General features: G+C 45.9%; 3 protein-coding genes and 1 long non-coding RNA gene across 4 annotated transcripts; 2 read left to right on the top strand and 2 right to left on the bottom strand.

Annotated features, from left to right (window-relative positions):
* Positions 1–158,281: 158,281 nt before the first annotated feature.
* On the top strand, positions 158,282–211,724 carry Crybg1 (crystallin beta-gamma domain containing 1). Its single transcript, XM_052163010.1, has 20 exons — positions 158,282–159,737; positions 164,175–166,473; positions 170,609–170,656; positions 170,741–170,859; positions 174,990–175,149; positions 177,781–177,920; positions 183,704–183,830; positions 186,338–186,373; positions 187,965–188,119; positions 189,171–189,297; positions 189,387–189,532; positions 195,213–195,339; positions 195,527–195,559; positions 196,595–196,707; positions 198,308–198,437; positions 200,620–200,759; positions 202,965–203,088; positions 203,494–203,652; positions 205,297–205,459; positions 210,354–211,724. Exons 1-20 carry the CDS (start codon positions 159,109–159,111, stop codon positions 210,440–210,442), a joined length of 5,064 nt encoding a protein of 1,687 aa, XP_052018970.1. The 5' UTR covers positions 158,282–159,108; the 3' UTR covers positions 210,443–211,724.
* LOC127669145 (uncharacterized) lies at positions 161,295–165,833 on the bottom strand. Its single transcript, XR_007974319.1, has 3 exons — positions 165,735–165,833; positions 165,510–165,568; positions 161,295–161,579 (listed from the first exon to the last, which is right to left on the bottom strand). It is a non-coding gene; the product is annotated as an uncharacterized LOC127669145 (long non-coding RNA).
* A 2,128-nt stretch (positions 211,725–213,852) lies between the features above and the next one.
* Rtn4ip1 (reticulon 4 interacting protein 1) lies at positions 213,853–253,980 on the bottom strand. The gene is made up of 9 exons (XM_052163238.1): positions 253,417–253,980; positions 247,436–247,587; positions 245,164–245,232; positions 244,246–244,370; positions 236,803–236,851; positions 229,961–230,097; positions 226,961–227,144; positions 225,216–225,308; positions 213,853–215,354 (listed from the first exon to the last, which is right to left on the bottom strand). The coding sequence occupies exons 1-9, from the start codon at positions 253,688–253,690 to the stop codon at positions 215,247–215,249; spliced, it is 1,191 nt and encodes a 396-aa protein (XP_052019198.1). The 5' UTR covers positions 253,691–253,980; the 3' UTR covers positions 213,853–215,246.
* Positions 253,981–254,179: 199 nt separating this feature from the next.
* Positions 254,180–280,449, top strand: Qrsl1 (glutaminyl-tRNA amidotransferase subunit QRSL1). Its single transcript, XM_052163237.1, has 11 exons — positions 254,180–254,318; positions 257,406–257,565; positions 258,277–258,375; positions 259,095–259,191; positions 266,938–267,105; positions 271,244–271,419; positions 271,500–271,612; positions 273,431–273,623; positions 274,658–274,775; positions 276,975–277,180; positions 279,873–280,449. Exons 1-11 carry the CDS (start codon positions 254,295–254,297, stop codon positions 280,094–280,096), a joined length of 1,578 nt encoding a protein of 525 aa, XP_052019197.1. The 5' UTR covers positions 254,180–254,294; the 3' UTR covers positions 280,097–280,449.
* Positions 280,450–288,358: the final 7,909 nt, after the last annotated feature.

The following is a 288,358-nucleotide window of genomic DNA, read 5'->3' as shown; positions in this document are numbered from 1 at the left end:
GAAACAGAGTACCTCTATGTAGCCGAGGCTGCCACTGGGTTTGCTATCCTCTTGCCCTGAGTTCTGGGAGCCCAAGGATGGGCCACGATGACTGATATGATTGATTTAGAATAAGCTATCTTATTTCCTTGTAGTAGAACTGGAACCTTATGTGGACACTTCCCACCCAGTCACCCCTGGGGCTGGCACCCGGAACCACTGTGGTCCATTTATCACCAACAATGGAGCAGCTTCGAAGGCTTGTACATGACCATGAACCTGATGATTAGCACACAGAGTGCATACTTCACACCGTGACTCACTGTCGGTGTAAATTCTGTAGGTTCTGACTTGCACAATGGCACATGTCTGCCACTCCAGTTGCATGAAGACTAGATGATTCTCAAGGTGCACGCTGGAGATTTTGGACTTGCTACTAAGGGTTTCTTTCCCTCAGTAGCAGCCACATAAGTTTTGTCAGTGTCTCCCGAGGCAGTGAGGTGGGCGGGCGTTTCGCTAGCATTTTTGTTTTCAGTGTTGGGGGTTGAACAGAGAGCCTTGTGCATGCCAGGTGAGTGTTCTTCCACTGAGCACTACCCAGCCTTCACTGTGAGGTTAGTAGCAGGGCTTCGCTCCGGCTCCAAGTCCTGGGCTAAAACGCTTGAGCCACCACACAGGGCGCCCTCTCCCTCCCTGCCTTTAAACATTAGACAACTTCATACCTGGGTATTGAGGTTGCTCTCACGCCTGCCCCTCCCATTTCCCCACCGGGTCCTCCCGGCCCCGCCCTTCCCCACAGCTCCTCTCCAGGGCTTCTTTGTTAGCTGCTTTGCTTTGGTTTTATTTTGAAACGGGGTCTCTCTCCAGAGCCCTGACTGTCTGGAATGCTCCGTGTAGGACCAGGCTAGCCCCGATCTTACAGAGATCACCTGCCTCTGTCTCCCAAGTACTCAGATTGAAGGTGTTCACCACTGCTCGCCAGCTGGTCTCCAACTTTCTATCACTTCAAAGAAAATGAGATTGCTCATTCATAAAGAGAAAAGTTTTATTTTGGCTTAACCAATTTATACTTGCCAGCCCCGGAAGGAAAAGAGCAAAAGAAGAAAGGGGTGAGGTCCTGTAAAGCCCTCCTAGGGAAGGCCCCGGAATCCTGAAAGCCTCCTTTAGGGCCTCAGTTTGATTGATTGATTGATTTGTTGTTGTTTTTGAGGCAGGGTCTGTCTCACTGTACAGCCCCATTAGACTGGACCACGCTCTGTGGACCAGGTTGTTCTTAAACTCACAGAGTCCCTCCCACTTCTACCTCCAGAGTGCTGGGATTAAAGGAGTGTGTCATTGTCACTACCCCTGGCAGGACCTCAGTTCTTAATGTTGACAGTCACCACTTCCCGGTAGCTGTCCACTAGGAAGCAAGATTTTTTTCTATGGCCCCTGGTCCTCTGAGGCTTTAGGCTGTGGCCTGGCCTCTCTCTCTCTCCTGTCATTCCCTGTGCTTAAATGGTTTCCTGCTCCAGACCATGTTCAGGACTTTTACCTGGAAGCTGAACTGAATTCTCTGATCCCAAATCTGACTTTAGCAACCCCGACAGCCATTTCCGAAGCCTCCCTCCTAGAGCTGTGTGCTTCATGCCAGTGTAGACCCGACTGGCCTTGAACTTGCGGATGTCTGTCTGCCTGGGCTTAAAGGTATGTGCCACCACACATGGCCTGGTTGGATATTGTAGGATAGAGACTCCTCATGCACATCCTAAGCCTTTTTAAACCGCTGTAGGCCGTTAGACTTCGCAGGCTCTGCAGTCCATAAATCTGTATAGAGACATATGGATATAGTTACCATGTACTGTGTGGTGTGAGAGTTGATATTAGTAATTAAGATTGGAAAAAAGAAATTGTATTCACCTGGGCAGAAACCAGGGTAGGAGGACTGTAAGTTAAGCTGCTGTCATAGAAACCCCTAAACTTTGTGAGTTTATTGTTAATGCATTCTGACACTGCGGAAAGTCACGAGCATGCTTGTCTTGCTTCTAGCACAAGACACGACAGCCTCTCCCCCCCCCCCCACCTTTTCCATGCTGGGTCGGTTCTTTTCCTTCCAACATTAATGAGTGTGTGTGTTTGTGGACATATCCATGTCATGGCGTGCATGGGCTAGCCTCATCTAACTTAGGCCATCCTCTGAGCCATCTTGCTGGCCCAACAAGTTTTAAAGACAGATCTGTATTTCTAAACTGACATACAAGCTAATTTTATTTACTCCTTTATTCTAATTGGTTTTTCTAACATTGCCCCGTGTCCTGTCTTCTGGGCTAAGGTTTCCCAGCATGCTCTGACATTCTTTCTCATCCATACAATGAAATCTCCTCATTCTGGAAGGACAGATATCACTAAGTCAACATCCCCTACCCCTGCACCCTTCTCAAGGAACTTATAAAATAATCACTGTTCTCAGAGAACGGTGTGCTTATTCATTCAGCAAGCTTTTATACACAAGGCTATCTGAGGCTATCCGAGGGACTCAGGATAGGAGGACGCATGAGAAAGAATTTCTGCTCTCGAGGAAGTCAGATTCCAGCGGGAGAGGTCTGACATGCACACAGATGACTACTGCAGTCCCCAGTGGGCTGTGACAGAATTGTGCACAATTGCCACAGAAATCTGGCTTCAGGGCGTGAAAATAAAGGATTATTATTTTTGTTTTGTTTTGCCCAACACCATTTTTTAAAAGACTAGGACTCACTATGTAGTCCTGGCTGTCGTACAACTGTGTAGACCAGGCTGTTGCACTCCCAGACAGATGGCCTGTCTCCACAGGAGGACAGAGTGACATGAAGCCACACAGCACACACACACACACACACACACACACACACACACACACACACACAAGGCCTCGGTCAAGACTTACTCAGAACAGCTGCTGCTGTCCCCGACTCTGGTGCTGCCCGCTCTGTCCTTCAGTCTCCTGCCCACAAGCTTGGAGCACCCACTGTTACCCTGGCCCTTCTCCCATCCATTCTCCTTGTATCCCCCAGGGATGCTTTTTGTACAAGGCCAACACAATTACACTGCAGCTACTCAGGTTGAAGATGAGGAGAGCCAGGCCTGCTTGGCCTTCTCTCTCCTTCTCCAGTCACCATGGCCCCTCTCGGAGCCCCCCGGGATCCCTGGGATGTGACCCGGAAGCCGGTGGTCTGAAAGTACGGTTGTAGCTTTCTCTGCTCCTGCTGGCTAGTTCTGTCAACTTGACCCAAGCTGAGATATTTGAGAGGAGCAAGCCACAAGTGTGGAAATGATTCCCTAACATTCCCCTGTAGCTGAGCCTGTAGCCGAGCCTGTGGCTGAGTCTGTGGCCGAACCTGTGGCCAAGCCTGTAGCCGAGCCTGTGACCGAGCCTGTAGCCGAGCCTGTAGCAGAGTCTGCAGCAGAGTCTATGGGTTACCTTCTTGATCTACGATTGGTATGGGAGTGTCCATCTCACAGGTGGTAGTGCCATCCCTGGACAGGTGGTCTCAGGTGTATGAGAAAACAGGTTGAGTGAGCTTTAGGAAGCACTAAGTATTACCTCTCCATGACCTCTGCCCAGTTCCTGCCTCCAGGTTACTCCCTCAAGTAGCCTTATAAACTTAAAAAAATTTAAAAGCTATTTCTTAAAAAATGTCCAATTTTTATTTAAATTTTCTGTAGAACTCCAAAATTTCCTCTTTCATTTAAATTTCTCAACTGTATGCTCCTGAAATATCAAAACTAAAGTACACTTTTTACTTCAAGTGGGAAGGTATGGGGCACAACCACCATCTACAGGAGGCAGAACAAAGTTCTAATAATGCAGACAATTCAATGCTTAATACCTGGGATTCACTCATGATCCTCTGGACTTTTCCGAGGGGCTTGGGTCACCATTCTGGCCCCAGCCTCAGCAGCATATGTGTAGCTTGCTTTCTAGATCCCAGCTGGCTCCATTTCATTGTGGATGGTATTTCTGGTGACTCTCATATGACACAGGCAACCTCCCCCCACCCCATTGCACCTGGGTCCTCTGTAGGAACCCATCCCTGTCATACACTGGCAAAATTCTGCTGTTCTCCATGACTCCCTGGTATCTTTAAAACCAATACCACCTGGACTACTCTTATGCTACAAAGTTTGGCTGCCAGTACAAGGTACCTTGTTACAAATGAATGCATGGATGTTTACTTTAATACTCTATTAAACGTAAACGAGCATTTTTTAAAAAAAAAAATCTTACCTTTCAAAAATTTTGTTTGCATGACAGGAATTATCATACAAAAATCCATCCTAACCCAAAATATCTCAGAGATCTCTTGTTGCCTCCTTGGTTGGCCCAGCCCATGTGATCACCTTTAATCAAGATGGCTGTGAACATCTGTCTTCTCTAGAAATCTAAGCCTAGAAAAGATGACTTTCAGCCACATGTGTAGGCTTAGATTTTTTTTCAAGACCTACTTTAATAAGGGTTTTTAAACACTTCAACCTCTCTTCTAGACCACCTACCAGAGGAAGGGGTAAAGAAAAGTTAGTAGGAAATGGGGTTTGTGGACCTGTTTAGAACTAGTTCTTTGTGGGGAATCCCAGTCTTCATTGTCAGGATATTAGCAGTCCAGTCCAAAACATCAAACACGAATCAGTAGCAGTAGCTCAATCCAGAAGAAAGTGCAGTGTTCCACTGAATTAGCACAAGTCTGCAGAAGTGGCAAGAAGCAGCCAGGATACCTAACATGAGAAGTTCTTTATGGTTTTTCTCTCTACGAAGTCACAACAGTCAAAGATCCGTGAAGACCAGCAAAGTGTTGCAAGGCATACCAATGCAAGAGCATCATCAGTGAAGACCAGTGAAGCAGTGTAAGGTGAGCCGGTATAAGAGCGTCCTCTCACTCTCTGTAGGGTTATATTTGTATTCTTTCTAAACATCACACACCCTCTCAAGCATCCACCCCAGCAAAGTACCACATGCCTTTTTATAAGGAAGCTTTCAGAAAAAAAAAAAAACACGTCTGTTCTCAAGAAAATACCCTTTCACATGTCTGCCTCAGCAAAGCAACCTCTTGTAAGACAGCTTCCAGAAAAGCATCACATGACACAACTTAATCTCCGAGGAAACCAGAAATTGTGGTGAAGTCACATGACATCTACCCTTTCCAAGCCTATCAGTGGTGGCCACCAGCCATGTGGTTGCCTAAAGATGGTGGCAAACCACGTGTTACTTATAACCCAAAATGGTTCCTTTAAGGCTACTTATGCATAGATTTTTAACTATCAACTCTGTTAAGAGTTTTACTTAATTTTTCCCACAAATGTTACAGATTTTTAACCATACTCAATAAAATTAACTTATAAATCTTGAGGTACCAAATGTTCACATCAACACAGTTAATTTCTTGGCTTTTCCGCTTTGCTCTTCTCTCTGCCACATGGTCAGGTAGCTGGATTGACACAGGATATAGATGAAAGTTTTAAATGTGCTTGGGTCTAAAGAAGAGCAATAACCCAACTCCAGAGCCAGCTCTTCTGTAAAGTAGAGCAGTATAAAACAACCCCACTGTTATACACATCCAAAAGACATCTGAGCTCCTGCAAACCTGAATTCAGTGACCAAAGAGATCAGAGATAAATTCTGAGCCCCACCATAAAAGCAGTCATGGTAGTAGCAACAGAGACAGAAAAAGTATTCATTTCTCTCTCAGATCCATAACAAAATGTAAAGGCACACCAAAAAACACAGACCAATCCACATACACAAACAAAACTTTCTACTCAGCCAGAACCAGGCAGCCAGGTGATGTCTTAGTATTTGCCCTGGAAAATATTGAGGTCCCTTTCAATTCCCTACATGCCCCAGACCAGGAGCCCAGGGAACATAACAGGCGTATGAGAAGGCTGCTATAGATGCTTGCTGCATCTCTCAGCATGGAAGTCCATCCTAAGAGTCCACAAGCCAAAGGCAGCCGTGGAGCCTTGGGCTGTCTCAAGGCACATGCCTCCTGATGTGGCTCCTCAGACCTAGAGTTCCAGAATGAAGGTCCAGCTTTAGAATTTGGGTGGCTGGTCTGAATCTTGCTGGGCCCTCCAGAAAAAATATTAAACCCGCCAGTCCAGAATAAGATCACTACCACAATTTTCAGCCAGATTTGAAGAAAGCTTCGATTAAATACTGGGCAGGTGGATAGACTCTGACAAGTTCTGTACTTGGGTCCATACTTAACCACGCAGCACGTATTTCAGAGGCTTAAAAAGACAAAACCACAGGGCCACTTTACTTCCCATCATATTTCCATCAGGGGCAAGCATGCATCCTGATATATTTCCTGCCCACATACAACCTGCCCATATGAGATCAAGCATATTCAGTACAGGTGGTTCGAAGGAACTTGTGTGAGGGAGTGAAAACATGTGGCTTGTTTTATCCCATAAATCAGAGCCTCGGGCATTTCAGGAAGTATCCGTGCTTCAGCAGGGGGCTTACAGGTTAGAGACCTTCTTGTTTGATGGCTTTCTTAGGCACAGTAATTAAAACTTAGGATGTAACTGTTGCTTTCAGGGTACATGTACATACATGCGTGCAAACTCTCATGCACATAAAGAGAAAAGATGTAGCTGCTTCCCTGTGAATTTTATCATCATTCATTAGGTTTCAACTTTAGTGCATAAAATGCACCATAAAGTTTCATGTTGTTTCTTGGCCATACTTTGTTCCCTTCCTAGCTTGGCCTAAATAGCTAATCTGAACTACACCCATGCTTGAAATTGCTTGAGCGCGGCTCCACTCTGGAACTAAGCTATGACACATCTCATATCACGTGGGACGAGCATTCGGTACCTGTAGTAAACAGAGAACATTGCATCATTCTTACAGAAGAGTGGGGTTGTGCAAGAGAGGACGTGATCGTTGCATTAGGAAATAAAAATAGCTTTCTTCTCATTTGCAATGCTTATTATGGAGAGGTATGTGAATTATAGATTACTGGATCATTTATTCATATTTGTCCTGTTCTGAAAAAGGATGTGAAGCGGGTGAGGTAAACACAGATAACACATCAGCAGTGAACTATGTGGCTTGGTGTCCTTACCCAGAACTGTGGAACGTAATTCCACACACCATCATGAGAACATAATAAAGGGATTCAGACACTGCTTAACGTGCTGCTGTGGCTGCCTTCTCTGTGGCGTAGTCTATCCATTCACCACAGAACTTAGTATCCAGAGAACTCCCTGCTTGCTCTAAGTGGATTCTGAGTCCAATTTAAAAATACCATTTGCTATTTTCATATATTCAAATTACATGCCTAAATTGTAGAACTCTAGATTCAAACTCACAGTATCAGATATTGGGCAGGTTTCTATTTGTAAAAATTAAAAATAAGCCAAGTGTGGTAACAGGAAGACCAGCAGTTCAAAGTCACCGGCTGCTTAGTTTGTTCCTGGGCTACATGAAACCTCGTTACAGAAGAAACAAACAAAAATCTTGCAATCCTGTCACCACCATGCATAGCTGAGAAAATCTTGTCCAGGTGTAAGAGGAGAGACAGATACAAACTTGATTTATTTTGGGGACCACAAGTCAAAATGTAGTATCAAGTAATATTGTCCCAGAGACATCAGAGAGCGCATACCCAACACCAGCTTGGTTTCTAGGTGAAGTGTGAGGTTAAGATAATCACAAATAGCAACGTAGGCTCAGGTCAGATGAGTGGGTTGATCTGCTTGATAATAAAGAATGTCAGCTAAGGAGAACTCTTAAGGTGGAGAGCACCTGAAGCTGCTGCTAGAAGCACCAAGCTCCAGATGTCCTCAGGACTTTATTTTTAATTGTTCTATTGAGACAAGATCTATCTGTGACCAAGGCTAGCCATGAATTTGCAGTCCTCTTCCCAAATCTTCCTGAGAGCTGGGATCCCAGCGCCTTCCACCATGCTTGGATCAGAACATTACCCCTGCTCCTGATTGTTCAGTCAAAGGACACAACCTAGCTTAGAACTTCTTGACCACAAGAATGGTTTATATGAGAATTTTTACTTATGCATATATTAAAACACAGAGCAGCCTGCAATCCCAGCACCTGGGAAGCTGAAGGATCAAAACTTTAAGGCTAGCCTGGACTGTACAACAAAACACGGTCTCAAAAACAAAACAAAACAAAACACAAAACCAAGCAACAGTGGCACAAAGGTTATGGGGGTAACCAGCTGCTTTTGGATTAGAGTTAAGGCCTGCTCCACAGAAAGGAATTCAAACCAGGTACTGTCAATCTACGCCCATGGTTTGGAAGGTCAGAGGGCCTAGGGAAGAACCTATTTTTTTTTTTAATTTTTTTTTTTGGTGAATGGCATGTTGCCAAACTTCCTTCTAGAATTTGTATCTGTGCTCATAAATGAGTGTTTTCCTCAGCTTTGGCCAGAGCAGCTTCTTTCTACACTGTTTACCATAACTTGTCAAAGACTCATAACTTGTCAAAGTGATGAGAATAAGGATCTGTTGAAGACTCAGTCATAAATCTGGCATCTCTATCAAACCTCTTCCTCTTCCTCAGGTACCACCTCGGAAGAGAGACCGGAAGGACTGAAGAGCTGGTGGACCGGAAGCAGTGTGGTGAAATGCCGTCTTTGAGACACGCCATGCTTGTACCCAGGAACTCGCGCTAAGTACGATTCCCTGCAGGAGATCAGTCAACAAGCTCAGTCAGCATCCCTACAGGCAGCTGCGATGGGACTCAGTGGGTTATTACCGGAAGCACAAAGAAGAGGACATGAGATGGGGAGAGGGACGGGCCAGGGATGCCTGTGGGAGGGAGAGGGAAGAGTTGGGGGTCCCTGGGGCTAGTAGGAGGGGGAGCTGTGTAAAAGTGATCAAGATGCATTGTTTAAATGGGTAAAATTGTCAACATGTAAATAAAATATATTCTATTCAGACAACCAAGCTGCCACCACAAACATCAGACATCAGGGCAGCCAGGAAAAGAGGTCCTGCAAAGGGAGAAAAACTGACCAAGGGCTCAGGGACATGCTTCTGAGTCCTGCTCATGAGGGGACATGTGAGTCCTCTCGTGACTTTGTCTTAAGGCCTTCAGAGTATCCCAGGGCACCTTCCCAGTCTGCACTGGCTCCGGTCTGCTTGCTGGTCTCTGCTGTGCTGATGCTGGAGCCTCCCGGGCCTTTGTTCTTTGTATTTGCTGTCACAGTGACGCCTTCTAATACTCTATTTTCAAGCTGAAGCCCATCTTAGCATCACTTCCCAGAGGGTCCAGACCAAGATGATAAAAGATTGCTTGTGAAAATGCCTCTAGTCCAGACTTCTTTCTAAATTACAGATCTCTTCAGATGTTGCTATAGAGTTCCACAAGGATTCCTCACAGTGATCCCTTTTCTCTTTTTCAGTAGATTTTAGGGGGAGCTTTTGGTTCACAAAAAAATGGAACAGTGTTATAGGATTTTTCTTCACACTCCTGGCACACACACAAACAGCCTCCGTTGCGATCACACTCTCACACCAGACAAGGCAGCGTATTTGTCACAGCGGAGGGCAGCCCATCGATACAAGATCATCCGTGTAGTTTACAAAAGAGTTCCTTCTTAGAGCTGCTCAGGCTACAGGCTTTACATGTTCTGATTTAGCTAATTAGCTGATGGTGGTGATGGTGTGTATGGGTGTTTCGCCTGTGTGTTAATGTGCATACTACGCTCATGCAGTGTCCTCAGAGGCCAGAAGATGGCATTAGAACACCCTGGAACTGGTTTACATGTGGTCGTGTATCACCACATAGCTGTCATGAAAAAAATCTGGTTTTCTGCGAGAACAGCAAGTTCTCTTAATGACCAAATCATCTCTCAGTCCCACCCACCCTTTTGAGACAGGATCTCTTTTTGTAGTTCTGGCTGTCCCAGACCTTAATGGGTGAACCAGGCTGGCCTCGAATCCACCGTCTGCCTCTACCTCCCCAGCGCAGGGATTAAAGGCAGGAGTCACCATCACCAGCTCCCAGATTTTAAAAGTTGCACCTATTTATTTTCATGAGTGTGTGTGTGTGTGTGTGTGTGTGTGTGTGTACCCATGTACATGTGACAGTCATTAATTACTTCTTTGAGACAGGGTATCACTATGTAGCACTGGCTGGCCTGGGGCTTGCTACAAAGACCTGGCTGGCTTTGAACTCACAGAAAGACTTGTCTGTCCCAGCCTCCCGAGTGCCACCACACCTTTGGTTAATGTCTTCACATCTCCTGGGGCTCACTGTGATAGTCTGTGGCCTTTTGCTAGCATTCAAAAACATGTCGTTCTTTCTTCACAGGTTGCCTCAGTTTCCCCGCTGGCTTCTTCCCTTTCTCTCTGCTGTTGTTTTCTGCTCTCCTGTCTCCCCCTCCCTTTGCAAGAGCAAGTGTTCTTCAGCGCTGAGTCAAGTTTCTAACACAGATTTTTTTATTCAAAAAGGGAAAGGAAAGCTACAAGAAGGAGAGATGAATGGAGAGAAGCTGGTGGGGGAAGAACAGAGGGAGGAGGGTTCCAAGCACCCACACGGAGGGTGGCTCGTCACCTCCTAGGGTGCCAAGCATGTACATGGTCCACAGACATGAGTCCCAGCAAAACACTCATAAATCAACATCAAGCAAATCCATAGAAGTATTTTAAGACAAAGTCTATGTAGCCCAGACTAGGGACCTTGGATAGCCCTTCTTGTCCTTTCTTTTATCCAGAAAACTTCAGGGAGTTCCTACCGCTGTTTCTGTAGGTTTGTAGGTTCTGAAGTAACTTGCTGTTGGTCCCATTCTGTAAGCAACTTTGTCACCTCAGATACTATTATGTTCACAGGTAGAGGTTTGATTTGATTCTGCTTATATCTTTCCATTTTGTTTCCTCTCTCTCCAAAGTGTCTTGTCTTAATATTCTTTTTTAATTTTATGAATACTTTGCAAGTATGTCTTTGTACCATATACATGCCTGGCGCCCTCAGAGACCAGAGGAGGGCATAGGTTTCCCAGGAACTGGAGTTAGGGGCCTTTGTGAACCATTACTTAGGTACTAGGACTCAAACCTGGGTCCTCTAGAAGAGCACCTAGCCCTCTTAAACTCTAAACTGCCTCTCCAGCCCCACCCAAGCCCAAAGTCTCTTAGAAATGACTCCAGAGTCAGATTACGTACCATGCAAAATGGTGTAGTCTCAGAAGGCCGGTGGCATGTCTGGTAAAAGAATTTAGACACAGACAAATAGAGGATGTATTGAATTACACTGGAAGAGAGCAAGTGGGCTCCCAGTGAGAGAGTCGCACTCCTGACACACTTGGAAATTCTTTACTCTGTGTGTGTCTGTGCACACATATGTCTGTCCATACACATGCCATAGAATGCATGCCAAAACCAGAGGACAACTTCTGGCAGTTGATTCTCTCTCTGCAGTCAGTCTGTGAGGGGTATACAAGGAAGCCTTGTTTTCTTGCTAAGTAGTAAATTTTATAGTGATTTTTTTCTCCAAATCCTCCATTTGTAAAAGATGTCATGGGTCATTACAGAGTACATTCCAGAAGCCTGTGGAAGATATCATGAGTTACTAGACCAAACATACCACCCTGCCCAGATTAAAAGGCTTCTAATTAGTTTTATATCTGATCCAGGCAAACTCTTTGCAATTCATTTGGATGAAGATATATTTCCTCATTTTGGCATAGTACTTTTGGTTCATTTTGATGCTTTTGAGGCTTATCTTAAATTTAGCCAAGTGGTGGCACACACCTTTAATCCCAGCTGCTGGGATGCTGAAGCAGGAACGTCTCTGAGTTAGAGACAATCCTGTTCTACAGAGAGAGTTTCAGGACAGCCAAGGCTATAATACATCAAGAAACCCTATCTCAAAAAACAAATTAAAAAAATCCAATATCTGTCTCATCAACTGGGGAAGTCCACTTCATTCTAGTTAGAATCATTTAAGTCTAGATAGCACTACTCTAGTATAGTACTAACTCTACTTGTCAATTCTGTATGATTAAGGGTCAACCCTGTTCTGGTTGCTCTATTATGACTAGAAGCAGAATTTCCTTCCTTGTTCCTTTCTCATAATTCTATGTATTTATGAATTAAACAAACAAACAAACAAATGTGGAATGAGAGCCTTGCAACCAAATATAAAGGATCAAACAGATAGAATTCTAAGTTTTAAATCTTGGAATAGATAGCTTGCTGGCCCCTGTATGTGAAATTTTCAGTCTACAAAGAGACTCTGTAAAGTCAAGATAAAAGTGCGTGACTATGAACGTGGGCCCTCTGGGCTCCTGGCTTTTCTGTCACCTCAGTCCTGCTTATGCCTAATAGAGAAGGAACAAAGGTCTTGCTCCTGCAGCATTATCACCTGATGTATTTTCTTACAGCAATAGTTTCTTAGGGACAGGGAGGGTCTCAGGCAGGTCCATAAAAGAGAAAGGATCTATCCCTTTGTTTTGTGGTCTTGCCTTGCAAATAGATTCCTTGGGCTCTGTAGTGTGTTAAATGGACTATTGTGAACTGGCCAGTGAAGAGGATAGACTGTGCACATTTTAATGCACCCCCCCAAAATACCTCAAGATTGAGAGCCTATTAACTTCCATCTGTTTCTGTGAGACAATAAATGTCCCTGTCAAAGGACTGACTTGTACCTGATTTGTATCCTGGTGACCTTAGTCTCACAGTTTAAGAGAATAGATTTTAATCCTGCAGTATCCATTTTCTGTCATCTGCTGCTTTAAGACCATCTCAAAATTCAACGAACATCACCTTTTTAATATGAGTGCTACAAAGCTCTTCATGATATTCAGATTAGCTTTAAAAGTCCATGCTCTGTCTGCTCGAATCGTTGTTAAAGGTTTATGATTATTTAACCTAGGTGAACACTTGCAGGTGATTTGAGCTAAGTTTCTACTTTCCTATTTAGAAGCTTGAACATAACTGAGTTTTTATGTCGTGAGAAGTTTGAGATTTTCCATTGTTTCTCATTTATTGTATATCTCAGAGGTTCAAAATACAGATAGAAATCAAGTTAGCTGCCTTTGATTTTATGTTATGTCATTAACATATTTAATTTAAAAATATTCATAAATTATAAAATAAAAAAAAAAGATCCTTCAACTAGCACTGTTGAGTCAGCTCCCGATTCTGCCTGGGGCAGCTGCAACGTATCTGATGCTGTCTTCAGTATACTGGGACCAGCGTGTGGCTGATGTGGAGGCTGACTGGTCTCTGGTGGTCTCACGTTTGTAATGGCTGGCTATCTTTTGTCTATTGATGATGATTGTGAATTCCCCACACATCTCTTATCACTCACAGGCAACTCCAGACACACAGAAAGAATCCAAAAGGAAGTCAGGGGTGATAGCTCATGCCTATACTCTCAGGAAGAGTCTCAGGAAGCTGACATAGGAGTAGTGCTATGAATTTGAGGCCAGCCTGGTCTATATAGTGATCCCAACGCTAGCCTGAACTGCAGGGCAAGACTATCTCAGAACAAACGTGCAGATGAGAGATTCTTAGGGAAGCAGGGACCTATGTTCTAGTGTGCAAGGATATTTCAAGTTCTATCTTATTATGTTTGCTGGTAGAGCTTCACAGCACAATTTAAGGATTAAGGAAGAAAAGACTTGTGGGATATATGGAGAATTATGGGCATTTCTACAGTCTGTCAGATTAAAATGAAATACAAACAAGATTTGATAGAGAAAAAAGAATCAGTGTTGGTTGAAGGGACCTTGTCTCTGAGATAAGTCAGACAGCTGGGTAACCATAGACCTTCCCACATGTCGTTATGACCTATGACCCCCAGATGCAACTTTTTCAATGAATTCCTAAATTAAATCTACCTGTGGCGCCTCCAGGTTTCAATATGTTCAAAAGCAAGCCTGCTTTTATATGCAAAGACTAATCTTTCTCCAGGATTTCTGTTTTAGGCTAAGGCTGTCTATCTGCCTAAGCTGGAAGTCAGTAATACTTAGTAACCCTTCCTTATTTCTCCCTCTTCACTCACTACACCTCTGTGTGTGTGTGTGTGTGTGTGTGTGTGTGTATGAGAGAGAGAGAGAGGAATAGCTTTCAGGATTTATTTCATTCCTTCTACAGTGAGTCCTTGAGATCAAACTCAGGTCACCAGGCTTGTATGACAAGATACTTTACTTGCTGAGCTATCATGCCAACTCTGTTCCTTCTTTAAAAACGTGTGTGTGTCTGTGTGTGTGTGTGTGTGTGTGTCTGTGTGTGTGTGTGTATACATGTATGTGAGGGTATGCTTATGGAAGCCAGAATTTTTGAATCAGGCTTGCTCTGACCAGAGCAAACACTTCTCTGATGGACCGTCTCTCAAATCCCCATTTCCTTTTCTTGGTGGGCCCCATCTTCTGACTTCCTGCAGAAAACTCTAAGCTGCTCTTAGCCAACTCATCTTAGATTTTCTTCCAACTCTGAGGCGTTCAGGGAAAGCCCTCTTTGTAAAAACCAAGCGTGTTCACGTCACTTCTCTGTGTAAAAAGACAGCTAGCTAGGCCTGGTGTTAGCTGTCTTTCCGCCAGACTGACACAGACCTAAGACAATCAGCACGGAGAGAGAAGGGGCTCGTTCTGATCCGCTCTTGACGTTCAGTTGGCCCAGTGCGCTTAGGGGGCTGGTGCTAGGCCGCCCTTTATGACAAGAGTGATAAGAGAGGAAGGACACTCAGCTCGCGCAGTAAAGCAAAAGAGAGAGGCAGAAGGAGACCTTAGGATGCGGTCATCTCCTTCCTTCCAGGATGCTCCTGTGACCAGGAGACCTCCTAACACTTAACGGGCCCACCAGTTTCAAACCGCACCATATTAGACTCTGAACCTTTACTACACGGGTTAGGGAATCCTTAAGATCCAAACTACAGTTTTATTATTGCCCGTGGAACCAAGGCCACTTACAATGTGCTCTCCCACCCCGGCTCATCTGCTGCCCCTCTTCGCACCTCACGCCTGCCCGTTTCTACCGCTTCCCTCTCAACAACACATGCCCTTTTGCAATCCTCGCCTTTGGCCCATCTTGTTTATTCTCTCTTGGATATACGCCCTCTCTTCTCTGGCTGGTAAATTCTTATTCATTATTCATCAGTGACAGACTCACCAACTGGTCACCTCCCTGTCGATGAGCCACTAAGACACAGTGGCTTCTGAATTCTTACTCCTGGTTGCCCTTTGCTCTAGAAGTGGCCATTGTTCTCACACTGACCACGCCACATGGCTTCTGTGAGTACCTCCTGGAAGAGGAGTCAGTTAGTTCTCTTAACCACTGAGCCATCTTTCCAGCCTGCCAGATTTTAACCACAGGGATTCTGTTTCTCTGAGGTGGAATCTAGGAAGACAACTTTTCCTTACAGTTAGCAGGCAGGTAAAGGACTTAGATTCTAATTAGGTGTAAATTAGATTTAAAACCTGGAATCTGGGGGCTGGAGAATGGCTAGATGGCTCAGTGGTTAAGAGCAGTGCACTGGCTGCTCTTTCAGAGGTCCTGAGTTCAAATCCCACCAACCGCATGGTGGCTCATAACCAAATGTAATGGGATCTGAGTCCCTCTTACGGCGTGCAGTTGCACATGCAGATAGAATATTCATACATAAAAACAGATCTTTAAGAAGGAATTTTAAAACACTTATGAAAAAACATGAAAATGCCACAAAACTGTTTGTTACCCTGCCCCTGTAGGATTCACCAGTGCTGAGCCTGTCCACATCCTGTTACTGAGCCTCTTCATATGTTAATATTTATGTATGAATATTCATACATAAAAACAGATCTTTAAGAAGGAATTTTAAAACACTTATGAAAAAACATGAAAATGCCACAAAACTGTTTGTTACCCTGCCCCTGTAGGATTCACCACTGCTGAGCCTGTCCACATCCTGTTACTGAGTTTGAAGTCCTGTGTGTGTCTCCAACAGAAATGAATGCTATGTCTAAGGATCACACTAGCCAACATGAAAACAGGCTATATGTCCACCCACAGCTGACTGTGGGATAGTCATACCACGCAATAGGAGTTATACATTTTTTTAATGACCAGGAGCAAGAATATGAATGATTTTCACAGATTAATACTGAGTAGGGTATTTTCTTTCCTTTTTTTTTTTTTTTGTTATGTTTTGTTTTTCTGTCTATCATGACAGGGTTTCTCTGTGTTGCTCTGGCTGTCCAGGAACTCACTCTGTAGACCACCAGGGTGCTCTGGAGGTCACAGGGATCCATCTGCCTCTGCCTTCCTTCCACGTTCTGGGATTAAAGGTGTGTGTGTGTGTGGCCTGGGGGGGGGGGAGTAGGGTCCCCCGCCATGATCTGTACGCTTTAACCACATACACATAATGTAGTTTATATCTTGTTACAAAGTAAAATAATGAAATAACACATGTTCTCTGAATGAGTAGGTGAAGGATTGAATGCTTGAGTTTGAACCGAGGAAGGTGGTGTTGCAGAGTGGTGGCATTCCGTTTTAGAGCAGTGGTCTAAAGCCTCTTCATATGTTAATAATGTCCAAAGGATTGCTACTGTCCTTCCTTCGCTTAATACCACTGTCTTTGCATATTAGTGAAGCTTAAGTAAAGAAAGTTAGTAGCAGTAAAAGATGTGACGCATACCTTATGGATCTGAGGTTTAATTCACTGTGAGGAGTATAGTGAGCCCTTTCAGAGCTGCAACGTTTCACTAATGTCCTTCTCCGTGTGGTTTTTAATCCCCTGATGCTTTATGGGATGCAAATCCAAATTAATTCTTCAGACTCTTAAGGAGAGTGGAGAAGAAGTTGGCATTCGTGCTTGCAAACAGCATCAAAAACCGCCTAGCACGTGATTGCCCAAACTACCCAGAGTGCAGGAGTGTTAATTGCTGGGCGGCCTGGCCAGGGGACGTGCCTCTCCCATCCTTCTTTAGATGGGGTTGGTTAAGCAGCCACTCACCCAGCCAGCCGGATTGCCAAGAGCTGCCAAGGAACTCCAGAGGTTGACCCAGGGCAGCGGCACGCTTGGTATTATAGAAACTGGACCAGACTCAGGGGATGCAATTCTCGAGATGTCCGGTAGGGGGCATCTCTGCGCCGAGGCCGGGGGCGAGGGGCGGGGCTGTGGTACCTGAGGCTCCCGAGACCACTGCACCTGACCGCGCGGGGGCAGTGTGGAGCAACCCGCCCTTGCTCGGTGGAGCTCCCGCCTCCCAGCCTTGCTCGGTCCCTGTCCTTTAACAGGGGCAACAAGGGGGCGGGGTCCGGCGGCGAGCGTGAAAGGGCGGGCGAGCTAGGGCCCAGGTGAGTTCTTCCAGCGCGGCTGGGCGCCGGGGAGGACAGCATCTGAGCCAGCAGGAGAGGCACAAGAGGAGATGCCGTTGTCGCCACCATCTCAGGGCGACTCCAGGGAGGCCAGCCCGTCCAAGGCCCCCAAGAAACACCCCACCTTCCACATCTGGCGCCCCAAGAAGAAGCCGTCTCCGCCGTCCAGCTGTGGGGTGTTTATCCCACACCCGCCGGGGGCTTTCGGGGAGACCAGGTAAGCGCTGCATGTTCGGATGCCCTCGGCTCCGTGTCTCAGCCGCCTTTTTGCAAAGCTCGTCCCGCCCCGAAACTGTGCCATGGGGTCCTGGACCCCTCAGCCTGTTCCCCGGAGTCTCAAGCGTGGGGCCTTAGTTTTGACTTTCTTGGTCTGCACCTGCAGCTGAGAAAAACAGGGCAGTGAAGGGTTGGGATCAAAATGAATGCCTTTAGGAAAGCCTTGGAGCTCTGGAAATAGTTTAATTTTAGCGCCGTAACTGTAAAGTACCCCGTGTTCATAGATATTAGTCTCCATTATTCTCACAAGATCCAGTGGAGGAGGAAGTGGAAGGGCTTAGTTGACTCTATGCAATGGATAGAGAAACAGAGGCACCGGGGTAAATGTCCCCTCCTGTCCCCGAAACTCAGTGAGTGGCCAAACCAGGGAATCCATTCTTAAAGTATAGGGATTGGGACTGTAGCTATTGTATTTTTAAATTATACATAGATTTTTGTGTGTGTTGGTTTTATTGTGAATGTATAACTTTGATATAGCCTATCAGAATTGATGGTTGTTTGCATGTCTATCAAAATGTAATAGCACATGATTCTGAGTATTTTATTCAAGAGAAAACAACTTGGTGCCAAGGTGGCAAGGAGATTCTCCTATTCTAGAACCGTTCTGTATTTTAGGCCAACCAGGAAAGGCTTCCTTCTGTCCTTCAGAATTATGAGGAACTTTGTACTAACATGAGCTGTGAAGAACAAATGTGCTCGTTAGTCCTTGGGATATTTTTCAAGTCAGAGCATCTTCTATAAGCATTTCATTATACCTGGGAGATAGTTCTTGAAGTTTAAAGAGGATGGCCAAATAGCATAGGCTTTATTATTGTTGTATTCATTATTACTTAGAGTCTCACTCATAGCCTAGGCCCAACGGAACTTCATCTCATGTCACGTCCTTCCAGGCACTGGGAATGCAGGCCGTGTTGCCGTCAGAGCTTCCTTCCAGAGCTCTCACCATCTCTAGAGCGTTCTTAACACCTAATATGTTCTAAGTGCTGGATAAGTGCTGGGGGTGGGGGGAGGCGTGTGTGTGTGTGTGTGTGTGTGTGTGTGTGTGTGTGTGTGTGTGCATTGCATAAACACCCTAGGACACAGGTCCTTAGGAGCTGGTGTTACAGGCTACTCTAAGCTGCCAATTCAGAGGTTCAGCATAAAGAATGTGGGCTCTCTACATCCTTAACCGCTGAGCAATCTCTCCCCTTTCTGGTATTTCCAATGTTTGGTTGAGATGTGGAAGTTGATTGTATCAGAAAACAAAATAAAACCTCTCCTCTGACCCCCCTCCCCCATCAGGGTTTGGTATCATCCACAGTTTCCACATCCACAGTCCAGTGACCTCTCTTGGAATTATCTTCCCTCCTGTCAGGATAAGGAGACTACTGTGTCACTGCTCTCAAACATGAATTTAAAACTCTCACCATGATGCAGTGGGAGGAATGGGGGAGTGGGGTGGATGGGAAGCGCCTCTTTTCCTAGAAGAGCTGACCATTGCTAAGATACCTTATGGCTCTAGGTTTTCTGTTTCCTGTGAATGGACATTTGTGACTTTAGAGCGAACATCCTTAAAGCCAATTGTGTTTTTTCCCATACACTAGGCTGAATGTGGCTGCCTCTCTTCCTGCAGTTCACCCATAAAATGTTTTCCACCTTGACCTTGGCAAACATGCTAATCCTGTGTTATTTTCATAGAAATACTGCATCATGGGGTCAAACCATGGCCAGTCTCACACATTGTCACCTTCATTAGAGGCCAGCAGTGCGCACTGAGGGCCACAGTAGCTGTGGCCAGAGTGGCTGCTGCCCTTGGCAAACCTTAGCGGGTACGGTCATTTGTCCATTTTAATTGATATTCTGCTTCGCAAATAGTTTATTCAGGGCCTGGAGTCTCTGAGTTTGAATTCCTGTGTAAGTGTGACACTCAGTTATGTCATCCTGGCGAGTTACAATATCCTCATCAGGAAAAGGAAATAACAAGTAAATTATTCATTAAATTAAATTCAATTAAACAGATGAATGTACCCCAAGTGCCAGAACACTGACTCTTATTTAAGTTTTACATTTGCTTTTTCATTTCTCTTTCTTAAGACAAACAAACAAACAAAAACCATTTCATTTTATTTAAAAGCTGGGTGTGGTGGAATGTGACTTTAATCCCAGAACTTGGGAGGCAGAGGCAGGCAGATCTCTGTGAGGCTGAGGCCAGCCTGGTCTACAGAGAGTTCCAGGCCAGCAAGGGTTACAGAATGAGACCCTGTTACAAACCAAACCAAACCAAACCAAACCAGAACAGAACAGAACTTTTTAAAGAAACATCTAGAGAGAGAACAACAGAGAAAAAATGAAAAAATTAATAATAAACTCAGGAGAAATTGGTGTTAGGGCTGGGACTCATGGTGAAGGGTTTAGCTCTTGTGGGTAAAGCCCTAACTGCATCTCTAGCAATGCCTTCCTGGGCCCCTCCTCCTGACAGAGCTGTTAGCTTCAAGCCAGATACAGTGAATTGAAAAGGTTGCTCTGGACTTTAATGGATTTCAACCAGAATGACTCCAAACACTACAGAAGCTAGTAGTAACATTTCTCGGAAACAGCCAAACTCAGTTGGTAGACAGGTCTTGTCACGCTCTAAAACTCTCCGGTCCTTGCACCAGCTGGGGGGACAAGGAGAGTGGGTTCCAGGAGAAGACCCCACAGTTAGGTGGGGTCCCCGTGGCTGTGATAAAGTACCATGACCAAAAGCAACGTGGGGAGGGAAGGGTTTACTTCACGTAGTTCATAGACCGAGGGAAGTCGGTAGAAACTGGAGGTGGGAGCTGACGCCAGATCATGGGAGAACGCTGTGCACTTGGTTGGCTTGTTCAACCTGCAGTCTTACAGCTCTCAGTATCAGCAGTTCAGCGGCAGCACCGCAAATCTCCATCCTTTACCTGTAAACTGGATATAACTGTGCTTCTCTGGGAGGCCTGGGTCATATAGAGAGAAAGGCCGGTCTCTCAGTCAGGGATTCAATGCTGTGCAGAGAGACCACAGCCAGGCCACAGCTAATCTTATAGAGGAAAACACTTAATTGGCGCTGGCTTGTAGGTTCAGAGGTTCAGTCGGTTATCATCATGGTGGCAAGCACAGAGGAATGCAGGCAGACATGGCGCTGAGAAGGAGCTGAGAGTTCTACATCTAGATGGACGGACGGGCAGCCGGAAGAGAGAGGGGGAAGCCAGTGGGGCCTGGCTTGAGCTTCTAAACCCTCAAAGCTGTGAAACACTTCCTCCAACAGGGCCACCAGGTCTCCAGGAACACTACTTCCTGTTTGTGTGTGTGGGGGGACATTTTCATTCAAACCACAGCACTCAGACGCCATTGTTACTTTAGTAATGCACACACTAGTTCTTCTAAGTTAAAGTACAGAACAGGCAGTAGTGATGCACACCTTTAATCCCAGCACTTGCGAGGCAGAGATTTCTGAGTTTGAGGCCAGCTTGGTCTACAGAGGGAGTTCCAGGACAGCCAGGGCTACACAGAGAAACCCTGTCTCGAGAAAAAAAACGAGAGAGAGAGAGAGAGAGAGAGAGAGAGAGAGAGAGAGAGAGAAGAGAGAGAACTACTCCAGGATCCTAGAAGACATTATAACTATTTCCAACAGTCTTTGAAGTCCTGTAAATGTGTGGATTTTTTTTTTCTTTTTAGGCAGGGTCTTATTATGTAACCATGACTGGCCTGGGTCTGGACTTGATATGTAGACCAGGTTATCCTGGAACTCACAGAGCTCTAACAGGACCATAATGGCCCAGGATAAACAGGGGATGGGAATGGGGGGTGGGGGTGTTGAGGAGAGCTTCAGGCTCAGATGAAGATGTCAGGTGTGGGCTCCCTCCCCTCTCCCAGAAAGTAGGCTGCCCCACCATCAACCCTAATGAGAATGTGCTACCTTGACAGATACCAGGCTTCCTCCGTGTCTGACTTCATAAGGTTTCCCCCTTGGATCCCCTCTCCCCTGAGTATGCAGATGAAGTATCTTCCAACACCCCTGTCCTGGACAGTTGTACACAGCCACACAAACCTTGCCCCAGAGACCCTGGCCACCTCCCCAGTGGCATAAATACCACCCCACCCCCTATAAACGGAACCAGTTCTCCAAGGCTGTTCCAGGCCTGTGTTCTCTACCTGCACGCTCACTGCTGACCGAGCGAGTGAGGCTGGACACTGCACCCACCCAGCCCAGCCGGGCTGGGGAGCCGCAGACACTGAGCAGCAGAGATCCCCGCGCCAACCGGTGCCTTCCCACGCTGGGATTGGAGGTGTGCATCTCCATTCCTGGTTTATGGCTGTTCGTGTCGGTGTATATGAGCAAGACCACTTATACGTTCAGTAACTAAAAACATCGATGTACAGGTTCAATCCCAGCACCAACCATTAAAAAGAAGAAAGGACGATTTTAGCCTATCTCATTAGGAAGCCAGAGCTGACATCAAACGGAGTTGCTTCTGAAGTGAGTTCAGAGCCCAAACTGAGTGTTGACAAGGTTGCCACTGGTCTCTGCCATCGTCACCTCATTCATTCAGCCCCACACTCTGAGTGGTAATCTGCTCAGGCCATACATGCCCTGAGGAGTGACTTAAGCCCTTCGGGAGACTCATAAGGACCCTGGAGACTTTGGTTCTCATCTTTTTATTTCTGCTTTGGATTTCTTCCTTTGGAGGTAGGTGTTGGGGAGTGTCCAAGGCCTCACACGTGCAGGCAAGCCCTTCTCTAGCAGTCACATCCTCGGCCTGCTGCTTCAGCTCCTGATGAGAAATCTGAGGCCAGCGAAGGGTGCTGTGTTGATTAGCATGGGTGTATCAACGGGCTGCACGTATCAGATGCTGGGGATACTTTGTGGTAAAACCACCTGTCTTCAAAGGAACATTCCACACGCGCGCCTGCCTTCACGTTTGAGTTCACCGAAGGGTCATTTGTGTTTCAGAAATGTCCAAGTGGAAGACAAATGATGGATTTATGGGAAAACCTTTGTCTGGCTGGGTTGAAAAGATCACAAAGCCCGAGTTGTGTGCTTTTCTGTTACCCTTGGAAAATCCTATCAAGTAATCGCTCAGTATTCTTACCCTGTATTTGTTTGTATAAAAGATTTGGAGATCCTGCTTATGAAAGCCGTTGTGATCTCAACTGAAGAAGCCATTTTCTAAGATTCTTCATGGATGTTTTATGGTGCAAGCTCACTTTTGTATCAAGTGTGTGTGTGTGTGTGTGTGCGCACGCGCGCATACACATATATGTGTGTGGTGTTTGTATATGTGTGTCTGTGTATGTATATATATATATATATGTATGTCATATGTGTATACATGTGTATGTGTGTACACATATGTGTCTGTGTGTGTCTATGTGTATGTGTGTACATATATATATGTATGTGGGGTGTGTGTATGTGTGTGACTGTGTACTCAGGATTTAACCCAAGGTCTCACCATGTTAAGCTGCCTAGCATGGGCTATTACCCCCAGCCTCTACCGTTTTTGTTTTTTTTTTATTGAAATGAGATAAATTGAATTTCAAAAAGACACTCCTTAGACCCAGCCAACTAGAAGCACTGAGACTAACAGCCAGAAATATGAAATTAGAGATGATTCCACCTAAAAACAATTTCGGTCTAGCAGAGGGCGGGGCATACGGACGAAACTGAATAAAGGAGGGGTGATGTCGTCAGCGCGGAAACAACCACTTAGCCCGGTGTGCTGAGGCAAAGGGATTATCTTGAGGAAGCAGAAGGTATTTTTTCCTCTCGTTAAATTTTATTCATATTGAATAATTAGTGAGAAATTTTATTTTCTGATATACAAATCAGGCAAGGCTCTGCATCTTCTTGGGTTGTGATTATCTTCAATTATATTCAATCCCAGACCCCGAAGAAAAGCTCAATAAACTTTCATTTTCTTGGTGGCACTTGGGGTGGCAATGCATACACTCATGGTCGTGCAGACACGCTCTCACAACAGGAAGAGTCTTGTTCTGCTCTTGCTTTAGTTTGGCACCTAGAAATAAAGCTTAGACTTGGAATGTGGCAAAGAGATATCAAAACCCTGGCTGAAGGCACAAGCTGAAGTGATGCCCCTACCGGAATCGCCGGCTGGAAATGCAGGGATCTGGACGTTCAAGTGGATTTACGGATCAGAGAAGGGTGTCCTTTGGGGTGCCCAGCTAACTTGGTGTCTTCTTGGTCTCTTGGAGGGTCCTAGAGTAGTTGGGGGGGGGGAAGTCTGGCTTTGTCTCTGCATCCCTTGTTAGCTGTAGTTTCTGTACTTGTTTTAAAGACAGAAGCAGTGTATTTCAGACTGGCCTCAATTTTGAAATCCTCTTGCCTCAGATCCTGAGTTCTGGGCTGCAGAAATTTGTATCGTGGGTGAGAATATAATATTGGCTCTGGGTTCAGTCATAAACAACAACAAAACCAATCACACTAAGACCAGGCTGTATCTTCATACCACAGTGCCTGTAACACTAGCATATGCCTTTTCTGTGCTCACTTTAGAAAACAGTGGTTCTAGTCTTTTACCCAGAGGGCACTGAAGTGTGAGTTTGCATCTTGCATTTTTGTTTGTGTGGTACTGGGATTTGAACCCAGGCCCTCTCATCCTAGGTAAGCATGGAATCACTGGACTCTAGCATGTACATAATTTTTTAAATTACATTTTATTCTATTTGTGTGTGTGTGTGTCTTTGTCTCTCTCTCTCTCTCTCTCTTTGTGTGTGTATGTGTGTGTGTGTGTGTGTGTGTGTAGTTTAGAAGATAACTTTTGAAAATCAACTTCTACTTCCATTATATGGAATCCAGGGATCAAACTCAGGCCATTAAAGCTTGGTGGCAAATTCCTCCCGAGCCCTCTCACCAGCTCTTCTATCCATTTCTAAGGGTAGTTAATTAGTTAGTTAGTTAGTTAGTTAGTTAGTTAGTTAGTTAGTTAGTTAGTTTTTAAGTCATTATTAAGTCTAACTGAGATGCACAGGCTGGTCTTGACTCATTCTGTATCCCAGACAGGCTGTGTATTTGAGACCCTACTGCCTCCATCCCCCACACAGCAGAGTATACGTGTGCCAGTTGTGTTCCGGAGGAACCTGCTCAGTGGAGGTGATCCCCACACTAGAACATCACTCGGATGAGTTACAAAGAGACCCTAGCAATGTGGTTAAGTCAGACAATGCAAAATTCCATTCACAGTAACCCCACAGCTACCACCAAGTTATAGCCAAGTCTGTGTTGTGCTTGTCGCTAACACAGAAAAATGACGTGAAGGAGCTGGAGAGAGGCTAGGAACTAAGAGCTCTGCTGTTCTTGCAGAGGACAGAGCTTTGTTCCCAGAACACACATGGCCTCTAGCAAGTCTCTGTAACTCCAGGTCTAGGGTGACGCTCTCCTCCGCCTCTGAAGGCACTGCAGACACGTGGTGCACAGACATGCCTACAGGCAAGACCCTTATACACATAAAATAAATAAATTCTTAAAACCTTCCGTAAGTGTAAATGAATGTGCTGTCCTTGAATTCTGGGCTGGGACCCTCTGGCCCAGCCTTCAGGGAACAGTACCAGCAAGGGGCAGACCTGTCTGCTGCCCCAGCCTTTCTCTGTGGCAGTAGGACAGGGGCGGAGGAATGCAAGTCCTGAGGTGAGTGGTCCTTTCAATTTACAGGTGGTGTTAGGCTAGGGAGGGTTAGCACAGTTTCTCAGGGATTGCCTTAACACTCAGTGCAGGAAACCGCCTCACTTTGGCCCTCCTGTGGTCTGATTTACTTCCTGATGGGTCTTTGAGATTCATCAGCTGAGTACAGGCCCCTCTTCAGGTTGACCCTACAGCTGTCAGGTTATAAACTCCCACAGTTACCCCATCTCCTCGGGGCTGGGACTGGCTCTGTGAAGCCCACACTCTGGCTGCATAAGGGAAGTAAAGTCCAGAGAAATCTAGCTCTAGAAAGAACTAGAACCCAGGCTTGTGGGTTTTGCTCTTTGTTTGGAGGTCTCCTGGGTGACAAGCTTTGCAGTGTGCCCCAGCCCTGCCCACCTCTGACAGAGCCCAGTCACTTACCTTTTGGTGACCATGCCTCTGAAACATCTTCTCCTTGTCCTGACCAAAAGCTCTCAGACTGATCCCTGGTCTGGGTTACTGACAGTTGACGGAGCCTGTTCTGTAGACTGGTAACTGACAATCTGAAGGCTTCCAGGGTCTCTGCCAACTAGTCCTTTCCATTAATGAAGGAATTAACAGAATTCATATTCTGAAAAAAAAGTATGTTCACGATCTGATTTTTTAAATTTATTTTTTAAATTATTAATTTAAATAATTTAATAAACTTAAATTATGTTTAGATTTATGAGATTTACTTAGATTTATAAAATACATTTTATTATAATAAAATCATTAAATATAATAAATTTATTTTAAATTATGTGTCCCTATGTGTATTTGTAAACATTAGTGCAATGCCTGTGGAGGTCAGAAAAGGGCAGAGGTCAGATCCCCCTAGGTTACAGGTGGTTGTGAGCCACTGGATGTGTATATCAAGAACTGGACTCAGGTCCTCTGCAAGCTCTTAGCCAGACTGATTTATTCATTCTTTTGTTTATTGGTTTTTGGGTTTGTTTTTGTTTTTGGAACAGGGTCTCTCTCTATAGACCCAGCTGTTGACCTTGAGTTCCTTACGTAAACAGACTGGCCTTGAATTCACAGCGATCAGGGGCCTGTGCCTCCTGAGTGCTGGGATTGAAGGCATGCGCAGTCATGCCTGGTCGCAAGCAGATTGTTAGGTGAGAAAATGTCACTTCAGTTCCGGAGCCGGCCCGGGTTGCGCTGAACCACGTGAGGAGCTGCAGTTGTGGAGCTCAGGGCTGGTGGCGTGTCTCGCCCATTTTATCTATCATTTGTCATCTAACCCTTTTCATGATGCTGATGGACTCCTAAGTGTCCCATGGAACCCGGTGTGTTTGCTTCTGTGCCTGCTATTAGGGAAGAGTGGACAGGAGCGACAGCTGAGATGGGAGTTAAGTGTCTTCTGAGTCTTGGGAGCGATGCAGGAGCCAGGCCCTGTCCACGCCTGCGCACTGAGGTTTGCCCAGGCCTTGCCTGCCACTCTTGGCGTTGGCGTGTCATCATGGTGGCTTGGCTCCCGGTGCTTGGCTCTTGTGAAAGTTGTCATGGCCCTTAAAGCAAGGAAATGTAATTACCCCAAGGGTAAGGCACAAAGATATTCTGTTTTAGTATGGCCTATTCAAAACGAACTGTGTTTGGAGCTTACACAAATATCGATCAGGAGCCTTTCGTCCGAGCATGTCTGAATGGAAACAAACTATTGTATTTCCGTACGTGCCGTACTCTAGTGTGTGTCAGTCAGCATGTTTAAACAAGCTGGACTCAAAGCCAGACTGGATGGTTTTCAAGATAAAAGCAGAGTGTGACCGAGCGCCTGGTGTTTGCCCCCAGCTCAGACTCCCGCCGGCCAGCATGCCAAGGTGTCCTGATCTTACCCCGTAGGAGCCTTCTGGTCCTTTGCCCCAGATGTCCTGGCGTTTCTGCACTGTTGAGAGTTAATTGTACCCTTCTCTGTTCTTTCGCTTTTATGAAGCTTTAAAAAAAATGCCTCCAAGGGGATTGCCTGTCCCTTATGAATCATAATTGTTGAAGGGGCAGGCAGAGACCATCCTCAGGGAATATCTGTGTTGACTTCCTGTGCACACAGGTTTGCTGGTTGCCTTTGTCTGTGCAAAACATGTGTGGGCCCCAGTCCCACCCATTTACAGGGCATATAAAAGTTAAAGAGGAATACACACATGTTTGCACACGCACATACAGACACATACATACACTTATACATACACACTCACACACATACACACTCTCATATACACGCACTCAGATACTCTCATATACACACACACATATATACACATGCACACACACTCTCATACATATACATACTCTCATATACATACACACCACACACACATTCACACACATATACACACACACACACTCTTACATACATACTCTCATACATATATATACCATATACACACATTCACACACATATGCACACATACATATACACACACATACATATACACACACATTCTCACACATACACGTACATACATATACACTCTCATATACACATATAAACACACCCATGCACACATACTCACATACATACATACACTCATACACATATATAACACATACAAACATACTCATACACATATACACACACGTGCTCACACACAGATACACACTTTCATACACACACATCCACATATAAACACACACATGCACATACACTTTCACATGCATGCTCTCATACACATACATACCACACACTCACACCCATATGCACACATACATATACACACATGCTCACACACATACACATATATACACACACTCATTCACATACACACACATACTCTCTCTGTCACACACACATATACTCACACACATAAACACCCCTACCACCACACACACCATTTATTTATTTTAAGCAGGGTCTCATGTTAACCCACACTGGTCTCAAACCTAAGATGAAGCTGATGATGAACTCCTGACTTTGCCTCTCCCAGATGCTGGGGTGTCGGGCGTGTATCATCAACACCAGGCTCCAAATTTCTATCCTCATGATGCTCAAGGTCTGACCAACAAAGGACAAAAGTGACCATAAGTAAATTTGGACATGTTCTCTAAGGAAAACACACAACATTAGGCTGGTGGAGAAAGAGAATTCTTTTCAGCTAGATAATTCCCCAGTCGCTCCTATGAATTAAACAAGCACCGGAACTTTGGTCAAAAAGAAATAGGCCAGCAGGGTGTAGTGGCGCACACTTTTGATCCCACCACTTCAGAGGCAGGAAGGGGCAGGCTGATCTCTTGAGTTTGAGGCCAGCCTGGTCTACATAGTTCCAGTACAGCCAGAGCCACATAGTGAGACCCTGTGTCCTAACGAACTTACAAATAAAACCGAGAAAGAAATAGGTCAAGGGGCATGCACAGATGCTGTGTCCATGACACTCGACAGTTGTTTTCCCATGTGGTGCATCATGAAACCTCTGTGACAGCTGTGCAGAGTGGGCTGCCCAGCCTCACATTTGAGAGAACAGATCTGAAAGAGATGACAGGGTGCAACACAATATTTAAACCCAATCTTTCTGGTACCCAAACTCATAATATTTTCACCGAACCGTGAAGAAACTAAATTACCCCATCAAATGAGGCGTTGTTGGAGGGTGCTTGGGTGTGAGAGGTAGCCAGCTAAAGAAGAGAGCCACGGAGCCAGGTGCAGTGGTGCATACCTGTAATCCCAGCACTTGGCAGATGGGTGGAGGCAGGAGGATTAGGAGTTCAATGCTATCCTTGGCTACATAGAAAGTTGGAGACACAGACTCGTATTACATGAATTCATGTCTCAATAAAGGGGGGGGGTGGAGAAGAAATCTAGATACCATTTGCTGTCTGTGGTGGCTTGAACAGGAAGGGCCCCCATGGACTCATGTGTCTGAATGCTTGGCCCATAGGGAGTGGCACTGTTAGGAGGTGTGTCCTAGTTGAAGTGGGTGTGGCCTTTTTGGAGGAAGTGTGTCACCATTGGTGAAGCTGTGTCCACTGTGGGACACAGTCTCCTTCCGTTGTCTGCAGATCAAGATGTAGAACACTCGGCCCCTCGGCACCATGTCTGCCTGCATGCTGCTAACCCCACCCCCCACCCCCATGACAATAAAGGACTAAACCTCTGGAACTGCCAGCCAGCCCTAACGACACGTGTTCCTTTATAAGAATGGCCGTGGTCATGGTGTCTCTCCACAGCAATGGAAACCCTAACTAAGACACTGTTAGAGCTATCACTAGGAAAGTGAGATTTCTGATTCTGATCATCTGAACCCTTCTGGTGCCATTGTAGGAAAGGGGGGATATCTAGACAGAACGCTGCTTCGGGGAATCCCGAAGTCACCTTTCTTGTTCGGGCACCCATGACAGGTGGTTTGGGGAGAATCAGTGACTCAGACCCTGCAGTGTTAGCCTAGCTTGTGGTATTTCTGATGCCTCTGCATATGTAAAGAGTCAACGGGTCAGGAGTGCTGAGGGTTTTCACACCGCACAGGACTGCCACACCTCTGAAGAAGCAGGGAACTGCTGACTCCCAAAGTCCACAGTTCTAGGAGACACTGTTGATTTGGAAGGAGTGGATTCTTTGATAGAAAGGGTTTTCTTTCCTACTGTGTGTGCGAGTCCTAGGGATCAAACTTGGGAAACTGGGCTTGGCAGCAATCACCTTTGCATGACGAGCCATTTCGCTGGACCCTCTTGTCTTATTTCTGTATCTCTTCTTCCTTTCCCTTCCCTCTCTCCTTCCTTGCATTGATCGCCTTCTACACTCCCTCCCACCACCACACTCCCTGCCTTTCATTCATCGTTGGCTTGTTAACTTGAAAACAGGGCCTCACTCTGTATCTCAGGCTTTTCTGGAATTTACTATATACCCCAGGCTGGTCTTGAACTCATGGCTATCAGCCTCCTACATGCATAGTGCTCTGCGATGTATGGTCTTCAGTGACTGCCCGTGAGTGTGAAATCAATGTGCATCATTCACTGAGCACTTTCTTGTGCCCACCCTGGGGTGCTCTGTGGGCTGGTGAACCCCTTAAGGCTCTACAGAAAACAGTCACACTCCCTTCTTCCAGGGAAGCAGCCATAAACAAAGAAAAGTTCCCACACTCACCTGTCTGATAAAGGAGAAAGCGCGTCTGAACGTGTGCAAGAGGCCGAAGAATCAGGAACGTAGACATCAGGAGACAAGCGTTTACACCTCTGAGGAGTTCTCCGCAGGGAAGGAGCTCAGAGGGCCGCAGATGATGTCAGTGCACATGGGCCTGACCAGAAATGCAGCTAGCGAGTCTCCAAAGGAAAGGCATTTCTATTTATATCAAAGACGCATGTGCACAGGATGTGCTTGTATGTAAAGACATATGCACATCTAGATGCAGTCGGACTTCATTCATATTTCTATGAAGCGCTAGATTACCTGCTTGGCAAGGTAGGCCTGTATTTTTAATATCACTCGACCTAAGCTACTCGTGATGGCACATGTCTTTCATCCCCATCCAAAGCATAGGCCACCAAGGTCTCATATGGCCGCAGCTCTAATGAGTGAACCGCTCCCGGCCCCACCTCTGCCTAGGGATAGGAATGGCTACCATGGGGGGGGGTTGCTCGAGGACCCCGCGATTCCCTATCTGTTTTACCTCCTTTGCGTCTGCCTACAGCTTGTAAACCGAGTCCTTTGAGTGACGTTTGAGGACGGTCTGGCCCCTGTGGAGATCCCGACTGACACAGTTGTTTGCTGGCTTTTTTTTGTTATATTTCAGCATGGAGGCTTTATGCTGCTGAAGGATGGAAGACAGCTCAGAGTCAGGTAGCGGAGTGAAATGAGTTCAGGTCTGAGCCGGTGGGGAGACGGAGTGGGTAGGGAGAAGCAAGCTGCCTTTGGAACAGGGCGCAGGGTCCCTTAGGCCGTGGCGCAGGGGTCCCTTAGCCCGTGGCACAGGGGTCCCTTAGGCCGTGGCGCAGGAGTCCCTTAGCCCGTGGCACAGGGGTTTCTTAGCCCGTGGTGCAGGGGTCCCTTAGCACGTGGCGCAGGAGTCCCTTAGCCCGTGGTGCAGGGGTCCCTTAGCCCGTGGCACAGGGGTCCCTTAGCTCGTGGCACAGGGGTTTCTTAGCCCGTGGTGCAGGGGTCCCTTAGCCCGTGGCGCAGCACCTGTGCTGTGCTTTCAGGGCAAATACTCTCAGGTTTTGCTTTAGTCTGGATGTTACTGATCCAGTTACTGTAGCTACCTTTGGGGCCTTTCTGGTCAGTCTCCTCGGGTCGTCCCTCCTGCTCTCGGGAGGCTCGCTCACCCAAGTGTGAAGTCCTCTGTGCACACTTGCGCTTCCGCATTTTGCTCCAGACCTCCCCTTGGAGAGGGCACATTCAGGATCTGTGAGTCCCCGTGGACAACATCCTTTTCAGTCTTCAAAGGAGGCACAGAGCCAACTTCATTCCATTTTGCTTCAACTCTGAATCGCAGGCTGTGATTTTTCTAGAACAAATTCCACAGCAATTATCAAACTTCCTGGGGTTGCTGACACTTCTAAGACCTCTTAACTCACGGGCCACCTTTTCTGTGCTTAAGAAGAGATCCTCAACAGAAGCCTAACCCTGTCACTTCAAAGACCTAGTCCTCTAAACTGCTTACTTGTGTGCCCATGAACACACATGGATGCATAGATGCTGTCTCAGTCAGGGTTTCCATTCCTGCACAACCATCGTGACCAAGAAGCAAGCTGGGGAAGAAAGGGTTTATTCAGCTTACACTTCCACACTGCTGTTCATCCCTAAAGGAAGTCAGGACTGGAGCTGAAGCAGGTCGGGAAGCAGGAGCTGATGCAGAGGCCATGGAGGGATGTTTCTTACTGGCTTGCTTCCCCTGGCTTGCTCAGCTTGCTCTCTTATAGAACCCAAGACCACTAGCCCAAAGGTGGCACCACCCACAAGGGGCCCTCCCCCCTTGATCACTAATTGAGAAAATGCCCCACAGCTGGATCTCATGGAGGCACTTCCCCAACTGAAGCTCCTTTCTCTATGATAACTCCAGCTGTGTCAAGTTGACACACAAAACTAGCCAGTACATATGCATACACACACACACACACACACACGTGCGCGCACGCGCGCGCGCACGTGTGTTTGTGTGTGTGTGTGTGTGTGTGTGTGTGTGTGTGTGTATGCATGTACTCATGATCTATTTAGGACATTATTTACTATTTCATGCCCATGGAAATGAATTACTTTAATTATAGTCTACTATAGGTCTATGGAAGGACAATTCTCTTAAAATTCACCATACAAAATTAGTTTCATTTACTGACAACTTCTGGTGGCAGAAGAGATGGAAACTCACAGTGACAGAAATGAGTGTGGAGCATACAGCCGCTGTTGGAACTTCATGTGACTCTCTTGGCCTCTTTTTGTCTTTCAAAGATATGTTGTTAGTTTTTATTTGTGTGTGTGTGTGTGTGTGTGTATGTGTGTGTGTTTTATGCCATGTGTGTGTCAGCGACTCTCTTGGCCTCTTTTTTTCATAGATCTGTTAGTTTTTATTTGTGTGTGTGTGTGTGTGTGTGTGTGTATGTGTGTGTGTGTGTGTGTGTGTGTCAGCAGAGGCTAGAAGAGGGCACCAGATCTCCTGGAGATGGAGCTGCTAGTGTCTACTGATTATAGGGACAGAGCTCTGCAAGAGCAATAAGTGGTGAACCACTGAGTCACCTTCCAACCCCTCCATTGTCCTTTCGGACTCTCCTTTCCTGTCCTTCTCCCTCCCTGCTATATTGGTCGTGTTCTGCTAAATGCCCATCAGAAACAATAAGGGAGGAGAGGTGTGTTCTGGCTCTCAGTTCCGGGGCTGCCATCCACTATGGCAGGAAAGTCATGGTGGTAGGAATATCATGGGTGTGGCAGCTGGAGTGTGAACGAGCTGGGGACATCGCACAGGTGGACCAGGAAGCAAGCATTCTGGCCCAAAGAGAGGTTAGATTATGACCCTCAAAACCCACCCACTGGGCCCCACATTCCAAGGGACCAGCCAGAGGCCACATTCAGCGCACAGCCTTGTGGGTAAAGGATACATGGTGTTCAAACTACAGTGCCAAGTGTGCAGAGAGTCACAGCAGCTGGATACATGGCTGCGCAGTTCCTTCTCCACACAGCACGGTGCACAGGAAGCTCATGGAGTTCCTGGCTATTCCCAGAGGGTTGTTGGTTGGGAGGGGGTCTCTGTTCCACAGATTGAGCAACTGAGGCCTGGCCAACTTAATGATAGGATGGCATTATCTAGTGCTTTCTCTAGTATTGCTTCACGAAAATCTCATGAATAGACGGAGAAAGATGTTTTGTAGTCTTTTGGATCTACTCGCGTGTCTTGCGACATTTGTTTGTGTCCATACCACTCTGAGTGTGAATCAGAGTGAGTCAGAGGACGGGTGCAGGACTCACGGTTTCATGCTGGGGAGCCAGTGTTTCCCCTGGTGAGAAGGAAACGCTTCGTCCTCTGAGCCCTCTCATAAGCCCAGCCTGGGTAAGATTAAGGGAGTGGAATGAAGAAGTTGAAGACAGAATTGGAAAATATTTGTTTTATTAGTGAAGTAAGATGCTGATCTCTTTGTATACAACATTTTAAAGAAAAGTCTACGAGCAGAAAAGGGTGGGTCTTTGTTAGTAACAACTGGCTGGCTACTGAATCTTCAGCTGCTTATCACATTTGTTTCAATCGGTGTGGTGGCTCACATCCTTAATCCCAGCACAAGGAGGCAGAAGCAGGTGGCCAGCCTGGTCCACATAGCAAGTTCCAGGCCAGGGCTACATCGTGAGACTCTGCCTTTAAAAAAGACAAAAGAAAAAGAAGGAAGAGGAGGAGGAGAAGGAAAGGAAGGGAAAAGGGAGGGAGGGGCTAAAGGGAAGAGGAGCAGAAGGAAAGGGAGGGGAGGGGAGGGGAGGAAATAGAAAAGAAGAGAGAGGAAGGGGAAGGGAAGAGGGAGGGAGAGGAGGAGAAGGGGAGGAGAGGGGAGGGGAGGAGAAGGAAAGGGAAGGGGAGGGAAAGGAAGAGGAGGGAATGGGAGGGAAGGAGGGAAGGAAAGAGGAAAGAAGAGGGGAAGAGGAAGGGGAAGGGAAGAGGGAGGGAGGGGAGGAGAAGGGGAGGGGAAATGAGGGGAGGGGAGGAAAAGGAAAGGGAGGGAAGGGGAGGGAAGGAAAGGGAAGGGGAGGGAAGGGAAGGAAATGGGAGGGAAGAGAAGGAAAAAGGAGGGAAGGGAAGGGAAGAGGAGGGAAGGGAAGGAAAGGGGAGGGGAGGGGAGGGACAGAGAAACATGGTTCCTGGACATTTCCATGTCTGGAGTTTGACCCCACCTGACTTAGAGGGCGTCAGTGGAACAAAGGCCCCTAAGTTGTTGCTGTGCCAGCCCTCCTTCTGACCGGAACTTTTATGTCTGCGTCTTGACGTGCGTTTTAGGGGTTTGGCTTGGTTTCCTTTTGAGCCAGGGCCCTGATGGCAGCATAGGCTTGTCTTGAACTTGCAACCCTCTGTCTTAGCCTCCCCAGCACTAGGATTACAAGTGTGGCGCACTAAGCCCTGCACGGTCTGGAGACTGACCTACAGCAACCAGGCTCTCAGTTTACACTGAGCAGAACCAAAAGAATGAATAGAGTGTCCGTCAGAAAGAAAGAGCGCGGATGGCAGAGCGCCATCAAAGGGTGGACAGCCCACAGAGAGGACTGGAAAAGCCAAGGGAGAAAGCGCGCAGAGGTCAACACCATCAACCTGGGAATCCACAAACAGTCCCTGAAATAGACTGGGGAAGCCCCGTCGGGGCCCCATGGAGGCAGCTGCTGGATCAGGATTCTTGGGTGGAGCAGAGAACTCCTCCAGGTGAGGCTTCCAGGCAAAGGAGAAGTAGCAAACAGCAGAGAGATAACATCAATACGTTACATTAGGCCCTTAATCTCCCAGCAGACAGGACGGGGAAGCCCTGCTACCACAGTCATGCAGAAATTCCCCACTAAGAGTTCCCAGCAGAGCATAGGCACTGTTAAGATTTGGTTTACTCATAGGTGGGGGGAGGGGTATGGGGAAGAGACAGAGAGACAGGGTATGTGTATGTGTGTCCGTACATGCAGGTGCCCATGAAGGCCAGAAGAGGGTGTCAGGTCCCCCTGGCGCTGGAGTAACAAGTGGTTATGAGCCACCTGACATGCGTACTAGGAACCAAACTCTGGTCCCCTGAGAGTAGCAAGTGCTTTTATCCACTGATAAAGCTCTCTCTCGAGGCCCACTATAGCCATTCTGTGTCACATGACAAACAACAGCGGCCTCTGTTGGAAATGGTTTACCTTCCGAGGAGCCTAACGCTTGGACTGTTGGCTGTTTTTCTTGTTCCCTTCCTACAGAGCCAGGGCTCAGTCTGACTCAGAACCGGGGTTTTGGATAGTCTGACTCAGAACCGGGGTTTTGGATGACGTTTGACATGAATATTCATGGGTCTGAAGTGGTGAGAACTGAGTCTGCTTCCAGAGGCATGTCTTAGTGTGGTCAAACACATGGCAATTTATAACCCTGAAAAATGTCCTTGTACCAACTTCCAGACTTTTCTTAAGTATAATCTGAATTCCATTGAACACATATTTAGCAAATTCAAATATCGTATCTAGGCGTGCATACAGCTGTATTCCAAGCACTTGGGAGACTGGAAGGGAGTGGCAAGTTCAGAGTCAGCCTAATTACATAGTAAGTTTCAATCCCCTCCGGAGTGCATAGTCATACCGTGTCTCAAGTAGAAAAGTGAATAAGAAAATTTAAATAGAGACGATTGCAAATGCCCCTCACTCCTTTCTCCTTCTGGATTAGTGTTTCCAGTGGTTCAGCCACGCCTCATGAGCTCCGATCTTAACTGCTCACGAGGAGCCAGTAGACAGCTGATTGGTTCATGGCTGTCACGTGATAGCTCCTCTGTTCTACTTTCCCAACTTGCTGCTGGGGAGATTGGGGGACCAGTGGTTTGAAAAATCCACTGTTCAGATTCCCAAGGGATTCTGGCTTTTCCTTTGGTTTTGGAGAACAGGATTCATGTAACCCTAGTTGGCTTCAAACTCTTCAATAGTTGAACCCAACCTGAACTCCTGATGGCACGTCCAAATGCTAGGAGTGTAGGGTGTGGTGCCACGCCAGCTTCCTGAAGGATTCTGAAGGTCAAACATCGGGGTTTGGTGAGAAAGAGAACCTCAAAGTTCCCCACAGGTGTCTGAGGACAGTGGAGCAGCCATTGGATGAGTCTGATGGCTTGTGAAGTTAGTGGGGAGGGGAACGTGAGCAAGTGATATCTGTTCTTACTAGAATATTTGCATGCCATTAGTTTACCTGTGTACAGATAAATTCTGTAAATAGTAATACTTTCAGAAAACAATTAGACCAGAGATCTGAATCAGCCTGGAAATTTCACTTTACTTCTTTAAATTCTTCATTGGTTATAAGAAAAAACAGATTCAGTCTTTTAAAATAATGTCTTAAATAATCTTAAAAATCCTCTGGACTTACCCAGGTATGGTGGCACATGCCTGTGATCTCAGCTACTGAAGAGGCTGAGGCAGGAGGATTGGAAACTCAAGGCCTATATGGACTGCGGACCAAGTTCAAGGCCATTCTCGGCAGATTTGTGAGGTTCTGCATTGAAATACAAAGGGAAAAAAGGACAAGAAACCACTCAGGGTGGAGTGGTAGCATAGCCTGTGGGGACCTAGCATTACATCTCAGTACTGAGAGAAGTGAGCCCTTAAGATTGCGTATCAAAGTTCACAGCACACACACACACATCCGGATGTGTGTGTGTGTGTGTGTGTGTGTGTGTGTGTGGCTGACCTGGAACTGGCATAGTAGACTAGACTAACCTAGAACTCAGAGACCCACCTGTCTCTGCCTCCCAAGGGCTGGGATTAAAGGAAAGGTATGCATCACTATGCCTGGCATAAGTTTACAATTTTATAGCAAAGTTTGTGGTATTGTAAGTACAAAAAAAGCAACAATAGTTTCCATGTATGAAAACTAGATTGGTTTTAATGATTCTTATTTCCAGCATTATCATGGAGATGACCTGTGGGGGAGATTAGGAGGTCATCAGAGACAAGAGGTTAGAGTTTGTAAAGTCCTTTCTGATAGGAACCTTAGCTGCCTTGGATGGTTACAGAGGACAAAAGGAAGCTGCAGGAGTTGCACATTCCCCTCAAATGCATAATGCAAATGAGCTGCAAGAATGGAATGGCGTTTGGATACGCCTCTAATGTCCCGACATTCGTTCTCCATTCCACTAATCCCGGTATACCATCAACATGCATGGAGACAGCCCTTTCCAGTCTGAAGCCTGTAAGATCTTATCGATGGCAGAGTCAGAAATAAAAAAAGTGGAGCCAGGCTCCATAGCTCCAACCTGTAGCCATGGCTACTCCCAGCTGGGGCAGGAAGAATCTGGAGTTTGGTGGCAGCCTGCACAGGGAAGAAGGTAGAATGAACGGAGAGACGGAGGGACAGCATTTCTATCTGTGGCTCCTAGGTCGTCAGTGTGTCTCTTCCTTCATAAAACAGCATTCTCAGGCTGGGGAGATGGCTCAGTTTGTGAAGTCACACCATGCAAGGTGAAGACCGAATGAACTTGAGGTCTCCAGAGGGGAATGGGGTAAGGTGGCTCACTGGTCAGCTCAGCGCAAAGGGCCGCGCAGACAGTGGATCTCTGAAATGAGCGGCTGTGCAGACCAGCCACATGCCGTCTCTGGGCTCAGCAAGACGCCAATTCAATACTGAAGGTGGAGAGCAGTGGAGGAGGACACCAGTCAACCTCGAGCCTCCACAAGTTCCTGCACACGTGAGCTCGTGCACGCCTACACACATGTGCTCCCACAAATGAGAGCAAGCATTCCTAATCACACCACACAGAGACACACAACAGTATAACATGGTTTTATAATATATTATATATGTAATATTATTTATGTCTATGTTGTAAATATAATATATTGTCCTGTAGAATCATCCTGCTTTCTTTAACAGATTTAATACAGAGTGCTTTTAGCTCTGACCTGTTGGACAAAACTGTTTCAATTCTGTTTCTGGGTCAGTGCTTTCTGGCTGTGGCACGTTAAATAAGCCATGCCACGTCTTTCTAGCTCTCCTCCCTCGTCTGTGAAGGAGCCAATGTTGGGATTAACTGTTCCAAGTGATCTTTTTCTACTCTGTTGGTCTGGAAGATTCCTACTCGTGGGGAGACTGAAGGACATTAGTCAACTGTGTCAGTGACTTTTCCTGTTAGGTCTTAAGCAACTGAAGGGAGGAAAGGGCATTGAAGAGATCAGAGATCTGCCCTTCCTGAGGGAGAAGAATCCAGGGGCCCACATACCAAGGTCTGCTAGGCAGTGGCTGCCCCTGTGGCACAATGACAGGCATGTTGTCTCTGATGGTTCCTGGTAGTCAGAGTAACCCTAAGTCCAGATGTCCCCAGGGCACAGACAGCGGCGGCTACTGAGGTCTGTTTGCAACGTTCAGCCAGCACTGCATCCAAAGTGCTGTCCGTAAACAGCCAGCGGGAGAGGTGCATTCTGAGAAGGAACCACCAGCCAGGCTCTGAAGAAGGGCCCAGGCTGAGGGAGGCCTCCTCAGCTTCAGGGGTTGCCGGTCCAACCTCTCAACACAGTGGCACGAGCGGCCTGGGAGGGGCAGGCTCCTGAACACTTGTTAGCCTTAGGGCTGGGGAGCTTCTCACGGCCATTGCGAACAGGGATGTTGACAGAAGTCCACATGCTACAGTCAGTGGTCAAAACTGCAGGTCCTAATTGCTGGTCACACCAAGGATGCAACACTTTAAAGGGAGTGACATCCGTGAGGACAACCGTCGTGAACATACATGAGATGTGACATATTTGGCAGAAAGTCGTCTTTTGGTAGAGAAAGAAAATTTTCTAGTTTATTGTGAAAGTGTATTAGGAGACGAAGAATCTGATTCTAGGGAGAATCAGACCAGCGATCCGTGTCCCACCTATCTGATATAGGTTTTGAAATATGTTGTCATGCTGTCAAATGGAATGCTTGACGTGCGGATCGAATTACAATTCCTTCAGCATCATTCAGCATCATATAGCATCGCCTTCCTGGTGAGGTCGGCTTTTAAAAGATAATCCAGGAGCATAGCTGAGAGTGAGTACTCGGTTAGTGAGCTCAGCCCCGCTGCCTCCTCGGCTCCATGGGTACCTTCTCTTCACGCAGAGGAAAATCGGGTGTCACCTGTCGCAATGGTTGTTGTATTTGTTGTAGAAGTTCAGGTTTTATTCTTAACATTTGCACCAATGTTGAATGAACAGTCATAGAGGTTTTCTCTATCACTAGTATGCAGAAGCTAACAGAGGCTTTTGATAACCTGTATACTTTGATTAAATTGAGTGCATTGACATACTGCATGGGAGGCTGAGGCAGGAGGATTGCTTGTGCCCAGAAGTTCAAGGCCAGCTTAAGAAACATGTGTGTGTGTGTGTGTGTGTATGTTTATGTGTGTGTGTGTGTGTGTGTGTGTGTGTGTGCATATAGCAAGGCCCATTTACAATAGAGTTGAAGTGTAACTCAGTGGTAGAGTGCTTGCCTAGTATGAATAAAGCCCTAGGTTGCACATACATGCATGCACAGACACGCAACACACAGACATGCAGACACACACACACATTGCTAACAATGATAACTATGATCTAATAAGTCACTGTTCTTGAGTCCTTGGGTTAACCATGTTACAAATGAAGCTCATGGTTAAACATCATACTCTATTACTATTAAGCAATCTGCTTACTGCAGATTACCAATACCCAGACAGGACTGCCGGGAAGTCCCTGACTGCGTCTATGGAAGGCAGATTGTAATCGCGGGCAGGCAGATTCTAGTCAAATTTCTTTTGAAAGTCTTAGACTCAACTCCGCCTACTCATGGGCCCAGAATGTTATATGTTTTTCAAGGTGTAAAGAGAGACTTTACTTTTTTGCCCAAAGCACGATCCTCTAACCTCTGGAGATCCACATTTGGTAGATATGCAGTAAGGTCTAATCTGCATTTGATTAATTTCCTAAGACTGTAACAATGGCAAAGAGCCACATAGCTCCTCTAAGAGATACTTGGAAAGTGGGCGGGTGCCCTTGAGGGGACTCCCCAAGTGTGCCTAGGCTCCTGGGGGCAGAGCTGAGACCAGATAAAGTCTCTTGACTTTAACATCCACTTCTGCATATTGTGACTGGACAGTTTTATAAATGCCAAATTCCATACCTGTCCTCTGCATAAGCCATCATTTAGAATTGTCTAGAATCAGATAAAATAGATGTATAAAGTATCAACTGTGTCTGGAATGCAGATGGGGAAGAGAAACCGTCTTGAGTGTTGAGAATGGCTGGAGGGCTAGGTGTTATTTCCTACAAGCAATGGGAAATAGAGCAAACTCTGAGCCAGACAAGTGGAGCTGCTGTGGTGGGGCTGCCTGGGTGCTGGGGTGTGAGGCTGTGTCTCCTGTCAGTGCTGTGGTGGGGCCGCCTGGGTGCTGGGGTGTGAGGCTGTGTCTCCTGTCAGTGCTGTGGTGGGGCCGCCTGGGTGCTGGGGTGTGAGGCTGTGTGCTCCGTCAGTGCTGTGGTGGGGCCGCCTGGGTGCTGGGGTGTGAGGCTGTGTGCTCCTGTCAGTGCTGTGACTGGGCCGCCTGGGTGCTGGGGTGTGAGGCTGTGTGCTCCTGTCAGTGCTGTGACTGGGCCGCCTGGGTGCTGGGGTGTGAGGCTGTGTCTCCTGTCAGTGCTGTGACTGGGCCGCCTGGGTGCTGGGGTGTGAGGCTGTGTGCTCCGTCAGTGCTGTGACTGGGCCGCCTGGGTGCTGGGGTGTGAGGCTGTGTCTCCTGTCAGTGCTGTGACTGGGCCGCCTGGGTGCTGGGGTGTGAGGCTGTGTCTCCTGTCAGTGCTGTGACTGGGCCACCTGGGTGCTGGGGTGTGAGGTTTTGTCTCCTGTCAGTGCTGTGACTGGGCCGCCTGGGTGCTGGGGTGTGAGGCTGTGTGCTCTGTCAGGAGCGATTGTTCTGGGAAAGGGCCTCTAATTTCATGACCTTCATTCATGTTCTGCAAGAGCTTCCTCCTGCTGTTTTGCAGGTGTCATCTCCTCCATCCTCCAACCATGTGCATACCACTTAGAACCACACGGTGGTCTGCATGACTGTCTAGCTGAAGAGTCTACGCATAGGTTAGTGCACCGGTCAGGGAAGCTGTATCAGGTGATTCTCATTCCCGTGTGTAGCTGGTCAGCACACGGGTGAGTGTGCACATGTGAGTGTGCACATACACACACACACACACACACACACACACACACACATACAGAAAAAGAGAGAGAGAGACTCTTCCTTGCTCATTCCTTACTGAATTTCTAACTATAGATGGACACTGCGTGCTGTACAGTCACCAAGCAGGAGCAGCTAGTGAAACTACATAGCCGATCTCCTCTCCTGAGGAAGGGTTTGGAGAACATTCACTGCTCATGGCGGGTCGTAGTATCACTTTTATTTAGAATTGTCTCCTACTTTACCTTCTATTGCTATGATAAAAACAATTACCAAAGCAACTTGTGAAGCAAAAGGATCATTTTGTCTTAAAACTTTTAGGTCACACTCCATGACTGAGAGAAGGCAGGGCAGGAACTTAATTAAGCAGAACATGGAGGCAGGAACTGAAGCAGAAACCACCTAAAAGGGGTGCTAGCCACTGCTGGCGTCCACGCCTTACTCAGTCTGCCTGCTTCCTTCCTTCCTTCCTTCCTTCCTTCCTTCCTTCCTTCCTTCCTTCCTTCCTTCCTTCCTTCCTTCCTTCCTTTCCTTCCTTCCTTTCCTTCCTTCCTTCCTGTCTTCCTCCCTCCCTCCCTTCCTTCCTTCCTTTTTTTCATTAATGTATTCGTTTATTCACTTCATAGGCAGGCTCCCTCTCCTCCCAGTCCTTCCTTCACACAGCCCCTCCCCCTCCCGTGCCCCTCTGAGAAGGGGGGTGTCCTTCTACTGTGGCACCTCAAGTCACTGCAGCACTGGGCACATCCTCTCCCACTGAGGCCAGGCAAGGCAGACCAGTTAGGGTCAGGATCCAAAGGCAGGCAACAGAGTCACGCTAAGCCCCTGCTCCAGTTGTTGGAAGACTCGCATGAAGGCCAAGCTACAGGTGTGCTGCATATGTATGTGTGTGTGTGGGGGGGGGACTAGGCCCAGGCCTTGTATGCTCTCTGGTTGGTGATTGAGTCTCTGGGAACCCCCAAGGGTTCAGGTTAGTTGCTTCTAATGGTCTTCCTGTGGAGTCCCTATCCCCTCCAGGTTGCTCAGTCCTCCCCCCAACTCTTCTACAAGACTTCCTGAACTTGGTCTTATGTTTGGCTGTGGGTCTCTGCATTTGTTTTGGTCAGCTGCTGACTGGAACCTCTCAGCGCACAGTTATGCTAAGCTACTGTCTGTGAATCCACAGCCTGTTTTCTTATACACCCTGGGACCTCCTGCCCAGGGATGGAGCTGCCTACCATGGAATGGGCCCTGATACATCCGTCCTCATTCAAGAGAATGCCCCAAAGTCTTGCCCACAGGCCATTCTGGTGGAGGTAATTCTTAACTGACAACAAATGTTAACATTTGCCTCTTCCCAAATGACAACAAATGTCAAGTTAACAACAACAACAACAACAACAACAAAACCTAACCAGACAAATGAGACGACATGAGTTCAACTTCTCACACAAAGTAAGACCACTGACACACTGGTCCTCGGTTTTAGTCCATTATTGTCACGGCAGAAGCATGGTAGCAAGCACGCAGACACGATGCTAGAGAGGTAACTGATATTACTACATCTGTATCAGCAGACAGCAGGGAGAGAGAGACACTGGGGCTGCCTTGAGCATGGTAAACCTCAAAGCCCATCTCCAGTGACACACTTTCTCCAACAAGGCCACATCTCCTAATAGTGCCACTTCCTATAGGCCAATGGAAGCCATTTTTATTTGAATCGTCACAGACAATTATTCTCAGCATCATTTTTAAAGGAGAAAAACAAACAAACCAGTGAATAGAGACATTTGCTACCTAAAGGCCTAGGTCTGATCTGATGACCCCATGAAGACTGGTTAGATAGATAGATAGATAGATAGATAGATAGATAGATAGATAGGAAGATAGATGGATAGATGGATAGATAGATAGATAGATAGATAGACAGATAGACGGACAGATACATACATACATAGATGAAAGATGGATACATAGATGGATGATAGAAAGATCAATAGGTAGATAGATAGATAGACAGACAGACGGACAGATACATACATACATAGATGAAAGATGGATGCATAGATGGATGATAGAAAGATCAATAGGTAGGTAGGTAGGTAGACAGATAGATAGATAGAGACAGGCAGACAGACAGACAGACAGACAGACAAATGGATAGATAGATACATAGATATAGATAGATGATAGATAGATAGATAGATAGATAGATAGATAGATAGATAGATAGATGATAGAGAGATAGATGATGGATGGATGGATGGATGGATGGATGGATGGATGGATGGACAAAAAGATACAAGCAGAAAAGTGGCTAGAGACTGTGGTCTTGTGGTTTGTCTTAGATACACAAGAGATATGGAGGAAACTCCATCCCCAGGTAACGTAGCCTCAGGTCACCATCCATCCCTCTATTCTTACAGCTGACTTCTACATCCATGGCTCCCCTCTGTTTCTAAGACAGAGTATTCACATAGCTCTGGATTTGATCCCCAGTGCTGCACAATTCAGTGTGGTGGCACACACCTCGAGTCCCAGCATTTGCAAGGTAGAGGCAGAAGGATCAGAAGTTCAAGGCTAGCTTGGGCTACATGCATCTCCAAAGGAATAAGAGGGAAGGGGCTTCAGTTCCACAGTAGAATAGTATTTCTTAGTATCAAAGTTCAGTTTGGCAAGAAATGCACCATCGGACCTTGTGAATGACTCTCTCCACTGACAGATCAAGTTATTAAGCTCTGTCTCAAGACAGTTCTTTTTCTGTACTTTGCTGGAAACTATAGTAAGAAAGAGTGTTTTGACAGCCAGGCATGATGGCAGTCACAGCACATGGGAGCTCAGGTAAGGAGGTCAAGTTCAAAGGGTTTTGTGGTTTTGTTTTGTTTCGTTTCCTTTTTTTTCTACCAACCATCTTGTCAAACTCTAGAGCTATACCACATGGGTTGCTAGCTAAAAGAATCCATCAGCATGGTACTGTCCCTTTAAAGGGAAAAGGGAGGGGCTGGAGAGATAGCTCAGCAGTTAGGAGCACTCACTGTTAACTTGAGGTTAACTTCCCAGGCCCCAGAGGTTCAGAATCTGTCATTCCAGTTCCAGGGTGTGCTCTGCTTCCTTCCGACCTCTGCCGACACCAAGCCCACATTCAGCAAAAGACGCATAAAATAACATTTAAAACCAGTTTTAAAAACTGGGATCCTTTATCGTGATAGCTAGAGATAGTGCTTTTCAACTTTAAAACCCAGGCAGTAGCCAAGCAGAGGAGGGATCAGCAGCAGTGTCTGGACTCTGTCTCCTCTCTCCTGAGGGTCTGCAGCTTAGCGCTAGTTACACGTGGAAGTAAGCTTTCTTCCCCACCTCTTCCTGCAAAATCCTCACCTGTAACTCTTCCTTTTGTCTGTGAGTCCAGGCCATCAGACCCCGGACCTTGCACAGGCAGGGAAACGCCCTGCCTGTGAGCTGGCCCTGTGACTTGTTTGGTGTTAAGAATGGCTTCAAGTGAGACTTGTTTGATCCCTGGGGATCACAAGTTGCTTTGTGTTCTTGTCGGATATTTACTTGTGTTTCTTCTTTAGCGGCACATCTTTGCACATTTTAAGATTAGTGTATCTGGCTTCTTGATTTGCAGAAACTCAGAGGTAAAATTAAAACATGTAGCTATGATTTGGTGTTAGTCTTAAAACACTGACTTCAAATTTTCTTCTACAAAGTTCATTATTTTCTAATTTGAAAATACTAAGCAGAGTAGTATCATTTATTAATGTGTTATTTTGAAAATATAGAAACCAGGTGCTGGTGAATGGCTCAGTGGCTGAGAACAATGTCTACTCCTCCACAGGACCCAGGTTTGATTCCCAGGACCCACATAGCATCTTACAACCATCCCTAACTCTAGTTCTAGGGATTAGTACCCCTTTTTGGCCTCTGAGGTCACCAGACGGGCACATAATGACAGACAGCGCAGAGGCAAACATCTACACACTTAAAAAATATATAAACACAAAACCCTCAAATATATAAATCAGTTGTTTCAAATTTCAAGGAAAACCAGTAAATTATATCCTTAAATACATTTTTTTAAGCCAGACATGGTAGCACTTGCTGAGGCTGAGGCAGGAGGATCTCTGTGAGTTCAAGAGTTCAAGACTAGTCTTCCTACTTGACATTAAACAAACAAACAAATAAATAATTTAAATATAAATATAAAAGTAAAAAGTCCATAGTGAGTTTCTAGACATATCTAGTCAGAGTTACATAGTGAGACCCTGACTCAAATAGTAGTAGTAGTAGTAGTAGTAGTAGTAGTAGTAGTAGTAGTAGCAGCAGCAGCAGCAGTAGTAGTATTTTGGCAACAGTTAATTACCTTTGTCTTATCAGGGAGATCTTCCTCCTACGAATATATACATGTATAAACATTTTAAATCACATTTTGTATTTTATCATGTATTTTAGTTGAGTCAACTCTAATGAGTGGTAGGTGTCTCTTACATTATCACATTTTGACTTATTTTATTTTATTTTATTTTATTTTTTGAGACAGGGTTTTTTGGTGTAGCCCTAACTGTTCTGTAACTCACTCTGTAAACCAGGCTGGCCAGTCAGTCTCCTGACTCTACCTCCCAAAATTTTTTGTTTTTATATTTATTTATTTATTTGTTTGTTTGTTTGTTTGTTTAGTTAGTGTCAAGTAGGCCAGAAGTCACTGCATCCCCTGAAACAGAAAGTTTAGGTGGTCTGAGCTGCCTGATGAAATGGAACTCTGGGAATGGTACCCAGATATTCTGCAAGAGCAGTTAAGTGCTCTTAATTCCTGGGACATCTCTAGAACCCCAATATTTTGACTTTTAAAAGTAAAAGGTGCAATTGTTTTATGTGTGTATGTGTTCTGCCTGCATGTATGTGTATGTACACACATGTGCCCAAGGTGTCAGAAGATGTCAGACTCCCTGGCACGGAGTTAAGAACGGTTGTGAGCCACCACGTTCTGCGAGGGCAGCCAGGGCTCTGACTGCAGAGCCTCTCTCCCACTCCTCAAATAAACTTCTAAGTGCTCTGAACAGAACTGGGACCTCACTCTCCCCAGCAGGTGCACTTTCAAGTAAGCCTTTCTGAGATCATTTTCCGGAGCCATTCCTGGTTCCCTGAGAGCTCGTGGGGCGGCAGCCATGTTGCTTGGGTGCTCAGCTTGGTTTTCATTGGCAGGAGTCCCTCAGCCTAAGAAAGTGTTTTAATTAACTGTGTCCATGAAGCCTACTATTGTTCACGGACAGATAGCACTAAGATGAATCACTCACAAGCCTGTGAAGAAAGCCATACTGACACAACCAAAGAACAAGCACTGCATTGTAAACTAGGACCCGGCTTTGGGACTTTACGACGAAACAGAGTTTTGCAGAAGTTATCACGGTCTCATGAAGTCTAGGCTGGCTTCACACTCACTATGTAGCTAAGGATGACTCCGAGCTTCTAATCCCCCTGCTCCAGCTCCAGCTGTGAGCCACTTTACTGGGGATCAAACCCAGGTCCTTGTCTCAATGCTGGATGAGCACTGTGCCCTGAGCTACCACTGCATCCAGAGCCAACTGCTGATTCTTGGTGCTTTCCAAACTGAATGCTGTCGTTAAAGAGAGTGGCATGATATGATACATCTGATCTCTCTTCCCTTGAATGATGTCATTTAAGACAGTGGCATGGGGCTGGAGAGATGGCTCAGTGGTTAAGAGCACTGACTGCTCTTCCAGAGGTCCTGAGTTCAATTCCCAGCAACCACATGGTGGCTCGCAACCATCTGTAATGGGATCTGGTGCCCTCTTCTGGTGCGTCTGAAAACACTATAGTGTACTCATATACATATACATAAAATAAAATTAAAAAAACAGACAGTGGCATGATATGATGAATCTGAGCTCTCTTCCCCACTTTTGTTTTACCCCTCTCTCGTTTTCCAGTTGTGGTTGAGTTTATACACATGGACATAAAATGAAGCGTCTGGCTCAGTGATTATATCTATGTCCAAGCATAGCTCAGGTTGAGATGTGGGACCCGGCCGTCACCCGGAGGCTCTCTTCTACCTTCCTAACCTATGCATCACTGACTAATTCCACTCCTTTGATTTTCACCTCATGGGAATGGTATATGTGGTGCTGACTGCTGTACCCTTTTCTGTCACTGACTGGGTTGCAGGTGGATGCTGTGCATTCTGTCACCAGCTCACTCAAGGCTTGATATTTTCTGTAAAAGGGTGTTTTGCTTGTTTCTTTATGTTCCGTCTCCGACTCCCACCACTCCTGGTTTTTATTTTTTGTTTTCCAGACAAAATCTGTATAGCCTAGCTGTATTGAAACTCTCTAAGGAGAGATCCTCCTGCCTCTGCCTCTAGGGTGCTGGGATTAAAAGCATACACTACCATCCTGGTCTGAAAAAAGTCTTAAGTATGTGCATATATCTCTATCTCTATCTCTATCTCTATCTCTATCTCTATCTCTATCTCTATCTATATATCTATACATCTATATCTATATCTATATATCTATATACATCTATATCTATCTATTCTCTATCTCTATCTCTATATCTCTATATCTATCTATATCTATCTAATATCTATCATATCTATCTCTATCTCTATCTCTATATCTATATCTACCTATATATCTAATATATATATATTAGGTAAGGTCTTATGTAGCTCAGGCTGTCCCAGAACCTACTGTATAGCCCACGTTAGCCTTGAACTCACAGCTAAATCCTCTTTCAGCCTTTCCCAAGCCTTAGGGATGCTAGGCACAGGTTCTAAGTTTTCTGAGAGTGATTTGTTAACATTGTTACCATCCCTGTCTTTAACTCCCTGTTTGTCTTTACTCATCCTCTTTACCTTCATGCTCCTGAGAGTTCTGAAGGAACACACTTTCCAGTTTGTCCTCCTTCCTTACACATACTATAGTGTCTTATACTCACAGATGTTTTGAGACACATCAAATGTTTATTTAATATCAATGTGTCTATTTCTCTTCTTTTTCTTTGTTTTCTGTTGGTTTTGGTGCTGGGAATAGAACCCAGTGCTCGATGACTAAGCTAAACTCTAGCTGATGTCTGGCTCCTTGTTTCTCCTTCCTATGAGTTTTAGCACCTAGCACCTTATCTAGCAAAATGGAAATGGTGTGAGTCTGGAGAGATGGCCCAGTGGTTAAGGGCATGCGCTGCTCTTGTAGAGGACCCGAGTTCTACCCCAGTGCTCACACCTGGTGGCTCACAGATGCCAGTGACTCCCAGGCTTGGCTACTAGGACCCCATGCCAAGAGCGTGCCACCACCTGTAACTCCAGTTCCAAAAGATGTGAGTCCCTTCTGCTGGCTTCCTCAGCCAACAGCACACACAGACAGACACACATGCGCGTGCACACACACGCGCACGCGCGCACACACACACACACATACACACACACACATGTATGGAAGGGAAATAAAGTACTTTTAGAATTGTTTTCAAAATAACAAGATTAATTTTGAAGGAGACACTAAGCAAATACGTTTCCATAATTTGTTTCATAATAATGCATTGAAATGACCCATGTAATTTCCGTTTATTGATGGTAAGTTACAAATATTCACTTAAGAGCTGGAAGGACAGCTCATCAGTTAAGTGCTCCAGGCACTCTCACAGAGGACCCAGGTTCGGTTCCCAGCACTATATCAGGAGGTTCAGAACTACCCGTAACTTCAGTTCCATGGACTGCCATGCCCTTTGGCCTCTGTGCACACCTGTGGGTACATGGTGCGCGCAAGATCATGTAGGCACATGTACATACATATAAATAAAAATTAGACAGATACTTTAAAATGCAGCAGGTTTAATATGTCAAAGAAAAGTATTTCCTAATTGTGATGCCCTGTCTTGGGAACGTGAGAACACTGGTGTGTCAGTGCACGTAGCCAAAAGTGGTTTTAGCATTTTATAGTGTTCTTTCTGAGATATCTAGGCATTAGTGGGATAGTGCTTGCTGTCATCTTATAGTTTGAGTAGGCCTGTGCAGCTAAGTGTTTCCTGGTGATTTGTAAAGGACATTTTAGAACAAAGAACTTGCCTCCGTTAACATCTGACAGGGCAAACAGAGGAGTTCTCACTATTAGAATAGTTACTTATAAGATCATTTTAAAGTGTTTTAAATATGAGGTGACCTTTGAAAATTTGAAACTGCAACATGCCCAAAGGATTCTAATACATATCATTGTCTTTATTTTAAAGTTGAAGAAGTATTCTTCATTGCACATTTTTAAAATATTTATTTATTTGCATTTTATGTGTATATGTGTTTTGCTTTCATATTTGTATGCACATGGGTGCCTGGTGCCTAGTTCTTGGGATATGGAAACAGGAGGATTACCGTTAAGTTGGAGGCCAGTCTTAGCCATGTAGCAAACAGGAGATGAAAAGACAGTGCAGAACAAGACCCTGTCTCTAAATGAATAAAACACATAAATAAATAAAATAAAAAGAGGGACACAGCTCAGTGAGGGAACAGAGCACACAAGAGGCCACACCCCTCACATGCACTTTCCAACAGGAAAGTTCAAACTGGAAGTTTTACTTTACCAAATAATATCCCATGCTTCCTCTTTTTACAGTGTAAGGTTCAGAGATTTATTAGCCCCTTATCGAGTGGAATTTGACCCTGTTTCAGCGGGAATACTAAATGAACTCAGAAGCTCGGTAGAAGCAAAGAAAGCCACCCTTCTCCTGTATTTAAAAATCAAATAATTATAGTATTAGGCACAGACACCACACTCATGTGCTGCCGGATACCACCCCAGGTCTCAGCAAGAAGGCGTCATCAAATGCAGACCTGGGAGCATCCAAGACCTTCGTAAAAATATTAGTAACTATAGTATTATTCTCTCTGTGCATGATTTCATCAGTGTCTGGCAAAGCCGAATTCTATAATTTTGGCAGGGGTGCTGGCCGGTTTTGTTTTGTTTTTGTTTTTTGCTTGCTTGTTTGTTTGTTTGTTTTGTCACCTTCATAAAAGCTGGAGTCATCTGGCAAAAAGTGATCCCAATTGAAAATTTGCCCCCATCAGATTGACCCGTGGAGCTTTTTTTCCTTTGATTGATTGATTGATTGATTGATTGATTGATGATTGATGTGGAAGGGCCCAGTGCATTGTGGGTGGTGCCCCCTGTGGGCAGATGTTCCCGGTGGTATAAAAGAGCAGGCTAAGGAAGTCACAGAAGTGAGTTCTGTCGTCTCTGTCTGGCTCCTGCTCTGGCTTCCCGTCATGAGAGGGCGAACTGAGATGTGTACACTGAACAAGCTCTTTCCTCCCCGCGTTCCTTTTGGTAGTGGCGTTCATCACAGCAGCAGAAGCAGAGCAGGCGAGCTGGAGTGTGTTGTATCGTTGCTTGCGTTTCAAGAGGTCACGTTTAGCTTTCTTAAAATATGTAGCATGTGTGTGCACTGTGTGCTTGAGGAGGACGTTGATCCTTTGGAGCTGGAGTTACAGGCACAGTTGTGAGCCAGCTGCTGAAGGTGCTGGCAGCAGGATTTTTGTTTGTCTTGACTGCTTCAGCACTGGAGACAAAAAAATGTAAACACCTGACGACGGTCTCAGGAATAGCACTCTGAGCATACACAGTGGGGTGGATTGCCGGCTGGCCAGCTGAGCAGATTTTGAACTTACCCACACCCTCTTCTGGCCCACAGAAGAAGCCCACAGGGCAGCCTTCATGACTCTGACACTTTTGATTAGTTATCAAAAGTGTGTGTGAAAATATCTGAACTAGATTGCTGTGGTTATTAGGTGAGGGCTTGGTATTTAAGAGTGGTATTTTTTACAAGTGACGTGCATGTGTGTGGTATGGTGGTGGTGGTTGTTGTTGTTGTTGGTGGTGGTGGTGGTGGTGGTGGTGTGTGTGTGTGTGTGTGGTGTGTGTTTGAGACAGGGTCTCACTATATGGGTCTGAGTGTCCTGAAACTCACTATTTAGACAAGATTGGCCTCAAACTCACAGAGATCTGCCTGCCTCTGTCTCTTGGGTGCTAGGGTCAAATACATGTGCCACACACCCCCAGCACAAGTGACTTTGATTTTGAGTCTTTTTTCTTAGCACTTATGAACATCTCTCTTACACAACACACACACGGAGAGAGAGAGGGGAGTGATTGCTAATTGCTAATTATAAGTTCGCTTTTTGTCTCCCTCATAAAAACATCTTGCCTCTCGGGGCTCAGAATCACTCGGTGGTAGAGCCTTTAGCACGTGTGAGGCTCTGGATTGACCTTCCAGTCCCCAAAGCAAGCATGGGCTTGTTTAATAAGACCTTTCTTACTAAACTCAAGTATCGATATAGTACTGGAGTTTGTCTGTTTTTCTGTCTGTCTGAGACAGTGTCTCATGAATAGGAGCTTGTCCTGGAACGTGCTTTGTAGCCAGAGCTGGCCTAGATCTCCTGACCTTCCTGCCTTCACCCCAGCAGTGCTAAGATTACAGGTGGGTGCCACCAGGTCAGGCCACAGTTAATTATAGTCACCGTGCTGTGAGAGCTCTCCAGAATCTTTCCTTCCTGCATAATTGAAATGGCTTTCTTTTTACAAGGAGCATAGGTATACAAGTAAAGACAGTTTAGAATCACTGTTGTGGAAATTGATTCAAATAATACAGACATCAAAGAAGGCATCAAGGGCTGGGAGGGTTAGGCGCCTTTAATGCTCCTGATTCGGTTCAGCGACTCTTCTTGGTTGTTCAGTAAGCCTGAGTCTTATCCTTCTCATCTCTGATAAAGGGGAGGGTGGCATCAGGGAGCACTGCTCCACAGTGGGCACATTGTGCCCATCTGAGATGGTTTGGGGTCAGTGGAAGGTGACTGCTAAGTCTGCCACCGTGAAAGTGGCGGGTGGGTCATTGCTGACTCCCGGATCACTGGGCGATGATCTCCGCATTAGAAACATTTCTAACAAAGGATTAACCAAGATTAAGTGTAATAGTCACCTACACCCTGCTGGATTCCAGGGAGTCCAGTTCTAACCTTTTGCTGTACCCATGTGAGAATCTGAACTGCCACATCTGTCCATGAGACCTTCGGGATACATCTCTCTTACGTGCGTGGTCCGGGTTTAGCTTAGCTTGCCAGTAAGCACCGAGTTTCACTGGGTATGACACACACTTCGTTTTCAGTTTTCTTCCTTTGGGGAGCTGGGAAGTCATTATAGACGCTAGACTCTTGTCTTTCTTCCTCACTTGTGAAGGTTCTCAGGCCAAAGACATGGCGGCCATTTGAACAAGCCAACAAACTGAACACACGGCGAATTCCAAAGCCGTTTCAACTTCTGATAGCAAAAGATACAGGGTGTATGCGTATCCATTAGTGAACTGTTACAGTGCAATGTGATTGAACATCAGTGACGTCTGCTGGGCGACTTTGCTCTCAGTCACCTTGTTGGTATGATTGTGCGGGGGGCTGAACGTAGGGCTTTGAGTGTTGGGGACAGCTGCTTTCCCATGCTCTCCCACTGACCCACATCTGTCTTAACATTGTTTTTTTTTTCATTTTTCTTCTTCCACTTCTCAGCTATTATCACTTCAGTGTTACATCTACGAACTCGAGTTGGTTTGCTCCAAGCCAAGTCAACCATATTTTCTTCAGACCTTTGGCATCCATCTAACACGGCCCCTATAAGACACAGAACTCAGACAGCTCTAAGACAGCTGCCAGCTAACACTCATGGCTGGCTTTACATTGTACACACCTCCCAAAGACCGGCCAAGCAAGTAACTAAAGACTAGACGAAGCATGCTTTTACTGGCTTTTACACTTAGGGACTTCAACTTATCATGAAATCTTCCCTGGGAAGAATTTCCCCTAGAGAAACAATTTATTGTGCATGGTAGAAGAGGCCATCAGTTCATATCAAATCGAAAGCACCCATGTTACTGCCAGCCAGGGTTGGTGGAGGCATTTCAAAATGACTGAAGAAACCCAGTGACTCACCCCACCACTTCCTGTCAAGGTTTCCTCACCTAGGGAAAAGCTTTTGGTCAGCACTATGGTAGTTTTGTGTATAGGAAAGCGTGGTGTGAGTCACTAGGTAAGACACTAGCTGTGTTTGCGATGGGATTACAAGGAATCTCAGATTTCACGTTCTGATTATATAAGTTAGTGTTCAGCATGCATTTTTCTCTCTGACTTTCTAAGAGAGAAAAGAACCCACTACTGCTTTTCTATTTTTTTTGGGCTGTGTTGCCTCTTTGGTGTCACACGTTTAGAAAGCAGGCTGGATCCTTAGTGGTTCCTTGTACATTTTGGGAGAACTTGGGTCCAATTTGCAACACCCACAGGTGTCTAACAACCATCTGTAATTCCAGTTCCAGGGCAGCCAATGCCGCCTTCTGGCCTCCACGAGCACTGCACACACATGGTATACATAACATGCATGTAAGCAAAACGTTCATATATATAAAACGAAGACCTCCCTTTAAAAGGTGTAGAGAGGCTACATTGGACGGGCAGTCTGAAGCCAATATGCTTAGGTGAAGCTCACTTGGAGAGCACATGCCTGGCCCGTGAAAGGCCCTGGGTTCTGTTCTTAGCACTACAAGCTAAACAACAGGTGGGAACCACAAATCTGTGGGGGATGCTAGGGACTTGACCAAGATAATGTACGGTGGAGTGTTGAGTATGGAAAGTGAAGTCAACACAGTGAAGGAACGTGGGAGTCCTATCAGAAGAGCACTCAGGCCCAGGTCTCCAAGATTCCATCTTCAGCCTCTCTAATCAGCACCTTTTACAAGTCGGGGCTTGGAGGCTTTGTTGATGTAATCTCTATTTTATATATCTGGAAACTGAAGCAGGGAGGTGGCTCATTGCAAGGTGAGTAGCCAAGGGAGAAGACTGGTAAGGGCCAGATTCCATCATCCTTATCACCAGGCTGCTGCTCTTCCCATTGTGTTATCCCATTTTGTGCACACAATGGAAAAGGACTTGCGGCTACAGGGAGATCACACAGTGCCCACTTGCATTGGCCTTCCAGGGCCAGAACTGCAGCAGACCTGTTGCTAACAGCGTTTCACTGCCTGAGCGTTAAAATCGAAAACTCTGGTGTCTGACTTGCCTCTTCAGCAATCTCGTGCCCGGCGTTTCACAAAGGTGCAGTGGTGCATGAACAGCCAACCTCTGTTACAAAATCTCTCATTCGCAGCTGTGGGAACGAAAATAAAGGAAGGGCGTTCATCATAAAAACAGTAAACTCCAAGAGACTGATTTTAATCTTAAGAACTAGGTAAAAAGATTGTTGATAAATGTGGTTAATGTGTAGTGTGCAAACCAGGAAAACATATCTGCGTGCTAGAATAAGGCAATAAAATCCATTTGAAATTAGCAACCTACCCAAAGCTGGTGAGGTTGCAGAGGGAATTAGCTCTGAGGGCTGTGACAAAATGTTCACTAAATATTGATTTTTTTTTTAATATGAGTAAAGGACACAGTCATTATTATTGTGATCCAGAATTACAGTGCCACAAACCTTATCCAGGACTTTGCCCCCACCTGATGGCCTACTGTTGCTTGGGAAGGTGTGTCTGATATGGATGTGCCCTGGGTGGGAGGTTTGGTTGCCATGGAAACCCCAAAAGTGCCTTAGCTTCTAGCAATACACCTAGGGGCAGTTTATCCTACCAGCTTCATCAAGACTCAATAACTTAGATACTTTAGCATCTTAGACCCAAATACATGTCCTGTGCAGAGTCAAAGGCAGACCACATATGTGATGGTAGCCCACAAGCCTGTAGTAGGGCTAGACATCTCCTACCACTCACTGACCTTACAGCTCAATGGCATCGCACGGTGTAGTGACACTGGCGGACACAAGCCTGCTGCACTTGTGGGCTGGGCAGGCTCCATGGCGGAGTGTGTGCCCAGGCCATGCAGGACCCTGGGTTCCATTCCCGGCATGTGGTCCATACAGTTATCGACTGTGTCATAGTAATGACAGCCGTGTGACCTGCTTATGTTAATAATGATGATGACCGTGTTACTTGCTTATATTATTTAATATACTGTATCTTTACTGCTGTTTGGGTATATGCCTCCTCATTTAAAAAGTTTAGTAAAGTCACCACGTTATAGCTGAGGCTGCTTCATTTCTCTCCCATTTCTTCTCCTGGTTGCATCATTTTGTATCTGACTTGGTCTCTTGTTGTTTTGTCTATAGTGATCCTGGGGGTAAAATGTCTATATCATATATAAGTCATACACACACACACACACACACACACACACACACACACATATATATACCACGTAGCTTAGGTGTTAGTGGCCTATGTCGTGCAGGTTTGTGTAAACGCATTCTGTAATAGGCAAATAGTGATTGTACTGCATAACAATGTACTTTGCAGAACACATCCTTAGGGGATGTATGGCTGTGTCTTTATCTACAAAGGCTTCATACCTCATAGTGCAAATTGTTTTTAAATAGTTTGGGGTGGCGGCACACACTTGTTATCCCAAAATGGAGGAGGCCAAGCCAGGGAAATCGCTAAAAATTTAAGCCAGCTCGGGCTGGGCTGTAAATAATGAGTTCCAGGCCTACCTGGGAAAAGCCCAAAACAATCCCCAGACCAAAACACCCAGTTATTTTCTTCCCTTTTCACAGCTATGGCAGCTTTTTAAAGACTCTTAAGTTTGTCCTCCTTGCTGGGGGCAGAAGCCTCCATCTGGACTCCTCCTGGTTCTGGTCAGAGACCCAGCTCTACTGAGCGCAGTTGTCCCGAGTGGGTGATGTGCAGTATCACACTGTTTGCACTGAAGGTTAAGCTCCTTCCTTTTTCTTTTCTCTCCATGTTCCCTCTTTAAAATTCTCTTTCTTGGGTAAAAGTGGTGCTCAGGGTCTGTTGCCAAGTCCGACGGCCTGGATTCCATCCCTGGAACCCAAGTGGGGGAAGGAGAGAGCTAGTTCCAGCAAGGTACCCTCAACTCCATGTGCACGTGTGTGCACGTGTGTGCATGTATATGCATGTGTGTGCATGTATGTTACATGTATGTTGCATGTATGTGCTTGCACACAAATAAAAGGCAAATTTAACAATACTTTCTTCTGAGTGTAATTACTCATTTACAAATTTAAAATTATTAACTTAAGTTTTAATTATTAACTTAAAATAATTTGATTTTTAAATAGATTATTTTAATTTTAATTATTAAATTGTTTTAATATTTAATTATTAATATTTAATGTCATTTAATTATTTTAATTAAATTAGCAATTGTATTTTAATGTTGAATTATTAAAATAAAAGGTAAATTATTAATTTTAAATATTTATGATTATTAATTTAAAATACAGATTTTTCTCTATATTTGGAGTAGAGGAGGGTTTGGTTTTCCTTTCCTTTTCTTTCTTTTTTTAATCATCTCAATGCAAATCTTTTTTTTTTTTTTTTTTTTTTTGGTTTTTTCGAGACAGGGTTTCTCTGTGTAGCCCTGGCTGTCCTGGAACTCACTCTGTAGACCAGGCTGGCCTCGAACTCATAAATTCGCCTGCCTCTGCCTCCCAAGTGCTGGAATTACAGGCGTGTGCCACCACACCTGGCATCTCAATGAAAATCTTATTGTTTTAAAATTTAACTCTGTTAGAAAACAAATGTCCATGATTCTACCATTGTTTCTCCCCACGTTGTGTGTAGGAGGCGAGTGTTGTTGCTAGAGAATACAGTCATGTGTTGTCAGGCTGTGGTGTCTACTGTGCTGGAAAACACAATCCTACCATTGTGATTAGGGGCATCTGTCTTTATTTACATTGGCCAGGCTGGTGAATGATAGAGCAGGGTTAACGAGCCAACAATCAGTCCTTCTTTCCCCTCGAATGCTGAACTTGCTGAGGTGACAATAAAGCCCCGTCTTCCATCAACCATCAGTTCAGGACTCCGTCAGCAGCAAGCACGCAAATCCATACAAATTCCAGCAGAAGACAGTAAAGGGGCCTTCACTGGCTCCTACACCGGGGAGCCCAGGGTGTTCCTGGTGGGGGGATGGTTGGCCCTGGAGGTGCGAGCCATTGTCTCTTCCTGGTAACATTCTCAGGTAGCATGTCCTCCCCCACCCTGGCGTGCCGTCTCCTGAGCCCATCTCAGTGACAGGTCCTGCAAAACAAGAGCTCGTTGTTGGTTGCACCAGAAAAACCTCCAGGGTTGTGGAATTATTACCCTGCTTACATGTCTGTGGTTGTGGTTTGGAAGTGAGTGTGTTCTAACCTTCCAGCTGCAGCGGTGAGACACACTCTGGCGGCTGGGCATTGACCGAGTCCCAGAACTACACAATCAAAGCCTGGGAGGAGTGACTTCCTAGACAGAGAACGGCCGACATGCTAGCATTACAAGAAAGGTGGTCAGAACCATGGACTGGCGAAAGTAAGCAGGCATTCACGATGACAAGAGAGTGCAGGTTTGGAATTGATCCCAAGGGCTCTCATGCCCTTCCTCCAAGCACACTGCCATTCCTTCCTGCTTTTCTGGGTGGGGGAGATGCCGGACACAGTCAGAGAGTGTGGGTACCAAGCATCCTGCTCTTCTGTTCTGGCATTTGTTATGTAGGAGGAACACTGTGTACTCTTGGTTACATTACTGACAATTCTTGGATAAGAAACTATTGTTTCTCTTTCCCATGTGCCGCTTCACCTAATAAGAATGTCTGTTTTGGGCGTGAGGGAGATGGTTTAGTCAGCAAAGTATTTGCCACAAAAGCTGGAAGACCTGAATTGCATATACTGATGCCAGTCTAGAAAGCCAGAAGTGTCTGGACATACTTGTGATCCCAGGACTGCAAAGGCCCAGACAGGCTGGGTTTGGGGGCTGGCTAGCCAGTCTACCAACCAAGTTCCTGGTCCAGTGAAAGACCCTGTCTCAAAATCTAAGGCAGGGAACGATTGCGGAAGACTCCTTCTGTCCACCTCTGCCCCCATTTCTACTTTAGACTTCTTGACTTTTAATGGAAAATGACAAATCTCATGCCTCTTTTTCAAAGACTACCAAGAATTTCAGAAAAATCTTATATTAGTCATTGGAAGAGCACAGTAAAATGAAAAGAAATGTTTGGAAAAAATAGAAGAATAAACCATCTATAATCCCATAATTGTGAGTGTGGGGGAGGCAGGAGGATTAGAAATTCAGGGTTCATTGTCTCAAAAAATAACCAAACAAAAACAAAAACTAAAAAAAGAAAAAGTAATAGTCAATACATGAAAATATGGCTACTTCTACAATTAGTACCAAGAAATAAAACCAAAACCGTTGTAACAGAAAATTTCCACTGGGCTGGAGAGATGGCTCAGCAGTCAAGAGAAATTAAATTGCTTTTCTAGAGACAGGGTTGGATTCCCAGCACCCACATGACAGATCACAACCTTAACTCCTGTCCCTGGCCATCTGCTGCCCTCTGCTGGCCTCCATGAGCACTGCACGAACATGGCGTACAGAATGCTGGCACTGATACATATAAAATAAAAAAGAAGTCATTCCTTAAAAAGTTACTGTTGTTGTATAACTCTTTTAAGTACTCCAGAGATTTTCAGATTTCCATTGTCTTAGAAATAGGTAAAAACTCTTGACCCGAATTCCACTTTGAATTGGCTCTACACTTAGCAGTTTATCTAGCTTGTGTCTTTGGTGAAGAAACTGCACACAAGCAGATCATTAGCTGCCCTCTGCCCTGGTGTAGGTTCCCACCACAGGCCTGGCCACGGGAAGTCTTGTGTACTGCTTTCTGCTTCTCCGGTCTGAAATGACTTCATCTTAAAGGCGTTGATGGCTTGTTTTTGTTTTGCTTTCACTAGCTCCGAGGGACAAGTTTAAAATGATTTCTCAAGTTTTCCATTCTCTTTACGAGAGTTGGGAAAGTCTGGTCTCGCTTTGCCACGATGAACGATGTGACCCTTGCTATTATCCTGCTGCTGATGTGGACGAGGAAAACACAAAAGAAAGTGCCTTTCTATACAGCTCCTCGAAGAGAAACAATGGCGCTCAACACTGTGAACGTCCCAGTATCGGAGGAAGATAGGAGTTTAGCCCGTTGTCTTCAAGCAAAAATCATCTGAGGGGCTGGGGAGTGCTTCAGCAGTTAAAGCACTGGCTGCTCATATAGAGGACTCAACTTAAGTCCCCAGCACCATGCTGGGCAGCTCACAGCAGCCTGTAATCCCAGTTTCAGGGGATCTGACATTGTAGTGTGGCCTCCAGACACCCCACATACACAAGGCTCACGTGAATACACATGAACCAACAGCCATGCACATAAGACAATAATTTCTCAAAAACTGCTGTGGTGATGCACACCTTTAATCCTAGCACTCAGGAGACAAAGGCAGGCAGATATCTGTGAGTTCAAGGCCAGCCTGGCCCACATGGTAAGTTCCAGGACAGTGAGGGCTACACAGAGAAACTCTGTCTCAGAAAAACAAAGCAAACAAAAAAGTCACCAAAACTCTAGTCTTCTTGATGAGTGTGTTCCAACCGTCAGGACTTTGAAATAGAAAGTATAACCTTTTCCCCCTCTGGTAGAGGGGACATCAGGAATGGAAGCCTTGCCAATGACCTCATTAACTACAATACCAAAGCAAATGCATCCCAGTGGCAAGAATTTGAAGGAATCACGGTCCTTTCTTTATTTAAATCAGACATGCTGTCATTAATACAAAGCCGAACTTGACAGAATGTCAAAAACTGCCCCATAATTTAAACTCACATTAAATAACGTTGAGGTTCTCTCTAAGGTGTGTGTCAACTCCTCTGAGACGTATTTAACTGATTTCCGGAAGTGACTTCATAGTCATCACATAAAACATGGATGACAGAATTCCATGTAACCAACACTTGCCATTCTTTAAGGGTCTGTTTATAGAAGAGTAATCCCAAGGGCTGCTCCTCACTGCCTCTGGCTCACGCTGTTGAGTCTCCTATGTCTAGAAGGTGAACCCCGGGTAGAAGGGAAGTCCCTTATAGAAGTCTTCCTAGCTGGCTCCAGGGCGTAGAGCTTCCCTATGTATCCTTCAGGATAATTTTAGGTATTGATGAAGATGAGTGCTTTTTATCATACTGTCAGGGTAAAGAAATGCATAATTCATTATGCAAAAATGTTACACAGAATCATATATGTAACTCTGTTGGTAGAGTGCTTGTGCAGGGTACGAAGGGCTGGGGAACCTAATTTAGTTCTCAGAACTGCGTGAAGCATGAACTGGGCGTGGTGGCACATGCCTGTGTCTCAGCACTTGAAGTGGACGTGGGAGGATTAGAAGGTCAAGGTCATGTGAAACGGCACATCAAATTCGAGTCCAGACCCGAATGCCACCTACTCTCAAAAGGGGGGAAAAGTTCATTCACAACTGATTATGGTTTTTGTCATTGTTATGGTTTTTTTTTTAAAAAAACATTTATTTATTGTTATATCTAAGTACACTGTAGCTGTCTTCAGACACTCCAGAAGAGGGAGTCAGATTTCATTACTGATGGTTGTGAGTCACCATGTGGTTGCTGGGATTTGAACTCAGGACCTTTGGAAGAACAGTCAGTGCTCTTAGCTGCCGAGCCATCTTTCCAGCCCCTATGTTAATTGTTTTTGAGCCAGGGGTGGTGGTGCATGTCTTTAATCCCAGCACTCAGGAGGCAGAGGCTGGGATCCCGAGTTCGAGAGATCTCGGAGGTCAGCACAATGAGCTCCAGGACCACATAGAGAGACTCTGTCTCAACCCCCCTCCCTCACAAAAAACAAAACCCACTGGGGGTTCATGGGTTTGGGTGAAGGTGCATTGTCGCTAAACTTCCATTTTCAGGCATACTTACAGGTAAAGCCTCCTGTGCCAACACCAGAGAGGTCAGGATGAGACCAGGAGTGCTGAGCATGGATTGCGCATGAGAAGAGACCCCTGAAGAGGTTCCAGGCTCCAGAGAGGCCTCACGGGACTGACTGCATCTTTATTGGAATAGCAAATGAAAGCCATCTTGGGGAAACTAAGGCAGGCACTCCATACCAAAAAGACCACCAGCCAGGGATGGCTCCACTCACAATGGGCTGGGCCCTCCCCATCAATCACTAAGAAAATGCCCTACAGGCTGGATCTTATGGAGGCATCGTTTTCTTAGTTGAAGTTCCCTTCCTTCAGATGACTCTAGCTTGTGTGAAATTGGCATAAAACTATCCTGTTTACCAGGGAAGGTGAACAGAAGCAATTATTCAAGCCTTCGAATGTAGACTTGGGAGGTAACAGTAACAATGGGAGATGTGTCCTATAGGAGCCTAACAGTGGAGGGAAGCATCATTCCAAGTTAACAGCTGTCAGGAAGAAGTGTAAATACAGAAAAATGAAATAGAGGCAAGGAATATGCTTGGCTGGTCTGTGGTCAGTGTGCATGTATGTACATGTGTGTGTGCATGTGTGTGTGCATGTGCATGCAAGTGTGTTTTCATGTGTCTGCATATGTATGCGTGTATGTGTATGCATATGTACATATGCATGCATGTATGTGCATTGTGTGTATGCATATATGTGTATATGCATGTGTATATATGTATACATGTATGTGCATGCATTTGTGTGTTTGCATGCGTGTGCATGTATGTATGCATGTATGTGTATGCATATGTGCATATGCATGCATGTATGTGCATTGTGTGTATGCATATATGTGTATATGCATGTGTATATGTGTATACATGTGTGTGCGTGCATTTGTGTGTTTGCATGTGTGTGCATGTATGTATGCATGTATGTGTGTGTTGTATGCATATGTGTGTTTGTGTGTATGTGTGTTTGCACATGTATGTGTGCATGTGTGTACATTGTGAGTGTATCCACATGCCACAAGTGCACAGGTGGGGGTCAGAGGACCACTTCAGTGTGAGTTCTCACCCTCCCCCTTGTTTGAGACAGGGTTTCTCCTTTTTGTTGCTGTGTGTACCAGGGTAGCTGTCTGGCAAGCTTCTAGAGATTCTTCTGTGTCCCCTCCCATTGTCTGGTAGGGACACACTGTATGGGATTACAGACACATGTGCTACTGTGCCTGGCTTTTTACATGGGCTCTAGTGATCCTAACTGGCACTGCCAGGTTTGTGGAGCCAGGGCTTTCCACACTGGGCCATGTCCCCAGCCCTCCTCCCACATTTTTAAGCAGTGTGCGGGATAGTGGAGACTATACCTTTTATATCTGATGCGTTCGAGTTGTTGAGGCCTATCAGTTCATGTGTTCCTTACCACTGTGGGTTCATAGAACCACCAGGGCTGAGGCGGGAGAGTAAGGTCTCTGAGGAAGAGAAGCAGAAGACTGTGCAGATCATGCCAGTCTGTCCGTCCTCGGTGTCCTGTCCTTTCTGCAGAGGCATGTGCCAAGGCCTCAGAATCCCTATGGCTTCAGGCTTCTGCTTCTCTCAGTTTACACATATTTAGAATCCAGCCTGGACTTTGGGCCCTGATGTTAGCTTGTGGATCTCTGAGTCCTCATCGTTGGTGCCTCCAGCTGAGGCCTGTACACACCTTCTCCCTTTATGGCCCCAAAGCTGGGCTAGAACATAGCGTTTACGTGAGTAAGCACTAACAGAATTCATCATTTGTTTTACACAAGCTTTATTAGCCCATATTAGTGATACGCCACAATGAGTCTCAAATGACTTGTTTATACATGTAGACATTTGTATCATAGTCACCCCATAACTCTCTCATCTCTCTTCTCTCCCACATAGTCCCTTCCACAATTCTCCTTTCTACTATCATGTCTTTCATGTATGTGAGACTCGGGGTTTAATTGGGGCTGCTTACAGGAGCATGTCGAATGGGTTCAGTAACCCCTACAGGAGTAGGACCAACCAACCAACAGTGGGCGCACTACTGAAGGAAATGTCTCTTCCTCCCTCACCATCCATCAACTGCCTATAGATCCTCAGTGACTGGTTGGGCCTCCTGAACTCCTCCCCACACCAAACAGAATACACACAGCTCCTGTCTTTGTAGGGCATGTGTAGGTGATCACAGCTCCTGAGAGCTCAAGCGTGTACTGGTCGCGTCATGGCCAGGGGCAGTGTTCTGTAAGGCTCCATCCCTGTCCCCACCTCTTACGTTCTCTTGTTCCCTCTTCTGCAATGTTTCCTGGGCTCTGAGAGGGGCAATGTAGACACCCTGTGTAAGGCTGGGCGCTCAGCAGTCACTCTCAAGCCTTTGACCCATTGTTGAGTCTCTTCAGTGAATGATAGCAGCTGCAAAAAAACTCTGATCAAAGTTACAGCAGGATGGGCATAAGGGTTTAGAAGGTCATTTACAGGGACATCATGTTCAAAAGGCAGGTGATTGACAGGGAAGCCATGCCTGTGTAGCAGTAAGGTGATTGACAGGGAAACCATGCCTGTGTAGCAGTAAGGTGATTGACAGGGAAACCATGCCTGTGTAGAAGTAAGGTGATTGACAGGGAAACCATGCCTGTGTAGCAGTAAGGTGATTGACAGGGAAACCATGCCTGTGTAGAAGTAAGGTGATTGACAGGGAAACCATGCCCGTGTAGCAGTACAGCAGCATCAGTTCCCATATAGACTCATGTCTTCCCGACATGTACAGTACCAGAGACCAGTCTCCTCCTGTGGATGGAATCAGACAGTAGTTTACCCCCAATAGTCATGTCACTACTGTGTCAGCAGGCACATCTTCCATGGAAGTTCAAGATTGTAACACTAGGGCCCTGGAATAAGACAGTTCATGACAGTTCTCCAGCAGTCCACACAGAAAGCCCCTTCTAGTAGCATGAATAGCCAACACGGAGGAAGCTTCCAGTGCGGTTCCAGACGCCCCCTCACCCCATCTTCCTTTCCTCCCTATTTCTTTATTGTAACCTAGCAGTCTTCTCCTAGTATTCATGAAACTCATTTCCCTCTTGCAGAAGTCTAGATGAAGATGTGATCATGTTATCAACAGGGTGCCCGGGGATCCCGGGGCTTAGTCCGGGGCCTCAGTGACTCAACTTATCATCCTTTTTAGAATCTTTCATTCAGAGTTGATGCTGTCACTTCTACATGACTGCATGCCAAAACAAAACAAAACAGAAAACAGTTGATTATTTTAAGGGCCTTCCAGAGATGTGCTGGAAGTGAATTGTCCCTGTAGATAAGTCTGCACATCTCATAGTTGGACCCTCTTACAAAACAAACGAAACCCACGCCAAAATCTAAGGAACCGAGGTCAAGGACGATTTACATTGCAGAGGAGTCTCTACTTTGCGAAGCTGTGGAAGTTCCGCTGGCCAGCAAACCAGAAGCATGCTTTGACCTATCAAAGCACGTGTCCCAATACTTTTTAAGGAATGCACAGTACGAATGTTTTTCCCACTTGCACCTTCTTGGAAGGGTAATCAACTAGCCTTTCCTGAGCCTCCAAATGAGATTATAAAAGTCATTAATTTTATTTCTTTTTCCATCTTCATTTACCTTTATCATTCTTTTCATTATCATTATCATGTGTGTGTGTGTGTGTGTGTGTGTGTGAGTCTGTGTGTGGGTGAGGGCATATGTGTGCTGCAGTGCATGTGTGGGGATCAGAAGCCCACTTTCAAGGGCAGCTGTTTTCCTTCCACCGTAGATTCTGGGAATCGAACTCAGGTGATCAAGTTTGCACTGTAAGCCTCTTACCTGCTGCGCTGTCTTGACAGCTCAACAATATATATGTGAATAAAGCCCTGAGGGTGACCTGGGGGTGACCTGGAGCCTTTATAACCATTTCCTCATCTTCACACCCACCTCTTCCCTCACACATGGCTCAGGTGATGCTCTGCAGATAGATGCTCTCGTGGGAACCGATCCCCACCTCCCCTTCCGGTGCCGTCAGCATAGATGCTGCAGGGCCTACACATTTGTCTACCTCAGCACCAGAACTCTACCTCACCATTTGCTCCTTGTCCTCAGGAGCTTCTGGCCCAGTCCCAAAGTCCTTCTAATATGACCGCTAGCTCTCGGGGTGCATCACCAGGAACCCCACCCCCCAACATTCTGCAGTGCTGACTTTCTCTGAGCTAACCTTGGCCCCGCCCCCCAGCATGGAGCCTTTCCTATCTCTGTCACCCATGCCAGCCTTAGACTCTCCTTGTGTCACCACCTCCATAGAGAAGATGTCTTCCTAGCTCCTTGTCATGCTTTTCAGTCTGCTGCCCTCCCACCTTCTGCACAGAGCCTTGGAGACACACATCTCCTGCTCTACCCCAGCCCTTCCTCCTGGATGAAGACCTCAGTCCTTACAGTACCTCTGTCCAGCACCAGCCAGGCGTGCCCGTGGCAGTTCTGCATCCTTCTGACAGCTCCTCCTGCGGTTTGTCCTCTCTCTGCTGTCCCCCTTTCTACCTCCTCCACGCCCATTGCTACCCCAGGATCTTGACATTAGCGACCATTCCATCATCCCCAAAACCCACAGCTGGCCCTCTGTCTCACTTAGGCTTTCTGTTGCTGTGAGGAGACACCATGACCGCAGGGCAGCATTTAGTTGGGCCTGGCTTACAGGCAGGTTCAGAGGTTCCGTCCATTATCATCATGGTGAGAGTAAGCAGCCATGGCACTACAGAAGCTGAGAGTTCTACACCTTGTTCTGAAGGCGAGCTGGAGAAGACTGGTTCACCGGCAGCCACAAGGAGGGTCTCAAAGCTCACCCCCACAGTGAGACACTTCCTCCAACGAGGCCACACCTCCCTGGACCAAGCATCTTCAAACCACCACAGCCTTGAACTGCGCTTTTTCTCTTGTTTGGACTGAGTCTCTCCGTTGTAGGACTTGGGTCTGTCACTTCATATACAGCTTCAGCTTCCTTGCCCAGTGCCTTACGGGCATCTGAGAGAGCAATGCCGACAAACAGTCCTCTAACTGGAGGTTACTGGGGATACATTCACAACCACACCGGCTGGTTTCCGTCTGAGTTTCTGAGCACAGTGCCAAATGGGACTGAGAGCAAATCTAAAAGTCCTGATGTGTGTCCCTTCGGTCCTCCACTCCCCTGGGCCTTTATTTCTTCTCAAACTTTGAAACCTCACACGCCATTCCGTTATAATTTTGCTTCTTACTCCCAGAAAATAGAATCATTCCTATAGGAATCCCGCACCCCTTTGTACCCTTTTCCCCAATTCTGCCCCTGTTACCAGGGAGGCCCATGTTCCTGTCCAAAGTCAGACCTCCACACTGTGTTCTTGGCTCCATACTCATTCTCTCTCTCTCTCTCTCTCTCTCTCTCTCTCTCTCTCTCTCTCTCTCTCTCTCTCTCTCTCTCTCTCTCTCTCTGTGTTGCTTAGGGATGTCTTTGGCCTCAGCCGATACCTCCCATTCCCACATCATTATCTGCCCGCCCTCATGGCAACATTCCTACCCCAAGCCTGCTGTCGTGTCCACTGTTTTGCAGACACTCGCTCTTTCTAGACCCAACATCTCATTTCTCTGACCCTCTTACAGAAAACGTGGAAAAAAGGGTTGCTGATGCCGCTGTCTCCTTCACCCCTTAAATCCCACCCCCATCCCACTACTCTGAACCGGTTCCTACAAGACTACTGAGGTCACCAGTGGGTGTGGCACTGGTTTCCTGCCCAGACCCTATACAAACCAGGAAAGCTGGTGTCTCTGCTTGAGCGCAGCCTGCCCCTGGGAGAGCAAGGCTGCCAGGCCAATTCCGCTCACACGTGCCAAGCAGGAGGTTACTGTCTCCGAGGATATTTAGCTCCCCCGGGTTCTCCATCTTGGTAACTCGGAATCACATGATGACTCAGGAAACCTTTTATAATTGCCATGGACACCATTCCAATTGGAGGTGTGTCTAGGACCTGGAGGCGTGGCTCAGTGGAAGAGTGTGCGATTGCAGTGCACAGGGCGTGGCTCAGCTCCCAGCATGCCCCCCTCCATCCTGCGGTCCACACGCCTAGAGTCTGACATCTCCTAGCATCTCCGTGCTGTCAAGCTAGCCTGTCCTGTCATCTCTAGGCTGTACTCTTCCCTTGTCCTGCTGGTTTGCACCCCTCTTTTGATCCATGTTCCCCATGACTTGGCCTCTAGATACATACCAAAGGTATACCTAATGTACTTTTGGTTTGGGGGGGGGCGTTGGGGGTGTGTAGGTGTGTGTTTGAGGGAGAGCCTCCCTCTATAACTAAGGAACCAAGTTCCTCACTTGGAACTCACTGTGTGGCCTAGGCTGGCCCTGAACTCATGACAATCCTCTTGCCTCAACCTCCTAATGCTAGGGTTACAGGCATGAACCACCACACTGCGCTTCGTTTAAACCTTAGAAGGATGTTGTTATGCTGTCATCACATTTTCAGGTGAAGAATCATTAACAGCAGAGAGATTCTCTTGCCCAGATTTACCAACTTACATTCCTGTTATAAAGCAAGGGTATCTGTCCTTGGGTCCATTGCACTCCAGTGATATAAAGCATCATTTTGAATCCTAGAAAAGCCTGGCAATCCTGAGAGGGCTTGAAGGATACCACAGTGTATACACTACCCATGGCAGTGTCCAATCAGGTGTTCTGAGGGCTAACTTGGTCTCTGGCTTTTTACCAAAGGTGGTGGTTTGAATAGATTTGGCCCCCACAAATTTATGTGTTTGAATGCTTGGTCATAGAGAGTGGCACTAATAGGAGGTGTGGCCTTATTGGAGTGGGTGTGGGCTTCTTGGAGGAAGTGTATCACTGTGTAGACGGGTTCTGTGCTCCAGTTTCCCCCAGTGTGGAATCAGCCTCCTCTTGGCTGCCTGCAGAACTCAGGCCCCTTCTGTTGCCTGTGGATGAAGATCTAGGATTCTTAGCGTCTCCAGCACCACGCCTGCCTGGGTGCTGCCGTGTTCCTACCGTGATGATAACGGACTGAACCTCTGAACCTGTAAGCCAGCCCCAATCAAATGTTGTCCTTTATAAGAGTTACTTTGGTCCTGGTGTCTTTTCAGAGCAATGACACCCTAAGACACCAAATGAATGGGTATTCTTTCCTTCTTTTGTGAGTGTAGGATATTCAATGGTGCTCTCAGAACAAGCTGAGCTGGTTGTGGGCCTGGCTGCAGGACAGCTCCTCTTTGTGGAGATTTTCGGTGTCTTAGACTTAGGGGAACAGAAGAACTCATTTGTAAGCTTGCTGGAGGTGGTGACCTAGAAACCTCACTCTTTGACAACAGTGTGTCTCTTACATTTTCTTCCATTTCCTGTTTCTGTGTGGGCTATATCGACACTTACAGCTTGGCAATCAGGATTACGTTCTCTTTGGAAAATGAAAAGATGGCACATGCTCGGGGAAGAGGGCAGAGGGAGGGGTGCTTCAGGGAAAATGGGGGGAGGGGAGAGGGGAGTGGAGGAGAGAGACAGGTGTTGTTGGCAACAAAGAGAGTAAATGAACTTCCAGAGATTCCAGAGCGCTGATCCAGGGGAGTCATTGTAACCTCATGTTGGGCCTTGGGTCCCTTTTGTATAACAGAATTTCTTTGGGGTACACAAGATAAACTAACAAAAGGACAAACCTCTGAGCTGTGTGCGGAGACTTTCCCCTTGCCCTCCTGAGGTTGCATAAGTGGGCACCATCCTGGAAACCCAGAAGGAAGTTGAGAGCATATAGAATCCCCAGTGATTCTGTATCTCTGGGAACACAACTATGGCTTTCCCTGTTAGCTGTTATTATAAAGCACATTCCTCTCAAAGAAAGAAAGAAAGCAACTAAATAACGGAACTGTTTCATACTACAGATCGCAGTCTTACAACTCCAGGATGCCTGCGAGCAAACTCCTTGATCTCTTTGAGCTTTTCCTCACCTGTAAACACTGCCAGTGATAACAACAGTCCTGTGGGTCCCTTGTGGAAATCACACAAGGTAATGAAGTGTGGAGACCAGGAAAGTGGTCAGTAAACTATGATTACCACGGTACTGAGTGCAAGGATGGATTCCTTCTCCATCCTCTCCTGATGCCTTCCTTACCCACTTACTGGTGTGAGATCAATTAGGATAGATATTTTCAAACCCTCCCTAGGGATTTTTTTTTTTTTTAAGAAATAACCATATGTGGGGTAAAGAGCTGGGTTATCAATTACTAACGTGTACAGCTCTGCCAGAGGACCTGAGCTTAATTCCCAACACTCATGCTGAGTTGTTCATAACCGCCTGTAGCGCCAGCTCCAGGGTGCCCAACATCTCTCTTCTGACTTCCTTAGGAGTCTGTACTCACCTGCACACCACACACACATAGACACACACACACAATTCATAATAATAACAACAACAAGAAAATAAGTACTATTGAAGCTAAGGAAGGGGAGGAAGGGAAGAAACAAATGGGGGAAGAGAAGAAACTATGGAGATAAAAACCTATTGCTCAACAGTAAAACTATGCACAGGCAAAACTAGATGAATGCATAAAAAGGAATAACAAATAAAACCACGAACACTTCTTAATAATTAAAATAAAATTTAGGTTGCTTGAGAGGGGGCTGGGTTTTTCGGCGCACACCTTTAGGCATAGCACTTGGGAGGCAGAGGCGCGTGGATCCTTGTGAGTCAGAGGCCAGCCTGGTCTACAAAGTGAGGCATAGGCTGGGCTGGGCTAGGAAGGTGGAGAGCTCTTGTTGCCCTCCTGGAGGACCCAGGCTCAGTTAGAAGTACTCTGTCAGGCCGTTCACAGCCACCTGTAGGTCCTGCTCCAGGGCATCTGATGCCCTTTCCTGGCTTCCTTGGGTACCGCCACACCTTGATGGACACACACACATACACAAACACACACACACACAGATTCATATACATAAAATAATAACAATATTAATCTTAAAAAACAAGGTGAGATGTTGAAGTACCATCTGAAACCCAGAGATGCTCGCCCCTGCGTGTGCAGCTCATTTGAACTCTTACCTTCCTGTGGCCTATGCAGCTGCTAAGTCTGTGCTGGGTCCATGTCTCACGTAGAGCAGAGGTGTCTGCACCTTGGTGGATTTTCTTCTTTGTGTACCAGGTACTCCTACTGGCCACCCAGTCTGTAGGCTAGGCACGTTCTCTTACTTCCGCTAAAATCCCCCAACTACAGATCCTGTGGTGGCTGGTGTTGTAGTTGGAGGGGTGTTGGTCTCCCCAGTGTGTTGCGAGTGTGGGGTGTGGCCGAAACACTGAAGTCAGTGCAGGCAGAGGACCTGGCTTTGTACTGTCCGCTTCCTAAGCACTGGTCACTGGACGGAGGAGTTCAGCTGTGGATGTTAGGGATGCCTTAGAACAGAGTCCTCAGGCTCTATAGTGGGAGTTGACAGACAGATGGCCCTAGAGTTTGACACACCTGGTAACCTCAGGAGCAGAGCTATGACACTCCAGGGTCCCCCTCAGTTGATGAGATGTACGCCTGGCCACCAAAGACCAGGGCACCTTTGGCTATGCGTGTCCCCATCAGAGCACAGCCTCTTGATGCCTGCATTCCTTGGTGTGTCAGCATCTGGTCCTCCTGCAGCTTTCCACGACTGCCTCTGGGATTTCCCTTCCCCGGGCGCGATTACAGAGCACACTGAGGCTCACTGGTCCATGGCTGCTCCCTGGTCTCAGGCCCACGGGGCAGCTCAGTTAGAATTGTTTTATTGCGTTGTTTTGTTTTTGAAGCCCATAAGCAGCCCTGGGTTTCATATGTAGACAAGGCTGACCTTGAACTCACGGAGATCTCTCTGCCTCTGGAGTGCCGATATTAAAGGTATGCACCCCACGTCTGATTCAGCTCTGTTCTTAACAGTAGATTTTCTCTGAAGATGGATTTTGGCCACGCCCTCCTCTAGTACCCTCTTAGTCTGATAGTGAATCAAAGTAGAATTCTCATCTCTGCTGACCTGTCCACTGTCTCACTAAACTCACAACAGCTTTGAGGCCTCAGGCTAATCCATCTTTCTCCCAGCAGAAGTGTGCCCCGTTGTCTCCATCCCCATCAGGGAACCACATGGCTGGGGAGGTGTCAGAGTCTGCCCCACCCCAATCTCTACTGCTCTCTCCAGGACTTTCTGTTTCTTTCTGGGTGTCCAAAGTGCTTCCTCTCTCTGCAACAGAACCCCCTTTTTCCTATTCTGACTCTCCTTCGCTAGCTCACAGCTAGTAAAGACTAGTACTCTGTGTTACCCAGAAGTTCAGGCTTTTCTAAGCCTGCCCCAGTTCCTGAGTAATGACAGCAGGGCTTATGTTTATTAATAAATGCCTAGGCCTTATGCTAGCCTTGTTTCCTGTGAGCTTGTAACTCAGGCCTCCTGTTTATACTACTCTGTGTCTGTCACTTGACTAGTTAGTTACCTCTCCTCAGTTTCTTTTGTTGTTTGTTTGTTTGTTTTGTTGTTGTTTTGAGGCGGGGTTTCTCTGTGTAGCCCTGGTTATCCTGGAACTCACTTTGTAGACCAGGCTGGCCTTGAACTCAGAAATCCACCTGCCTCTGCCTCCCAAGTGCTGGGATTAAAAGGCTCTCCTCAGTTTCATACATCCAACTTCCTCCGACTGTGGGTGACAAATTTCCTGCCCCCTCCCTTTCCCAGAGTTCTTCTCTCTGAGTCCAGAGATCCCACCTTACTGCTCCGCCTTTTGCTATAGGCCTTGGGCTTTTTATTTTAACCAATCAGAAGGTGCTTTGGGCAGGCAAGAAAGGACAGAGACACATCTTCACACAGTGTACAATGACATCTCTCCAAGTTCCAATTGTTGTTAGGAGATGCAAGGTCTCATTCTGTGCCAGGGCGGACACAAGCAACCCTTCTGTCTCCGTCTCTCAAGTACACGAGGTCAGACACGCACCGCCATGCTCATCCATTCTGTCCTATGGAATAAACTCTCCCAAAGAATTCAGAGTGCTTGCTGATCCTGCAGAGAATGGGAGTTCCCAAGTCAGGTGGCTGGGCACTTCCTGTAACTCCGGTTCCAAGGGATCTACTGCCCTCCTCTGGCTTCTGAGGGCATTGCACTTATGTGTACAAACCTACTCTCAGACACACAATGAAAAATTAATAATTAAAAAATCTTCAAAAAATTAATAACTTGACCACTAATGTAAATTCATTTCTAGATACTCTTATGATATTTAATTTTGTTCTTACTTATGTGTACATGTGTGTGTTTTATAGGTATATGTGTGTGTGTGTGTGTGTGTGCCACATGCATCTTGGTGCCTGCATCACCCAGAGGAAGACATCAGGTCCTCTGTAGCTAGAGCCACAGGCAGTTATGAGCAATCTACCTGAGGTGCTCTGGAAGAGCAGCAAACTCTAAGTGCTGAGTCGTCTCTTCAGCCCCTGATTTAAAATAAATAGGAAAACTACTTTCTTCAACAAATTTTTTAAAAGCACTTTACATTTTGTTACGTGTGTGTTTGCCTGCATGTATATGTGCCTTGAGTGTGCCCTGTGCCTCCGGAAGTCAGAAGGACATTAGATCATCTGGATCTAGAATTATGTGTGGTAGTGAGCCACCATGTGGATGCTGGGAACTGACCTAGTGAAAACAAGTACCCCTAAGTACCGAGCCACCATCCCAGTACCCCTAACTACTGAGCCACCATCCCAGTGTCCCTAACTACTGAGCCACTGTCCCAGTGCCCCTAACTTCTGAGCCACCGTCCCAGTGTTCCTGCCCCTGGAGGTTTCTTTTATTTTTGATGAAATCTTGTCATACAGCTCAGCTTGGCCTGGAACTCAGTGCAAGGTTATAAGTGTTGCGTGTCACCATACCTGGCTTTAATCTTTGCTTCAATTTAGCTTTTTTCTTGCTCATGGTCTTTTCTAAACTGAAACATTCAAATTCAAACCATTTGGGGCGTTCTGTCTGAAGCAGACTCTTTTTTTTTCTCTAAATTCTTTGTTTACATTCCAAAATGCTTTCCCCTTTCCCAGTTCCCCCCTCCCCATATGTCCCATAAGCCTTCCCTACACCCATACTCCAATCATCTCCCTCCTTTTTCTCTGTCCTGGTACTCCCCTACAATGCTGGATCAGGCCTTCCCAGGATCAGGGCCCTCTCCTTACTTCTTCATGGGAGTCATTTGATATGCTACGTGTGTCTTGGGTATTCAGGGCTTCTGGGCTAATATTCACTTATCAGTGATTGCACTCCATGTATATTCTTTTGTGATTGGGTTACTTCACTTAGGATGATATTTTCCAGTTCCAACCATTTGCCTACAAATTTCATGAATTCATTGTTTTTAATTGCTGAGTAGTATTCCATTGTGTAAATATACCACATTTTCTGTATCCATTCCTCCATTGGGGGACATCTGGGTTCTTTCCAGCTTCTGGCTATTATAAATAAGGCTGCTATGAACATAGTGGAGCATGTGTCCTTATTACATGCCAGGGAATCCTCTGGGTATATGCCCAGGAGTGGTATAACAGGGTCCTCCGGTAGTGTCACGTTAAGTTTTCTGAGGAACCTCCAGACTGATTTCCAGAGTGGTTGTACCTTCTTGCAATCCCACCAGCAGTGGAGGAGTGTTCCTCTTTCTCCACATCCTCACCAACATCTGTTGTCTCCTGAGTTTTTAACCTTAGCCATTCTGACTGGTGTGAGGTGAAATCTCAGGGTTGTTTTGATTTGCATTTCCCTGATGACTAATGATGATGAGCATTATCATCATAGCTTACGCTCTAAGATCAAGAATTGACAAATGGGACCTCATAAAATCACAAAGTTTCTGTAAGGCAAAGGACACCATCAAAAGGACAAAATGGCAACCAACAAACTGGGAAAAGATCTTCACCAACCCTACATCCTATAGAGGGCTAATATCCAATATATACAAAGAACTCTAGAAGTTAGACCCCAGGGAACCAAATAACCCTATTAAAAAATGGGGTGCGGATCTAAACAAAGAATTTTCATCTGAAGAAATTCAGATGGCTGTGGAGCAGACTCTTAAGACGAGGGCATTATGGACTTGGGTGGGCAGACAAGTCCTTTGTACCCATTAAGCACACACAGCAAGCTGCAGAGGACATGCAGGGTTCTGTGTGGACTCACTCAGTCCACCCATGGGTGGTTAGATTACACCGAGAGGGAGCACCCTCTATGTAGGAATTCCACCCATGGGTGGTTAGATTACACCGAGAGGGAGCACAGTCTGTGCAGGAATTCCACCCATGGGTGGTTAGATTACATGGAGAGGGAGCACCCTCTGTGCAGGAATTCCACCCATGGGTGGTTAGATTACACCGAGAGGGAGCACCATCTGTGCAGGAATTCCACCCATGGGTGGTTAGATTACACCAAGAGGGAGCACCCTCTGTGCAGGAATTCCACCGATAGGTGGTTAGATTACATGGAGAGGGAGCACCGTCTGTGCAGGAAAGACTACACTGTTTCAGTTTGTCTTGCCTTGAACCTGGATCTCTTTCAGTTGTTTAGTCACAGGGTTTTCCTGAGAAAGGGGAAGGGGACTCCTCTGTGCCCTGAAGCCCTTAGACAGAGGCTGTTGTGGATCCACAGTGTCTTAGATGCTGCCAGCAGATGCCAAGGGCACGATAGACCTGCCGCCCACGTTTCTGGTGTTTGTTTCGGTGGCAGAGTGCTGTGGGCCCTGCCTGGTTTATAGGACTGACCCGTGTGTTTATTTAGCAAGGCAGGAAGCACTGTTGTCTCCCAATGCTCCTCTTCTCCAGAGCTTTTTGAAAGTAAAGAATGTAAGCATAGTCTCTTAATTGTGCCTCATAACTTAGATTCCTTGAGAGGTGGATCACTGTCAACTCAGAGACGAGCTTTGTCACACTGCCTGGCCTGATTTTGCCTACTTCAGAAAGTTGATTTGTGAATTTTTATGCTTTAGAAATCTTAGGCGGGAGAGAAGGACCATGAAATGCAATGGCACAGCTTTATTGAAAACAGTTAACCAGGTTGGTGGCACAGGCTTGCAATCCTAGCACTTTGTATGAGTTCTGGGCTAGCCTGGGCTATATAACAAGCTCTTGTCTCAAAACAAACAAACACATAATAAACTACTTTGTGATGTGCTAGGTTTAGTTGTTTGAAGGATTAAAAGTCTTTGCTCTCCTCCTCTTTTCTTTCCCCTTTTCCCCTCTCTGACCCCTGGGAAGTTAGTGTCCACTAAGGAAATCCATGGGTCACCGGACAGCTTGAACAACTGCAAAGTTAGTGATGGCACTGTATTCCAAAACAGACATTAGTCTGGGGAGTGTACCCCAGGCTATGCTGAACTAGTAGGGAATGGTATTTTCTAGTAGAATCCTAGTTATGAGACCACAGGCTGCCCCCACCCGGTGCTTGATTCAACCTCCGAGGCCCCACTATGTAACTCCTGTTTTTTACAGATAAAAAAAAAAAAACACCCTAATACTTCAGAGAAATAACCAGAAACTATTTCCCATTCTTACCAGCATTCTCCTGTCACGTGTTATTTTTCCAAATTATAAGATGTGTAGAAGTTAATTCCAGCTCTTCCTTCCAGCCCCATTCTCCCAGAAATAAGACTCAGACTCAAAAAATATTTACAATACCTTACCTAGGTTCTTCTCGAACCACATCATAACTAAAGATAAACCATATTTTCTAATCGACATTCTGCCACGTGGCTGGTTACTTGGGTTCAGGCATCATTCAACCATCTTGTTTCGTCTTCTCGGGCAAACTTCCCAGGCCTGGCTTTGTCCCAGAATTCTTTCTGCTTCCAGAATGTCCCACCTTCAATTCTAACCTTTCCTATAGGCCATAGGTTTTATAATTGACAAGTGATGCATTCATGCAGGACTGAAGATATTTTCTCTACAAAGATGAGTCTCACTTCAAACCTGTAAGTCTGGGATCCCAAGAGGATATGGAAATTATGTGGCAAAAATGCTCCTTGCAGATTATAAACTATTACTCAGATGTGAGGTGTCATTGACACTCACTAATGGAAGGGAAGGGAGACTGAGAGATTCTTGTCAGTTTGAGTGTGCATCCCGGTTGTTTATTTTCTATTTAACCCAAGATAGAATCATCTGTGAAGAAGGAATCTTAATTGAGAAAATGCCTCCATCTGATTGGCCTATCGGCAAGCCTGTGGGATATTGTCTTGATTAGTGATTGATAAGGAGGGCCCAGCTCACTGTGGGTGGTGCCATCCCTGGGTAGGTGGTCCTCGGTTTATAAGAAAGCAGACTGAGCAAGTCAGTAGGAGCAAGCCATAATCAGTGCCCTCCATGGCCTCTGCATCAGCTCCTGCCTCCAGGTTCCTGACTCCCCTCAGCGACGGAGCGTGACCTAAGAGCTATAAGCTGGGAGGAATCCTTTCCTTCCCAGTCGCGTTGGCCATGGTGCTTTATCACAGCAATAGACCCTGACAAGGGTAGAATGGATCCCCTGATCTTTGGTGGTTTGGTTATATAGCACACTATAAAGTATGACTCTAATGCTCAAAAATTTTGATCAAATTTTAAAAATTATGAAGGTTTTACTCTGATCTATGACTGTGGCCATTTTGTCTCTCTCTCTCTCTCTCTCTCTCTCTCTCTCTCTCTCTCTCTCTGTGTGTGTGTGTGTGTGTGTGTGTGTGTGTGTGTATGTCTAGATGTAGCAAAACTCAAGCTAACACTAACTTGCCAGACAAATTTACCAGCAATTTAGCTTATCCCCGTACAGAAAGAAGTGAACCAAGAAAGAGTCTAAACTAGAAGTCAGCGAACTTTCTGGAAAGAGCCAATAGCAGGTGTCTTAGGCACTGCCAGTTGGCTCAACTCTGCCATTAGAGCATCAAAGCAGCCATGGGCGCTTTTGTGTGATGCCTACCACTGTGGTAGGGTGGTCCTAGGAGACTCTCCTCACAAAAACGAGGGGTCAGAGTCTCAGTGCATAAGAGGGCCTGCTCTTGCAGAAGACCCTACTCTGGTTCCCAGCACCCAGGCAGTTCACAACCATCTTAACTCCAGCACCAGGGCATCCATTGCCCTTTTCTGGCCTCTAAGGGCATTTGCATGTGCACACACACGCATGCACACAAAAATGATAGATAGACGATAGATAATAAACAAGTGATAACTCTGTCAATTTTCTGTGTTCTTCACCCCAGTCCAGCTGTCAGAACTGCATAATTACTTGAAGTCATTGCTTTTTTAATTCTCCGGCGAGCATCTGGACAGATGGTGGTTACCTTACACAGGTGGTACACAGCCCCTGCACGTCTTGTTTTTAGAACAGATCTTGGCAATCATTCAAGAACAGACGCATGACTCTCGTGGGATGACTGACAGTAACCTGGAGCAGTTCGCGATTTAGGTTGGTAAAGCTTAAGGAACTGAGAGAGGAAACCAAGATTGGCAGACGCGACTTGTGTGGATAGCTTACATGACACGCTCCACCCCTTCCGGGATGCCACCTCCTAGTGTTGCAGCTCAAGAATCCTCATTTAAACTTCCCAGAGGAGCCCAGTGGGCATCCTCAAACATGTTTTATTGGCTGTTTTTCTGGTTATAACAGAAGGCTCATAGTCGCCTATATTTTTTCGAAAATATAGGAGACTGTAAACCCTCACGATCCAGTCAGTCAGAGGTGGGCACTGTTGACACTGTGCATTGTGGGCTCTGTGTTTCTGACTCCATTACCTGGTTGGCAAGTCACTGCTTGTCTGCTTGTCTGCCATTGCATCAGAGGCTTCGTTGTATGTCTTAAAGAGGAAATACTATGCTGTTGCCTACATGGGCTTTGCTTAAGAAACAACTCTGCCATAGGCTCCGCTGCACGTGAGTGAAGTGATCGTTAGTGATTTCCTCAGAACCGCTTTTCAGAAGCGAAGTGTAGGACACTCTGCTTGCACACTAGCACTTAGCACAAGTATGCTGCGGCCATTAGCAGCCCCCAGCAGCAGTGCAGACATTAGACAGGAGCAATGAGCAAAATCACTTCCTAATGTTTTGCAGTAAATAGTCCCTGCCTCTCTTTAATGTGCTTTTTAGTTTGCGTGTATGTGTGTATCTATGTGTGGGTATGAGCATGTATGAGCCATGTGCCCCATGGAGCCCAGGGGGAAACCAAATACTGGGACTGGAGTTACAGGTGGTTTTGGGTGCTGAAGCCAAAGCTCAGGCCTCTGCAAGAGCAAGTGCTCTCAAGCATGGAGCCAGCTGTTCGGCCGTCCAGCTGTTCAGCTGTCTAGGGCTCCGGCTATCCAGCTCTCTGGCTTTCAGGCTCTCTGGCTCTCCCGCTCTCCTGCTCTCCCCTGGCTTTCCCCCAGTTCCCCCCCCAACCCCACCCCCATCTCCTGGTTCCCCCCCCCCAGCTCTCTCCCCCTCTCTCCCCGGCTCTTCCTGCCCCTGCTCCTCCCCTGGCTCTCCCCCCCCCCCCCGACCCCCCTGCTCTCTCCCAGGCTTCCCCCCCAACACCCCATGCTCTCCTCCCCCAGCTTCCCCCATTCCCCTCCCCAGTTCTTCCCCCCTACTCTCCGCCCCTCTCTTCCCCTGCTCTCCCCCCCTCCCCCAGGCTCCCCCATTCTCTCCCGCTCTCCCTCCCCCCCTCCCGGCTCTCCCCCCTCCCCTGGCTCTCCCCTGGCTTTTCCCCAGCTCCCCCCCACCCCGCGCCGGCTTTAACCCCTGCTTTCCCCCCACCCCCACCCCCCCACCCCCGCTCACCCCTCCCCCAATCTCCCCAGGCTCTCCCCACCCCTCCCCCACTGCCCCCCCTCAGGCTCGCCAGCTTGCCAATCTGCCGCTCTCCAGCTCTAGCTCTTCTCTTTTTCTTCTCTTCAATTTGGTGACCAAGAGGAAAGGCTTCACTTTCAATATTTCTGAAGGAAGAGCCTCCATGTTTCTTCTATTACCAGGAAGAAATGATGAGAGATTAGGAAATTACCTTGCAACTAAAATGATTTCTACTCTTTTCAGCAAAAATTAATCACTACAGCTGGGAATGCCAATGTGGTCATCAACACTAAGCAATATGTCAAATGGAAAATGGAAATGCAATTTGTTTCTTTTTTAATGTTATGAATTTCTTGTTTTAGAGGCGTTTTATATGGCTAGTGTTACCTTACTCATAAAAACAAGTTGAAGCCAAGGGTGTTAGCGCATAGATTCTACCACCTGGGAGGTAGAGGCAAGGAAACCAGGCTTCCAAATCCAGCTCTAGCTCCAGAGTGAGCTCAAAGCTAGCCTGGACTACATGAAACCCTGTCTGAGAGAGAGAGAGAGAGAGAGAGAGAGAGAGAGGAGAAGAGAGAGAGAGAGAGAGAGAGAGAAGGAAGGAAGGAAGAAAAGAAAACAAAAGAAAACAAAAGAAAAGAGAAATCATTTATTTTCTTTTTGAATCAAAATCAAACAGAGCCATTCTGCCAGTTCGTGCTGGATTTTCACATTCAAACGCTGTAAAAACTCCCGCCTTTATCTCCAGTTCAGAAAGAAGCCCCTGCTATGAACTATGAACGCGGCCAGTTGACTCACAGCCCATCCTATAGAGGAGATAACACTCCCTCATTTACAGTCCTGTTAAACAGAATAAATAGTTTCTTGGGATGGAATGTTTGTGGTTGGGTGACTCAACTCTCCCTGAGCTGGAAGCCTGGATTCTCAACTAACCAGTGGCACAAGAAAATACTTGTTTTATATCATACCCAGGAAAGCTATAAATAAATAAAGGTATTTATGGAGCGTGAGTTACAGGGATAGCCCATGTTTGAGTCTTCACTCCCGAAAAGCCTATAATTGACTTGAGAAACAGAACACTTAATAAACAACACCAAACCACAGGAAGTCGCCAACTTATCTACAAAACTGTATTTCATAATGATCCCCTTAGGGTGAAAACCAGGGCCACCTCTACCCGTGCACGTCCTTCAGTTCTTGCTCTCTGAAGAGACTGGTGCCCTTGAGCCCAGGCTGGGACAACTGAGGGCCCCTGGCTTCACCTGCCTGTGCATTGGCTGAGCCACAGCCCCCTGCCCTCTTCCCTCCCCTACGCTCCACTTCCCAACCCTCCTGAACTCACCCTCATACTATTAGAGATTCTTTTCTCTCTTCCCTTTTAGTCTTAGCCAGGGAAGATCTTTCATTTCCCTGGATTCTCTTCCACTTTTTTTCTTTCTTTTGAAGATTTATGTCATGTGTATGGATTTGTGACACGTGAGTGCTTGGGAGTTGGTTGTCAGCCACCAGGTGGGTGCTGGGAACTGAACTGAGGTCCTTCACAAGAGCAAAAAGTACTCTTAGCAAAGCAGTCGTTCCGTCCCCCTGACTCCCACTTCATTTTCTTGGCCTTCTTACTTTCTCCCCCAGCCCCACTGTAACCTCCATGATGCTCTGTGTCTGTAAAACCCAAGGCTGGCTAGAGCTAGTGATTCTGTGTGAAGGGGAAGGAAGACACGAGTCTCCAGGAGAAGTCAGGCATAGCAGTTTCTGGTACTGAGGAAAGTCCTGTACCATTACATCCTGTGTGGTCTGAAAAGATCTCTGGCCAGCATCTCTTCCTGACTGACCCTGATGGTTTTTTGTTTTCAATATTGTCTTTTTTACATAAAATAATAATCTACACTCTAGAAAGGCAAACATGGTCCAGGACTATTTTTCGTTTCTTGGTTTTTTTGGTTTTTGGGTTTTAGGTTTTGTTCGAGACAGGGTTTCTCTGTCTAGCCCTGGCAGTCCTAGAACTCACTCAGTAGACCAGGCTGGCCTCAAACTCAGAAATCCACCTATGTCTGCCTCCCAAGTGCTGGGATTAAAGGCGTGCGCCACCACCGCTCGGTTTCTTGTTCTTTTTAAAACAAATATTGGAGCAACTCTGTTTCCTAATGACATCATTTTTGCCTCTATGGTTTAATATTTTAGGCCCTTTCCTAGCGATCAAACCACTGTTTTGACACTACATTTAATGTGGAGTAAATAAATTACCCTCAAATTTTTCTTTGGACTACAAGTCCAATGTATATTGGCATTCCCTTTCACAGCAAATGATGTAAGTAAGGAAATGCAAGATATTTTTTTTTTGCAATCAGGATTCTGGAGGAGTGGCTTTATAAGTTAGATTTGCTGGCGCTGACAGCCACAGATCTTGAAGGAAGAGAGGAAAATATTAACAGGAAACCTAAGCAAAGACATGTGTAACGTATATAGAAGGAGCGGGCAGACAGCTCTTTATGTCTGAGGACCGAGGAGATAGCATGTTGGTTAAGGGAGCTTGCTGTACAGGCATGTAGACCTAACTTTGAATCCCAATACCCAAAAAAAGTCTAGGTGTGGCATCATGCCTACTGTGAGGGTAAAGAGAGGAGGGTTGCTGGGCTTACTGGCTGCTAACCTAACTCCATTTTCAGTGAGATTCCTTTCTCTTTTTTTTTAATATTTTATTCATTTTATGTATATGAATACACTGTAGCTGTCTTCAGACACACCAGAAGAGGGCATCGAATCCCATTACAAATGATTGTGAGCCACCATGTGGGTGCTGGGGATTGAACTCATAACCCTTGGAAGAGTGGTCAGTGCTCTTAACCACTGAACCATCTCTCCAGGCTGCGATTCCTTTCTCAAAGGGGCAAGGTGGGTATAGCAGGGCACCCAGTGTTCTCTGGTTTCTGCATGTGTACACGCAAGCACATGTACCCCCCCTTACTTGAGGATAACACACACACACACACACACACACACATGCACACACGTATAAATACACACAAACCTTTTTTCTAAAAGAAAGTCTTAAGTTTAGGGGAAGACAGAAATGAGCTTGGAGTACAACTGAAGATCCCTTCAGATGGGGACTCACTCCAAACCTGACGTTCAGATCATACAAACAGCATCTCTAGATGGACAACCATATTAAGCTACATGGGACATGGGGATACTATGGTCACTTTGTCCTGCCTCTGCACCTGAAAGGTCTCTGTTCCGGAGATGTGAGACAGTCCCTATCAGTCTGCCTCACGTGAATGTTCCAGCTTTCTGTCTGCTTTGGATGGTACGTCTGGATCCCTGGAGGAGCCAGGCTGTTTTTTTAATTAGAAGTGTTTTTTAATTAGATACAATTTTAATTAGAGTTTTCTTTCGTAACACTAGCATCAATTAAAGACACTAAGTGGACTCATTCATTACAAATATGATGGCAGCTCTAGTCACTGTGACGTATCCAGGAGGCCCTTAAGCAATGCTCACCTCTTGTGGAATGGACAGATGGACAGAAGCAGCCAGAGGTGTGAGCCAAGCGACCATGAACTGTGTATTAATCACGAGCCACTTATACTGGGGAACAACTATCCAGCAATTAGAAATTGGTAATGTGGGCATGTTGAAACGGCAAGAAACTAATGCAAAAACTAACTTCTAGCATGGAGATATAATGGCATTTACCTTTGTCCAAGAATGCTTAGAAGGCAGAGGCAGGAGGATTACTACAAATTCAAGGCCAGCTTGTTCTATGTAGCAAGTTCCAGGCCAGCTACAGCTACATACCAAGATCTTGTCTCAAAAACAAACAACAAACGCCTACCTCTAACCTCTAACCTCTAACCTCTAACCTCTGACCTCTAACCTCTAACCTCTAACCTCCTTAAAACCTTCAAACCTTCAAAAATTAGAGATAGAGAAAGCTACTCATATTTCAAAATAATTCATTTTCACATGATAATGAAGATTTTACTGTAAGTACCTTATTATGTGTGAGAATATTTAGGATGTCCTTTTCATTTTTTTTTTCTTTTTGGTGTTTTCTTTTCCAAGATAGGATCTTACTCCTCTGCCCAGGCAGGTCTCAGATGAGACAATCTTCTTGCCTCAACCTGGGGTAACAGGAATGGGGCCATCATACCTGGAGGCTAAATGTCTTGTAACATTAAGGACTCCTTTCCCAGTTTGTTTGTTTGCTTGCTTGCTTGTTTTTGTTTGTTTTAAAGAATTTACAAAGCCATCATGTAGAAGGTAGTAGGCTCTAACTCTCCAATGCATAACTGGGATAAAGTTGAGTATCTGATTTGGTAGCCATAATAGTTTGGGAACCTTAGCAAACACTGAAAGAATTTTGATACAAGGCATGGTTACACAATTTCTCTTGCATTTCTGTTTCTAGAAATACCTCCAGAGTGGTGACATTTACAGACAGGCAGGGATAATCAGGGCACAGAACTGGTGAAGATGGTCTGTGCTTGTCTGCAAGGCTGAGTGTGCGTGAGTGTTGTGCCAGTTGTTCTAGAAGCTTCAGAGTTTCGGAGACTCTTCTTAATTGTCATTGATACAAGTTGACTTGGGCTAGTGAGCTAAGGTGGAGCAAAGGTAAACAAAACAGACAGGTGGTGCATATTAAACATGCTATAAAATCAACTTCAAAGCCTGCGACACTGCCATGGACTTACGGAAAAATAACATCAGACAGAGCAGCCTAGCATGCACCTCCAGAAGTTGGAAGGAGGGGCTTCCAAACCAAAGCTTTATGCTGACGATGTTAGGAACTCCTAACAGAAACAGGATCTGCAAGCAGCTGCCCAGGCAGGAACCAGCCCACCTTCACAGAAGGGACTTTGAGTATGCTCACACAGGACTCCCCCACTGAACAAGAGCAAAGTGACAGGTGTTGTCCTGTGCCACATCAGGACCCCACTTAGGTGTTCGATCTCCCGGATGAGACTGGAGGCTGCTGGAGATTTTAATGGAGCTAAAATATCAGTTACTAAATGGCCTGGGACACAGGATGGGTAAGGGAGCTGTGAAAGAGTGGACTGGACCCACAGAGGGGAACACTGTGAGCTTACAGTGTCATTTCTTATAGTGCAGAACCACTGACCCACTTCCCTATAAGAGAGGGCGCAGAATGGCCAGTCATTTGTGGGACGAGGGTGTTATAAGTAGCAGTAGGGACATAATTGAAGTCGTTATGAGGCCGGGACCAAGAGTGATAGCAGTGTCTTCCCCATCACTGTCTCCTCTAAAGGACTTCCAGCAAGGTCCATGAAGTTAGTGATGCCAACTGGTAATGACTAGGGAGCTAAGGGAGGGAGGCTGGAGACCGAGTCTGAAGAAAGCAAATATATTCATAAAGTTCTGCAGTTTCCAAAACTGATTCATTATCACAGTACATGGTCTACACTGTCTGGGAGTCTGGGAGTCTCTGGATGCTTTTTCCTGGACCTTAATAATCCGTGTTTCTCCCTCTGTCCCTATAGGAGGTGGGGTATTGAGTAAGATAAAAGTCCAATGTGTCTGTCAGAGAGTTCTCATGAGGCCACTCCTCAAAAAGCAAGCTCGGGGGTGTGATGGCGGAGAGTCCTTAGTAACAACAGGTCAGGGTTGCATTGACTGGAGCAGAGGGACACCTGTGGTCTACCTCTGACTGTCCTCGGTCCTATCGGCATGTTTTACCAGGCCTCCTCCTCCTTGCCTGGTCCATGATGCTATAGCTGTTTTGCGTTACAGATAGCAATGTAGCGCCTGCAGGGTGGCTCAGCAGGTAAAGGTGCTGCCACCAAGTATGCCCACCCAATGTGTATCCCGTCCCTGGATCCCTCAATGGCAGCAGAGAACAGACTCCTGAAGGTTGCCCTCTGACTATCACATTTGCTCTAGGGCATGCACACAAACAGAAATACCAAAAAACCAAAAACTCGAGATAGCAATTTAAAATACTTTCCCCTGCGTTGTCGACTCATTATTTATGAATTTAATAATTGGTCTTTCTTTGAGGAGTACAGATGCCATCAAAAGAAAAGCTCCCTTTTTTCTCTTTGTTACCATTAGATTATGGGAATTTGAGCTGCCTTAGAAGGGCACGTTGAGTAATCAGAGTCCTCCTTTCATATTTTGACAAGTGTAAGCTAAGCCTGTTCGATGTGTATGTTAGAAAGGGAAGCTGACAGCGGGGTGGGCGTGGTCTTCAGCTGCTGTGGATAGAGTGTGCAGAGCTGTAAAGGAAACTCAATAAGGAGATAAGGAGAGCTCTTCCCTGTGGCTCAGGGCTCTCCGGGGCTCCTCAGCTCTCTGGAGTTCGATGTGGTGGATCTGGGCTTGTGTGGTCCCCGGGTTCCACTTACTTTTGTTCTTGCTTAGAATGAGATCATTCTTTTCTCTGAGGCCAGCCTGGGTCTGGGTGAGTTTCACAGTTGGTTAACCATGCAGAGTGATCCCAGACATCTAAAGTTCACACAGCATCAGTCCTCGGAAAACTTGCTAAGTTTTACAGGCAGGGTGATTTCACAGGAATACCAGATTTCACCAATATATTAAGGCAGTGGTCGGAAGCCTTGGTTAGAGAGACATTCTGCATTGTACTGGTAGATCTGAGGGGCTTTGGGCACTTCTGTCCCCGTAGTGCATCGAGAGATGCTCTTTGTCGCCAAGTCATTACGTACATCACTGTGCCCAGGGGAGCAGAGGCCATCTGGGAGTTAGCCTTACTTTTTAGGAAAGAATTGCAGAAGCTAAAGATGAGTAGATTGGCGTCCTTATACAACCAACCACTAGATGGCAGTTTGGGTGTTCAGCTGCCATTGTTGGCATCAAACCCCTGAGTTGCTGATGGAGCTAAAATGTTGAAAATGTTTGGAATTTTTGAAGCTTGACTAAGCATAGGAAACTATCTCCATGCTCCCACCCAACTGGGGGGGGGGGAAACTTTGTGATCACAAAACTCACTTGAAATTAGAATTATCCATCTTATCTGGGCAAGTAAATGTAACCATGTCTGAGCCTTTGTGAATCCATCTGCAAAGTGGGGTGATTGTGCAGCTAGGCATTCTCTCTGATAAACATGCCTCTTCAAAGTGCTGTCCACACGCCATCTTCCAAATTCTTACTCAGGAAGTACCACCTGGCGTCAAGGTACGCGCCAACAAGTACTCTTCATTGAGAACCTGTAAGGTGCCCACATGAACACACACTTTATGAACAGTTCCTATTTATTTAACTCCCGTTTTACAACCTGTTTGTTACTTTGGATAAGGAAACTGAGGCTTGGAGAAGTTACATGACTTCTAAGATACCCAATGGCTTAGCCTCAAATGCTTTGAAACTCAAGAGCATGTGCTGTTACATTCCTCCCTTTAGTTGGTTGAGAAAAATATGGATTTGAAGACAATGTTGCTTTTGAAATACAAACCCCACCTTTGGGCCTAAAAGAGAAGTAGACTTCCATCCTGTTTTGTTAAACGTCAGATCTGCATGGGTCTATCTAGCTATGTCTTTGTGAGGCTCTCCCAGAATCCTGGCTCCCAGTTCCTCATGCGGCTAACCAACAGGCTCTCTGTCAGTCTCATAGTTTCACAAGCACAGTGTCTTTTCAAGACTGCGTTGAGTAGATTACATCAAGTAATCCTGAGGGGCCTTTCCAGGGTACGATCTGGTATTATCTGCTGGAGTGTGGTTATAATCTAATACAGTCTGATGTTAGAGGGGAGGGGCCTAGCCAAAGGCTTTTCTCTACCACTTACTTAGCAGCTGAAGTAAAACCACATTCTTTCTTCTCTCTCTCTCTCTCTCTCTCTCTCTCTCTCTCTCGTGTGTGTGTGTGTGTGTGTGTGTGTGTGTGTGTGTGTGTGTTCTCTCAAGCGCATGCACGCACATAAAGAATCCTTCTAACCAGTGCCTTATTTGTTAGAGTGACTGTACTATATACCGTTTCAGGCTCTAACTGGGATATAGCTTGAGGCACACGGAGGTAGGTACCTTTTGGTAACTTCCTTTTCCCTAACTATAAGGTTAGGAGGACTCACTGATAATATTTGTTTAGACGACAGAGGGCGACACAGCATCAGTTTATCAGCCTTTCAGTCAAAGCAGCTGTTACTTCTAGGCTGCTCTATTGTTTTGGCCATGAGCCCAGCTGAGCCACTTCTGCAGCTGGCCAGTCCCAGGTACTTACTCGGCACGCCTTGAAGGGCCTCTGCACTAACCCCACCCACTACAACACAAAGCAGTGCCCAGCTGTCTGCTCCGGAGCTCGGAGGATGGCAGAAGTGTGGGCCATGGGCTGAGGATTCCACACCCTTACCTGTCTGGACTGGGCTGGTTTCTTTTTCTTAAAGAGCCCAACACCCTGTTATACACACACACACACACACACACACACACACACACACACACACACACACACACGGGTGATTTATATAACCAAAATCTTCAGGGATTTGACTGAGAAGAGGCATGCAGCTCTGTAACTTAAGCAGATTCTCTAACAAAGATACAACCTTGCCATTATTTTTGACAAAATAATGGTAACAAAATCAGTTGCAGGGAGAAGGTCTGTCTGGTTTTCAAAAGAAACTCAAATGAATGAAAATAGGAAAGATAAAGTGAAAGAAGTTGGCAGGTGCCCCACCTCTTAACAAGGACTTTGAGTAAATTTAAGTACTTAACAAATATTAACTATGGCAGAGTAATGCCTGCCTCTTAAAAGGGAAGCAGGAAAGACTTTAATTAAGCCCAGTGTGGTGAAGCACACAAAACCAAGCGGAGTGTTGGAAGTTCAAGGCCAGCCTGGTCTCCACAGTGAGTTACAGACCAGCCAAGGCGGCACAGTGAGGCTGTCTCAGGAACAGAAAGAAAAAAATTAGAAATTATTATAATTAACAAATTAATAAACATGTTCTGCTAAGACTCCTTTGCAAGATGGCAGTTTCTGAGGATTTTGTTTTGTTTTATTAACCAAAAGGATTATTGACCAGTAATGGCTTTTATGTTTTAATAATTTTTATTTTTTTTAGATTCAATATAATTATATTAATTATATTGAATAAAATATTATATTTTCCACTTTCTAGTCTTCCCTCTTTTGCTCTATTGTAGTCTTTTAAAATTGTGTTGTGTGTGTGTATGTGTGTGTGTGTGTGTGTCTGAGAGAGAGACAGAGACAGAGACAGAGAGAGACAGAGAGAGAGATCCTAATTACAACTTGCTTAAGTCATATTATATTATTTTTATGTATATATTTTCAGCTACGACTATTTTCAAATCCTGAGTTTCTTATCAGGACACCACACTTAGATTTTCTCATGGTTCCTCTTAGGAAAACCTTTAATTTTACTCGTTAGGAGTAAAACTAAAATTTACTTCCTTAGAAATGAAAAAGTACCCAACTTTCCAATCAGCCTTCTCTGTTGCAAACATATATCAAGCTTGGCTTTTAGGCCAGGCAGATTTCCAGGGTCTTTATGGAACTGTTCTTCAGAGCCGAGTCTGTTAGAGCCCCTAGGTCTCGTAGACCTTCAGTGTCCTAGAGGTGGGGGTGGGGGGTTGTTCCTTTTTGTGTACTTTAATATCTGACATGGCTAGATATCTCACAGAGATAAGGTTCCTCGGAATCTAGAAAGCCCCAGCTGCAACTCTGAGCATTCTTTCTATGAAATAGAAAGAATCCTAGATGTAGGCTGCATTTTAAGCTTTACCCTAATGTCTTGGGGTTGTGGGTTTTGTGTTGTGGTGTGTTTGGTTGGTTTTTGTTGTGAGACAGGGTCTCACTTTGTAGCTTATCCTGGAACTCATCCTTTAACCCAAGCCAGCCTGGAACTCACAGAAATCCTCCTGCTTCTGCTGAAATTGAAGGTGCAGTGTTTTAGGATAAACACTTGAACAATAAATTTCCTGTGGCTGAGGCATAGAGAGGAAGTGAGGAGTCCTTACAGGCAGTAGGCGCACCCGAGGGGTGTGAAAGGCTGCCCTGGGGCCACGCCTGCCTCGGGATGACCTCTGAGCCCACACATCTCCTCACCCCTCCGGGAGCAGAGTGATGATTGGAGTGGCCAGGTGCGGAGCTGCAGTTTGGATCTAGGTCATGAGCAAAGGGAAGTCACCAGTACTTCCACCTCCTCCTCCCTCCAAGGCAGGACTGAAGTTATGGGTGTGCCTCAAACAGCATTTCCTGTTTCAGAACAGGCTTCCCTGGGACTGCCAACGATAGTTCTCTCCTCCTCTAGCTGCTGATAAGGAACCTGCCTCAGGACTATGTGCATCTTGAGTTGGAGATCACGTGCCCAGGCTTATCAAATGGAATCAACCCTTGGGTCCAGGCTTAACTTACTAGTTTATCCCATGAGTCAAGAGAGCAAGCAGTCAGGTCTTCTGGAGACCTAAATCACGAGTTTCTACTTTGATGCCTCGGATTCAGTCATAAACATGTCCTGACTCTTCCTCTGTCGGTGCTGCAGTACATGTCAGGATCATGTTTCATGAGAAAGCCGGGCAGTGGGTAGAGAGCATCCGTGTTCCCCTCTCCCCACTCATTCTTTCCTAATAGAATCCTGGGCTTGTCAGATGTCCATTCTGTGAATGGACAAGGTGTCCTTCAGGTGCCAGGCCCAAAGGTCCAGGAACTGGTTTGGCGTGTAATGACATGTGACAAGAAATGGTTTCTGGGGCTATTTCCTCATTTCTGAGGAAGATGCTTAAGAAGATAGCCATTCCTGTGATGTCTAGAACTGGAGCGACCACAGAATCTGGCAGAAATTGAGTTCACTGATTAAACTGAGGAGCTCTTCTTGTTTTATATATTAATAAATGTTTCTAATGGTTTCTCTGAGCTAGACTTAGGGTTACTTATAGGGGAAAGGATCCTATACCATAAACAGGCAAGGACTGGCTCACAAGCAAAATATGTAGAAAGGCCAGCTTTGCCGTCTGTGGACCCTCTAACGTGGACAGTGTGGTAGGGGAGACAGCTCAGTTCTTGGAGGCCTGCGTTCACTATCATAAGGGGCACACAAGAGCATTTTCATCTCTTCAATCTCCAATAAATACATATATTTTCTCCAAATAGCATCAGTATCAAGGACAGCAGCCTAGCTATACAATTTTGCTCTACTGCCCCAATTTATTAATAATAGCATTTCAAGGTGTAGGTGTCTTTTCTCACTTACTATTCCTCTGGGCATATTTGCGAGCAGAGGGCAGGCTGTTAGGGATAGAGGAGAACTTGTGAAGAAAGGCTTTACAAAAGGCGCATCTACAGTAAGTCTCCTATCTCCTCAGCTGTCGGGTGGCTCTCAGTTGTTACTCTCCAGAGGGTTCAAATGTGTGTGTGTGTGTGTGTGTATGTGTGTGTGTGTGTGTGTGTGTACATATATATACATAATTATTAGTTGCCTGAAGGATTCCTTTACTTTATTTTTTGTGATAATTTCTCTATGCAGCCCAAGATGACTTGTATATAGTATCCAATGTTGAGCCTGGCACCTGAAATGAGATAAATTTGTTGAGAGTGAAGTTATGTTCTTACTAAAGAAATCGTCCAAATTTCATCTCTTTTCTTCGGGGTTCCACTATGCAACCCCAGGTGGCCTTAAACTGGGAGTCTTTCTGCTTTCACTTCCTGGGTACAGGATTACAGAATAATGTCACCTCACTATGACAGCCCTGAGGTCCTTTAGTTCAATTCCTTTCTATACTGACATAATTCTTTTTTCTTTTCTTTTCTTTCTTTCTTTTTGTTTTTTTGCTCTGACTAGAAGGAAGAAAAACTGTTTTTCATGTTCCTTCTCATTGTTTGTCATGCAAGGAATAATATTTTTTTTTTTAAACAACGATGTATAGGGAAAAACCTACCCAAATTATGCCCATGCCTGGCATGGCGGTGCCTGTGGCATGGCGGTGCCTGCCTGTAATCCAAGTAATTGGGAAGCAAAGGCAGAAGAAGGATCAGGCGATCAGGATCATACTTGATGACAGAGTAAGTTCAGGGCTGGCCTGGGCTATATGAGAACCCTAACTCAAAAAACCAAAACAAACAACAACTATTCCCGTACATAGCTTCCTTGTGACATTACCTTGACGATTTGTATTTTTCCAAATCCTAAGATATTGTCCCATCACCAAGATTCTATTTCTCCTGTGAAACCCGAGGCCTCGAATTGCTATTTCTCTTCCCACCTCACTGGTAGTTTTCATTAAAAGCTGAAATCTTTCTCTATTCCAGCCTCAACCATGATTGGGGGAGAAATCTATAAATGCTTGTATTAAGTCCAATGCTCCGGTAACTCAAAATGGCTTAAAGACTAGGGTATTCTTTACTACCCTAAGCAATACAAAAGCTCAGAGATAAAGCTGGCATTAGGCCCAATAAGCCAGCCATGCAATAATGCATTCGAAGATTCCAGTTGCCCTTGTAAGTTGATCCTGCTTTCTTTTCAGTCCATTCTCTGCCTAACTCCCCGAATTGTCCCAAGTCAGCCACCATACCCACCACCAGCGGGCCTTGTTTCTTCCTGTCGGCTTTTTTTTTTGTTGTTGTTGTTTTTGTTTTTGTTTTCAATACATCAAGATTGGTTTTTTTCTTTTTTTTTAATTTAATTTAATTTTTTTTTATTTTCATTGCAAATGATTCCCCTTTTCTGGGTCCCCACTCCCCGCAAGTCCCATAAGCCCTCTTCCGTCCCTCTATTCTTCCATCCACCCCTTCCCTCTGTCAGCTTTTTAAACAGAGGCCTTTCCTAGTCCTTTAGCATCCACCCTTCAGATCGGAATCACACCATGAACGCTTTCAGGTCTCACAGGCATAAAGCAATGTTAGAGCATCCGGAAAGAGATATACCCAAATTAATGATGGAGGTGCGGGTAAGGACCAAAACATGAGGACTGGACCAGCCATGACTGACCACTTCCATTGGATGTGGCTTCTGAAGGGCATGAGTGACATATGATTAGTGTTAGACCCCAAGAAAAACGTCAGGGGAGAAGATGGCAGGAGGCAGCTAGAGGAAATAGATAGGGGTGGGCAGCTTTCATGTTAGAACACCTTCACCACTTTCGTTTCTTCCATGCGTTTAAGTCTGATTTCATAACCTTGGGAATAGCATCTTTTTCTGGCAGAACCTGCCAGGCGTGGCTGACCATTGGGACACTGGGACATGAAATTGTCATCTACAGAGTTAATGCTCAAGAATGGCACAGTTGAGCTACAATCATACGTCCTTTAAAACCTCATCATATTTTAAGTGATTTTATGGTGGTGTGCCACAGGTTGGACAGTCCTGGTAGATCTTTCTGCTAGCTGTGAGTCAGTGTCCACTTTTCTTCCAGCGTTAGTGAAATGTATGAATTCATTTTAGTTTCTTTGTTTTACAGTTTCGTTTGTTTGTTTGTTGTTCTGCTTAGACAAGGTCTTGCTCTGTAAGCCATGCACAGTCTTCCTCCTGAGTTTCCCTCCTGCCTCGGAGGGCAAGCGTGACCATAACATTTGGCTGGTTTTGATGTTTCTTAGCAATAATGACAGGAAAGCAATAAGAAACTGCAAACAGAAATGGTACGCCTCACGCCAAAATCCCCCATCCATCTCATGGTCTGTGTGCTTGGCCATTCTAATCTGTCCCACATGAGATGTCAAGGGATTCCCTGAGCTACATGTTGACATCATCAAGACTTACACGCTGTGCTGTTAGAGTTCTGGATTATTTACAGCGATGTCTTTAAGTCTCTCCAGTTTTCAGTACTCTTCATAATGCATTGATGTCACCATTTCCATCCTTTCTAGAGCTTCTGTTGTACCAGAGGGAGGCCAAGGGGAGCCCCAGGAGTTAACACTGTACGGTGGTGAACCACAGTTACCTGACACCCCCAGTGAGGTGCCTGGGCCTGCATCTACGGACTCTGCAATGTTTAAAAAGGTAATGTTTCAATTCATTTTATTTTATTTTCTTTCCTTGGTTGTTTGAGACAGGGTTTCTCTGTATGGCCCTGGCTGTCCTGGGACTCGCTCCATAGGCCAGGCTGGCCTTGAACCCAGAGTTGCCCCTGCCTCTGCCTCCCAAGGTCATTGAAAGACGTGCGCCACCACATCTAACTTTAATGTTTCATTTTCAACATATGATTCTCAGAATTTCAGTAATTTAAACATGTAAGATAACCCCTGTGTGACTATATAATATATACTTATAAGGAATATTATGTGATACACACACACACACACACACACACATATATATACATACACAGAGAGAGTGCTAGGCTTATTATGTCTAATGTATTATGATGTATTATCTAATTCAGCATAATACCATATATATTCTATACAATATAATGCATGTCGTAACACAGTATTTCAAAGTGTATGATAATAAGTGAATCTCATTGGATCTGCTGAGTCCCCGCCTCCACTGCCGTCAGCCATTCTTTTTTGTAGTCGTGGGTCTTTGGTAACCTTTTTCTTTTTACTTAGGGTATATGACGTACTATTACATCAGTGTTCATTGTCAATGGTTCCACCCCAGAAAGAAGCACTGGCCTTCATGCTGTGGTTAGATGTTTAACATTGTTATTAGTTGCTTTACTTCTTTGTAGTTTTCTTTCTTTTTAAAATTATTATTCATTTTAATTTTTTCTTTCTTTTTTTTTTTTTTTTAATTTTGGCCCAGCATCTCACTATATAGCCCTAAGCTAGCCTGGAACTCACAAGCACTGCCTGCCTCTGCCTACTGAGCGTTGGGATGAAGGGCATGGCCACCCCTCCTAGCTGTGTTCACACAGAATGTTTATACATATACATATATACATATACATATACATATACATACACATACACTTATACATATACTTATACATATACATATACATATACATATACATGGGATTCACAGGCTCTGGGTTCAGATCTCTGATTTAGTTATATTTTCTTAAAAGAAAAGTTTTCCCGAGGTGGGAAATGCAGGTGTATATTCTGGCTAACTGCATTCACTCGTGTGTGTGTGTGTGTGTGTGTGTGTGTGTGTGTGTGTGTGTGTCTGCAGCACAGGCGAGCAGATTGAAGGAGGCAGGATGCGCTTTTCCCTCTAACTTAAAGGATCAATGAGGATGAACCGTGAATGACTCTGTGCTGTGAAAGAGGTCTCTCCAAGTGCAAAGGGCGTTTGCTTCATTAATACTATGTACTAAAAGTTCCTTAGTGTAAGCCAAGTGTGGCGACTCACTCCGGGAACCCCACTACCGGGAGGTGATGGCACAACGCTTCCGGTTCAGGGATTCTCTAGATTACAAATCGAGATGGAAAGAGCTCCGGATGTTGACTGTCTGTCAGTCTGAATGTACCGGAGACTGTTTATATGACTATCTTAAAATGATTCAGATAGTGAACTTTTCTGTGTTGTGTATTTTAGCATAAAAACAAAAAATTAGGCTTGTCTGTAGAGCACAAGGTCCTGCTTCAATATCTAACTCCTCAAACAAAACAAAACAAAAAAATGATTGCTTAGTGATGTTAAGCAATACAAAAAAGACCGTATATTTCATTAGAACAAGGCAAAAATAGATAGGGAAAATTCATGTGGGATAGTTTAATATAGAAAAACAAAATAAGTAAGAGTCCTATCTTTATTACTACAGAATCAGGGTACTTTCTAACTCAGAACAGCATATTAGCAAATATTGAAATCAATCAAATTTAAATTGATAAACTTTCTGTACTTTAAACTCACTTCCAAACTGATTTCTCACTGCCTTCTCTCTTTGGAGTTATTTATTGATAAGATTACTTATAGCATGGGTGAAAATCCCTGGTATACCTGGTCATCGACCTTAGCTGAGGTTCCAAGGTATTATTGCATGATGCCTTTTATCATTGAAGAGAAAACTACTTCTATAAATACAGTGCATTTCGGCTCCTTAATGGATGATTAAGTCCAGGAAGTGATTGTGGCAGCTTCCGGCAAGACAAAGGAGAGGTTTGAGGCAAGACAAAGGAGAGGCCGGGGGCTGCTCAGACACAGAGAGCAATGACTGCTCTTGCGGAAGGCCTGGCTTTGATTCTTTGCACCCACCTGGTAGCTCACAACTTCTGGTAACTCCATCCAGTTCCAGTGGCCCCAGTGGCCTCTCCTTGGCCTCCTTGCACACCAGGAACATATGTGGTACACATTTAAACATACAGGCATTCAGACACACAAAAAATAAAAATACATAATAAAAAAAAAAGAAATCGGGCAAAAGATAAATTCCCTGGGGCGGGGCGGTAAAGGCTCCGCAGTGTCCCTGCCTGCCATGCAGGGCCATCAGCAGTCCCACTGTCCCTTCACACCAATGGCTCCGTCCCTGGGCCTTCACTCACACCCTTGCTTGGGCTGAGCACCAGGTCCTGAGCAGTAGACAGATGCCAAGGGCCAAGGAAGGTAGAAGAGACACAGAGAAGGTGGAAAGGTCAGAGCTTGGAGCCCATGGCTAACAGAACAGGTAGAAAGGAACAGACAGGAAACAGTTCAGGATCACACTGTCCCCACGTGTCACCTACAATGGGGTCAGCCAGGTGCCACCTCTGGTCTACACTGTTTGATGCTCTTCCCCAGGGACGATCAAAGTACCTACCACTGGAAGAACCGGCTTTGCAGTCCACCATTGTCCGCTCTGCTCCCTTCACCCTTGTTTAGTTCTTATTCTTAAGCCTTGGCTCGTACAGACTTTCTTGTACTTCTATTTATTACCCTAAGCCTGGAGAAAAGACGGGGTGCCATATCCTTTCTCATCTCTTATGTATGTGTCGTGTGTGTGTGTGTGTGTGTGTGTGTGTGTGTTAGCTGGTGCAGGTGTGGATGTTTGTCCATGTATATGCATGTGAATGCCTGACTTATATCTTCCTTGATTCACTCTCTGTTTTATTCAATTAAACCCAAAGCTCACTCATTTGGCAAGTCTGGCTAGCCAGCCTGCTCTCGGCAGAGAGCCTTCTGGGTGCTGTTGGAATTACACGTGTACGGCCAGGCCTATCCAGTATTCACATGGGTCCCGGGGACCCAGATTCCTGTCCTCACGCCTTCTCAGTAACTGCTGACTGACCCATCTCTCCTGCCTGCCAATGTGTGTTTGGATTCCTATCTCTTGAGACTGTGGCTGAGAGGATCAGTTAGACCTGTGTCTCAGAGATGCCGGCCCCCACCCCCCGCCGACACCCCGAGACCAGATGGGGCTGGAATTAAGTTGCTTCAATGTAAATCTTGTATACCTTAGGCCTGGGGTGTCTCACAGTGCAGTGGCAGAGCAATTGTCTGGGGACAATTTCAGAAAACGTAACAAAACAAAGCAGCAAATTCTTTGTGGTTTTTCTACAATGAGTGTCCAGGGCTGTTCATGCTTCACAAATGACCTTTGTCCCAGGTCACTCTCCCCAGCAGACCTAGTCGTCCCCATGAAGCTCAGATTCACTGAAACACCTATGTCTGGGCCTAGTCGTCCCCATGAAGCTCAGATTCACTGAAACACCTATGTCTGGGCCATACGTGTCCTCTCTACCCAAGGAGAATGTAGAAATTCTCCCAAGACACCAGAGCTGATGAGGCCCTCCCTGTAAGTCACATCTCTATTCAAACTAATATTTACCTTTTTATTTTGCAAAGCTGAAATGATTTACATTCCCCCCCAAACAACAGAATTCACCCACAGTTTATATTGGATCCACACGTTCTATACATACTATTTACTGTTGCTGATTTAAAAGTGCTCTAACAACATTCCTTAAAACTGGTAATACTAAATAGAATCCTTTCATTATACACGGTACCATTTACTGCACCTGCTTGTGCACACGGAAATAAAGATTTTCAATTACAAAAGTAATGTCACCCGTCCACTGCTTCTTCCCTGAGTGTCCTCCTCAACCTTGGTCCACACAGCAGATCAATATAAAGTATGCAAGAGGCCTGCAGCTTCAGCCCTACCCAGCCTTAGACTGTCCTGTGGGCCAGTGTGATGTCTCCCTCGGAAAGCTGTCCCAAGATACAGGACTGAAATATCCATCATTAGGTTTCCGTGATGACTTAAGTCACCCTGGCTGCTGATCTGTCTAAAAGCAGGTTCATTTACTACTACTAAAAAAGTAACAAAAACGAAAAACAAGCTAAGTCTATCAGTACTTCATCTCAGTCAGTTTTTCAGTTAGAGGCAGCTGCATGACTCCTGCATGGCTCCTGCATGGCTCCTGCATGGTACCTGCATGACACTTGCATGGCTCCTGCGTGGCTCCTGCATGGCTCCTGCATGGCACCTACATGGCTCCTGCATGACACCTGCATGGCTCCTGCATGACACCTGCATGGCTCCTGCATGGCACCTACATGGCTCCTGCATGGCTCCTGCATGGCACCACATGGCTCCTGCATGGCACCTGCATGACACCTGCATGGCTCCTGCATGGCACCTACATGGCTCCTGCATGGCTCCTGCATGGCACCTACATGGCTCCTGCATGGCTCCTGCATGTCTCCTAAATGGCACCTACATGGCTCCTGCATGGCACCTACATGGCTCCTGCATGGCACCTGCATGGCACCTACATGGCTCCTGCATGGCACCTGCATGGCACCTACATGGCTCCTGCATGGCACCTGCATGGCACCTACATGGCTCCTGCATGGCTCCTGCATGGCACCTACATGGCTCCTGCATGGCTCCTGCATGGCTCCTGCTTGGCACCTGCATGACACCTGCATGGCTCCTGCATGGCACCTACATGGCTCCTGCATGGCACCTGCATGACACCTGCATGGCACCTACATGGCTCCTGCATGGCACCTACATGGCTCCTGCATGGCTCCTGCATGACACCTGCATGGAATCTGCATGGCTCCTGCATGGCACCTACATGGCTCCTTCATGGCTCCTACATGACTCCTGCACAGCTCCTGCATGGCACCTACATGGCATCTGCATGGCTCCTGCATGACACCTACATGGCTCCTGCATATCTCCTGCATGTCACCTGCACGGCTCCTGCATGGCACCTACATGGCATCTGCATGGCTTCTGCATGGCACCTGCACAGCTCCTGCATGGTTCCTACCTGGCAGGAGTCTCTACGCTTTCCCACTATTGATCTAAGACAGTGGTTCTCAATCTTCCTAATGCTGTGACCCTCTAACACAGGTCCTTGTGTTGTGGTGACCCCCCCACCATAAAATTATTTTTGTTGCTACTTCATAACTGTAATTTTGCTACTTTTATGAATGGTAATGTAAACATCTGTGTTTTCTGATGCTCTTAGGTGACCCCTGTGAAAGGATTTGAGGTGGTTTGAATATGTTTGGTCCATAGGAAGTAGCACTGTTAGGAGGTGTGGCCTTGTTAGAGGAAGTGTGTCACTGTGAGGGTGGGCGTTGGAGGTCTCCTCCTGTGCTCAGGCCCCACCCATTGCAGAAGAGAGCCTCCTCCTAGCTGCCTAAAGATGCCAGCCTCTCCTGGTTGCATCACTGATCAAGATGCAGAACTCTCAGCTCCTTCTCCAGCACCATGTCTGCTGGATGCCGCCATGCTTCCTGCTATGATGATAATGAACTGAATCTCTGAACTGTAAGCCAGCCCCAACTAAATGTTGTCCTTTAGAAGAGTTGCCTTGGTCATGGTGTCTCTTGAAAACAATGGAAACCTTAACTAAGACAGAAGTTGGTAGTGGAATTAGGGTTTTCTGTGATCAGTGTGACCATGTTTCGGTTTGGAGGAATGTGGATTTGGGGACTTTGGATTTGGAAAGCCATGGAATGCTTTAAGTGGGACTCAGTGGACCATCCTAGTAGAAATATGGCAGATGTGGTGCTGGAAGAAGGAGCTGACAGCTCTGCATCTTGATTCAAGGGCAACCAGGGGAGACTGGCATCTCCAGGCAGCCAGGAGGAGGCTCTCTTCTGCAATGGGTGGGGCCTGAACGTAGGAGGAGACCTCCAACGCCCACACCCGTAGTGGCACACTTCCTCCAACAAGGTCATACCTCCTAATAGTGCCACTTTTCCTATGGGCCTGACATAGTCACACAACCACAGGGTCATTCAACTCCAAAGGGGTTGGCCCGGGCACCTCTCTCCCTGTCTCTAACGTGCCCCGATAGCACAGCCTTTCCACAGACACACTCACCAGCTGTGTGCCAGAAGCCGTTGCTTTGGAACCTGAAGATGGCTTTCAAAGAGCAGGGTTCCCTGTGCCACCCACAGGCTGAGAACCGCAGATCTAAGGAATCAAAATAATACAACATCAAACGAAACGTCTCAGAGGAGACGCAAAATGGACAGCATGTTATAACATGTACAAGAGGCAGCAAGATAGAACAGGCGTGCATCAATTTATAAATGCATTACCTATAAACGTGTACATTAAAAGCTAGTAATGCTAGTAGAAGGCAAACTCCAGAATTTGGGAGACTGAGGCAGAAGGATTTCAAGTTCCAAACTAGCCTGCTCTACATAGGTTATGCAAAGTCTCTAATTAATTCGTCAACACTAATGATGATTAGCTGTGATGGAGTAGGGTGCGGAGTGTACAGCTAGGAGATACAAGCTTTTTGATGGTGTATATATTTGCATTTCTGTCCAGGAACTGTGTGCAACTTTTGTTTGCTCAAACATTTTTTTTTTGAAGAGAGGAGAAATAATTTAAGCATTATTATGATTAAACTTTAGACTTGGGGATGCATTCGTGATCGCCAGGGCCCTCTGGTTTCTTATAAACTACACCGGTGTTGCCTGCACCGCCTGCTACTCTGCTTGGCCCTAGGTTTCCTTCACAGGCCAGTCTCTTGCCTTCGCCCACCTTCTTCCCCTGCCCACAGCATCGCCACGTGTGTGTGCTTATCGGCGAGCTCTTCCTTGGTGGCCTCTGGTCGGGAAAACTGTTCCTTTATCTCTCCGTGTGCCAGTTACCTTAAGCGTCCATCCTCTGAACTCAGCCTTTATTAGACGGATGCGTAAGTCTCCTTACTAGATCAGGAGAATCCAAGGGCCTGGCTTATAGTGACCGTCAACTCCGCAGGATCAAATCTCCAGACATGCCTGTGAGGGGTTCTCTAGATTAGGTTAGTTGAGGTGAGAAGATTCTCTTGACTGCAATGTGGCCAGCACTCAGTCTCCTGCCACCATGACTTTCCCTGACACGACAGACTGTGAAGCAAAATAAACTCCCTCTCCTTAGGTGGCCGCCATCATGTATCTTGTCCCAGCAACATGTAAAGTACCTAAGGCAGCACCTTATCAGCCTCGCATGGCTGGAAAGCAGTCTGTTCGCGCTGGAACAACAGTGCTGCCCCATGGGCAGTATTCCAGGGCCAGTCTGAACCTTGGTTTTGTTTAGGCTTTTATAGGAGATCGGGAAATCTCACCAAACGTGTGTGTACACAGATAAGCCAGGTGTGGGCCTCGGAAGCAATCTGACATTCCAATGACCACAACTCCACCCTTTCTCTCCATACTGGACAGTGGCTGGACTCTATCTTCTTGTCCCTGATGGGGCACGACCTTTTCATGCACGGGAAGTCTCAATGCCAGAGGCTGTCGCTTTGGTCCCTGTAGATGGCTTTCAAACAGCGGGGTTCCCATCCCAGTCGCTTTTCTCCTAAAAGCTAAAATCTTAGCTGGTAAGAAAGGGATATGCACACCTGAAGGTGTCAGGGTCACCAGGCTGCGACAGCAAAGTGCAGTTGAGGATTTGTTTTCTTTTCTTCCCAAGTACACGTTGTGTCTTCCTTTGAAGTAGCCACCGTGGGTGTTGTTTATTTATAGATGTATAAATAAACACACAAATACACGTAAGCCAGTCCGTTTCCTGTGTTCTGCCAAGCTAGAAGGCTTTGTCTGTGAGAGGGTGTGGTTTCTTTTCAACAACCTGGTAGTATATTTATCATTTTTTTCTTCTAAGTATTATTATTATTATCTTCTTAGGACAAAAGAAACATCCAACTGTAAATGCAATATACAAAACAAAGGCGTAAGGCTGTCTCTGCCTTGACAGCTAATGGCCTGCTTCAGTGCAGGCTATTTTCAACACAAAGTTCAGGGGCCACATACAAGTCTTTTCTCTCTCTCCTCTGCAACTCCCAACAGTGTCACCCGTACTCCAGACTGGCTGGAACTTGTTACAGAGCTTGAGGATGACCTGGATGACTTGTGGGGGTTTTGTTGTTGTTGTTGTTGTTGTTTGAGGGGGGGGTTCCGAGACAGGGTTTCTCTGTATAGCCCTGGCTGTCCTGGAACTCACTCTGTAGACAAGGCTGGCCTTGAACTCAGACATTTTTCCTGCCTCTGCCTCATGAATGAAGGCTTTGTCTGTGAGAGGGTGTGGTTTCTTTTCAACAACCTGGTAGTATATCTATCATTTTTTTTCTTCTAAGTATTATTATTATTTTCTTAGGACAAAAAGACCCAGATTTTTTAAAAATGATTTTTGTTCATTTCTTCACTTTTTGCAGTAAATTCTCTTTTCCTATTCTTTCTCTGGTTTGCTTGTATTGAGAGACACTGTGACAATCCATGCTATTTAGCACTGCAGATTTTGTTGTTGTTACTGTTGTTGTTGTTATTTTCTTTTCAGGAGATTGGGTCTTTCTATGTAGCTCTGGCTGTCCAAGAACGTGTTACATAGATCCATTTGCTTCTACCCCTGGAATACTGGATTAAAGGCATGTGCCACCATGCCAAGCCTTGATCAAAGTTTTTATAAGAAATATTTTTATCTTCTGGGGTAGCATTACCCCTTCCTCTCCTTCTCTCCTCTTCCTCCTCTGTCTCCTCCCTCTCCCTTCTTCCCCTCTCTAGCCTTAGAGGGACCATCAAGTGATGGAAACAGGTGTGGGACTTCGCAATTGTTGGCATGGAAGTTGAAAAGTACCCTTCCTTCCGAAGATTCTCCCTGCCTTTAAGGTCATTTCTTGCACATAACACAGAAACTTTCTAGGACTTAAAACTCGGGGTCTAGAAACACTTAAGAGGGGTCCTCTGGGATACTGCAACCAGCTTCAGGGAAGGTGGGTGCCCTGCCTTTGCTGGCGACCGTCCTGACCAGCATACCTGCTTTAAGGGCTCGCCAGTGACCCAAGACCACAGGGACAATACAAAGCACAGCGTGGCAATAATTATTGTTTTTGTTCGGGCATCCTGAAATGTCAAGCTGAATTCCTACCAGCAAATGCAACACAGGAGAAAATTAAAGCTATGGTGACATCACGTCTACAATAAAGAGGAGTCACGGCCAATGATGCTCACTTCTTTTCCTGAGGCCACCGAGGGAGGATCTCTCATTTGGAGAGATGCCACCGTTGAGCCTGGCCTTCTCTTGAGTGGATGCAGGGTTTCTCCTGATCTCAGCAAAGTGCTTGTTTTGATCAGAAATCTCTCGTGGGACTCGCACCCTGGGTCTGTCAGGTGTTGGCCCGGCTGCACGTGTGGCTGGGACACTGCTTTCCGTCTGCGCACTTACCATCCCCTCTTGGAGAAAATCTGAAAGCTGACCGATCCACTCCAGCACTGAGATGGGGGGTCGAACTTGCTGCGGCTGCGGCTGCGGCTGTGGCAGGTGCAATGGCTGCGCCAACAGTCGCAGCAGAAGCATCGACTCCAGGAACAGGGGCCCTGACTCCCGGAATAGATATGAAAATTCCAGAACCAGGAACTATGACCGGGATCTTGAGGTGAGTCCAAGCTGAGGTTCTTCTGTGGGCTTGGGCTTTGCTTTGGTTTATTTTTTACAGCATCTCTTTACAAGTGTTCCAATGTGAGGCTGTGAGGGGAGCCAGCATTTATTACTGCTGTGAATGGCTAAGCATTTCAGCCTTGTATCTGTCGGTATCCCAGTTACAACAATTATAATTCACATTCTTTTCTTTCTCTCTTCCCCTTGCCTTGTATTATTTTTTTCTTCTACTTGGCTATAGTTTAGCTAGCAAAGTAAATGCCACTAAAGTTGATTACTGCTGAGTATTGTTCTCCAAGACTTAGTGCTCTCTATGTGAAAATTTCAGATCCTTGTATTGGAAAAAAAAAAAAAACCCAAAATTTTTATGTTTTCCAAAGCCACTCCCTTTGGGCTGAGCTCATTCGCAGGGTGCTAAGTTCTTATTTGAACTAGATAATAATAAACCACAAAGATGCCTGAGAGGATGGGGATATGGTACAGTTGGTGGAGTGCTTGCCTAAAATGCACAACGCTCTGGGTTCAATCCCCAGCTCCGCATAGACTAGGCATGGTTGCACATGCCTGTAACCTCAGCACTGGGACAGAGACAGGAATTCAAGGCCATCTTTGGTACCTAGTGAGTTCAAGGCCAGCCTGGGATACAGGAGACCCTGTCTCAAGAAATAAATAAGGATATTTTGAGAAGTGGCATTTTGGGGAAAGTGGGTGGTCATTTTCAGATTCTGATTCTATTGTCCGCAGTAGTGGGGACCAAACCCAGGGCCTAATGCTCGAGAGGCAAGCGCTGAGAGTCGTTGAGCTGTATCTGTGGCAGGTTCTAATCCACAGCTCCGAGCTGCCTTTGGGTAGCACGTTTCACCAGGTGTAAGATGGAGACACAGCTCCGGGTCTCAACCTCGCTGGTTTTCCCACCATCCCCACCCCTGTTGGCTGGACCTGCTCTGCTCTCCTAGAGGCCGTCACCGCCGGCCTGGACTCAGCTTTGATGCTCATCCACCCTGGTCTCCGCCTGTAATCGTACATAGACATTCACTTTGTTCTGCATCTGGGGACTTTGAAGCTGTTGGATAGAATTCGTAAAATGTGTGTCAGCCTTGTTTTGTAATATGCTCTGGGAGGAAAAGTGTGTCCTATAAACTTTTGATCTGTGCTTTTCTTTTCTCCTGTCAGAATACTGATCTAACCCATAATTTAAGGGAATAGGTAGTCTATTTTAAAATGTGTGTATATGTTTGCCTGCACAGAGATGTTTTGGAAAACACCTAAGTGCTGAATGGACAGCTTGAGATAGATTAAAGCATTTCATGTTGGCCCTGCTCTGACAGCGTCTGTGAGAGCATTGCTTCAGATGTGTCCTGCACAGAGAATGCAGGATCTCAGTCGGTGTTTATTTCCACAACTCTCCGTTTTACTACCTTGCCTCTGAGTGCCTCTTTCTGCCCCTGTGCCTGAGAAGCCCCCGATTTGAGATTCTTTGCTTTTTAAACACCACCCAGAGAGAAGCCTACAGTCGTTATGCATTTGGTCTTCTCTTATTATTGGCGAATTTGCAGCTCTCTAGACATATTTTTAAGGATTTCTAATAAGCAGTTCAGCAGAAAATGCCCAGAAGAACTTGGGAGAAAGTCAACTCTATGGCTGGGTAGCAGGGTCAGTGACACTAAATTAAATGCACAGAGCTTTGGTGACAACTTGCGATTAGGACAGAGCTCTGTGACTGTGACAGCTGAAGAAAGCTGAGGAGCTTCAGGCAAGCTGGGTCATTTCAGGACACGGAGACCCAAGGACCTATGCCCAGCTGGCTGAGTGAAGGGCTTGAGGGCTTGAGAGTGGGCATGCATGGTGACCCTACTGGGAGCCCTGGGGGTGGGGGGATACGTTTGCGTAAAGTCAGAGTCGGAGGCTATTTAGGCCACTGATATTAAACATCCACTTTAAAATGTCTCTCTGTTAATGATGATGCCAATCAAATCAGAACCCTCCTCTTTTCTGATAATCTTTGCCTAAAATAGCTTAAAAACTAAGAAAGCATGCTTTCTTCAAGAGTTAACCTCTACCCCTGAAGTAGTAGAATATGCCTTTAATGTCAGTACTTGGGAGGCAGAGGCAGGAGGATCTCTGTGAGCTTGAGGCCAGCCTGGTTACCATAAGGAGCTCTAGGACAGCCCTTCCCCAAAGTTAACTTATATCCAGGATTTGGGGGCACTGGCCTGTGTTCCCAGATACCTGAAAAGCTGAGGCAGGAGCTTTAGAAGTTCAAGTATTGTCTGGGCTACAGAATGAGTTCAAGTCCAGCCTGTTCAACTCAGTGAAAACCTATCTCTAAGTAAATAAGTGAATAGCTTAGGGACATACCTCTGCCACTAACCTAGCATGCAAAAGACTGTCAGTCCCCAGTTCTGTCTTCAGACCTGGCTGGGGGGGGGGGGGGTGCGGAGGAGGTCTAAGAATTTTGGAATTAGGTAATGTTTCACAAGAAAGTAGATGTTAATTAAAAGTATTGGTTTTAAATACTTTACAAAGTGACAATATGCACAGTAAACTAAAAGAGTGACCTTTGCAGGGGAATCTTCTTCTAGTTTTTGTTTTATTTTGAAATGGTAATAATCCAAATATATATTTATCTTAAGATTTTGATTAAATACTACCTTATTTGTTCTCTGGGTTCCTAGAGTCTTCTCTGATAATTCCATATTCTAAGGGAATTTTGTAACATCCCAGATTTCTGCATATTTAGAAATGGTGTCTCGCCGGACGGTGGTGGCGCACGCCTGTAATCCCAGCACTCTAGGAGGCAGAGGCAGGCGGATTTCTGAATTCGAGGCCAGCCTGGTCTACAGAGTGAGTTCTAGGACAGCCCCACAGAGAAACCCCGTCTGGAAAAAACCAAAAATCCAAAAAAAACAAGAAAGAAAGAAAGAAAGAAAGAAAGAAAGAAAGAGAGAGAGAGAGAGAGAGAGAGAGAGAGAAAGAAAGAGAGAGAAAGAGAGAAAGAGAGAAAGAAAGAGAGAGAGAAAGAGAGAGAGAGAAAGAGAGAGAGAAGGAAGGAAGGAAAGAAAAGAAAGAAAGAAAAAAAGAAAGAAAGAAAGAAAGAAAGAAAGAAAGAAAGAAAGAAAGAAAGAAAGAAAGAAAGAAAGAAAGAAAGAAAGAAAGAAAGAAAGAAAGAAAAAGAAATGGTGTCTCTTTCGCGGCTCCTTTCGAGCAGTGAACTTATATCTTCTTTAAAATTAAAATATAATTATTTGTGTGCGCTATGTGTGCACTCACATGCCACAGCACACTGTGTGGGTCAGAGGACAACTTTGTTGAACGGGTCCTCTCGTCTATCTTGGGGACTGAATCAGCTCATCAGATGTACACAGGAAGAGTTACTCACTGAGCGTTTCCATGCCCTGGGGAATAAGACACCACACACGGCTAAGACCAGAGCCGCCGGCTTTGGTGGGCTTCTGAGAAAGAGTGGGTAGGAGGGGGCTGGCTGGAGCTGTGTGCCTCAGCCTCAAGGGGCATGCCTCCAGGCTGCAGGAGGAGCGGAAGCTGGCTGGGCGGGGCCTGGGCTTCTGGGCCCCAGGCCTCCTCTTCCGGATGCAGAAGACTCGACTTTACCTCCCCACCTCCCCTCCTTGGGTCTGCTTTTGGCATTTCGCCAGATTCATGTAGACCTCTTTGTAATAAAATACTGAGGTGCTGGAAAAACTCTTGGAAACAACTAAAAGAGATTCCACCTAAGATCCTTCTGCGTCTAATACATGGTTTTTATGAACTAGTTTTATTAGTTCACCTTATTTTTGTTATTTCTTTTTCAAAAAGAAATGAATTTGGGGCTGGCAAGAAAGCTTATCGGATAAAGGGGCTTGTTGCTGAGTCTGGCAACCTGAGTTTGTTCCCTAGAATCCACGTAGTGGAAGGAGTGAGCTAACCCCTACACATTGTATTCTAAATAAATCAATAAACAAAATGTAAAAAGCAAAGAAAGAAAAATTGTCACCTAGAGACTGTTTCAGGCCCCTCCCCCATACGTATACAGATCTTTTCTCTCTACTATAGCTCTTCCTAGCTTATCTATTGTTTCTTCCTCCCAGCGCCCCCCACCCCTTCGCACTCCTCTCCCCCCCACCCCACCCCTGTTTGATCAGGATCCACTCTATCTATTGTTTCCTATAAATATTGTTTACATTCAAGTAAGCTTCCTGTCCCTAAAGGGTTTTGTTGCTGATGTTGGCTTGTAATATCGCTCTAAATGGTTTTTTCATTTTATTTTTATCTGCACATCAGCAATCATGACCTTCCCCCCGGCCCCTGCATTTGGAAACCTACTGAGTGGAATGGTATCCGAGTCAGAATCACTTGTAGAGACAGCAACTGACTACATTGGTGCCTCTGGTTGCTAGATGTGTTCTTGCAACAAGTCATCTCATATACCTTCATGTTTTCAGAAAGCAATCCTTGAAGTAGCAGATTCTGTCAAGGCTGTGCACCAGCGGCTGTCACCCCAGGCGGAAAAATGGCTGATGCATCATTTTAGAACATGGATGGTACTGAGGGAGCTGGGCGGATTCTGGAGGGCAGAGAAGAACCCCCAGAAGCTTAGAGTCCATGAAATGAAGGACGGACCATGCGCTCAACCTTCCCTCACAGCCCACGGACAGGCCGGACTCTCCTGCAGGCTTTTGTTGGTTTTCTTGGTTTTTGTTTTTTGAAGGTTTTTGTGTTGGTTTTGGTTTCCGTTTGGTTTCTGTTGAAGCAAGGTCTCTCTGTGCATCCCTGGCTGGCCTGGAAGTTGCCTTACATATAAACCAGGCTTGCTTTGAACATACAGAGATCATTGTTGGCTTCTGCCTTCCAATCACTAGGGATGAAGGTGTGTGCCAACATCTTTGCCTTTTGTAAAAATTTTATTTATGTGTGTATGTCTGTGTGGGGTTGTGTGCACTTGAGTCCAGAGGCCCTGCTCTCAGGGCCTGGAGGAACGGGCTGGATCTGCTAGAGTTGGGACTGCAGGAGGTGGCGAGCATGCGTGCTGGGATTTGAACCTGGGCCCTCTGCAAGAGCAGAATGTGCTTTTGATCACTGAGCCATCTCTCTAGTCCCTTTTGTTTCTGCAATATTGCTGGAATGTTCTGCCAGTCTCTTATCCTTTGTCCCGCACTTGGTATGTATGCTTATTTACTTACTTACTTACTTACTTACTTACTTAATACTTGTTGATGGGTTACCTTGGGAGCTACTTCTTCCAACAGAAAGGAAGGGAATGAAAAAAGATAAAGAATCATCTCTATTACCAATGCTTAGCCTAAAGCCAGACTGAAAGGAATGTCAGACTAGTGTTTGAGATGTAAAACTAGGATACCCTGCATTGGTTGTATCCAATACTGCTGTGCTCTCTTCCATCTAGAAAAGGCATCAATCTGAAGGTGCTGGTAGAGGGACAAGCTGGCACAAGGAGACTGTCTTTGGACACAAAAGGGGCACAGAAAGAATCCTGAATAGTAGATTCCCCCGCCCCCAGAAGTGTTGGGTGGAGGTCTGTTTGTTAAATGCAGAGAAATTGTTGTGAGTTCTTAAGCAAAGATAAATACTTTATCATAGATGGAATATGTGGGAGACTGTGGCATTGGAAGAATCATATGCAAGGAAATAAAAAGCTTTGAAAGCTAGTGTAGACAGACTCTGAGAACGGCTCATGTGGCCACCGGAAGGGTGGATTTGCACAGAGGCAGAGCTGTTGACTGGGATGAAGTCAGGAGACTGGGTGACAAATGCCTTATGTCACGAGAGCACAAGTGAACTGCTTTTAAGCATTTAGACTTCAAGGATGGAACATGACCCTGGTGACAAGCCTTGAGCCTCCCAAAGGGAACTGGCTGGGATCTGCTCGCCTTGGAGAATGCTGACTTCGAAGTAGTCACTTGAAAACTGGCTACAGAAATCTGGAATATTTTCAGAAAAAAACAAGAAGCTGAAGGTTTTGCCTACTAGTAATTAATTTTTGTAAATTAACACCAAGATTCCTTGTCAGCAAACTGTAATCAGGATAGCTATGAAGCAGCAGTTTATAATGACCTCGTTTGGAGTAATAGCTTAGATTTTGCTCTCAAAACTACAACTGTGTCATGCTATGTGCAGAGATTTGGTTAAGATTCCCCAAATCTGAAGCTTCTTTGGACTATTTCTGTTTCCAGGAGTTTTTGGTACAGGTGGACAGCTAGCAGAAACTTCAGAGAGAGCAGCCCTGAAAGGCCTTACAGAGTCCCCGAGCTGGAGGTGGTCTGTCAGAGTCAAATAAATGGTCGTGGATTAGAGGGAATGACTAGATTTCAAACAGAACCAGGTAGAAAAGTGTGAACTATGGACACTCAGAAGACTCATCAAAATGAGGATGTTGGATTTGGCAAAAGGGATGTTGTTGAACTCATACAGTTCTTAAAGACCATGGAGTGGAAGCAGGTAGCCACACAGCTCAGAACCCACTCAAGTTGTCCACCCCATTCAAGAAGCTCTCTGAAAACAGAAATATTTCAAAGGAATCCTAAAATTGGGGGAAGACAGTCTCTCTGTATAGCATAACACAATAATAGTTTCGATGGCAAAATATATGCCGTTTACTCTGATGAGATACTGCGGACACGTGGCTGGGAGTGAGGGTCTGGGGCGTGTCTTCTGGCTGATGGAGAAGTCCAGTCTGGGAGAGGTGGGGAGTGGCTGGGTAATGGGGCAGCAGGTGGTCACAGGCACAGATGAGGGAGGCTCTTTGGTAGGATGGGACAAATCAGGTGGATTTTGAAGCCATGTGGAGCACAAGGAGATGGGACAGTACCCAAAAGACCTCAGAAGGAGGGGGTACAGGTTACTGGGGATTGAAGTGTTGAGCGTGATGTCCCATCATTCTGTAGAGTAAAAGGAAGCACGTGTCAGTTAAGAACATGGCAGTGACACATGAAGAAATTCGTGCTGGAACTCATTTTCTTTATAGAAAGCGGATATTGGTGTCTGAAGAGAACATGATTTGGCAATAACTACCGGACAGCCACTGGCAGGTGTGGGCATAGGCAGCAGGAAACAGATGACTGCCAGAGGCCAGGGTAGGCGGGTGTCAGAGACTCATAGTCTAGTCCCAGAAAGAGATGTTTGACCATGACTGCCATGTTATTCGAAGGACATAAAAGCTCCAACCCACAGAAACGTGAGGTTCTTTTACCCCCAGCAAACATGCAGATGTGACCTATGAAATGAGGCACACCACGTGACCCTTTGGTGTTGGGTTCCTCCAAAATAAGCCAGTAGCTACCCCACTAGTAAGGCTGTAACTGTGGCAACAGTCTGGTCGCCTTCTTTTGTCCTTCTCTTGTTCTTTCTGCACAGAGGAGCCTGCCATCTTGTTTTATGCCAACTAAGTCCCATTGATCTCCTGCTTGTGTTCCTGGGAGTCCTGCTGTGCTGAGAAGGGAGCCTCTAGTCTTCCCCAGTTTCTTTGTCCCTTGCTTGTGACCCGGTGTGTGCCCCAGCCTCCCTCACAGCCCATCTCCTGCCTCTCAACCCCTTACCCACTGGCTTGGAGAATAACACAACGTCCCCTGTTTGCTTGGCCTGAGAGACACTCAGAAGTCTCTAGGGACTAATGGTCACTCACCTTCACATAAATGCTACCTCTGCAGAAAGGCCACTCAGACACCTCAGCCCAGAGTACACATCACCAAGTGACATTTCCTGTTTGTCTTTGTCTAACTTCCGTCTCTTGTGACATAAAGCAGGAAGCAGAAGCTGTTGCCTCTTGCTCACCGTGTCGCACTGTGCCTGGAAGACAGAGTGTTCGGTCAAGTTTTCTAACTGAGGGAAGACATATTCTGCTTCTATTATTTCAGTTTAATTTGCTTAACTATTCTGTTTCCCAAGGACCTCTCAACAGTCAGTGGGCAGTACAAGTTTGTTAGTTTTTAAACAGGATTTGACTTGCTCGTGTCTGTTTGACACGGTAGTAGGGGACTCTGCTCCTCTTCAATACAGGGTTGTGATTGCTAGGACTGACCGTCCCTGTACGACTTCTTAGGCAGTTAATCAAAACCTGTTTCATTCCCTTCTCATCCACTGACCCAATTAATGATATTAAAAAAAAAAAATCTCCCCTTTTAGACATCTTACATAGCAGAAAGCTGTTTTGCTAGGAAGTAGCTTTGTGACCAACTGCTTTGGCAGCTCTGCCCTCAGGGTCACATTCTGACACTGTCACCTGTGTCAGGATGCTTCTGAGCGCCTGGATGCTGGGCTGAGTCCCTTCTTTTGTTTGGGGCTATTTCCTGCTGCTCTCCTCCCCAGTGAGTTCAGAAGCAGCCTGGTAAGCACAGCACTGTGGCATACCTCAAGCTAAAACATCAGCATGCCCCTCCCTCGAGGGACCCACCGGAGAAACAGAAATAAATTATCCATGCTACGTGAAGATGACCGCACAGCAGGACCCCAAAGGCCAGGATGCTATCATCCAACGAGGTGCCTGTAGATCTGTTCAGACCACCTCCTTCCAGTGACTGGGCAGTCGCCCTGGGCTCTAACACTACATAATTAATACATACATTCCTAAGGCCGTGCCACCTGCTGGTGCCATGAAGCCTGCTTAAGATTAGCACCGTGCAATCATTAATAAGCCCATACTGGAGCCCCTGAGCTGGGTATCATTATTCATGCTTTGCAAACAAGGAAAAACATGGGTGCCAGGGCCTGGACTCTGAGTGCTGTGTTGCTGGGCTAATAAAGAATCTTGGGATTCCTCACACTAGGGAATGCACTCCCTGCCCTAGGAAGTCTATCTGCATCATTGAAGATGGCCACATGGGAAGACCACGGAGTTGGGAGTAACTCCAGACCAAGTTGTACTAGCAGTCTGTTTTGGCTCCAGCCTAGCGGCTGTCTGCACAAGAGGAGACTGCTTTCTGCTTGGTGCAGTGGGAGCCTGGGGACAGGGGCTGTGGCTGGAAAAGGCTTGTCTCAGTAAAGGGCAGGGACCTGCTGCATGGCCAGGTCTTAGAGAGATGTAACCTGAGCAGCAATGAGAGCTGTCCAGGACTTCAGGAAGCGAGCTCTTCTAAACCGCAGAGTTTTCTCGGTGGCATCTTTTTGGTTTTGTAGGTTTAAAATGTCAACGTTTTTTGTCATTGTTTTGAACACAAACCACTTAGCCTTCAATACTTATTTTCCTTTTAAAAAGAGTATACTAGCCGGGCGGAGGTGGTGCACACCTTTAATCCCAGCACTTGGGAGGCAGAGGCAGGCGGATTTCTGAGTTTGAGGCCAGCTTGGTCTACAAAGTGAGTTCCAGGACAGCCAGGGCTATATAGAGAAACCCTGTCTCGAAAAAAGCCAAAATCAAAACAAAACAAAAGAGTATACTAAACATTATTTTAGATTTTACTTGGAAATGCACGGTTATTTGGATAAGAGCAATTGTGTAGAAATACAGAAATGTTCCCACAGTTTATTGAAGTAGAGATTCTTGTGTGTGTGTGTGTGTGTGTGTGTGTGTGTGTGTGTGTTAGAGAGTTAGTGCAAGCCTGTATACTCACTCGGGAGTGAACTCACAGCTCTGCACATGCAGAGCACACATCTTCACTACCAGTGAGCTGTACACTTAGCCCCGAGTGTATCTCCTGTCTACTATTATGGTAAATTATCACTTGTATATTGCTTTTTTTCTAGAAGTTTCCTTTTGTTACCTGTCATTTCTTTTTTTGTCAGTGTGGACCTTTTCAGATTTTGGTGTTTAATTAGCTATTTGCTTGGAAAATAGCTCATAACACTCATTGAGGTCAGGAGAATCGGAGTTGCCCTCCCCAGTATTCTTTGTGTGTGTGTGTGTGTGTGTGTGTGCACACTTGTGTACAGGTGCATGAGCACCTGTCTGTCTGCATGTAGGACCCAGAAATTGACATTGAGTATCTCCCTCAGACAGGCTTCACCTTACTTTCTGAGATAGGGCCTCTGAATGAGCATGATTACAAAGACCGGCTAGCCAACACGCCCTCTGCGTCCACCTCCCAGTAAGGGGATTGCAGACATCTCCTTACCCCATCCCAGGCCTTTATGTTGCTCCTGGGACTCTAAATCCCTGCTAGGGTGGCGAAGTCCTCACTGACTGAGTTATCTCACCAGTGTCCTCCTCTATTCTTACTAAGAGTCTTTCTTTGTACAGAAACTTCAAAATACCCACAAAAATAGAGATAATAAAATAATCAACCACCACCTCCCCCCCACCTCCATTTACACATAATCCAGTTTTAACAATTACCAAAGCCATATCTGGAACCCATTGCAGACACACACAGAGTTAGGTGCTCACCACAGAGGCCTGCCGACCTACGTCTGATTCCCAGAACACACATAAAGGTAGAAAGAGAAGACCAACACATGTGCTGCGGCACATTTGAAAGCATACATGCATATTATGTATGCATGTGGGCACATACACAGCACACATACACACACACACACACACACACGTATGTGTGCATATTGGATCATATATAGCACACACTCACACATACACTGATAATTTTTCAAAAATCAAAAAGGTCAAGCCTATCAACATGAACTCACATTTAACTTGCTATAGATACAAATGGTTACATACACAACTGTTTGTATTGATTTGTAATCAAGTTATTAGGGCATACACCGTACATTTTATTTTCTGTTTTTTAAAAGGGGTGTGTGTGTGTGTGTGTGTGTGTGTGTGTGTGTGTACATGTGTGTGCCAGTGCCTATGAGACCAGTGGTGTTAAATCCTCTAGAGTTGGAGTTACAGATGGTTGTGAGCCACTGTATGGCTGTAAGGAATTAAACTCAGGTCCTCTGGAAGAGCAGCAAGTACTTTTACCTACTGAGCCATCTCTCTAGCACTCCAAACATTCTCTTGCTTTGTCAGCTGAGGGGACCTAGAAGCAGGGAGCCTCAGGGGCAATGAACACACCTAGACCGCTTTGCTGCTGATACCAGGGTTGCATAGAACTCACTATGCAACTAGTCTTCCTTGGGGAATAGCTGACATTAAAAGACCATTGCACACAATGCTGCAGATGAACCTGGAGTGCCTTATAGTAGCAGAAAGCAAAAACTGTCATCAGGTCTAGAAAGGCAGCAGTGGCAGCAGGCTACAGGCAAAACAAAACCCTTAACAGCCAAAGCTTGGACACTTGGAGGGACAGAACAAACAAAGTGGCATTCCTGTAGCTCACAGTATAAGTTAAGTATCCCTGGGTCCACCCCGACATCGGAAGTACAGATAGAGACATGGTTCCAACCCTGACTGAAATCAGCTGTAAAAATACACTTGAGGTGATATTGAAACACTGGCTGGGTATTTGGTAATACGAAATAATAACGAAGTTTTTAAAAGTGTGATAAGATTATGGCTGTGGCTTTTTAAAATGTCTTTACTAGCAATATCAGTGACCCATTTATGGGAGAATGATATGTCTAGGGTTGGGTTGTTTTAATTTGGACTGTGTAAATAGATGAAGAAGAAAGGTGTTGTGTGTTTCTGTTTCTCTAGCATATCTTGACTAGAGTATGTATAGAACTCTCCAAATCAGCTCATCAGTTTTCTCATAAATCTAGAATTGATTTAAGGAATAAAGCCCCTTAAATTAAAAGTCCAGCCTTAGGTATAAAGTTATTTTTCCCATAAATATGTCAATATGTGTCTCAAGAAAAGATGCTATCTGAGTTCGAGGGTAGCCTGGTCTATGAAGTGAGTTTCAGGACAGCCAAGGCTACACAGAGAAACCCTGTCTCAAGAAAACCAAAAAGAAAAAAGAAAAGAAGAAAAGAAAAGAAAAGAAAAGATGCCATCAAAACCAATTCCCACAATACTGTTACCACACTGATGGAAATATTGATTACTTCATATTGGCAAGTATCCTGCCACGGTTCCAGTTACCCTAGTCAGCTAAAGTGGTCTACATGCGATTTGAGTTTCTAACCTAAAAGATGGTGATTTAATTAATTAGGGGTAAGAGTCTCACTGTGTGTCTCTGGCACTCACTTTGTAGACCAGGCTTGCCTCAAACTCACAGATCCACCTGCCCTGCCTCCTCAGTGCTGGGTTTAGAGGTGTGTGCCACCACACAAGCCCCGTCACTTCTTTCCTTGTGGAATGACCCACATCCTGGTTCCTGTGCTTTGTGCTTGCGTCACCGACCTTTCCCTCCATGCCCAGTGTTTCCTGGCAAACAGTAAGTTCACCGTGGGATCTTGACTCGTTTAGTCAGGGGAAGGCTCTTTCCCAGACGGTGCTGTGGATAACAAAACATCTGCCAGTTTCTCATTCTTGTGATGTGAGGGTTGATAGGGTCCTCTGGACACGTCCCTCTCAGAGCCTGCTCCAGACAGTGCGATCGATGATCCATCGGTCACTGACGACTGTTGCTTCAGCCATAACCTCACCCAGACACGTTTGTTAGCTGGGACTTCTCTGTTGGAAGAACTTTCCCTCACCACATTTCAGGACCTTAAAGGCTCACGAGAAAGACAGAACAAGTGCTTGATTTAATTCCCTTATTTTCCCGTTTCTGGAATAATGAGGTTTCGTCGCATTAGAAACCTCCAGATAGGGCCACAGTTTTCTCATTATCTGCGCTGTACTTTCAACGGCGCAAGAATCATAGAGATGAACAGATGTTATCAGAAAAATAATGACCGGAAGCTGTGGGCTTCTTAGACTCTTAAGCCACTGGTACCTTTTACCTTTAAAAATGGCCTGCGCAGACTGCAAGCTGTGCCGCAAGCAAGAGTCTGATCCCCAGCATGTATGCAAAGTGGGGTGTGGTGGTGGGTGTCTGTAATCCCGGCAGCCAGTAGAGGGTGCTGTGACAGGCCTCGGTGCTCACTGGCCAGCCCGTCAGCCTAGCCAACTGATGATCTATCTACACGTTCAGGAAGAGGTCCTGCTTCAGGATATCAGGTAGAAAACCACTAAGGGACAACCAGCATTCACCTCGGCCTCTACATACATGCACAGACATGTGCACTCACACCCTGAGGAGCACATTCATATAACATGCACACACCCATGGCCTTCACTTGGACTCACACACAGACTCCACAAAAGATAATCAAATGTTAGAGAGAAATCTGTTTTGGAAGAGAGTGGCATTTCCAGGAAGGGTGAACAGTCCTGACGCCATCACTGGTTGACTTCAAGCGTGACCCAGAGAGTATAGGAGTAGGGAAGTTGGGGGGAGGGAGGGCGCCAACAGAAAGGTGACATGCACAGTTCCATGTATCATACAACAGGAAGAAGAGAGCAGCCAACAGCTTGCGCTTGGCAGCACAGACTCCATCGGAGGCTGAATGCTGACCCTGACCTCAGGCTACCATTTCTCCCTTAGATTCTAAGTCTGCTTAGCACTAACTTGAGGGAGGAGTCTTCTTTCTACACATCTTTCTTTTACTTCTATGGAACATATGACACTTTTCAAGACATGTAATTTCAAAACACATCCGTCTGCTGGTACCCCCCTGCCCCATGTTCCTGTGTGCACTTGGATAAACATGGGTTTCCTTATCCACTGGGGAGTATGATGCACGGTCATGTCTCTATCAGAGGAGCGCTGCTCGCTTAGAAGGAAAGAGGGCAATGATTACATCTGCCAAACTACTCTGTGACTCAGAGGCTGTCCTGTAGCAGGGTTGAAAACAAAACAAAACAACCCAAATGTGACCATGTCAATAAATATGCCTGTGGTCTTCTGAAAGCCGGTGTTAAAAAGCTCTGTGTTCAGATGGGCAGCTGTGGTCGTCCGTCTTTTGCCAGTGTGTCCTCAGTTCCTTTGTGGCTCTGGAGGTGGAACTGAGGACTCAGCAGGGCTCTACTGCTGGGCCACACCCTCAGCCCAGTGCTGGTGTGTTTAATAGAAGCCACCACGCTGTTAATGCGTCAGCAGTCCATCAGGAATCACCATAGTGTGTAACAACTTACAGACCTTTGTAATTATACAGTCTTTCCCTTTTTATGTGCTTTCATATTTGGGAAGATTAAAAAACACCCAAGAAACTTTAACTGGCCTTTTAAAGTCCCAATGCTTTTACTTTTTGTTTAGTATTTTATTGTTCTTGCTGTGAAGACAAGGTCTCACTGTGTAGCCCAGGCTGGCCTGCAACTTACAGCAATCCTCCTGACTCTGCTTCCGCACTCCCTAGGGCCTCAAGTCTCTTCAGGGTTAGGTGCATCTTCTCTTACTGAGGCCAGACCAGGCAGTCCTCTGCTGTATATGTGTTGGGGACCTTGGACCAGTGAGGGTATGCTGCCTGGTTGGTGGCTCAGTGTCTGAGAAATCTCAAGGGTCCAGGTCAGTTGAGACTGCTGGTCTTCCTATGGGGTCGCCCTCCTCCTCAGCTTCTTCCAGCCTTTCCCTAATTCAACCACGGGGGTTCTCAACTTCAGTGCAATGGTTGAGTGTAAGGATCTGCGTCTTTCTCACTCAGAGGCTACTTGTTGGACCTCTCAGAGGACAGCCAAAACCCTGGGGAGCTAAAACAAGTCTTAACAATAAAAGAACTTCTGGGAGAATCACCATCCCTAAACTCAAGCTATACTACAGAGCATTAGTGATAAAAAGTTGCATGGTACTGGTACAGAGACACAGGTTGATAAATGGAATAGAATTGAAGATCTAGAAATAAACCCACATACCCATGGACACTTAATCTTTGACAAAGAAGCCAAAAATATACAATGGAAAATAGAAAGTAATTCTAATAAATGGTGCTGGTCTAACTGCCAGTCTGTATGTAGAAAAATGAAAATAGATCTATATTTGTCACCTTGCACAAAGCTCAAATCCAAGTGAATGAAAGACCTCAACATAAAATCAGGTTCACCAAATCTAATAGAAGAGAAAGTAGGGCAGAGCCTCGAGCTCATGGGCATGGGGAGAAATTCCCTCAACAGTACTCCAACGGCTCAGGCTCTAAGAGCAAGGATTGATAAACAGGACCCCGTGAATCTGAAAAGCAGAGGACGTAGTCAATAAGACAAATCAGCAACCTACAGATCGGAAAAAATTCTTCACTAACCCCACATCTGACCGAAGGCTAATATCCAAAATATATAAAGAACTCAAGAGGCTAATCACCAACAAAAACACAAACAACCCAGTCAAAAAATGGGGTGTAGAGCTAAACAAATCTAGATAGCTTTTAAAATACTAGTGTGTGTGGTAGAAGGAACTACACATACCACAGGCACATATGGAGTCAGAGAACAAGTGTCACCATCTGTCTGAGGGATCGACAGATCCCATCAGGCCTGCCTGGTCAGGCTCTTAGCCTCAGAGCCATCTCTCCTGTAGGTCTTTAAACGTCAGAATAATGACAGTGACATGACTCTGTTCCTATAACGGAAAGTTCCAGCATTTTATATTTGACCTTCACAATGAATATAGGCATGGGGTATTCCTAAACACATATCCCATTAACTTGTGAAATTTTAGAATAATATTACCAGATCACCCGAAGAGGTTAAGAGCACCTCTTCGGAGGGACTCGGGATGGAGCTCTGAGCTAGTCAGAGGTCTGAGCCTTCCATCTTTATGTGTTTGAGGCATAAAGTACTGTGGGAAATAGTTTTGCAAAATGTATAAACTGAATGGGAAGGTAGGAGAAATCTGTGTGGGAAAAGGAACCAAAAAAAAAAAAAAAAAAAAAAAAAAAAAAAGGAGAGACTGGGAAAGGTGCGTTTCCCAGCACTGAACACTTTAAGAGGCAGATTTCAGTTGGCTTGCGTTGTCAGCTGGCCTCCGGGCTGGGCTCTGCCAGCCCAACTTTGGTGAATCAGAGTTGGGTTGGCACAGGTAAGCAAGGTTACATTTTGGGAGAGAAAGCTCCACAGGCAGAGACAGGGAGACCGGGAGACACAGCCTGTACTTAGGACTCTGAGAACGATCACACCAGTGGAAGGACAGTCTGAGCAGAACACCAGAATAGGGTGGCTTCAGAGACAGATGGTGCCGCCCTCTTGTGTGGCTTTATCTTGAGAACAGGCAGTGGCTGGAGGCTTTTGAGATTCAGATGCTGAGGTAGAAGCTGTGATTTAGAAAGAACAAATAGCTTTGCTTACAAGGATTTGAAGAGAGAAGAGTTGGAAAGATGAGTGGTCCAAAGGCCAGGGACCAGAGAAAGAGGTCTGACATTTAGAAAAGAGGCACACCACTTTCTCATAGAAGTAGAATCAGGCTGCCTGGATGTAGTTGCACAAACCTGCATCCTAGCACTTGTGAGTTGGAGCAGGGAGAGATGAATTCCCAGGTTAGCCTTGGTTACATTCAAGGCTAGCCTTAGTTACATGTGACCCTCTCTCTCAAGAAAGAAAGAAGGGGCGGTGGTTAAGAGCACTGGCTGTTCTTCTAGAGGACCTGAGTTCAATTCCCAGCACCCACATGGTGTCCTACAACTGTCTATAACTCCAGTCCCAGGGGATCAGACAGCCTTTTCTGACCTTTACTGCATGCATGTGATGCACAGACACACATGCAGGGAAAAAACTCATAAATGTGAAATAAAAATAAAGGTTAAAAACTTTTTAGGAAGAAGCCAGGCATGGTGGTGTACACCCTTAATCTTAGCATTCAGGAGGCAGAGGCAGGTGAATCTCTGGGAGTTGGAAACCAGCTTGATCTATAGAGTTCCAGGACAGCTGGGGCTACAAAGAGAGACCCTGTTTTCAAAACAAACAAGCAGAGAAACAAACAACCCCATAAATTTAAAAAAGGAAAAGAAATAAGAAAGCAATAGAAATCTCTAAAAGTTTTCAAAAATATCTCCAAAGATTTGTAATGGGAATAAATGACTGGTATAGACAACAGAAAATGAGTTCCTTTGTAAGATAAAAAGTAACACTTGTTTCTCACATATACCAAATGATTGTGTGTCCCCTAGTGTTTGCTTTATGTAACCGTCTGCTCTTTACAGTGAAGAACAAGTAAGGTCTTCACTTGGGCTGGGGAGATAGCTGTGCTTGCCCTGTAAACCCAAGGACTGAGTTCAAATCCCCAGAGTTCTTTTTTTTTTTTTTTTCCGAGACAGGATTTTTCTGTGTAGCCATGCCTGTCCTGGAACTCACTCTCTAGACCAGGCTGGCCTCGAACACAGAAATCTGCCTGCCTCTGCCTCCGAAGTGCTGGGATTAAAGGCGACCCACCACAGCCCCACCCCCAGAGTTCTTGTAACATCTGGATACAATGTTGCAAGTGTCCAGGCTTCCTGCAAGGAGGTGGGAGACAGAAGCAGAAGAATCCCTAGATGCTCATAGGCCAACAAAGAAACTCTGTTTCGAAAAGAGACAGAAGAATAATCCAGATTATTCTCTGAGGTCCACACTCATGCTGTGGTTCACATGCGCCTGTGTGCAGGACCAGACTTCTCCCCCTCCCAACTTCCTCCCTCCGTCTCCTTCTTTCCCTCCCTCTGTACACACACACACACACACACACACACACACAATTTAAGAACAGCACCGAGCATATAGCTGTTAACCTTGTCTGCACAGAGAATAGGGATGTGTCTTTACCCAGGTGATAAAAAGGGGGGTTGTTTTTGTTTTAACCTAAAAGTCTCACATAGGAGGGATGATCAGTGTGACAAGGTGGACAAGGAGACATCTGAGGGAACGCTGAGAGTTTGTTTGCATGATGCTCCGTGCACAGAGTAGCTTTTAGAACCTGGGACAGCTTATCCTCTCTTGAGTGGTGTCACTTAAAGAGAGAGTTCATGCAAGCAGAGATCCCCTCCAGCCAGTCTACAGTTATACAAATGAGCGTGGATTTCTAACGTGCTTGACTCACACTCTAGCTGAAGTTCCTGGCAGCTTGGCACCGAAGATTGACACAGACACAGATTTATTTGTGATTAATTCATGGGAAACTTGAAATGGAGGTTTTTTCCCTTTAATGTTGATTGTGTATCAGGTTACCAGGCCATTTGGTGTGTGAAAATGTATCTTCCTCTCCACAGTGACTCACCTTGAAATAGGTTAGCTATCATAATTTAATGGCTATATACCTTTTGCAATTGGGGGTTGGAAGTGCCAGAACCTTTTGCCAATTTTGGGGAGATTGCTCATGAGGGCTGTGAGGCGTGGTCAGCTCCTCCTTCTAGAGTGTCCATCCAAGCAACTGCTTAAAGGCATGGCTTCCGAAATCACATCTGCTGAAGTTCAAGTCCAAGCTCCGCCTTGTGATATCTGCATGAGGCTGAGCTAGTTACCAAACCTCTCTGCGCTTCAGTCGACCAATCTGCTTCATCGAAGCCCTTAGAACATCATCTGCCACAAAGATTTGATGAAATGGTGCCAAGACCATAAAGAGCAAGGAGAAGGAATCGTATTTGTGAGAAAAGGCACCCCAGCGCATAGAATTGCACGCATAGTTACAAGAACCTAGCTTTTCTTATTCAACATCGTCTCTGCTGTCTCCGTCTTATTTCTTGGTTTCTTAATGATGGGTATTTTGCCTGTTTGGGATGCATACTTACCTTTTATAGAGGAATCTCACAGTGGAAGAGAGCCCGAGAGGCAGAATTGGGGGGGGGGGGGGGGGGAGCGGCTGCGGTGTTGGTGAATGTTCACAGCAGGGGTATTGCTGAGGGCTGATCTGCTGTCTTTGGGGAGACTGAAATATCAAGTTCAGCTAAGGCCAGAAGTCAGCCTCCCCACGACTCTCTCTGAGTGCCAGTTGCTTCAGTTTATGCCAGATTGCCGTTTGGCTTGTGGCTGAATGAATCATCCAAGGCTGTCTTAAGTCAGACTTCATTCACCTGGCTTCAGAAAATCCCTAGTGAAATGTTCCCCTCACTCTTCCCTGGTGGGCTGAACTGTGACCAGATATCCAAAACACGGAAGTAAGATGGCGGACCTGGGAGGAACAAAGGTGAACGCGGACCCTGTGTGGCCACGCCCCTTCCTCCCGATCTGTGCTGCTGGGAGCAGTTTCCTGCCTAGGTTCCTGGGGCTGAGAAAGAGCCTTTTGTGTGAGGCTCACCAGAGGTGCGTGTGAAAAGTTCCTTCTTGTCTGAAGGCTTCTCCAGTCATGAAGAGAGCTTTTCATTCTCCCTTGGTCGGTTCTGAGCAAAGTTCTGCAGCCAAATGTTTGGAAGGCTGGTGGCAAGTTCTGTTTGGAAGGCGTGGGCCAAGTTGGCACTTCCCCTGCCGCAGGGCAGGGAAGGCTGTGAGTCTCCACCCTGTGCAAAGGAGGCAGGCACAGTAGTGGGTCTCCCTGGAGGAGAGCCCAACAGCAGTACCAGGCTGTGCCCGAGCTGGGATGTGCATCAACGGAGAGGCATCTGGGGAGCGGCATGGGTCACACAGTCACCTCCACAGATTGTCCTGTTAGGCCAGATCTTTATATCAGGTAAAACTTAGTATTAAGGGTGCTCCAAAAACGAACATGCAAATAAGTGGGTGCCTGTTTTTCTTTAGTGTTAAGATTGGATCAGCCTTATCGCTCTTTCTAAACCTTCATTCCAATTATGTTTGGAATCAGATAAAGCTAGTTAAACTGTGGTTTATATGGAGACGGATGATAACGACTATCTGGAAACTGATGTATATGCGGAATTATAAAACCTATGCTGAAAGTAATTGCTGGGTAGACTTGCGCCGGGAGGTTTGGGTTGTACCTCGAGGTTTGGGTTGTGCCTCTCACATATCTGGTAAGGACAGGGTGCTTTTGACAGTAAGTCAATGGAAATCATATCAAAGATAAGTCTATATGCCATACAAGACATGACCTTTTATAATTAAACACAGACTCTGTGTATCATCTGCCCTGAGTGCTGATTTGTGCTATGCACTGATCATTTGTGCCCGTCCCCAATTAATATGTTGAAAATATATTTGACCATGTGATGTATTAGGAATTGGGGTCTTTGGAGTTTTGGGTTCCTGAACATAAAATGTCTGTGAATGGGATACATGCACACACAAACACACACACTGTGTCTGACTCTAGCAATAAAATATATGTGTGTGTATATAAATATATATATGTATATCTAATATATTATATATCATATACATAATATATTTAAAATATATAATAATATAATATATAAATATAACATGTATTAATATAAATATATGTTAAAGATATATATGCATAATATATTAGCATATATTTATATGTATTGATATATTAAAATATGTATATATCATACAGATTTTTAATGCTAGAGCCAACAAGTATGTGTATGTGTGTGTATTTATGGTGCTATGGTGGCATATATATGCACATATACATAATAGCCCAGTCCTGTAATCTTAGCATTTGGAAGACTGAGGCAGGAGGATTGCTACAAGTTCAAGGACTTATAGCTGGGCTACACAGTAAGTCAGAAGCCAGCCTGGAATGAGATGAGAGAGGTTGTAGAGAAAGAGAATATGAGTGACTGAAGGTAGAAAGTTTGCTTCTATGCAGACACTTGGAGAGGCCTTACCTTGCATACCCTTGCCAGCCCCTTGGTGTCTCCATTCCCAGCCTCCAGAACAATGAGGAATATGTTGGCTAGCTGTAGGCTAGCAGCTCTGTCTATGGCGTTCTGTTGTGGTGGCCTGAATGGACTAAATCAGACGGCTCTATTTTCTGAGCCTTTGTAGCCAAGGACCTTTCTAGGGTGTGTTCTAATTGGTGCATGCCCCTAGGACTAAAGCATGCGACAAGAGAAGCCTTGTGGTGCTCAATGACGTTTTGAGTGAGGGGACTTGGTTCTGGGGGCCTTCATTCACATCTCAATTACTCACATTATCTCACATTACTTCACTAAGAAACCATCCCTCCATCTTAACATGAATGTATGGTCTAGCATTCATTGTGTGTTCTTTCTCCTCTCAAGGCAGAGAGGCCGGCAGTGCAGCAGCTCTACCTGATACAGACCTCAGTGTCCCAGAGACTCCCATAGTCCTCCTTTATGACCCAGAAGTGTCCCTTTATCATTTCTGTACTTCATGAGTCCGGGTCACCTCAGAATGAGACCCTGTGGTGGTTATAATAGGTTTAGCCCCCATAGCATCGTGTGTTTGAACGCTTGGCCATACGGAGTGGCACTGTTAGGAGGTGTGGCCTTGTTGGAGGAAGTGTGTCGCTTTGGGATCTCCTATGCTCAGGCTGCACCCAGGGAAGAGGATAGTCTCCACCTGGGTGTCTTCTGATCAAGACGTAGAGCTCTCAGCATCTCCAGCACCATGTCTGCCTGGACACAGCCATGATGATAATGGGCTAGACCTCTGAGACTGTATGCAAGCCCCAGTTAATTGTTGTCTTTTATAAGAGTTGCCTTGATCCTGGTGTCTTTTCAGAGCAGTAAAACCCGATGACAGACTCCAGCTCGGTGTCTGCTGTCCTTTGGAGGCTCAGCAGAACAGCAGGGAGTTCCATTTGTACATTCGGTTACTATACACATTTTCATTACTGTGCTATTTCCATTGCCCGGCTGGGAACCAAGCACCAGAGACCAGAAGATTAGAAACAGCAGAAATGTATGTCCCACAGTTCTGATGTAGTCAGGGGCCAGCAGGGCTGGGTTCTAACAATGCTGTTTTCCCGGGTTGTGGTCACCTGGCTCCTTGTTGCTCCACTCAGCAGAGAGCAGAGAAGGAAGCAATCTCTCATGTGACTGGGGCACTAATCCCATTAATGAGGGCTGGCTCTGCCCTCATGACCTGACCATACCCTCCAGGTTTCATACTCTATTGCTGCCACACTTTAGGGCAAGGTTTCAACATACGACTCTAAAGAACTAAACACCAGTCTGTAGCACCTGCTCATTATATTTCCCTGATGGAGAGGATTTGTATAGAGCATTACCCCCTTCATCAAGCAGCTTCTGGAACTGCCAGGCCATTGTAAAGACTCTACACACAATTACTTGCTAATAATGCCTGCTAACAGCTCTCTGAGGTAGACACCAGATCCTTCCTGGTTTTTCTAAATAAAAACATTGAGGAGTAAAACATAAAACGGTAAAAAATGTAAAGAAAAATGTCCAAGTAAGTTTATTAAACAATGGTACATTGGAAAACATTTTATTTATTTTCTCACTGTGTAGACCTGGCTGGTTTAGAACTTGATTAAGTAGACCAGATTGGCCTGAGACTCACAGAGATCTGCCTGCCTCTGCCTCCCAATTAAAGTGCTGGGATTAAAAGCAAAGACATGATCTGCCACACCTGTACTTTTAACATATTAATAAATTCATGGGGGATTTGTTTTTCTTTTTATGTTTGGTGTTGAAGATAGACCCTAGGACCTCAGACATAATAAACAGGCACTCCTCTAAGCTATGACTTCAGACTACAAGCTAATGTTCTCAATACATAAATACAATATAACTAGACAGTGGTGGCATGGGCCTTTAATCCCAGCACTTGGGAGGCAGAGGCAGGCGGATTTCTGAGTTCAAGGCCAGTCTGGTCTACAGAGTGAATTCCAGGACAGCCAGGGCTATACAAAGAAACCCTGTCTCAAAAAACCAAATAAACAAATAAATAAATAGCCCCTCAAGCCCATCAGAACTGGGACACAGACTCTTCTTTCATGCCTGATTAGACCTCAGGCTCCCTCCAGTGATGCTTATGGGAGGTGTTTCCTAGACCTCATTCCTATCCTAGGCTCATTCTGTTGTTTTAGTTTCTACAATTGTAATGCCGAGAAGGGATCCCATGGAACTTTACCCTATTTATTATTTCTTGCAACACCAGGTTTTTCTTTTTTTTCACTTTCACTGATTTCCTTGGAATGATGTAATAAGAGTCTAGAAGGATCGCCCCTCATTATTGACTGTGACCCTTTTAATATTTGAGCTGTTCGTAATCTATAAAGTTCACCATTTAAAATGTAGGAGTAGGTGGGTGTTAGCATGCTCACAAGATTGCATAGCCATCACTACCCTTGGATTTCAGAACCCAGTCATTGCTTTCTCAAAGAAACCCTGTAGTTTCACCTCATCTCCTCCTCCCTACCCCCTAGCTAGCACTGACCCTGTGTATGTCTACTCTGGCCTGTGATATAAACAGAATCACCATGTAGAGTTCTCAGGGCAGCTTCCTTCACCTAATGCAGTGTCTCCGAGGTTCTTCCAAGTAGGCTTAGACTTTTCAAAACCTACGTTGATAAGAGCTCTTGGATGATTTAACCTCCCTTCTAGCCCACCTCCTACCAGAGGTGTTGTGGAAAGGAAAGGTTAATAGGGAATGTGGATCTGTTTAGAAATAATTTTTGGGGGCAACTCCAATCTTTGTTGTCAGGATATCAGCAGTTCTGCTCACACAAATCAGCAACAGTAGCTTGATCCACTTGCAAATAACATTCACAAATCAACAATGGCAGTTTGATCCAGAAGAAACTATGAGGGTCCACCAATCAGCCCGTGTCCACAGAAGTGCCAAGAAGCCACTGGACTATTACAAGAAGTTCTTTGGTGCATTCTTGTCTGTGAAGTCATGACAAATGATAATCAACAAAGAAGACAAGGCGAACCAATGCCACAGTGTTGTCCACTGTCTGTTGGGTTATGCGTAGTCCCTTTCCAAACATCTCGTGTTTTCTCAAGCATCTGCTCCAGCAAAACATAATGTGCCCCCTTTCCATGAAGCTTCCAGAAATACACCATGTGTCTGTTCCAGCAAAATCATCCTCTCATAAGACAGTTTCCAGAAGCACATCACATGACACAGCTGAGTCTCCAGAGAAGCCAGAAATTTCCACTTCACTTCCACAGTGTCAGCACTTCGTCTTTCATTGGCGAGAGAGCCATCTTTTATTAATCCATGAGTTGAAAATTTGGATTCTTCTTGCTTTTTAATTTATGAATAGTTCTGTCATGAACATTGACCTTTAAGTTTCTGTGTAGATGTTTTCAATCATCTTGGGTATGTACTAGGAATTGAATTATTGGATGTTATGGTCAGCTCAGGCTGGCCATGGACTAGTTGGTGCTTTAGAGGTAGACATTTATTTCTCACACTCCTGGAGCCTAGAATTCAAGCACGGACAGTTTCTGGGGAGAGTTCTGAAGTAAGAGAAAGAACCCTGAGAGCCTACCTCTACACTGCGCACTCTCACGGCCTTACCAGGGGCGGAGGGAAAGGAGTAGGCTAGGGTGGGGAGACAGAAGAGATCTCATTTCTTCAGGTACTATAAAGGTTTTAATCCCATCAACAGAGCACAATATTCACAACCTGATTAATCCAATCTGTTTACCTCCCAAAGGCCTCACTTTTAATACTATAATGTTGAAAATAAGGCTCCAGTAAATTGGGGGATGGCAAATGTATTCAGCCCAGATCACTGAGTCAAACGGCAATTGTGTTTGTTTGTAGTCAATATAGTCAATGTTTTACAGCCAAGCAACAAAGTGGGCAGGCCCCCGTCTCTGCATATTCTCACCTGCACTTGCTATACCTTTTTAATTTATCCATCGCAATGGGTACAGTGTGGTATGTCATTGTGGCTTCAATTGAGTTTCTCCTGTGCACAGTAATGCTCTGCATCTTTATCTGTATTTGTTGGCTATTTGCATATCTTCTTTGGAAAAAAGTGTCTCTTCCTGTGTGTTTTGTGAGCCACTTCTTTCTTAGAAACATAGACGCTTTTAATTTTGAGTTATCTATTGGTTGGTTATACGTCAGGTTCATAAGGAACTATGGTTAGCTTCAATGTCACAGAGCTTCAGTGTCTTATTTTACAGGCCCAGATCTTTGATTTGCTCTATGTTGGCTTTTGCACGAGGTTAGACAGGAGTGATCCTGCATTTTTGCTAGAAACACGATCTATTTTCACAATGGCAAAGAACCAAGGAAGATAAATTATAGGACCAATCGTCAGGATGGAGGCGGAGTATGTGCTCACCTCAGGAGGTTCCAGGCTGATCATTCCGAGTAAGCGCAGTATGGCAAGTGAGAGCGATGCCCATGGCCACTGGACAAGCCAGATGGCTCACCCCAGTCTGGAGTTAACGAGAGTATTTTATATTAAGAGAAATTTGACTGCTGCTGTCAAGTGAAAGTTGAATTTGCTAGGACTCTGACAAACTAAATCCTGAAGAGAACAATTAGAAAAGCTGGCCAGTGACGGGGCGATGTCCTGTGAGATCAGATGGAATTCTGGCAGTGTCCTTGACAATCTCTGTATCTGTAAGGCCCCATGCTGGTCTACGATGATGTCATGATGTCGTTCTCAACTTGTCCTGAGAGAGGACCAGAGGCAGAGCCTAGCTCTCTCCTGCTCCTGTAGGTTCTTCTGCAGATCTGGCCTCATCTTCCCCTGTGTTTTTTGTGGATCTACCCACCAGTTCCATTTAGATGGTCCATTGGGCTTTCTGTTGGCACCAGACATAGGGATCCTGGAAGGAGATCAAAGAGAAGGAAGGAAGTGAGGCGTAGACCTTCTTTCTTCTAGATCCTCCCCTGTGTTCCTCAGCCCCTGCCAGCATCCCCTTGGCACAGCTCTCTGTGGGTCCCTGTCTCAGCAGAGACTCCCTCCTTGCCCTTCAGGGCTGTTCTTGTCTTGGGTTGGGACACCACTCTTAGAGTCTCTGTGCCCACCATTACCCCGTTATCAGGTCTCTTCAGATCTCCATTTCTTTCTTTTCTTTCTTGCAGGGCCTTTCTAATGATCACTCTCCCCACTCAGGCATTTATGTGCTATGCTAAGTAAGCCAAACTTGAAGATTTTCACTGCTGAACGACGCTGTGAAATGAACGCAGCCATTCTGTAACTTTCTGGAGCACCCCCTGGGTATTTGAGACACCTGCTGCAAGACAGCACTATGGGGCTCTGAGAACACGGGGTGAAGGGAGATAGTAACAACCCTGCTCTCAGGACGGGATGCTCTGGTGGGAAACAAAAGTAAAGATATACACATTTTAATCTAGCAAACTAGAGATAGGTAACTGGATGGGAAACATACTAGAGAAAGCAGGTAGAGATGTAGAGATGGCTATGAGTAAATATGATCCTAACAGGTGGTGGGGTGACAGGAGGCTTCTCTAAGGTGACAGGTTAAAAAAAAATATGTGGTAATCTGAGTAGGACACCCAGAAAAACAGCGTGTGTAGAACAGTCTGAAGGGGCTCTGACTGAAACAAGGAGTAGTTAGTGCTGAGACAGTCACAGAGGGATCACAGGACAGTGGGTGAGAGGATTGCGGCAGCCATGTTGGCCATTTCCCAGAACCGTCCGTGTCACGAGGGAGAAAGGATTGCTCAAGAGCACCTAACCTTTCCTCTTCCTGTGTGGCTTCTTAAGAGTCCTCTAGCCGCATGGCATTGAATGCTTAAGGATGACCGACTCCGTACTGCAGAGTAGAGCTGTACTGTCAAGAAACCCCAGGCTTAGCTGAGGCCAGTCAAGCTGACATTATGCTGGAGACGAGAGTGGGAATAGAAAGAGATGCAGGAAAGCTGACAAAAGGGACAAGATGGAAGAGACCCAAAGAAGTCTAGGTTTCTGCAGAGCCGGTGCGGAGAGCCAGTGGTGGCAGAGGACAGACTGGCTGGCCAGCCTGGGGGCTTACTGACTGCCTTAGACAAACAAGTCCCTGTCTTGTCTATTTCCTCTTGTTTGCAAGACTGCCTCTCTTTCCCAGTGCTGTGATACGACACTATGACCAAAGCAGCTTCAGGGAGGAAGGGTTGATGTGGGCCTTGCAGTTCCATCACCAACAGCAGGGAAGCTGAGCGGTCCGTTGTAGGCTGGAGCCTCTAGCTGAGAGCTGAGAGCACACATCTCCAACCACAAACAGGAAGCAGAGAGATCCAAGAGGGGATGGGTGGCTTTTGAAACCTCAGACCCTACCCCCAGGGATATACTTCCTCCAACAAGGCCACGCCTCCTAAACTAGCTGTGGAAGTTTGAGTGACATTGGCCCCCATAGGCTCATGTATGTGTGTGCTCAGTTAAAGAACTGTCTGGGAAGGAGTCTTCCATCCCCCTTCCTCCTCCTCTCCTCCTCCTCCTCTCCTCCTCCTCCTCCTCCTCCTCCTCCTCCTCCTCCTCCTTCTCCTCTTCCTCCTCCTCCTCCTCTTCCTCCTCCTCCTTCTCTTCCTCCTCCTCCTCCTCCTCTTCCTCCTCCTCCTTCTCTTCCTCCTCCTCTTTCTCCTCCTCCTCTTTCTCCTCCTCCTCTTCCTCCTCCTCTTTCTCTTCTTCTTCCTCCTCTTCCTTCTCCTCTTCCTCTTCCCCCTCCCCCTCCTCCTTCCTCCTCCTCCACCTTCTCCTTCTCCTCCTTCTCCTCTGCCTTCTCCTCTTCCTCTTCCCCCTCCCCCTCCTCTTCCTCCTCCTTCTCTTCTTCCTCCTCCTCCCCATCCCCCTCCTCTTCCTCCTCTTTCTCCTCTTTCTTCTCTTCCTTCTCCTCCCCCTCCTCCTCCCTCCTCTTCCCTCATCCTTCCCCTCCCCCTTCCTCATCTTCCTCTTCCTAGTCGTCCTCCTTCTCCTCCTCCTCTTCCTCCTCCTCTTCTTTCTTCTCCTCCTCCCTCTCTTTCTCCCTCTCCCTCCCTCCCTCTCCTTCCCCTCTCTGTCTCAGCTACTCCCCCAGCAGCATGTCTTTCTGCCTGCCACCAGACTCCCTGCCATGATGATAATGGACCAACCCTATGAAACTAGAAGCAAACCCCCAATTAAATGCTTTCCTTTATAAGAGTTGTCCTGGTCATGGTATCCCTTCACAGCAATAGAACACTACCACATGCCAAACAGTGCCACCAACTGGGGACCAGGTATTCAAATGTCCTGCGCTACGGGTGACATCTTCAAACCACCATTAAAAACTAAAACAGTAATATGCACCTCTTTAAATTTAATGAATCTAGCTCTAGGAAATGCTTACCAAAATTCATGCATCATAGCTGACTTAACACTCATGGTTACAGTTTATAAAAATAGGATATAAATATATAAAATATATATCACCTGCGATCCCCTGAGACTCCCAGGCATCAAGGGTACCTGACCTGTAACATGCAAAACAAAAGATGGAAGGTTTCATTCCATCTACCGAGGCCTCCTCCAGGCGTCACGGCTCGCTGTGGCCCCCCCTGAGACCAGCCCTTCTCGCCCCTCTCCCCATCCTTCCTTGTACCACAAGTCATCCTGTGCTTGGAAACAGGTTACTTCTTGATTTTCCAGAGCATCGCATACAAATTGATTATAAAAACACAGTAGACTTTTGCAGAGAGAGCTTGGCACAGCAGGCAACCCACTGAGACTGCGCTTCTGACTGCTGCTGAGAAGATGGCTTCAGTCCCCACACACTAGAAAATTCTCACTAACCTTTTCCTCTCACCATTTCTAAAGTCCACGTTCCAACATCCAAATCTATGTGCTCTTCCTATGGTGTCTTCCTATTCTTATTCAGACAGAACCTATTTAAAATATATTTTAAGAAATCTCTGCTCAAGGGGCATCTCATTTTGTTTATCTATTTCCTAAAATGGGCCAGACATTCAAAACTATTTTCTTCCTTGTAGCATAGTCAGATTCTAGGCATGAGCCCTTCAGGGGGAGGAGAACAGTGTAGATTTATGAATGATTCTGGGTGGGCCACTCCGTTCTCAGCCCAGACTCCTCTAAAAATGAAAACTATTGCTGTTTTACTGCAAAGAATAAGAAATTTCCTTTTTGTTAATAAATAAAGCACCTGGGGTGCTCCTGAGTGGGGGGAAGACTGGGTGGTTATTGTAAACAAGAAAGCAAGAAGCTGGGGGAGAGAATTGCCAACTTCAGAAGACAGTAGGAAAGCCAGACGCAGCCATGCGTGCTACTACCCCAGCACTGAGGAGGGGGTGAAGGAGAATCAGTCGTTCAAGGACACTCTCCACTACATAGTCAGTTTAGAGATAGCCTGGGCTACATGAAATCCTACATGAAATGTTATATCCTATATAACAGGATAGATAAATCCCTGTTATATCCTATACAACAGGGGCTGGAGAGATGGCTCAGCACTTAACAGCACTTGCGGCCCTTGAGAGGACCCGGGTTTCCTTCCCAGCACCCACATGGTGTGAAACAGCCATCTGTAGCTACAGATCCAGGGTTACCTGATGCCTTCTTCTAGACTCTTTGGGTGCCAGGCATGCACATGGTACACAGAGACAAAATACTCATACACATGAAATAGAATAATAAAAACTTGAAAACAAAACAACAACAATAACAAACAAAAAGATGGAAAAGATAAGGCAAAAAGAGCCTTCCTTGGGTCTGGAGAGATAGCTCAGTGGGTAAGAGCACTGACTGCTCTTCCAAAGGTCATGAGTTCAAATCCCAGCACCCCACATGGTGGCTCACAACCATCTGTAATGAGATCTGATGCCCTCTTCTGGTGTCTGAAGACAGCTACAGTGTACTTACATATAATAATAAATAAATCTTTTTTAAAAAAGGAGGGGTCCTTCCTTCCCTCTATATTGTTTCCTTGTTTATTTCAAGACAACATCTGATATAGCCTAAGCTAACCTTGAAGTCTTGGCCTTTTTGCCCCTACTTCCCAAGTACTGGGATTATAACTGTGTCACCATGCCTGAGTATTTTTAATTTTTTTTTGCTTTTATATCCATGTGTATGTATTAGTCAAGGTTCTCTAGAATAACAACTAATAAACAAACATTAATATATATTAAGGAGATTAGAATGACTCACAGGCTGTGGTCCAGCTAATCCAACAATATCTGATGATATACAGAAGGTCCAAGAATCTAGTAGTTGTTCAGTCCATAAGACTGGATCATTCAACTGGTCTTCAGTACACACTGGGATCCTGAAGTAGGCTCTGTGCTACTTGGTAGGAAGCCAGAGCTCTAGGAAGCTAGAGGAAGCATCCTTCTTCCCCATCCTTATGTAAGTTTCCAGCAGAAGGTGTGGCCCAGATTAAAGATGAACGTTCTTGTCTCAAAAAGCTCAGGTTGTGGTGGTGCATACCTTTAATGTCTGTGAGGTTGAGGTCAGCTTGGTCTACAGAGTGATTTCCAAGTCAGCTAGAACTACACAAAAGAACCCTGTGGGGGGGGGGGGAGTGTGTCTTCACACCTCAATGATCCAGATTAGGAGTGGATCTTCCCATTTCAAATTAAACAGAAATTGCTCATTGGTGCACCCAGCCATTTGGGGGCTTTAGTTTATTCCAGATATGGTCAAGATGACAACCAAGAATAGCTGTCACAGTGTGTTTGCCTGAGTTTATGTGCACCGTGTGCACACAAGAGCCTTTGGAACTGGAGTTACAGACATTTGTGAGGCACCGGGTGTGCATGCTGGAAACTGAACATTGGTCCTGGAAGTGCAACATGTGCTCTTAGCCAATGAACCCCTTCACCAGCTCTGACCTTTCTTTCTTTCTTTTCTTTCTTTTCTTTCTTTCTTTCTTTCTTTCTTCCTTTCTTCCTTCCTTTCTTTCTTTCTTTCTTTCTTTCTTCATTCCTTCCTTCTTGCCTTCCTTCCTGTCTTCCTTCCTTTCTTCTTTCTTTTTTTGGATGCAAAGTCTCTACGTAATCCAGGCTCACCTGTACCTTTTTTAATCCATTTATTTTTATATGACTGGGTGTTTAGCCTGCATGTGTGCCAGTGTACCATATGTATCTGGTACATGAGAGGCCAAAAGAGGGTGTTGGATGTCCTGATACTAAAATCACAGATGATTGTGAGCTACCATATAGATTCAGGGACTAGAATCTATATCCTTTGGAAGAGCAGTAATGTTCTTAACCACTGGGACATTTCTCCACCCCAGAAACATTTTTTTAAGTTACTTTTATTTAAATAAAAATTTTAATATCTCTTTGTGTGTCTAGGGTGCATTCATGTGTCAGAGGACAAATGTAGAGGTCAGAGGACAATTTGTGAAATCGGGTTTTTTCCCCTCTACCATGTAGTTCCCAGGGAACAAAGCCAACCAGGTCATCAAGCCTGGGAACAGGAGACCTTTCCCGCTGAGTCATTTTGCTGGCCTGGCCTCGAATGCTTAATCTGTTCTGCCTTCTAAGGGATTACAGCTGTATACCAGCACACACGCGCACACACACATGCACTCACGCACATGCACACATGCACACAGGCATGCACACACATGCACACCTCTCTCCTAAGACAAGGAAACATTCAACCTTTCAACCTGCATGGAGATCCAAGCACTTTTCATTTTGTTCATATACACATGTGCTTTCTTCCTTCAGTGCGTGCATATTGACCATTTTGTACCTTCCAGACAACCCTATGGGATCCTTGCGAAATGGCCACCAAAGTGCTCCGAGTGTACCTCTCTGAATAGACTTGGGGCAGGCCTTCACGTGGAGGGTCAATCACCCTCTGCGTCTTTGTCACAGAGTTATCCACGTGTGTAAGTCTGTACCCTCGTAGTCCTAAGCCCTGCCCTGGTAGCTTCTCTTCCTCATTTCCCCCAAATTCATAGTGGATTCTCTTGTCATTCCTCAGGTGCCTGCATTATGGTCCTGGTAGATTAAAGGCACTCACGTGCATGAGCATATCCTTATAATTAAAAAATAATATTTGATGCAGGGCTGGGAGATGACTCAGTGGGTCCGAATGCTGAATGCAGGAAACTAGTGACCAGAGTTCTAGCCACGGACTCCACATTAGGGTTTCTATTGCTGTGATAAAACACCATGACTATAAGCAGCTCGGGGATGAACGGGTTTATTTTGCTTACACTTCTCTATCACCATCCATCATCCAGGGAAGTCAAGGCAGGAGCCGATGCAGAGGCCATGGAGGGGAACTGCTCACTGGCCTGCTCCTCATGGCTTGCTCAGCCTGCTTTCTTAGGAAACCCAAGACTACCGCCCAGGGCGGGGCCCTCCTCCATCCATCACTAATTAAGAAAATGCCTTACAGACCTACCACCTGATCTTATGGAGTCATTCTCTCAACTTAGGCGCCCTCCTCTCAGATGTCTCTACCTTTTGCCAAGTTGACCTAAACTTAGCACCCCATGTAAAGGTGCCATTTATAGACAGTCTTGTATCTTTCTTACCAAATTGTGACCATGGTGACTGATTTGGAGTTCAGATTCAATGCAAATGTATCACCTTGAGAGGGAAATTTCCGTGGGTTTCAGATGTCTTCACTTGGAGATAGTAACTGTCCCCTACATTCGACATGACTCGTGCTGCCCTGAGCACCTCTGGAGCTGGTCAATGCCCTCTAGGTCTCTGACTCTCCATTGCGTTCCTCTGAGTTCATCCTTCCCTTCCACCATCTTCCTTCTCACTGAACACCCTCCCCTTCCCTCTGTCCCCACCACTGCTGGTCGCTCCAGGTCCATTTCACTTCCCCACCAGAGGCTTCAACGTTCAACCTCTTCCTGGGGTGTTTGAATCCTGCCACTTCTGCTTCAAAACCAGTGGTGGGCTCCTGCTTCACCGGACTCTACAACCTGGTGTCTTGACTTGCTTCTCCGGGCTTTTCTTCCCCAGTAAGATCCAGTTCATTATTCACCGCTTCCAGTCTGCTCTGCCAGCCTTTACCATGCTGCATAATTCTGGCTTGGCCATTGTGCCTGCATCCCCTTGGCCAGCCTCCTTCAGGCCCTGCCTTCTCCAGGAGCGCCTTCCTTCCACCCAGGCCTTCTTAACCCTATGCTTCAAGGCTCACCCATTGCCAGAACTTGTAGAGCATCACAAAGGTCTCTCTATACCTACTGGAGCACTTAATTACACACCTGCTTGCACACTGGCCGTTGTTTTATGGATAAATCTATATGCTTCTAGAAGCAAAAGTAAGCTATCCAGCCTGCCTCTCACAGAGTGAGTCCATGGTAGCAGGGTGTAGACATCAGGGGTTCGCTCAGTCTGGCCTCGAACTCACTATGTAACCAAGGATGATCTTGATCTGATCCTCCTGCCTCTACCTCCCAAATGCTGGGGTTATGTGTTGTCTGTTCTTAATGCAGAGCTGGGATAGAACCCAGAACATCATGCACGCTAGGCACATCACATTCTCAGACTTGATGTCACATATTCTTATAGTTTCTAAAGCCTTCTTAATAATATAAATGGTTGTACAGGCTGAAGAGAGACCTTGAGGGTTAAGATGCTTCCCAGAGGATCTGAGTTCTTTTCCTAGAACATCAGAAAGCTCACAACCACTTGTAACTGGACCTCCAGGGGGTTGCAGTACCTCTATGAGACCTTTAAACACACACACACACACACACACACACACACACACATACACACACACACACACACACAAATAAATCTCTAATATATATATGTATGTATGTATATATATATATTCATGATTGTTACAGAATGATTTGTTAGTAACTTATAAAGCTACATTATTTCTTTATAAAGAAAAGTTGTTTCAAAGTTAGCTAATCCATTTAACAAAGCATGCCTTTTCCACACGGGCCATCCCTAAATGGCAACTATTGCTACATTCCTGTGATATATACCTCTAAATGCCAGTATCTCCTTGTGGGCTTCCTACATATCTGTGTCTTTCTACACAATATGTGCCTCCACTTATTCCTTGTTTTTTTTTTTACCCCAAATTGTGACTGGTAGAGCTGGCATCCAATAACTGCCTGCTGATCTTCTTTGAATAAATGAGTGGCAAGCTGTAGCATGGGTCAGCCTTGAGAGTTTGTACTAAGTAATTGTGGGGTGGTTCTGTTGCTGTTGTTGTTTGGTTGGTTGGTAGGTGTTTTGTGTGTGTGTGTGTGTTTTGTGATAGTATCTCACATAGCCCAGGTTGGCCTTCTACTTGCTCTAGAGAGGAGATTGGCCTTGTGTTCCTGATCTCCCAGTTTCTACCTCCTAATGCTGGGGCTTATAAGCATGTACCGCAATGCCAAGGTTGTCCTAAGTAACTGTGCTGAGAAATAAGTCAGTCACAGACAAGCAAAACCATAGCTGTCAGACTTGGGCAGAATGTAGGATGGTGGTTTTGAGGGCTCGAGGGCAGAGAGCAAGGCCTCGTTTGTTTGGTAGAGATATCATTTTAGTTTTGAATGATGAAAATGTCCTAGGGTTATTTTGCAAAGCAGTATGAATATAGTTAGTAACATAAACGTGTGTGCTTTAGAATCATTTATTTTGGGTTTTGTGCTTTTAACTATGGTGGAAAATAAAACATTGGAAAATGTGTACCATCTTACACGCAGACACTAGCCACAGCGCTGACTTGAGCTGGTAGGTGTTTTCTGGTTCTTGATGGAATAAGACGGCAGTTCTTCCTGACCTGCATCTTCTCTTCCCCGCAGAACAAGCATGAGTAGGGCTGCTGGGACCACCATGCCTGCTGAAGCAGAGGAACAAATGAATTGCATCAAATACTAAATGCTTTTAGATTGAATGTGTATGTATGTGTGTGGCGGGGTGGGGGGGTTCTGAATATATTAAATTCCAAAAAAACCAAACAAAACAAGAAAACAAAAAGCAAAACAAAATAACCCTGCATGTGGGTGTAGTTATAAAAAATGATTTATAGTTACTAGATTTGATTGAATGGTGAATATAGGTGTCGGTTCCTTGAGTCCTAATGAAATGAATGTAATTTTTACCCTTTCTGTGGTATGACACCCCCTCGTACATTTTTAATAATATTACATAAGATGTGATTCATGGAATCTAATTTATATGTTTGTGAAAAAATGAAAGCTATAAATAAATAAAACTGAAATCAGAACAACATAAACTTAAAAACCCAGCATTAAAGACAGTGCACTTTTGTTCACCAGAGAATTCAAACTCATAGCTAAGCTACGCCTTTCACTCTGAGTATTTCTCATTCATCCACACACAGTTTTTGTTGTTATTCTGGGGTTCTTATTTTTTGCAGAGTTTAATATATGCAGGGCACTTCCCCCAATCTACCTGCTTACTGTTCCCTCTGTTGTCTTTTCAGCAAGTTTGGCTTAATGTCACACCCCAAAAAGGGCGCACCTCTTTAACCCTTTCAACCCTTGAATGAAACACACCCTTATTAAACTGAGCTTTTCACATGAACCGGCAGAGTCTCGCTTTCAGCTCTGGCTGGAGAGACCGAGCTGCCCGAGCTGAACTGGGCAGACTGGAAAGTGGACAGGCTGGGCTGCGGTGAGAAGCCGGGTAGAGGGAATGCCGGCCAAGCTGCATGCTGCTGCCTGTAGTCTTTTGGTGTAGCCATAGGAAGTGGAGAAGAGGCAAGACAGTATGGTAAGAAACAACCGACCAGGGTCTTGTTATCTCTCTACTGCCTACGACCTTGTTTGCGACTGATACAGAATCGATACTAATGACATTGATTAACGTCACAAAGTATCTATTGTCTAGATCTGGCAACTTCTTTGATCTTAAAGGTTTCAAGAAATTCTGAGTAGAAGGAATATGGTGGGAAGAACATCCCCACAGAGACTGTGGCTCGATATCTGAGATGTGGTCTGCACTGCTAGTTCTCAGGCGTTTATGACGTAAGCAGGCTAATCGAGCTGCGTTGGTCAATTACTTCTGGGTTCCTTCCCTACATCAGTCATTCCCATGTTGATTTATAATCCTGCTCTTTGAGTGTACTGTAATGATTTCGTTAAACCTTTTACCTCACTTCTGTTCCTCCCTCTTTCAAATTTCAAAGACAAACTGGTATGGGCTCTTTGGGGCAGGGGTGGAGGAGAGGGAGAGGGTGACTTTATGGGCGAAGAAATGGTTTGAGAGCCAGGATTGATTCTCGTCTTTCTCCGTGATGGAAGTTAAGACAGTATTCCTCGTTCTTCTCAGATGTAGGCTGCCTTTCAAAGGTGTCTCCCGTGGGCGTTGGCTGCCTGCTGCTCTCACCTGCCCAGTGAGGAGTCATTATGTATTGCACATGTTTTTCCCAAACGAGATTTATTGGGACACAGAAATGCTATGAGAGCAACTTGGCTTCTCACAACCTATCATTCCAGAAGTGCTAAGGATCAGATCAGAAAAGGAGCGATCTTGTAACCGTTTAAGAAAAAGGAAGCTTATATAAGACCTATTAAACCTTGCTCCACTGGTTTAGTCAGAGACATAATCATTAAACCCGAGTTCCTGGTGGGCTTTCCTGGATGGTGGGCTTTAGCACCTCTGTTTTCTCTGTTAGAACTTGAACACAATTACCTGTCATTTGGTATTTTAGAAACAGACATTCGGACTCTAAATTTAGGTTTGAGTTCTTAATCTTTCCTTTTTAAAAACATTTTTAAAGTGTGTGTGTGGTTGTGTGTGTGTGTGTGTGTGTACACTCATGTAGGCACACATGTGAGGTCAGCACGTAATTTGCAGGAGTCAGTGTTCTTCTCTACCTGTGGGTGTCGGGATGGAACCCAGGTCATCAGGCTTGGCCGCAAACATTTGTATCAGCTGAGACATTTCACTGGCCCTCTTAATCTTTCTTCAGACATCTTAATAGAACTCTCCCCTTCCACAAAATAAAGAAAGAATGAATGAAAGAAAGAAAGAAAGAAAGAAAGAAAGAAAGAAAGAAAGAAAGAAAGAAAGAAAGAAAGAAAGAAAGGGAAAAAAACACTTTTCAAAATGATTTGCTAATTACAAAGAGCAAAAACAAAAGCAAATCAACCATGATGTGAGTCTAAGAACATCACAGATACAATTCATCAAAAGCATTTGAAGTTTGATAACTGAAATGTCTGGGGTTTGGTCACTCATCCTATTAGTGTCCAACACCTGATGCTCTGCCTCACAGCTCAGTCTGTGAATGCTCCTCAGGGAGCTTAGGCGGGGCTGGGGAGATGAACCAGCCAGGGCGAGCATTCTGAACGCTGTTTCTGTCCAGGGCGAGCATTCTGAACGCTGTTTCTGTCTAGAATGTCGGTGCTGTTAAAGTAAAGATCCATCCAGGAGAAGATACATTGTATCAGCACCTCGGGGACTAGGAGCATAGGGCTAGTGAGGACGACATTTGAATTCTAATTTGAAATGTTGAAATGGGCAGAGCCTTCTGCCCATGTCTCTAGGCATAATCAGGAATGGTACTGCTGCGCAGGGGAGCCTGGGTGTTCAGGCTTGTCCGCCTCAAGCCCGTACAGGAGCAGGCTTTGCAGAAAACGCAATCCAGACTCACAAGCTGAGGCAGCGAGAAGGCATCCAAGCTCATGCTGTCTGCCAGGAATATGGTGATGAAACAGCTTACTCTCCAGCTCAGAGGAGCAGAGTAACTCTCAGCCTGAATCCCAAAGCACACCCGCTCCAGCCTCTGCAGCTGCCTGCCTTGTCTGATGGGCTAGGCAGCCTCATGGAGGAAATGAAGGATAGCAATAATATATCAATAACGACGACGACGACGACGACAACAACAACAACAACAACAACAATAATAATAATAATAATACCTATGTGTTCTAAGGGAGGGGGAAGCAAAGCTATCTTCCTGCCGGTGAGAGGGAAGTGAGGGGACAGTCAGCAGATCCAGGGACCAGAAAAACATATTAGCTGGTGTATGAAAGTCTTTGCAAGGATAGTTTTACCACGTCTGATCAATTTAAGTGCTGTATCAGAAGAGTTCAGATCAGCTTGGTAGTTCCTGTGAGGTTCTCTGGTCGCCACTGAGCTGCTCTGGGGTCTAAGTCTATCCTCTGTCTCCTCCTTCCCTGTTAGTGTGTGTGTGTGTGTGTGTGTGTGTGTGTGTGTGTGAGAGAGAGAGAGAGAGAGAGAGAGAGAGAAAGAACAAGAAATGGAAGAGAGTAACAGGGCCTTGAATCATTTGAAACACACCTGTAGCAGCCGTGGGCAAATGGCTTTTTGAAATGACTTTCCAATCTCAAAACCTATTAAACATGTAGGTTTAGGAGCATCGTGATTTTGGCCTTTAAAGGCGTTTGGCACTTAGTGAAATTCTTGATCTTTTGGGTAGCTGCCATATTAGTGTATGATCATAAGCACCTAAAACGTCCTAAGCCGACTGATCTACTGACAGCCTGAGCCCTGCTAGGCTAGCTCGGGCAGTGCCCTCGGGTGTGAAGAGAGGACGGTGTGTATACCCCCTCAAAGGGCCACTAGACGTCCCAGGCTCAAGGCGCATTTGTAAGGATGTAAGGATAGTTACTGGAATCACAGAAGAGCAAAATTAAAACGCCAATTAGTACGGGACACGAGTTCATTGGCTTTTGAAAACAAAGACATGCGTGCCCCTAGTCATTGTGAAATATAGCTTGTGTCAGAAAAGTGTATAGATTTAAATGTGGAGTATAATGGCTAATTATAAAGCAGGCACGGGCGTAATTAGAAACAGCCTAAGACAAAGACAATTGCCACTTCCTCGGGTTCCTGCTGGTTTCTGACCGGCGCGCACGTGTCCCCTCATCATCAAGGCCAGGACCAGAGTGAGGGGAGTCAGGCAGTGGTCAAGGAGCAAGGAAAACCACAGACAAACAATTAAAAACAAACCCAGGAGAGAACAACAGCAAACGCTCAGTAGTCAAGATATATAGTACATATGGTGAAATTTAAAAGTCAGTGAGAAGAAATACCATGCTAATGTAACAAAGCTTTAAATAAGGGCAAGGACCCACATGACAAAGAAATACCATTATCTTCTTAAATATTTTCTTACTTTCAAATGTTTTATGTGATTGGGTTTTGCCTGCATGTATGTCTGTGCCCTGCGTGCACACAGTGTCCCCCAAAGAGCAGCTGGTGAGCTTAATACCAAACCATCCATCGGCTCCAGTATCTATTATCTTAACTGTTTCTCTGCTTTTCCTTATGATTTATCACCTGTAATCATACTCCAGGACAACGCAATAGCTTTTGCGTTCCTGAATTTCAAATACATTCTGTTAGTCTCACCTATTCGTGAGCTAGCTCCAAACTAGCCTGGGCTACCTACAGTGTTAGCCCTGCCACACAAAAGAACAAAAGAACAGAACAAAACCCGAACCATTGTGTTTATAAACCCATGCTGAGCTGGTGGGCAGCTGGAGGCGTGGCCTCCCTCGCTCTGTTGCTGTGGTATTCTTTATTTTATGACCGCTTCACTGTTCATTGCTTCATCCTGCTAGCAAGGGCCCCAGGCCTGGTCTGCTTAGGACTTGAGGGTCCTTGTGCCTGCATCCTGGAACTGCACACACAGCCTTTACAAGATGACTGTTCTCACAGCAAGGTCTTGGGGCCTTTGAGGCTTCCTGAGGTATTTTGGGAAACTCGCGAATGTCAAAATGTTTTTGTAATCATGCTAAATATTATTTTACTCCCTTTTACTCCTCTACCCTTGTGAGTGTAGAGTGGAGATCCAACCAGAGGCAGCATAATATTTAATGGTGTCTTGTTCTGATGGCCTTGTTAAACAACTTCTTCTTTTTCTCCTCCTCCCCTCTTCCTCCTTCTCCTTCTTCCTCCTCCTCTTCCTCCTTCTTCTCCTCCTCCTCCTCTACCTCATTTTTTGGTGTAGCCCCAGTTTGCTGTGAACTCACTATGTAGACTGAGTTAGTCTTGAACTACGAGATCCCCTTACCTTTGCCTCCTTAGTGCTGGGATTATATAGACGGATTCCACCACACCTGGCTTTAAGTCTTAACTTCCGACCTAACCACTGACAAATATAACCGACACAAATGAGGCTCTTGTGGTCCTTAACTTCTAAGAATGTCAAGGAATTTTAAAATTAAAACTGTGAGGACTTCTGTCCTAGGGAGCAGAAACGATCCATCAGTCAAAACAAGCGAGCGTTTCTCAGGTGGCAACAGCAGTTTTCACTGTGGCCACCAGTGTGCAGGAGTTCTGTCTCTACTGCCTGTCCAGTATTAGGGATTGTTCTGTTTAGTTTTTATATCTTGTGCTTTGTCTCTTCATTCCCCCGCTCCCCTGTAACTAATTATAAATGTTTCCCATGATAATAATTCAAGATCTGTGTACAGATAAGCTGCAGTCTTTTCTGCATTTTTCAACCCATCGAGAGTAAATGAAACATCATCCAGGGGCATAATAGGCACAGTGGGCATGCTGGGACGATGGGCATGCTGGGATGGTGGGCATGCTGGGATGGTGGGACGGTGGGCACGGTGGGATGGTGGGCATGGTGGCATGGTGGGACAGTGGGCATGGTGGGATGGTGGGCATGGTGGCATGGTGGGACAGTGGGCATGGTGGGATGGTGGGCATGGTGGCATGGTGGGACAGTGGGCATGGGAGGGCGTTAAAGGCATGCTGGGTACAATAGGAGCCGTGGACATGGTGGGCACAGTGAGCATGGCAGACAGGCACAGTGGACACAATAGAATTTATACAAAGATTAATATTACATCATAGTGTATTTAATAACAGACTCAGGGACATGCAAGTACAACAGGCACATATGAAATGATATTAGATGGTTTGCTAAAAATGAAAGGGGGAAGAAGAAATAGTAGGCATTTGAGAACTCTTCTCTTTGACCTTACTTGTGGTGCTGACTTGAAAATATTAATGTGTATTTCTCTTATAGTTTCGTCTTGTCCTTCTTGCTTGCTTGTTTGAAGGGTATTGCTCTGTAACCCAGGCTGGCCTGGAACTTGCCATGTGCCCCAGGCTAGCCATGTGTTACCACGCCAGTCCAACAGCTTTTTATTATGCCTGACATCAGTGACTCATAAAGAAGAGAGATTTAGTTAGTTAGTTCCCAGTTTTGAAAGTTCCAGTCTGTTGATTAGCTGTCACTTTTAATCAGGTGACAAGGCACTGTATCAGGGAATACATGGAAAGGAAAACCAGTCCTGGCTGGGTGGGAAGAGAAACACCTTTTAAGGATATGCACCCTGTGACCTGGAACCTTTCAGGAGAACCAACCTCTTTACTCCCGCCATGACCTGCCAGGAACATCAGACTGGGGACCAAGCCTTTGTGGGATACTCCACATCCAAACTGGAGCCATGGTCTTTCCCCTTCTCTGTCTCCTCAGTGTTAGGTGTTTTAGGAGTACCTCATTTGGTTCTTTACACAACCCAGAGGACAAGTGTTTCCAAAGCAGGATTGGGGGAAATCAGCAGGGGAGACAACTGCAGGCATAAAGGTGTTCCCCCCTGGGCTCCATTATGCAGAGCTGTCTGCTCCTCACTAGGTTTCTAGAAAACATAGTGTTCATCTAACTACTTAATACGTACTGAGTATTTATTGACACCGGGCAGATGAAAGACTGAAGACCTCAAGGCCAAACAAGACTTTGTTCCCATCCTCATAGGGCTCACATTCTATGAGGAAAGACAGACAAACAGCAAGGAGTCTGTCTCAGTCAGGGGTTCTAGTCCTGCACAACCATCATGAACAAGAAGCAAATCAGGGAGGAAAGGGTTTATTCAGCTTGCACTTCCACATCGATGTTCATTACTAAAGGAAGTCAGGACTAGAACTCAAGCAGGTCAGGAAGCAGGAGCTGATGCAGAGGCCATGGAGGGATGTTCCCTGCTGGCTTGCTTCCCCTGGCTTGCTCAGCCTGCTCTCTTATAGAACCCAAGAATACCAGCCCAGGGATGGCACCACCCACAAGGGGCCCTGCCCACTTGACCATTAATTAAGAAAATGCCGTACAGCTGGATCTCGTGGAGGCATTTCCTCCCCTGAAACTCCTTTCTCTGTGATAACTCCGGCTTGTGTCAAGTTGACACACAAAACCAGCCAGTACATAGTCCTACATACAAATAACATACAAATAACACCATAGAGATGCGCACAATGAAGAAAATAGAGGAGGTTACGGCTATGAAAGTGAGGTTCTGTTCCACAGATGGTGAGACGGAGGTAATCTCTCTGTGAGTTTCTTATCTTCTAAAACTACCATTTACATTGTTTGTGGATTTACATAATTTGCACACACACACACACACACACACATACACATTAATCTAAGAGTAAACTTGTGGGTTTGGAGTTTTGTTTTGTAGTGTTTTTTTTTTCCTGTTCTAACCATAACACATTTATATGTTCGGCAATGGCTATAGGTCACATTCTTCAGACACACCCAGCTTTTTATGTGGGTGCTGGGATCCGAGCTCTGTTCCTGTGCAAGCATTCTTACCTACTGAGCCATCCCTCCCACCCCAGATGTGGAATTTTTGAGAGAATAAACAACCCCATAGTAGTTTCCCAAGTTCTCTTTGTGAAAGAACGCACTTTCTTTTCCCCTCTCCTCTCCCCTGCTGCCCTCCCCTCTCCCTTCCTCTCCTCTCCACTTCTCTTTTCTTTTTGACACTAGGTCACTGTGCGATTGGGGCTGGCCCTTGAGGTCTTCATACGTCCACCTCCTGAGAGTCAGGGGTGCCAATCGTGCGCCAGGGCACTCAGCCGCCTTCTGCTTCATTACCTGAGAGCAGTGGCACACATCTGTAACTCACTGCCCAGGAGTCTGAGGCAGGAGGGGTGTGAGTTTGAGCGGCCCTGGTCTACATCATTAAGTTATTGTCAGTCAGGATAGGGCAGAACAGAACAGTAAAGAGTTGCTAAAAAACTCGGGAATTTCTCAGCTATGCTAACATATTATTGAGAGCATGTTATAATATATGTTAGTTGGAAAAGTAAACATTTTTCCACTTCCTAGGAATAAATTTCACTATTTTCTGCCACATTTAAAATGTGCTTAAACTGGCACATTTAAATTAGGGCTCAAGATTCCCTAAGTGTCTCGAAGGCAGCCTGAAGCCACAGTGCTGCGATCTAAAGAGCTTGTCCGTTTCTGTGTGGCTGCCTCCTAACACACACACACATTCATAAACACACTCACTCACACACACACACTCACACACACACACTCACACATACACGTTCATACACACACGTTCATACACACACACACACACGTTTACACACACACACGTTCATATACACATGTTCATACACACACGTTCACACATACACGTTCATACACACATTCATACACATACACTCACACACATTCATACACTCACACACACGTTCATACACACATGTTCATACACGTTCACACACACACTCACACATACACATACACTCACACACATTCATACACTCACACACACGTTCATACACACATGTTCATACACACACGTTCACACACACACTCACACATACACTCACACACATTCATACATACATACACACACACTCACACATACACGTTCATACACACACATTCATACACACACACATTCATACACACACACACATGTTCATACACACACATTCATACACACACACTCACACATACACATTCATACACACACATTCATACACACACACATTCACACACACACGTTCATACACACACATTCATACACACACACACACACACACATCCATACACACACACACATGTTCATACACACACACACACCCCTCCACTCCCACTCTGTCCCCGTCTAGTGTGAGCACAGCTAAGCCAGGTCAGCCTTCTGCTGTGGCTCCCTTGGCTCTCCGGCATATTCCTGGTCTCCTCGTGTCATTTAGAATGCCAGCTCAAAAACCAGGCCTGGCTCCCCTGGCACTGAGACCCTGAGACTCCACGGGTCTTTAGAGTATTGTAATGACTCTTGATCTTTGGCACGAGTTCTTGTCCAGACCATTTTCCTTTTAAAGGTGTATAAAGAACACACCTGTTCATTCTGAGCCAATATAAAAAGGACTAGCCCACTACTTTGAATGGGCATAGTTCTGTTTCCCAGTCTGGCTAAACTTTAATTAGAAACTCACTGGTTAGTCATTTAATTATGTAGTCCGGACATGGCACAAGGTAAGAAATACTTCCGATATAAATGTCAAATCCCTGTCTCCTTTAGTCACACACTGTGCACAAGGGGGGAAAAAATCGCCAAATTAGGATCGCGTATCTCAACTGCAAAGCAAATTTATTCAGCCTGACAGTTATCTTTGTGAGAAAAAAGGAAATATCTGGGAAACTGCTTAGTTTACAGGAGATGTTTTAGGTTATCTGCTGCTTCTAATTAGCTACACAGAACTGAGGTCCCAGCCCAGGAAGCACGCTGACTTGTGTAACTGAGGAAAGCTACGAAAGGTCATTACAAAGTGTGGGTGAGGCTGGGAACCAAGGGCTCCTAAAGACGTTCCTCACCTGCATGGCGGCCTCTTCCAGGTGTGTGTCTAAGTCTGCAGTCCAGAATTCTTCAGACTTTTCTTTTTCCTTTTCTCCTTCCTCCCTCCCTCCCTCCCATCCTTCTCCCATCCTTTCTCCATCCCTCCTCCCTCTTCCCTCCTCCCTCCCTTCAGTCCTCTTGTCCATCCTTCTTTTTTGTTTTTATTGATATTTTGAGACTGCCTGGAACTCACAATTCCCCTGCCTCAGCCTGGCAGGCTTACTATGCTACACCCCCACACTCGCTGCATTAATTTTCCTTAAAGGAAGTTCTCAATGTTTTACCTACTTCCGTTCCTCAAACCCTTGTTGAGCCCTTGTTGGGGACCAGTGAGCACGTGGGCTGGCACTAGTCGGCCCTTTCTCGGTGTGGGCCTCAGAGAGCAAGAGAAGGAGGAAGCCAGGGTCAGGGCCGACACTCAACCCGAGGCCTAAGGAGGAGAGAGGAGAATCTGTTACCCATTCCAGTCCCTCCCTTCTGCCTCCCACTGGTTGTGCCTAATTACAATTAAAAGGCAGGGGGTTCACTTTCTGTATTCCATTGTGGTTGGGACAACATGCCGGCAACTGCTAGCAGGTGGAGAAAGGGGCCTGGCCTGTCAGCTACTCCACCCAGTTCCCCCCGGCACTAACTGAGCAGCCAGGCTTGGGACAGTCGAGGCACACATGTGGGATGCGTGCTCTGCAGCCGGCGCAGTGGTTTAGCTGACGTACATCCTGTCATTCGACAGTCTCACCTCTACCAGAGCACTGCAATGCTACCTAGGAAAAGATATGAAGTCAGCGTTTAGAGAACCTGAGTGTGTTTAGGAAAATTAATCTCTCTGGACCATTGTTCAACGTTATAAGGTAAAGAGGAACTTATGGCATAAAGTGCACGGGTTAATCATTATTCATGAAATTAATGAGAAAATTATTTCATAATTCAAAACATCTTCTTTCAATTGACCGAGTGTCAGTGACTTAGCTAGGGGTGGTTGCCCATGCCTGTGATCCCGACACTTCCTAGGCTGACGTAGGAGGATTGCCAAAACTTTGAGGCCAGCCTGGACTATTTAGTGAGTTCCAAGCCAGCCTGAGCTAAAGGGTGAGAGTCTGTCTCAGGAACAAAAATGTTGATGGCTCTAAATAATGAGATTTCACTCTGACTCTTTATAAAGAAAAAAATAATGATCTAAGTGACATGAGCTAGCTCCCAACACTTGGGATGTGAAGGCAGGAGGACCAGAAGTTTAGGGCTAGCCTGGGCTGTGTATCAAAACCTGAAGGCTAACCAACCAAGTAAACAAACGATCTGAAGAAAATCTTTCCTGAAACTGGAAACCTGTTTTTTACTTGCTGTCACTAAGTTTTTAAGTCAGAGTTTGAAGTAATGGGCTTGGTCTTAACATTTTAATATATGATAGGTTTATCATTATACTGCTCATAATCTACCTGTGCCCCCAGATGGACCACTTGACTTTCAGGTCATCAAATCTAGATTCCACATTGGAGAGGATATATATATCCTGGCTTACTTCCCTTAATGTGGTTTCCTGTTCTAACTGTTTCCTTGCGAATGGCATGAGTTCATTCTTCTTTGCTATGGAATAAAACTCAATTATATAATGAGCATCTGTGAGGTGTGTGCTGACTTCGATGGCTTCGGTGTATACCCTCATCCCCAGGAGTGGCATATTGTGACTGTAGTACTTCATTGCAGTTCTTTTACCAGCTTCTCTAAGATGCCTTTAGGGGAAGTGCTGGGGATGGAGCTGGGGACTCTGAGCATGCCAGACATGCGCTCTGGCATTGAGTCGCATCCCGCACTGGGAATCTGCTTTTAAAAAGAAACTCTTCAGAAGGGTGGACATTTAACCCTTCCTAAATGAGAGCTTTTTATGATCAGGAACGCCTCTATTTTGGACATCACTAAGTATGGAAATTAAAGAAAAGAGATACAAACCGGAGACTCTGTCACTCTTTTGTACAGGATAGTACAACTGATTTTACGTGATAGGGTGTGGTGCTGTTCGACTCTCATTATTAGGAACAACATGGAGGAGGACGTGAAGACGCACACAGTGGCAGGGTGGAGGCACAAGAGAAAGAGTTAGCAGAGATGGAGGGATAACAGAAGCGGTGGCAAATGTTAGGGAAAGAGAAGCTCCCAAGCAAGCGAACGCTCCACCCAGACTCCCTGGGCAGAGAGATGACAGAGGGAAGGCCTAGAGGCCGAGTGTGTCACCTGTCGCACCATCGGAATCGGACTACAGACCAAAGGCAGTCTCATGGAACAACTCCACGCCCTTCTGTTCTTGAGGGCTGCCCCCCACCAAATGGTGCCTGTTGCCGTTCATAACAGCCTTGGGAGAAACTGCTGTCATAGCTCAAATGTGATAACAGAGCATCTCTGCTCCATCTCTGAACCACTAAGAGCCATTAACTGTAGTTCCAGATACTGCAGAGGAGCCCTTGACCATCCTTGGCAATACAGTGAAACTCACCTCAAAAAACAAAACAACAAAACCCAAGAAATACAAACAAACAAAAACCCACTAAAACAAACCAAACAAGCACCCTCATCCCGGAAAGGGCTAAACTATGAAGAATATATTCTGAGAACAGGAAGTAGATTTTGTATAATAGAAACACATTAAATTTAAAGTGAAAAGGACCAGTCCTTGATAGGTCCACTTATGTGGTGAGCATTCCCTTTCTTTGCCTCGCTGAGTTCCTGCATTAGCATGAGCATAAAAAAGGAAGATGCATGATGGGTAAGTGATAGCTTGTATCTAATCCAAAGCCAGTTCTCAGGGACCTCAGACAGACCCGGCTTTGAATATCATTTCCTCTGTCTCTGAAGCTACACTGACATGATGTGCAGCCGTACACTTAGTGTGAAGGAATGGAATTTTAATTTTAATTGAAATTGTGCTGAACTACATATCAAGCCCTGGGCTAGCCAGGGCTACATGGCAATATCCTATGTTGAAACCAAACAGCAATCAAAGGAATGAAAACCCTTTCTTGGTTTTTGTGTCTTTCTTTCCCACAACAAAGCACTCTGAGATTTTTCCCTCCAGTTATGGACTGTTCTTTCTCCATTCCCGGCTCCCCATCTCTGTTCTTTAGTTAGCTGTCGCATGGTTCTAAGATATTTCTCCCTTTCAAAATAATCGACAGGGTCTCAGTTACCCAGGGCTGACCTCAAACTCGGTGTGTAATCAAGGAGGACCTAGAACCCCTGGCTTTCTACCTCTACTCCCCAAAGGCTGGGATAACGGGTACGTGCCACTAAGTCCACTCTTTGTCAGTGCTTCCCAGTGCATGCTGGGAACGCTGAGCAACTTCCTGAGTCCTAGGTATGTCTGACTCTTACTGAAGGAATTTTCTGAATTTTTAAGACTTTTTTAAAAACTTTGGTAATTGAAGACTAAAGTAGCTTAAACCTATATTTTGAAGGACAGTATATAGCTCAGAGGCCCAAATATGTACAGTGTCCCAGATTCAATTCCCAGTAGAGCTAAATAAATAAATAAATAAATAAATTTTAACTTCTCTTTTTTAACATATATATCTATATCTATATATATATAGAGAGAGAGATGCACATAAACTATATATATATATATATATATATATATATATATATATATATATATATATATATTTGATTTTATTAAGAAAAAAAGTATTACCAGAACAAAAGCCAAATGCAAGAGCATACACCACTGTGATCCTAAGGTGTTACCACAGTAACCTGGCTAACCATTCCATTCGTTAACACCCATTTCAACCATTCCTTCCTCAGGCTGAAGGAAGATTTCATTCAAAAATTAACAAAATGAGCACTTAAAAAATCACTAGTTTTTTTCTTTTGTTGTTGCTGTTTGTTTGTTTTAAGGAGTTATTCTTGTGCATGGGCGACCACGCTCTAGAAGGATCTGGACATGAAGACATGCTTTCTTAAGTCAGAGTTGGGCCTGGAACTGGCCCCAAGCTGAGGCAGTGGTCGACTGCTGGCTGCATCCGGTTGCAGACTCCTCTCTCTCTGGCAGAAGGAATTCTTGACCACACTGTCTTGGGCATAAATGATGTTGATTCTCTTTGTCAGACCTCAGCCATGTTTGGAACGATCTTCAAGAATGTTGGTGCCTCTTCGAAACTGGTACCGATCAGGTGCCCCTGGCTTGTCAGAGGCAGCAGATGCCTGCGGCCTCCTCGACGTAGCAATCCCTGAGCCAGGGGCTGAAAAAATTTTCCTTCCGACGAGGGACTCACATTATGTAGGACATGAAAAGGGTAGAAATTTATGAATGACTTTTAAATGCTGGTAAATTTTCAAGTAATGTGTTCAACATAATTTTCTCAGCCTTGAAACATGATTTTAGGTCAATTACTTTAAAATTAATGTCAATGACTCCAATTAGTAACCTCAACAAAACAAAAATAAAAGCAGTTTTGCGTGCTTGTCTGTATGTTTTGGGCAGACTGCAGAACGTTGAGATTTATCCTGAAAGTTCTGGTCTTCAGCTGCCTGTCAAAGCAGCACAAGGTGTCATTTACTAAGTTAGTATTTTGCTGTGAAAAGGCTGAGTTTCACATCATAGCATCTGAGCCAAGGGGTCTTCCCTTGCTACCAGGGGTCTCCGCACTGCTGGACTGTGACCTTGTCTTCTAAGGTCTCCTGATGAGCTAACACTGAATAGTAAACAAACAAACAAAAAAAAAAACAACACTCTAAAACAGGTCCTTGTCACATCTGGAACAGACTCATGGATGGCTCTGTGGGAGCGGGGCACAGATGGGAAGTTCTACACAGTGAGCGCTGCAGGATTCCTAAAGGAAGGTGGGTAGGAAGGAGGGCCTGGGATTACACACTCTGAGAACTTAGAACCTGAGATTATCCAGATCCAGGGTACCCAGGACCGCCCCCCCCCAACCCCGTGGATGGGCAGGGCAGTCAGGATAGGACTATTACACAGGAGCATGAGGCATAGGTCTTTGCAAACGTGGGTCTTCCTAACAAGGTTAAGGGAGAAGGTGCAGGGTCTGTGACCACCTATCTTAAGTGTAAGAGGCTAAACCCCAAAGGTTACTGGGGTTTGGATCTTTATCTGTCAGAGTTTCCATATGACCACTGGACAGAAACAATCTCTGGGTGTAAAGAAATGTGCAGCTTGCTTAAGAAAGGTGTTTATCAAGGACTGAATGAGGACTTTGTCCTCACACAATGGATGGGGCACTCTGAGCCCTTCTCAGCTGGTCATGCTCAGAAGGGATGGCTCCTGAGCTCCTCAAAGGCTTGCCCCCTTGGGCAATCTTCATTTCGGAGAGATAAGAGGAGTCTCTGAAATGATTGGAGAGTGTGCAGACTCCCAGTAAGAACTGTGTACCTGACACACATTTTCCATTCCTTACTGCTCAGCAACTTTATTAAGATATAACATGGTTTAGGACAAACTCAACTTTGTATTTATTTCACTTTACTCTTTGAGACACTGTTTCATGGAGAACAGACTGGTCCTGAACTCACTTTGTGGTCAAGGATGTCCTTGAACTCCTGATTGTCCCACTTCCATCTCTGAAGTACTAGGATTACATGTGAGCACATTTTGAATTTTTGACTTTTCTGTTTGTTTTCTTTCCTTTGTTTGTGACACTCTTAATTTTTTGAAAAGTATGTTCTTTTATTGAAAAAGGAAGTAAAAACATTTTATGATAAAATTAAGGATTTACATGGAAAATATTCTGATAACATAGAGATATATAGGAAAACACGTTAAAATAGACAATTTTCAATTGAAGAGTTAGGTGGTAGACATAAAAAACATTGCTAAATTAATTGAAAAATGAAATAGAAACATTTTATGATAGAATTGAAGATTTACATGGAAAATATTCCTGATAAAATTGTAGAGAAATGTAGAGAAACATGTTAAAATTGAAGATTATCATGGAAAATTTTATATAGATATAATAATGGTAGGCATAAAAGTATTACTAAGTTGATTGAAAGTGGAATTATAAACATTTTCTGATAAAATTGAAGATTTACATGAAATTTTTTTCTGATAAAATTGAAGAAATATATAGAAAGACATGTTAAAATTGAATAATTTAATTGTATAATTAAAGATTAAATTGTATAATTAAAGATTAAATTGTATAATTGAAGATTATCATGAAAAATTATAAAGATTAAATGGTAGGCATAAAAATAATTCTAAGTTGATTGAAAGTAGAAGTATACACATTTTCAGGTAAAATTAAAGATTTACATGGAAAATATTTCTGATAAAATTCAAGAAATATATAGAAAAATACATTAAAGTTGACATGGGAAATTATACAGATAAATTATACAGATAAAAAGACATGAAAAAAACTTTGTAAATTAATTGAAAGTGGAATTAAAAACATTTTGTGATAAAATCAGAGATTTACATGGAAGACATTTCTGATAAAATAGAATATATAGAAAAATATGTTAAAATTGAAGGTTATCATGACAAATAATGCGCATAAGATGGTAGACATAAGAACATTACTAAATTAATTGAAAGAGGAATTACAAATATTTTCTGATAAAAATGAAGATTTACATGGAACATATTTCTGTTAGTCTATATCTTTTTATGGGGGAATTGAGTCCATTGATGTTAAGAGATATTAAGGAATAAAGATTGTTGCTTCCTGTTATTTTTGACGTTATGTTTATGTGGTTATCTTCTTTTGGGCTTGTTAAAAGAAGATTACTTTCTAACTTTTTCTAAGGTGTAGTTTCCCTCCTTGTGTTGGCGTTTTCCATCTATTATCCTTTGTATGGCTGGATTTGTGGGAAGATATTGTGTAAATTTGGCTTTATCATGGAATATCTTGGTTTCTCTATGGTGATTGAGAGTTTTGCTGGGTATAATAGTCTTGTCTGGCATTTGTGTTCTCTTAGGGTCTGTATGAGATCTGCCCAGGATCTTCTAGCTTTCATTGTCTCTGGTGAGAAGTCTGGTGTAATTCTGATAGGCCTGCCTTTAGAAGTTACTTGCCCTTTCCCCCTTACTGCTTTTAATATTCTTTCTTCATTTAGTACATTTGGTTTTTTGATTATTATGTGCCAGGAGGGCTTTCTGTTCTGGTTCAGTCTGTTTGGAGTTCTGTAGGCTTTTTGTATGTTCATGGGCATCTCTTTCTTTAGGTTAGGGAAGTTTTCTTCTATAATTTTGTTGAAGATATTTACTGGCCCTTTAAATTGGAAATCTTCACTCTCTTCTATACCTATAATCCTTAGGTTTTGTCTTCTCATTGTATCCTGAATTTTCTAGATGTTTTGGGTTACAAGCTTTATGCATTTTGCATTTTCTTTGACTGTTGAGTTAATGTTTTCTATGGTATCTTCAGCATCTAAGATTCTTTCTTCTATCTCTTGTATTCTGTTGGTGGTGCTTGCATCTATGACCTCTGAATTCTTTCCAAGGTTTTCTGTCTCTAGAGATGTCTCACTTTGTGATTTCTTCTTTATTGTTTCTACTTCCATTTTTAGATTCTAGACGGTTTTGTTGAGTTCCTTCACTTGATTGTTTGTGTTTTCCTGTAATTCTTTAAGGGATTTTTGGATTTCCTCTTTAAGGGCTTTTAGCTGTTGACCCATGTTCTCCTGTATTTCTTTAAGGGAGTTATTTAAGTCCTTCTTGAAGGCCTCTATCAGCATCATGAGATATGATTTTAAATCCAACTCTTTGCTTTTCCAGTGTGTTGTGGTATCTGGGATTTGCTGTGGTGGGAAAACTGGGTTCTGGTGTTGTCAAGTAGCCTTGATTTCTGTTGGTACTGTTCTTGTGCTTGCCTTTCGCCATCTGGTTATCTCTGGTGCTGGTTGGTCTTCCTGTCTCTGACTGGAGCTTGTTCCTCCTGTGGGCTGGTAAGCCTGTGTCCGTACTGCTGGGAGACCAACTCTCTTCTGGCAGGGTCTGTGCACAGAAGGCTGTGGAGCCACCTGGCTTCCTGGTGCAAATGGTAGAGGTCTGAAGACCTCTGTCCCAGCTGCTCCACTGATCATATGCCCTGTGTGCTCCTAGCTGTTCCCCTCCAGAGAGAAGGTGGAGGTCTCACAGGTCTCACCTCTGTGCTCAGAAGTGAAAGCTCTGCTGGGAGATCACTCTTTCCTGGCTGGCTGTGCACAGAAGGCGGTGGAGTCTCGCCTTCTGGCTCCCCAGTGCAAATGGTGGCAGGAAGACTCTTCTGTTTATTTTCTGAGATCAAGTGTTGCTATGTAGGCCTGGTTATCTTAGAAGTCCTTATATAGGTCAGGCTGGCCAGAACCAGGAGGTATCCTCCAGTCTCTGACAAGAGTTGGTTTCTTTTTAAAGATCTAGAGTCTTGCTATATTACCCAGTTTGGCCATAAACTCTTGCTACCAAGAAATCCTTCTGTCTGGGTATTGTGGTGTATCCATTTATTCTCCGCACTCAGGAAGTAGAAGCAGGCAGACCTCTGTGAGTTCAAAGCTAGCTTAGTCTACATAGTGAGTTTCAGGATATTCTCCCGAGTGCCTGGGGTGACTTGTATATGTCACTGTGCCCAGACAGTCTACCCATTTGATAGGTGTTGAGAGGGTATAACCAGCACCACAATCAAGATAGAAAATTGCTCTGACTACCCTCAAAAGCATTTCTGTGGGGTTGGAGAGATGGCTCAGTGGTTAAGAGCACTGACTGTTTTTCCAGAGGTCCTGAGTTCAATTCCCAACATAGTGGCTCACAACCATTTGTAACGGGATCAGATGCCCTCTTCTGGCGTGTATGAAAACAGCTACGGTGTACTCATAAAATAAATAAGTCTTAAAAAAATCATTTCTGGTGTTAGTACTACGATTGAACATAAAGCCTCTGGCATGCTAATCAGCCAGGCCACTCCTCAACTCCGGTGCACAGGGCACCATGCCCTGGGTGTCAAAGCACACCTCCTTACTGTCAGGTATTGCCTAAATATACCAGGATCTGTTTTTCCTTTCAGCAGTTGGTAGACATTGAAAGTGTTTCCAGTTTGGGACTCTTCTGAATGAAGTTGTTATAAAAATGCTAGTACGCGTAGTCAACTTGAAGAGCAAGAAACTGGCTTTATTTAAAGGAAAAAAAAAAAGCAGCTACAACTAAGATTGAGTGTGTGTGTGGGGGGGGGGGGGGGCATGCTTGGACTGAATAGAGGACTGCTGGCCAGGAGTCTTCCCAGCCTGGGAAAATGGATTGCAACATGACTGTGTAGGGCAGAGTGATACATATGCTAGTTCTTTAATTTTGACAGGGACTGGAATGGAGCCAATAGACTCGGGCTAGTTTTCCTGTCTCCTTTTTCAGGGCATGCTTGACGACCTGTCCAGGCGATAGAAACAAAGGACTCTATTTTCAGAGTCAGAAGGTCTATCCAGCCGTGCAGCTTTAGACAGGGATACAGAATCTTGGCATGTGGACATATCAAACTGTAAGCGCTGTTGAAAAAATGACTATGGTAAATCCTTTGGTGAGTGTCTAGAACCAAAGCAGGACTCAATGGGCAGATGTTTCCATTGGAAACAAGTCATGTAATACCTTTGACTTGTAAAATAAAACAAAAACCGCCAATGTTTCCTTAGGAAACGGGATGCTTTTGTGTAGTTTTTAAAAGCCACGTCCTGTTCCTTATTGCCATAAGCTTCCAAGAACTGAATTAAGCCAAAATCAATCGCTTCGGTCACAGGAACTCTGGGTGGCTAAGTCTTAAACTATCTCCTTTGTCACAGTTCTCTGGTTCTTAGCCGCACTGGGAGATATGTGCACATAGCTGAGCTTCCCAGCGCCCCGGCTCTGAGTGCCCGTCTGGGCCCCTGTAACCTGGGGTCTCTTTCGCTGGGGCCACTAGGATTCATAGGTTCTCTCTGCACCCGAGAGTGTCCTCTGTGATGGACTAGAAGGGGCACCAGTTAGAACTGGAAAGCATGGGTTTGAATGCCAACTTTTTCGCCCTGTCTTCAGCACACCTCGTTTTGGTCTCCGCCTTTGGAACATCTTTTTCCCCATCTACTGTAGGTAACACATTACCTCACTAGGTTGCAGCAGGGTTACAAGGCCAGATCTGTCTCAACAGATGCGTGTTGACTCTGTTGATCACAAGCATTTCTTACCCAGGCATGTTACATTTCCCACCATCTCCTACTCCCTCCACTGCTTTTGTAGCACAAATGGGGGTGGGGACGCTTATCTGCATTAAGACTGCAGGGGGAATCCCTAAGTGGTGAGTCAGATCCTTCCAGAACCAATGCTCACCCTTTAGGGAAGGTGGGGCTGTTTTCTGCCTCCTTGGAGCTCTCTCACCTGGATCTTGAATTTAAAGGTTGGCTCTTAAGGGATTGTTCGAAGGTAGGGGACTGGGGTGAGTCGGGCTGATCCGGCATACACGCTCCCCTGAAGGGTTGCTCTCCACTTCCTGTCCAGCCCAGTAACCCCCTTCCCACTCCTCCCAGTCACAGACCCGGGCTGGCTGCACGCTAGCTGCAAGGACTTGCTACACCTGGAGCCGACTGGAGCCCTCTGGGCAGTGTCTGCTGTGCCGGCTTTCCACTACCCCCCCCCTGCGTAGGAGGGGCCCGCCGCCTGTCCCTCCCCTCAGCCGGGAACTTAAGGTGTCTCCCTCGTGAAGCCTAGGGGTGAGCTGGGAAGAGGCGGGACAGCGCGCCCGCGCAGTTTGAACGCGGGCACATGGGCCTCATTGGGTGAGCGCCTCGCCGTTGGGCGGAGCCAGATGCTGGATTCCTGCACCTTTGCAGAAGGTTAGACCTAGGTGTTACTAATGTTGTCCATAGGGCCACTAGTAATTTTTCCTATCGCTACTCCCTCCGCCTCCTAGAAAATAAAGGGAGTTGTTTCTGTTTAAAAAAAAAAAATTCCTAAGGTATTTGGGGGGCGAACCGTGAACCCCGAAATCACGTCTGGTTGCTTTAAATTTGCATTTCTACTAAGGAAAGAAATAAAACGCTGGAGCCCCTACTGCATACTTGCGGTAATTGGACGTTCCCGGTTAAAAACTCTTATAACGAAATGCTTTTGTAAGTAATGTAGCTTAGAAAATGTATTGAAGGAAAAGAAGTTTGAGGCTGTTAAGGTTAGGCTCACAACCAAATATACAGGAAAAAGAAATTCAGCCACGCAGGTACGGTGGTGCATGCTTTTAACCCCACCTTTCAGTGGGTAGATGCAGGTGGATCTTTGTGAATTCAAGGCCAGCCTGGTCTACATGATGAGTTGCAGGACAGCTAGAGTTGCGTAATGAGACCCTATCTATCTATCTATCTATCTATCTATCTATCTATCTATCTATCTCTGTCTATCTAATTTTTAAAGTGAATTTTGTTGGATAACAAAGACCAGACAGTCGTGTGCTGCCACACCTGGCTGTACCTTTTCAACGTCAATCACACCTGGTCCATTGTCTAGCTGGTTCGCAGCAGTTTTGTAACCTATCAAAGCAGAACAAAACGGATTCTCAAGTTTTCTCTCCCCGTTTCTTTTCATGTTTCCAGTCCAGAGCACAGCCACCGGAAGACACCAGAAGGAAGCCAGTGCTGGGCAAACTTGGCAATCTTTTTACTGCTGGAAGGAGAAGGACCACCCGGAACGGATCGGAGAGTCCCACCAACTCAAATACCAAATCGGCCTCTGCTAAAGTCCCAGAAACGGAGAAGGAGAAAAGTAAGGCTCAGGGAAACAAACTAAAGGCAACCGACGCGGACGAGGCTGGCGAGGCCGGCACCAGGCAGGAGGCTGAGGGCCAGGCCGCTGAGAGCGGAGTTCAGGCACCCCCCTGCGACGCCGAACTGTCACCTTGCTCCAGCATCAATGGAGGGGCTGTGCAGCAGTGCCACCGCAGTGATTCAGCCCAATTAGAATCTCTGCAGGCAGAGGGTGAGACTTTCCCAGATGCCACCACTGCTGCCAAGGAGCTGCTGCATTCCTCAGCAGGGAATCGCTCCGGGCAGGAGAGCGCAGAGACGCCCGCTTGCAGTCCGGGGGAGGACGCGTTGCCTGGCGCTGGCCTCCAACCAGAGACAGCGAGGGGTGTGTCGGGGTCGCCGCCAGAGGAGCACCTCGTGGGAGGAGTAGGAGAGGCCCCCGACGGAGCCCCCGGCGTGGGTGCCGAAGCGGGCTCTTTGAGGGCCCCGGGGAACGCGGTTCTGCCAGGTGAGCCTCCCGCCCAGGGCGCAGAGACCAGCGGCGCAGCCGGGCCGCTCGACCGTGCGCATCCCACCAAAGTGCTAACGTTGGACATCTTCTTGAGCAAGACTGAGGTGGCTCAGGTGGACGAGCCGGCCTCGATTGCTCCGGCGACAGACGACTGCGACGATTCAGACGACATGGAAAAGAGGTCAAGCGGCCGCCGGTCGGGTCGGCGGAGGAAGTCACAGAAATCCACCGACTCCCCGGGCGCGGACGCCGTGGCGCCCGAGAGTGCGACCAAGGACGACGCGGTGTTCGACGACGAGGTGGCGCCAGACGCAGCCGCTGCGAACTGCTCGGCGGAAAGGAAAGTGAAATCGGTACAAGCGGTTCCCGACGGAGGCGCAGCCCCGGAGCCGAAGTCCAGCTCCTGCCCCAGAGGGCAATCGCGAGGGGAGCCGGACCGCGGCAAGCCCCTGTCGCCCACCAAGCGGAAGGGTCGCAGCCGCGTCCCCGAGGCGGTGCCCAGCTCGCCCGGCAGCGGCCCGCGCGCTCCCGCCAAGGAGTCCCCACCCAAGAGGGCGCCCGCCGCGGCGGACGGCGGCGAGGAGGCGGGCCGGGTCGTCCCGCGCGAGCTCACGGTCAAAAGTAGCTCGCTGCTGCCTGAGATCAAGCCCGAGCACAAGAGGGGGCCGCTGCCCCACCACTTCGATAGTCGGGGCGACGGCGGTCGCAGCAGGGGAACAGGAGCGTCCGACGCCGACTGCCTGAAACCCAGGAACCAGTTCGGTGTGGGCAGATCGACCGTGACCACCAAAGTGACCCTGTAAGTAGCTGCGGAGTCAGCCTGGGCAGGGGGGCTGCTGAGGCTTGTAAGGTTGGTCTGGAACCTGTATTTTTTTTTCCTGTTGGAAACTTCAAAGAGAGAAAGAACCGTTTGTAGAGCTGAGGCTTGGAGTGTGACACATTTGGCAGCCTCCACCGCTAATTCCTGCTTTAAGATCCAAGTTAAATGAATGCAAAAAAATAGGATATATCCCTTGAGGCGCTGTGTTTAGGTAAACAGCGGAGATAAGACTTAATGGCTTGACAGAGCTAATTATATTCTTTATCCAAAGTGTAAAGGGGTATTTCAGGATAGTCCCAGGGAGCCAGCAGTAGTTTGAGTGTGGCCCGGTGGCGTTGACAGGGAAGACATTAAGAGAACTTTATTATGGAATTAGTTCATTGTCCTAAAGCAAGCTTAAAGCACGTCTCTAAAAATCCCCCTTCAGTGATCTTAGGCGCTCTTGTTTCTGGGCTGGAAATGACTTTTCTCATATTGAGATGATCGGTGTTATTGCAGAAAATTTCCTAAGTAAAAGGACGCAAATCAACAGACTGAACGTACTCGCAAGTGTAGCAGTTTCGCAAGTTTCTACTGAGTGCCCTTTGTTCTGTGTGCTGGGGGGGGGGGGGGGGAGGAGGGTAGACGACCCACACCTGTGATGCAGCCAGTTGCCTTCAAAGTTTAAGTCCCCCTTGTGGCAGCAAGGAGCACGCAAATCAAATTAAAAGGGAGAGCGGAGTGTCTTTACCATTGTAAAGATTCTCGCAGTCATGACAAGAAGTCACCAGTTTCCTGCAGGAGCCCGGGATTTCGGTTTGACGGTAACTGATTTGTGTGGCGAGGAAGACAGGGAAGGCTCTCTGCAAAAATGAGCTCAAGCTAGCTGTGACTCTCTCCCCAGCACGTGAAAATTGTTGAGCTCTCAAATTTTTTCCTACTTTGATTCACACACTGATCAAAAAGGCCCATCATTTGTAGCATTCTCATTTTTGAACTGAATGGTTTCTTTCTAGTTGATGTCCTAAAGAGAAGTAAGGTTTGAAACAGGTCTGCCTGGAAGCTAGGAGGAAAATGTGCTTAATGAATAACGTTGAACTGCCTCACCAGCTGGCAGCCTGGACACCTTTGACATAATCAGCTATTTATTCTGTAACGGTAGCGTCAGGAAAATTTCCCGAGTGAATGATGCCCATTATTTGTGGAAGACGAGTGTGACAGAACACAGAAACCTGCTAAACCTAGCCAGGAGAAACGCTGCAGGACTAAATCAGGGCTAGACGCTCCACCTGTCATCCAATCAGAAGGCACCAGTGGAAAAACCAGAAATGTTACACTGTTAAGGGATCAGTAAACAAATTCTGGAAGGGATCTTACAATGGAACTCTTCTTTGGGTCTGCATCCTACCAGAACTGTGCCAAGTCTCTCTCTCTCTCTCTCTTTTTTTTCTCACTACCGGTCTTTTTATTTTATTTTATTTTATTTTAATTCTTTTTCCTCTCCACCCATCTTTTTAAACTGGCCGGTCTTACACAAGTGATGAACTGGCAAACTAATGAAGTTGAAAATTAAGAATTTTATCTAGTTCTTTGGCCTACTTCTGTCAATCTGACAGAGGCTTTCAGACCCTTTAGTTTTGTTATGGCTGGATTTTAGGCAAAGATATTGACATGTTTCTTTGTTTGGTTGTTTGTTTGGCTGTTTGGTTGGTTGATTGATTTTTGATGGTCTCACCCTGTAGCCCAGGGTGGCTCCTAACCCACTGTGAAGCCAAGGCTAGCCTGGAACTCAAGGCATTTTTCTGCTTTATTCTTCCAAATGGCAGGATTGCAGATGTGAGCCTGGTTTGGGAAAGAAAAAGAAAAAGAAAGATTGTAGTGACTAAAAAACAATGACTTAATCCTGTTCAGAAAATGATTTCTTCACCTTCTCTCGCAAATTCATACTGAAATTCATAAAGGGCTGTGTTTAAGGCAGGCAGGGAGGCACTTCCCCTTACACCCCCTCACATCGTAATGAAGGCATTACAACACGCATTACAGGAGCCTGCCTTTTAATCAGCCCCAACCGGGTTAATTGCAGTGACTCTTGGTAACACAGGTTAATGGTAGAGAGTTTGGTTGTAAAAGGTATTTTGATCTGGTGTAAATCTTTAATGAGCAGATGTGTGCTGCCTGTCAGGAAGCTGCCAGCTCACCTGGGCATTCTCTTTGCACATCCCAAGATGCACTTGGATGTCCACTTCAGTGATGGCCTCTTCCTGTGCTAGCTGGTCAGCTTTTGCTTTTTTTAAGATTCCTCAGATTGTCACTTTTGCTCATTATTAATTAATTAACACAGGTTAATTAATTCACACAGCATTCGCAAACCCTGTGTTTCTGATGGACCTGGTAACTTAGTGAACATCCCCATCCCCCATCCCCTCCACCTCCATCCCCCGACACACACACACACATACACACACACATACACACACACACACACACACACACACATACACCACTGATAAGGAAAGCAGCTGAGGGGCTCCTTCAGGCTAGTCTAGTCTGACCACACTACAGTGTCATGTGGCTTCTGAGAGAAGAGCTCCTGCTTCAAACCAAGGGCCTGTCACCAGCCAGGTGACCTCAGGGCAGTCACCTACCTTCTCTAAGCCCCAGCTTTCTTCCAGAACAGGGAAGTGGGAAGGGGTGGATGGAAGAATAGGGGGACGGAAGAGGGCTTATGGGACTTGCGGGGAGTGGGGACCCAGAAAAGGGGAAATCATTTGCAATGTAAATAAAAAAAATAAAATAAATAAATAAATAAATAAATAATATATAAAAAAAGAAAAGAACATGCAAGTTGCACATTGGATAAACCAAGTTAAACAAGTTCTCGAGCACTTAGCAAACGGTGGTTTTCATTTAGCTACAAACTGACAAGCTCCTCTGCCTGCCCTGAGGAAAGTTTATATAAAATGTTTCATAAAACAGAAAAGTGGGAGTGGCTCTGTCTGAAAGCAGTCATTGGGGAGCCTCCTGGTCCCATGGGGAGCCTCTATTGGCCCTCGGTGTAACCCCCTCAAAGGGACTTCCAAAAATTCCCTTAACCATAAGTTTTGGGTAAAATAAAAAAAAAAAAATTCTGTTGTAAATTATATAGGGGTTTTGTTTTGTGTTACCTTTTAAGTTACAGACACAAAAGAGAACATTGTGCCAGATACGTGAAATATTTTGGCTAAGTTCACGCAGACATTAGTGTGAGAGCCAGGACTGAGGCCAAGGCAGGCAAATGCCAACACAACACATTCTGTTTCTATGAAAGACCACACTGTGTACATTAAAGGCATTATTCCCAGTAATAAGTAATTAGTCCTAAGAAATGGGACTGAACTGGAGACTCTATCCTCGATGCATTAACAAAATCAGTTAACAAATTACGGTACAGCCATATGGTAAAAAAACATTAGCCTTTTCCTAATGTTTGTGTATAATTCCAAGGAATATAGTCTTAGGATGCTGGAAATTATGATGTTAACTCATCCTTCTTTCTTAGCAAAAGGCAAGCAGCCAAGCAAGTCCTATGACACAGACATTTTCATTCTAGTAAAATATTTATGCATGTGAAACCGTTGGGAATGAGGCAGAATGCTGATGAGCACAGTTTATGAATGATTTAAAAACACTTTCCATGTTCAGAGAGACAGCTCCGTGGATCCAGTGTAAGGACCTGAGGCCCCTAGAGAAGGTAGTCATGGGAGTGTGTATCTGTAATCCTGGCACTCCCGTAGTGAGATGGAGCATAGAGCCAGGAGAAACCTGGTAGTTCATGGACCTGGAGACTCTGTCTCAGCAAAGGAGAAACTTCACACTTATGCTTGTCTCTGACTTCACACATGCATGTGTGCATGCACACACACACACACACACACATATGTACACATACTCATGCATGCACACAAATAAAAATATATACTTTACAAATTTCAGATAGTGAACACATATACATCAGAAAAATTGGCAGGTAGAGGCAGGAATTCAAGGCCATCCTCAGCCGCGCAGTGAGATCGAGGCCAGCCCCAACCACTTGACTCCTTGTCCCAAAAAAACTAAAGGTGACCAAAACTTTGCTATAAAGTAAAAATACATAATCAATGTCTGGGGGATTAATCTGCATATTTAAAATATGGGAAGGCAGTAAGTATTTAAATTTGTTCCTTATACTTTGTAATGTCTGCCAATTCAGTGCCAATCACTGTGAATGCCTGTTAGTACTTGGTAAATTAATAGTTTCTTAGATTTATAATCTCATCTGTCGCATGCAGATTAAGCTACATATTAAAAATACTTGCTAGCATTTGCAGGATTGTTTAAGAAGTTCTCATTTGTGCCTGGTTTGTATGTTGTTCACTTAACACCAGGCTGATAACTGCCCTCGTGTTTTTGTCCTTGCAGCCCTGCCAGACCCAAACATGTGGAACTAAATCTGAAAACCCCGAAGAATCCTGACAGTTCGGGAAATGAGCATAATCCATTTAGCCAGCCAGTTCATAAGGGAAACACAGCCAACAAAATCTCCTTATTTGAAAACAAGCGGGCTAACAGTAGCCCCAGACACCCCGACGTCCGTAACACAAGGAACAATCCTCCCTCCAGTAAGACGTTTGTTGGGAGAGCTAAGCTGAACTTAGCCAAAAAGGCCAAAGAAATGGAGCAACCCGAGAAGAAAGCCGTGTCAACTAGCCACCAGAATGGCCTGTTGGCCAAGGAGCCGTCTGCAGAAGGCAAAGGCGTAGAAGTCCCTGTCCCCAGAGAAGAGATTCTTCCAGCCACCAGAAGAGGGGAAGAAGAGCCCACCAAGGATCAGGGCCTCCCCACTGAGTCTGATCAAAGTGATAAACTGGATGTACAAACAGACGCCGCCTGTCTTTCCCACCCAGTGCCCACTTCTCTGGTTCCTGTGAAGGACCCGGAGCTCTCAGGAGAGGCCCACCCAGAGGCTGCTGACAGCAAAAGCCCTGTCCTTAACAACACAAATGATACTGCACCGGACATCACTGCCATTTGTGATACCAGAGAACCTTCCCCAAAGTCACAGGGTGCATTTTCTGACTCACAGCCTGCAGCAGCGCCTGAGTCATCTGGGGAGTCTTCTCTGCCACCTTCTGTGCCCATTTCTAAGGACACTCCCCAAGATGGCTGTGTTCAAGTTCCCATACGCCATGTTCCCTGCACTACTCTAGAAGTGTCAGAAAACCACAATGGATGTGTTTTGCCGGAGTCTCCTCACACTGAGAAAACTCCAGTCTCCAAACCTGGAGGGGGAGAAACCAGCCCTCCTTCTATTCCAGAGCACAGCCCAGAAACCATGGGGAAGGAGTGTCCCTCCAAAGTCCTCGTCCAGGTCCGGTCCTTTGTGCTTCCCAAGGAGAACCCCCAGGATGTGAGCTCTCAGGTCATCTCAGAAAGCTCTGAAGTTAGAGAGGCACAATTGCCAAGCTGTCACAGCAGTGAGCCTGAAGTGGTTTCTGTCACCACTTGTGTTCCCCAGCATGAAGACACACCAGACACCTCACCCAAGGACACCCATCACAGAGACGAGCGAGCGGCACAGTCTCAACCGCACGTCACACACACGGGGCCTGAGAAGACGCTGCCCATCCAGGCTCACAGTCAGAGCAGCAGCGGGACGCCCCAGGCAGTGGGGTTCAGCCTCACCCACTCTCCCAGCAGCAGAAGTCATTCAGAAGGCCCCCAAAGGCCAGGTAAAAATGCGACCAGCCCACTTACCCCCGCCAGTCTTCTGAACATTTCCGCTAACAGTGATGATAGTGTCTTGGATTCTTCTTCTGATATGGAAAAATTTACCGAGATTATTAAAAAGATGGACAGTACAGTGTGTGTGCCCCAGAAAAAGAAGAAGGCCAGGGACCCGAACTCTCCAGCCCCTCACTTCGCAATGCCTCCCATTCACGAGGACAGTTTGGAAAAGGTGTTTGATCCCAATGTGTTTACCATTGGTTTGGGGAAGAAGAAGGAAAGCCAGGCAGAGGTGTCACCAGCCTTGCACCTGTTGCAGAACCACGACCCCATATCCAAACTGAGAGCCAAGCGTGCGTCCACCGAGCAGAGCATCCTCTTCAAGTCCCTGCACGCTAACAGTAATGGGAAGAGTGAACCGCAGACAGCCTCAGAAGCTGAAAAAGAGAACAGGGACCTCAGCGGTGCTGGAGTTAAGAGGTCTCGGCTCGAAAAAAGCACACTTTTCTCAAGCATGCTTTCTTCTCTGCCACAAGACAAAATCTTCTCTCCCTCGGTGACGTCAGTCAACACAATGAGCACATCTTTCAGCACTTCTCAGAACAGCTCCATATCTCAGTCATCAGCGCCCAGGAAGGAGGGTGGCCTGCCCTGTGGCTCAGACCACGAACAGCCACACCTCGCGCCCCACAACTCCTTAAAGGTCTTCAATTTCAACTCCTCAAATACATCTCATCCGGGTCCCGGCCACATGGAAAAGTACCCACAAAAAGAGGAAGGCAAGGAAGATGCGAATTCTCAGGGCAACCTGCTCTTGCCAGAAAACAACCTTTTGGACGTACCCAAACTGAAGAACGGCGATGGCGTGGAAAGTGTCCTTAAGTCAAACCTGCCAAATGTCGGGAGCGTGGACACAGACTTCCTGGGCCTTTTCAAAGCAAGCCGGTATGACCCAGGCCTTTCCTTTTCTGGAATGTCATTATCAGACTCTATGGTAAGTACTAATTCTTATATAGCTGCGGTGTTTCTAAACCTAGAGGCAGTGAGGGAGGGGCTCAGGTTGTATTATACAGGGGTTGTTCATGTGCAATAAGTTCCTATTTGTTTACCATGTACGTTTTGTTTTGTTGTTTTGTTTTGTTTTGAGACAGGGTTTCTTTGTGTAGCTCTGGCTGTCCTAGAGTTAGTTCTGTAGACCATGCTGACCTTGAATTCACAGAGATCCACCTGCCTCTGTGCTGTGATTAAAGGTGTGCACCACCACCGCTGGCTACCCCATCCCCACCTCCCCATCCTCGGGCCACCGTGTTCTTTTAAATCTATGTACAAGGAACTCTTGGAGTCCAAGAAAAAAAAACACCAACACTTCTTCCCCAGAGACATTGTCGTTCAGCAGGGAGAATTAGTTCCATGTTTCAAGGCATTTGTGGATGTATGTCAGTGTTGTACTATGCAAAGTATAGGAAAGATACTTTGAGAGTTCAGAGACCTAGAAGACTCATGTTCTTTGTATCCTCTGAAAAAACACTCAGCGCTATATTTAGAATTTTCAAGATGTGTGAAACAGCTTCCTCTGCTTGCAAAGGCCCCACCCAGCCCGCGGATTCCCCCTTCTCCTTCCTCTTCGCTCTGGGGTTTCACTCTTTCTCCATAAGCGTCATATGTACAGTTGGGAAAGTACCTGAACGGGAATTTGTTTTCCTCAAGTTTGTAGCATACAGTGTCGTTTGCAGTGGTTCTTTCCCTCGGTGTGATAGGGGAAGCTGCAAATACAGCTTCCATTTCTTCCTCTCTGGCCTGTCTGAAGTCTCCTCTCTGATGGACACTGAACGTAGAACCTTTTGTATTAAGCACGCAGTGTGCTGCTGGGCCCCTCACCAGCCCAGGATTGTTTTCTTGTGAGTTTGTGACCTTCTGGTTCCAAGCTTGCTATTTAAGTTCAGGGAGACTGTGAATGTACCTTGCTTTGCAGTGAGCAAAGCTGTCAGGCAAGCGGAGACTTGACCACAGAAAAGACCTGGCGCCCTTCTTCAGTGGGCAGGGTGCTGTAGTGTGTGTGGAGGTGGTTTTTGCAATAATCCCATCATGTTCTGTGATTTGGGAGGCTTTTTTTTTTTAAAAAGGTGTGGTTGGCTAGTTGTGATGAGGCGTGTCACCAATCACAGCACTCAGGAGCCTGAGGCAGGCTAATAGGAAGCGCAAGACCTGCCTCAGTTCTGTCTCTGAGAGCCCCCAAGGGTCCTGATTGGTTGACTCTTGATGGTCTTTCTGTGGAGTTCCTGTTTTCCCTTGGGGCTGTCAATCCTTCGCCCATATCTTCCATAAGAGTCCCCCGAGCTCCACCTAATGTCCGACTCTGAAGACCTATTTACTTCTGAAGATTGAGATCTCAGAAGAGCTTTTGTTTGATTGAGCAGTGCATCTGTATTAGAACTTCCTGTGGGAACTCAACCCCCTAGAAGACACGGATGAATCCCGTAGCCTTCAGAGCAATGATGTGCCGGGGACCCCGTACTCACTCAGGAAGGGCAGACAACCTCTTGTTACTGTGAAACTAGCTTTGAGCTCATGGGGCACCAGGAAAGGTTCTTGGGACAAACCTCCCTCACTCCAGGGCCACCCCACTGCACCCCAGCACTGCAGAATGAGCCCAGAGTTTCACACATGTTTATATAAGCTCTTCACCACTGATGAGCTGTGTCCCCTACAGCCTCACTAACTCGACCTGACTGGTGCTGGGCTTGTTTTGTTTGTGCTTCATCCTTTGGAGTGAGCTGCGATCTTACCCCGGGGTCTCTTGGACCACCTTCATTCATCAACCTTTACAAATCCACCTGTACTACATAGAAACCCTAAAGGTCTTGTCAAAAAACAAACAAACAAACAAACAAACAAACAAACCATGTTATTTGGCTAACAAATAACAAGTCTGATTTTTTAAAATTACTTTTTCTCAGGGCTGGGGAAATGGCTCAGTTGTTAAAGCAGTTGCCTTGCAAGCAGCAGGCATGAGAACTGGTCGGATCCCAGAACCCATGTAAATGTAGGGTGTGTGTGTGTGTGTGTGTGTGTCTGTGTGTGTCTGTGTGCATATGCACACACACATGTGTATATGAGCATGTGCCATGACCCAGTTGTGATTCCAGTGCTGGCAAGAGCAGACACAAGGTCCTCAGAGCAGGCCTGTTAGCTACACTAGTCCTATTGGCAAGCTGTGGATTCGATTAAGAGACAATGCTTCAGTATATATGGTGGGAAGTACTAGAGAACAGCTCCCACAGTCAGCCTTCAGTCTCCACACTCACATACACGTGTGCTTACACATGAACATACATGCATATCACACACACATGGAACGGGAGAAAATATTTACTCTCTGAAACCAAGTCAGATGACATAAAAGAAATAAAGAATTTCACTGACTTCTAGGCCTTTTATAATATTTTTCGCCGGGCGGTAGTGGCACACACCTGTAATCCCAGCACTCTGGGAGGCAGAGGCAGGTGGATTTCTGAGTTCGAGACCAGCCTGGTCTACAGAGTGAGTTCCAGGACAGCCAGGACTATACAGAGAAACCCTGTCTCAAAAAAACAAAACAAAAATCCAAAAAACCAAAAAACCAAAAAAAAAATTTTTTTCAAAATGTCTTTCTTTGGGTCTTAGGCTTTGTTGATTGCAGTTTATATTAAACGTAGCTCTTCATTTTTGTTTTAAATTTTAGGTCTTTCCTTCAGTTTACTGACTTGTCCCATGTGCACAAAACAGCCCAGGACACGCTGCTAAGTTGTTAATATCCACACAGGGGTCCTGCTCAGGCCTTGTGGTCATAGTCTGCTGGTGTGAGGGGTAGGACCAAAGGCGGGCCTCGGGAGAGGCACCCTGGCCAGCCTGCAAGGAGCCATCTTTTGTAATGTTTTTACATGTATAATTATTATTTTTATTATCCCACTTATCTCACACATTTCGGGTTTTACTGGTCTCGTCAGGTGATCTTGTAATGGTTACTTCCAAAGCCATGTAAAAAGGTATTTTGTCCATCAAAAGAGGGGAGATTAAAAATACCATGAGCAGGGCTGGTGAGATATCCCAATGGTTAGAGCACTGGTTGCTGTTCCAGAGAACCGGGTTCAAGTCCTAGCAAAGGCATGGTGGCTTACAACTGTGACTCCAGCACCATGGGAGCCAATACCTTCTGACTTCCAAAGGATCCTCAGTGCACATCCATGCATGTGGGCAAAACACCCATGCACATAAATAATCTTAAATGAAATACCATGTGCAGTGTGTGTTGTGAAATGTATTATGGCTCCTTTTCTTCTTTTTCCTCTTGCTGCTCTGGGGTTTGAACCTACAGCCTTGCACATGCTAGGTGAGTGCTCTGCCCTTGTGCGCCCTGTAGCTCACCACACCACATCCTTGGGTTTGTGACTCTGCCCATTCTTTCCTGTAGCTGCAGCTGTAGGAAACTGGTCCTCTGCCTCGCTGTGCACCATTTCCTTTAGACTAGTACTTGTTGCATGATGGAGAAGTTACTGTGACAACACAATGTTTATAGATCCAATGAGGGTGTGTATATGAACACACCAAGCGACTTAGCTCTTTCTAGATAAGTAGCTGATAGATTTGATTTCTTCCATCCTTCTTCCCTTCCTTCCTTTCTTCCATTCCTCCTCCTCCTCTTCCTCCTCCTCCTCTTCCTCTTCCTCCTCCTCCTCCTCCTCCTCTTCCTCCTCCTCCTCCTCCTCTTCCTCCTCCTCCTCCTCTTTTTTACATTGGCAATTTCTCAGATTCTTTGACATGCAGTCTCCTGGTTGGTGCTTAGTCAGTGAACGGATATAAAGCACAGATATGACTTTTGGGCCCCAAATTTTCTAGTATTGCTGGAAATACTCTAGACATTAAAATGAGTAGACATTGTAATGGCAAATTCATTTGGAAAATCTTGTGGTTTAATCGCATAAATTAAAAAAGAACACTAGCATAACTTGAGTGTAAAGCAAGGTAGACAGCTTCAGTGCTGATAAACGGTGAAGCAAATATGTTCTGATTTAAAGGATCTCAGGCGGAGAAGAGGCAAGCAGCCTGTAATGTAGTAACTGTTGACCACATTTCCGTTCCTCTGATTGCAGACTCTTAGAGGAAGTGCGCACAACAAACTCAATCCCCGGCCTGGCAAGGTAAGGTTATTCTAATTTCTAGTCCAGATCCTCTCCTGGTCTGGTAAAAGGAGACAGAACGCTGCCATTTCTATTGTCTTGCAGGTAGTGATATTCAGTGAGCCTGACGTCTCTGAGGAGTGCATCGAGGTGTTTGGGGACATCCAGGACTGCAGCTCCTGGTGCCTCTCTCCAGTGATACTAGTGAAAGTTGTCCGAGGATGGTAAGGATGCATTGCGGGTGCAGCTTACAGCTGTTGTGAGGGTGTAGTGCACGTGCAGTTTACAGCTGGTGTGAGGGTGTAGTGCAGGTACAGCTTATAGCTGGTGTGAAAGTGTGCTGCAGGTGCTGCTTACAGCTGGTGTGAGGGTGTGCTGCAGGTGCAGCTTACAGCTGTTTTGAGGGTACAGTGCAGGTGTAGCTTTTGTGAGGGTGCAGTGCAGGTGCAGCTTACAGCTGTTGTGAGGGTGCAGTGCACGTGCAGCTTACAGCTGGTATGAGGGTGCAGTGCAGGTGCTGCTTACAGCTGTTGTGAGGGTGCAGTGCACGTGCAGCTTGCAGCTGGTATGAGGGTGCAGTGCAGGTGCTGCTTACAGCTGGTGTGAGGGTGTGCTGCAGGTGCAGCTTACAGCTGGTGTGAGGGTGCAGTGCAGGTGCAGCTTACAGCTGTTGTGAGGGTGCAGTGTAGGTGCAGCTTCCAGCTGGTGTGAGGGTGCAGTGCAGGTGCTGCTTATAGCTGGTGTGAGGGTGTGCTGCAAGTACAGCTTACAGCTGGTGTGAGGGTGCAGTGCAGATGCAGATTACAGCTGGTGTGAGGGTACAGTGCAGGTGGAGTTTACAGCTGGTGTGAGGGTGCAGTGCAGGTGCTGCTTACAGCTGGTGTGAGGGTGTGCTGCAGGTGCAGCTTACAGCTGTTGTGAGGGTGCAGTGCAGGTGGAGCTTACAGCTGGTGTGAGGGTGCAGTGCAGGTGCTGCTTACAGCTGGTGTGAGGGTGTGCTGCAGGTGCAGCTTACAGCTGGTGTGAGGGTGCAGTGCAGGTGCAGCTTACAGCTGGTGTGAGGGTGCAGTGCAGGTGCAGCTTACAGCTGGTGTGAGGGTGCAGTGCAGGTGCTGCTTACAGCTGGTGTGAGGGTGCAGTGCAGGTGCAGCTTACAGCTGGTGTGAGGGTGCAGTGCAGGTACAGCTTACAGCTGGTGTGAGGGTGTGCTGCAGGTGCAGCTTACAGCTGGTGTGAGGGTGCAGTGCAGGTGCAGCTTACAGCTGGTGCAGGTACAGCTTACAGCTGGTGTGAAAGTGTGCTACAGGTGCTGCTTACAGCTGGTGTGAGGGTGTGCTGCAGGTGTAGCTTACAGCTGGTGTGAGGGTGCAGTGCAGGTGCAGCTTACAGCTGGTGCAGGTACAGCTTATACCTGGTGTTAGGGCACTGCAGGTGCAGCTTACAGCTGGTGTGAGGGTGCACTGCAGGTGCAGCTTACCACGGGTGTTTAGCTTTCTTAATTACTATTTGGACCTCACTGCTTACTTATTTATGAGTGTGCCTTTATCAGCATAAATGACTTAAACACTGTTGATGGTAAGATAAGAAACTCATCTAACTAACATGGTTTTGATTATAAAAGTGATACATGTTTATGATAGACAAGTCATAAAAACACAGTAGAACAAACTTACTCTCCCCACATATCTCCACATAACATTGCTTTAGACAGAATGGGACCTGTAATATGGTCTTGGCTCGGGTCTATAATGAGCTAATGCATTTGGAAGCTGGAGCAGTGCTTGGCAGCAAGAAGCACTTTTAGTTCTTCTAGAGGACCTGGGTTTGGTCTCCAGCACCCACAGGTGACTCAGCACCATCTGAAACTCCAGTTTCATGAGATCAGACATCTCCCTCCGGCCTCTGCTGGTACTGCGTGCAAGTACCCAGACATACATACAGATCAAGACAACACAAAAGCCCAAACAAGTAAAAATAAGTAAAGCTTATATTTTAAAGATTACATTTGTTGGGGCTGGAGAGATGGCTCAGAGCTTAAGGGCACTATCTGCTCTTCTGGAGGTCCTGAGTTCAATTCCCAGCAACGGCATGGTGGCTCACAGCCATCTGTAATAGGATTGGGTGTTCTCTTCTGGCGTGTAGGCATACCAGCAGATAAAGCACTCGTATATATTAAATAAATAAATCTTACAAAACAATTAAGTTTGTTCTATTTATGGGTCAGGTGTGACTTGTTAAACCTGTATGTGGTTAAACGAAGTTAGCAAAGTGAAACAGAGCTGCACGTGGTTGCTCACGTCTGTGATCCCAGCACGCGAGAGATGAAAAGAAAGTCGCTCTGAGTTCCAGGCCAGCCTGGTCCTATGTAGCAAGACCCAATCTCAAACGTGCACGTGCACACACACATGCACGCACGCACACGCACACACGCACGCATGCACACATGCACACACATGCACGCACGCACATGCACACACATGCACGCACGCACATGCACACACATGCACGCACGCACATGCACACACGCACATGCACACATGCACGCACGCACGCACATGCACACACGCACATGCACACATGCACGCACGCACGCACATGCACACACGCACATGCACACACATGCACGCACGCACATGCACACACGCACATGCACACATGCATGCACGCACGCACACATGCTGGCAAGCTGGCTCAGTGGGTAGAGGGGCCTGCCACTAAGCTTGGTTCTAAGCTGAGCTCCATTCCTAGGCCGCACGCGGTGCTGGCTCCTACAAGTTGCCCTCTGACCTCTATTGAATGTCGTGGCTCACATTTGAAACCTGGAGGCAAGATCTCTCTATGGAGAGCAGACAGACCTTAAACTCACAGAGATCCATCTGTCTCTATTTGCCTCCCAGTGCTGGGATTAAATAAAGGCATGTGCCACCACACCCAAGCAATCATTTAATAAATCAATAAACCGAATGAGCTTGTACGGGAAAGATAAATAACTTCCTGAGCCTTCACTGAAGAAGTGATCTGTAGTTATTTAATCTTCAATTTTTGACAAAAGTTAGTTTTGATTAAGAGATTAGTGAAAATATAGATACTTCGACAGCTTATAAAATTTTTTTGCTGGTTGAGTTGTCTCTCAGAAATGCACAGGAAGTTCAGTAAAGAAAAACAATTGCAAAGAAAATCAGAGTACTGTGTCCGTCTTCGCCTTGTACGCACATGCTGGGGTCAAGAGAGCAGGCACCAGACATTTCTGGGTAATTTGTGGGTCAGCCTCACACATGCCACCGAGGGGAGCCCTCAGCTGTTGAGCTGTGTCCCCAGCTGCCTCTTACTTTTTCACACATCATCTTGCCAAGTGGCCAGCCTGGCCTGGCGCTCACTGCACACCCCACCTGTGATCCTTCTGCCTCGGGAGTAGCTGGGACAGCAGCTGGATACACCAGGCCGAGTTAAGACTGAAAAAGTTAGCTGTGTTTCTTTTAATCGCCCTCTAATTAATTATACAACATATTTTCTAACAGGGCTTTTAATATTTTAATATGTTTTTCTCAATAGTGAACATATTCATTAGAAAAAATAAAGTGTACTTTCGCTATCAAATGAGAAGAGTGAAAATCATGTTAAAAACAAATTTTGCAAGATAATTTCATTTGTAGCAGGACAGTTACTTTCCCTTTGGCAACCTTTTCTTGTTTAGTTGTAGCGATTTACTTTTTAGTTAGGTGGTGTTAGTGTTTATGAGTGCAAGGACTCATGGAAGCCAGAGGCATCAGAACTGTAGGTAACGGGGTTGAGCCACCCAAAATGTGTGCTCTGCGGATGCAGTTGTCACTCATGACCACTGGGTCACCCCACCAGTCCTCCCCCCAGCAGCTCTTAATGGCTTCTTGAAGGTGTGCACCCCCATTCACTGTGATGTTTTCCTTAGTGCTCTGGGGAGAGGCTTTCAAAACTCCTCTTTGTTAACATATAGTTCTGTATATCAATGTGTCCATTGATTCAACTGTGATGTATACATTATAATACCTTTAAGAGAAATGTGTGATACCATACATGAAAGGGGAGAGTTCATCCAGAGAGCACATATGACAGTGTCCCCTGTCAGTTCCATGACATGATGACATGGTCACTCTATCACAGTGATAGCTCAAACATGCTCCAAAATACCTGTAGAGGATTTTGTTTGTTTGTTTGTTTTAACTATCTGAGGCTTCAGGAAACCCAGTAAGGTTGGGTCCTGGGGAAGAGCTTATGCTATTTCTGGTTAGTGTTGTACAATATGTATTGGCCAGAACTAAACACTCACACCCCTCTCCTTGCTCTAGCAGATAATGCCTTTTCTGTGTTTTATTCGCAGTTGGATTTTGTATGAGAAAGCCAATTTTGAAGGGCACTCGCTCGCTCTAGAAGAAGGTGAAGTGGAACTCTCTAGTCTCTGGGGAACAGAGGAAATGTTGGATGAAGAAGCAGAGTCTGATAAACCTGTAGTAATCGGTTCCATCCGACACGTGGTTCAGGTAGGGTACGGGAATGCGGACTTCATTCAGCACGTGGAGATGAGTGTCAGAGATAATTTTAATTTAAGGGAATCATTTTATGAAATAAATGAAAAAACATTTGATTGGTACTCTGTGGATATGTTTAATAGTGTGAATATTTGTATATCATAAGTCAATTAGAAAAGAAACAGTATAATCATTAGACATTTTCATGATAAATCCATTAGGTACAGTTTTCACCCTGAGTTCCATTCCCACCCAAAAGGAGCAGCTTACTAAGTAACCTGACTGCCGGGAGTTCTCCATGAACAGACTGGTTTTTTAAAGATTTACTTTATTTTTTATTTCTGTTTATGTCTGTGTGTCATTCTCTCTCTCTCTCTCTCTCTCTCTCTCTCTCTCTCTCTCTCTCTCTCTCTCTCTCTGTGTGTGTGTGTGTGTGTGTGTGTGTGTGTGTATGCACAGGTGCCCATGGAGGCAGGAAGAGGCTCTGAGGTTCCCTGGAGCAGGAATTACAAGTGGCTCTGAGACAGTGACATAGGTACAAGGACCTGACCTCCGATCCTCTGTAATCACAGCAAATGCTCTAACTGCTGACCCCTCCCTCCAGTCCCTTGCTTAGTATTTTATGTCTACACGAAGTTCTACTTTCCTTAAGTACTTTAGCGCATTTTCTTTCAGAAAGACAGTATAGAAATAGTTTAGTTGATAGCTCAGCTCAGATTTTATGTGGATTTAAAATATTATTTGAATCTCTCTGTCTCTGTGTCCCGGCTGCCATTAGGTGACCCGCCCTGTTCACACATGCTCCAGTGATATCCAGGCTCACCTTAGATCCAAGCAATAACCTTTGACCTATGAGTCCAAATAAATCTTTCCTCTAAACAACAGAACCCTAGATTATTTGAGATATTTGAGATATTTGAGGTTAATTACAGAAGTGGCTAGAATTTCCCTGCTTATTCTTTAAGGAAGACAGTGTAGTCAAGATGTTTCTTTGTAAACATGTAATTTCTGGTGTCTTACAATCCTTCTCTTTGCTCTGAGATAGTCCTGTGTGTAGCTCATGCTAGCCTTGAACTTCCGTTCTTCCTGTTTCCACTTCACACACTGGGATCGCACTCCAGGTCAGCATTGATGAGAGTCTTAGATGATGATCATTACCCCAAAGGATTTATCTTCCAGTGGGTTTTGGCATGAACTGACTCTGTAGTTCAAGCTGTTCCTAAAGTCGCGGCCATGTCTTTCTGTCACCCTAGCTTTCAGAATAGGAGGCGTATACCATCATAGCCAGTTTAATTTTTTGTTTTAAGTAGGGTACATAGTGTGATAAGCCATATGAGATGTGAGGACTACTACTTTATTATGTGTATGAGTTTTTTTCCCTGCACCACATGTGTGTCTGGGACGTGAGGAGCTGGTGAGCCTTCGTGTGGGTGCTGGGAATTGAACCCTAGTCCTTTGTAACAGCTACCAGTGTTCTTAACCACTGAGCCAAGTCTTCAGCTCCAAGGAACAGTATTTTAAGATGTCCTCCCAGTGGAATATTTTACATTTACATATAAATGTAGCACACACACCTACAGTTTTTATCTATTGCTCGATTAATATGTGTAATTGTTTGAAGCAGCCACCTGAAGTCTACTACCATGACTTGTATCTGTCCCTTCACTTATTTGAGGTCCTGCCCTCTGGTTGGTCATACTCAAATCTGTTCGTATTATAATTCTAATGTGTCACAAATACAATGCCACTGTCCCTTTTCTAGTCAACCCTTCGAGTCTCAGTCAATTTTTTCTGTCTTTATGATTATTCTCCTGTGAGTAACTGCTGATTCCCAACTGATGCATATTGATTAGGACAAAGCTTCAGGTATGTGCAGGAGGGGAGCTCAGGGACGTAGCTCCTGTTTGCTAATACAGAAAAGCTTTCCGTGGTAGCACTTGGCTTGAGTCTCAGCTGTACATTATACATCATTGGAAAAGTGTGTTAATCTTTCCCGTGTAGTACGTGAGTAAATTACCAACATTTATTTGCTATTTCCGATTACAATGGATCTTAATGCTGTTTCTCACATTGTTTATCCTTTCTGCTTTTTAAGATGGCATTTTTAGTTGTGTATCTTTACGTGTGTAGGGGGGCTGTGTGCACATGAGTGTAATGCCTGTGGAGTCCAGAAGAGTGTGCCAGATCCTCTGCGGCTGGAGTGGCAGGTGGTTTCCAGCCTACTGTGGGTGCTGGGAACTGAGCCCTAGTCCCCTGGGAGAGCAGCAGGCTCTCTTAACCACAGAGCTGTCTTTCCACCCCTTCCTCCTCCTCCTCCTCCTCCTCCTCCTCCTCCTCCTCCTCTTCTTCCTCCTCCTCTTCCTCCTCCTCTTCCTCCTCCTCCTCTCCCTCCTCTTTTCTTCCTTATCTTCTAATTGTGCTTTGTGAACACAACTGCTTGTAACTCCAGTTCCACCACCAGCACAAGGCATGCATGTGATACACACATGTAGGCACTCACACATACACATTAATTTTTTAAAATAACATTTTCAGTTATTGCAAGAGAAAGAACAATGAACTTATTACAAATTCAACACAGGGTATATTTATTGTATATGTAATACATATGTACGTGGACGTATTTTTTTTTTTTTTTTACAGGATTACAGAATTAGTCAGATTGACTTGTTTACTGAGCCGGAAGGGTTAGGACTCCTGAACTCCTACTTTGACGACACCGAGGAGATGCAGGGCTTCGGTGTGATGCAGAAGACGTGTTCCATCAAAGTGCACTGGGGCACGTAAGTCTTCCATTGCAATGCGGTTGTAATGAGGCTTCACTAGGAATGCTAGAGAGGAGTCAGTATGGGGTCCAAGTCCGTCTCTGTGCCTTATGATCTACTCACACGTTCTCTAGGGCTGAGCCACCACCTCCTCTCCACCCACCTCCTCGTCACCCACCTCCTCGTCACCCACCTCCTTGTCACCCACCTCCTCGTCACCCACCTCCCCGTTCCTGTGCTGGGGTTAATCTTAGGCATGCTAGGCAAGGACTTTACCACTAAGCTCTATCCCAGCCATGGAAAACACAGTTTTCACATAGGACTTTTCCTTTGTCACAGAGAAAGCTAGCCATTCCCACCTGAGCAGTGGATTACACCTTCATGAAAATTCCAAGATGTAATTCAGTATTTCAGATGGGATGGGCTGGAGCAGAACATACTTCCTTTGCCACCGTTACACAGTGCTATTGTGTTGGCTACTGTCTTCTATAAAGTGTGTTGCGTGGGACTGTCTTATAAAGTGATGTAAGACGCACAAGTCTCAGGAAACTGTAAGAATATGTGAAGGAAACAGGACTATCTGGGACAGGGGGAGACGAGGATGAAAAGTGGAGGTGCTGAAATGCTAGGAAAAAAACCTTCAAAGTTGCTTGATATGAAATCTTTCTTTAGCAAAGTTACTACAATTATTTATTTATTTATGGTGTGTGTGTACATGTATGTAGACATAGAGACGTATGTATGTAACATGCATGTGGAAGTTAGAGAACAGCTTTTAGGGATTGTTTTCTCTCTCCATCATATGGGCCCTGAGTTCGGAGCCCGGGTCACCCACTTGGCATCTCGCACTTCCACTCCACGGAGCCATCTTGCCACCCAAGTCTCTTCTCTTTCAAACATTTTATTTTTTGTGTAAGTTTTCTGAGGCGCATAATTAGATCAATGATACTGTATGTAATATATCTATTTACATATTCTGAGAACACTGACAAGTTATTATGAGTGGGATGTTCAGCAAAGGTTTCACAGTTTCACAGTCTGTCTTATAAAGCAATCTCAGATAAGCTGAGAAATGAGGAAGCGCTCCTTGGTCCCGTCCTGGATGGTCTGCTGCCTCCCGAGAATGAATCTTAGTTTGCCATTGTTGTTAGCCTGGAAAGAGGTTTGCTTGTGAAGCCTGGAGCAACCAAGTCACCTGCAGATCACAAAAGCCGCCGACAGTGTCTGTCCAAAGTCCAGCTTACCGAGCTCAGTTCCTGAGCTCAGGACATTAATGCTTTTACAGGTCTCCAAGGAAGCCTAGCTGTCTGAGAGGACTGTTTGTATATCTGCCTTCCTCTCCATCCACCCTGTTCTCCCTAGTGCGGGATTACAGATGTGAGCCACCACATCTGGCTAGGTTGGGGGGATTTAACTGGTAATAAGCACTCAGCTCATCCTGCTGCCCTGCCATTGGCACAGTGTTCTGAGGGTGTGAGCAGAGATGTCCTGGGGCTGGGGTGGGGGTGGGGTGGAGTGGGAGTGGGGGTGGGGGCGGGGGTGGGCGGGGGTGGGGTGGAGTGGGGTGTTTTCCTTTATTCCATTAGGAAGCATGTCCCGGGCCTGTTCACTCTAGATTAAGTTCCTTTACACTTGTATAAGGGTGTTACTGGCCTTCTTAGATTCTTTTTTGAGGAAATGAGTAATTCTTAATTAGATTTGCCTTTCAAATCCTGTTGAATATGACTGATATCTAAACCTTTGCTTGAGCGGCTGGCTATACTCCCTGTCCTCCTGGAGGCAAAGGCAGGCTTGCATAGTTCTAGGGTGTGTTTTAATAAAAACAAAGACCTGTAGAATGTCAGAGGGAGCATATGATTTAAGTAAGGAAGGTAGACAGACCCCCTTGTCTGGACCAGAGTCTGTTAGCTGGAGAGTTCCGAGGATTTGAAATGAAGCGACTGCTTTTTCACTAGCCAACTGTGTTTTGCTCGCTTTTACTAAAAATAGTTGTCATCTACAGAAGGATATATGTCTGCATGTGTGTTTTGGAGCCTAGTAATGACACAAGCCTGTGTGCTCCTGCCATCAAACTCCTGACCTGCCAGCTGTGTCACAGATCCCTGCCACTCGCTTTGGTCCCGCTCCCCTCTGTGCACATGTAAACTCTCTCCTAAGACCGCACACACCCATGGGGTCGCCTGTGTTTTTGTGGTTTTCATCGCTGTGTTATAGTAACTATGTGTCTTCTGCTGTGGATGTGGTGCTGCCATGTCTTTAGGATCAGAAACAAGCACTGGGAAGGCTGAGTGGTGCACACAGTGAGGACGCTTGTAGATTAGCAGAGACTCGAGACCAGCCAGTGTTGCATGGCTAGACACTCAAGCTCCCCGGTACTGCCTATGGGTCCTGCTTATGATCTCCCCAAGCTTCATATGTCCTCTCAACGGGTTTCACTTCAGCAAAACACCATAAATCTGCATCACATGGCAATCAGAAATTTACACCACACACATACACACACACACACACACACACACACACACACTTATAAATATATAAATGCAACCTTCTCAGCCCTTATAGTGTTACTGATATGGCTGTGTTTTCAGGGCTGTCCATTTGGCACTGGATAACCAATTTGGGGGCTCTCCCCTGAGGAGGGCATCCTCCCCTCCACCCTTAGTTATTTGTAGTTCTGTGTCTGGGGTGGAGCTCATGAGCGCTCCCTTTCCACGTCATCCATCTCCTCCATGCTGGCATGGCTGCAGTGTTGTTCGGGTCATGCTCAGGCAGCTGTGTTGATGAAGGCTCATGGGTGCAGCTTCCCTGACATTTCTAGGAGACACCATCTCACAGAAAACTTCCTATTTTCCTGGCTCTAACAATCCCCTCTGCAATGACCCTGAGCTGTTGAGTTAGACCTTCGGCCAGCTGTCTCAGAGCATAGGTTTTCAGAGTGGTTGTTTTTCTGTGATCCTCTGAGTCTCTGAATGTTGTTTGTATGCAGGGTTAGGTGGGAAGGTCTGATTGGATTTAGGTTGGACGGTTTTGGCCAGGGCGCTTCCTGTAGGATGAATCGTCACATGACACACGAGCCTCCTGCCTACTGAGAGGTTGAGTTTGCCTGCCTAGTTCACACGGGGCCCCCACATCCCTCCTTTGCCAAGTTGTTCAGAAGCTTTATATAACCTCACATTTAATTTTCAGTTAATTTTCATAAATATTTGGCCAACGTTTATGTCCAGTCACATCTCCTAGGACCCAGCTGGGCATGCTTAGTTTAGTGTTGCCTGCTAGGTGGTTGGTTTACACGTTAATTGTTCTGCGAACAAACACACATCATAAGACTGATTTTTCTTATGGAATGAAAGGGCATTTCTAAAGGAATGATAACACATATTTTTAATATAAAGATTAGTGGCCATTGTTCAGCAGTATTTATGTATGGTTCTTATGGATACATTCATATACATTCATCACGTATGGCCTTATGGAAATATTCATGCACATTCGTCATGTATATTTTATGCATATAGCTATGAATATTCATATTTGAATATTCAATATTCAAATAAGCATGTGCTTCTGGCACTACAATTGGTATGACTACAAACCATAGTTTTTAATGAGCAAAGTTCCTTACCTCAGTACAATGGAGAAGGATAATGTCTCTTTAGAAATGGAAATAGCATTGGCTGAAGAAAAGTCCCCTAAGGCTCTCGAAAACTCTCCTAAGGCTCTGGATATGAGTCTCAGGTCCCTGAGTACACCTTCATATGTGAATGTCATGGTGGGAGGACTCTCAAGACACAGCCTTGCGAGTTCCCCAGTCTATATGTTCTGCTTCTAGGAGAGTCCCCTACCTTCTATAGATGCTATGAGACTAACCCACGCGCTTCAAGGAGAGGGACATTTTATCATCAGATGAATGATCTGTTACAGATCAGCCCAAAGGAGGAAAGCCCTCAAGAGAAGGCTACTTTGGAAACGCCATTTTGAATCTAGGGAAATAATGGCTCAGCGGTTAAGAGCATAGGTTGCTCTTCTAGGGGACCTGGGTTCCATTCCCAGCACCCAAATGGCAGCTCACAGCTGTCTGTAACTCCAGTTCCAGGGGATCTGCTATTCTAAGACAAACAGACATGCAGGCCACTGTACATAAAAATAAATAAACCTGTGGGTAGCACGCAGAGCAGCGCTGGGCTTCAGGAATGCATGTGTCTTCCTGACTACCATGGTTTAGATACAGGAAGCAGGTATGACCCCACCGCCTGCTGCTTTCCGGCTTAGAGGTATTGCAGGCTGTCTTTCCCCTTCGGTTAACTTGTTTTAAAGTGTAACATTTGCACAGAAAAAGGCACTCAAAAGAAATCTTGACCGATAGGCTGAGTGTCTTTTTGTCAGCTAGAATGGAAGATCCCAGCCTGGTCCTCCAGGCCTCCTCCTGGCTCCTCTGCTGCTCCCCTCCCCCTAGGTTGTCCTCCCCCCCACACCTGTGTGACTGTGATCTTGCCTTAGGACACTGTTGCTTGGCTTTGGTGTCCACTTATGGACCTTGGGACCTCCTTGACTTTTGTATAACTGTTGACTAATCTTTCATTGGAACTGGGTAGCAAATCTCTGGGTCATTAGTCTAAAAAGGGTTCACGGGCATCTTTAACACGAACTTTCACTCAAAATGGGTGTTCAGCCAACTCAGAAACAGAAGAAAAGCAACCCTACCCTCAGACCCTCTTTTGATACTAAGGGTTTTATTGAGAGCTCTCCCTTTCGGCCCAACATCTGGGCGTGTAGTGTGGTTGATAGAGTGCCCCAGGTGGGTGGTTCAGCCAGACCAGCAGTTATCACTTGTGTGGGGTCAGAAAGGAGAGGTGGGGGAGGAGCTAGCCTGTGTTTCCGAGGGAAGGCAACGTCTGAATTATATAAGTCACTTCTCCAGTGGCCGCACCCTCCCAGAGGCGTGCACTTGGCCCCAGTGGGCTGCTTTATGGCTCCCTCGTCTTTGGTCAGAAGGAGGTGGGGCTGCCTTTCCCTGACCAAAGTGGAAGTGACAGCTGACAAGCCCGATCCAAGGATGTCGTGTTTCATGTCTTTAGGATCAGAACTGAGCATTCAGAAGGTGTTGCCACCTGGGCCTCCCAGCCTCTGGCAGCAGCAGTGTGTGCAGACTGGTGCTCACAGGGAGGATGCTTGGGACCGTGAGAAGAACAGACTGTGCTTGGGCCACTCCCTGCAGTAGGGAAAAAAACCTGCTGGGAAAGATGACAGGGAGTGGGGGTCAGGGGTTGGAGGTCAGGGGTCAGTTCACAGCAGCCCTGCCTTGGGGCAAGCGACTTAACCTCACCGGTAAACAGAGACGGAAGCATTCCCTCCTGGCAGCACTGTGGTGAGGCCTGGCTGACATTCTAGGTGGCATTCCTTCTAGGCATTTGGAAGGGATCAGTTGCTACACATTTTGACACTGTGTGACATAATTAAGTAGAATGCCGGGAGTCTTTATTTACAAATGAAATATAACTTAAAACAGGGCTTGAGATGGCCTAACTTGGGACCGCTAACTAAGTGACAGAGACAGTTACATGTAAAAGCAGTTATAATATAGCTTAAAGTAAGTAGTCAGGCCAGCCAAGAGGAAATCATAGGCCGGGGAATCACCGCACAGCCGGCTCCTCTGAAGGCCCAGGTGCAGCCACTGCTGGGAGTGACCACACTCTCCTCTGTTCTTGCCCTCCCCTGTCAGCGGGGTCCTATGTACCAGGCAGGCGGGAACAGGGATTAACCACGAGTTCTGCTTCTTTGCTTCCATGGTGGTCATTCAGGTGGCTGATCTACGAAGAACCTGGATTCCAAGGTGTGCCCTTCATCCTAGAGCCTGGAGAATACCCTGACCTATCCTTCTGGGATACCGAAGAAGCCTACATCGGGTCCATGCGGCCTCTGAAAATGGTAACGAGACATTGAAGCTGGTTTTCTGGAAGCAGCGGGGTCTCTTAGCTTGACCTCCACAGTTTCCCAGATGTGACTCTGAACAATAAAAGCAGTTTTTATTGCTTTACATTGCATCTGTAACAAACAGGTAGCAAACAGATGAGTCCTAATTCTGGATAGAAACAGTAGGAGCAATAACTTATTCAATTTCCCGGTCAAGGAAGGTGGACAAGACTATGCCCTTTGTACTGAGGGCATCTTCTGCCTCACAGAGTAGATGTCTGCACCAAACTTCAGCCCAGAGAGGCCTAGGGAGTGAAGGACTATTTACGGAAAGTGGAAGCAGTGGGCGTGTACAACCCCAGTGGTAGGAGGAGCCAGGGTGGGGTCGCAGTTAGGAGAACTATCTGATAAGTGCAGCTGACTCCTAAACAGGAGTGGAATAGCCCCTGCTGGAGCTGGCAGAGGATGCTTGTGAGACCAGGGCAGGCACAGAGCTGGGCAGGGCACGCTGAGGACCAGCACAGAGGTAGTGGCTGGAGGCAGGGCTGGGTGGTAAAGGGGAGCTGGGGTGAGTGGTCAGTGCCCATTGTCTTAGGGTTTTCCTGCTGTGAACAGACACCATGACCAAGGGAAGTCTTATAAGGGTGACATTTACTTGGGGCTGGCTTACAGGTTCAGAGGTTCAGTCCATTATCATCAAGGCAAAAGCATGGCAGCATCCAGGCAGGCGTGGTGCAGGAGGAGCTGAGAGTTCTACATCTTTCTCTGGAGGCTGTGAGCAGAATGCTGGCTTCCAAGCAGTTAGAATGAGGATCTTAAATCCCACACCCACAATGACACACCCACTCCAACAGGGCCACACCTTCTGATAGTGCCACTCCCTGGGCTGAGCATGCACAAACCACCACACTCCTCCTCCTCGCCTGGAGCTTGTGCTTTCACTTCCTTGTCCGCTTGGTTTCTGGCTGCTCTGCTGCAATGAAGACTTAGGTGTAATGAGGCCGCTATATTAGTCTCTGATGTGGGCCGCTTGATGCTAGGAGCTCACTGGACACGGAGGTGAGAATTCTGCTATGAACTTGCTTGTGTAAGTCCCCACTGCAGGCGTCGTCAGAGCCAGCCTGAGGCAGGCTTTTCTTTTAAATTAAATCTACTTTGAAAGACCCCAGTTTTATTAGTTTTGGAAATGCATGACAACAGTTGTCTCAAGTTTAAAAAGCAATCAATTTTTAAAAACTAAAGTTTATTGAGTCCTCCTCTGAAGATTATTTTTTCTTAAAGATTTTTTATGTATTTTGTGTATGTGAGTGCTCTGTTTTCACGCACACCAGAAGAGGGAATCAGATTCCAGGGTAGATGGCTGTGAGCCTCCAATGCGATTATTAGAATTGCACTCAGGACCTCCAGAAGAGCAGCCAGTGCTCTTAACCACTGAGCCACTTCTCCAGCCCTCAAAGACTATTTTTTAAGAAGGCTTTTTCCCCCCTTGGTTGTACAAAGTCTAGTTTGTTAGTACAGTTAGCCTATTTATGGTTTCGGTTTATTTGGGCCATTTGAAGATTTTTGGCTGCAGTTTTTAAGCTTATAAAAACACATCAAGGGAACATTTCCCCGCTTATCAGCTACTTACTTTTGCCTGTTTAGTATTTTTTTAGGGTATACTCTCCCCTCTAGTTTTGTTTTTTGTATATATATATAAACTCTCATATTACAAAAGTGTAATGATACCATCCTTTGAGAGACTTTAACTGTTATCTAATAGTTCTTATTGTTTCCTGCTGTGTGAACTTTAACACTTTTGTAGGCTATGGTTTGCAAAGTCAGGTGCCTCCCAGGGTCAGGCAGGAAATACAAAGGGCAGGGTCGCTGGGCGTGGAGCCAGAGGGAAAGGTGGGATGCCAGCCAAGGCTGTGGCCAGGGAAGGACCCACCCATGCAGGTCTGCGGGTGCAGGAGGTAGAACTCACTTCCTGTGCAATGCTTTGTCTAGATGTAGCAAACCTTAGGGTTATTTAGCGAGAAAAAGAAGTTTTAGGAGGTTGAGGCAGGATGATCCCAAGTTTGAGGCTAGCCTGGTCTTCCTGGTGTGTGAGATCCTGTCTCAGAAGAACAAGAAAAATACAGCACTGACTCTTGGGAAACAAAATAAAATTGTATAAGAAATTTTCCTAGTTAAAAAACAATATAGAGCAAAAGAAACCGAGGAGTTTGGATGTAGTTCTGGGTAGAGTGCTTGACCAGCACTGCAAGGCCCTGGGTCTGATTTCTCTGCACTCAAAACAACCAACAAACAAACAAATCAAACACAAAAACAGAAGCGCACACTAGGTGTGCATGTCCAGTGAGTCTTGCTGTAGATGGATGGTCTTGTATCCTCATTTCCATGTGATAAGTTTGGCATCACCTTATGTAAATTAAAACAAACCATAAAGTAGTCACACTGTGTGCTTCAACTACTGTGAACACTCTCAGTGGAAAATGGGTTTTTTATTATACTGTTTTTTTGTTTTGTTTTGTTTTTAGGGTGGCCGTAAAGTTGAATTCCCTTCAGATCCCAAGGTAAGAAGACGGAGGGAGGGACAGGGAGGGAGGGACAGGGAGGGAGGGAGGGAGGGAGGGAGGGAGGGAGGGAGGGAGGGAAAGAGGGAGGAAGAGAGAACGAAAGAGTAGGTATGCATTCAGAAGTGAGGGGTAGGGAAGAGAGAAATTATTCTACGATCTTTAAGTATATGATGCTAATGTGACTTTGCCCCTAAATCTCCCTCCCACTAAACTTCAGGCTAATGGCACCGGTTACCTTAGCATGGCCCCCAAAGTTCGCTGTTATATTAACTTTACCATTCCTGGTTGAATTTGCTAATTGATGAGCCTATTACTGGCAACAATGTAAAAGCTTTTCAGCCCCACTGCTTGGTCTGTGGTGAATGATTGTCTGCTGAGCCATGAGTCCAGCTCCATCCCCCAGCTCTTCCCCTGCTGAGCCATGAATCCAGCTCCATCCTGCAGCTCTCCCTGCTGAGCCATGAGTCCAGCTCCATTCCCCAGCTCTCCCTGCTGAGCCATGAGTCCAGCTCCATTCCCCAGCTCTCCCTGCTGAGCCATGAGTCCAGCTCCATCCCCCAGCTCTTCCCCTGCTGGGCCATGAGTCCAGCTGCATCCCCCAGCTCTCCCTGCTGAGCCATGAGTCCAGCTGCATCCCCCAGCTCTCCCTGCTGAGCCATGAGTCCAGCTGCATCCCCCAGCTCTCCCTGCTGAGCCATGAGTCCAGCTCCATCCCCCAGCTCTCCCTGCTGAGCCATGAATCCAGCTCCATCCCCCAGCTCTTCCCCTGCTGAGCCATGAGTCCAGCTCCATCCCCCAGCTCTTCCCCTGCTGAGCCATGAGTCCAGCTCCATCCCCCAGCTCTCCCTGCTCCAGATGTGCACCTGCTACCACCTTTTCCTACACCGTCCCATGCACCATGGTTGTTTATCATTTGCTAATCAACTTTTGGATCCTCTGGCTCTTTAATATCTTTTAAACATTGTCTTTGGGGTGTTCCACATTCTCTGTGGTAGAAGGGGGAGCTTAATGATTTTTGTTTAACTTTATTAGTAGTAGGTATTATCATGTAGTTGATTTTTATCTATTATTTGAAAATTTTAATTTATATTCCAGGATTTAGTACTATTTATTATTGTTGTTATTGGTGTGTGTGTGTGTGTGTGTGTGTGTGTGTGTGTGTGTGATGGCATGTTGGCACGTGTCATCATGGGACATAGGAACGTCAGTATAACTTGGTGACAGTTGGCTCTCTCCTCCCACCATGAGTCTGGGGAGATTGTACTGAGCCTTCTTGCTGAGCCAAGGCAGTTTATTATGTAGCCCATGGCTGGTCTTGCATTTGGAATCCTCATCCTTCTGAGTCCCGGGACTGTTGGCTATACCACTATGTCCAGCTTGGGTTTTTGTTGTTGTTGTTTTGTGTTTTGTTTTTTCTGGCTCTATCTTGTGGGGGATGGAACCCAGTGTCTCACACATACTGGGCAAGAGCTCTACCACAGAGCCACACCCCTAGCCCAAGTGCTATTGAATGATAGATTCAGTGTTTGCCTGGTTTTTAGCTATTCAACTTCTCCCAAATTACTGACATATCTCACTTCTATCCCAGGTCATTATTTATGAAAAGCCTTCCTTCGAAGGAAGGTGTATGGAGCTAGAAACAGAAATGAGTAGTTTTATCACGGAAGATGAGACAGAGGAAACAACTGGAAACAACCACTTGCCCTTTACGTCGGTGGGGTCTATGAAAGTTCTAAGAGGCGTGTAAGTAGAAGGGGTCATCGTACAGATTTCTCTTGTTCCCTGATGAAATAATGTGCCCTCTCTCCCCCAAAGACAACATTCTTGATTATAGTCTGGTGGTGTTTTATGGAGAGTAGGGGAGTTGTGGGGCGCGAACCCCAGGTGTCACACACGCTGGGTGGTGTCCGGCAGCACCATATCCCCAGCAGGGCCTGCTGAGCTGGACTTGAGGCAGTGGCTGGAGGGGTGCTGGGGGGCCTGGTGTGGAGCTCACACAGATGGACTTTTAAAATATCATGTTCCAATCTAATGAACCATTTGTTAATTGTTCTTTCTAATTTTCATGATCTTTTTTAAATAGTATAGATCTTGCGCATTTCTAGTCAGAGTATATACTGAAGCTGTCTGGTAAATAGGCAAAAGTGTACATTTTTATTACTACTTGAAGAAATTTGGTCATTCTACTTGCTGAGTTTCATTTTAGCTCTTTGGTTTACTTATTTATCTTTATTTTATGTGTATGAGCGTCTCACCTGCATGTATGTCTGTGCACCACATCCATGCAGTGTCTGAGAAGTCTAAAAGATGGTGTCAGATCCTCAGGTACTGGAGATACAGTTGTTAGCTGTTATGTGGGTGCCGGGACCCTCTGCAAGAGAAGCAAGTGCTCTTAACTGCTGAGCCATCTCTCCAGCCCCTCATTTTAATTACATACACAACCAGGCACCCAAATTCACACACATACATATACACTACATCCAAAAGATTGCACATTCATGCATGCTCATGTTCAATACACACACACACACACACACATACACACACACACATATTCATGGATACACACAACTACACTCCTTTATAGAACTCTAACATGTTTCTTGGTTTTTTTTCTGAACAAATTCTCTTACACATTAAAAAATTCTAACAAAAACACATACATTTGTATGTTGTTCTAAGTTTAGAGAATTTCACAAATTCCCATCGAATATTATCCTTGTATTTGTCAGTAAAGCAGGCACATGGGAGCCACTGTGAATGTCTGACTGGCCGCTTGCTCTTTCTCTTGTAGCTGGGTTGCTTATGAGAAGTGCGGCTTCACTGGTCACCAGTATTTGCTTGAAGAGGGAGAATACAGGGATTGGAACGCCTGGGGAGGCTACAGTGCCGAGCTCCAGTCTTTACGGCCTATATTAAGTGTAAGTTAAGGAGAAGCTAACAGCTAATGTGAGGTCTCGCGGGATCATAAATGGCTACCCTTTAAACCTGAATCTCTCTTTCTTATTAGGATTTTTCAAATGCGCACATGATAATGTATAGTGAGAAGAACTTTGGCTCCAAAGGCTCCAGTATTGACGTCTTGGGAATTGTTGCCAATTTAAAGGAGACCGGCTATGGAGTGAAAACACAGTCAATCAATGTACTGAGTGGCGTGTAAGTGAAGTAATTCCACCAAGATGTTAAGCTTGGGTTTTGTTCAGGTTTCTGTGAAATTAATAGCCTGTGACACAAAGTCAGTCCTCAATAAATATTTCACAGGTAAACATTAACCCCAGTCCCTTAGTATTTACAGTGGTATTTTCATGGCTGGTCTAAACATATTTATAAACTTTTTTCTCCCCCTTGGAGCAGGCTCTTGGGTGTCATGGTAGAAATATGTGGACCTGTGGACCTTTTTCTAAATGAGTGAATTGTTAGTAAGCTGGCACTGACCCTGAGGTGGATAAAGTCCCAGTAGGCCATCCTGTAGTGCCATCCACACCTGCTAGTGTTTCTTCTTTTGACATTAAAACTACTCCTTAAACGCCTAGAGTGGATGGAGTCTGGTGTCACGGCACAGCTGGCCTGACCTTGGCATCTGCCTACCCCAGCCTTCCGTGCCAGGATTATGGACTGTGCTTTCACCAACGCCAAGTCTTCACTGTGACATTCTGCTGAGGCAGAAGTGACCATCAAGCCAACCAGCCTAAGTGATAGAAACAGGATTTATTGGCTGTACAAATAAAAGTCCTGGAGAAGATTCTGTCTCAGGCCAGGCACGGTAGCACAGGCCTGGACTTTCCGCACTTAAGAGGTGGGGACAGAATAATTGAGTTCCAGGCCAGTCTGGGCTCCACAGTGGGATCCTGTCTGAAAGCAGTAACAATGACGACACCAAAATGACGACCGCAAAAACGTTTTGCGGCAGGCATGACTCAATATTTGGGATTGAGTGAACACTCTCACCTGGCCTCACCTCTGTGGCCTCCCCTGAGGTGGCCTCTTCACCTGTGGCCCTCAGCCGTGGCTGGCTCCTGTTTTCCCGACTCACTGCATGCTCAGGTCCAGGTTTAACGTTGATTCCGTGATGTGAGTCATTCGTACATGCCTTAACTAGAGAGGTGGTTGTGTTGCTGTGGTGTGGCTGTCCCTAGGGTCAGTCCCACAGTGGGTAGGATTAAAGTGTGTGGCTCTCCAGGACCAGCAGGACAGATGCCAGCTTTCTGTCCTAGCAAACTGTTCTTATGATCGAGCTGGTGACCCTTCTGATTTCTTCTAAGCGATGACGTTATTAAGAGGACATAGGAAGAAAGCTGACATTGGTTCCATTGAAAGCGATTGGTGTTAGCCTACAGAATCTGGCTGGCCTCAGCCCTAATGTTCTTCTCAAGGCCTGGCATGTCTACAGTACCACGCACTTGTGTTGTTAGTCACCACGTCGTTGTGTAGGTTGTCACGTGTAGCTCATTTGGCAGTATTGCATCAGTAGCCCTAACACGGTAACACCATCCCAGCTGACTGTCTACCGGAATCAGGAGTCATCTGAACACATGGCCGAAGCCACCGGGAATGAAGCGGTTGGCTCGGCAGCATTTCCGATCATGTTTAGTGTTGTCTGTTGATAATGTAATGCTGTAGTGAGCCACTCAGTCCTGGAGGCGCAGTCTCCGGGTTCCTATCCCTGCCCACTAGTCACCTACCCTGACAGAGGAGGCTGGCAGAAGCTGGGGGGATGCCGATGGGGGTTAAGTTAGCACAGCACACAGTGCTCGGAGCCTGATTCCTTTCCTTCTTACCCTCTCCGCTTGCTTCATATCAGTCTCCTTCACTAGGATGTTGGGCTTTTTGATGTCTCTATTTTTAGTCATTTTCAGTTATTTCCTGGCAGAGGCTTTTTTCTTGTTGTAGCAATTGAGGTTTGGTATTGGGGGAAGTAGAAGGGAGGCACAGTTGTACACACACACACACACACACACACACACATATACACAAACACACACACATCACATATACACACTTATACCACATATCATACATATACCACATACATATGCATACACTACACACACACATACCACACGTATACACACATACACATACATATCACACACACATACCACATACACATGCATATACCACACACACCACATACGCACACAACACACAATGAACACATACATATATACACACAACATACAAAAACCACATACACATGCATACACCAAACACACATACACCACATACACACATACATACATATACCACGCACCACACAAATACATATACATCACACATACCACACCGCACACACATATACAACCCACACATGCACACACGTATACACACAGCACACACATATGCCATACATAACATACACATATACCACACAAATACACATACCACATATATACACATGCATACCACACACGCAAATACTACACATGTACCACACATACACAGACACACACACAAATGCCACACATGTATTACACACACACACACCCTCACACACACACAAATACCACACATGTAACACACACACACACCCTCACACACACACACACACACACACACCTTCCTAAATGTGTTGGCTGTAGAAGAGCTCACTGAGGTCTGGTACGTCTTCTGCAGATACAGCACTTAGGCTGACCAGGACGGTGGCCGTGAGGTGGAGAATGCGCTGGGTGCACAGCCGAGGGGGAGGGGAGCTTCTAGTCTGTGTGCAGACAAGACTGGGTGGGATGGTACTGCGCTAGGCCTTGCCAAACTTAAGGGAGGCCGGCTAACTTAGTTCTTAATAGTATCAAAAAAAATGGTTTGTTTTATTTTAATGGCTTTTTTTTTGTTTTTGCTGGTAAATAAACAAACCTCATCTTTGTTGTGTGGCATCTGACTATCTGCCTGTCTGCCTGCCTGTCTGTCTGTCTATCCGCCTGTCTGCCTGTCTGCCTGTCTGCCTGCCTGCCCGTCTGTCTATTTTGAGGTAGGTTCTCACTATGTGGCTGAGCCCACCTCTGCCTCCCGAGTGCCGGGATTCAAGCTGTGTGCAGCCAGTTGATTTCTTATCACAAAATTCAAAGTTGAAAGAAACTTTTTGTTTTGCTTTTATTATCTGAGAGGTAGTCTTGTTATGCAGTCCATGCGGGCCTTGAACTCAGTCCTTTTGCTTCAAAGCCCTCCCAAGTGCAGTGGTGGGGTGAGTATGGGAATTGGGGGTGTGATATTTATGGGGTGTTACCAGTGTATGCCTCCATGGACAGACAGACTCAGCTTTTGAAACTCCTGTCCTGTGTCTCCCTGGAGGCACGCTACCACAGGGTGTTAAATCCCCAGGAGCATTAGCTGTGAACCGGTAGGATGCCTGTGAGACCACCTACGCCTCAGAGGGACCACATTCCAGCTCCTAGAAAAGCCCAAAAGTCCTGTTCACAGAAGCGGACAGCTCCCCTGCTGCGCTGCGCCCCAACCCAAGCACTGGAAGCTGGACTAGTTTTTTAACATCTAATAGGAGAGCAAAATGCTTCTAGAGTTCAGATAAAATAAGCCCAGTGTGGCGGCCCACACCTTTAATCTCAGCACTTGGGGAGGAAGAGGCATCTCTGGGAGTTCAAAGTTAGCCTGGTCTACAGAAGTTCTAAGCCAGCCAGGGATACAATGAGAACCTAAATAAATAAACAGAAACAAGTGTTCTTGTTTTGAACTTTTTCCTTTGCCCTTCCACAGAAGAGTAGGTTTGTCCTCGGTCTCCTAGGCTGGGCCTGCCGCTTCTGCCGCTTTTCTCCTGTCACCCATCCTCTAACACAGCAGTAAATGACTCATGAACTGAACCCACTCGAGCAAGGACACTGATGAATCTCCTAAGAGTCCCAAGGACTACAGATCCCAGAGCTTCCGCTGGCCCCAGAAAGATGCCTTGCTCAGGTCAAGCTGTGTCTCCCACGCTCCCTTGCTCCCATTTCCCGTCTGAGTGAGTCAGGCAGGCTGGCCCTCTGCTGTGAGCTTGCCTAGCAGCTGTTTGTACAATCCCATGGGGAACTGGGGCACACACACCTGTTAGTTTAACAACTACCAACAAGGACCTGACAGGGCTCTGCGGGCCAGCGCCTGCCCTGGCCACAGGTGATTCCTCTCCTGAAAGTCAACCCAAAGGCCTGAAGCCATTGGTGCTCAGAGCTGCCACAGGCCCAGAGCCCAGGTAAAGCTTTCTGTGAAGGGTCCTGGGTTCTGTAATTATTGTTTTTGTTTGCAAGTTCTGGTGTTTGTGGTTTACCTGAGGAAGAGGGCCGCATGGCTGCAGCCGGGCTCTCTGTTGTGGTCGCCACTGCTTCACAACCACGGGCTTACCTGGGATTTGTGTGCAAAGGTGGCACTGAAGGTCGGCTGTGCCCCGTGGCCCTCTGGCTCAGCTCAGCGACCTTGGCCAGCTCTTCCCTCAAAGCCAAAAACACAGTTTTACAAAAGTTAAGAGACCCCCCCCCCAACCCCCATCAGCATTCCTGAAAGTTAATGTCAGGACCACGGAGAGAGCCAGGCCTCCAAACTCCTCACTCACAGGATGCAGAAGTCTGAAAAGCTGCTACTGCAGGATTGAGACTGGGGGACGGGAAGGACTTCTTTTCTGAGACAGGCCAGGTCTCAGTTTCTGCATTCAGATGGCCAGAGGTGGTGGACTTTGGGATGTTAGCTCTTTCGCTTCCCCTGACCACTGAGTTTCTGAAGTGTCCCTTTTCTTCTGAGTGGTTGCTCTGTGGGAATCCGTTTCAGTTGTGATCCAGACACTACAAGAACACGGCAGGCAGGTCTCAAAGCCCTGTCGGCTGCAGGCTTTCTCACGTTCTGGCCTTGATGGATGGCACTACTTCAGACAGGTCACCTCCTATCACAGCAGAGCGTCGTTACTTGTGATGCTCCTCTGTCTGCCAAGCTCAAGGACAAGGGATTTGTCTTCTTCCATATTTGTATTCTTCACACCCGTCTGGTTTCTGGCACATGGCTGATAGGATGTCAGTCTTTGCTGTGAGAGTAAGCAGAAAGACTTTCTGTCCGTGCGGTGGGCATGCCAGTTCCTCCTCAGGAAATGTAATAGACCTGGAAAGTTCTGAGGGTGACATTCAAATGTTGTGTCATTCAAATGGTGAGCTGATCTTTAGAGCAATGAGTTAGCGGAGGACTGCACTGAGAATCTATTGAGTGGAATAGAGTTAAAAAAACTTTCTCCCCTTCAAAGACACCCCGTTTGCACAGGAAGTAGCAGCAGTGAGGGAGTTCTACTGATTGCACCTTCCTGGGGTCACTGCAAAGATGACGTGGGGACATTACAAGTGATGTGTCCTTGGAACCCCTGGGAGCTGGTTCAACTTTGTTTTTCTATAAATATATTAGGTTGGAAATACCATTTGAAAAATAAGTGGTTTTCTTTGTTTCGGGTTTTTATTATTCATTGTGATTTGCTACATATGAGGCATAGCTTCCTGTTAAGATCTGTCTGTAGAAATCTTCCTATGTTGAAAAAAAGTTCTTACTTCTTAAAAAAAGAAAAGACAAGAATAGGACTCCCTTTTAAGGTCTAGTGTATTTCCTTGGCATGAAAATAGGGGGGAAAGTAACAACATAAAATTATCCACATTGGAGCTTCTAGAGGCATAGGACTTTAGTATTTGGAAATACCACAAAGTTTGCATAGAGATACTCTTTTGAACAATGTTTGGATTTGACAGATAGACCAACCAATCTGCCCCTAAATACTAATGAAGAACAGAGAAAATGGCGTCTAATCAGCAAAACACTTTTGGATGTGTGGGGTAGTTTTATATGTAAAATAGGACCAACGTTAATCAGGGCTGTGTTTCTGTAGGTGGGTAGCCTATGAAAACCCAGACTTCACCGGAGAGCAGTATGTCCTGGATAAAGGCTTCTACACCAGTTTTGAGGATTGGGGAGGCAAAAATTGTAAGATCTCCTCCGTTCAGCCCATATGCCTGGTAAGGAGTTCATTCTTACAGTGTTAACTCAGCCCTGCTTCCCTCATGGCTTCTGGCTTACATAATGATTGCAACAGCAAAATGTTTTGGCATAAGTTTAGCAGTAATTGTTAATGTAGAAGAAAAGAAATTTTAACATAACTTCTTTAGTAATCATTTTTTTTCTCTTCTTTTATAAAACACTTAGGATTCTTTCACTGGTCCAAGGAGACGAAATCAGGTAACTTAAAAAAATGTTCTATATTAAGGACTATTCATTTTCCATTGAAAAGTGAGTATAAATGCCAGATGTGTGAGACGTTTTTTGAATTTTACCCATTCTTAATTCTGAAAATGTTAACAGTGGTGCTTAATCAATGGCACTGACCCTTGTCTAAATATTTACATAATACTTTTGTAATAAGATGCTGGATTTAATTTCATTACCAGAATCAATTTCATGGATAGAGATAAGTTGACATTCGAGGCCGTAGCACACGGTTATCACGGCACATGATAAACGCACTTGTATTTGCTGTGTGTGCACGGTATGGTGTTGCCCAAGCCTTTGCACTGCTGGCCTCTTCAGTTTTACTGCCACTCTTGTTATTTAGGCTTTTTAATGCAGATGTTCCAACAGCTGTAATTACACCCAGAAGCACAGACACGGTAGCTTCTTTTATTGGCATATAGAGATTCTAAAAAGTCAGCAAGTATCACCCTTAGAGAGGGAGGGAGACTCGACTACATGCTTCCCAGTCTAGTCTATTGTTAATGTTAGAGACGATGCACCATTACTTTTGGCCACAGTAAAGCCTTAACATGCCCCACAGCTTGTAACAGTAGTGTGCTCTTTAGAAAGTTGCCTCTGTTGTTCCACTGGCCTTTGATGCCTCTAAATTAAATGCTCAGGGATGGTACAGCCAACCTGTTGGCCATTAGTTAACTAGTAGAAAATTAAAGGATTTATAAAGTTCATACCATACTATATAACGAGAGTTAGCAGGTCAGGTCTGGGTCATTATTTGAAGAACTGAGCTACGTGGTGCAGAGGTTAAAGCGCTGGCTGTTCTTCCAGGGATTCAATTCCCAGCATCATGGGGCAGCTCACAACTGTCTAACTACAGTCCCAGAGAACTTAGTCACCAGACACACATGTAGTGCACAGACACAAATATGCAGGCAAAATACCCAGACACACAAAAAATAAAAAAACCAATAACCTGAATAGCTTCCAGCAGTTGATTTTGTTTCTCTTTCCTTTTTTTTTTTTAAGATTCAATTGTTTTCAGAACCACAGTTCCAAGGTCAAAGTCAAAGTTTTCAAGAGACAATAGATCAAATTGATGATTCATTTCAGACCAAGTCCTGCAGAGTTCTGGGAGGCAGGTAAGCTGACCGAGACGGGCAGAGGCAGATCCCTAGGGTGGAGGATTCATACTTTGCAAGTCTACCCTGACTCCTGTGGGTGGTCGGTGCTATAAAACCCACCACGTCAGTTGGGTAGCTTGCTTGTAGCATCTGGGGCCAGGGGTCCGAGGATGTACATGCCAATATGGGTTGCAGAAGCTGGTGATGACCCCGGTGTGCAGGAGGATTCAGGCCAGTTCGATACTCCGTACCTGCTCTAGTATCTGTAAAGGGGCTGGATCTGGGGAATCTCTTAGGTGCCTCCCAAGGCAGGAGTGTTTCTCAGAGGCAGCCAGGAGTAGGGTCCGCACTCTGAGAGGCAGGCAGGTGGGGCAACAGGCTACCTGAGAGGCTTGTGGGAGCAGAAGTGAGGTCAGTGTGGACTAGGGGAGGGGAGGATCTGACTGCTGCCCGTGGACAAATACAGAGTTGATGGATTCCTAAGAAACACAGATGGGGCTGTGGGAGGGGCAGTGAACCAAAGTGCTGTGCCAAAGCAGTCGTCTTGTGAGAGCTTTATAAGAATGGGGGACACTGAGGAAGCCCATAAAGCAGCCAGGGGAATTCATTCTAATAGCAGCAGGGACGGCATCTTTAATGTTATAGTTCTTGTGGTTCAGTGCCCTGGCTTTGAGTCAAATACAGACCAAGTGAGGGGAAGTATCTCAGGTGCTTGGCTCGCCCACCCGCCCTACCCCAATACTCTTCCATCCTGCTCCATTTCCTACTGCCAGACATACTTTTTTACATTGCTTATCATCTGTCTCAGCTTGCCAGAGTAACTCCAAGAGAGCAGAGACAGTGTTGCCTCTGAAATACCCAATACACAGTCAGTCCTCAGTGAGCATCTGTTAGGCTAAAATATAAAACCATCAGCACCTTTGGGAGAGTCCAGGTGTTAGGAAGGATGGTTTCAGTAAACACAGAGCTGGTCCTGATGGCTCAGTCCTTTAATACCCGCTGTTTTGGAGACTGAAGTAGGAGGCAGGAAGATGAGCAGGCTACAGAGTGAGTTCAAGGCAGCCAGGAAACTTAGTGAGGCACTGTACCAAAAGAAGGAGGAGGAAGGGGAGGAGGAAGAGGAGGAGGAAATAATAATAATAATAATAATAATAATTAATAATGTGCTTTCAGGATTGTTAGGCAGGGAGGGACGCTTGTGCATGTGGGTATACTGGCTGGGAACACAGTGGGAGGCTGGGAGGTAGAAAAGAAGCCATATTCATTCCCACCGAGTAAGTCACCAGCTGAGGCACACAAAATTGCCATGAAGTGAAATTCAGCAAACATATGTAGATTTTTTTAAGAGAAATCAATTAGGTAGAAGGTTTATGATTATTTTATAGCAGGAAGCTCTAAAAATCTGATTTCTTTTCATTTTTTCAAAACAGGAACTTATCGTGTAAGTCTGGGTGTCCTGGAACTCACTGTGTAGACCAGGCTGGCCTTGAATTTACAGAGATCTGTTAGCCTCTGTCTCCCAAGTGCTGGGATTCTGCACTATCAGGCCTGGCATAAACCCCATGTTTCCTAAATAAGATTGCATCTATTTCATGCCATGTGTTTGTTTCTTTTATAGCTGGGTTGCTTACGATGGAGAAAATTTCTCTGGCAATCAGTATGTGCTGGAAGAAGGTTGCTATCCTTGTCTCTCTGCGATGGGGTGCCTGCCTGGAGCAGCCCTGAAGTCTCTTCGCTTCATAGATTTTGTGAGTGTAAACACAGATACAGACAGACGTGAGCTGTTCACACCGCTAACAGAGCAAGGAAGGCACAGCTAGGACTGCCTCGGGTTACAGCTGCACGCACCCCAGCTGCACAGACCCTGCACATAGAGATTGTTCTTCTTTTTAAATATTTACTTTATGGTGCTGTGTGTGTGTGTATGTGTGTGCATGTGTATGTGCATGTGTGTGTGCATGCATGCATGTATGTGTGCATGTGTATGTGTGCATGCATGTGTGTATGTGTGTTTAGTGTGTATGTGTGTATGCATATGTGTGTGCATGTGTGCATGCATGTGTATCTGTGTGTGCATGTGTGTGCATATGTGTGTGTGCATGTGTGTGCATGTATATGTGTGTGTGCATGCATGTGTGTGTATCTGTGTACATATGTGTGCATATGTGTGTATGTGTGTGTGCACGCGTGCGCATGTGTGTGCATGTATATGTGTGTGTGCATGCATGTGTATCTGTGTACATGTGTGTGCATACGTGTGTATGTGTGTGTGTGCACGTGTGTGTGTGTGTGTGTGTGTGTGTGTGTGAAGAAGAAGATATCTAATCTCCTGGACTGGAGTTCCAGGTGACGTGAGCTATCAGACACGGGTACTGAGCATTGAACTGGGTCCTCTGGAAGAGCAGCCAGTGCTCTTAGCCACCTCCGACCTCAGCTTTTGTAACTTTATGTCTGTTAAGGCCAGGCCTCCTCCTTGCCTCTCTGCTGGGATGTTCGTTTATTCACATGCATGACAGTCATCTGCTAGCTTTAGGGCCCTCCCCCCTTCCTCTTCCCCCCACCTCCTTTCCTAACTCCCATTTCCACCCCTCTCTCCTTCCTAACCATGCTTTGTGCTGGATGGACACAGCTTGAATAGTCTGAAAAATGCGTTGTTTTTAAAAAGCATGTAGGTAGAACCTTGAATTTTATACCATCATTATGCATCGTTCTCACTCTTACAGGCATAATTGGGATATTAATGTTACCGTTTTAGAAGAGCCGTTCATGACAGACCGAGCACTCCTCCCTCCCTCGCTGTCTCACTGTTAGCCGTTTGGTCCCCTAACATGTCGTTGGGTTTCTGTTAGCCATCTCTTTCTCTAGGTTCCAATTCTTATTAGTCTGCAGAAATCCCTTGTGGTTTAGCCTATTTTCACTCGGTTCTTTTTCATCGTTTTACGTGGATGGGTGTTTTGCCTGCGTGTATACCTGTGTACCACATACCAGTGCCTGCAAAGGCCAGACGAGGACATCGATCCTTGGGAACTGGAGTCACAGTGGTTGTGAGCTGTCATGTGGGCACTAGGGACTGAGCCTGGGTCCTCTGCAAGAGCAGCAGATGCTCTTAATCCCTGAGCCCTCTTTCCAGTCCTGCTTAAAACGTCATCAGCCCAGACGGTCGGTCAGCTGTGCCATCCAGGTGACAGTGCCCCCTTTGAACAGGCTCTTTCATGGGAGCTAATCAAACTAATACACCCAATACAGCAAAACCAGACGACGATGATGTCCATATACTTATGTCTAGGTATATCTATAATTTTGGAAATTATTTGCTTTTGATAGCTAGTGTCATAAAATGCTTTAGACATTCCTATGATTTTAGTCTTAAATGTAGGAAGGATGTGTGTGTTGGCTTTATAGCACTCTGCCTGCTTGCCCATATAAATAGCAAGATGCCACCGATGCCACCAAGGCAGGAAACGGTAGCAATGAAACACGGGATAGCGCAGACTCATCAGCTTACAGCTTTAGGCTGGCTTGAGACTCAATGCTTGCCTGGGTGCTGAAGCCCTGGGGCGGAGCCTCAGCTGCCCCTCCCCACCCCCACCCCGAGGGGCGGAGCCTCGGCTGCCCCTCCCCCCAGCACAGTGGTGTACATCTGGATTCTCAGCACTTGCAAGGCAGAAGGACCCTAAGTTTCTCTAGGCACGAGCTGTCCCGTGTCCCTGCTTTCCTGTGACTATTTTAAGCCGCCTGCAGATTCAGGAGAGCTTCCCATCCTTCCTCTGTGACTTCGCAGGCTAGACACATCCCAGTCCGCTAAGTTTACAGATAGGTAGAGCCTGGCAGGATCCTGTGCTGTGTCTGAGTAGATGGTGTCTCACCTGCTTCAGACTATCTACAAAAGCTTTGCATTATTAACACGTGAACAAATTTACCTCCAAACAGGAATTTTCTGAACCGACAATTATTCTTTTTGAAAGAGAAAACTTCAAAGGAAAAAAGATAGAACTGAGCACCGAAACAGTCAATCTCCGATCCTTGGGGTTCAACACGCAGATCCGCTCCGTGCGGGTCGTCGGTGGCATGTGAGTGAGTTATTTGTCAATCTGCTAAAACGGACGGCTTCTCTTTCTTTTTCTTTTCTTTTCTTTTCTTTTCTTTTCTTTTCTTTTCTTTTTTCTTTTTTCTTTCGCAGACATGCCTTTCCTATGAAGCACATTTTAAAAATACGTGCATATGGATACATACATATACATACCCTAAAATGTACCAGCTCAGTCTGTATGCATTCTACATCATCTTAAGTGAACCGGCAGACAGCTTTGGCTGTCTGTGTGGGCTGACATTGCACACCTCCATGACAGCTTTGTCTGAGTGGGTCAGGCCTGTGTGAAGTCTTTCCTGCGTGCATCCAGCATTCTTCTTTTCTTTTTCTTTTTTGGCTTAAGTTTAGGTTAAGGATTCAAACTCCCCAGGGGAACCCATAGCACACTCACAGGGCATTTTTCTTTTTATAGCAAGAGTTCTCTCTTCTTAAGAGAGAACTAGGTTTCTTGTTTTGTCTGTTTGTTTTTATCTTTTGAAAGACTAACAGACCATGCTCTTTGATTTTAGAGCAAAGGGTAGACTTTTTTCTTTGATTACAGATGCTGTATACATTATTACATCAACAGGAGGGGCGGGCAGATGATTCAGTGACCGGAAGGCACTCACTGTGCAGGCCTGATGACCAGGGTTTAGTATACAGAGTTGTCTTCTGACCTCCACATGCACGGTGCTGCATGTCCCCAGCCCATCATACGCGAGTGCACACACAAACATGCACACACAAACACGCACACACAAATAAAGTAATAAAATAGTTACACCACCAATCTTCCTTCCTTCCTTCCTCCCTTCCTTCCTGTCTCTCTTCCTTCCTTCTCTCCTCTTTTGGCAGGGTCACTCTGTGGCAGTCTTGGCTGGATTGGAATTTGCTTTATAGATCAGCCTAGCCTCAAACTCACAGAGAGCCACCTGCCTCTGTCTCCCAGGTGCTGGGAGTACGCATCGCCATGGCCAGCTCCCATCAGCCAAGTATTTTTAAACTCAGGAAGATTTTGGTTTTACTCTCTAAAAACTAATTTGGTCATAAATAAATACATATAATGCAATGCGTTTTTCTCAGGAACATTTTCCTTTGTTGAGATGTGTTAAGGCATGCTGAGAGGCACAGGTATTGAAGGCTGTGGGGGATGGGCTCAAGCACACTCACTGAAAATAATTAAGGAATTATTAGGGCTGAAGCTTTTAATGACTTTTGTCGATCAATTCTAATGACTCTTTTGTAAGAAAGATGAATCATGTGCACTTAGAGCTCTGGGGTTTAAAGTAGAGGACATCCTTCTCCGATGATCGGCAGAGCAGGAAGGTCATGAGGTACTGGATCTGTGGGGTCCTCGGGTGGGCCAGGCAGCATGCGGGTGGAAGAAACTTAGCTTAACATTTTGGGGATTTGGGGAAGGGTCACTCTTGGTTTAAACAACAACAAAAAATGTTTTGTAATTGTTTTAAATTGTATATTAAATTAGCATGGAAGTAACGGGCTCTGTCATGGCTTCACGCATACTTTATTTTGCAGACCCTCCTTCTTTCTCGTGTAAAGAATTTTTATCCAAGCATTACACTCACCAGTGTACACTTGAGAATATTGTAAATGGTAATTATTTAGGATAGCATTTCATTTCATGTTGATTATTTAGGATCCATAACCTGGAATATGTTTTATGAACAACTTTCAGAAAGGACTGCAGAATCCCACTGAGAGAGCATCGCCATTTCATTGCCTTCCTGGAGGAAAAGAAAAACTTACCTATTTCTCAGAATGGATTCTGACATAAATACTTACATACTCCAGACACCCCTTCCCAAAAAATTCACTATTTATGAAGAAATAGCTTTGAATGCTCTATAACGTAGGCTAATTTCCCCTCCAGTGTGTATTAAAAGGTCAGTGTGTTCCGAGCTGGGCATGATGGGGCACACCTGTAAACCCCTGCATCTGGGAGGCAGAAGCAGGTCAGCTCGATCTACATATCCAGGTCTAGGACAACCAGGGCTACACAGAAAGACCCTGTTTCAAAAACAGAAAAGAAAAAGAGAAAGAAAGAGAGAAAGAGAGGGTAGAAGGGAGAGAGGGAAGGAATAGGGAAGATAAATTTCCAGCATTCCGAAGGCAAATGTAACTGTCAGGGCCCACCATCAAACAGACGTTGTCATGTTGTCATTGGCTGTGGTTTGTCGTCTTTCAGATGGGTCACCTACGAATATGGCAATTACAGAGGCCGGCAGTTCCTGCTGTCTCCTGCAGACGTGCCAAACTGGTATGCGTTCAGTGCCTGCCGCCACATAGGTTCCCTCCGGCCCTTCGCTCAGGTGTGTGGGATCCCCTCTAGGCTACGCAGACTCTTCTCAAAAGTATGTTTGTAAATACAGTTCATCCTTTCAGTTTCGGTCAGAGGCTTGACACTGGCTCCCCTTCCCTCCGTATTTGGACACTGAGATCATAGCACATCGAAGCAAGGTTATTTCAGACGTGCCAACAAGCCCAACAGCACATGTGTGTGTGTCCGCTCTGGTTGTTCACAGGCACACTGCACACCTCGGTCACGCTGGAATGTCCCCACACTGCTAGCATGGAGACCAGCACTTAGACCCTTAGCAGGGCTCCGTGGGTGTGGTCACCCTCCCTAACCCTTACACTCCACTCTGGATTCTTCCAGATGCATTCTTCCGACCGCACAGTCATATGCAACTACCGCTGGGTTTTTTGTCTTCTAGAAACGAATTTACTTCAGACTTCGAAACAAAGCCACGGGGCTGTTTATGTCAACCAACGGGAACTTGGAGGACTTGAAGCTTCTCCGAGTCCAGGTCATGGAAGATGTTGGTGCTGATGATCAGATGTGGATCTATCAGGAAGGGTGCATCAAGTGCAGGGTGAGCATTTAGGGCCGTGCGGACCGGTGCCTTACTGTGCCCGTGTTCTTCTCAGGTCGATGCTGTGACACCGTTCCAGAGACCTTCCAGAAATAAATTGAAAGGTTTTCCTGTGAAAATACTTCCCAGCAGTGAGAGAATCAGAATCAGGGTTAGGAACACACAATAGGAAGAGAATCTGGCAAGGGAGTGACATGTGTCTTTGTTCAGAGCCACAAACCAGAGCACTGGGACATCAGAGGTCACTCCCAGGGTGGCGGGACACGGATGCTGTGCCACACAGCCCACGTCCTAATGTTCACCACCACAAAGATGGGAAAGGCCGCTGTACTCATGGCTCCGGCCACAGCAGACATTAAAGGCGATGGCCAGGGCTCACGAGAGGAACGTCGCACTGGGCATCTCCTGTCCGCCATGGCTTTATGAACTTGACTGCTCCCGGTACTTGAAAAACTCGGTGCCGGTGAATCAGCTGGGCACACCTGCTCACTCTGTCTGTGTGCCTGAGGGGACACAGACATGCTTTCGTGGGTAGAGGTGCTGTTTAGACACACAGAAGGAAACAGAGGGGCAACAGGTGACTGAAAGCCTGGAACTGGGAAGAGGGCCAGTTCTGCCTTGGGCTATCTCCGTAGGAGAGCTTGGTACCCTCAGCAGGCCCGACATTTCGGAGATCTTATTTGATATCTCATGTCAGTGGGTCAAGGAGAAAAGGTGAGATGTCCCATGCACTCCCAAGGCTTTCACCAGCACGCATGAGTACGTGCACATGCACCACACCCAAGGCCTCATGCATACTAACGGGACACTCTCCTGCGGAGCCACGCCCCTGCCCAGAAGGGACCACTCTTAAGCTTTCCCTGTAGCCTGGTGCTGGTGGCGAGCAATGCTATCTGTCACTTCAAGGGACTTAAATCCTTGCATTTGAGCACCCGCTTCTGGGTTTGCAGATTTCTACTTTTTATACCTGGATAGCATGCCAATTTAGAAAATTTTAGATGTTTCTCGTGAAGGAACGACAAGGTAAGTGAACGTAACTCCAGGCTTCGGGGGCGTGGGGAGAATTTGTACTCTGTAGCTGCTCCAGTGCCGCTCCAGAGGGGGGCAGGCATGAACGGGAAACCAGGCCAAGGGTGAGCATCAGGTGAGCCTCTGCGCATGCTCGCTGCTCGCAGCCGAGACCATGCTGTGGGCAACTTTCTACGCCAAGGCTCCTCTGGGGGTGGGGGGATGTTTTGGATTTTTGTTGTTTTGTTTTTGTTTTTAAGTTTTAAGTGTACGGAAATTTTTATCCATAAGTGTATGTATACACACTTGTATCCACAGAGGCCAGAAGAGGGCAGAAGATCGATCCCCCAAGACTGGTGTTACAGACAGTTGTTAGCCACCATGTGGGTGCAGGGAACTGAGCACTAGTACTTCCAAAGAGCAGCTGTGATAAGCACTTAGCCCCCTTGAGGCTTCTTTTAATAGTAACAGAGTCTTGCAAGGGGCAGTCTTGAAATCGCTCATGTCATCTGAAAGATGGCCTACGGCTTGGCTTCAGTTACTCCAGCCAATGGTTGAAATGCCTAAAATGTGGGGCGGAGCCAGCCGGGGACTTCCTACTGGGAGTTCTGAGACAGGCTCTTGTTTCCTAAGCAGATAGCAGAAGACTGCTGCTTGACGATCGTGGGCAGCCTCGTCACGTCTGGCTCCAAGCTAGGACTGGCCCTTGATCAAAATGTCGACAGTCAGTTCTGGTGCATGAAGTCCGACGGCAGGATCTACAGCAAGTTGAAACCAAACTTAGTGTTGGATGTGAAAGGTAAGGACCGTTTCTCTGCCTGTGCTGTTCCCTTGCTTAGTTAAGGAAAAGCCTGTTGGGGAATGCCAATGTGCTGCTAATACACTGTGGGCGCCAAGGACTGGTTTTTTGAACCAAGGTCTAACCTAAGCTAAGCATGTGCGCACTGAACTATTTTTATAGTGTTAGGCTATGATCTTAGTCAGTGTAGTTGATAATGTACATAAAGGTAGTGTTTCGTTGAAAAACACTTGAGTTCTAGAAGGAATTACAGAGTATTAGGGTTCTCAAGTCACAGAACTTATAGACTGAATCTCTCTCTGTATATAGAAAGGGTATTTATTAGAACAACTTTGAATGTGGTCCAGCTTATCCAACAATGGCTGCCCATGAATGGGAAGTCCAAGAACCCAATAGTTCAGTCCGATCTGAGTGGGAAATTTTCGTGTAACTGTGTGCCTTAGTTGGTCTTCGGTATATGCTGAAATCCTGAAGAAGTCGGTTCTAATGCCAGGGAAGGGATGGGCTTGCCACCGAGAGCTAGAGCCAGCAGGCAGAGGGAGGGGCAGCCGTGGCTCTCAACTTCCCAGGGCTGCGACCCTGTCACACAGTTCCTCATGTCGTGGTGACGCCCAACTCTAAAGTTATTTTCATTGCTACGTCACAACTGTAATTGTGCTACTGTTATGAATTGCAGTGTAAGTACCTGTGTCTTCCCACATGAAAGGCAACCCCTGTGAAAGGGTCGGTCGTGGCCCACAGGTTGAGAACCACTCTTACGTAGGCTTCCAGCAGGGGTACCCCAGATTATAGGGGGGGTCGACCCACCTCAAAGGATCTGGATTAAAGGTGCGTCTTCCAACCTCAAAGATTGGATCAGAAGTGGATGTTCCCACTTCAAATGACTCAATTAAGCAAAATACCCTCACAGGTGTGTGCTGCCATTTTTGGGTTTTAGCTAATTCCAGATGCGGCCAACCCGACAACCAGAATAGCTATCACGGAACCGGAGGGATGCCACTGCAAGCTGAGGAGGCTTCAGTGAGGTTTCTCTAGAGTGAACGAACGAATGGGGCTTGGGAAGGAAAGCTGGTGCTGTCTGTGGTCAGCCTCTGGGGGATGGTACGTGACAACTCCGACGACTGGGCATCACCGTTAGCGTCCTAACCTAGGCAGCCTGGAGGGCCCCCGATGTGGTGCTCCAACAAGGTCCTAGGTGTCGCTGGGATGACGTTAGAGTCCTGACCTAGGCAGCCTGGAGTGGCCCCCGATGTGGTGCTCCAACAAGGTCCTAGGTGTCGCTGGGATGACGTTAGAGTCCTGACCTAGGCAGTCTGGAGTGGCCCCTGACGTGGTGTTCTATCCTAGGTGTCGTTAGGGTGATGGTCCGAGAACCACTGATGATGATTTTAAAACACATTTAAAAACCCACCCACACAATCCTTGGGAACACGGTGGGCGGGCACTGCTGCTGTCTGCAAGTGAAGAAGGGAGGGCATCTTAGGTGTGGCACTGGAATAAGTTCTAATTTATTTGTTCATTATGGTTACTTTATGTTTGTTTCTTCGTTGCTCTAGCCCAGGCTGCCCTTTAACTCTGGACAGCTCACCTACCTCAGCATCCTAAATTCTGGAACTCTAGGTCTGTCCTCTGCGGCACCCTGGGGCCTGCAGCAGTTAACACGCACGCTATTGCCCACCAGGAAGGGACGTTAACAGTGATCTGGTGACCATCAGTGGCCACACTATGCTACCTAAGCTTCTAAATCAATCGCTATCCCATCAGGGCTCTGAGCCAAAGCTGTCACTGAAAACCAGTAAGTCAAGGCAAAGGAACAGTGGCAGCTTGGTCCTTAGGACACTTTTGGACAATGGAAAACGGGGCATTGGCAGCAAGACAGGAAGCAGACCTGCTTTGCAGTCCTGGTGGTCCCGGTCGGTGGGCCGCCAACCCCCTCACCAGTAAGAGTAAACGCCTAGAGCCAAGGGAGCTGATGGTGCTCAGAGAGGCAGACAAACTAGGCCGACGCAGACAGCAGCAAAAACTAAGTGATACGACCTTAGGCTGCACGGAAACCAAGCCCTTCACATAAAAGGCAAGTGAAAGCCTCGGGTGTGGGAAATGGACGGCTGTAGGTAGCCCCCCTCCTCCCTCCCTCCTTCTTTCCCTCCTCCCTCCCTCCCTGCATCTACAGTCACTCAGAGGCCCAGCTCACAGACAGCCCCAACTGTGAAGCATCTGGGAAGCACTGACCCCGGCGGGCCTTTCCTCCTATAGGGTCATCCATGCTGCCAGCACAATGGTGAATCTCAAAACCACCAGAGGCTGGGGTCCGAGCTTGGTGATAGAATGCTTGGATCCATCCCTAGTGTCACCTTCTGAGAAAGAGCCCCCCCAAAAATGTAACTAAGTTGGAAAGATGAGGTATTGAGTAAACATGTGTTGGGAGGGGGATAACAATATTTAGTTCCCCGATGCAGCTAACAAACCTTGTGTTTCCAAGGTCACCGTGGTCCTTAGGGCACTCATTTAATTTTTTTTGGCCGTCTTCACTGTGTGCCAGACTGTTAGACACTAGGTAAATGGCTGTCTCTGCTCTCTGTGGGACGCTCTCGAGTCCCACCCTCCCGGAGTGAAGGTGCTAGCCTGCAGGTGTGTGGGTTCTGCCACAGTGCAGGGGCAACTTTCTTGGTCCCTTCCATTTAGGGTTCTCAGAATGTGGGGAAACACTGCCACCTTCTGGACACAGCATGGCCAGCTAGGAACTTGTGGTTTTCCTTGTTCTCTACTAACACTGCCTCAGACTCAGCAGTCTTACCAAGTCTTTCCTCTTGCGGTGTGTGTGGGAAGTGAATTGTTTTTAGTGAGTGCTGGGGGTTGATTCCAGACTGGGTGTCCTATGACAACAGTGGAGACTCACTCTCACCAAAAGACACCAAAAGCCCGACTGGGTTTTACACAAAACAGGCAAATCAAACGACTATGGAAGACACAGAAACTAAACATTAACCAATACAGAAAAGGTAACCCCAGGCAATTACCTTTTCTTTCTTGTCCCTGATGCCGGCCTTAAATCTGTAATGTTTCTGCTTCAGCCACACCAGGCAGCATCTTTCTAGTATAAAAGCTGCCATTTAAGGGAATAGTAGTGATTTATTCTAATTAGGATATAAACTTTCTTTCAAATTACACCTCAGTCCCGTACGCTAAGAACTCAACAGAACCGTTTTCAGACAGATGGGCAGGCGTGGATTCACCTCAGAATGCACAGGTGACAGGTGTGTCAGGACTACTGGCAGTGGTGGCCTGAGACCTAGCCTTCAAGGGAAGCTTAAAGAAAAGTAACCTCTCCCTACCTGTCTCTCAACACATGGCAAGAAGAAGGGTGTGGTTTGAACTTATAGTCATTTAACTATCCACCCATCCCTCGATGTCTTCTGTATCAGTCAATAGAAATGTTTCCAAAAAGAAAAAAAAAATGTTTTAAATTATTTTCAAGCGCAAAAGAATTATTCAGATTGTTACTCAAGAACTTTGTGATTCTAATGGTACTACACAAGGAAAGTATGTAAAGGCACCAGTGTCCTCAAGAATGAAAAGAAAAAAAAAACGTGTTTTTAATACTGAGCTGTTGGAGTTTGTTGTCTTTATAAAAAAACCTCTTAGGTATATTACTGTGTATGAGTGTTTTAGCACACGTGTGTCTGTGCACTTGAATGTCTGGTGTACTCTGAGATCCGGAAAGGACATTGGATTCCCTGGGGCCAATTGTGGGTGGCTTTGAGCTGCTACCTCGGTGCTGGGAGTCTAACCCAGGTCCTCTGCAGGAACAAGAGTGCTCTAAGCTCTGTCTGCAGCTAGGCCCTGTGCTGTCTTGACGGTGAGCAGACTCGCTGGGGGCTGAAGGCGAGGTCTGCAAGTCTTTCCCGGCCTGTCCTCCACACTGTACCCTGCTCTGGAGAGCTGTGGGTGCTGACTGACACCAAGGCAGATTCTTAAACGTGAGGAGATGATTTCCTTCACCAGCTGCTTTCTCAGACGCTTTTGTTGTCCTAAATGGTTTAAGGGAGAGTTGAACGTTGTTTCTTATCTGAGGATAACATATCCAAATGCAGATTTAATTTCCATGGGGTCCTTCGTGGAGAGGCTTCTGTTAAGCAGATAAATCATCAGAAAGGATAGTTAATCCACATTGGGGAAAACGCAGATACCCTTTCTGCTTTAATGGGTCTCCTACTGAAAGAAGGGACTGGCTATGCCTAACACAAAGGTACCTCACACTTGCAGCAAGCACCTGTGAACGGGCCCCTCCAAACATGCTAGTGAGGCAAACACACGGTTCTTACAGAGCAGCATTGCTTGGCATTGCTTTACACAGCCATGTTCCCCCAGAAGTGGGGGTCTCCTGTGTCCTCTGCATCCTTTGGGGTATCATTCAAATCTTTAGCCTAATTACAGCTTTGCTTTATCATGAATGCAGAACTCATTCCTCTGCTGCCGCCCACACGGCCTTTGTCTCCTCTTCCCCTTTCACCAGCTATGCCCAGCTCACTGGTATCTCCCATCATGATCTCCCCAGGCCTGTCTTAGAGCATCTTTGCTTTTCCCTCTCTCTGCATTTCACCCTCACGCCCCCATTTCAGATGTCGTAATAGTAGTTAGACTGGCCTGTATAGCTGGGTAGAAAAGTGATAGCCAGGAGGTAAGAAGGGCCGTATGAAGCTGCTGGTCCTCGTGATGGAGTTTAGCCACACCCCCAGCAAGCTGACCTCATCCCCTGTGCGCCAGTCCCCTCCCTAGGTCCCTCCCCCTTCCCTACACTTTTACTCTGGGTTCTCTTTGTTCTTCGAATGTTTCAACACTTTCTCCCTTCTTTGCCCACACGGTTCTGACCATTTTTTTCCCTTTCATTCAGGGGGTGCGCAGTATGATCAAAATCACATCATCCTCAACACAGTGAACACGGAGCGGTTAACTCAAGTGTGGGAAGCCATGGTCCTGTGAACCTGAGCCGAGACTGCAGGAGGAGTATTTCCAGGGGATTTTCTGGCCACCTTATTGAAGAAAAAATAAAACTACAGAGCTGCTGGGGAGCCAAGTGCAAAGTGGGCCGGAGGCCATCCAGACAGACGTGTCGTCTCAAAAACATTTGAGTTTGCAGCCAGTAGTTTGTTGTTCTTGTTTTTTGCCTTGTATTTTCTCAGAAGCTCCTTCAACAGGCTGCCCTCGTAGCAGCGGTAGGGTATATAAATATAAAAGATCAAGACAAGACCACATGGTAATTTTTTTTCCAGGAACAGGAGGGGACAAGACTTCTGAGTGTGGACATACAGAGAGATTCCCTTAGAGGGAAGGATTAAAAACTCAGGTTGGTTGTCAGAAGACTTTAGTATTGGAGGATGCATTGTATCCATGGCCCTAACACTTCCTGGGACTATTTATGCTGAATGGCAGAGTGGAAACATCCTATATATGTATTCCAAGGAGTTTAATAAGTATTAACAAAACACTATTTTCAGTTTCTATTCAAATGAATAAATTTTCAAAACTTCATGTTGATGTGTGCTCATGAGCAGAACTTGGGTTACTTTAATTCACTTATGGACTGCCCTCAAGTGTCTACACGTAGTTTAATGCCTTCCTTACAGTTGCTATTGGGACAGCATTATGGTCTAATTTATTAACCCTTACTTTGCTATCCACGCCTAATGCTGAAGCCACAGTCTATACTTTTGGCTAAACGGAGACCTTTAGCCTGGTTTCTCTAGGGCCACCCGCAGGATGACTGCTTCGGATCCAAGGACACCAGGACCTCCCTTCTGCAGCAGAGGTGCGCAGAGTGGGGGAGCTGCCAAGGGCTCTCTGTGCAGTGTTGGTGCAGAGGGACCCAGACTTCAGTGGGCAGTCCAGGAGCAGGTGTGATTCACTGGCCTGGACCTGCTGCTCAGGCAGCACACTGTCCTAAGCCCACTGCCAGACATTTCCTGGAACACGACTTCCTAACAGTACTGGTGCTCTTGTGAGAGGCTCAACAAATGCTACTTCTGTTTCATCGGTTCAAGCCTGTGTCTCCTCTGGAGCCAAGGATAGGCAAGTGATCATCAGAATAGTCTATCTGCAGTTTAAACAGTTTGCACGAACAGCAGCATCCAGCATGCCTGCCTTGTTCTGTGTACATCTCTGACTGCAGTCCTTTGTGTATGTTGCTACAGCACACTGGGGTAAGAGATCCCATAAACGCCTGTTGAGTTTGTCTCTTGAATAAACTTATTCCTGGTTAACTACATGATGGAGTCTTGGGATCAATTCAGCAGCCCTCCAAGTCCAGCAAGCGTCAGCCGACAGACCGGGACACGGCTGGCACCTTTTAGCCACCCTCTTGTTCAAGGTGCCCTGTGCACTCAAGGATTTAACGCACTGCCACCTGGGAGTGCTCAGGAACAAGAGCTGAGACAGAAGTCAAGTGGCATTGGCATTGACAAGCGTGTGTGTGTGTGTGTGTGTGTGTGTGAGAGAGAGAGAGAGAGAGAGTGTGAGAGTGTGTGTGTGAGTGTGTGTGTGTGTGTGAGAGTGTGTGTGAGAGTGTGTGTGTGTGTGAGTGAGTGTGTGAGAGTGTGTGTGTGTGTGAGAGAGTGTGTGTGTGTGTGTGTGTATGTGAGAGAGTTGTGAGTGTGTGTGTGAGTGTGTGTGTGTGTGTGTGTGTGTGTGTGTGTGAGTGTGTGTGTGCTGGTGTGCACGTGTTTGAGACAGGCTCTCTCTATAGCCCTGAATGTCTTAGAACTCACTACGTAGACCAGGCCTCAAACTCAGAGGTCTGGCTGCATTTCCTCCCAAGTGCTAAGATTAAAGGCATGTACCACCATGTCCTGCTTTTGTACAGGCACCGGAGAGAGGGACCAGCAGTTACGAACACTTAATGCTCTTGCAGATGACCTAGTTCAGTATATAGCGCCTACATGACAGTGAATATTGTCTAATTCCAGATCTGAGAGACCTGACGCCCTTGTCTGGCCTCTGCAGGCACTGCGTGCTCACAGTGTACTTACATACATGCGGGCAAAACATTTGTACACGTAAAGTAAGTAAATCTCTACTGAGAACGTTCTAGAGTGACTTCAGAGGCAACCTCATATCCAACATAATACTAAACAGATATCTAACAAGAATAGATGGAGCAGAGAGTTTCCCCAAACAGGTCTACTGACGTGAAGGGCTCAGCAAGAATCTGAGGTACAGTAGCCAAGGTGAGTATAAAACAGCAATCAACACCCTGAACAGATGGCGACAAGACGCAAGAGTGGCAGGCTGACGGGGAGGCACATGAGGCCAGGACAGGGTGAACAGCAGCAACATCCACAGAAAAAACCCCGGAGATGCACAAGGCTGTTGCTGAGCGAAGCCCAGTCTCCGTGCACAATGCAAGGGCTTCAGAGCCGTCCGCCAGGCCTGGCAGTGTAGCCGTGTAATCCCAGCACCTTAGGAGTTCAAAGTCAGTCTCAGCTTGTGCTACAGGAGATCCTGGTCCCAAAAGAAGAAAAAAACCTTCCAGTATTAAAAGGCAATGCACGCGCGCGCGCGCACGCACACACACACACACACACACACCTTTTTATTCTGAGAGGTTAGAACCAGGGCATAATCACAATTCAGAGCAAAACTGCTCAATGCTTGATGTCTGGGACTAGTCATGATCATGTGGGCTCCAAAGGCCTAGGAAGCGCCACTTCTCCATCTCTGCCTTTCGTAGTACAGTTTGTCTCATAGGCTAGGGCTGGATCCTCGCAGCAGCTGATGCTGTCCTAGGGCGGTCCACCCCGTGGTCCTGGTATCTCCAACATGCTGGGGTCAGCACTACAACCTCGGCAGCACCTTGGCCAGCGGTGTCTCCCAGCCCACAGCTCGGTCAGTGCAGCTGCTCTCCTGACTCCAACGCCAGAGTCACCTTCACCGTTTCTACACATTGACAAGTGTGCAGCGGTCACCCTGGAGTCCCAGGAGGTTTTGTCTTGATGATGTTGGTCTCGTCTTAATCACAACTGACTTCTCAGCCTCAGCTCGCATCAGTTAAAGCAAAGGTGTCACTTCAGTAGCTCCAGTCTCTGTCTTCAGCCCCAGATGACCAAAACCACAGGTTCTAAATTTAAAATATATCACAGATGGCCCCAGTTGTCTTTGCCTCCCCCTGAACTCTGCAGGCCAGGCCTCCATCACAGGGTCTCTTTAAGCCCAAGTTCCCACAGAACTGCCTATTAAGCGCTAAGTGCTTGATGGCTTTTCCAGCCCAAAGGTTCAAATACTTCCATAACTCTTGCCAAACAATGCGGTCAGGTCTCACAGAGAATCCCATTCCTGGTTCTGATTTCTGTCTTAGTTAGGATTCCACTGCCATAATAAAACAGTGACCAAAAACAAACTTGAGGAGGAAAAGGTTTATTATACCTTACAGATTACAGTCCATCATGGAGGGCAGAAGGCAAGGAATGAAGGACCCTGACGGCAGGAGCTGAAGCAGAGGCCACAGAGGAGCGCTGCTGACTGGCCTGCCTCCCCTTAGCTTAGTTTGGTTTCTCACACACCCCGTGACTACCCTGGGTAGTCACGCACCTCCCACCGTGGGCTGGACTCATCCACATCAATAATCAATCAACAAAATGCTCCCCGGGCTTGCGGACAGGGGATCAGGACACAGGCCCTGGTGTCTCCCCCAGCAGCACATCCCCATGCCCCCAGTAGGTGCTCAAGTCTGCCGCCTCCCAATATCATCACACGTGTATACTGCATACGTAGGTCCTTGGGATATGTTCTTACCTGTTTCAAAATCTCAGAAACATTACAGTAAGATGGTGGGGTTTGAGCTACAAAAAGGCCACAAACACAAAAATCTACAAAACTGGGTCAAACCATGGCTTATGAAAACAAAACCACTGTGCAGAGGCTGGAGACAGCGCCACAGTGAGGTCCACTGGCCGCTCTTCCCGAGGACCCAGGTTCAATTACTAGCACCTACATGGCAGCTCACAACTACCTGTTAATTCTAGTTCCAGAGGACCTGACACCCACCCACCTCTGGGCACCCCAGATACAAAACGTGGCATGTGGTGCACATGCATATAGGCAAATACCATACACATGACAGAGAATAAAAATAAATTAAAACCGACCACCATGTACTTCCCACTGACAACAGGCACGCGCAGGGGCTGACAGTGTTGTGTCAAACATTGGCAAATGATCAGCAAAAAGGCTCCACTGCATGAGTGTACAAATGGCCTGCCAGGAAGAAACACTAATCAGTATGCCAACTTAAATAATTAATTTTAAAAGTATTTTTTTAAAACACATATTTTTAAAAATGTTTTTTATTGGACCAGTGAGATGACTCAGTGGATAAAGGCACCCGCCACCAAACCTACTGCCCTGGGTTCTATCGCAGAACCTACACGGTAGAAGCGCTGGTACCAAGGATCCCCGTGACGTCCACAGTGCGCCTGGCCTGGCACGTGTGCCCACACATGCATTATGCATTTTCTTTATCACTGTGGAGGCGTGTGCACGGGGCGGGGGCGGGAGAGACCGATTGAGTGGAGTCAGTTCTCCTTTGCGTGGGCTCAAGAACTAAACTCGGGCAGCACGCTTGCATGTCAAGCAACTTTACCTAGGAGCTCTCTTACCAGTCCAGATTTAGGCTTTTACACAGATCGTGAAACTTGAGATCTGACTTGGGGGAGTATCTGGCGAGGGCTAGATGCCTGGATCACAGGCACTCATCGAGGAGAGCAGCAACCCTGAGGCTCGAGAAAATGGGTATTTAAACTACATTAACCACAGTCTTTCCTCGGGCGTGGCCTCTCTCCACCTTCAGGAAGGCTTCTGGGACTTCAGAAAAAGGGAAGGTCTGTTCAATGACTGGCCGGATCTACAAAACACAAGAAGAGACCAACGGGTTGATAAGAAAGATATGATCTCCAAGGCAGAGAGAGTGTCGGTAGCCATCCAGTCAGGCTGCCGCACAGCGTCAGGGGCCTCAGCTTCCCGACTGAGTGAAGTCCATCTCGCCTCTCCGATCGTACCCTCAGTTTACCTTTACTGGACCCCACTCTGTAACGCTGACACTCCTGCTCAGGGCCCTGCCACAACTCTCAAACCTCACATTCCAACACACTGCATCCCAACCCTGGCCTTCACGCTAACTGGCATTTCACTCTTTGAAAATTCTATTTTATTTATTAAAGTTTGATTGTGTATGTGTGTGTGTGTGTGTGTTTGTGTGTGTGTGAGTGGTGTGGATGTAGATAAATGTGCCGTCTGGTACATGTAGAAATCAGAAGACAACTTTTAGGAATCAGCTCTCCCATATCCCTCCTACACACAGGGCAGGAGAGATGGCTCAGCAGTTAAGAGCACTGGTTGCTATTCCAAAGGACCGGGGTTCAATTCCCAGCACCTACACGGCAGCTCACAATTGTCTACAGCTACAGTTCCAGGGCTCCATCACCCACACACAAACATAATGCAGGCAAAACACTAGTGCACATAAAATGAAACTAAATCATGTCTATTCCTTCTGCCCTGGGTTCTGGCGATCAAGGCTGGCATTAGATCTGCTTGGCAGATGCTGTCACGCCGAGCCCTCCCACTGGCCTCTGCTACTTTCTAACTGTATGGACGGCCTCTTAGCCTCTCATCTGCATGCTGCATCCCTGGCCTCACAGCCCTTTCTATCCTTCACCTATGTGTTCTCCCTCTGAGCGAGCCTTCTCAGATCATGTACTACAGCTGAGGAAAGGCTCTGCCGTGGTCCCGGCTATACAGGAAGCGGCACACATGCATAGCCTATTTTCTAGTCTTAAGCATCTGCATATATATTTAGTCACAGCAGAAAGTATCTGTGCATAGACCACATCTTTATACATTTATAATACCAACATGAATAACACTGACACATAGAGGTTGCGTAATTAAGTCACTAAGCTGCAAAGCGGGGAGGTAGGAAGCAGGGGTCCTGTGTGAGCTCTCTGGGCCTTGGGAATTCCACTGAGCAGCAGCACGATGCTTACCATGCACAGGATAAGGAGCCCAGCCACCACCCCCCACCCCACCCCCCCCCGTGGGGTCTGGGTACTACGAGCTATCTGTACAGTGCCCCAGAACTGACAGAAGCCTCCTGAGAGAGGTCCCAGCAACACCCTCTCTCTATGCAGAAGTCCACCGCAACTCCTCCTTCCAAATGCCTAGCAGACAGTCACTGTCTGGACACTGTCTGCACACCTCCCTGGACTGCTTCTCACAGCTCCGCTGACCAGGATCAGCTGCCACAGGCACACCCTGACTCAGAGCCTAAAAAAGGAAGAGATGGCTTATGACATCCAGCTGCATCTGATGCCATTTCCTCTGATGTGACCTTCAGAGCTCAGGCACCGCATGCCCCTAAGAGCTGAGGATTCTTCTGCACGCCCGAGTGAGCCTGCAAGCCTGGAGTCACAGTAAGAGTGGGAAGCACCCTTACCGTTGGAGGGACCCCCAGGCATATACCTTCTGGGTAGGTGACATTCCTGACACTCTGGCACAGAGCTGAATCACTGTGCCGAGTGGCAGGACTCAACTGATGTCACTGCTGCTACTCTCTGCACTGTACAGGCCTGTCAGCGCCATCTGATGCTTTTCACTTCTACCCAGCTACAGTGGGTTATCACAACTGAATCCTAACCTTCCTTCCGTACGTCAGCTGAAGAGCTGGTCTCTAGAGCCTGCATCCAGCCCCTAGGTGACAGGTGACGTGAGAGCTTGCTTCAGAGGTATCACTAACTGATGACGGCCAGCACTGAGGAGGACCCCAGACCCTTGCCCAGCTCTGCGGAAGCACATCGAGGGCTGAGCTGAGCTGCCTTCTCATGAGAAAGGAAGGCACTGGGCTAGGCTGGGTTCCCCATGCACTGTAAACGCATCGCTCCCCTAGAGCTCCGGGGACACCTTACCCAAGGCCATTTGGTTGGTAAGTGGATGGCCTGCAAGCCTACGGAAGACATTCCCCAGAGCCTCGGTACAATGCAGTCTGTCAGGGCAGGAACTGAGTGAGTTCTAGAAAGGTCTGTACACGCGTCTGAGCCAGTCTCTGCCCTTTTTGCTTTCTCCTTATCCACCAGACGCCTTCTTCCATCCACAGACCCCTGCCTTCTACGGAGCCCGCTGAGCGCCTGCCTGCCCAGCACCAGGCCAGAGCAGGCACACAGCCAGACTCCATTCTACTCTGCAGTGCCCTGCCAGAGCCACAGAGCTGACCTGCTGACCGGGCCACTTGCGTGGCTGCGCACTTTAATCTGCCTGGGCAGGCCCTTTGTGACAAAGAGCCGGAGAAGGCTGACCATGGCATAATGAGTCATTTAGCAATTCCTGTAAATGACAATGGGGAAAAAAAGGCTTTCAAACTACAGTCAAGCAAATGCCCCCAGCGGGTGAATCTGGGACAGTATGGGGAGCTTAGCTGCACAATGCGAGGCGGTGTCCACGCACAGCCACACACTGGGCCTAGGATGCCTGTCTGCTAAAGACAAAGGGATCAGAGTTAATGCCAGAGAGGGGAGAGAAAGGTTACTCACAGCGAGGCAGGGCATTATGTGATGACACTGCTATAGAGCATTTGGCAGGGGGGCCCTGTTATAAAGCAGGCAGGCTCAAAGCCACAGTTCCCACTGCACAGGCACCCCAGACACCCGGGGCTAACAGGCGACCAGGAAACAGCAGCAGTCCTTACTCAGTGTGGGGGCCACGTGTGGGGTCTCCTGAGCACACCTTCCCTTCCGTAAACAGGACCCAGGATCTAGCACTTGCCGCCTGGCAGGCGTCCTTTTAACATGGGGACTAAGGGAAATTCACCCTCCCTAAGTATGAGTTACCACACACAGCATCACTGCTTAGCAGCACTGGGCAAGGCTCCGAGGGGCAGGAGGAGTTACGGGGGATGAGTGTTTAAAACAGGAAGCTGAACCCAAGTGCTCCAGTGGCCCAGGCAAAGCCAAAGCTTTCCGGAGCACAGCCAGAGGGAGGACCCGGGACCCTAGACTGTGCTGCCAAATGGCATGAGGTGTGGGGAGTTAGCCTGCCTGCTCTCCTGTGAGCTCCGCAGCCTCATCCTCCGCAGGCACCTAGGGCACAGAACTGCAGGTCCAGAAGGTAAGGCACATGGTGTGGGGCCAACAGACAGCAGATACCAGGGCCTGAGTCCAAACCCACACCTCTGCGAATGCCACCAGGACCATAGTCCCAGAGCCATCTCTGGGATGGCCACACCCAGTTTCTGTTAGCCCAGGACTTCCCAGGCCTGTCATTGTCAATGTCCAGAAGGAAGGTGGTTCTCAATCTCCAGGGATAAGAAGACGACAGTTAGAGGGGAGTTTGTTCCAGTCAGCTGTTTCTTGGTCACTGTCTGCGCTCAGAAGGGGTAGGATGGTGGATGAAGCTGCGCTCCAGGAGAACAGACACGCCCACCAGAGAGCATCCACATGGTGGCCCCTCCCAGCCAGGCGAGTGGAGGAAACAAGTCCAAGAGCTTGGGAACAAAAATCAGAAAAGCCAGGCATGATGATCACATATGTGACCCCAAAGTCAAGGGCTAGGTGTGACAGCATGTTAACTCAAGGCCAGCCTGGGCTACATACTGAGACCTGGAACCCTGTTTAAAACAAACAAACAAACAAAAACAAACAAGAAAATAAAAAACTCCAGAGTCCAGAGGCCTTGAGGCTACAAGATGAGAGGCCGGGGTTTCAGGTGAGCTTCTCTGGTGGTCGTCAGGGTCCAACCTCAGACTGTCATCTTCTTCCAATGGAGCAGGATCCAGCTGTAGTATGAAGCTTGAGGCTTGGATCATGGTCTACTGCTAGGGTAGCTTGGCCATACATGAGAAATCATCTATGTCAGAACTCTGCATTCTCTTCCAAAGCTACATGTCTAGACACACGTGATTAAATCCAATCAAGTGAGTAACCAAACTGAAAAGGTCAGTCTCCCGGTTGCACTGGCCACAGTCCTAATACTCAGTGGTCGTGAGGGCTCGGTGGCTGCCCACTGACCACGTGGAGGGGCATTTCCACCACTACGGAAAGCTCCAGTGGACAGTGCAGACAGGAGGTGACTACTCACAGCAAACGTGAAACAGAGCACGAGGGAGTCCTCAGTGGGTGCTGTAGGCTGAACTCGGGGTACACAGAAGCTCTTCTGATGGCAACAAAAATGAAGATCATGACCCTGCTCAGCCAAGCTTGAATGGTCAACTGGAATTCTGAAGAGACCCACGAGCATTAAGTTCATGACATCAAAGGGATTTAAAAATGTCTGCTCTAGCCACCGATGCTCTACCGGCAGATGCTCTGTTCTGGTCACCGGTGCTCCAGTGAAACTCAGTCAGAACGGTGCCTTCCCAGTGCTGTCTGAGGTCCCTCGGCTGTGGGAGCAGCAGCAGCAGAGGAAGCAGGAACAGGGAAGGCTGCTCTCCACATCCTGCTGCCAGCACAGCTCCTCTCGGCCTCTTCTGCATATGAGCAGTTTCTCTGGTTACAGCAAAGCTAACAATGCACTTAGGATCAGGAAACCTTTCTCTCTTACTCTTCTTCTCCTTCAGGGTTAGGAAACATTTATCTCCTCCCTAGCTTGATTTATTTTCTTTTTATTTATTTATTTTTTAAAATGCAGGGTCTTACATCATAGCCCAGGCTGGTTTTGAACTCACGGCAGTGTCCTACTTGGCACCGAGGCAGGAATGAGCCACTAGGCCCCTGCTTAGAAGACCTTCAGTAATAAAGTAACTAGTGAACAATGCTTTGAGCCACACATGATCTGCAGTGTTTGTTTTATTGTATGCTTGGGGCAGAGGGGGTGGAGAAATGGCTCATCTGTTAGGAGAACCGCAGCTCCCAGCTGTCTGTAGCTCCACTCCCAGGGGATTTGAAGCCCTCTTCTGGCCTGCATAGGCACCAGGAACACAAGTGGCGCACAGACACATGCAGGCAAAAACACCTGCCCATACCCAATAAAATAAAATAACACAAAACAAAATAAAATAAAATAAAACAAAATAAATTAAAACAAAACAAAATAAAATAAAACAAAATAAACTTAAAAATCCACTAAAAATGTAAGCTCTTGTAAAAGCTAGGCTGCAGAGCCAGCTCAGTAGGTAAAGTCGGGACAATCACAAGGACCTGGGTGCAGAGCCCCAGCACCCATGCAATACGCATGCACCTCTAACTCCAGCTCTGGGGGGAAGGCAAGCAAGGAGGCAGAGATAGACAGACGCCTGGAGCTGAGCTATCCGGCCAGCCAGTCCAGCTCAAGGATCAGTGAGAGACCCTCTCTCCAAAAATAAGGTGGCAAGAACAAGTTTGTTCTCTGGTCACCACATGCACATATAGATAGGTGCATTTGTACCTGTACACATATGAACATATACACACATTGCACAAACACCTAATGGAACACACACAGACACACACACACCGCCACACACATACACATAAAATAAATAATAAAAATTTGTAAATGCTTTTAAAATATAAAAGCCATTCTTAGCTTAGGGGACACAGACACACACACACACACACAGACCTAAGATTGCATTTAGCTCACTGGCTAAGACACTGAAAATATTATATCAGGCTTAAGATCTAGCCCCAACTTGTGGATGGCTACCATAAATGTATATACAAAATTCCACTATGAGCAGAAAGCCTACTTGAGTCTGAATTTCTAGGAGAAATGACTGTGAGGCCCCCACACACTTGCAAATGTCAGCTTCTTATCACTGGGCTGAGACTGGTGAGCATATTAAAGGCAGGAGTCCAAGGACAGAAATATTCACAGCGTGCCACCTGCGGAACACAAAGCGAGAGTGTCTGACTCCGTAGTCCTGTGGCTCTGTGATCTGCAGCTTCTCCATGCTCACCGGAGCGCACAGGGCTGACAAGACTCCATTCTAAGACTCAAGTCTGATGCTCGTGTGTGAGGAGGTGGCTCTGTACGCATGCACCATGTGTATACATGGAGGCCAGAGGTTGACACTAAGTGTCTTCCTCTTTGCTCCACTTTATTTGGAGGCAGGGTCTGTCCCTGAACCTGGAGCTCACTGATTGGCTAGGCTGGCTGGCCAGCGACCCTCTGGAGTCTCCATGTGCTGAGACGGCAGGCCTGTGGCATCATGCGTGCCTCTTGTGTGGCTGCCCAGATGCCGTGCAGCAAGCACTTCACCCAAGAAGCCACCTCTCAGCCCCAGGCTCCATTTCTAACCAGGAAGTTCAAGTTACAACTGACACACACCAGGTTCTCGTCACTTTTCCAGAACAAGTCATCCCTGAGGTGAAACAAGCAAAGGACAGGGGCCACGAGCGAGCCTGCGGAGACGAGCGAGCTTGTGGAGACGAGCGAGCGTGTGGAGAGGAGCGGCAGACACGTGGAGAGGAGCCATGAGCGAGCGTGCGGAGACGAGCAATACTCTCTTCACTGCAACACTAAACAGACTGGACTTCCAAAACTGCTGTCTTATGTTTACCAAAAGACTTGGGGCTCAGTAATTGCATTTCCCAGAACTGAAACAAATATGCTCACAGTTAGTACCTAAAACAAGGCTGGGAGACCCGCTGAAGCACCGTTTGTAAAAGGTCAAATAAATATTGGCACACCTGTGCAGAGGGACGTTAACACAGCTATTTACAAAATAAAGAAGGACACGCATTTTAATATGAATAATGTGAAATAAATGAGAAGGGTATTCAAAAACAAAAGGGAAAGCGAGAAACAATTCATTACTCACAGAAATATTACTCTGTCAGGTGTTGGGGAATTAGCTCCCATACTGCTGCCCTCTGACCTGGAAATGCCTCCCCCCAGGGCAGCCTCGCCATCACTGAGGCAGCTCCAGGAGTTGGGAACCTGCAGGCACCTCTTCTCCTTTGTACAGAGGATGCCTCTTTCAAAGATCATCACCAAAATGCTAGCCCCCCAGCTCAGACCCCAGACTCATCACTCCTCTGTCCTGTCCTGTTGAACAGATGCCTTTGGGATTTTCAGGACACAGCAATGCTGGTTTTGTCAAGGCCAAGCAGAACCTCGGTGACAGAGGGACGCCGTCAAAGGCAGTTATTGAAACTTCCAGTTCTGAACCTTGAGAATATATGCGTCTACAGACCTAGAGCAGTCGCTCAGGTTCCTGCTAGCCCGTCCTTAAGCACTCCTCGGGCTTGAAGAACTGAACTGTCCTTGTTCCGCTGAGCAAGCCTCTTCTAATGGCAGTTTTAAGTCTTCCTTTACTCCCCGGGAGCCCTGACAAGACACCTGACCTCCCTGTGCTCATCCCTGTAAAACAAGTCCCTAGCTTAGCAGCCTGAGCAGGACAAAGAGACGACTCCTCCAGGCCTCAAGGTGCACATCAAAGGCCTCTTCTTTCTCTCCTGTCCTTTCTGAGCTGATCTACTGGTTATCTGCCAAATTCAATTGTACATATATACAAATCTCCTCTCATCTCTGTTGGGTAAATAGCAATTTCCAAGTAGAGACAAAGTCCCCATATTTTGAATACAAAAGAGCATGACAGGTTTGTGGGCAGCGCGAGCAGACGTCACGACAAACACCACCATTCGCACACTCCTGGAGGACAGTCCTCTGCGATCACGGGGCTCTATCACACACACTTAGCAATGGTTCCTTTCTTGGTAGCAGCAAAGCAAAACACAGAGTGGGATGTGGGGGTCCTATACTTAAAAATGCAAGGCTGTTTCTACTCAGGTCACACCAGCCCTGAGAAGTCCATGAAAAGGTTGAAAAATTGAGCCCAAAAGCAGTTCCTGCTAATGTAAGGAATCACGGACCACATATACAACGCCTTGGCTATAACAGAATCGAACAAACCTAAATGTTTGAAAAGAAGCCACTCAGGATCCGGGGGAGAGGACAGGGAGGAGCAGGGAATAGTGGGGGGAGGGGGAGCTACAGTCAGATGTATTTATTGTATAAGTGAATAAAAAATCCCAAGCACTGAAGGTGGTAATCTGGGGAGCCCTGAAAAGACTCAGTCCCCAAAAGGAGAACTAAAACTCTCAGCAACATTCATTTTCTTTTCTTTTTTTTAATTAATACAGTATTTTATTTATTTACATCCCATATATTGCTCCCCCTCACAGTCCTCCCTCATCCTCCATCCCCCCCTCCCCTTCGCCTCTGAGAGGTTGCCCTCCCTCCAAGAGAACTCCTACAGCTGATAAACAACTTCAGTAAAGTGGCTAGATATGAAATTAATTCAAACAAATCAGTAGTCTTCCTTTATACAAATAATAAACGGGCTGAGAAAGAAATTAGGGAAATGACATCCTTCACAATAGTCACAAATAATATAAAATATCTTGGTGTGACTCTAACCAAGCAAGTAAAAGATCTGTATGATAAGAACTTCAAATCCTTGGAGAAAGAAACTGAATAAGCCCTCAGAAGCTGGCAAAATCGCCCATGCTCATGGATTGGTAGGATTAACATAGTAAAAATGGCCACCTTACCAAAAGCAGTCTACAGATTCAATGCAATCCCCATCAAAATTCCAACACAATTCTTCACAGACATGGAAAGAGCAATCCTCAACTTCATATGAAAAACAAAAAGCCCAGGGTAGCCAAAACAATTCTCAACAATAAAAGAACTTCTGGGGGAAATCACCATCCCTGACCTCAAGCTATACTACAGAGCAATAGTGATAAAAACTGCATGGTATTGGTACAGAGACAGACAGGTAGACCAATGGAATAGAACTGAAGAGACAGAAATAAACCCACACAGCTACTGACACTTTGATAAAGTGTCTTTGATCTCTGACAAAGAAGCCTTTAAAACCATACAATGGAAAAGACAGCATCTTCAACAAATGGTGCTGGTCTAACTGGTGGTCTGCAAGTAGAAGAATGCAAATTGATCCATATTTATCACCTTGTACAAAGCTCAAGTCCAAGTGGATCAAGGACTTCAAAATAAAACCAGATAGACCAAGTCGAATAGAAGAGAAAGTGGGAAATAACCTCTAATGCACTAGCACAAGGGACATTCCTGAACAGGACACCGATGGCTTAGACTCTAAGCCAACAGGTGATAAACGGGACCTCATGAAATTGAAAAGCTTCTGTAAGGCAAAGGACACCGTCAACAGGCCAAAACAGCAACATTCATTTTCCATGAGGTCCCTATAGGCCAGGCAGCAGCAGCAAAGAGCAGCAGTGGTTCTCTGTGCAGGCCTGTCCTCGCCGGTGCCTGCACTCTTCTGAACCGTGTATACTTTTAGAACGCACTAACCTTGGATTGGAAACTGGGGACCTGCTTCTCACCAGGTGTTGGGGATTTAGCCCCAATACTGCTCCCCTCTGACCTGGAAATGCCTCCCACCAAGGCAGCCTCACCGTCACTGAGGCAACTCCAGGAATTTTCCTGAGAACCCTCTCCTCTTCGTGCAGAGGATGCCCTCTTAACACCGTGCACCCAGCTCAGATCCCAACTCCGCTGCTTCCTAACTATGCACCGTGAAGAATACCACAGAATGTGCCACCCTGACTTGTCCCTTGATGGGGTTAGACTAAACAGGGTGAGTTACTGTGCACACTGAGCAGTCTCTCCATGAACCCCAGGGCTACAGAAACAGCACACAGCTCCCTTCCTCTTCCTGTGGTGTTCCAGGGGTGAGGCCTGGGGACAGTCTACAGGAGGAGTGCCAACAACATGAAGTCACCAGGAAAGGGTTTTTGGGTGGACCTACCTTTCCTGCATCTACCAGTTCTGCAATTTCATCTAGATATGGACCGCTGGCCATGAAGAACGCCCATCTGTAATGGACTCCTTGCCAGAGATGCTAAAAGGAAGAAAATAAGCATAGTAAGTGTATAGAAAAGACCTGGAACTGCAGCTAACGACAGACATTTCCTGCATGACCAAGACACATGAACCCATTTCCCGTTTCCCACGGACCCTGGCTGGTGACTGATGGAGAACAGACACTGCAGAGCATTTATGGAATAAGTAAATGAACACGGCATATCCGTGTCAACTCAGGCATCTTCCTGTATGATCGATGCAGGAAAGCTTCCCGGAAGTGATTGTCCAAATAGTCCCTTGCATGGGACTGCTTACCTACAAGGAATTAGGCCCGAGGCCTGAGGCCCCAGGCACCCCACTCAAGTTTACAGGAAGCCAAAAGAGTTTTTGGGTGGACTTACCTTTTACAGACTTTTTACATTTAAAACTGCTTTAGGAACAAGACTCACTGAAAGTTGTTTTCTGTTTCAGAGAAAGAGTATAAAATAGCTTTATACCATGGCTGGGTCCACCCACGGCAGTTCCTGTAAGTGCCAAGCTATCTGGTCTTTGTGGAACAAATCCTCTAAGACAAAGGTGGCCAGAACTCCTCCCCGGAGAGGATTCGGCTCTGCCTCTGCGCCCACTTACAACCCGTCATTCTCTTCACTCTTGAGAGGTCTCATCGTGCAGCCCAAGCTGCAGTCAAACAGTGCTGTCTTTATGCAGGAGCGGAGGGAAACATTATCAAATGGGGTAGCCACGCTCTGAGACATCTCTGCGGGACCTGACTCCTTAGGGGTAGACAAGGACACCCAGGACCATGCTCTAAAGCCCCTCCGCTCAGGCTCCGCCAAGCTACCAAGGAGGGCGGGGAATCCATCTGATCGCAGCAGCTGTAGAGCGGGGCTTCCTCCACTGTGGGTCACATCCGCCCACGGAGTCATACAACCCAACGCACAGGTCATGAAAAAGCTAACAGTATAGGCTCTGTCTCAGTGGGTGTGGCTAGTCACTGATATGCCAAGCTGTGCCCAGCACAGGGCCTACCCAGTAGATGACAACCACACGAGACCTGTCCACTGATTCTCCTAAGGTCTGCCTCCAGGACCACGGTGACAACACTCAGGGTAATAAAAGGGAGCTAAAATGGTCACAACTGCCACATGTGAAGAAGCCCTTGACATCATGCTCCTCTCAGAGCCAAACACTTGATTAGTAACAGCCCAGTTCATGCTCTGCTACAAGATATCTGTGTGGTCTTCCCAGGCTACTGTGGCTGAGAAGAGCATGTTTTCTGGCTGCTAAGAAAGCAAACCTTTAGGTCTAGGCAGGAAGGAAGCCTGCCATTGGTGGATCGAATGGAATCAAGAGAGGTAATGACAGCCAGTCACAACATGCATGGACATGTCGGAGGCCATGTGCCACGCTCTTCACGAGGACTATTTAATGCTTACAGCAGCACAGCACAGAACACAGATTAGCAACCTCACCTTATGGGCAAAGACACTGGGCTTAAAAACAGAACATGCTCAGGGTCACACAGCTACTACAGAGAGGTCAGAATTTGAACCTTCCTTTCTGAGTCTAGAGACCATGCTGGCAGCCCCTGTGGGAGGCTGGCTCCAAGAGAAGAGAAAGTGGCCAAGTGGCAAACCAATTCCCAACAGGCCCTGGCTTACTCCCACCCATCAAGATTGGCCTTCCTACCTTCAGTGCCTTTGTACCCACGGTGACTCCTGTCTGCAACATGCCGTCAGCAACACCCAGTCGGTCCATGTTCAGGAGGAAAGGAGTCACTAGAGTCACATAGGTGGCTCCTGACCACTTCTTGAGAAAATTTAGAGCCCATGTTTCAGTAGATCCACCAACATTATCCAGGATAAAGTCGAACCTGGAGGGAAAGGATCAAATGAAAGCACTGCCAGTCGCTAGCCAGGCACAGGCCCTCCTGCTCCACTGACATTGGCTACAGGTGCAGTCAGCCACAGCTCACAAACCCATCATCCCAGAGGGGCAGGTGACCTGGGTCATTCTGCAGAGAACCGAGTCTCACACAGTCCCTGAGGAGCTGAGGGACCCTGTCTCACACAGTCCCTGAGGAGCTGAGGGACCCTGCCTCACACGGTCCCTGAGGAGCTGAGGGACCCTGTCTCACACAGTCCCCGAGGAGCTGAGGGACCCTGTCTCACTCAGTCCCCGAGGAGCTGAGGGACCCTGTCCCACACAGTCCCTGAGGAGCTAAGCAACCCTGTCTCACACAGTCCCTGAGGAGCTGAGGGACCCTGTCCCACACAGTCCCTGAGGAGCTGAGGGACCCTGTCTCACACAGTCCCCGAGGAGCTAAGGGACCCTGTCCCACACAGTCCCCGAGGAGCTAAGGGACCCTGTCCCACACAGTCCCTGAGGAGCTAAGGGACCCTGTCTCACACAGTCCCTGAGGAGCTGAGGGACCCTGTCCCACACAGTCCCTGAGGAGCTGAGGGACCCTGTCCCACACAGTCCCCGAGGAGCTGAGGGACCCTGTCCCACACAGTCCCTGAGGAGCTGAGGGACCCTGTCTCACACAGTCCCTGAGGAGCTGAGGGACCCTGTCTCACACAGTCCCTGAGAAGCTGAGGGACCCTGCCATCACTGAACAGACTGCAGAACTGGCTTCCAACAGCAGCAGTGCATGTTTCAGTATTCACAACTACTTGAAAGACAAGTACACTTAAAGTGTTTGCCCATAAAAGTAACTTGAAGAAATGTGTCCTCTTCGTTTTCTGGAATGTTCTTTTTGTGTGTTTTATGTATAGCATCAAGATAATGCACAAAAGAATAAAAAGAGAGAAAAAGAAAAACCAACACCCTCCTCTCAACCTTCAGTATAACTCTGACATGCCCCTACCCCAAATTGTCATAACAGGCTTCACAGAACTGAAAGATACTCAAATCTCTAAATCTAACCTAATACTGTTATAATCATTATACCATGCTCAAAAGGGATAGAAACCCACGAAAGCTTATAAGTACTTTCAAAACCAAAGTTCTGTTTAGAAAATGCATGTGTATAAATTAAACAAACCAGCTGGAGAATTCCTCTTGGGTAAAGTTTTTTTCCCCTTCCAAATTCATCTGGAGGAAGTCAAACATCAAAGCTTCTAATCTAGCTCTGGCCAGCTCCAAGGGCACCAAGTCTTTCATGGGATTAAACTGCAGACAGACAAATTAAAGGATATGCAAGGCCGGAGTGACCTCAGCAGAGGATCACGGCTCTCACTAGGCAAGTTTCTACTGTGTTCCTAATGCCCTGTATGAGGCTATTTAATCTGTGGTAAACTTAAAACTACTGTTGTAGAACGGGCAAACTGTGAAAAGAAGTCTGGAGACAAGCTGTAGGCGGAGTTATGCCAGGAATGATTAATGGCATGACCTTGAGCTAACAAAACATCCAGAAAGCCACCACCTCTGCTTTCTCAACCACAGTATAATTGGATTGGAATTAACTTTACCCAAGAGGAATTCTCCAGCTGATTTGTCTAATTTATACACATGCATTTTCTAAGCAGAACTTTGGTTTTGAAAGTACTTCTTGCTGTAAAATATCTAAGATTCAAATATCAAGAAAGTTGTTCCTTGGAGGAAATCACAAGTTTACTACAGACAGATTCAGAGTTCAACCTCTAGACCGAAGTTATAATTATAAAGGCCAACTTCAACTAAACTGTCTGTGCTTTTATAAGTTGCCTTGATCATAGTGTCTCTTCACAACAACAAAACAGTAAGACACTATTGAAGGAAGAGGATGAGAGGAAGGGAGAGGGAGGGGAAGGAAGGAAGGAAGGAAGGATAGAGGAGGAAGGAAGGTAGAGGCCTGCATTTATAAGCCAGAAAAGCCCCTACTGGAAAAGGACAGCCAGAAAATGGACTTTAAAAAAGAAAAAAAGAGCCGGGCGGTGGTGGCGCACGCCTGTAATCCCAGCACTTGGGAGGCAGAGGCAGGTGGATTTCTGAGTTCGAAGCCAGCCTGGTCTACAGAGTGAGTTCCAGGACAGCCACAGCTATACAGAGAAACCCTGTCTCGAAGAAACCCTGTCTCGAAAAAACCAAATCCAAAAAAACAAAAAAACAAAAAAACAAAAAAACAAAAAAACAAAAAAACAAAAAAAGAAAAAAGAAAAAAGAAACTCCGAAATTGTGGCCTAATACTTGTGAGCGGTGCTTCAGCTTCAGTTTATCGGACAGACCACAGTCAAGAGCAACAGGGCTTGAGAGATTTCCCAGATCCGTCCTATCTGGTGCCTTAGGCCAAACCACAGGCTGGCTTTCGGGCATCGGGCACACACCACACCGCTCCCTGCCAGCGTTTATTCTTCCACTGTTTCTCTCCTACGTCCTTACTGAGCAGAACACTGAGACTGTGTAGTGGGAGTCATGTGGTTCATGTCCTCCTCTCTCTTCTTCCTGCAATGATGCCACAGAAAGACTCCGCTTCCCAGTACTGCCTTCAGACTTCTTAAAAGCCAGCAACAAAAGCTGGTTTATCCACCCAGCAGACCATGGATAAAAGGTAGCTTCCAGAGTGCACACTACGTGGGGTGAATCCGAAGGACAGGAGTGCTTTTAGACTCTTCCTGAAGACTGCGACATGCCCAGAAGCCGCCAACCACCCAGCCCTGCACACTCAGATGTGCCTCCTCCCCACAGGGACACTGCTTTCCTCCTTACAGTGTTAGAGACTTCAGCTGCTCTTCCACACTTCCCAGCGTGTAGTCTATGACCTCGTCTGCTCCAAGCTTCCGCACGAGCTCACAGGCATCCTTTGAGCAAACGGCCGTCACATGAGCACCCCATGCTTTCATGATCTGCCGAGGGGAGGGGAGAGGAGGGGAGAGGAGGGGAAAGAGGAGACACTGCAGTTTAAAAAGAAAGCATCGGGCCCAGGTGGATACTCTCAGAGTGTAATCTCTGGAGAACTTTTAAGTTCCTCACTAAACAAAAACTGCTGGAAGCTACCTATCAGATATGGTACAAATGTGTGTCAAGAAAATCCCATCTTCCACAGGCAAGACAAGCTTGTTGTCTTGCAGTTTATGCAGTGCCCCACCAGGATCAGAAAAAACAGGAGAGTTACAGGCTTCGCCTTTAGCACCTTCAATGACAAAGGGCAAACGTCAGAGAAAAGAGAAAGCAGTCATCACACATTCACAGGAGTGGGTATCTGACAAGCTCCCAGAATACAAAATTGCAACTCCTCTTCATTTGCATAACCAGAAGGTGTGGAGTCAAACAGCACATCTGGGGCTGGGATGACAACCAGATAGGCTAAGTGTCTGCTGGACAAGCAGGAGGACCTGCGTTCAGATCCCCGCAGCCATGTAAAAGCTCAGGCCCAGAAGCGTGTGCCCCAGACCCAGTGCCAGGGAGGCAGAGAGGAATCCCTGGAGCTTCCCAGCCAGCAAGTCCAGCAAAACCAGTGAGCGCCAGGTTCTAGTGATAGACCCTGTGTCAAAGTACAAACGGTGAGCATCGGAAGAGGCACAGGCAGCTCTGGCCTCCACACGCACCACGCGCGCAAAGACAGTTGCACATCCACAAACACACAGCAACCAGCTATCACACGCTAGATAATTAAGAAAATATGGACATTTTAGCTTTAGAACATGAATTGGGTCCTCTCCCTTACAGTTAAAGGTCTAGATAAATGGTCTCTTCATTTTAAAATGCATACTTAAAGTTAGACTTAAATAAAAGAATACATAATTCTCATGTTATTCAGCTTTAAATAGCTAAAATTGTCCTCCAAACCTGATAAACTTTTTTTCTATAATATCAGCTTCCCAGAGTCAACAGGGGACTATTTTCAGTCTACTAGCAGGCAAGAGACTTGAAATTTATCAAGAAATGTTGATAGTAATAGTTATGGATCAAAGTATGGTGACATACACATGCAAGCCCAATACTTTGGGGCACAGAACCAAATGACCAGAAATTCAAGGTCATTCCTTAATTCTGCAGAGTGTTTAGGGTCAGCATGATATCCTATCTCAAATTGACAACAACAAAAATATCTCCCAAGGATTCATATAACCTGAAACTGAGGAAACTGAGCCACTGAGGAACTCTAAAATAATGTTTTTATGTTTGTGGGTTGCAGACAGGGCCTCTTGAGTAAAGGAATCTGTTGTTTTCAACAGCAAGCCCTGAGTCAAATATGTGAGGTATGGAGCCTAGAAAAGCGCACTGTGGCCGCCCTTTCCCCAAGTCTAGCCAGACATTGCTGAGGGAAAGGAAAGTTGCTCAGACCTGTTGGGAGTGCATCTTCTTTAGGATTTATGTATATCTGTTCTATGCGTATGAACGCTTGTCATGTGTGTATCACATCCATGCCTGGTGCCCACACAGGCCACAGGGGCACTGGACTGAGACTGGAGTTACAGACGACTGTGAACCGCCACGAGCGGGCAGAAACAACCGCCACTCTATGAAGAGCAGCCAGCCCTCCAGCCCCGCTCTCCTTAACAGCGCTAAGTGCTCAGCGTCTGTCTTCGAGTGCGTGCGTGTGGAGGCCAGAGCTGCCTGGGCCTCTTCCGATGCTCACCGTTTGTACTTTGACGCAGGGTCTATCACTAGAACCTGGTGCTCACTGGTTTTGCTGAGAAGCTCCAGGGATTCCTCTCTGCTTCCCCTCTTGCCCCTTAACACCTAGCTTTTCCTAATTTACTGCACTTGTTAGTTATCTTCACTGCTAAGAAGTTTAGTGAGGAAGCTTACATGTAAAATGAAGTCTGAATACAGAAAGTTCCTAGAAGGCACAACAACTCGGATAAAGAACAGAACACCGGGAGCCAAAGGTTTTTCTTGGGTCCTGTTTTAACACACAGCCCTCTCCCAAATATCTCCTTTTTAAGTCACCCCTTATCTTGTTTTTTTTTTTTTTTTACAATAAACAATTCCTAGTATTTAAAAAATGTCATCCAAATATGCATTCCTGGGGCATAATTAATTTGGTTATGCTCTTTTTTAAACCGTGGGGGAAAGCCTCTTCTGAATCCCAGAACAGAATCTCTCTGTTCTCTTAGAGTTTATCTGTGGAAGACTCGAGGCCATTCGACCTGCAGCGTTGCTCTATAGTTTGGAGCTTCTGATTGCAGAGGGCAGTTCTGCATGGTGTTGTGTCCTCTGCATTCTGAAGACTGGGCAAGACTGGGTTTCAGTCTCTAGAGAAAACCCTGCCTGGTATCTGACAAAGCTAGAGACTTCAGCAAGCTGCCAGAGCTCAGGACGTAAGCCTGTGCACTGAAAGCTGCCAAGTAATGATGTTCACTTAATGGCTGTAATTAATAAAGAAACACCTCCCTTCAAGTATGATATGACTTGCTCAGTCATACATCTCATATAAGAATGGTAGTGATGGGGGTGACAGGTGATGGGGAAACTTATAGTTTGTTTCTCATAACATTCCAAAATTAACCACTTTTCAAAAAAAAAAAAAACAACATAAACTCATGAATTTAAATATCTTTATATGGATTCAAGCTACCATAATTATCTTTATAGAAACTGGAGCTGGCACATCTTTGGCAGTCTTTAAGATGGCTCCCAACTCTGACACTGCTCTGATGGTTTTGATAGTATCCCCACTGTTCAGTGAAACTGAGGCTCGCTCACACCTTGCACCCTCTGTAACTTCCCATTTCTCTAAGAGCCTTTCAGTCTTCCATTGAAAAGCGATACCACAGGCTAGAAAGATGGCTCGGCGGTTAAGAGCACTGACTGCTCTTCCAGAGGTCATGAGTTCAAATCCCAGCAACCACATGGTGGCTCACAACCATCCGTAATGTGATCTGACACCCTCTTCTGGAGTGTCTGAAGACAGCTACGGTGTACTTACCTATAATAAGTAAATCTTTAAAAAAAAAAGAAAGAAAAGAAAAGAAAAGAAGAAAAGAAAAGTGATACCACAAGAGCTCTTTCATGAATCCATATGTGCAAACATTTGCGTTCTTACTGATAATCACAATCAAATGGGAGACTGAGGCTGAGGACTGGCCGCGGTGGGGGTGGAGCTCGGCATGCAGGAGGCTGAGTCCAATCCCTAGAAACCTTCTCCAGAATATCTAGTGACCAGGATACGGCTCATGCCTATCATGCTTGTTTTGTGACAATTGTCGAACTAGACATTTATATCACTTGTACTTTTTTTGAGTTATGTTTCACAACAGAAAACTTTAAAAGATTTTCTAAATTTACATGTCTATGTGAGTGTCGGCCATGTGTGAGGTGCCCAAGGCAGCCAACTACGTCTTGTGCTCTTACTCATAACTACAACGTAAATGAGTGACTATCACTCAAAGCTAAAACCAGAGGCTAGGGGTGTGGCGCAGTGTACAGAGAGTCATGAACTAAAACCTCCAAAATGACCAGTTAAACGTTATCTTTAATGGGCATGTAGCGGCAGCAGAAGCTGCCCATCACAGCTTGGCTCTTTACACCCCAGCATTTGTTACTTGTTATTATTTTATTTAATTACAACCAGCCTAGCAGGTATGCTGGTATCTTAAAGGGGGTCCCTTCAGGTGTCACACAGGGAAGCAAACCACGAGAAGAGCTAAGTGCAGACTGACTTTGTCAACCTGGATCAAACTTCGGGAGTCTAACAGCGGGCAGTGTGTTCCCAATGTTTTTAAACCCTGTATAATTTAAGAGAGAGTTTCCTGGTGCAATGCAATTCATGGTACACAAGGACATGTAATTAATTACACTGAAACTCAACTCAAGGTAGTGCCATTTCTTCCAAGATGATGGGTTCTAGAGATAGACCACCTGTACTAGCTTAGGAGCCTAAGAGTCCAGCCTGATCTGGTCATACAGAAAGCGAACATTTAGGCTATTAGCCACCTCTAGTCCAGGTTGTGAGAGCTTGGGGCAGCCTCTGGCTGTACAGATGACGTAAGGGTCATTTAGATTATTAGGTATCTCTGGTCCTGGCTGTAGGAGCTTGATCTGACCTGGCCCAACAGATAACAGATCAGCAGGCTGTTAACCACCTCCAGTTCTCCGCTTTCTGGATGGAAAAACATGTTTTTCATCTTTCCCATTTGCTTAACATTCCTGTTTTCTCTGGAGATCTGTGGGTGCAAGGACCTTCCTGCCCTGCTCAACAGTCTTGGCGTAGTTTTGAGTGATCTTCCCAATGGAGCAATGTTCAGGAGCTTCCCATGAACTTACAGGCCACTGCCACGCTCTCAACACAGTCTGCTCTGAGTTGTTACTCGTGTATACAACTGTACACAACAATGTGCTTCTTGTGCTCTGTTTCCTTAACACAGGATCCCACTATGTAGCCTTGGCTGGCCTCAAACTAAAGATCCTCCTGCCTCAGCCTTCCAGGATTACAAGCACTTACCACCATGTTTGGCATCTTTTCTGGTTTAAAAGTGGTAATGTCTTTTTGTTGGTCAAGTGTGGGTGTCTTTATTTTTAGGTTAACAACTTGTAAATACTCCCCATGGTGTGATGGTTAATACTGACTGCTAACTTGTCCTGGTGACAAGCCTCTGAGCACACCTGTGAGTGATTATCTCCATCAGCAGTTAACTGAGGTGGGGACACCCACCTCACCATGAGCCGCCCCGTTCGTTCCCTGGGCTGTGTCCAGGCTGCACAGAGGGGGGAGAGAGCTGGCTGAGCACCCGCACCCCTGGCCCTCTGCTCCCTGCTGCAGGTGTGAGATCAGCTGCCCCGATGACTGAGGGCCAGAGCACGGCCTTGCTCAGCTCTGTCACAGGCACAGGCACAGGGAAAGGACCTGAGACACGTGGGCTGCCTTTCTTCTTATTCTTTGAGAGTGCCCTTTGATGTATCAAGATTTTTAACTTGATAAAGTTCAACTTACTTGTTATGTTTTTAGCGTCACATCTAAGAGTGCGCTGCCACATCTAAGGTGATGACTATTCATCGCTGGCTCTCTAAGAGTTTTATGGCTGGTGCTCTTACAGTTAATCTTTGATTCACCTTGAATTATTTGGGATATCGAGTGGGGCTGATTTGCTTCCTTTGTATGTGGACATCAAGTTTGTCTTATCTGTCAGAAGGGCACTTTCTCTCACCTAATGTCTTCACCATTCCTTGTTACAAATCAGATGACGGGGCTGGAGACACGGCTCATAAGTTAAGACTGGGCTGCTCTCCCAGAGTCCCACATCAGTTACCAGCTCATAATCACCATCACTCCAACTTGAGGATCTAACGCCCTCTTCTGGTCTCTCGGACGCCTGTACACACATGGCATATTCTCCCAGACACACAGACGCTTCAGTCAGCAAAACTGACTACACATGAATAGATCTGTCTCTGGATATTCTCGTACATCACATGCACTTGCTCACTCACTGGCTCTCTCTCTCTCCCTCACTCCTTCCCTACCTCCCTCTACACACACACACACACACATACACACACATACATACACACACATACATACACACACACATACACACAAATACATACACACACACATACACACACACACACACACACATACACACACACATACACACACACATATATACACACACATACACACACACATACGCACATACACACATACATACACATACACACACATACACACACACATACACACACATACACACACATACACACACATACACATGCACACATACACACACACATACACATACATACACACACACATACACACACACATACACACACATACACAAAGAGGGAGAGGGAGGGAGGAAGGGAGAAAAGGAAGGAAGTAGGGAGGGAGGCAGAAGAGGAGAGAGGAGGAGGAGAGAGACCATCTTGTGCCACCATCCCACTATTTTGATTACTCTAGATTAATAGTAAGATTAAGATTTGGAAATTTGGAACTAATTTTATTCCTTTTCAAAACTTTAGCTATCTGGGTTACCTTGCAATTGTACGTACATTCCAGAATAAACTTGCCACATATGGAAATAAGGTAGTTGACCTTTGTATTGGCTTTACATAGAACACATAGGTCACTTTGAAAGCACACTAGCTTTGTAAATGATATTCTGACTACCGCGTTTCCCTATGTAGTTTAGCATTTCCTGGATGCCCCAGCTTTCTGTTACTGTGTTAAAAGTGACCAAACCCAATCTGGGGAGTAGAGTATCTCAGCTTGCAGGCTACAGTCCATTAGAGAGGAAGTCGGGGCAGGAACTCAAGGCAGGAACTGAAGCAGAGGCCATGGAGGAGTGCTGCTCACTGGCTTGCTTGCCATGACCTAGTCAGCCTGCTTTCTTTATACAACTCAGGAGCACCTGTCCTGGGGTGGCACCATCCACAGTGGGCTGGCCCCTCTCACACTGAACATTAATCAGGAAAATGCCCCAGGAACACGCTCATAAGCCAATTTAATAGACATTCCCTTTCCCAGGTAACTAACCAGAGACGGTGTTAACAAAACTAGCCAGTACACTAGACTCAGTTTTTGAGGAAAGTAATTTATAATATATTTATAAATTCATATAAACAAAAATCGTCCTAGTCACAAGATTAAGAAATCCTTTTACCTGTATCGCAAAAGTACCAACTCCACCTGACGCACCCAAGATTAACGCACTGCAACAGAAGAGAAAGCACAGCGGTGAGGCACTGGGCTCCTGATGAACAGAATTTCTAAAGAGGAAACTTCCTCAGTGACAAACAATCCCCGCAGCAAACAAGGCCATCCTCCTTCCCAAGGCTGAATTACAGCTTTCACCAAGAAGCTGCATAGCTAAAATGAAACCTTTTGTAAACTCTTAGCTGAGAACACAAAACACTCTCAGACCGACAATGTACTTCTGCAGGTGGCATGGATGGCGCCTGGTAACCTCCGCTTCACAATGAATTATTCTGGGCTACAGTTAGCACGCTTCTCTGTAAGGAGGAAGCGTACTCCGCAGTCACATTCCTGACCACATTCCTGCCGAGGCAGAAGGCACACCGTGTGTTCAGGCATGTCTTCCTAAGCTCATCAACTGTCACAGACTCATCCTCTTAGTTTCCTGTGGAAGCCGATGACTGTGTCCCGTCAGCACAGCATCCTGGGCTCCAGGCTCTTAACACAACCACCTGAGCCCTGGGCTTGGGGGGGAGACAACGACCGGCCTGGGGTCCATGGAGGGAGGGGCAGAGGTAAGAAGGGGGGAGGGGGGGAGCCTGACCCTCTACATTTGTGACTCTCCGAAATGTAACACAAGGCTAGGTGTGCGGAGGCAGGGAGAGGGTACAGAACCACCATCCATTTCCCAAAGATTTCCTGAAAGCAAATCAGCAGTCAAAACTCACAGCATGAGGCAGGCAGGCAGGATGGTTCAGTGGGTAAACATGCTTGATGTCAAAGTCTGACCACCTGAGATCAACCATCGGCACTCACAGTGGTGGGGGAGGGGAGCAGAACAAACTCCTGAAAGTTGTTGTCTGCCTCCATACATGTGCTATGAAACATGCATGTGTACACACACAGACGAAGGGGGACACACCCGGACTGCATGGTGTCAAACGTCTAGAACACTGTACCCAGTAGAGGTGAAAGGACACTGTAATGGCTGTCTGGTATCGGACACTATCTTAACTACTACGGAGGCTACCTCGTGAAAACCCCGAGCCCACAGAGAACACTCCTGAGACGAGGGGGAGCCTGCGCCTGCCGCCCACTATCATTATATAACTACCAGTTACGGGCCCTCTATCTTCACTATGAGACAGTATAGAATTTTGCCACCTACTGCTAACCAGTGCCCTGAGCCTTGGAACACACACCCTGCCTGTAATCTTAGCTACTTCATCTTTCCTGTCCCTCATTCAGATCACAGAGGCTGATTATTATCATCTGTTGTGTGTTAAAAGTTATGACTATAATTTCCAAGCCAGCTGTTCCCTTTGAAATATCATTAAATATAATTTTAAAAAGTCTCTTTGAAAATCATATTACTTCTAGAAGTGGTTTTCATCTCAAAACTATGACTAGTGCAGAACAGACGACACTCTGAAGATGTCCCGCCTGCTCCACACTTCAGCCCCAGGCTGTAGCGTTAGTATTTCTAAGTGGGAAGTGTCATAAGGCTGAGGTGCTGGCACACACCTGGAATCGCAGCACTCAGAAGGCTGAGGCAGGAGGATTGTAAACTCAAGGTCAGCCTGGGCAATTCAGTGAGACCGTCTCACACCCAATCATGTAAACAACAACAAAACAGCTATCATACAGATATCCAGCAATTAATTTACCCACAAAACCCTTGACCTTGACTTTTTGATTATTATCTACATTAGTCATATCCCCCTTGAGTAACATCACACTTTTCCTTTAATCTACATTAAGACAGAGAAAAGACAGGCATTTAATCAAGTTTTTAGTTGTCTAACACTGGTCTAACACTTAGTTTTGAATCATAAGCTATTTGCTGAGGAAAATGCCTCTCTGGTGGTGTGAGCGTTTTCCAGTGGCCACTGCTGCTATAAGCACCCCAGCATTAGCATGGCCCCTCCTGGTGAGTCTGTCTGCTTCTGTACAGGGGTGGGGGAAAGAGGACACACTTCACAGACAGGGTTCAAAGGAGAGCAGATATAATGGCTGCCTGGGGTCCAACTGCCAGACATGTCTCTTCCCCAAAACCCTTAATCTGAAGCAGACTCACTTCCTAAATAAAACAGCAAAATGATCTCTCAAAGGAAGGTTCTGCAGCAGTTAGGTTCAGCAGCCAGTGTCAGTTCCCCTCACTGCCACCTGAGGGCGCCCTCACAGTGCAAAGGCGCAGGGAAGCAGGCTCTAGATGGCATGGAGGGTGGACACGAATTTTTCTGGCTGCACAAACTTTAGTTTTGTGTAGGGTCAGGCAGGGCCTGGGCAGGGCCTGTTCTTTTACAAACAAAGTCAAACTCTAAAAGGGCAGCAGGTAAAATACCCTCTAAAGCCAGCAATAAGCTGGTGGGAGCTGGGCGGCTAACCTAACTGTGCTCTATAGAGCACTTCCCACGGAAGCAGGCTGAAGGGATACTGATGGAAACATAGCTGAGACGGGGAATGCTCAAAGCAGGATGAATGGTCAGGTTCATTGTTAGGGTGAGCCTGTCAGCCACGAGGGAGCCCTGGCGGCAGCCCTGCATACACAGTCTTTATGCAATTTAATAAGACTCAGCTATGCCAATCCCAATCAGCTATGAGGAGGTCTCTTCTGTCCTCTCCTGGCTCCTTCCCCCTCCCCCTCTACCAGCCATACTAGATTCAGATGATCAGCTGACTCAGAGACACAGGGGTAGCTTCCTATTTGTGGTCTCACAGTCTGTGATTCTAATTACCCACCCTCAACTGTGGCCCCAAAATGAAAAACTCAAAATTAGAGAAATAAATAATGTCTAAGTTTTAAATAGCTTTTACAAGAGCACATCAATAAAGTGATTCTTTCTGTAGACTCAGAATCCACTCAGGAAGTTATCTTGCACGGATAAGAGGGACTCTTGGCCATTTGCTTTGGATTTAGTGGGAAATACTGTCTGTGGGTCCAAGTCATTTCTGCATGGAATTAAAAGTTCTTGCTAGCTGCTGCGGATTAATAACACCTCTCAGGCCGTGGGGAAGAGAGGAGCCTTGCAATCCCAGCGCTCAGGAGCCTGAGGAGGAGAACGAATGTTGAAAGTCAGCCTAGGGCACACAGAAAGAACCTACTGCAATCTGGCAAGATTGCTCAGCAGGTAGGGACCTGAAGGAAAACTCAATCTCAACAGAAGGTGTCCTCTGCCCTCAGCACATGGGTAGGACAGGCACCAGCACATCACCCCACACAGACCTTTTTAAGAGTCTGTGAGAGGGCTTAGCTGGTAAAGACGCATGCTGCTAGCCCTGAGTGCAGTCCCCAGAACACACATGTGGAAGGAGGGAACTGACTTTTGCAAGTTGTCCTAAGGCCTCCCTGTGCATGCTATGACACATATACATAGGCAAATACAACTTTAAAAACTTTCAGTGCAGAGGAAGACTCCAGTGGGAGGCTTATTTTCCACAGGAGCGGCAGAGACAGAGTGGAAAGAAAGAAGGGTGACAAACGTCAGAACAGGCACCTGCAAGCACAACCTGAAGGAAGCTGGGGGATCACCAGGTGGACACCCTAATTTCAAAGTAAGCACGCTGTGCATTAGGGACAGGGAGTGAACGCTGTTCACTTTCAGCCTGTCTAATTCTGTGAACAGAGTGAGGCAGCCAATTTACAGGACCTGACAAAGATCCTAATCTCAGAATAGAAACCAAACCAAACACCAAAACCTGCAAAGCATTCCTATCAATGAACTGAGTTTCAAGTGGGCACAATTCAAACGTGAAATTTATTTTGTGGAGCAGGTATACTTTAATCTCTAACACTTTTTACTGCTTCTGCCAAACACCATGAATACGATTTTCCCAGCAAGAGCTGAATTTCTGGCAGAGCATGATGCCCAGGTGTGCCCATAGCTCTACCAATCAATAAAACGGTTGGTATCGTTTATGGTTATGTAAACCAATTTACAACGGAGTTTGAGGGAAAGACCATGTGTATGGCTCAAGGCTTCCATCATATACACATACACACACACACACACACAAACACGCGTGCATGCGCATGCACACACGTGCTTGCATGTTTACAGTATTTTAAGTTACTCCCATTTCTTGTGATTGTCACAACTAAGTAACTGGAGAGGTAGGGTATTATTGTAACTCACATGTAATAATTCCACCAAGCTGATATTTCTGGGACCATCAAATGCCAATTGTCCTTTCTAAACTCCAGAAATGTGAGGAATACATTTCTGTTGTTTATAAACCACCACTTTGTAGTAGTTTGTTCTAGGAGAGGAAGGGAATGAGGCACATGGAAAGAAATCCCTGACGCCAATGACCGAGGCTCCTCAAGGAATTGCACTCCAGTTTAGTTCTCACAGGGACTGTACCAGTTAACAGATAATATTTGTATTTAATGGCCTTGGGGCTGCTAAGATAAAGCACTGGGTGAAGGCATTTGCCACCAAGTCTGAAAAGCAGAGTTTGTTGCCAGAACCTATGTGGTGGCAGGAACCATCTTCCAAGCACTGTCCTCTGAACTCCATGTACACACTGTGGTGTGCACATGCTCTCACACGCAAGGAAATTAAATATACATATTCATAAAATATAATTCATATTCTGTTTACATTTTTAAAGTATGTAATGACTTTAAAGACATAAAATTCTCCCACTTCTCAAAGCTCTTCTTACAACCTAGGATGCTATGTTCAGACACTCCGAGGAAACAGCAAAGAGACCACAAACAGCATACGGCCACTTGGTGAGGTAACAGCAGACAAGAGAGTAGATCCCAGGGCTAGTAGATTCCCCAGTACTAGGCTTTAACAGACAGTAACAGTAAGCCAAATAATTACATAAATGAACACCAAGGTGGGCACTGACAGTGATAAATCTAAGGAAAAGCAGTTAGATTTCTGTCTGTGGTAGGATGAATAGGTATGGCCCCCGTAATCTCATGTGCTCGAATGCTGGAACCACAGGGAGCAGCACTATTAGGAGGTGTGGCCTTGTTGGAGGAAGTGTGTCGCTCTGGGGCTGGGCTTGAGGTCTCATATGTTCAAGCTACACCCAGGGTGGTACAGTCTCTCCTCCCGGCTGCCTTCAGATCAAGAGGTAGAACTCTCAGCTCCTCCAGCACCATGCCTGCCTGGACTCTGCCATGCTTTCTGCTGTGAAGATAACGGACTGAACCTCTGAACGTGTAAGCCAGCCCCAATTAAATGTTGTCCTATAAAAGAGTTGCCACGGTCATGGTGTCTCTTTACATCAATGAAACCCTAAGACACTGTCCCTACATTTTTTTTTACAGTATAGCAAAACCTGTTCTGAGAGCCCTGTACCAGCAAAGAAACAAGAGGTCTGCAACAATGCCATACACACAGCCACATGGGCACAGTGAGTCCATGATTCTTAAGGGAAAGGAATCAAAACAATAACACTTCCAATAAGTGTCTAAACATCTGCAAGATCTCTACAGGTTTGGAAGAGATAAAACCTGTGGTCAGATCTGCTCCATTTGAACCTCGGAACCGATAGATAACCCATGAAAACTGGAGAAAGAGGGTCGGCCTTTAGAATAAACATTTGCCTTTAATTCTGAGCTGCACTGCAGCACCTTTGCCTTTAATTCTGAGCTGCACTGCAGCGCCTCATCAGAAATAAAGCCTAACCGTATGCAAATGCGGTGCTTTAGTGCCCGCATTAAAGTGTGATGTTTCATAACGGGAAAGCAGAGTGGCACAGGCTTTAATTGTAATAAGAAATAAAGAAAACAAGTGTGGGGCTGGAGAGCTGGGTCAGCGGGTAAAGTCACCTGCCACCCCACCTGGGGACCTGAGCTCCATGTGAGGGCCACGTGGTAGAAGGAGGGAACCAGCACGTTGCCCTCTGATAGTGCACACCCCCTCCCCACACATACACAAACGAGCGTATTGAAAAACAGCAATAACAAAAACTGTGTTATTTTATTCCAGTATTACCTACAGGTCTCCCCCTCCTTTCAGTGACTAACTGGTCCAGAATAACCTACTTTCCTACCGACAAATAGACAACAATCGTGATTTTTACTGTCAACTTTCTTTATAAAAGAGCTTTTTCACTTGGATGTTAAATTAGCATAAGTTAACATTTATGTTAAATAATGTTAATATTTAACATTTTGGGGGGAGGGGTGCATTCTCTCCTTTGCATATTGTCCAAGGCTGGGAGTGACCTCCAGCTATCAGGTCAGCCGAAGCACCTTCTTCTACAGGGCCAGTTCACTGGTCCCTAGGTCAACTTCCTAAAATACTAACTACACTATAATGTCCTTGTTAATAGCAGACGCCACCATTTATTGAGTGTCACCATCTTTATCTGTATAATCTCACTTGATCTTTAAGAAAAACAAAACTCAGAGAAATGACTGACTGGGTCACCCAGCTATGAAGCAGCAGAATCAGAACATGAATAAGGAGCTAAGAGTCCCTGGCTCCACGGGGTTTACTTCAGAGCCTCTGTGGCTATCTGTACGACCTGCCCCTTGCACACTGGTTGTTCTTGTGCATACATAACCATGATAAGTTTGTAAATTGGGTAAAATAATGAATAAAACTCTGTAATTTGTAACCAGCAGACAATCTAACAATATGCCGGAATACAGTTAGATGGACTGAGGCCTCCCTCTTGCTCCCTCGGAACACCTCACTCTCCTGAACATCTCGGACCCTGGTTGATCACTGGCGGCAGAAACTGTAGAAGGACAACTGAGCCCAGGCTGTCACTGCATCCCAGCTGGCCTAAGCCAGCCTCTATTCTTGTCACTAGAGCATCAGCACCAGCCTCGAAGGGAGCTCAAGAAGCTTCAACAGCCGTTGGTAGGCTCACTACCATTGACAAACTTGTGAGCATGCCCAGGCCAGGGCAGAAAGCACTACTCTCAGCTCGGCGTGATCTTTACACACAGCACAAGGCCCTCACCCTTTCTAGTAGCCTCACAAAAGCTGAGCCTCGTCTCAGGAGGTTCACATAGAAAATTTTGCCCCAGTGCTCAAGAGATGACTCAGCTGTGATGACCACTTGTGCTCTTTCGAGGACACAGGCTCCCTTTTAGGGCGCAGACTGCGTGGCTCCTGTAACTCCAGCTCCAAGAGATCTAGTGCTTTCCTCTGGCCAAGGCCCCTGCATGCATCTGGTGCACATAAACTCACACGAGCATGCATGCAGTACACATATATGTAAGGGAAAAAGTTTAAACGCTCTAAAATAGGAGATTCTGACTCCTAGAGATCCCAACTATACATCTTGTATTCCCCATCCAATCTGCTGAGAATGCGGCTTTAAAATAAAATGTATCAAGTGTTAGCATAACCGCCCATGCAGCTAATGGTAATCTCAGCATGAGCAGATCTACCCTACAGAACCAGACCCTCAGAGATCGCCATGGGCCACTTACCGCTTCCCCATGCAGTTCCTGTCACTCAGGCCGCCGACCTTGTTTATGGCAGACCAGGCTGTGAGAGCCACATACGGCAGAGAGGCAGCTTGAGTATGAGTGAGCGACTTGGGCTTGTGTGAAACCTACATTGAAAGAAAATGGTCAACGCTGAGGAGGAGCTTGTAAGCCTCCATAGATGGCTAAGCACCTTTAACCTCTCAGGAAAGCAAGAATTCGCACAGAGAACTTAATAAACTACTCTGGTTCGGTGTTTGCTGTACACCTACTCCAGGTGTCTCAGAATCCAAGCAGCTCTTCGCCTGCCTCTCAGAGGCTCAGTCATGCTTTGCAGGACACACTATTAGATACAGATACTTCACTGTTTCTTTTAAAAGACCTCAGATGGGGTTCATGTGAGACCCAACTATATACCCAGAGTTAAATTCAAACAAACTGCAAATCCCGAAAAACACATTTTAATTAGTTTTTGAAATTAACTGCTTCCTTACTGTTTTCTGGAAAGCAATGTTCTAGCCTTTCCCCACCCTGTAACCCCTCCCCCAGGCTTCCTTCTGTGGCCCATTCCCTCAATGTTAACCGCTCCTCTCTATCTAGACCTAGGTCCCTTCACTCTAAAGCTTCTGCAGCCACTCTGCACAGCCTGACACCTCCACACCTCTCCCGTGGATCTACGTGGTCCATTCGGGGCGGAGGGGAGAAACTGGCGGGCCTCCAAATCTCCGTCCAAGTCTCTGCTCTATGGGATAAAGATGGCTGCTCTGGCAGGCAGTGCTAACAAAAACACCAAATATTTCCCACCCTTTCAAAGGTTCCTATTCTTTATTTTAGCTCCAAAACATGAAGCTAATCTGAAAAGCCACCAGGGACTCTAGAGTCATTCTTACACAGCTATGCATTTCAGCAGACAGTAGTTACCTCATTCCCACTGACCACAACAAATTCTGAGAGAGTGCCTTGTTTCCAAGGAGGAACTGCAGCCCAGACCTGAAACACAGAGCCAGACAGCTTTATTAGATACAGAAATTTCTGATTGAAGCTAAGCAGGAAGATATTCCCTAATACACGGCTACCCAGAGGAGGGGAGGGGCTCTAGTACAAAAAAGTTAAGTTTAACATGATACAAATTTTGTGCTGAGTATGACTCTGGAGGTATCAACTCAAACCACATTGGAAGCACACACTAAAATATCCTGCCGCAGTCAGCAAGGCTTTTCCGGGGCTTGAGTATTGCCTCTGCACTTACTAACTATCGTTCTCAACGTCTCCTTACTTATATATATTCTGGAGACCGATCTCATTGGGTAGCCCAGAGTGACTGCAAACTTTTAATCTTCTCATGTTGGACTGCCTAGGGCTGCGATTACAGATGAACCGCACCACACCCAGTCGACTTCATTGCAGAGCTTCCTCGCCCGCACCCTGGCCTGGCTGTGCTAACTTACACGGATCAATCTTCTCAGTGAAAAGGAACTAGAACATGGCTATGTTATGAGTTCTCTCCTATGTCATAGCAAAAATGTCCAAAGTGACAACTCACAGAACATTATAGCACTTATATGTTATATTAGAACTTAGCTATCTCAAAAGCAGCTAACCCATAAGTAGAAACTATCATTTAAAGACTCAACAAAATAAACCAGGTAGTCCGAACCCTACCTGTTCTAAAGTCTTCCAGTTCTTAAGGACTAGAGTTAGAAAGCTCAACTATACACTGGGCATGGGCACGGTGGCTCACGCAGTAACTGTAGTGCTGAGGAGGCCAAGGCCCGGCCACAAGCGCAAGACAAGCGGGGTTAACACGGTGTGCTCCCAGCCAGGATGACCCTGTCCCCAGCCATTCAAAACAAGGAACAAAAGTGCTCTGGCCAGAGGACAGTGGTGACCGTCTATCTGCAAAGGAAGTAGGATGAGCCAGAGGAATTGTACACACCTGCCACCCCAGGACTTAGGATGTAGAGCAGAAGATTAGGCACAAACCATCCTCAGCTACAAGCAAGTTCAAGACCAGCTATAGCCAGTCTAAAAATTATTTTAAAAATTAAAAAGTAGAAGTTGGATATGGTGGTACACTTAGGAGGCAGAAGCAATCAGATCTCTGTGAGTTTGAAGCCAGCCTAGTTAATGTAGTAACTAACAGGACAGCCAGGGCTATTACATAAAAACCCTATCTAAAAAAAAATGTGTGTGTGTGTGTGTGTGTGTGTGTGTGTGAGAGAGAGAGAGAGAGAGAGAGAGAGAGAGAGAGAGAGAGATGTATGTTATGTATGGTGTTTATAAATAAATAAAATGTATATATGTGAGAATAAAAATTGCATATTTAAAAGGGGAATAAAGAGTTAGGGAGCTAGGACATGCCAGTAAACCTGGCCTTTGGGACGTAGACACAGCAGAATTGTAAGTTCAAGAGTACCCTCACTGTGATGGTTTGAAGGAGAATGACCCCCACCCCCCCCCCATAGGCTCATATATTCGCATGCTCAGTTGATGAACTGTTTGCCAAGGATTAGAAGGCGTGACCTTGTCAGAGTAGCTATATCCTTGATGGAGGAGGTGTGTCCCGGAGGTCAAAATCCCATGCTACACCCAAGGCCTCTTAGATCAGTAGGTAAAAACTCTCAGCTACCTCTCTAGCATCATGTCTGCCTGCATGCTCCCAACCTTGGACTAACCTGGGAAACTATAAGCAAGCCCCAATTAAACACTTCCTAAGAGTTCCTTGGTCATAGTATCTCTCCAGGGCAACAGAACTGTAACTAAGATACTTACCTATGTAACGAGTTGAGAGATAACGAGTTGAGATCAGTTTATCTTACATAAAAACCAGTCTCTAAAAACAAAAGAAAAGGGGGGGGGGGGAGGCAGACAGGGGGAAGGGGAGGAGAGGGGAAGGAGAGGGGGCAGGAGGGGGGAAGACAGGAGGAGGAGAGGAGGAGGAGAGGGGGAGGAGAGAGGAAGGAGGGGGAGGAGAGGGGGAGGAGAGGGGGCAGGAGGGGGGAAGAGAGGAGGAGGAGAGGGGGAGGAGAGAGGAAGGAGGGGGAGGAGAGGGGGAGGAGAGGGAGGAGAAGGGAGGAGAAAGGGGCAGGAGGGAAGCAGAAGGGGATGAGAGAGGGAAGCAGAAGGGGATGAGAGAGGAGAGGGGAGGGGAGGGGAGGGAGGAAAGACACAGGAAGTTAAAGGACCCGCTCACCTCATCCCCAGGCTGGAAATACTTGACGTCAAGCCCACACTCCATCACTACTCCAGAGACATCCCGACCCAGAGTCAGCGGAAACTCTTCTCCTCTGGTTTTCATGTGCAGAGGATCACGCTTCATATTTAGAGCTGTGGCTCCATAGCCACCTAAAAAATACAATTTATCTGTGTCTTAAAGCAAAGAGTCAGAGTGGTTTTCAAATACTATAGGATTACAGGCAGACCAGTGTCAGACACTCAAAATGTAGGCTCTAACACAACAAACGTTACAGTTTTTGCCACCATGCAGTAAAGCACAAAAACCAGGCATTGTTCCTCTTAAGGAAATTTTCCTAGAAAGCAGCAAACATTTATTAAACTAAAATCGCAATTGCTCAAAGTTTCTCTGGAACTCAGCCTGTGAATGAAGATGGTATCTCCATGAATTTACTCCTTTACAAACTTAAGCTTTCAGATAGGACCTTGCTGTGACCCAGGCTGGCCGTATTCAGCCTCCTGTCTCAGCCCAAATGTTGGGATCACAGCTAAGTGCCACTGTGCGTGCATACACACACACACACACACACACACACAACACACAAATAGTTTTAATTTAATACTAAGTCTGGTAAAGAAGAAAAATGTTCAAGTTATATAAAGAACGCCTGCATATTAAAGTACCTGCTACTCAATATAAATAAGAAGTATGTTCAGGTTATAAAGAAGTCATGGGCATTAAAGTACCTGGTGTCAGTAATAAGTGTGAGTCTAGTCCACACCTCCTAAAAATCTATCTAGAATTATAATTTCGAATAAGAAAAAAGAATTTATGTGGAAAAGAGCCATTTATGATCAAGTCGAATTGCATTATACCTGGGGATGGGGGGTGGGGAGTGGAGAATGGGGGTGGGGACATTGGTTGTTTTTTTTGTTGTTGTTGTTGTTTTTTGAGACACTTTTACTATGTAGCCTTGGGTTGACCTGGACTTGCTAAGTAGATCAAGCCGGCCTCACAGAGATCATCTGCCTCTGCCTCCCCAGTGTTAGGATTAAAGGCGTGTGGTACTATATGCAAACCCACATCTTGTTTTTAGGGATATTTATACCAATAACAGATAAATCAAACTGAAGCCAGTATTTTGGTTCAATAATTTAACTACTCTATCTGCAATGATAACCCCAAGCAGTAGCTGGGCCTAGCTCTTCCAGGGAGTTCTGAGAGTCAAAGGAAGGCCTTGAAAATATGTAAGGCTGTTCTCGAGTAAGACCAAAACAGCTAAGGAAAATTCTAAACAAAGTATGCATAAGCCGGGTGTGGTGGCGCACGCCTGTAATCCCAGCACTCGGGAGGCAGAGGCAGGTGGATTTCTGAGTTCGAGGCCAGACTGGTATACAGAGTGAGTTCCAGGACAGCCAGGGCTACACAGAGAAACCCTGTCTCGGAAAACCAAAAGTATGTATAACAACACAGACCACCATGGCAGAAGAAAGAAATAATAATAATGATAAAGTCGTAGCTTGTGTGAGTGACCCAGTACAAAAGAAAACAGAAATGCAGGAGAGAACAGGTGCCCCAGGAAGGGGAGAGGATGGGCTCAGAATGACAAGCAGAAGGTTGGTCCCAGAGGGACAGTGACAACCGGTCCACGCAGCACAAGGAAAGGTAGACACAGACAGAGGCTGGCAGGTGGGGAGTCTACACAAGTTGTTTTTCTAATTAAAAAAAAAAAAAAAAATCAAGCCACATGGGAAAAAATGAAAGTTGGGATACTGCCAGAAAAATCTAGGCTGCTGGTCCTTCTGCACCATTCCACATTTGCCCTCTGGCTAGCTTGAGCTGCACTCCGTCACAGAACAGAGACTCGAGAGGGCACAGGTTCTTTTTGCCTGTCTTTATTTATTTCCCTCTACTAAGACACAGCAATTTACTCACCGAAACTCTTTGTGGTTTGGACAGCAGAAGTGGACACAATTTAGTTGTAAACTTGAAGAAAAGTTCCAGCCCTTTCTGAGGTCCCAAGCCAACAGTTCAGGTTGTTTCCCACAGTTTTCTCAATAAGCTTAATATGCTATATACCAAGAGCAGCTAAGCCTAGCTAGTCATGACAAACGGAACCTGTTTGGTGACAAAATAGGGTTTAAATTCATCGTCCCAGCTGTGGGTGGTGGCGTGTGCACACCTGTCATCTCAGTGCTTAGGGAACACAGACACGAGGACTGGGCTAGTCCACCTACAAGGGACTCTTCACAAAAAATAAGAGGGCCTCCCCTGGCAGGGGCATAATTCGTTCAGAGTTGGGCTAAGTTAGAAAATCCCCAAGATTCCCTCAATTTCAGAGATTTTAATCCCATCTAAAGAAAGCAAAATGTGTTGTATATACTGTTGGTTATATTATTTTTAAGTTATTCATTGATTTGGTAATTTCTATGATTTATTATTTTATGTCTAATGGTAGTGGCCATTTTCAGAAAAGCAGCCTTTATCTATCATAATAGATGTGTCTCTTGTTTTCTTCTCAAGGGAAATAATTTTCTACTCAAATATTTCCCAAAGTTACCATTTTCAGGTATCTTCTGCAACAATAATACTGTCTCAAAAAGCAGTCAAGAACTGAAGGATAACTTACAAATGGTATTACGCAGTCAAGTAGTTAGACACCAGATCATCTCAAAAATAATCTATAAAAGTAAAATGTGCTATAGTATTACACGAAACAGTAGCCAAGAAACATCTGGACCCAGCCACTCTATTGAAATGAAACTATACACAGCACAGACTGTATATGTATATCTTATAAACAGAATTACCTTCAAGCCCAATGTAAAAATAAGAAAATTTAGAATGAAGGTAAATCATATGCATCTAGGAGTATCAGTCATTACATCTACACGAAGCTAGAGGGGAGAGTTGAAATGGCCCCCTCCCCGCACTGGAAAACAGTTAAAGTAGACAAGAAAGGAAAGGTATTTCCAATGCATTATTATTGTTGTTGTTCTTGTTATTTTGGTTTTTGGAGACACTTTAATGGCCTAGCCCTAGATGGCCTTGAGCTCCCAGTTCCCCAGCTGATTCCCCAACTATTTGTAAACTGTTTGTCTGCAGTTCTGAGAGGACCTAGGCCAACTCAGACTTCAGTGAATCAGAGTATGACCTTGACCTTCCCATTCTCTAGATCTGCAATGCGGTGCCAGGACTCCAGGTGTGCACTGCCACGCCCTGCTTGTCCAGTGCTAGAGCTCAAACCAGGGCTCTGGTCAGGCAGCTATCACCTGAGCTATCTCCCTGGTTTCAGGGATTTTCCAACTACAAACATTTTAAGACTCCAAACCTTTCTCCAAATTTCTTCCTCTGAAGAAACGCTACTAGTCCTTATTTTACCAGATAAAAGAAAAGTAATTTTAGGAATACTTTACTCAAATATCCACAGTATTATCAAGATAACATGTAATTAATATAAAATTCCTGACTTTTGTTTTATGGTTGTTTGTTGCTGTTAACACTGGAGATCATGCCCAGGGCCTTACACGGCTATGCAGAGGAATTACTACCACTGAGCCATAAGCTGTCCCTGATAAAAATCTAAGACAAGTTTAACTGTTTTCTGTCTTGCTAAGTATTTGAGGCTAGAGTGTTTACAGTGACTGCACTTCAGCATCCTCTCTCACAGCCGAGGGCTGGTGGCTGCTCTCCTCAGCACCACAGCTCTAGGGGGTCACTGTGCTAACCTAACATCTATGAATCTGGATGTGACTCCCCAGATCCAGAGGCTCTCCAGGTTCCGAATGCCTGCAATCTGAACAATGAGTCTAAAAAAAGTGTCTTCTTTTCCAACAGTCTGAACAGGGCAACATTTTCATCATTATTTCAAACAACAGGGTAACAGAATACAGAACCATGTATGAAAATCCAGATGTTGTAGTAAACTGGCATCAAAGAAGTACTGAAGTATAAAACAGTACTAATCATTCCAATAAATTTCCTTACTTATTTTGGAAAATAATTTTTATATCATATTAAACTGTATTTATTTAGGGCATAGCAAAATGTGACACAGGAACCTTTCCATGGTGACTTCTCTCCTTCTTCCATGCAAATCACAGGGAATGAACTTGGGTCTCTCAGCTTGCCAGCAAGTGCCTTTCCCCGCCGGGCCATCACTGACATAAATAGTTCTATTCCAGAAACCTCTTTGGAGTTAAATCCTGGGCTATATCAACCACTGCCCAACAGAGTGCTGTACATCTCTATCTCTCAGCTAGTTCATACTTTTCTCCCGTTTTAATTTTGTATTTACTACATTTTAAAACTGCTGGGCAGTGGTGATGCACGCCTGTAATCCCAGCACTCTGGGAGGCAGAGGCAGGCAGATTTCTGAGTTCGAGGCCAGCCTGGTCTACAGAGTGAGTTCCAGGACAGCCAGGGCTATACAGAGAAATCCTATCTCGAAAAAAACCAAATCAAAATAAATAAATAAATAAGTAAATACTTCAGAATCTGTTCAAATTCCTAATAAGATGGTTATAGCTTACATAAAAGTCAGTCATTTTTTAGGAACCAATGAGACTTAAAGTCTAGTTTGAGAATTGCTACTCTATTACATCATTTCTTGAGAAAAAGTAAAGTTGATCTTAACATTTTCTTCTCCTTTAAACTTAATTGGTGACCAGACAATCCACACACACACTTGCATGCACATATACATATACAAACACAAATAGACACAATCACAGGCACTCACACAATGCTCACACACATACACATACATGCTCACATGCATGCACATTTGTGCGCACACAAGCACACACACATATGAACATATGCAAACATAAAAACTAAGTTTGTCCCACACTAAGTCATACATGAACATTGTTGCTGAGGCGCTGAAGGCACTGGAGGCCCCCACGAGCCCTTCAGAGCACTGACCCAGAGCTAAGCATACGGCATCTTCCTTAACACTAGGTGGTTAACTGCCTGGGAATTAGTCATCTAACATGGTCATCTTCAGAAGACATGGATGCGTTCCCATAAGCAGCACTGACAATATTTTTGATAGTTTTTTTCCAGAATTAAAGTAATTTGTAAATACAAATCAATCTGTTCAGCACTGTAATAGAATCACAGTATAGAATAAAAGAATACATTTAAGGAATGCTCTCTCCAAGGTTTTCAGTATGACCCAGCAAGAGAAAACAGGATAACATTATCCCAGCTTCAACAGGTGTATAACAAGAAAACACATTTTAGCTGGGGGTGGGGATATGAGAGATGACGAGGATGCTGTGCCCATATCAGGAGTCCCGCTCTGTGGCTTGGCCCACTGGGCCCATAGCAGAAGCTGTGAACAGTGGGACAGCAAGAAGGACACAGAAATGACATAAACCCAAACACTGAACTGATGGGGAAACATCACCAAACTCTGGAACCTGTGCTGTACCCTAAAATTACCACAGAGCAAATCAACAGTAGGTATCACCTCTCAGTCCCAACTTACATGGCAAGCAAACACATTTACCAAAAGATTAAAGTAAACCTTGGCAGTTGTGACGCCATAACTTGGGAAATATTTGCAGGGATGTTACCAGAAACCTACTCGGTTCTGGATGGCTCTGCCTAAAGAGGTGTTTGCCACCAAGCCTGAGCCTACACGGTGGGAGGTGGAAACCCACTCCCACAAGATGTCCTTTGACCTCCACTTGTGCCCTGTTCCACACACCCAAACACAAAATAAATACATGTAATAGGAAACCTAAATGACTCCTTCAAGCCAACCAAAATGTAGTCTATTAACTAGGAATGGTAGTCCAGCCCCTACTGCATCCCAGGACTGGAGAGGCAGAAGAGGAGGCTGCGAAGTGGAGACCCATCAGGGGTATACAATGTGCTGGAGGCCAGCCTGGGCTAGACAACGAACTCTCGTTTCAAAACAAAAACAACAAAACACCTGTGCGCCCCGTGAATTTTTAATCTGAAAAAACCAACAAACCTGGACAACTTACTTCTCATATTAACATCTATAGGATTTACACTGGCAGCATGGACTTTGATAATGACTTCGTTTGGATAGTGTATGATAGGTAACATCATGTTCTGGGTGAACCGAAGGACTTCATTCTTTCCATATTTATCTATCACCCAAGCGGGCATGACAGTGCTCCTCGCAGACGTAGTACTAATGCCTCTAAACGGTGGCTTTGGGATAACTTTCCTTCTCCAGAAGCAGGCGGCGGCACAAGCACTTCTTCTAAGGACACAGATCTTCAAAACTTCCATCCTGAGCAGGGATGGAGAACGATTCCTCAAAAAGAAAAAAAAAGAAAAAAGAAAAAAAGGAGGAGCAGAGAGTGCGGCGGCGGAGAAAGGACCCTAAGGGGTCAAACTAACACATTTCAGCCAAAGTCTGCCAAACCCACTGGTCAATTAAGGGAGGAGGAGCTTTCGGAAACAAACTCAACCTACAGCAGCAACAGAAGGAGATAGAATTGCTACTGTGCTCCCCACATCAGAAATGTCCCAGTTGGCGTCCAGCCAGCACTCTGGCCATTCCTTCCTTACGCCCTCCTTCTCCTTAAGGAAAGAAAAAAAGCAAACAAGCAGGGAGCCCTCAGCAGGACGACGGAAGAGAGCTTGCAATCCCGAGGCCAGGCGGATTCCCGACGCGACCCCGGCCGTGGTCTCCTTGCAAGTCCGCGCGCCTCTGCCCGGAGCACGAGCCAATCGTGTGCAGAGATCATTTCCGCAGCCGGGAACTCGACCAATCGGAGCGCGCGTTGTTGAGGAGCGGATCCAAGATGTCTGCGCCCATGTAACGCCGGTGACAGACGTTGATTCCCTCCTCTGTTCGGGACCCTGTGGTACCCGGCTGACTCTGAGGACTATGCTGGGCCGGACTCTCCGAGAAGTGAGTGGACGCGGCCAGGAGGGGGACCAGGGAGGGCCGAGACACTAGAGGACTCGGAAGTTCAAGGTCGCTCCGGGTCACCCCGCAAGGCTCGCCCCGCCTGGCCGCCTACATTCCTGAGTGGGAAGTGGGATTCGAACCTAGGCTCTTACGTACATGCCCTACCCAGGACGTCAGGAGAAATGTTTGAACCTTGGAGCTGTTGCGTGGAATCCCAGCCCTCCCGCGCGATTTGGGAAAGGTTTCTCAGACAAGCGTTTCAATCCTGTGGCAGCTGTGCTCGCTTAGGGACAGGGCGATTTTGTAGCATGCAAATTTCAAGCGAAAAATAATGGTTGCTTAAACACACACACACACCCTCACACACACACAAAACTACGGAACAACTAGGATTTCTATCACATGTTTGAACCCCTACTTAAGCTGTATGTAGATGGCAACCTCAAATGTAATTTGACAGCAGTTTAAAAGAGGAAAGGGGGTTGTTTCTGAGACACAGTGGGCAAAGTTCATTCAAAATCAAACGCGTTGTGAATTCAAGGGGTTTCAGTCAGCACCCAGAGTTGCTCCCTCGCTACTTCTCTGCAGCAAGGTTCAGAGTAGTAATGTGCACTGCCCAACAAATGCTGCCTGAAACGTCTCAGCTCAGGATCCAGAGTATTGTGTGTTAGCATTTAACGTATGTGCATCTTTTCTAAGCTTGTAGAAACACAATTGTTTAATTGCAGAAAACAAAGCCTTTTAATATTCTCCTAAGTCATTCCTCAGCTTGACGTACCCTAAGTGTGAAATTTGTGTGTCTCTCTCTCAGTGTTTTATTGCACAGAGTATGTTGTTTATTGTGTTTAGGTGCCTGATTCTAAAAATGGCTTTTTGTGTTATTAACTGGAGTTTCACTCAAAAATCACTAAATATGTTTTGATGTGAGATTATTCAGTTTTTTTTCCAATATGGCTCTAAACATGCTCCTACAAATTTCGTATAGCATATTTATGCAAAGTGGTGTTCTCAGCACTGATATATCAAATCAAAATATTGGTTAAACTGAAAATATGAAAAACATTGAAGAAACCTGCAGCCAAGATTTAATCCTTTATTTAAAAATAAGCAAGTCTATGCATTTATTGGTATGCAGATTTGCTTTCATCTTTAATAGTAAAATTATGTATACCAAAGAATTTTGTAAATATCTATATTTATTTATTGTATATGGGTATTTTGACTGCACGTATGTCTGTCTGCACACCAGAAGAGTGTATCAGATCCCATGCCACTACAGTCTAGATGGTTGAGAGCTGCCATGTGGGTGCTGGGACTTGAACATAGGGCTCTGGAGGAGCAACCAGTGCTCTTAGCTACTGAGGCATTACTCTGTAAGACCCCCAAAAATCAAGGGCGCCCCAGCATCCCAGCCCTCGGAAGGCGACACCCATATCACTCGAGAGAAATGGTCTTGATGCAATAACATGAGGATTTCTTTTATTCCAGAGCTCTGGGGTCCACAGCCGTACACTGCACAGGGGTAGAGGACTGCGGGACCCCGTGCAACTGAAGTCAGGGGTATTTAAAGGGGGAAAATCACAAGACAAAGGGTGGAGGACAAATCTTGCTTGGAATGAGGAAGTCAGGCAATAGTTTATGCCTTAAGGAAGGAGCAAACGTCCTTGGGGCATTGTATAGTTAAACATTGGAACTAGAACAGGGTGGGCTATCTTTCTAGCTGAAAGCAGAAAAACAAGTTACTCTGTGCTGGGCTAGTTGTTTAGGGGTCTAAAAACATTGAGTTGGGATCTCGTAACTCTAGACTCCAAGAACTGTTTTAAAATCAAATTCTTTATGATTTAGCGATAAATGCCTCATATACCTACTTTGTATCTCAGTACACCTGTGCTTTGCCAAGCTTGTCTGGCAGAAAAGGATTGTGGGTAGAAAGGCTTAAGGAGACCTGCCCAGGCTCTTATCTGTGGGTGCCTTCTGGAAGGCTCTCCCGAACGCCCAGAACACGCTGGACGAAGCAGGGGTGCCATTGTGCAAGCCTAGAACAAACCTGGAGCACACAGCTCCCCTGGCTCTGCACTGCCCTTCACTGCTAGCCAGGAAGTGCTGGCCGCTCGCTGCTCAGGCTTTTGATTTGGTTTGTTTGGTTTGGTTTGGTTTTGGGGATTTGGGGGGGCGTGGGGGTGGGAAGGGACATTGTTTTGGTTTTCAAGACCGATTTTTTTTTTCTGTGTAGCCCTGGCTGTACTGGACTCACTTTGTAGACCAGGCTGACCTTGAACTCACAAGAGATTGACCTGCCTCTGCCTTCCAAGTGCCGGGATTAAAGTCATGCACCAACATGCCCGGCTTTCTCATGCATTTTTTTAAAGGTGTGATGTATCTCTATGTGGGCATGGGAGTGCAGGTGCTTGGGGACAGAGGCATTGGCTTCCCCTGACTGGGAGTTCGGGTATTTGTGAGCCACCTGCATGGTTGCAAGAGCAGTATGAGCTCTTAATTGTTGGGCCATCTCTGCAGCTCTGCCTCTCATGCATTTTTTAACCCTTTGTCTGCCAGCTTCTTAATGCATAAAAAAGACAGGAAGTCTGAGTTTATAAACGATACTATGTGTATGTCATACATATGTGCATTTTTTCCGAACGCCTGGTGTGTCTTATCTGAAATCCCCAGTAGACATAAAGGTCTGCTTCAGTGGCACAAAGTGCTGCTGCTTTCTCACTCGGTCCTCCTTGGGTTACAGTGAGCTACTTCCTGAACCCACTCTCCCTGCCCGTCCTGTACCCAGGCTGCCATGGCTGCCTCAGGCCTGCTTGGGCTCACCTAAGCTGCTGCTGTTGCTTGCCCAAGCCTAATTAGAAACAGAAGCAGCTGAGGAGGGGAAGATAGCCCCCCCACCACGCCCATCCTCCACCGCTCAGTGCTGCCCTTCGCTCATGGTCCTGTCTGAGCGCAGGCTGTGCGTGCTCTTGAGAACTTGAACCCAAGTCTCTCCTCTACACTTGGTCTGTTGATACAAGATCTAGACTTTTACAGAATTGGACTTTGTACGGAATCTGTAAAAGCGGTTTTGAATTATCTCTACTGTAGGTTTCTGCAGCACTGAAGCAGGGCCACGTTACACCAACAGAGCTCTGCAAGAAATGTCTCTCCCTCATCAAGAAAACCAAGTATCTGAATGCTTACATTACTGTATCGGAAGAGGTGGCATTAAAGCAAGCTGAAGCATCAGAGAAAAGATATAAGCAAGGTAAACATAAATGATGTCCAATTGTGTTTCATTGTTCTGTCCCAAGAGGAGGTGTGTCTTTCAGTCAAACTTAAAACAATTCTTCTTGGTTAAAGAGCTTGTCTTGAGCTGTTTGGTGTAAATGCTGTGTAGTGCCTGTCTGTAATAATTTCCAGTATAAACTTGATTTCTGAAGTTTTATTCCAAGAAAATTATATCATTCTTCTGGTGCTCTCTTGGACTGTGTGTGTGTGGTGTATGTGTGTCTGTCTTTGTGTGTGTGTGTGTGTGTCTATGTGTGTGTGTGTGGTGTATGTGTTTGTGTCTGTCTGTCTATGTGTGTGTGTGTGTGTGTGTGTCTGTGTATCTGTGTGTGTGTGTGTGGTGTATGTGTGTGTGTGTCTGTCTCTTTATGTGTGTGTCTGTGTGTGTCTGTCTGTGTGTCTGTCTGTCTATGTGTGTCTATATGTGTGTGTGTGTGTGTGTGTGTGGTGTATGTGTGTGTGTGTGTCTGTGTGTGTGTGTCTGTGTGTGTGTGGTGCCCTGGTCTGTCACTCTCCACCTTATGACCAGTAAGGCAGAGCGAGCATCCCGTCGTCACGTCTCACAGCACTGCAGTTACAGTTAGGTGTTTGTCCTGTGGCCATGCTGGGATCTCAATGCAGGGCACGTTGTGCTAGCACTCTCACATACTGAGCCATCTTTCCATCCCCTTGTGACTTTTAAATGCAGGTCAGTGTCTTGGAGATTTAGATGGAATTCCTGTTGCTGTGAAAGACAACTTCAGCACATCTGGCATTGAGACGACGTGTGCGTCAAATATGTTAAAAGGTAAAGTCTAACTAATTACAACATTAATACTTTTATAAAGATGGGTATTTTTCACACTTAAAGATAAAATTAGGATGCTTTAAGATAACCTGAGCTTACAACCTTGTGGGAAGTACTGAGAATAGACTATGGCCTCTTCACTGCTTGCTTATCACACAGAGTCTTTAGGCGATGGCCAGTCCCCTCAGTGAGTACAGCTTATGGAGTTTATCAGTGAGTACAGCTTATGGAGTTTAGGAGCCTTCTCAGGAGGACTTGGTCCCGGCAGGCATTGGGCCTCCTACGGACACTGAGAATCCATCAGTATCTGCTCACCATCTCTCAGAACTGTGTGGTAATCCTTAGTTTTATTCTTTAACCTATCAGGCTGAAAACACAATTGGATACCAAACTATTTGGATCCCAATAGGAAAAATAAGTAGAGAAAGAAAAGGTACTCAGAATGCTGCCCTCCAAAAGCAGTGTTCTCTGAGTTCTCTTTCATTACGTGGACCACGGTGTGTTTCAGAATATAGGCTCACAGGGTTTTTGTTAGTTTCAGTCTGTAGGTGGTGGTGGTAGTGGTTGTGGTTAGTGATTGTGGTGGTGGTAGAGGTGGAGGTGGACCTGCTATTTAAATTAGGAATAGCTTATGCCCCAATATTAATTGCTTAATTAAAGCTTAAAATTGTGTTTCCTATTCATTGTTTTCTCTCACATAATAACATGCTGTTCTTTAGGCTACATACCACCTTACAATGCCACAGTAGTTCAGAAGATGTTGGATCAGGGAGCTCTACTCCTGGGGAAAACAAATTTGGATGAGTTTGCTATGGGGTAAGTACATGAACTTTTCCTCTTCTTATTTGACAGCTATGCCCTTAATTCCATTGCATGTAGATACCTAAAGGTAGCAAGGTTGCTTCTTGAGAATTCTTTTTAAAAAATGTTTACTTGAGTTATTTTTATTTCGTGTGTGTCTCCGTAAGTGGATGGCACATGAGCAGAGAGATGTCATTGGATGCCAGCAGGGAAGGCCAGCAGCGAAAGCCAGCAGCGAAGGCCAGCAGCAGCTCCTGGGCTCTCGGCTGCTAAGCCAGCCTCTGATGCCAGTCTGAGTCCCCTTATGAGATCTCGCTCAGTTGTCTAACAAAATGTAGATATATTGTTTGGGTTTTAGAGTATATTTCCCTGGTGAATACTGACGTTAAGTGCCTTTTCCAGTGCTTATTTTGCCATTTGTGACTTTTCAGTGAAGTATTTGTCCCAGTAAAATGGTTTATTTATTGAATTAGAAGGGTTCTTTCACATATTCCAGATCCAAGTCTGTTATCAGAGTATACAAATCTGTTCTCAACGTCTTTGGATTATCTTTTCGTTCTCTGTCTGTATTGGTTGCTTTTTGCTTTGCTGTAATACAAATAACTGACCCCGAGGAGAAAGGGGCTTCTTTGTTCGGGCGCACTCCTGGTGGGAAGGCATAGTGGTAGGCGCTGGAGGCTCTGGTCACAAGGGCTGTGCCGTCAGGAAGCCGAGAGCAGTGAAGGCTACTGCTTAGCCGGCTCTCTTTACTTAGTCAGGGCCCTGGCCCATGGCATGGTACAAGAACGTGCTGCACACAGTTAGCATGTCTCCCTGCCTAACCCAGTCTAAACTCTCTGAGGGGCACCCAGAGGCTTATTTCCTAGGTGAACCTGTAAGGATCCCTGATTCACCGAAAAATGATACTCTGAACTCAAATAGTATGTAAAAGCCAAGAGTGCTTTATTCTGCAGAAGTCTGGCATGCTGGGGTCTCCATTCCAATATGGAGACCCCGAAGTGAGCTCACAGGCCCGATTTAAAGCACATTAGGGGACGGGTAGGTGGCCTCTGTTGGCTTTATTGCTAGGGACATTCCAGAACCTCTGCTGGGGACCTCTAGAAACTGCTGCTGAGCCATCGTCCGTGCCTCAGGCCAGGTGTCCTGTCAGGGCAGCTTCTGAGGCCTGGGCTTGCCTGAACTTGCCCAGGTCTTGGCGACAGAGATGAAGGCCTAGTGTCCTGAACTGCCAGTTTGAAGCCTGTCACGAAGTCAGCCTGTCTCATTAATCCTAGATGATCAGTGTCGCCCATCATACAGACTGCTTTTCAAAGAGTCGGAATTTTTAATTTTGATAAAGTCCATCTCATCATTTCTTTCTGTCATGATTGGTGCTTCCTTGGTGCTTCCATACTGCTTATCCAGACCCAGATGGCAGGGTCTTCTCCCGGCTCCGTAGGGTTAGCTCTTCTGCTTAGCAGCGCCGCCCGTGTTGTTGAGGGGTTTTGTATGTGGAGTGAATAAGGTTCAGGTTTGTCCTTATCCTGCACTGTTTAAACACGACGAGTTTATCCTGGGCACACCGCAGCCCCGGTTTCCATGTCAGTTTTAGAAGCAGCGTCTTCTAATTCACAAAGATCACGAGTATGCGCTAATTGAGATTTTTATTTATTTTTTCTCAGGAGTGCTTTTAAGATTTTCCAATGTTTTCCAATGTTTATAGTAAACCTTCTATAGAGCTTATGTGATTTATGTTTTTTTTAATTACAATTATTAATTTATCTTGAGGAATTGGCCATGCACGGGTAGAGTTCAAACAACAATTCTGGGAGTCTGAGCTTTTCTTCCACCACACAGATAACTGGAGATTGAGTTCAGGCTTAACCCACTGAGTCCTGTACTTGACTTACTTTATGCTATAATTGATTAGTTTCTAATTGTTTATAGCAAGTGCATAAAAATATAATTGCTTTTTCTCTGTTGACCTCCTAGCGCATCAACTTGTTTGAGTTCATTTGTTAGTTCTAATTGATCTTTATGGATTCTTTGGAATATTTTGTATAGATAGCAGAGACAGTTTTTTATTTTTTAGTATCTACATTTTGCTTTATTGAACCAGTTAAGATCGTCCATGCAGTGTTGAAGACAGAGTGTAACTAGGGAGGTGGAGAGATGTGCCCATGCAGGACTTACACTCCTGCAGAGATTCTGTGTTCAGTTCCCAGCAGCCACACAGAGTAAATAACTCACGACCAGAGTGATCCAGCACCGACTCTGGCCTCTGTGGTCATCTGCACTCACGTGCATAGATATAAGTATATATATACAAATAATTAAGGTGTGCAGAGGCAGGCAGATGTAAAACAGATAGCCTTGCCTTGTTCCTGACACTTGCCAGGGTTGGGGGAGTCACCAAAAGTACTTTAGATTTTTCCTACTTTATAATTCTTTTCACATGTATAATGTTTGTTTTGTAATTATTATACAATAGCAAATCAGCCTTCCAGTTTTGTAGAAACAGCCATGCCAGCTGTGATCTCTCTGAATACTCATAGGGACTTGTTTAATGAACTCATCCAGGAAAGTAAGTGTGAGCATAGTGTTTTAGGATGCCCTCTGTTCTCAGCTGATCACAAGAGGCATGGCCAAAGAGGAAAAAGTACACTCAGTATGTCTCCAGCGTGAGTCTTTGAGGGCGCGCCATTAGCTGGGATAGGCAACTAGAAAATCATAACCAGCAACGAACAACAAGGAAATATGTAGCAAGTCTAATCCATAAGCATTCTACTGAAACTATTTCATAAAAGCAGAAAGTATGAGGTCAAAGAATATAAAAGCTAAAATGATAAACTTAGTGTTACATAAACTATATAAAGCTTTAGTTGGTGTGTTGGCACATCCCTTGAAACCCAGCACTCAGGAGGCAGAGGCAGGTGGGCCTCTGAGCTCAAGTCCAGCTTGGTCTACAGAGTAAATTCCAGGGCAGCCAGAGCTACACAGACCCAGTCTCAAAAAACCAAACAAACATACAAAGATAGATAGATAGATAGATAGATATCACATATGTGAGTGTGTGTGTGTGTGTGTGTGTGTGTGTATACTTTTACTCAATAAGCCATTCCCATCTTGATTTTTTTTTTAAGGTATGGTACATGGCTTTGCCTGAGATGACACATTTGGGATACAAGTGGCATAGGCTTTCACAAAGTGGAGGGTGACCTCACCAGACTATTTTCCTGTATTCCAAACTGTATGGCCGCACTCCTCTGTGCCAAATTCCTGAGCTCACAGCCTCTTCCAAGAATCAAGCCAGGCTCTCTGTCTGGACTTGGGTCAGGAATGTTTGGTCCATTCCTAACTCCCACCCTGGCCAGATACAGTTCTGATGGCTTGGTGCCTGCTAAATCAGTGCTTCCCAGTGTCTGTCACATAGTATGAATGTGGTACATTTTCATTCAGTGAATAACTGAGTGCCCCACTATGTGGGAGAGATGGGAACATTCAAACGAAATGCTAATGCCCAGCTTCGAGTCCTGCTTTGGAACCCAAGCTAATCCTTGTCTCTGGGAAGCAGCGCTCCCAAGTGTGCTGCTCATCCCTGGCTCGGCACTTCTTATTGACAGACACTAGAGTTTCTTAACTCTCTGAATTTAATTTCCTACAATGTACTTTAATCATACTCATGCCCCATTCCTCCCCCTAAATCCTCTCAGGTCAAGATCTACCCCTGCTTTCCTCCCTACCCCACCTTCCTTTCTTCTTTCTTCTCTTTGAAGAAAGCCATTGAGTCCAGTTTGCACTGCTGATACTTTTGAGAGAGGGGCCATCCATTAGAGCATGGTAGATGGACACACCAGGGACCAAACCCTTAAGAATTCTTTGTTAAGATGTATTATTATTTGTGTGTGTGCCATATGTCTGGGGTACCTATGGCACCCAGGAGAGGAGGTCGGATCTCTTAGAGATGGAGTTGTAGGTGGTTATGAGGTGCATGGTGTGGGTGCTGGGACCGGAGTGCGAATCCTCTGGAAGAACATGCTGACACACAACCCCCACTCCTACTCCACCCCCAAGCCATTTAAGGAGGCACTTCATCCAAGATGATCTATTGTCTTAGTCAGGGTTTCTATTCCTGCACAAACATCATGACCATGAAGCAAGTTGGGGAGGAAAGGGTTTATTGAACTTATACTTCCATGCTGCAGTTCAACACTAAAGGAAGTCAGGACTGGAACTCAAGCAGGTCAGGAAGCAGGAGCTGATGCAGAGGCCATGGAGGGCTGTTTCTTACTGGCTTGCTTCCCCTGGCTTGCTCAGCCTGCTCTCTTATAGAACCCAAGAGCACCAGCCCAAAGGTAGTACCACCCACAAGGGGCCCTCCCCCCTGACCACTAATTGAGAAAATGCCCCACAGCTGGATCTCATGGAGGCACTTCCCCAACTGAAGCTCCTTTCTTTGTGATAACTCCAGCCTGTGTCAAGTTGACACACAAAACTAGCCAGTACAATTGACCCCTTGTCAACTTGACACACAAACACATCACTATTAAGCCTCAACCCTTACTTTCTTATTCATCCCCAAGATCTAAATTACTTTAGAAGTCCCACAGTCTTTACACATTAAAAGTTCAATCACCTTAAAATGTCCAATATCTTTAAAATTCAAAGTCTTTTAAAAATTCAAAGTCTTTTAACTGTGGGCTCCACTAAAATACTTTCTTCCTTCAAGAGGGAAACATCAGGGCACAGTCACAACCAAAAGCAAAACTCAGACTCCAATGGTTCAATGTCTGGGATCCAACTCACAATCTTCCGGGCTCCTCCAAGGGTGTGGGTCACTTCTCCAGCTCTGCCCTTTGTAGCACACAGCTTGTCTTCTAGGCTCCAGCTGCCTGTACTCCACTGCTGCTGCTGTTCTTGGTGATCATCACATGGTACTGGCATCTCCAAAACACTGCTGACTTCTGTAATTAGGCTTCACCAATAGCCTCTCATCGGCTCTCTTCATGGTGACAAGCCTCTGCTCCTATGCATGACCCCTTCAAGTCCTGGGCCATCAATTGCAACTGAGGCTGCACCTTCACCAATGGCCTTCCGTGGCCTCTCACTGTGCCAAGAGCCTCAGCTGCTCTTCATGATCCCTTCATGCCTTCAAAACCAGTACCATCTGGGTGACTTACACAGTACCAAGTCCAGCCACAGCACAATATACAACTGTGGCTATCTCTGGAACACAGTCTCTGTGCTCTCAGAAAACACTTCCCAGAAGATTTCATCTCAGTGATGCTGGTCTCTTCTTAATCACTGCTAATTTCTTAGCTCCAGCTAACCAGCATCAATAGTCCCAGTAACACAAAGGTTTGCTTTAGTGGTTCTGGTATCTTCTTACTCACAGCTGATTCTTCAGCCCCAGCTAACCAAAACCACAGAATCTTCACCATCAAAACATGTCCACTGTAAGAGTCTTTAATCTTCCCTCTGAAATTTCACAAGCCAGGCCTCCATCTTTTTCACTTTTCTTCACATTGTCTTCCAAGCTCCTACAGAACTTTCCACTGAGCTCTTAATATTCTAATGGCTTTTCTAGCTCAAAGTTCCAAAGTCCTTCCACAGTCCTCCCCAAAACATGGTCAGGTTGTCACAGGAATACCCCACTACGCTGGTACCAATTTGTCTTAGGGTTTCTATTCCTGCACAAACATCATGACCAAGAAGCAAGTTGGGGAGGAAAGGGTTTATTGAGCTTACACTTCCATGTTGCAGTTCAACACTAAAGGAAGTCAGGACTGGAACTCAAGCAGGTCAGGAAGCAGGAGCTGATGCAGAGGCCATGGAGGGCTGTTTCTTACTGGCTTGCTTCCCCTGGCTTGCTCAGCCTGCTCTCTTATAGAACCCAAGAGTACCAGCCCAAAGGTAGTACCACCCACAAGGGGCCCTCCCCACTTGATCACTAATTGAGAAAATGCCCCACAGCTGGATCTCATGGAGGCACTTCCCCAACTGAAGCTCCTTTCTCTGTGATAACTCCAGCCTGTGTCAAGTTGACACACAAAACTAGCCAGTACATCTATGATTTACATAAGTACATGAAAAACACTTATTATCATTAATTATCAGGAAAAGGAAATTACAGCCACGGTAAGGGGCATGCATTTATCAGGATGGCTTAACAATGGCAGTATGGACTACTGACAAGGGTAGAGACAACTGTATTTCTTACGTGTTGCAGGTCAGGGATGCATATATACAGCTCTTGGGAAACAGAGGTCCCCAGCGCAGGCCGGCCTCAGACGCACTGACTTCTGGTTCAGCCTCCCAGTGTTGACTCCAGGGTGCACCCTTGTACCCTAATTTCTTATGGCTAGACCTTTGCGTACTATGTGGCCCAATAGATTCCATCCTACATATTTATCCACAAGATAGGACTTCTGTTTGTACGCAGTGCTGGATAGGACCTTTCAGAACAATCTACGGTGGCTTTGTCTGGAACCCAAACTGGAAATAACCCATTGTCTTTTGTTGCTAAAGAATCGAGGTCAGCCTGGACTATATAATATAACAAGACCTAATTTAAAGATAAATTAATAAATAAAAGAGAAAGGGTACCATGTAGATTATGTACATGTATGAATAGTAGATGTCATATAAGACCCACTCTTACATATAATTAGCATACTCTAATAAAAACATTGAACCAGAAAAGGGAGAGAGAATAATTAAATACAAGACCGAACTCTGAATGTAATCCTGGGAGCACGTAAACTGCCGTAAAGCATTAAACCAGTTGTCACAATTGAATTAACAGTGGTATTAATTTTGTAATGATTGGTAAATATACTGTGACTATATAACTGTCTTTGTTCTTAGGAATCTCATGCTAAATACATCCTTAAATATTTAGAGAAAAGGACCATGATATGCATAACTTACCTTAAGTGGTTCAGGGGAAAAATGTGTCTGGTTCTGTAAGTAAGTACACAGCATGCAAACCGCAAAGCAGGTGCTGCCGAGAGACGCGGCTAAGTGAGGTGCTTTCTGTAACTCTCAGTTCCAGTACTTAGAAAATAAGTTGATTGCATTCCGTTCTGCAGCTGCTCCATCCCTCTCCCTCTCCCATGTCTCTTACTCTCTCTATGAGGGGTGCACCACATTCTCTAACACACTCAGTCACGATGCCTCGAGACGGGGTCTTCATGAGCTCATGTTTGTCTTTTAGACGAGGCTGGCTGAGCAGCGAGGTCCTGGGATCTGCCTGTCTGCGCCCACCCTGAGGTGGCAGGCAGACGGCCATGCCTGACTTTCTCATGTGTGTGTTAGGAATTCAAACTAAGGTCTCCTGCTTGCACAGCAGTGCTCTTACACACTGAGCGCCTCCTCATCCCCGGATTTTGGTTTTTGAGACAGGTTTCACTCTAGCCCAGGCTTTCCTGAAATCTTTCTATGACTTTCTATGAAGGTATGAGCTACCACACCCAGGGCTTTTCTGAAAACTTCTGACTAAGGGGAGATTCCTCTAAAAACTGTTTGAGAATCTTTTCAACTGACAGGTCCTTACCTCACAAGGGAAATCGTCGTTAACTGATTTGGATAATGAACTGGGATAGATCGTTCTTTAGCTGGTACCTTTCCACAGACTGACTTCCTATGCCACACCCCTTAGGTGCATGTGAGTATCTCAGCTTTAACACCTCAAGCTACAGTAGGCTAGGAAAAATCCCATGAGTACCCCTGGGGCCGTAAAACGAAGTGCATCTGAGGTACAGCTTTCCTTCTCCATCGCAGATCTGGAAGCACAGATGGCGTGTTTGGACCAGTTAAAAACCCCTGGACTTACTCAAAGCAATACAGAGAAAGAAGCCGGCAGGACGCACCTGAGGATTCACACTGGCTGATAACTGGAGGAAGCTCCGGCGGCAGCGCTGCGGCCGTGGCGGCCTTCACGTGCTTTGCGTAAGATGCTTTCAGTCTGTGCTTTAAGCCCCGCTCACGCGCGCGCACGCGCACGCGCACACACACACACACACACACACACACGGTCACACTACATGCAAAGCCCGGTGGCACAGGAACTCAGACCCCAGTCTCTATATTTCTTTCTGGTGAGCTGTTTGTGTTCAAAAATACATCGAATTGATCTCCCAGGGTACTCAACTTTAGCCCACAATGTGAACTTTGTATATTAAAACCTAACTTGAAATGGTTATTTTACAGCACAGTTTTATGGGTCTTACCAATAAAACATTGACCGTGAGCAGGACTTCATGAATTTTATTTTTTAATAATTCTGGCATCCTTTCGCTATGCAAATGCTGACTGCGTTTGTTCATTGCTGCTGAGCTGATCATGGTGATTGATCGTTCAGAAAAATCTGTAAAAAGAAAAAAAAGTCCCTCAGTAGTATGTAAATCAATAAGATATTTAGAATAATTTCCATAAATCTGTGACTGACAGTGTCTTACCAAGCAGAGCTTTTCAGCCGCATTAGGAGCCAATTATCTGTTAAGCGTTGATAAGAACCTACCAGTCATGTTTTAAGTCCCACTTTTAAAGGCATCTTTTCTCAGGAGAGCTGGTGTCTGAAGTGTGGTCTCACAGCGCAGGTTGACCTGCCTCACTGTGCACCCAACAGTAGCCTCAAACCTCTAATCCTCTGGCTGTAATCCTGAGTGCTGAGGTCACAGGCGTGTGCCTGGCCTGTCAAACATTTCTTAACCACCTAGAGAATAGTAAATAAATATTTATTTATTAGTCCCAATTTGAATAAGTTCAATGTGTTTCCTCAGTAATATAATATGTATGATTTTCCCTTTCCCTCCCTTTAATTATCCACTGAAGCTACACCTTTCACGAGCTTTGCAACCAATAATTTATTTACATATTTTAGAACTGGAGCTGTCGTTTCCTCCGAGCTTCTTTCCTTCATGCTCCCGAAGTCTTGTTAAGAAGAAAACCTATTTCGTTTATCTCTGGACTGTTAGAGCCTCGCATCAATATTAATGAGCGTCTGACACAGTAGAAGTGCAGGATCAAGTGCGTGTTCCCCGCCTTTATCAGCCCACTTTGTGCACGTCTTCCTGAGTCTACTCCGAGAAGATGGCATCTTGACACATGGTTCCTATGGAAATGCGGGCTTTACTTTCACAGAGCCATCAGTGAATGCTAATAAGAGACAGTATCTTTTTTAAATTATGAAAGCAACAGACTGACTTTGTAGCTTAAGTGGGCCTGGTGAGATTGCATTTTCTGTAGAGTGCAAGTGGTGTGTTATTGTTAGGAACATCACTCAGTCCAAAGCATTACTATTCTCAATATAACAGCAGATTGCTCATATCTATACATGTATGTACGTATGTATACGTATACGTATACATAATCAGTAGAAGCACCAATCGAGTGAATCCAAACTGAAGTGTGCTTTTGTCTCCCTTGCATTGATTTCTTTGTTCTATTGCAGTTTTCTACTTAAGAAGGTTCTTAGAGTATTGTTGAGCCACACAGAGAATGAGACAGGGCAGTGTAGAGTGATGTGGGAAGTTATCCTAGGTACATGAGGTGAAACAAGTTAAGGACGAGACGTAGCTCCTGTCAAGAGGAATTGTTAGGGCATGGATGTCAGGCATGGATAGAGGTGTCGGGATGAAAGCGTGCAGCAGGGCTCTTACGGGTGCTGCAATAAGACAATTTTTACTTCTATATCATATAATATTATTAGTATTATATAATAGTATTTTTTGATACTTGGAATTTTGTTAGGCATGTACTATCCAGCAGCTTTCTTTTTAAATAATTGCTTAAATTTTCAGTTGTTGTAACTTTAACTTTTTCGATCCTTATTTTTAATGATGGTTCTTAAACATTTTAACCTCCCTTTTAGCCCACTACTCAGCAGAGGTAGTGGGAAAGAAAGGATACGGGGAAGTGGGCCTGTTTAGAAAGGTTTCCTGGAGTCTGATATGGCTCCTGGGAGGCCCTGCCAGAGCCTTGCAAATACAGAGGCGGATTCTGGCAGCCAACCATTGAACTGAGTGCAGAGTCCCCAATGGAGGAGTTAGAGAGAGGAGCGAAGGAGCTGAAGGGGTTTGCAGCCTCATAGGAAGAACAACAATATCAACCAACCAAACCATCCAGAGCTCCCAGAGACTAAGCCATCAACCAAGGAGTACACATGGAGAGACCCATGGCTCCAACTGCATATGTAGCAGAGGATAGCCTTGTCAGGCATCAGTAGGAGGAGAGGTTCTTGGTCCTATGAAGGGTCAATAGATGCCCCAATGTAGGGAAATTGAGGGTGGGGAGGTGGGAGTGGGGAGGGTGGAGGAACACCCTCATAGAAGCAGGGGGAGGGAGGATGGGATGGGGGACTTCCCGGAGGTGGGGAAATGGGGAAAGGGGATAACACTTGAAATGTAAATTTTTAAAAAATCTAATTGGAAAAAAGAAAAAAAAGAAAGAAAATCAACAGTTCAGTCCACAGGTCAGGAGCTGCAGCTCGATCCATTCGCAAACACTTCACAGATACACCGGCAGTCCAGTTCAGTAGAGCTGGGACAGAAAACAGCAATCAGCAGCAGTAGCACGACCTAGCAGGGCCAGCCAGGCCTCCCTCAGCCTTGGCATGAGAAACCAGGGGGGACCCAGAGGGACACCAGGAGCAGTTCTCAGCTCTGCCTCTCAGGGAAGCAGAGATCAGCGAAAACTGGAGGCCGGACAAGCCTCGTCCAGCGTGCCGTCCCAGCAAGCCTCGCTGTCTCCGTCACTCCATGGCGTCCCATTTATACGATTTCCACTTTAAGTTGTGATAAAAGAAGCATATATAATTTTGCAATTAATCTAAAAGTGTATTTTTCGTCTTGGAAAGCTGAACCTCAGCCCTCGTCTCCCTGCCCAGGCCCCAGTCTCTAGTTCCTCCTCCTGCTGTCTGTCTGTCTGGCTCCGAATGCTGTGGATATCTCCGACTTGTGCTTCCTGGTCACACAGCATGATGTCCTTCAGGCCATTCGTTTTTCTAGAGTTTAGTCTTTGTTGATGCCTTTTGTTTTTTAATCAAAATAGCACATATCCTCTAGGTGCCTAGGCTGTGAAATGGGCATACACCTTTTTGGATAATGAAAAGCTTTTCAATATGAACATTTAACAAGTATTTCTTTTTAAATGACAGTAACCAAAATGTTAAAATCTCAGTGATGCTGCTGAGCCGTTAAACCACAGCTCACTTCAAGTAAAGGCATGAATTGGCCTGATCTGCAGCAAGTATATTGACCATATAGGTTAAGAATCTATGGGCTGGAGAGATGCTCAGCTGTTAAGAGCACAGGCTCCTTGTCCAGAGGTTCTGAGTTCAATTCCCAGCAACCACAAGGTGCTCACAACCACCTGTAATCTGGTGTGCATGAAGACAGCAGATGCATATACATTAAATATATGCTTATAATAACAAGCAGACCTTTTGTTCATGAACCCCCGCTACTTAGAAGACAGCCACCTGAAAGCAATCAAATGTGAGCAGAGATTTGTGGGTAATGCTGTTTATCAACAAAGGTTCACTAGAGGCTATCGTGCCAGATGAGAACAGCATCACTGCCTATGTAAATGACAGTACATCTCCAGCCGTAACTCCCGAGTGGACAAGCAAAGAGGTAGCGTCTGCGTTTCTGGGCATGGTGTTTAGTTTGGGGAAGCATACTGCCTGTTGTTACTTAAGTTATTTTTCAATATTTATATGTTTTCTCAAATTTTATGATTTTAATAGCAACACGACGTGATGATTATAAACAAACAAACAGGGATGGAAATGTAGGATAACATAATACTCAACAAACAAGCAAACATATTTTTAAAAAAGAATTGAAAGGCCAGGTAGCAGTACCTGCCCAAAATTCCAGTACTCAGGAGGCAGAGGCAGGAGGGAGGCTTGAGTCTACCTAGATACAGTGTCTGTTGCTGAGTCTTTGTGGTTTTCTATACCATATGAATCCTTTAAGCCGAAGATTACTCTATGTGATTAAGGGAAAGTATGCTTTTACATGGTAGATTTCAAATGCAATTAAAGAATTCGTTTCTCTTAAATCAACTCCTCTTTGAATTCCAGTGCTTTGGGATCGGACACCGGAGGATCCACCAGGAACCCTGCTGCCCATTGTGGGATTGTTGGTTTCAAACCAAGCTATGGCTTGGTTTCCCGACACGGCCTTATTCCCCTGGTGAATTCAATGGATGTGCCAGGAATCTTTACCAGAAGTGTGGACGATACAGCAATTGTGCTAGGTATTTCTGCAGTCGTGTATTATTTGAAAGCCTCACTGTAAAGCATTCTGTCTGTCACACATAAGGATTTTTCCTTGCAGGTATACTGGCTGGGCATGACCCCAAAGATTCCACCACAGTAAAAGACCCTGTTGTGCCAGCCATGATTCCCGACATGATGGATGTGAGCAGACTGTGTATAGGAATCCCAAAGGTAACTCCCTTCTGTTACGCTACAGAAACGTGGGCAAGTCAAATTCAGAGGACAGAAGGCAACCTGATGGGCTAGAATCTCTAAACCACCTTTACAGGCCTTGTAAACCTGAGCATGTGACTACAGCCCCACTAAGCCTGCCCAGTGTCTCCATTTGTGAAGTGAGGTTGATAAAATCCAGATCCTGACAGTCGTGAGGATTGAATCTGATTATCCTATAAAGCAAGGGTCTGTAAACTTTCCTTGGAAAGAAGGAGACACTGTTTTAGGTTTCATAGATCTGGGCTTTTTAACTCGGCCATTATAGTGAAAAAGCAGTCATAGGCAATTTGTTTCTTTATATAAAGAAATATGTCTGTATACCTATAAAATTTTATTTTCAAAAAAACTATAACATCTTACCTGTGATCAGTTTGCTGATCCCTGATAGAAAAGAAAAGCAAGCATACCTTCTTTAGTCAGGCCATATTAAATGTTATTGCATTTATTTATAGACTATGCTTATTACAATAGCAATTAATAATTTATACATGTGAATAATAAATTACTGACACCTTAAAGTTAAAAAAAACAAACCTATGTGTGTGCCTATCTGTCTGTGTATGCATATTTTGTGGAGTTTTTTATTTAAATTTTTATTTATTAAAAAACCATATGTGGGTATTTTGCCTACGTGTGTATTTTTAGTGTGTATGTACCTGGTGCCTTTGGAAACCGTAAGAGGGCATCAGACCCCTGGAGCTGAAGCTATAGATGGTTGTGGGCCGTCTGATATGGGTGTCAGGAGTTGAATTCATGTCCTTTGGAAGAGCATCTGGTACTCTTAACTGCTGAGTCATATTTCCAGTCCTTTTTATTATCTTAAGTCATATGTAGGTATACATGTCTGCGTGTGGGTAGATATTCATGAGGATAAGTGCCCATGAGGCCAGAGACGTCAGATGCCTGGAGCCGGTGAGTCACCTGACATAGGTGCTGGGAGCCAAGCTCAGATGCTCCTAACTGCTGACCCCAGGCTGACTGTCACCTCGGGTACCTGCCTTCCTCTGTCTCTCAGGTGCTGAAATTATAGCTGCATACCTCCTTAGCCAATTACATACCCAATAACATATTAAGATTTAATGTTTTAGAAATCTTTTAGAAAAATAAATTACCCTGCAGAATAATGTGATTTCTTAATTTTGACACCATCGATATTCTAGAAACTTCTGTGGTGGAAAACCATCTTTGGCATCACAGAATGTTAAACAGCATCCCTGGCCTCCACCCCTGTGCTATAGCACCCTCACCACTACAGCTCTCCAACCGGAGCATCCACAGACATTATCAGGGGACACCCTACTGCCGAGAATGGCTGCTTTAAAAGGGCCGTCATCAAGATAACTAACTATCTGTACCCTTTTTAAAGAACAAAACAGACCCAAGCTTTAGACAGGAACCTACTAGATGCCTAGCTCCTACGCTGCTGTGACATATAGCATTAGGAATGCTACTTCACTTCCCAATTTTCAGTACTTTTCATCCGTAAAATGGGGGATGATGACAGTGTGGAAAGCGTAAGGAGAAAGAACCTCTGGGGACCTCAGCAGAGCATTTGATGATAGTGAACAGAGCAGATATGATCCCCATCTGATCACCAGGCTTTACAGTGACTGGCCGGTGCTGGCCGGTGTGTGCTCCCGTGCCGCCAGCATTTCCAGTCCCGTCTCTCGAGGTACCTACCAGCTATATCATCAGTTTTAGTGTACTGCCAAATACAGATGTTCATGAGTCTATGTAGGCTTTGCAGCCTCTCTGTTTTCTTTTGTTTTCTCTAAGGAATATCTGGTGCCAGAATTGTCAGGTGAAGTACAGTCTCTCTGGTCCCAAGCTGCTGACCTCTTTGAGTCTGAAGGAGCCAAAGTGATCGAGGTGTCTCTGCCACACACCTGCTCCTCGATTGTCTGCTACCACGTACTGTGCACATCGGAAGTAGCCTCGAACATGGCAAGATTTGATGGGCTACAGTACGGTAAGATGGCTGCTGTGGGCTGCTTAAGATACCCCAAACCTTTGAAAGACTCACACACTAGTTACTCAGGAAAGTAAATCAGCAAATCAATCTTTTTCTCTGTATTGAACTTCGGGTATTCAACATAACTCTTTATATTTGTTTCTCCGGACTGAAGGAAAAATCTTGAAGGGATTGTCTCCATGTGCCCAGCACATGTGGTGTAGTATCTAACAAGGTAGAGCTCAATCAAAGTGTGCATGGGTGGTGTATTAGTTTGGGTTCTCTAGAGTCACAGAACGTATGGGCAGTCTCTATATAGTTAGGGAATTTGTCGATGACTTACAATCTATAGTCTAACTCCCCAACAATGGTCAGCAGCAGCTGTGGATGGAAGTCCAAGGATCTAGCAGTTTCTCAGTCCCACGAGGCAAGCAGGCAAGGAAGAGTGAGAGAGAATCTTCCTTCTTCCAATGTCCTTATATATCTCCAGCAGAGGGTGTAGCCCAGATTAAAGGCTGTAGGTCTCCAGCAGAGGATGTGGCCCAGATTATTGGCGTGTGGGTCTCCAGCAGAGGGTGTGGCCCTCCAGCAGAGGGTGTGGCCCAGTTTAAACGTGTGTGCATCCATGCCTTTAATCCCAAATGATCTTGAACTCGGAGATCTCCTTGTTTTAGCCACTATGCTTCAAGATCTCCATACCAAGATCCAGGTCAGAAACTTGTATCTCTGAGCCTCCAAATTAGGATCATAGGTGAGCCTTCCAATTCTAGACTGTAGTTCATTCCAGATATAGTCAAGTTGACAACCAGGAATAGCCACTACAGGTGGATGAACGTATGGATGCATGCATGCACCGACAGACAGACGGACAGTCGGATGGATGAATAACAAAGTTCCTCTATGGCTGGTCCGCATAACTAAGTGGTCAGTCGGTCACAAAGCAAATGCAGAAGAACTTGGACAGGAAAGCTCTCCAAGACCCATATTGTTGGCGGTAGTGTTTCACAGCTAAGCCTTGACTTCCTTCTCACGTAGTGTTCCCCTCTGCTCAGGTCACAGGGCTGCTGTTGATGTGTCTACTGAAGCCTTGTATGCCGCAACCAGACGGGAAGGATTCAATGATGTGGTGAGAGGAAGAATTCTCTCAGGAAACTTTTTCTTATTAAAAGAGTAAGACAATTGCTTTTACAATCTTTGCTTTTCTTACAACCTTAAAATTGGCATATCTAGTATTTACTGGCTCAATTAGTAGACAACTTGCCTAGATGTCTGAGGCCCCAGGTCTGATGCCCAACATCAATATTATGCACATGGGTGCCGGTGGCCCCATTACTAGGAGCGTAGAGGCAGGAGATTGGTTGCATGGTGAGATCAAGGCTAGCCATGGGCATGAAATCCTATTAACAAAAGAAAGCAAAATAAAACAACAACAGAAAAGAACAAGGAGCTGGAAAGATAGCTTAGTGGTAAGGAGCTCTTGCTACGTAACATGAGGATGAGCGTCCAACCTCAGCTCCCACCTAACACACCGAGCATCCTGTGCATACCTGTAACCCCAGATCTGCAGGAGTGGAGACAGGAGGATCACTGGGATTGCAGGGCAAGGCCAAGTCACAGAGGAATAGGTGGGAAGCAATAGAGGAGGGCACTGCATTTGTATCTCTCTGCAGCCATTGGTCAGATGGTGCAGGAAGAGTGTGTGATGTCTGTAGCGTTAAAAAAAGAAAGAAAGAAAGAAAAATCACATGTATTATCTTATATTTGGTTCTCGATGGAAATGGAGTTGCCATGCCCAGTTTTACACTTAAGGAGCCTCGGGTGTTAAACCAGCTTTGGGGGCAGCTGAGGAGTCTTCTCCTCCCCTCTCTGTGTTACTGACCCATGGTTGCGTCTGTGTCCGCCCTCCCCAGTCTGCTAAGAGTATTGCGCACCCTTCCTATAATTTTACCTCTGCCCTCCTAGACTGTTCATAAAATGCAAAGCGATAGCACTTGGTGCTTTCCCTGCTTCTCTGGAGGGACTCAGCTTTCCAGGACTGCTTCCTACTGTCTGACTGGGTCACTCTAACTATCTAACTGTCTAACTGGGTTACACTGTAAGTAGACTGGGACAAGGTTCCAACAGATGTGAGACCAGCTAGTTATCACAGTTACACTGTAGATACACTGAGACATAGTTCCGACAGATGTGAGATCAGCTAGTTATCACAGTTACACTGTAGATACACTGAGACATAGTTCAGACAGATGTGAGACCAGCTAGTTATCACAGTTACACTGTAGATACACTGAGACATAGTTCAGACAGATGTGAGACTAGCTAGTTATCACAGTTACACTGTAGATACACTGAGACATAGTTCCGACAGATGTGAGACCAGCTAGTTATCACAGTTACACTGTAGATACACTGAGACATAGTTCCGACAGATGTGAGACCAGCTAGTTATCACAGTTACACTGTAGATACACTGAGACATAGTTCAGACAGATGTGAGACTAGCTAGCTATCACAGTTACACTGTAGATACACTGAGACATAGTTCCGACAGATGTGAGACCAGCTAGTTATCACAGTTACACTGTAGATACACTGAGACATAGTTCAGACAGATGTGAGACCAGTTATCACTGTTACGTTGTAGATAGACTGAGACATAGTTCAGACAGATGTGAGATCAGTTAGTTAGTTATCATCATTACACTGTAAATAGACTGAAATGTGATGACTGAAAATTGCAAAAGCCTTTAAGACCCAAGTTGTATCTATTGTACAGTCATAACAGTAACACTGAACAAAATCCTTCTTTATACATTGTTAGCAGTCAGCTGAGCATGGTGGCACGTGCCTCTGGTGCCAGCATTGAAGAGGCAGAGTCAGGCAGAACCCTGAGTTCAAGGCCAGCTCGGTCTAGAGAGTTCCAGAACGCCAGGGTTACAGAGAAACTCTGTCTTGAAAAAAACAAATAAAAGAATCTTAGTAGTGTACTGCCACATATGGTGGGCAGGTCTTTTAATTCCAGCACTATCTAGGGTCTACATAGTGAGTTCTAGGCCAACCTTGGTACATAGTGATTCGCTGTCTGAAACACTAAAACACTGTGACCAGCAAGGTGGCTCAGATGCTTACCACCAGGCGAGTGTAATTCCTGAGGTGCACATTGTGGAAGGAGGGAGATGACTCTGGCTGCTTTCCCTGAGACTTCCTCCCTTCCCAAAACAGTGAATAAATAAATAATAGTAATAGTCTTAGTGGTTCCTGAGTGTGAAGCTGAGGACCCAATGGCTCTTCAGTAACCCTTGTGTAAGAGAATTGCCATTTAAAAAAAACACACAAAAAAATCTTTAAGATATCTGTGTTTTTCCACAGAAATTATGAGAATTATTTCGTTAAGGCACAGAAAGTGAGGCGCCTCATCATGAAGGATTTCGTGAATGTGTTTGAGTCTGGGGTGGATGTCCTGCTCACCCCCACCACCCTGACTGAGGCAGTGCCATACCTGGAGTTCATCAAAGAAGACAACAGGACACGCAGTGCCCAGGATGATATTTTCACACAAGCTGTCAATATGGCAGGTGAGGATTCCTGAAAAATGTCGTGGCTCTCTGCACAGCTGTAGACAGGCTCCCTGGTCTTCAATCCAGGTTCTAGCAGGATTGTTTCCTAAAAGGAGCACTTGAGGGAGCTTCAAGAGCACCCAGGGGGAATGTGTGTGTCCTGTGCATGCATGCTGTATGTGAGGGGGATGTGTGTCCTGTGCATGCATGCTGTATGTGAGGGAAATGTGTGTGTCCTGTGCATGCATGCTGTATGTGAGGGGGATGTGTGTCCTGTGCATGCATGCTGTATGTGAGGGAAATGTGTGTGTCCTGTGCATGCATGCTATATGTCAGAGGGATGTGTGTGTCCTGTGCATGCATGTTATATGTGAGAGGGATGTGTGTGTCCTGTACATGCATACTATATGTCAGAGGGATGTGTGTGTCCTGTGCATGCATGCTGTATGTGAGGGGGATGTGTGTGTCCTGTAAATGTATGCTATATGTCAGAGGGATGTGTGTGTCCTGTGCATGTATGCTATATGTCAGAGGGATGTGTGTGTCCTGTGCATTCATGCTGTATGTGAGGGGGATGTGTGTGTCCTGTGCATGCATGCTGTATGTGAGGGGGATATGTGTGTCCTGTGCATGCTTGCTGTATGTGAGGGGGATGCATGTGTCCTGTCATGCATGCTGTATGTGACGGGGATGTGTGTGTCCTGTGCATTCATGCTGTATGTGAGGGGGATGTGTGTGTCCTGTGCATGCTTGCTGTATGTGAGGAGGATGTGTGTGTCCTGTGCATGCATGCTATATGTCAGAGGGATATGTGTGTCCTCTGCATTCATGCTGTATGTGGGGGATGTGTGTGTCCTGTGCATGCATGCTGTATGTGAGGGGAATGCGTGTGCCTTCTGCATGCATGCTGTATGTGAGGGGGATATGTGTGTGTCCTGTGCATGCATGCTGTATGTAAGGGGGATATGTGTGTCCTGTGCATGCTCGCTGTATGTGAGGGGGATGTGTGTGTCCTGTGCATGCTTGCTGTATGTGCACATTTTTTTTTTTTTTTTGATTTGGCTTTTTTTTCCGAGACAGGGTTTCTCTGTTTAGCCCTGGCTGTCCTGGAACTCACTCTGTAGACCAGGCTGGCCTCGAACTCAGAGATCCGCCTGCCTCTTCCTCCCAGAGTGCTGGGATTTCAGGCATGCGCCACCACCGCCCGGCATGTGCACATTTTTTAACCAAACTGTTGGGGTTTGAGAATTGCCGCACAAACCATACAAACACCCATCCATCTCCGTTAAGTGAGAATAGTTTATTGAATGCACACCCAAAAGACTGAATATTCAGGACTGCAGAAAGGACTCAGGAGCCTAATTGTGGTGCCAAACTGTTCTCAGGGTAGGCTTATGAAGGAATAAAACCACATGAGCTCATTTGCAGGAGCAGGAAGTGCGGCCCAGTGGTCAGGTCTGACTCAAGCCATGTTAGACATAACAGTTCATATTGACCTTTAACTTGATGGGTCCTATGTAGCTTGTGGAATTCCTTAAGATTAACAAACCTCAGAACATACAGAGCACAACAGGGGACATGGTCAGCTTGACCCTGCTCTGAGTTGTTTTTCTGAGTCAGTGACTGGCAGGTGTATCACAGCACAATATGAAGAAGTTGGCAGGCATGGAACAAAATGACTGTAGCTGTTCTTGGGGTGGGACAGACAGATCTCCACGAAACACAAAAAGTAAAGCATAGTGTAATGATTACCATGTACGCCCTCACCTGTGTCTGTCCTTGTCAATAGCCTGCTTCCACTCTCTTCTGCTTTTCTGCGCATGCTCCCCACCCCGCCACACCACCCAACACACACTGGATGTTGATGTCTCATTTGAAAAAAAAAAAAAACTTTTAGACATGACATTTACAGCTGAGTAATTTAGCACAAATCTGGGAATACTCTCCTTCCTAAACACAGTGTCATTGTCACATCTGAGAAAACTAATATGAGCCTACGTCTGTTAACTCTACTTGTTTTCTGTTTTTACTCTTTGTTTCTGAAGGACCTAGATTTTCCTTTTATTATTCCTTTCATGTTTAAACCATTCTTTTAGGGTAGTGATAGGTTATTTCTCCACCAGTGAAATGAACCAGTTCAAGCCAGATTACACTTGATCTTAGCCAAAAGGCCGAGAAGCGATCAAGCCAGATTAAATCACATTAAAGGCAGGTTTATTGGGAAGCTGCTCTCTGGAAGGAGGCCAGGGAAGTAGTAGCTGTGGGGAGAGCAGAGGTGCGGAGGTAAAGGAGAGAAAGGGCGCTCGTGCAGAGGTGAGAGGCGTTGCAGAAGACAGCTCGAGTAAATTACAGTAAAGCTGCAAGCCATAAGGAGGAAGTGATGGTGTCTGAACGGACACAGTGATTCCATACAAATTATTGTATGGACAAATCATGATGCAAAAGTACAGAGATAGATTGACCATAATTTGGGGGATTTAGAGGCGGTTTTCCTTACTTTGCTTTTTTCTTTTTCTTCTTTCTTTTTTTATCCTTTTTTAGCAGGATTTATCTGCATACCCCTGGCTGTCCTAGAACTCACTATGTAGACCAAACTGGCCTTAAACTCAGAGACACGCCTGGCTAACATAGTTTATTTTAAGCCTGAATCTGTCTTTCTTTACAAGCATGGGAAAGGAGGATCCAGCTGATGGCTTCTTTCTCTCCTCAGGCTTGCCAGCAGTGAGCGTCCCCGTGGCCCTCTCAAACCAAGGGTTGCCGATAGGACTGCAGTTAATTGGACGTGCATTTCGTGACCAGCAACTTCTAGCAGTTGCCAAGTGGTTTGAAAAACAAGTCCAGTTTCCTGTTATTCAACTGCAAGACCTCATGGATGATGGCTCATTGGTTCTTGAAAATGGAAAGTTAACTTCTTCTGCTTCTCTAACCCAGTGATGATCAAAGTACCGTGCAGTGGGCCGGTGGTGGCGGAGGGATGCTGGGGACCCTACGCTGGGCCTCGGGCTTGCTCTGCCGCTGGACTGAGTCTTCACCTCTGTATCATGCAGTGACAATGACTCTAAGAAGTGCTGTTCTCGGGAGCGCCAGTGGTCTCATTCAGCCCTGTGATTAGGGTCACTGTCAACCCCATCTGTCCTGGGAATCATTTCTTCAAATCCCTGTGATGCTGTTAATTGTAATCTTCTCTACATTGTATATTGTAACTTTAATACTCTGTATTAAAATGTTCTATAAACTCAAGTACTGAATTTTACTCTAACACAAAAAATACATGCTCCTAAAAACAATGCATTCTGTATAATTTTCATTTAAAAGAACAAATTAGAGTAGAACTAAGTTTAGAAATAAACGTCTCAAGATGTGTACCTCTTTATAACCAAATGCTAACAATAACAGTAACTCCTGAGGTGAATAGTTCTGACAGGCCGTCCCTCCTGTGGTAGGGGTTGCCTCAGAACCATGCAAGGCTGGGCAGCTCCTCAGCCAGGCATAAGACTCCTTTAGTTTCTGAAAACAGAGTTAAAAATGAAAGGACTTCCCTCTTCCCTCTCCTGGTTAAATGTTTGTTTCACTTCTCCCAGAGCCTAAGGCCTCAAAGCCAGGACTGTGTCACAGAGTCATCTCAACCTCAGGAGGAAGATTATAAATGCCCAAGTAGCAGCTGGTGTGAAAAGTATGAGACTTCCGTGAAGATGACAGAGAGATGGCATGGTGAGATCTTCCTTCCCCAGAATACCTCAGGCTTCCCATGCCCTCATGATGCCCATGTTTATCAGTGTTCCCTTGAGCCCAAACTCGACAAAATCAAATAGAAATGCCACTCCTCTGAGGGGTCACCATTGACCCCTCTTTGCTGGGACACCCGTCACCTCACATTCATCAGGCATTCTGGTCTGACCCTTGCATATTGCTGACAAATGAAAACACGAACCTAGGGCTGGAGAGATGGCTCAGCAGGTAAGAGCACTGACTGCTCTTCCAGAAGATCCTGAGTTCAAATCCCAACAACCACACGGTGACTTTCAACCATCTGTAATGAGATCTGATGCCCTCTTCTGGTGTGTCTGAAGACAGCTACAGTGTACTTATATATAATGAATAAATAAGTCTTCAAAGAAAAAAAGAAACCAGGAACCTAAATTGCAGTAATATATATATTTGCTTAGGAAGAAAAACCTTAAGTATGAGGGGCGTTGGGAAATCCTGAGGCCCAGCCCCTGGACCATTTGTCAGGAATTCGAGTTGCCTGTTGCCTGCGTTGACAGTGTGCCCTCTTCTAGGAGATCTTCCCTCTCCCCCATGCTCAGTCTGATTACACATAAAATGGTCCACGTGCCAGGCTCACCTGCACTCTTACACACTCAACCAAGTCCCTGAAAGGAAGAGAATCTATAAGAAAACCACATTACATTTGGCCCTCCGCATCAGTTGACCCCACACTTATTGTACCACCAACCAGATTATAGACCAAATCTAACCGATTAAAAAGATGAAAATGATTATAGAAAGTTTCAAAAAGGCTTCTCTCTGAGCACTATCCATGCAAAAGAGTGATGTGTAGTTATTAGAAATTCTAGGTAACCCAAAAGTTTAAAATATACACAAAAATATGCAAATCTATGTCATTTTATATAAGGAATCCATTCCCCTTGTTTAGATACTTAGATTTAATAAGAGGAAACCATCCTTGTTGGAAGAGGTAATGTAATATGAAAGCACACAAAGACAAACGGCCGAGGCTTAGTGTGTTGCTGTGCGTTGTAATGTAGCTGCCAGCGGCTACGTGGAAGATGCTGACACCTACAACCGGGCAGAAGAGAGGCTGGTGGAGTTTCGGTTCCTGGGATTTGGGTCTAAGGAGGACCACAAGGAAAAAGATGAAAATGGAGAAAGGAGACGACACCATGGAGTGGGTGAGTCACTGAAAACATGGCCGTGGAGGTCGACCAGTTGGAGTAAGGGCTGCCCAGATGAAACATCAAGTCATAACTCGGGGTTATTGATAGGAAAGTAGACGTAATAGCTTAGCAGGTAGAATCTGCCCAGCTCTAGTGCTTTAAAGGCTTATCATAAATATAAAAGTTTTGAGTCTTTTTATCTGTGAATTGAAGGATCTAGGAAGGGGCAGAAACCCCCTGCTGGGATTAGACCTATTACTGCAACCCACAATCCAAACCAAGCAAGACCTTTGCTCAACCTTGTCCTCAGGCATATCTAATTTGGGTTTGGTTGGTTGGGGGATCTTGTTAGTGTGTGTTTTGTTGTTTGCTTTTTGTTTATTTTTTGAGACAGGTCCTCACTGTGTAGTCATAGCTGGCCTCAGACTCAGAAAGATCCACCAGCATCTCCTTTGTAAATGCTGAGATTAAATACATGTTTTGTTTTTGACCAAGTGTCTTATTATACAGCTCATGCTGACCTTGAACTCATGTGTCTTAGAGTGAACTCAAATTCCCAAAGGCCAGGCTTACAGGCTTGTGCCACCACACCCTGCTAGGTCTGTGTACTTGGAAATAGAAAACTTTCAGAGAATATTTACTCTGATGCTTCTACCTCCCCTGCAGCTGCACTAAATCTGGAAACAGGGAAGTAGAGTAACTCTACTCCCCTGTAGAAGATCCCACCAGCCTAAGTGCATAAGTGTATTCCTTTCTCCTCTGTCTTTACCATAAACCTAGGATATCTCATTGTGCCGTGTCATTTTTGGAGAATTTGACTGGTGTTCTTTTTTAAGGTGGGGAGGCAAAAGTTACAGTCAACAACAGATGCGTGCCATTGTGGGAAAAAAATGCAATGTGCTTACGAAACGCGGCAGCCTGACCCCATTAGAGCCAAGGGAAGTGAGAGCTCCATGATGGCCCTCGCTTAAATCACTGAGGAGTGAAGGGACAGCATGTGGCACCCAGTCACGGTGACCAGGGGCCATCTAGAGAAAGATGGCATGCACAGAAGAGGGACTTCTGAAGACGCTATGCAAGTGCGTATCTGTGTGTATGTATGTGTGTGTGTGTGTGTGCCTATGTGTGTCTATGTGTGTGTATGTCTGTGTGTTTCTATGTGTTTCTATGTGTGTGTATGGCTGTGTGTCTATGTGTGTGTATGTGTGTCTGTGTGTGTCTGTGTGTGTCTATGTATGTGTGTCTGTGTGTGTCTGTGTCTGTGTGTGTGTCGGTGTGTGTCTGTGTCTGTATGTATCTGTATGTGTCTGTATGTGTCTATGTGTGTGTGTCTGTGTGTGTCTATGTGTCTGTGTCTGTGTCTATGTCTGTGTATCTGTGTGTCTGTCTGTGTGCACACAGACACACACACATGAATGGAGGAAGGAGACGCAAGTTACGAGTGTTGAGATCAGAGAACACCCTTATGGAGTTAGTTCTTGTGATGGTTTGCATAAGCTCGTCCCAGGGAGTGGCACTATTAGAGGGTGTGGCCTTGTTGGAGTAGGTGTGTCACTGTGAGGATGGGCTTGGAGATCTTCCTCCTAGCTGCCTGAGGATGCCCAGTCTGTTCCTGGCTTCCTTCAGATGAAGATGTAGAACTCTCAGCTCCTCGTGCTCCATGCCTGCCTGGATGCTGCCATGTTCCTGCCTTGATGATAATGGGCTGAACCTCTGAACCTGTAAGCCAGCCCCAGTTAAATGTTGTCCTTTATAAGACTTGCCTTGGTCATGGTGTCTGCTCACAGTAGGAAAACCCTAACTAAGACAGTTCTTTCCTTCCACATTGGGTAGATTCTGGGCTTTCTCAACCAGGGACTTTACCCACTTGAGCCATCTAACCGGTCCATAGCCTGAACCTTCTAATGGAAATAATACCTTCAGAATTAGAATAACGGTGATTTCTTGTTATGTTGTTATTGAAGACAGGAACACCAGAGTTGCTATCTTAGCTACTTGTTCGCTGTGATAAAACACACATCAAACAAAACTTGAGGGCTAATTTGAGCTCAGGGTTTGAGTACAGTAGGTGGTGGGGAGCTCGAAGCAATTAGTCACACTGAGTCCACAATCAGGAAGGAGAAGGCACTGAACGCTTACGCTCAGCCTCCTCCTTTTAACCCAGCCCAGGCAATGGCGCCAGTCTCCTCTAGGGGGCGTCTTCCCACCTCAGGGAACCTCGCCTAGATAATCCCGCACAGGCTGTGCCGTGAGGTTAACCTAATCTAAATAACCTCTCCAGTGTGCTGGAGGCTTACATCTCAGATGGTTCAGTTCCCGTAAGCCAGCAGCCATCACTGACTGTCTCATTTGCCTCAGACTCACAATTCTGCCTCAGTTTCCCGAGCACTGTTACAGCATGCAGTACCGTTTCTGGCCACTAGAGGAGCAGGCGAGTGAAAAGATGGCTCTAGCACTCAGAGGCCATTTAATATAGGTAGCTTCCGTTGGTGACTTAAAGCAGCGTGTGCACCAGAACAGAAACCTGAGACAAGAAAGAAAGAAAGAAAGAAAGAAAGAAAGAAAGAAAGAAAGAAAGAAGGGAGGGAGGGAGGGAGGGAGGGAGGGAGGGAGGGGAGGGAGGGAGGGAGGGAGGGAGGGAGGGAGGAAAGAAAGAAAGAAAGAAAGAAAGAAAGAAAGAAAGAAAGAAAGAAAGAAAGAAAGAAAGAAAGAAAGAAAGAAAGAAAGAAAGAAAGAAATATTTGTTAACGTTAAGTAAAAGTGCTCCTTTTTCTTTCTTTGTACTTCAATAGAGTTCTAGGCAGTCCGTTAAAAATTCATCATTTCAAAAGTATAAAAGGAAATAGTTGAAGAAATCAATAAAATGATAATAAAAATCAAGAGCAGGGAATGCGGCCAGGCTTAATACTGTATAGTGGTATAGTGCGGAATTACCCAGAAGCTTTCCCAGTGGGGCAAAGTCGTGGGATTTAAAGTCAGACAAACCTACCTGCCTTTGACTGCTGTGGCTGCCTTTGAGCTGTAGGTAACACCATCAAACTTCTTTATCCTGATCTACAAAATAAGGGTACAGTCTCTGTGGAGCCAGTTGAATTTAAATGATGTTCCACAAGTGCCTAGCATGATGCCTAACAGACAGGTATTCCATAATTCGTGGTTATTATAGAGTGCCTGAGATCATGAGCTTGAGCCCTTCTGACTGACAGTGAGATAAACTAAAGGCATGGGGTCAACTCGTAATTACTAGAAAGCTTATATCTCCCTGGTGGCCTAGAATCCTCTGGAACGAGTTTAAAACTAATAGACAACATATTTTTTTTATGGAGTCCAGGAATCACCCCCACAAAACACTCAGTTACTCATCTCAGTCAAACAGGGGGAGTTTATTGAACACCTACACCCCAGGACTGATCAATCAGGGACACAGGTAAGACTCAGGAGCAGCTTGCAAAGGCAAAACCTGCACACGCTCATAGCAACCATACAAGCTCCTACACAGGTACAGGAAGTGCTCCTGGGCTGTTACGGAGGTTGGTTTGGGTCTAAGCTTATAGTAGTTAACTATACAAAGCAATTCTAACTGAGCTTTATTGTACTTGGCTCTAAAGGAAGGTGAGGGTCTGGGGAATTTTCAAGAACATCAAAGAATAGAACTTAACAGGATACGGTTATTGGTTAACTCCAGCATGAGAAAATTCCTCTGTAACAATGGAAGATGCTTGGCTACGGGCACACAACAAAGTGGCTGCAGGTATGTCAGAAGGGCAACGGCTACCTAGGTCTTAACATTATTAAATGATATTCATGCATTTTTTAAAGATTTATTTATTTATTTTATTTACATGAGTACACTGTAGCTGTCTTCAGACACACCAGAAGAGGGCATCAGATACTGTTACAGATGTTTGTGAGCCACCATGTGGTTGCTGGGAATTGAACTCAGGACCTCTGGAAGAGCAGCCAGTGCTCTTAACCACTGAGCCATCTCTCCAGCCCGATTTTCATGTTTTTAATACAAATTGGCTACCTCATAATTCGGAAACATGGGGTCTTCAAAGGCCCAAGGCTCTGACAACCAAACAAAGAGCAGGGCCGGATCCCCTCAGGAGTGACCACCCCTTATCCCTTCAGGGAAAATTTTTTGACAGCTAAATTCTTCTCCATGAAAATCCTGTCCCAACCCAACATGTAGACAGATAATTGAAGCTCAAAAATACTTTGTAATACTGTCCTAGCTACAATTACATTTTCAGAAAAAAATTAAGGTAAATGTTACTTTACCGTAAGGATCACTGGTACATCCATCAGGAAGAGAAAATGAAGTGCCGTGAGATTAGTCATGAACATTTTCACTCTGGCAAATTTCCCAAACAAATTAGTTACAAGATGGCCTACAAGAAAAAGGAAAATGGATAAGAATGGGGGAAGATTTCTGCCAAATGATACCTGGCAATTTTATAACATGCTCTATAGAATATTTTCTGATTTCTCTGCCAGGACAAATGCCCTGAAAATATCCAAAAACTGGTTTCAAAACATTAGACTGCACAGTACAAGGAAGTCGGACGGGAATCGGAGTTTGAAAACTTACAATAATGAGGTGTTCTAATTTTAATTCAACACTCTGAAGTGAATATAGGACCTTTCTATATACAATGCCTGAAGACATTTATCTTTTTAAAGTTACATGCAAATTGTTTCTTGGGTGACTGCTTTTATTCGTCATGGAAATGGCCAGTAGGATTCAGGTTGATTGAGCATTAGGTGGTTTGAATGGTGAGAAAGTATAAAGTGAAAAGTTGAATTTAGAACTTAATTATAGTAGAGAAGGGGGAGAAAGTGAGGGAAAATACTGATCTTTGTCCTGGAAACTGCTCACAACTAGATGTGGGAGAAGGCAGCAGGAGTGATTTTTAAGGGCTGAAGATGAATTCAGTAGCCAACAGGTAATCGATTAAGATGTTTGTGAGCTCAGAGGGCAGGGCGGGAGATCTTTGTATAGGGTTCTTTTGCTCTCTCCATATTGTATCCAAAAGTTTAAGATGCAGGGCAGTCAGGGCGCACCTAGGCACCACCTGTGTTACCACTGACATTTTACAAAGCTTGTTTTCCTCTGGTATTATTTATCTCCATTCACTAATTTACCTACTTAAATTTATATGTTAAAATGTGCTTCTCATTCCGTATCATACTTTGAATCTGATGCTCACTGATTCATGTACAATCTGCACCCCAGAAATTGCACAGATCTTATGCATATATTCCCTGAGTTTACCATCTGCACTAACCTATCTAATCCAAATTTCTATCAGTCCATATAGAGACCATCACTTGGGTTCGTCACCCCAGTCAACATCCTCACGACTCTCTTGCCCGTTGCCCCACCCCTCTGTGGGAAGGCATGCTTCTGATTTTTTTGTTTTTTTTAAGATTTATTTGTTATATGTAAGACACTGTAGCTATCTTTAGAAGACAGAAGAGGGCATCAGATTTCATTATGGATGGTTGTAAGCCACCATGCGGTTGCTGGGATTTGAACTCAGGACCTTTGGAAGTGCAGTCAGTGCTCTTACCCGCTGAGCCATCTCTCCAGCCCCCATGCTTCTGATTCTTACTTCCCAACACAGCTTAGCTTTGCTTATTCTCGGACTCCATGAGTGTAATCTTCCTTAGGAAAACATAAGGCTTTTGAATTTGATTTGAGTTGTATTAACAAGTTTCACTAATTATGAAGAGAACAGATGTTCTGAGTGGGGAGATGGGGGGGCTTAAAAGGCAGAATGGAAAAGGAGAAGACTCCTGTCAATATCTCACTATGTAGTAGGATATTGTTGAAACTTTGTACAGAACAATTTCTTTGGCAAAAAGGTGATCCGTGAATCAGGCAGCACTTGGAGCCAGCCGGAACAGGTTCAGAGGGCTCACCCACTGCCATGGTGGTAAGCTTGCAGAGGCTGGTGGCAGAAGCGACACTATCCTGGGGCAGCGTAAACAAACATCTACGCACCCCCCATAAGATGCCAGGGACAGACCAAAGCACAGATACCACCAAAGTCCAACCTGATGAGCCAATGAGTTTGACTGCAGTAACTTACAGAAGCACAGGTGTGCGCTGACACAGAAGCAGAAACAGCCCAGAGACACATGACTAAAACCCACCCAGTGTGGTTGGCAGCTCACGGAGGCTGGAGACCCCAGAGCACTGTGCATGATTTAATGAAACCCAGCTTGTCTACTGAGCTTTTGTGAGTTCAACCTTTGATGTTGTGTGTACCTGTTTTTTTTTTTTTTTTTTTTT

The sequence above is a fragment of the Apodemus sylvaticus genome, chromosome 19, assembly GCF_947179515.1.
Source record: "Apodemus sylvaticus chromosome 19, mApoSyl1.1, whole genome shotgun sequence".
In the NCBI taxonomy this organism is placed as follows: domain Eukaryota; kingdom Metazoa; phylum Chordata; class Mammalia; order Rodentia; family Muridae; genus Apodemus; species Apodemus sylvaticus.
This window is presented reverse-complemented; position numbering and strand designations above follow the sequence as displayed.

Excerpts from the sequence above, each read along its gene's own strand:
- Rtn4ip1 (XM_052163238.1), bottom strand. The coding sequence starts at position 253,690 with ATGGAAGTTTTGAAGATCTGTGTCCTTAGAAGAAGTGCTTGTGCCGCC. Across the intron at positions 245,233-247,435 it reads ATTTCCAGCCTGGGGATGAG|GTCTGGGCTGCAGTTCCTCC; the intron begins GTGAGCGGGTCC and ends TCTGTGTTTCAG. Across the intron at positions 244,371-245,163 it reads TTGTGGTCAGTGGGAATGAG|GTTTCACACAAGCCCAAGTC; the intron begins GTAACTACTGTC and ends CTTTCAATGTAG.
- Crybg1 (XM_052163010.1), top strand. The coding sequence starts at position 159,109 with ATGGAAAAGAGGTCAAGCGGCCGCCGGTCGGGTCGGCGGAGGAAGTCA. Across the intron at positions 186,374-187,964 it reads AATTCCCTTCAGATCCCAAG|GTCATTATTTATGAAAAGCC; the intron begins GTAAGAAGACGG and ends CTTCTATCCCAG. Across the intron at positions 195,340-195,526 it reads CCGTTCAGCCCATATGCCTG|GATTCTTTCACTGGTCCAAG; the intron begins GTAAGGAGTTCA and ends TAAAACACTTAG.
- Qrsl1 (XM_052163237.1), top strand. The coding sequence starts at position 254,295 with ATGCTGGGCCGGACTCTCCGAGAA. Across the intron at positions 257,566-258,276 it reads AGAGAAAAGATATAAGCAAG|GTCAGTGTCTTGGAGATTTA; the intron begins GTAAACATAAAT and ends TTTTAAATGCAG. Across the intron at positions 271,420-271,499 it reads CGATACAGCAATTGTGCTAG|GTATACTGGCTGGGCATGAC; the intron begins GTATTTCTGCAG and ends TTTTCCTTGCAG.